This window comes from Trachypithecus francoisi, unplaced genomic scaffold, assembly GCF_009764315.1.
Source record: "Trachypithecus francoisi isolate TF-2019V2 unplaced genomic scaffold, Tfra_2.0 Lachesis_group14, whole genome shotgun sequence".
NCBI lineage: Eukaryota > Metazoa > Chordata > Mammalia > Primates > Cercopithecidae > Trachypithecus > Trachypithecus francoisi.
In genome coordinates, this window is record NW_022681459.1 from 19,404,298 (window position 1) to 19,648,090 (window position 243,793).

At 44.5% G+C, this 243,793-nt stretch overlaps 3 protein-coding genes and 1 non-coding gene across 5 annotated transcripts; 1 reads left to right on the forward strand and 3 right to left on the reverse strand.

Annotated features, from left to right (window-relative positions):
- Positions 1-108,632: 108,632 nt before the first annotated feature.
- Positions 108,633-119,256, reverse strand: MIS18A (MIS18 kinetochore protein A). Its single transcript, XM_033232304.1, has 5 exons — positions 118,787-119,256; positions 115,254-115,320; positions 110,846-110,968; positions 110,129-110,225; positions 108,633-109,528 (listed from the first exon to the last, which is right to left on the reverse strand). The coding sequence occupies exons 1-5, from the start codon at positions 119,115-119,117 to the stop codon at positions 109,448-109,450; spliced, it is 699 nt and encodes a 232-aa protein (XP_033088195.1). The 5' UTR covers positions 119,118-119,256; the 3' UTR covers positions 108,633-109,447.
- Positions 119,257-142,465: 23,209 nt separating this feature from the next.
- Positions 142,466-161,525, forward strand: MRAP (melanocortin 2 receptor accessory protein). 2 transcript variants are annotated; one of them, XM_033232306.1, is made up of 3 exons: positions 142,466-142,734; positions 155,832-155,931; positions 160,927-161,525. In XM_033232306.1, the coding sequence occupies exons 1-3, from the start codon at positions 142,629-142,631 to the stop codon at positions 161,237-161,239; spliced, it is 519 nt and encodes a 172-aa protein (XP_033088197.1). In that variant the 5' UTR covers positions 142,466-142,628; the 3' UTR covers positions 161,240-161,525. The 2 variants fall into 2 exon arrangements, 1 of the variants encoding a protein (XP_033088197.1); XR_004442133.1 differs by lacking the exons at positions 142,466-142,734; positions 155,832-155,931 and adding exons at positions 157,995-158,354; positions 160,686-160,774 and having other exon boundaries at positions 160,927-161,016.
- A 1,189-nt stretch (positions 161,526-162,714) lies between these two features.
- URB1 (URB1 ribosome biogenesis homolog) lies at positions 162,715-243,585 on the reverse strand. Its single transcript, XM_033232305.1, has 39 exons — positions 242,841-243,585; positions 236,256-236,395; positions 235,024-235,175; positions 234,144-234,276; positions 229,135-229,231; positions 225,915-226,000; positions 224,187-224,312; positions 223,044-223,168; positions 218,658-218,853; positions 216,897-217,034; positions 214,005-214,178; positions 212,720-212,849; positions 211,875-211,991; positions 210,658-210,770; positions 208,005-208,124; positions 205,897-206,013; positions 205,305-205,443; positions 203,692-203,862; positions 202,426-202,622; positions 200,419-200,637; positions 199,073-199,252; positions 196,741-197,596; positions 195,122-195,323; positions 194,320-194,506; positions 191,226-191,284; positions 188,784-188,977; positions 187,500-187,610; positions 187,078-187,141; positions 184,158-184,329; positions 183,311-183,413; positions 174,878-175,038; positions 174,146-174,257; positions 172,083-172,189; positions 171,397-171,540; positions 170,126-170,235; positions 168,808-169,005; positions 167,250-167,491; positions 165,963-166,553; positions 162,715-164,340 (listed from the first exon to the last, which is right to left on the reverse strand). The coding sequence occupies exons 1-39, from the start codon at positions 242,980-242,982 to the stop codon at positions 164,159-164,161; spliced, it is 6,807 nt and encodes a 2,268-aa protein (XP_033088196.1). The 5' UTR covers positions 242,983-243,585; the 3' UTR covers positions 162,715-164,158.
- On the reverse strand, positions 227,904-228,039 carry LOC117096770. The gene has a single exon (XR_004442621.1). It is a non-coding gene; the product is annotated as a small nucleolar RNA SNORA42/SNORA80 family (small nucleolar RNA).
- Positions 243,586-243,793: the final 208 nt, after the last annotated feature.

A 243,793-nucleotide genomic window follows, 5' to 3' on the forward strand; every position in this document is an offset into this window, starting at 1 on the left:
CTTCGTTGAACAACCCAGTTATTTTATTTTAGGGCAAAAATTCACCACACAAGATTCTTTCTTATATAAAATTACTTTCCTTTTTGCTTTCTTTACCAAAAACACCTCTTGATATCTTTAACTTTTTTCATCTCTTATTTCCTGATATCTTTACCTTGTTTTATACATAACCCTTAAATAAGGTTTGAACTGGACAAAGATATTGTACCTCTAACAAGACCGTTAAAAAAAAAAGTTTTCCTACAATTCTTTAATTGGAAATTACCCAGATACTTAATATGAAACAGTAACATTAGGTCCTAAATTATGACAACTTTGTTTACAAGCATTTATTCCATTACATTTACCTGATTAATTTTGTAGCTTACCTAGATTATTTACAAAAACTGTGAGAGCCAATATTTAAAGTTATTTTTCTATTAACCATTTTTATAGCTGTGAATTTCAGGTATTTAGTAATAAAACATGGTTAGTTTTAAAAGCATTTATACCAATAACTCAGTATTTAGCTGTTTTCATTTAAACCAACAATATTTCATAAGCATATACAAGCAAAAATCATTCTGTCTTGGTCTGGGTTTTATAGTTTATAACCCTTATGGCAAACCTTATAGTATTCAAGAGTCAAACTCTGTAAAATATTTGAAGAGATTTATTGTGAGTCAAATATGAATGACCATGACCCATGACACAGTCCTCAGGAGGTCCTGAGAACATGTACCCGATGTGGTTGGGGTACAGCTTGGTTTTATGTATTTTAGCAAGGCGTGAGACATCAATCAAATACATTTTAGAAATACATTGATTTGGTTTAGAAAACTGGGACAACTCAAAGCAGAGGCTTCCAGGCTGTAGGGAAATTTAAACATTTTCTGGTTGACAATTGGTTGAGGTTCTCTGAAGACCTAGTCAACAGAAAGGAATGCTCAGGTGAAAGAAAAAAGATTGTGGAGACCAAGTTTTATTGTGCAGAGAAAGCTCTTAGGTAGCTGACTTTAGAGAGAGCAGGAGGTAAATTGTTTTATATCAGACTTAAAAGGGCGCCTGGCTCTTAGCTGATTATCTCCTGGATCTGGAAAGGAAGGAAAACCAAGGGGAAAGGGTTTTCTCTATAGAATGTGGATTTTTCCCACCAGAGACTTTGCAAGGCAATTTCAAGGTACGGCAAGGAAATATATTTTGGGGTAAAACATTTTGATTTTCTTCCTTGTTATGCCAGAGTCAGATTGGAAAGTAAGTCATGATATACAGGGTTAAATAAAACCCATCTGATGAGAATTTATGGTTTGTAGGCCATGACTCCCCAGACTGCTTAGAAAGGAATTTGGATAAGATAAAAAATCAGAGCTTAGTCCTCAACAGAGCTTAGTCCTCAGTAAACACCTCCACAACACACACACACACACACACCCCACACACCCCATTTCCTCTATTATTGATATCTTACATTAGTACAGTATGTGAACCCCAAATATCGGAAACAGGTCACAGTTAATATACAAAGTTTATTTTGCCAAGATTGAGAATGGGCGCCTGTGATATAGCCTCAGGAGGTCCTGACAACACGTGTCCACGGTGGTCAGAGCACAGTTTGGTTTTATACATTTTAGGGAGGCATGAGACATCAATCAACATATGTAAGATAAACCTTGGTTTGGTCTGGAAAGGTGGGACAACTCTAAGCAGGAAGGGAGCTTCCATTTCAGGTAGATGAGAGACAAATGGTTGCATTCTTTTTTTTTTTGAGATGGAGTTTCGCTGGAGTGCAATGGCGTGATCTCGGCTCACCACAACCTCTGCTTCCCGGGTTCAAGAGATTCTCCTGCCTCAGCCTCCCGAGTAGCTGGGAGTACAGGAATGTGCCACCATGTCCAGCTAATTTTGTATTTTTAGTAGCAATAGGGTTTCTCCATGTTGGTCAGGCTGGTCTCAAACTTCCAACCTCAGGTGATCCTCCCACCTCAGCCTCCCAAAGTGCTGGGATTACAGGCGTGAGCCACTGCGCCCGGTCGGTTGCATTCTTTTGAGTGTCTGTCTAGCCTCTCCAAAAGAGGCAATCAGACACGCATTTACCTCAGTGAGCAGAGGGGTGATTTTAAATAGAATAGGAGGCAGGTTTGCCCTAACCAGTTCCCTGCATGACTTCTCCCTTTAGCTTAGTGACTTGGGGACCCCAAGATTTATTTTCCTTTCACAGTACACTCATTATAATTAATGAATCAATATTGATACATTATTATTAAAGTTCATACTTTAGCTTGATTTCCTTGGTTTTTATCTAATATTCTTCTTCAAGAATCCCATCCAGGATACAAATTACATTGCATTGTTGTGTCTCCTTTGTCTCTCTTTGGCTGTGACCATTTCTCAGATTCTCAGACTGTCCTTTGTTTTTGGTGACCTTGACAGTTCTGGAGTACTGGTTGGGTATTTTATAAAATGTCCCTCATTTGAGATTTGACTGATGTTTTTCTCAAATCAGACTAGTGTTATGGGTCTTGGAGGTGACTGTTTACTTAGGCAACACAGGGCTGCATTTGGAAGCTTGTTTTTTGTTTGTTTGTTGTTTTTGAGATGGAAGCTCACTCTGTCACCCAGGCTGGAGTGCAGTTACAGTGGCATGATCTCAGCTCACTGCAAACTCCGCCTCCCGGGTTCAAGAGATTCTCCTGCCTCAGCCTCCGAAGTAGCTGGGATTGCAGGTACCCACCACCACGCCTGGCTAACTTTTGTATTTTTAGTAGAGATGGGATTTCGCCATGTTACCCAGGCTGGTCTCGAATGCCTGATCTCAGGTGATCCGCCCACCTTGGCCTCCCAAAGTGCTGAGATTACAGGCATGAGCCACTGTACCTGGCCGGAATTTTTTAAATAAACGTTTTTTGAGTACATGAATATTTACCAGTAAGAAAATAAATTCAGAAAGTTTAAGAAATATGACGAAAGATACCTTACTCATCAGAGGCAAAACTAGGATCAGAACCCAAGACTCTGACTCAGAAACTCTACTTTCCAGTAGATTATATTAACCTCAAAATAATTACAGCAACAGCTTCTAGACACTGTCCTAGTTAATATAGTACATATTGTTTCTAATTCTCTCAACAACATTTCAAGGAATGCATTATTATCCTACTTCCCTGAAGCTCAGGGATATCTGGAGCATCTTCTCCAAGGCCACACAGTGAAAAAGTGGCCTGGCTTTTGAACCAACTGTGGCTGCCTCTAGAGTTTCTGCCCATACCATTACCATTGCGGAGAGTTCTCAAAGACGACTAAGTGATTCTTCCCACCTCAAAACTCTCCAAAGCCTCCCCGACACTGCCAGTGAAACTCTGCCTGCCCTACACACCCTCAGTTCCCACTTTCCCAACTGCACTTCCTACTCCAGGCATGGGAAGCCCCTGGCCACTCCCCTAATGGGCACAATGCTTCGTGGATCTTTGTAAGTGCTGTTGTCATGCTTAGAACACCTTTCCTCTCCCATCTCTTACCCCTCTGTGGGAGACAGGGGATCTTATTTATATTTCACCCACCTGTTTCAACTCCTAACTCTATGAAACAAACCTCTGATCCATCCAAGCGGACTTCATCCTCCCAGCGCTGTGCACCTTAGTTCATAGTACATGCCACTATTATTGTACTGTTCATACCATAGTGACATTGTTCAAGTATAGCTCTTACTCTCTAACCAGACATGGAACTTTTCTGGGCAAGGATACTTTCCTATTCATCTTCATACCTACCATAACCTAGCAGAGTGCCTGGCACATCACCAGTGTTCAATAATGAATGAATGAATGAATGACAAAAACATGAGTAAATATGGAAGAGTATATAACAATCTTCCACGCAGGAACGTACAGCTCCCACAAGTGAACTGAATGCTGCCTCCAGACTCCCTTCTCCTCCAAAGCCAGGGGCACATGGCCAATCTCTCCAGGAGTTTTCCATCTTGCTATTAAATGCATCTTGTTGGATCCATGGACGAATAACACCAAGGACCTCAGAGTGAAGAATTGGCTTAATCTCAGTATCTAAGTGAGTTAATGAGCCAGAAATCCAGCAGAGCCTCTTCTGTCATTTCACAAAGAAAACACAGGAAAAGTTCCATCATAAACTACCTTAAAGGCCAAATATCTATTCCACAAAGACATTCTCATCAGCTCTGTATACAAGAATCAGATGCTGGTTTAATCCCCTTTCCCTTTTGCTGTCCCTGAGCAATTCAAAGTGGAGTGGAAACCTGGCAGTTAACCAATCAGCTTGATTGGAATAAACAGCCAAATTAGATAATTAATGACCATGTTTGCCAAATTTCCGCTTCATTTTTTGCTGGGTAGATACATCCCTGAGGCTACAGATACATTTACGAGCAAATTGCCCAATTTTCCTGCTGAATCCTCCTGTATCATGAATCTCACATCTACCCTTTCTGGTTCTTTTCCATCACTCTAGAAAACAACTAGAGAAAGAGTCATGCTCACAGCACTGGGAAACTAACCCTCACACCCAGTTCTTAGAAGAAGACTGGTGGCCTCGTTTGGCAGGTCAACCCAGGCCAAGGTTATGGCCTTGCCTTTCCTTTCTACATCAGCATCCACAAAGTGACTGCTCTGCCTGCCCTTTGACACAGGAGCCTAGAAAAGTGGGAGATCCTCTCCTACAGGTCACATACTGGATGTGACTTGAGGAATTGACATCCTTCCTCTCTAGATTGTTTCATCTCGCTATTTGCATGACTGGGAGAAGCTATGTCTGTTGCTTCCCTGAGGCTCTTTTTGGCCACTATTGCACGGATGGAAAGTTGAGTGGCAGGACATTTCTAGATCAAAAAAAGATTTCTGGATTAAAATCTAGAGGTCTAAAGGAGGCAGTTTTTTGTAATGGAAGTCACATGGTGGTTGTCTTCATTTGTTTGTGTTGCTATAAAGGGATACTTGAGGTTGGGTAATAAGGAAAAGATGTGTGCAAGAAACATGGGGTCAGCATTCACTTCTGGTGAGGCCTCAGGAAGCTTCCACTCACGAAGGTGAATAGGAACAGTCATCACATGATGAGAGAAGAGGCAAGAGAGAGAGGAGGTGCCAGGCTCTTTTCAACAAGCAATACTTGTGAGAACTATGAGTAAGAACTCATTCATTACCATGTAAGGACTGCACCAAGCCATTCTTGAGGGATCCACCCCCATGATCCAAACACCTCCCACTAGACCCCACCTCCAACATTGGGGTCAAATTTTAACCTGAGACTTGGTGAGGCCAAATAAACCATATCCCAACCATAGCAATAGCAATGGTCAACAAGATAAGGAGTATAAAGCATCCTGCACAAATTTTAGTCAGGTGCTGGGAAGCTGGAAGATGGGGGATAGAGAGAGTTGCAGAGCTAGTATTAGCATAGTCAGTCCACCCTGTAGCTACATTCAATTACTGGCGTTTAGAGCACTCAGGAATTCTCAAACCTTTCAAGAAGCACACTTTTTTTATTATTATTATTTAGAGAATACTTTATCAGTTTCTGTAATCAAACCCATGTAGATAAGATCTTACATATTTAATACAGTGTGTTACCCCTGTACAAGTGGAAAACTATTACATTTAACATTTCTAGACCAATATGGCTGTTAACTTCTGTACAATGCCAACTTAATACAGTAAACTGGGATATCTTTTCCAAAGGTAACAACACCGCTAATGTTTCCAAAAATTCAAATTATATATATACGTATATATATTTATATTAAAGGACCAATAATAGCAGTATGTTATGCATCAATAACAGCAACAGCTTTTCTAGGTTCTGCAGTCATCTGAACAAAATTACAGAGACATCCAGCACACTCCATTTTAAAAAGTCGGGGGGGGGAAGGTAAAAAACAAATCCCCAGAATATTGCAAAGTTCTGTTACTGTTGTGGTACCTGGCACCATTTTTTAAAATTAGCTTTTGAATCATCATCTGGAAAGAAAACATTCTAGAATAACATCCTTAAAAACAGCTCTGATAAAGCACGGTCACTACTACATATCATAAAGCAGGTACAAGATATTTTACAATCACAGAGGTATAATACAGTACTGTCCTATGCCTATAATGCTAGAGGGTACAATTGAAAAGGCATTATTTGGCCGGGCATGGTGGCTCATGCCTGTAATCCCAGTACTTTGGGACGCCAAGGCAGGCAGATCACCTGAGGTTGGGACTTCGAGACCAGCCTAACCAACATGGAAAAACCCTGTCTCTACTAAAAATAGAAAATTAGTCGGGCGTGGTGGCACATGCCTGTAATCCCAGCTACTCGGGAGGCTATGGCAGGAGAATTGCTTGAACCCAGGAAGTGGTGGTTGCAGTGAGCAGAGATCGTGCCATTGTACTCCAGCCTGGGCAACAAGAGCAAAACTCCATTTCAAAAAAAAAAAAAAAAGGCATTATTTGAGACTTAATTCTACTTTTCCAGCAGAGGGCCCAAAGGATGGCATGACACAGCTCTGTAAAGAAATTCACCTTCTTAGGATTTCCTTTAATTAGTGGCACAGTTCTAGGTACTCACTGTTCTTCATGAACACCAGCTAAAAACTGGTTTCTTTAAAAAAAAGAAAGAAAGAAAAAGGAAAGGAAAAAAAAGAAAAGACAAAAACCCCAAACCATGGGATTCATACAAAGATGACTGAGTAGGGGCTAGGAAGACTCAACCTAACTTACTTACCTGACGAGAGCTCCATGGAAGAAAGGAGATGCTAAGTAGCGAATAAGCACACTTTTAATGGTCACATGTCTACATTACATTGGAACCCTTGTTGGGATTTTATGCATTAAAAAATATCTTTTTCGTGTTTACCTACTTCATGCTAACTGCTATTCTACAGACACAATGATAAACAAGACAAATAACTTATAATCTAGTGAACAGGCATTATCACCTTCTCACTCCTGCAAAGCTGATATTAAAACACCATCTTGGTCATCCCTGACTACTACAAGGTCTACAAACCAGGCAGGGATACTAGGACTGGAACTAAATGCCGAAAGCAGATCAGAGTTGCCAGGGAGTGAGGGGCAGGATGGACAACTACAAAAGAGATGCATAGGACAATTTTTAGGTGAATGTAGTGTTCTACATGGCACTATGGTGATGGATACATGATTCTATGCATTTTCAAATGCCATTGAAATGTATCTCACAAAGAATGAAGTAAAATGTAGGCAAAAATGTTAAAAATCAACTAGGAGGTCATGGAATCTCAGCGGGGAGTGCAGACTGTGATAAATTGTATTACAAATGTATCACATAATCCAATTAGCAGCAAGTACACCAACACCAGATATTGGCTTCTAAATACCATTCTCTAACAGAAGAAACCAGAACACTGGAGAAGTGCTTGATTCTAGGGCTGGGACGGGGAAAATGCAAAATGAGCCTGGAGTATCCTGTAGTATCAGGAAGGGAAGTGCTCAAAAAACAGAAGGATGGAGGCAGGTCAAAAGGACACAACAACCAAACTGAAAGAGTTCCCAGTGGCTAAAGCTGGAACAATTTACTCGAGTACTAAATTAATTAATTAAATAACCAAATAACATGATACTAAATTGCAATCCAAAGCATAAAATAATTATCCATGAGTCCATACTGATATAAATGTATTCCTATTATTAAATAAATATGTAAATAAGGAAGAAAAGATAAATCTTTCTTAAAAAAGAATTCCAAATAATTATGTAGATACTCCCCTTCAAGAGATGAGAGTCTAGTTCTACCTCCCTGTGCTTGAACCTGGGTGGATCTTTACGACTTGCTTCCAAAGAAGAGAATATGGAAGGGGGGATGGGTAACTTTACAGTGAAGAAAACTTCCAATTACTACCTTGACTGAGTGATCAAGGTTAACATCAGCACTAGTAAGATATGTTGACAGTAAGTACGCCTTAATATGGTGCAATTCAAAAGACATTTTACCATTGTGGCGTTTTTTTCTAAACAAAAATATAGCCCCAGTATCAACACATGAAAAAAAACATCAGAAGCCCAAATTGAGAGACATTCCACAAAATAATCAAAAATCCTCAAAACTCAATGTCATTAAATAAAGGAAAGCCTGAGAAACTGTCCCAGATCAGGGAACCCAAAGGAGACGTGACAACTAAATGTAATGTGGGATCCTGGATTGGATCCTGAAACAGATAAAGAACATTAATGAACGATTAGTGAAATCCTAATAAGTCAGGAGTTTACTTAATAGTAACATGCCAATGTCATGTCTTTTAGTTTTCAAAATGTACACTGGTAATATCAGATGTCAACATTAGGGGAGACTGGGTGAAGGACAGACAGAAATTCACTGTGCTCTCTTTGCAAACTTTATATCAATCTAAATTTTTTCCAAATGAAGTTTTAAAAAATTTTTTATTTTTAATTACTATGGATACATAATAGTGGTACAGATTTATGGGGTACATGTGATATTTTGATACAAGCATGCAAGGCATAATGATCAAATCAGAGTAACTGGGATATCCAGCACCTGAAGCATTTCTTTGTATTAGGAGCATTCCACTCTTATTTATTTTGAAATATATAATAAGTTATTAACTATAGTCACCCTATTGTGCAAGCAAACACTAGATCTCTTTCCTTCTTCCTAAATAAATGCAGTTTGTCAAAAACCCATAGAATGTACAACACCAAGAGAGAACCCAATATAAACTATGGATTTGGGTTGATAATGATGTCTTCATGAAGGTTCACAGATTGTAGCAAATGCAATTGCAGTGGGGGATGCTGATAGTGGAGGGGGATCTGTATGTATCAGGCAAAGGCTGTATGGAAACTCTGTGCTTTCTGCTCAATTTTGCTATTCACCTAAAACTTCTTGAAAAATTAAAGTCTATTAAAAATAAATGCATGCAGATATACCCCAACTGTGACTGAATTACTTTTTGGTAGGTCATATGGTTTGGCTGTGTCCCTACCCAAATCTCACCTTGAATTGTAAGTCTCCCACGTGTCGAGGGCAGGGCCAGGTGGAGATAATTGAATCATGGGGGGCAGTTCCCTTATACTGTTCTTGTGGTAGTGAATAAGTCTCACGAGATCTGATGGTTTTATAAATGGGAGCTCCCCTGCACAAACTCTCTCTCGCCTGCCACCATGTAAGACACTCCTTGGCTCTTCCTTCATCTTCTGCCATTATCATGAAGCCTCCCCAGCCATGTGGAGCTATGAGTCAGTTAAACCTCTTTCCTTTCTAAATTACCTAGTCTTGGGTATGTCTTTATTAGCAGCATGAGAACAGACTACTACAGTAAATTGGTACTGGTAGACTGGGGTGCTGCTGTAAAGATGCCTGAAAATGTGGAAGCAACTTTGAAGCTAAGTAACAGACAGAGGCTGGAACAATTTGGAGGGCTCAGAAGAAGACAGAAAAATGTGGGAAAGTATGGAACTTCCTAAAGACTTGAAGAGCTCAGAAGACAGGAAGATGTGGGAAAGTTTGGAACTTCCTAGAGACTTGTTGAATGGCTTTGACCAAAATGCTTATAGTGATATGGACAATAAGGTCCAGACTGAGGTGGTCTCAGATGGAGATGAGGAGCTTATTGGAAACTGGAGTAAAGGTCACTCTTGTTATGCAAAGAGACTGGCAGCATTTTGCCCCTGCCCTAGAGATCTGTGGAACTTTGAACTTGAGAGAAATAATGTAGGGTGTATCTGGGGAAAAAAATTTCTAAGCAGCAAAGCATTGAAAAGGAAGCATGGCATAAAAGTTAGAAAAATTTGCAGCCTGACAATGCTGTAGAAAAGGAAACCCCATTTTCTGGGGAGAAATTCAAGCTGGCTGCAGAAATTTGCACAAGTAAAGAGGAACCAAATGTTAATTACCAAGATAATGGGGAAAATGTCTCTAGGGCATATCAGATACCTTCACAACAGCCCCTCTTATCACAGGCCTGGAGGCTTAGGGGGACAAAATGGTTTTGTAGGCCAAGCCCAGGGACCCCGTGCTCTATGCAGCCTCAGGACACGGTGCCCTGTGTCCCAGCTGCTTCAGCTCCAGCCATGGCGGAAAAAAGCCAAGGTACAGCTCAGACTGTTGCTTCAGAGGGTGCAAGCCCCAAGTCTTGGCAGCTTCCATGTGGCATTGGTCTTGCAGGTACACAGGAGTCAGGAATTGAGGTTTGGGAACTTCCACCCGGATTTCAAAAGATGTATGGAAACTCCTGGATTTCCAGGCAGAAGTTTGCTGTGGGAGCAGGGCCTTCATGGAGAACCTCTGCTAGGGCAGTGCTGAAGGGAAATGTGGGGTTGGAGTCCTTACACAGAGTCTCCACTGGGGCACTGCCTAGTGGAGCTGTGAGAGGAAGGCCACAATCCTCCAGACACCAGAATGGTAGATCCACTGACAGCTTGTACCATGCACCTGGAAAAGCCACAGACACTCAATGCCAGCCCATGAAAGCAGCTGGGAGTAGGGCTGCACCCTGCAAAGCCATAGGGATGGAGCTGCCCAAGGACATGGGAGCCTACCTCTTGCATCAGTGTGACCTAGATGTGAGACACGGAGTCAAAGGAGATCATTTCAGAGCTTTAAGATTTGACTGCTTCATTGGATTTCAGAGTTGCATGGGACCTATAGCCCCTTCATTTTGGCCAATTTCTCCCATTTGGAAGGGGTGTGTTTACCCAATGGCCATACCCCTATTGTATCTAGGAAGTAACTCACTTGCTTTTGATTTTACAGGCTCATAGGTAGAAGGGACTTGCCTTGTCTCAGATGAGACTTTGGACTGGGGACTTTTGAATTAACGCTGAAATGACTTAAGACTTTGGGGGACTGTTGGAAGGGCATGACTGGCTTTGAAATGTGAAGGAATGAGATTTGGGAGGGGCCAGGGGTGGAATGATATGGCTTGGCTGTGTCCTCACCAAAATCTCATCTCGAATTGTAATAATCCCCACATGTCAAGGATGTGGCCAGATGGAGATAATTGAATCATGGGGGTGGTTTCCCCCATACTGTTCTAGTGGTAGTGAATAAGTCTCACAAGATTTGATGATTTTATAAATGTGATTTCCCCTACACAAGTGCTCTCTTGCCTGCCACTGTGTAAGACATCCCTTTGCTTCCTTTGTCTTCCACCATGATCGTGAGGCCTAGCCAGCCATGTGGAACTGTGAGTTGTTTAAACCTATTTCCTTTCGAAATTACCCAGTCTTAGGCATGTCTTTATTAGCAGTGTGAGAACAAACTAATACAGTACGTCCATGCTTACATAGAGCTAGATTAAAGAAAAAAAAGTAACCTATTTGAAAACATTAAAGAGCTTCAAGGCTATTGAACCTCAGACAGCAGATTCCAGAGAAAGGGGAAGTGCACTGGAGAAGCCACGCTTTTTACATGAAGCTTTTCCCCTTTGGAGCATTTACCAATCTTCATATGAGGCTGAAAAGTCAGCAGGTCTTCATAAAAATCTCACCTGGCGAGAGAGAAAAAAATTGGACTGTATAGATACCAGGGCACCCATGTCTTGAGAAGCCAGGATTGTGGAGAGAAGAAAAGCACAGATGGCTAAGCCTGATATTCAGCATCAGTTTTTCTATCAAAGTGCATTTTCTTCTTAGTAGGAAAGATGCTAAGAAACCAAGTGGAAACAGTTGAAAATAGAGTCAAGCTTTCAGTGGTTTCACAGTGCTGAGAAATTAAAATTAAAGTTCAGGACTCATCAAGGAGAAAGAACCCTAAGAAACTTCCTGGTTCTCCCATAACCAACATCATACTGAATGGGTTAAAGATGAAAACATTCCCCCTAAGAACTGGAATGAGACAAGGATGTCCACTTTCACTACCCCTATTCAACATAGTACTGGAAGTCCTAGCCAGAGCAATCAGGCAAGACAAAGAAATAAAAAGCATCCAAATAGGAAAAGAGAAAGACAAGTTATCTCTCTTCACTGATGATATGATTCTATACCTAAAAAGCCCTAACAATTCCAACAAAAGACTCCTAGCCCTGATAAACTACTTCAGTAAAGTTTCAGGATACAAAATCAATGTACACAAATCAGTAGCACGTCTATGCACCAATAACATTCAAGCCGAGAATCAAATCAAGAATGCAATCCCATTTTACAATAGCCACAAAAAATATAAAATATTTAGGAACACATGTAACCAAGGAAGCGAAAGATCTGTACAAGGAGAGCTACAAAACATTGCTGAAAGAAATCACAGATGACACGAACAAAAGGAAACATTCCATGATCATGGAGTGGAAGCATCAATATCATTAGAATGTCCATACTGCCCAAAGCAATCTACAGATTCAATGCAATTCCTATCAAAATAGCAATGACATTTTTCACAGAATTATCAAAAAAAAGTTCTAAAATTCTATGGGACCAAAAAAGAGCCTAAATAGCCAAAGCAATCCTCAGCAAAAAGAACAAAGCTGGAGGCACCACATTACCCAACTTCAAACTAAACTACAAGGCTATAGTAACCAAACAGCATGATACGGATGCAAAAAATAGACATATAGACAAATGGAACAAAATATAGAACCCAGAAATAAAGCTGCACACCTACAACCAAATGATCAACAAAGCTGACAAAAATAACCAGTGGGGAAAGGACATCCTATTCAATAAATGGTGCTGGGAAAACTGGCTAATCCTATGCAGAAAAATGAAGCTGAACCCCTGTCCCTCACCATATACAAAAATTAACTCGAGATGGATTAAAGACTTAAATGTAATACTTAATAAAAATTATAGAAGAAAACATAGGAAATACTCAAAGATTGGTAAGGCACTTCTGGATTGATGGGGCCCTCCAAAATTCCACTCCTCCATAAACGCACAGAGAACAACAGAAGCAGAATTGGTCAAAATCACCTATTTCAAAACTCTGGAAATTAACCAAAGGCTAATCAATATGAGGTGCATTTATTTAAGAAAAAGAGCTAAATCTTAGTAAGGATAACAATCTTAATGGTTTTTTAACTTGCCTTGGTCTCACCCCCACCCCTACCTTTCAGCTTAAAAACCAGCAGCCTCACAAGCACAGTAGCTGTGAAGAACAGCAGTGTAGCAGCCACTGGAAGGGGCATAAGAGATTTGAAACTCCCTCAGAAAACTAATTCCCAGAGAGCTGTCACTATATGACCCTTCTAGCAACTCCCTGGAAAAGCCCCATTCATAAAGCCCCTCTTTATTTGACCTGACTCAGAGCTTACTCAGTGGGCATTTGTCAAAATCATCAGTGCCAATTAATTAACATCACAGCTGTCTCAAGTGGCGAAACTAGTTGGGCCAAATGACAGGCTGGCAGAAAACTCAAAAGGAAAATATGGAAAATGAGATGTCCATAGGGAACTTTGAAAAATCTAAAAGGCCATGAGCATGGCTAGGATTTCATACATGCCGGGGAAATACCTGAGAAAACCCTAATCTCTTACCTGTGTCTAACCTTGAGGCTCTTTTCAAAGCAGGAAATGAAGGCAAAGGCAGAATTGTAAGCCACTGGAAACCTGGAGATATACCCCGACACACACAAAGAGCCCCTCAACTTAAAATGAGAGATACACTGGTTCAAGGCATTTGAGGAAACCTCTGTCTAATAATTATATGAACATTAAGTTAGTAAGGCAGAAGCTTCAGTGGCCACACACAACAAAGAATAAAACTTTACAGAATAAGTCCAGGAAAGTCACTAGGAAAACAAACAACAACAACTATAAAAATAAACAACAAAACTTGAAGAGCAAGGAAGAATCTGACTTCCAGAGTGGCTGCATTCTATTATTTTTAATGTCCAGTATTCACAAAAAAGTATAAATGTGAAAATAAATAGGAGAGTATAGCCTATATATAGGAAAAACAGTCAACAGAAACTATCTCTGAATAAGCCCAGATATTGAACTTGCTAGACAACTACGTTAAACAAGCTATTATAAATATGTTCAAAGAACTAAAAGAAACTGTATCCAAAGACTTAGAGAAAATTATGACAACAACATCTCACCAAAAAGAAAATTACTGGGTATATACCCAAACAAAATAAATCATTCTACCAAAAAGACACCTACACTCATATTTTTATCACAGCACTATTCAAATAGAAAACACAAGGAATCAACCTAGGTGCTCATCACTGATGGATTAGATAAAGAAAATGTGGTACACTGGAATTCTACAGAAAATTCCCATTCATAAGGCCCCTCTTTATTTGACCAGACTGAGAGCCCACTCAGTGGGCATTTGTAAAACACCATCAGTGCCAATTAATTAACATCACAGCTGCTTGTGATGTTATATTTATATAGAAAATATAAAGAAATGGAAATTCTGGAGTAGAAAAGTAGAATAACTAAAATGAAAATTTCAGTAGAGGGGCAGAATAGAAGATTTGAGATGGCAGAAGAAAAAAAATTAGAAAGACTGAAGATACGTCCATTGGAAGGACATAAGGAACGGAAAGGAGAAAAAATTAAGAAAAACTAACATAGCCTCATAGACTTGTAGGACAACATCCAGCCTGCCAATATACACAAAATGCGAGTCTCAAAAGGAATATAGATGCAAACATCCTCAGTAAAATATTAGTGAACTAAATCAAGCAGCATGTAAAAGGATTATACATCAAGACCAAGTGGGATTCATCCCAGGAATGTAAGGTTAGTTTAATATCCAAAAATCAAGCAATGTAACACACAATATTCATAGAATAAAGCTGAGGGGGGAAACATACAATCATCTCAATAGATATAGAAAAAGCATTTGACAAAATCCAACATCTTTTTATAATAAAACACCCTACAAACTAAGAATAGAAAGAAACTTCCTCAACCTGATAAAGGGCATCTAGGAAAAAACCTACAGTTATCATTATACTTCATGACAAAAGACTGAATGCTTTCCTTTAAGGTCAGGAAGAAGACGAGGATGTCCATTCTTGCCTCTTCTATCCAACATTATACTGGAGGATTTAGGTAGTGCCATTAGGCAAGAAAATGAAATAAAATACATCCAGATTGAAAAGGAAGAATCAAATATCACCATTAGCAGATGGCATGATCTTCTGTATAAAAAGATCCTAATGAATCTGCAAAAAAACTATCGGAACTAACAAATGAATTCATCAAGGTTGAATTCAGCAAGATAGGCTACAAGATCAATATACAAAATTCAATTGTAGTTCTATACACTAACAATAAACAGTTTTTAAAATATTTTATGAACAATTCTATCTATAATAGCACCAAAAAGAATAAAATACTTAGAAACAAATTTAATGAAAGAAGTGCAGTTAATGACAGGGATACATTCTGAGAAATGTCTTTAAGACAATTTCATCATTGTATGAACATCACAGAGTGTGTACTTACACAAACCTAGATGGTATAGCCTGCTACACAACTAGGCTATACGGTATAGCCTGTTGCTCCTAAGCTACAAAACTATATAGCATGTTACTTGACTGAATCCTGTAGGCAATTTTAACACAATGATAAGTACTTGTGTATCTAACACTCTAAACATAGAAAAGTTACAGTAAATATACAGTATTATAATCTTATGGGATCACTGTCATACATCCAGTCCACAATTGACTGAAACATTGTTATAAGGCATATGATTGTACAAGATTTGCACAATGAGAAGTAGAAAACATTGTTGAAACAAGAGAAGACCTAAAAACATGCAAAGATATCACCCCATGTTCATGAATCAGAAAACTTCATACTGCTAGAAAGACAAGACTCCCCCATATTGGTCTATGGAACTTAATAGCAAGAAAACAAGCTTATTTTAAAATGGGCAAAGGACTTGAATAGCCATTTCTCTGAAGAAGACATAAAAATGGCCAAGAGGTATATGAAAAGGCACTCAATTTCACTAATCCACAGAGAAATGCAAATTAAAGTCACAAGGAGATATCGCCTCACACTGTTTAGGATGGCTATTATCAAAAAGACACACGATAACAAGTGTTGGTGAGGGTGTAGAGAAAATGAAACCCTTGTCCTCTGTTAATAGGAATATAAGTTGCTGCAACCTTTATGGAAAACAGTATGTAGATTCTTCTAAAAATTAAAAATAGATTTATCATAGGACCCAACAATCCTTCTTCTGGGCATATACCCAAAGGAAATGAAAACAGCACTTCATAGAGATATCCATGCTTCCATGTTCATTGCAGCATTATTCACAATAGCAAAGATGTGGTAACTTCCTAAGTATCTGTCAACAGATGAATGGATAAAAAAAACTGTGAATAATATTCCATTTGACTGTAGTAACACTTCACTATGTATATCAAAACGTCATGTTGTACACCGAAGTATACACAATTTTTAAAAACCAAATTAGTGTATAGATTCAAAGGAATTGCTATCAAAATCCCAGCTGCCTTTTTTTTCCTTTTCTTTTTCCTTTCCTTTTTTTTTTTTTTTTTTTTTAACAGAAACTAACAAGATGATCCTAAAATTCATTCGGGAAATGCAAAGGACCCAGAATAATCAAAACAATCTTTAAAAAGAACAAAGTTGGAGCACTTACAAATCCTAGCCTCAAAACTTAACAATAAAACAGCATGGTACTGGCATAAGGATAGACCAAAATATCAATGGAATAGAATTGGGAGTTCAAAAATAAACCTTCATATTTATGGCAAATTTATTTTTGATAAGAGTCCCAGACAATCGAATAGGGAAATTGTCTTTTCAACAAATGGTGTTGGGACAACTGGATATCCATAAAAAGACAAAAGAAGTTAGATTCCAACCTCACACCATAGCCAAAATTAACTCAAAATGGATCATCAACCTAAATGTGGGAGCTAAAACTATAAAACTGTTAGGAGAAAACTGTTGTGGTAAATTTTTGTGACCTTAGGCCAGGCAGTACTTTCTTGGATATGATACAAAAAGCATAACAAAAAAAGATAAATCATACTCATCAAAATTAAAGTCTTTGGTGCTTCAAAGAAGACAGTCAAGAAAATGAAAAGGCAACTAATAGAATGGAAGCAACCATCATATGAATGAATGCTCAATAGCACTAGTCATTAAGGAAGCACAAATCAAAACCACAATAAGATACCGCTTATTAGAATAGCTAGAATCAAGATCGACCATAACAAATGGGGGCAAGAATGTGGAGAATTTGGAATCCTCATGCAATGCTGGTAGGATTATAAAATGGCGCAGTAACTTTGGAAAACTGTTTGGCAGTTCCTCAAAACGTTAAGCATAGAGGTATTGTATGATCCAGCAGTTTCGCTCCTACAAATATACCCAAGAGAAATGAAAATATATTTTCACACAAAAACTTGTATTTGAATGTTCCTAGCAACGCTTTTCATAATAGCCAAAAAGTGGAAATAACCCAAATGTCCATCAATGGCTGAATAAACAAAAGGTGGTATATACACACTCTGGAATATGATTTGGCAGTAAAATGAAGTACTAATGATGAACCTTAAAAACATTAAGTGGAAGAAGCCAGTCACAAAGGCCACATATTGCATGATTCCTTTTAAATGAAATATCCAGAATAGGCAAATCCATAGTAACAGAAAAATACATCAGTGTTTACTCGGGGCGAGGGGGTGGGGGTGATGAAGAATGACTGCTAACGGATATGGGTTTCTTTTGGGAGTAGTAATGAAAATGACCTAAAATTAGATAGTTGTGATTGTTGCAAAACTCTGTGGATATATTAAAACCACTGAATTTTATACTGTAAAGTGGTCAATTTTACTGTATGTGCATTACATGTCAATAAAATATTACTTTTTAAGTAATTTCTTTTTCTTTTTTTGAGACGGAGTCTCACTCTGTTACCAGGCTGGGGTGCGGAGGCAGGATCTTGGCTCACTGCAACCTCCGCCTCCCAGGTTCAAGCAATTCTCCTGCCTCAGCCTCCTGAGTAGCTGGGACTACAGGTGCACGCCACCACGCCCAGCTAATTTTTGTATTTTTAGTAGAGACGGAGTTTCACCATGTTGGTCAGGATGGTCTTGATCTCCTGACCTCGTGATCCGCCCGCCTCAGCCTCCCAAAGTGTTGGGATCACAGGCATAAGCCACCACACCCGACCTTTTAAAATAATTTTTAATACCAAAAATTGTCAGACTGCATTTTTAAAACATGCATGCTGCTTTGAGATGCCCTATATATAAGGAAGCTGAAAGTAAAAAAAAAAATGAAAAATATATACTATGCAAGCACGAATCAAAAGAATGCTGACATAGCTCTCAAACAAGGTAGACTTTAAGACAAGAAGCATTGCTAGAGCTATAGATGAACACTACCCATAGTACATGTTTACCTATATAACAAACCTGCACATCCTGTACATGTACCCTGGAACTTAAAACGATGAACATTTCTCAATGAATGAAAAGAGGTCAATTTCCCAGGAAGACACACCAAAACTTGCATGCGTTAATAACACAGCTTCAAAATATAGACAACAAAAATTGAAAGAGCTAAAAGATATAGCAAATAAATCTACAACCATAGTAAGAGTCATTAACACACCATCCTCAGTAAGTAATAAAACAAGCAGGAAAACGACAGTAAGGATGATGAAAACTTGAACATGATTAACCAGCTTCACAAGTGACATACTGAGAACATAACATTCAATGACATAGAATATATATTCCCTTCTCAAGGACACATAAGATATTTATTAAAGTAGACGATATGCTGGTCATAACACAAGTCTCAAATATAAGAGAACTGAAGGCACTAAGAGTAAATTTTCTAAACCCTATGGAATTAAGCTAGAAATAAATACAGTCATACATTGCTTAGCAACAGGTATACATTCTGATAAGTATGTAGTTGGACAAGTTTGTTATTGGGCAAGCCTCATACATAGAGTGTACTTACACATATAGATGGTATAACCTACTACACACACAGGCTATATGGTATACCCTATTGCTCCCAGGCTACAAACCTGTATAACATGTTACCGGACTGAATATTGTAGGCAATTGTAACACAATGGTAAGTATTTGTGTATTTAAACATACCCAAACATAGAAAGGCACAGTAAAAAATGATATTAAAGATATCAAAATGGTACACCCATATACACCACTTACCATGCATGAACAGAGCTGGCAGAAGTAGAAGTTGCACTGGGTGAATCTGTATGAGTGGGGAGTGAATGTGAAGGTCTCAGACATTGTTGTACGCTACTGTAGACTTTACAAACATTGTACACTTAGGCCACACACATTTATAAAAATATATTTTATTTTTTCAAGAATAAATTATTGACCTCAGCTTACTGTAACTTTTTTACTTTATAAACTTCAATTGTTTTTAATGTTGGCACTTTTGTAATAACACTTAGCTTAAAACACAAACACATTACCCGGGCAGAGTGGCTCATGCCTGTAATGCCAACACTTTGGGAAGTTGAGGCGGGTGGATCATGAAGTCAGGAGTTTGAGACCAGCCTGGCCAACATGGTGAAATCCCGTCTCTACTAAAAATACAAAAAAAAAAAGTTAGCTGGGGGTAGTCTCAGGTGCCTGTAATCCCAGCTACTCGGGAGGCTGAGGCAGGAGAATCGCTTGAACCTAGGAGTGAGCTGAGATGGCACCATTGCATTCCAGCCCAGGTGACAGTGAGAGACTCCATCTCAAAAAAACAAAAACAAACAAACAAAACCCCACATTGTACAGCTGTACAAAATTTTTTTCCCTTATATTCTTATTCCATATGCCTATTTTAAATTTTTTATTTTTAAACTTTTTTGTTAAAAACTAAGACACTAACACATACATGAGCCTAGGCCTCCACAGAGTAGGATCCTTAATCCCACTGTCTTCCCCCTCCACATTTCACCCCACTGGCAGGTCTCCACACAATAACAGGCATGGAGCTGTCTATGATAACAATGCTGTCTTCTAGAATACCTCCTGAAGAACCCGCCTGAGGCTGTTTTACAGTTAACTTTTTTTATAAGTAGAATGAGGCCGGGCGCGGTGGCTCAAGCCTGTAATCCCAGCACTTTGGGAGGCCGAGGCGGGTGGATCACGAGGTCAGGAGATCGAGACCCTCCTGGCTAACACGGTGAAACCCCGTCTCTACTAAAAATACAAAAAACTAGCCGGGCGCAGTGGCGGGCGCCTGTGGTCCCACCTACTCGGAGGCTGAGGCGGGAGAATGGCGGGAACCCGGGAGGCGGAGCTTGCAGTGAGCCGAGATGGCGCCACTGCACTCCAGCCTGGGCGACACAGCGAGACTCCGCTCTCCAAAAAAAAAGTAGAATGAGTACACTCTAAAATAACTAAAAAGTATAATATAGTAAATACATAAACTAATAACATAGTTGTTTATTATCATTATCAAGTATTATGTACTATATGTAATTGTGTGTGCTATACTTTTATACAACTGGCAGCATAATAGGTTTGTTTACAGCAGCACGTAGTTCATTGAACTAGGATGTTACAATGGATATGACATCACTAGGTGATAGGATTTTTTTCAGCTCCATTATAATCTTATGGAACCACCACTGTATATGCAAACTGTCATTGACCAAAATGTTATTATGTGGTACACAGCTATAGCAAAAAATCCCCAGGAAATATTCAAATATTTGTAAACTGTATTGTTTAATTTTGAAAATTCCATTTTTAAATGAATGATAATGTAAACATGACCTATCAAAACTTGTTACAGCTAAGGCTGTACTCAGAGGAGAAATGTATAGCTTAAAAGTGTATATATTAGAAAATAAGAAAGGCTGAAAAATCGGTTGTCTAAAGATCCATCTCAAGAAGTTAGAAAACAGCAGGAAAAATAAAAGTGGAAGGATGGTAATAACAAAGACAAAAGCAAAACTTATCAACATAGAAGACAAACGTATGACAACTGAATATCAACAAGGCAAAACTTGATTCTTCAAAAATACCAGTAAAAGTGAAAGAAGAAATAGCACAGATATTATACAAAACTATCCCAGAGAATAGAAAAAGAGAGTAATCATACAAAACCATTTTATGAGGATGAAATAATATGGATACCAAAGTGTGATGAAGACATTACAAGAAGAGAAAAGTACATTCTATAGGATGAGCTGCGGGTAATAAAAGAGAGAAAGAGAGAGAGAAACATTTTCAGGAAAATCTCTCTCATGAAAGCAGATGCAAAAATCCTACATAAAATATTAGCAAGTCAGATCCAATGATAAATAAAAAGGAGAATCCTTCATGATCAAATGGGTTTATTCCAGATAGCAGATGCCAGTGTAAAAATTAAAACTCAGTTAATGAGTTTACCATATTAACATAATAAGTTAAATTATATGACCATCTTAATAAATGCAGAAAAGCATTCAATAAAATTTCACCTGTATTCATGGTAAAACCTTTAGCAAACTAGGAATAGAAAATAACTTTCTCAATCTAATAATAGTATCTTTTAAAAAACCTACATCAAATATGATACTGATGATGAATTACTGAAAACTTTCCATCTGAGTTCAAGAATAAAACAAGATTCCCTGCTTTCACTATATTGTACTAGAAGTCCCAGCCATTGAAAAAAGGCAGGAAAAAATGCAAGTATTGGAAAGTAAGAAATGAAACGTCATTATTCCCACACAACATAACCACAACATAATTGTATGTATAAAACTCCAAAGAACTTGCAGACAGTTGAGTAATTTTAGCAAGGTCATTGGATATAAGGTCAATTTAAAAATCAATTGTATTTTATATACAAGGAATGAACAATTAGAAAATGAAATTTTAAAAACAGCATTTACAATAGCATGGAAAATCAGAATCGTGGGAATAAACCCAAAGAAAATTTTTCTATACAGAAACTACAAACCTAATATTTCTACCGTTATATTATTAATTAGTAATTATTAGTAAGTAAAGAGAGAGATGATGTTCATGAATGGAAAGACTCAATATTATGAAGATATCAATTATCTCCAGATTGATCTACAGATTCAATATAATCCCAATAAAAATCCTGGCTTTTTCTTTTCTTTCTTTTTCTTTTTTTGGAGACAGGATCTTGTTCGGATACCCAGGCTGGAGTAGAGTGGCATGGTCACGGCTCACTACAGCCTTGACCTCCAGGGCTCAAGAGAGCTTCCCTCCTCAGCAGCCTGAGTAGCTAGCTAAGATCACACATGCACGCTGCTATACTAGGCTAATTTTGTTGATTTTTTGTAGAGACAGGGTCTCACTATGTTGCCCAGGCTGGTCTCAAACTCCCGGGCTCAAGCAATCCTCACATCTCCACCTCTCAAAGTGCTGGGGTTAGAGGCATAAGCCACAGCACCTCATTTCCAGCAACTTTTTTTTATTCCTGGAAATTAAAAAAGCTATTCCAAAATTTACATGGAAATGCAGAGAGACCAAAAAAAGCCAAGACATTTTCATAGAAGAAATTAGATGTTATTGTTGTTGTCGTTTTTATAGTCATTGTTTTCTTAGGTTTATTCACGTATTTACATTTTTGTTTTTCTCTATTTTTTCCTGCATTTCAGACTTTCTTCTGAATTCATTTCTTTTCTTCCTGAATTGTATTTTTTAAAGTTACTAATAAATGTCACTTACTAAACTATCTCAAGCTAGCTCTCCAATTCTAGGTTTACAATGATTTCTTTAGCATTTTGAAGACAGAGTATTTTAATGCTGTCTTGATGATTTTGAGAAGTCAGCTATCAATCTTACTGTCATCCCTTCATAGGTCATCTATCTTTTCTCTTTTAAAATCTTCTTTGTTTTGGTCTTTGACTAAGTACAAGGTACTCTTTCCTTATCCTATTTGGAATACATTGAACTTGTTGAGTCTGTTAATTCGTATCTTTCATCATTTAGGGAAAATCCTAAGCCATTATCTCTTCTAATATTGCCTCTCCATCATTCTGTCTAGTCTCTCCTTTTTTTTTTTTTTTGAGACGGAGTCTTGCTCTGTCGCCCAGGCTGGAGTGCAGTAGCCGGATCTCAGCTCACTGCAAGCTCCGCCTCCCGGGTTTACGCCATTCTCCTGCCTCAGCCTCCCGAGTAGCTGGGAGTACAGGCGCCCGCCACCTCGCCCAGCTAGTCTTTTGCATTTTTAGTAGAGATGGGGTTTCACCATGTTAGCCAGGATGGTCTCGATCTCCTGACCTCGTGATCCACCCGTCTCGGCCTCCCAAAGTGCTGGGATTACAGGCTTGAGCCACTGCGCCCGGCCTAGTCTCTCCTTTTGATTAAACTCATGTAAAACCTTTTTGATCTGCCCTCTGTGTCTCTTACGTTTCTTTTTTTCTCCTTTATTTCTCTCTGCTGCACTTCCAGTAATTTCTCAGCATCTATCTTCAGCTGCTTCATCTGCTGTTTAACCCAACCATTTGAGTTCCTAATCCCGATTATTACATTGTTTGTATTTACAATTTTATTCATCTTCCCAGTTCTTTATAATAGTGTCTTGTCCCGGCCGGGCGCGGTGGCTCAAGCCTGTAATCCCAGCACTTTGGGAGGCCAAGACGGGCGGATCACGAGGTCAGGAGATCGAGACCATCCTGGCTAACACGGTGAAACCCCGTCTCTACTAAAAAAAAAAAAATACAAAAAACTAGCCGGGCGAAGTGGCCGGCGCCTGTAGTCCCAGCTACTCTGGAGGCTGAAGCAGGACAATGGTGTAAACCCGGGAGGCGGAGCTTGCAGTGAGCTGAGATCCGGCCACTGCACTCCAGCCTGGGCGACAGAGCGAGACTCCGTCTCAAAAAAAAAAAAAAAGAAAAAATAGTGTCTTGTCCCTTAGTTTTCTTTTCAATACACTGTTATTTTTTAAAATATATAAAAATATATATCTTATATTTCTCTTTGCTGATTCCAGTATCTGGAAAATGTATCTCAGTGTGGTGTTACTGGATTTCAGTTCCCAACCCACACAAGAACTTGAAATTAGGAACTCTCCAGACCTTCTCTTTTCCCCTGTACTCAAAGCGAAGGCCAAGATCATCAAGAATCTTCACTTTTTACTTCTGTGAGACAAGCTTCCTTCCTGGGATTCTTGGCTGTTTTTGGGAGAAGTCCCAGGTTTAGTGGAGGTGAGCGGTCTCTGATTCAACTTCACACTTTGTGTGGGCCAAGATCACCTCCTATGTCCTCCTTCATGCACACATGCACACAAATGCACATTTGCACACATCTACACTCTAGTCCTCCAGGAGCCTGCAGATGACCCCAGGGTAACTGTCAGCTGCAGCACTGATGTGCCGTTCTAGATTCACACCTGATCTTGAAGGATTTCCCTTGCTGTACCACCAGATCACCCATGCATTCATTTTTCTTCTATTTTATCAGTGTTTTAGCTGCTATGTACTGAGAGTTTCTCTCCAGACATCAATATCACCAATTTTATTGAAAAGGAAATACAAGCTTAAGGGTTTCTATTAGATAAATGAGGAGTGGCCCATTGTTGGGTCAAATGACTTTCTCGAGTTCAGGCAATGTCACTTACTAAGGAATGTGGGATAAAAACGACAATAACAACAAAGAGGAGTGTGAATGGGGTGAAGGTTGGGATGTTCTCACGAAACTGTGTATACAATGTTCCAGTAACGGAGTTAGGAATGAAATCTACACCTCCTGATTTCCAAGGTTAGTCCTTTGCCTAGGCTTTCTGACAGCTCTTTCTTCAGGAACACAGGTAGAATACTGTACATGACAGTCCGCAATAGAGCGGACACAGCCAATGCCTATGGAACAGTGGTGTGTTTCAAAGAAACCCAGAACTGGCTTATCAAGGTAAAGACTTCAGAAAGCTCTAAATTCAGCAAAGTAAGCAAAATGTATTCGGGGGAATTAATGAGACATGTTCCCACCTCAAGGAACTTCATGTACAGACTCACCTAGGCCAGTTCTTGGCTTTCAGACAGGTGAACCTACACTGAAAATAGAGCATGGTCTTCTGTGGATCAATGTCAGAAGTCACCCAAGCTGGAACTCTGCTTCTACTGAAGCCAAAGCTCTTTTCATCCAAAAAACAGGACAGCAGCCCAGCCCCTAAGGTCTCCGCTGCCAGACCCCATCATGCCACCTTCATTTCCCAAGGTTTCCCTCTGCTACCCACCCTGCCTTCCGTCTATAGCTGACCATCCTTTCCCCTTCCCCTGCAAACCTCCACAGTCCCTCTCTCTCACAGCCCTCTTCTCTATGATCTTGTGAATGCACTGTTGTTTGTAATTTTCACTATCACAGCTGCAATACATGTTCTTGGGCACATGCGTCAATTTCTCCAGGAAAAATGCCAATGAGTGAAATTGGTTGATCATAGAGTGTGCACATTGTTCACTTTCCTAGATATCATCAAAGACCTCACCAAAGTGGTTTACCAGCTGCACTACCATCCACAGCATATGGTGGAATCCTGGTCTTCCATATCCTTGCCAACACATGGTGTTATCAGACTTTATTTCTTTTTTTTCTTTTTTTTTTTTTTTTTTTTTTTTTTTGAGATGGAGTCTTGCTCTGTCGCCTAGGCTGGAGTGCAGTGGCCGGATCTAGGCTCACTGCAAGCTCCACCTCTGCTCACTGCAGGTTCACGCCATTCTCCTGCCTCAGCCTCCCGAGCAGCTGGGACTACAGGCGCCCGCCACCATGCCTGGCTAATTTTTTTGTATTTTTTAGTAGAGACGGGGTTTCACTGTGTTAGCCAGGATGGTCTCGATCTCCTGACCTTGTGATCCGCCCGTCTCCGCCTCCCAAAGTGCTGGGATTACAGGCTTGAGCCACTGCGCCCGGCCCAGACTTTATTTCTTAAGGAGCTTCTCCCTACAAGTCTGTCCAGTGAACTACTCCCTTCTGACCTGCTTGATGGGTAGTGAATAACACATTTGCACTAGTTCAGGCTCTTCCAAACATTGGATCTTAGAGCAGGGGTCTATAGCACTTTCTGAAGAGTGAGCTGAGATCCGTCCATTCCTCCCAGCAGCTGACTGGGAGAAGGGAATGTGATGGTTAATTTTATGGGTCAACTTGATTGGCCATGGGATGCCCAGATAGCTGGTTAGACATTATTTCTGGATGTGTCTGGAAGAGTGTTTCCAGGAAATAGTAACATTTGAACTGGCGAGGCATCACTCAAATCACTGAAGGCCTGAGTAGAACAAAAAGGCAGAGAAAGGTTGAACTAATTCTGCCTGACTGCCTGAGCTGGAACATCAATCTTTTCCTGCCCTCAGCACTCCTTGTTCTCAGGTCTTCAGAGTCAGACTGGAACCTACACCACAGCTCTCCACTTCTAAGACTTTTGTACTGTATCCCTGGCTTTCCTAGGTCTCCAGCTTGCAGGCAGTAGATCATAGGACTCTCCAGACCCCATAATTGCATGAGCCAATAACTTAGAATAAATCTCTTTGTAGATACAGATATAGACATTAATATGCTTTGTTGGTTCTGTTTCTCTGGGGAACCCTCACTAATACACTGGGAATAATGACTATCTTACTTTGAGTGAGAGCACATGCCAGTGGGAAGGAGAAGGAGAATGAGGCTTCTATCACCCACACTGCTTACCAGCATGGCTGTTGGAGGTAAGGTCAGAAGTGGCACTGACTCTTGAGCCAGGGGAACTAGCCAGCCTGCCGCTGCTGGGACATAGTGCCCAGATAATGGGAACACCAGGTCCTGGAGCCAAAGGGTAGAGGGATATTTGGCCTCAATGATAGACGGCAGGCCAGAGGAGGCCAGGCAAAGAAGGGACAAAGGAACAAGAATGAGGGCAGTGAACGGCCTGGGCAATCTCTGTGCACATCTGGGTCTGAGACATGTGTTTGTCCATCATTCCACTTGTCAGTGTCAAGAGGCAGCAACGGGGGCAGGGTGATGAAGCACGACCTCAGAAGGTAGCTAAGCCAGGGTCTTCTACCTACGAGTCCATGATCTTACCCTGACCACTTATCCTCTCCCTGCCTCTGGTTCCTTGTTTGTAAAATGAGAATATTCATACGTGTTTATAAAGTTGCCATGAAAATAAATGAGATAATACCAGTAAAATACTTAGCAAGGGTCTGGTGCATAGTGAGGACTCAGTAAATGTTAGTTGTTATTCTTATCACCATCATTATTGCCATTTCAAATCATAGCCTATGACCAGCTTCCTCGGAGCAAACCGCAAATCAGGATTGGTATCTCATCCATCAATTCTGATTGATAGTGGTTGTCTGCTGAGGATTCCATGGTCACCCTTGTGCTCATCCGAAAAGAACAGTGGATTGTGATCCATTGGCAATGTCTGCCATGGCTCCAGATGGGGAGCAGTAGCAGAGGCGCCATGCACTTGACTCGCATGGTCTACATTTCACAATTTATCTGGCAGGAAATATTGATTCAGGAATGTTCCCATTTTAAGTTTCTAAGAGAGTACCTATGAACACCACCCCCCACTCCCCACCCCACTCCCCAACACACAAAAGGACTGGTTTTTAAACGAGGCCAACTGCACATGGCTTTTTTAAAAACTGTACTGAAAGCAGGTTCTCCCTCCTTTTCTGCTCTGTAGACAGCATCTATTTCATCATTCCCGGCTGCTCAGCTGCATCCCACCTGCAGCAGCAAGTGAGCCTCAGGTGGGCTCGTCGTAAGTACGGTCCACACGTGGCTTTCCACAGCTGTAGCTACTAAAGCAGACAGCCCTAGGGTGCCAAGAGATTCACATAACAACACTAAAAAATAAAATAAAATAAAAAATGCCTGGGAATCCACAGGCCTGGATTCCAGCTTCAGCAGAAACCCACACTGTGAAACTGGGTGCAGCAAGTGACTTCACAGAGGCCTAGCTTCCTGTCACCAAAATAAAGGTCAGTGATCGCCAAGATCCCATCCAATTTTGTTATTCTGTTCTAGCAAAGGGAGTGCATCTCCCTGTAGTTACTGTATGTTTGAAAGAGAGAGAAATGTGCAAAGATGTACACTTTAGTAGACCCTTGACTTGCTTAAAGAGGAAGCTCCAAAATTTTCCTAGATTCCCAAATGGCGAAATAGCACTCCAGCCCCATTTCTTCTGGGGACTAGTTTTTCACAATGATCAAAGGGTTTATCAGTATGAAAGATGATATTACAGAAAAGTGAGAATTAGAAAAATGGATTCTGGGGCAGGAGCTGGTCCTGTCTTAGAATCTATTCGCCTGCCCATCCTGCCCCACACACCTGTACTCACACACATGAACTTCTTAGTCCATTGAACCAATGTCATATTTCAGCAAAGTTATAAATTAGTGCCTATCATGGACTTCCGCTATTAACACTACAACTGTTAAATGTCTAACCATGAGGCAAGCATCTATTGAATACACACATACACAAAGTACCTAGACAACCACAGCTATGTAGTCTGTTTCAGTAATATGTCATCACGCAAATCTGCAATTGCTTTTGCCAACAGGTACATACTGAAAACATCATAATTTCCCAAAACCATAATGAATTTTGCACCTGTCTTTTCTCATATACAGTAAATATGTAATGATTTATTAGCATAAACTCATATGAATGACTTTTCAGAACCATCCAGGTCCTCTCATCGGAGTGAGACGTGTCCCTTTCCAAACAACCCCCTCCTCGGGAGTGGCTGTTCTCACTGACATGGTGTGGTCATTTTTGGCCCTTCTCCTTAGAAACTGCTTTTCAGAGCCAGTGAAGGAGTCTCAGAAGGAAATTGGATCCCAGCTGCTGACACACCTTGTTTCAGATCCAAAACAATATTTCCAGATCCATCCCAATGACACAGTTCACTTCAAGTCTCAAAAACCGTTTATAATTTGCCTCTGAATGGCTTTTTGCTGTCATCCAAAACCCAAATCTACCCTTTATGGAGGAAAGTGGTCACCACTAAGGTTACTGGAGAAAGTGCACCACATCTGAATGCAGTTCCTCACGGACAATATCAAACATGTTTTAGACGTGGACAGCACACACAGGATCTGATGATACCATCCTTAAAGGGGTTGTATTTAAGGGAAGGACATTCATTTGGGTTTTTCAAAATACCAAGTCATATATGAGTTTCAGGGATTTCTGAGTCAATTTCTACACTCCCACTCTGTCTACACCCATTCAGCCTCACCCTCTCCCTGATTCCTGTTAAAGTGGCTACATCAAAATAGCCACTTCAGAAAGCCCCCAGCATCACAACTGCCACCTGGGCATGACTGGGCTATCATCTGCCTATCATCCCGGATCAAGAAATTCTGCAGATTCTGCTACTGCCCTCCAGGCGTGATTTGCTTGTTTAGCCGCCTACTTACAGGGTGAGGCTGCAAAGCAGGGCGTTTTCAAAGACATCATCAGGAGAAGCAACAAACCGGGATCTCGCTTCCATACTGAGAAGATAAAAGAGGAAGAGACAAATTAAATGTCCAAATGCCACCTTCTGACTCACTTATAATTCTGCCACCAAACTGAATAGAAAATGTCAGACCCAGGTTACATGGGCTACTCTTTAGGAAATAGGACATTTAAAATTTTTTAACAATCTCTGTTCTTACATGGGCTGTGGAAAGGTCATCTGAGACATCCCAATTATCACCCTTAATGGTTTCCAGTCTGCGCTCATCTGACCTAATGTCCGTGACACGTGAAACCTACCCACCTCCTTCTGGTTCCTGCGTCCCTTTTCAGTTGCGCAACCCCCTCCTGTGTCGCAGTCCCATACGACCAACAGATGTCCCACTTGTACTTCATGCTTGATTTGAGATGCACAAATGCGCCCTCATCCCTGCCCACCACAGGTTGGGGCTCCCTCCTTTGATACCTTAGTTGCTGTCCCCGTAGCATCATGCTCTGAGTCCTCTGGGCACAAAACCTCGACTGCTCATTGCCACTCTCTCCTTGTCCCTCACAGTCAGCCACAAGGTCCTGGTGATTCTGCCTCCTCTGTGGCTCCCGGCCACCACAGCCAACCCGCTAGCTAGAGCACTTACAGCCTTAGCTCAGGGCCGGCTCCCACTAGCCTTTCTCTTACTCTCCCTTCTCCGGGGATATCCACTTCACATGTCTGTCATAGATTCATGTTCCTCAAAGGCTGCTTAAGGAATTTCCCAAAATTTTCCATGGCTCCCATTGCCTATGACGTAAGTACCCCAGCCCCTCTCTGTCAATCAAGGGACTCTTCACATAGTCCCTGTTTAACCTTACCCCTTCAGACGGGCCTCTCCGCTGCTCCCTGCACGCTTACTAAAGGAGATCCCACCTCCCCCACAGCTGGTTTCCACCTGGGGCAGTTTCTATAAACACCCTGATCCTCCTCCCCCTCACTCACTCCTCCCCCGGAGGGACTTATCTGATTGGTTAGTTTGGGAGAAGAAACGGAGCACTCCCAGCCCAGCATTTTTCTCTTCCCTCTTTACCTTGAGAGCTGAGCAGCCCATTGGGCTCCTCCAGGCCATGCTTCCAGACGTGATGCTCCCACAGGGAGGCCTGCAGTGCTCCCATGGGGAGGTCTATGGTGCTCCCAGGCTACCTGTGATGCTGTCAGGAGTCCCCTTCCTTGTCAATGTGGCATGCATCCTCCTATATCAGATTTCTCAGCAATAAAAGTGATCGTGGTTTTGGACCCCCAGGTGCCATATTCCTTTTGATTCATTCTCAATTACTGTAGAACCCCAGGGAAGAGAAGAGCTCTTGATGGGGCCCTTTTACACACCAACAACCCTAGAACTTTGCTACCTCTGGGTCTTCCGCCTCTCATTCCTCCTTCCCGGGAGAACCTTTTCCTCTCGCTTCCCCTCTCGCTCTGTCTAGTTCTTACCCACCTTCAAGACCCTCCTAAAGTCCAATATCACCTGAATCCTCCCTGGGCCCCTGCCACCTCCCCCTCCCTCTGAACTCACAGTTCCTGGCTAGACTCATCACTTGGTAACCGTGCACCGCCACATCATATTTCTGGTAACTTCATCCTTCATCCTGCATTCTGGTGCAGGGGTCTCACCTGTTTACGTTTTGCCTTCCTGGTAAGTTACGCCCGAGGACAGGTGCATTCCCTTCAGCCTCATTATCATGCTTATCCTCCACAGCACCTGCCCAGGGTCTTGCTCAAGGTAAGCTCTGGGTGACTGTTTAATTTTGCTGCTGACAATGCACAGACAGCTTCCCACCTTCTCATCTCAGCCCTAGGCAATGTGAAGGTCCAAATTATGGCATGAAGGCAACATTGGCATGGTCCTTTTTAACTCCTGACACTTTGATTGTGGCCTTGGACAGTAACTCTACCTGACAAATGGAGAAATGATCACAACGACTTGAGAGATTTTCAGAGACTCTATTCCCTGAGAACGTGTCTAGCCTGTACCAAATAACTTTACCTTGAACAGTGAGTAAAATAGAAGAAGACAGCAAACACAGAGCACAGGCATGCTAGCTGTGTATCGTCCATGAGCCTGCAGGCTCCTGAAGGCTAGGCCTTGTGTTCTCTTCTTCTCCCTAGTAGCATGGGTGCTGTGTGCAAGGTAGGGGCTCAGGAAACACTTGTTAGCTCAACTTATTTAACCGTGGGAACGATCTCCAAACCCTGACATCAGGGTCACCTTTGCTTTTCATTAAGTAATATGGTATTTTGTTACTTGAGGTTAAACTTTATGCTTTAGTTGCAAATAAAATAAAGAAGAGGGTGATACATCTACAACTAGCTTAGTGGAGGCAGGTGTGTGAAAGAGAGAGCTCAAGAGTGAGAGAGAGAAAGAAATTAAGAGCAATAAGGCCAGTCTTTAAACAAAGTACCATTTACATGAGCAAAATAGTTCTCATTACAGTTATTTTGCCCTCCTTGAAGCCTCCATGAGCACCAAATGGGTAGAAATACCTCTTTGATTCAAGGCGATGCTTGGCAAAGTAAACCATATGCTCCTGGCTGGTGCAAGGAGCCCAGAGAGAGCCCATTCTAACCGAGAACAAAGGTTCGGGGAAAAGCAGTTTCCTGCACAATGCAGCTGAATGATTGACAGGCAGATTATTATTAGGCTGAGTTGGCCTCATCTGGCCTTTTTTAAGTGCAATATGGTCTGCATAACATGACATATGAATGCTGAACTCCTGGCAGGTCCTGCGAAGGGGACAATGGAGCTGGCAGCCTGACACCGGTGCAGCTGGGAGGGGAAGGCTTGGTTTCTGCACATTAACACATTTGACATTTGGTATCTAAAGGGAAGGGCTAATAAATAACCCGCCAACGATGACACTCTGTAATGACAGCTTTTATTACCAGCCAGTTAATCCTCCACTCCAGCTCTGTCCTTTCAGGCCATCTGGTGTTGAATTCTTATTTACTTATTTTTATTTTCCTGGAGCTTGAACTTGGGACATTTGCCTCCTGCCAGTGTCATATTTTGAAGTCGATTCAGGGGCCAGGAGGGTGGCAGACTGATTGTGGATGATTCCGCACCAAGGTCTGCAGAAAGTGGAGTGAATGGAGTTTTTAGCAGGTGACCTTGGGTTTGGGGTTCAGCTGCATGAAGCCATTTAGTCATCTTGGGTCCAGAGGGATGGGGGAAATCCACCTCTTGATTACCACCTCTTTCTAGAAACAATATGCATGGTTTCTGCCTCAATGGATCTGACACACATTTACTGAGCATCCACTCTGTGGCCCATAAAAAGATGTGTTTTGGGATGTTAGTCCATCCCTTTAAGGCCAAAGCTGACAGACCAGAAGGTGACACCCTCGCATAATAAATCTACATAATAGGATCTGAACTCTAAAAGGAAGAAGCATAAAGTGCTAGGGGGTGGGAGATGACGAGGAAATCCCTTCTTCCTCAGAGGATTTGAGGAAGTTGTCCAGAATTATAAAGGATCTGAGGTTTTACCCTATTTGCGTGCTAACAGGTTAGCTGGCATTATATACTGAATGCCCCAAAATTTGTATGTGCAAGTCCCAACCCCAAGTGTGACAGTATTTGGACATGGGGCCTTTGGGAGGTGCTTAGGTTTAGATGAGGCCATGAGGGTTGGGCTCCATGTTGAGATCAGGGTCTTCACAACAAGACAGACCAAAGAGCTCCCTTTCTGTCTCTCTCTCTCTGTCCCTTTCTCTCTCTCTCTCTCTCTCTCTCTCTCTCTCTCTCTCCATCATGCGAAGACACAGCAAGAAGGTGGCCGTCTGCAAGCCAGGAAAAGGGCCCTCAACAGGAACCAACCATTCTGGGACTTGATCTTGGACTTCCAGCCTCCAGAGCTGAGACAAATAAATGTCTATTGTTTAAGCCACCCAATCTGTGGTATTCTGTGTTGGCAGCCCAAGCTGATGAAGACAGCTAGCCACAGTTTCATGCATGTTGGCAGAAGACACAAGACACCAGGGTCAGAGACAAAGGACTTTATTACTCACAGCATTGGCAGTAGCCAGAATATCTGCTTTTGTATGGATTCTCCAAGCTCAGTTCCCACAGAGTGACACAAAGAAGGCCAGGATGGCACCCGCACACATGGCAAGTTACATTGCAAGAGAGGAACCCTGGAGCTAGGGAACCCAAATCTTTCATAGTGAGCAGTAAACATGCCCCATTTTTGCACTGGAGAAAGACACTAACTCTGTCTTTAGTCCCTTGTAAATTCAGAGCCATGACATCAAGCGCTGGGTGGAAGAGAAAGTGAGGGTTGTTCCCTTAGTGAATATTTGTTGGGTAGGTGCTCAGGGCTGGGTCCTTTGCTAGGAGCAGAAAGAGGAAAAGACATTGCTCCAGGTATCCCAGAGACTGGTGTGGAGAGAAATACATGCAGATAACTAAGAACGGTGTGGAAGGCAGTGACAGGCTGGGCACAGAGGATGACAGGAAGCAAAAGAAAGGCATCCCGGGTAGCCTAAGATGATCAGAGATGGGGTGTCCACTGGACAACATCCATGAAAAGAGAATGTAGAACAAGGCAGTGAGTGCTTCTGCTCACAGATGTGCAAAAACACAAGAGACCCATGGAGAATTGTCTCCCTGCAGAGGCCACCAAATCAATGGATGTCAGTTCCCAGTCAAAGGATTTTTATAAAGGCCAAGATGTGTTCAAAGAAGAAAGCAGAAATTTTCTCAAGGTTGTGTTTCTCTGTGGTTGGGCTGTCTATAGGACCCCCTTAAAATACAACCCACAGTGGTACTTCTGGACAAACCCCCTCAGCTGTCACCTCATGGAAGAGAGGAAGCGGCCATGGGAAACAGGCGGTGTGCGGAGTGCCACCATGACTCCGTGTGCAGGTGCATCAGAAGGGAGACAGGAAGAGGTATTCAAGGGCCTTCATGATGTGGCCCTTGCCCAACTCTCCTGCCTTGTGTCTGGGAACTCCTTGCCTCATACTTCGTTTTATTTTATTTATTTAATTTTTGAAACAGAGGCTCACTCTGTCACTCAGGCTGGAGTGCAGTGGCATGATCATGGCTCACTGCAGCCTTGACCTCCCGGCCTCAGGTGATCCTCCCACCTCAGCCTCCAGAGTAGCTGGGACCATAGGTATGCACCACCATACCTGGTTAATTTTTATAATTTTTGTCAAGAAGGGGTTTTGCCATGTTGCCCAGGCTGGTCTGAAATTCATGGGTTCAAGTAATCTGCCTGCCTTGGTCTACCAAAGTGCTGGAATTACAGGCATGAGGCACTACTCCTGGCCATGCCTCATGCTTTATACTTTGTTATGATCTTGATTCCGCACCTTGCTGCTTCTCCCATCCCTTTACCTTTTATCATGCAGTGCTCTCTGTCTTTCCCACCCCAAAACTCAGTTCCCTTGACTCACCTGTGTCCTTTAGGACTTAGCTCCAATACTGTCACCTGCAGGTAGTCCTAGATCACCTCAGGCTGCAGGAGATGCCTTTCTTTTGCTTCCTGTCATCCTCTGCATCCCCTTCCAAACCATTCTTAGTTATCTGTGTGTATTTCTCTCTGCACCAACTCTGGGATACCTGGAGCAACATCTTTTCCTCTTTGTGCTCCCAGCACAGGACCCAGCCCTGAGCAGTTACCCAACAAATACTCACACAAGGAACAACCCCCACTTTCTCCTCTACCCTGCCCTTGACATCATGAGTCTTGGTCTACAAATGTCTAAGGATCCACCAGCAAATGTGAAAATTACAGAAGAAGGTAACCATGCGCCACAGAAAACTCTGTTATTTTCATATTAGCCCCCAAGGGCCGTGAGATAGTGAAATTGATTTTTTCCACTACTTTATTTTCACCTTCCTCCTCTCCTGAAATGCAAACAGCAACTGCAGCATCATCTCACTGTCTCTCTCTCTCTTTTCCTCTTTTTCCTGCTTCCCTTCTCGTGGCATGATTATACCAGTTGCATGCAATGGTATTGCACAACCCCTCTGGTAGCTAAAGGTGCCACCCACCTCTGTTCTACAGAGAAAAATGAGAAATGGAAGATGCTCGATGATTAGACGGTTCCAAACCTTTGTTTGTGTTTTGAGAATTGGTAGTGAGCATTCCTGATAGACACCCCAGAGAATCTTATGAAGTGCACAGTTCCCTCAAAATGCATACGCCCATCTACCCACAGAATTTCATAGACAATTGCTGGGAGTTCATACAAGCCCGTGGTCTCCAGCTATAAGAACGCATTTTTAAAAAACACTAAACAAGACACCCACCTATTAAACCCACATATGTTTAATTTTTCTAGATCCTAAGCTTCTGTAGCGATGAGGCACACTGTCTCACAAGAGGACCAGGTCCTGCAGCTCCTGTCACGTGAGCCAACCGTGGGATCTAACGACGGGGACTGAGGAGCAGATGGCATGTGACTGTTTGCTGTGGCCTCACTGCATGTGGGTGATAAATAGGCAGAGAAGCTATGAGAATAGTTTTCAATAATCTTTAGACCGATGAAAGTTCAGCCCAACCTGGAAAGTCTGTATTCATTAATTCTACCTCCTCCTGCTTCTGGACACGTCGATGTCTGTCTGCCACTGCCAGTTGTACTGAATATGCAAAATGGAGTCAGATGTGTCATACATACATTCCCCCACCTGTGCCCACATCCTGTGAGGCACATCGCTTTCCCTGAAAGTGAAACAAAAGATGTGCCGAAAGAAGGAACCAGGCGGATGATATTTAGGATGTGTAACCTGAGTTTGGCCCACCAGGCTATCCGTTCTTGGAGAGCAGTAGCCATCTCTTGTTCATGGCTGCACTTCCAGTCAGCACCTGGCATATAATAAGTGCTCAACAAATACATGTCCAGGGAATAGATACATGAATGGACAACGTAAAGCATACCATAAATTCCCAGTGCTCCCACAATATCTTTTCTCCATGAAAGTACAGAAATTTACTGTATCCCACAGCCTGAAATCCACCTCAAATTTTCAGCATAAAAGTCTTGCCCTTGGCCGGGCATGGTGGCTCACACCTGTAATCCCAACCACTTGGGAGGCTGAGGTGGGAGGATCGCTTGAGCCCAAGAGTTCAAGACCAGCCTGAGAAACATAGCAACACCCCATTTCTACAAAAAGCTTAAAAAAGTAGCCAGGCATTGTGGTGCAAGCCTGTAGTCCTAGCTACTAAAGAGGCTGAGGCGGAAGGATCATTTGAGCCCGGGAGTTCAAGGCTACGGTGAGTTATGACCCATTCCAGCCCTGGGTGACAGAGCAAGACCCTTTCCCTTAAAAAAGAAAAAAAAAATTGACCGGTCATGGTGGCTCACGGCTGTAATCCCAGCACTTTGGGAAGCCGAGGTGGGTGGATCACCTAAGGTCAGGAGTTCGAGACCAGCCTAGCCAACACGGTGAAACCCCATCTCTAATAAAAATACAAAAAAATTAGCCAAGCGTTGTGGCAGATGCCTGTACTTCCAACTACTCGGGAGGCTGAGGCAGCAGAATCGCTTGAACCCGGGAGCTGGAGGTTGCAGAGAGCTGAGATCATGCCATTGCACTCCAGCCTGGGCAACAAGAGTGAAATTTCATCAAAAAGAAAGAAAGAAGGAAGGAAGGAAGGAAGGAAGGAGGAGGGAGGGAGGGAGGGAGGGAGGGGGGAGGGAGGGAGGGAGGGGAGGGAAGGAAGGAAGGGAGAGAGAAAAAAGAAAGAAAGAAAGAAAGAGAGAGAGAAAGAAAGAAGGAAAGAAGGAAAGAAAGAAAGAAAGAAGGAAAGAAAGAAAGAAAGAAAGAAAGAAAGAAAGAAAGAAAGAAAGAAAGAATCTCCCCTTACCCCCTTTTGCCCATGCTCTTTCTCCTTCAATCTAAGGTGACACAAATGTTTGCAGACAGAGTAGAATAAAACCCATTGGAAGGAAGGGAAGATACCTCACCAAATCCTGATGCCATCAATCATGGTGCTGATTGAATTGAGCTTGTATCCTCTTTCTGGACTCAGTAGACTCCTGTACCCAGATGCACCTACTCACTGTTCCAGTGGAGTCTCCTCTGTTCCCATAGACAGCCCCAGGACAGGATGAGCAGTCCGGCATTGGCCCTGTGGATGTCTTTTGCAAATGCCGTCATAGGGAGCCTCACACCAGGCCCTCCAGCCCGACTGCAGAACTGCAGCTCCACCCTAACCCTGCCCTGGGGTCTCCTCCAGTGGCTGCGTCTCCCCTCTGCTCAGGAACAATGCCACTGAGGTCTTCCTCCTGGCCTCCACATGGGTACTCCTTTCTATCTGTCCCCCACCCCCCATACTCCAGGAGCTTGGCAAATTCTGCGGGGAGCCCAGGACCCCCAGGCCACCAAGCCACACTGAAGTTGTAGGTGGGGGTGGTCACAGACTAGCCCTCTTTCCAACTCCATCACCTGGTTATGCTACAGTCTCACGTGGTCTCTCGTGGATTCACCTCTGTCAGCCTCTTGCCCTGACCCTGCCCTCCAAGAGGCATCCCTGTGCCCATTAGCAGGGAACAGGGGGAATCATGGCGGGAATATCAACACTTCACTTCTCCCCACTTCCCCCTCCACATCTCAGGTGCCTCCAAACTCCTCCTTCCTCTTTTAGTCCAAACACCCAAGCTCGGCTGAATAACTCTCTCGTAGGAGAAACCGCTTGCAAGGTGGGAGCAGTCACCCATGTGGCCCACCTAAGAAGCACTGGCGGTCTTTGCGAGGCCTGCTTCTAGGAGCTATGAGATGTCATTAAACAGATAACTGCGTCCTCAGCTTGAGGCTGACCGTTATCCCCATCTCTTGTTTGCCTGATTAAATCAGATTAAAATCAACATCAAAGGCTGCCTGTGGGCACATGAGAAAACAGAGGGTCAACGCTTTCGTTTCTTGATCATGAAAAATGAGGGAAGACAGCAAAGGTTCCATGCCCAGAATCTGCCTCACATTTTCATCTTGTTTTGTTTTATTTTAACATGAGCTGAAGCAATTCCCTTGTGCTCCGTCCCCTGAGCCACCACCAGGGACATGCAGTGCATCAAGAGGCGAGGGCATGAGGAGGCCAGGCCCGGGGCTCCTGGTGCTGTTTCCCAGGGACAGTCCTGTCCTTAACTGCAAGGAGAAAAGGCCTCCCACATTCTGAAGAGTTGATGGACAAAGGACTGTGTTCGTGGGGTTCTTCCCACGTGGCAGATTACAATTAGAAATGCACAGCTAGATGGTGGGCCAGCAGTGGAAACAGAAACTCACACGTTTCAGCCCAAAGAGAAAGGACCTCGTTCTGTTTTACCAAAGTTCAAGCAATTTGTGCTTGATATAATAGATTGATGATAGATGATAGATAATATAGATGATAGACGATAGATAGATAGATAGATAGATAGATAGATAGATAGATAGATAGGTCTAATCGAGCTAAAACCACACTGAGCTCTGGAATTGCATAAATAATTTTAAGAAAATAAATCTGTAGAAACTAATGGTTTCTGTTTCATTTTTGTCCTCAATCAGTAGCCATTCTATTTCTCTAAGAAACATGTTTTATTTAAGAGGTCCACTACTGTCAACTATAACCTGTTAAACTATTTCTTTTTGTGTGTGTGTGCAGCAGATTTGTCACTGCTTTGGTTTTCCTTTTCTGATGTTTTAACACGTACTTCTGCAAATGACCAATAAACAAACTAAGAAAGATTTGGTGACAATTTTGGCACAAAACTCTGAAATGGCTTCTCAGCATTGGCTCTACTGGTATTTGGAGTCTGCTCATTTTTTGTTGTAGGGTAGGGGGCTGTCCTGTGATTGCGGGATGTTTAGAACATCCCTCACCTGTACCCACTAGAGGCCAGTGGTAACCCCTTGCCAGTTGATAACCAAAAAATCTCCAGACATTGTCAAGTGGGAGGCCCCCAGCTGACAGCCCCAGTTCTGAAGTGATGAGGCTGTGGAATGGGGAATCTCAGTCACCCAAACTGAAATTTGGGCACCAATATTTGTAGATTCCCTGGAAGTTGGAGGACCCACACCTATGCCTTTCCATGCACGTCCCTGGACCTGTGTGGAAATGGGAAAACAACCATTGTCTTCATGAGTAAGCCCTTCTGTACTTTTGTTTATCACAGCACTATTCACAGTGGCAAAGTCACAGAACCAATCTAAGAATTCATCAATAATTGGATAAAAAATACTGTGTGTAGATAGATATAGATATAGGCCAGGCATGGTGGCCATGCCTATAATCCCAGTACTTTGGGAAGCTGAGGGGGGCGGCTCACCTGAGGCTGGGAGTTCAAGACTAGCCTGGCCAACATGAAGAAACCCTGTCTCTACTAAAAATACAAAATTAGCCGGGCATGGTGGTGCATGCCTGTTATCCCAGCTACTTGGGAGGCTGAGGCAGGAGGATTTCTTGAACCTGGGAGGCAGATGTTGCAGTGAGCCGAGATCATGCCACTGCACTCCAGCCTGGGCAACAAGAGTGAAACTCTGTCTCAAAAAAATATATAGATATACATATAGATATAGATATAGATATAGACGCCACGGAATACTAGTCAGACATAAAAAAGAATGAAATCACGTCTTGCAGCAACATGGACGGAACAGGAGGCCGTTATTCCTAGTGCAACAACTTAGAAACAGAAAGTCAAAAACCACAACTTCTCACAAGTGGGACTTAAACAATGGGTACACACAGACATAGAGAGTAGAATAACACACATTGGAAACTCCAAAGGTGGGAGGGTGGGAAAGGGATGAGGGATGAAATACCATCTGTTAGCTACAATGTACCCTGTTCGGGTGATCCTGCACTAAAAGCCTAGGCTTCTCCAGTCCACAACATATCCACATAACACAATTGCACTTGTAACCCTAAACCCATTTTAAAAATTTAAATAAAATAAAATAATAAAATTCATAAAATAAAACGCAGAGGGTTATAAAATGCATCAATTCTATGGAAAGACAGTTATCAAAAAGATTTGAATCTGCCATATGGCAGGCCTCATAATAACTATACTTTTAACATGGTGATGAGCTCAAGAAATATTGTGAGATGCCTGTCTTAACTGTAATGTGATACAAAATATGTGTTTGGTGTCTCTTGGTTTCAAAGTCACAGGCACTATTCATACTACTGAACTGTATGGCCTATGTGCATCATTCAAGAAAATCCTCAATTTCAGTTAGAGAGGATAGTTGAAATTAAAATACAAGTTCTCAGACTAAGTTTGCACACCTCCTGAATGCTGAGGCCCTTAAATTCCAGTGGCTTCCATGTGCCAAGGCAGGAGCTCTGCTTCCCTCACCACAGGGGTGGACTGGTTCCCCACGCTAGCCAGTTGGAAGCCGCTCCCTGAAGACCTAGTGAGTTTTTCAGGGATAGGCATTTGACCTGAACCAGGCCAATCAGGGCCCTTTCTGGAACTTTCTGACAAATTTGTCAAGGTAGATCCTCTCTTTGCACAGGGGATATAGTGAGTGTGTTTGTTTATTTTTAATTATGAGCTCCGTGCTCCAGAGCAGCTTGGAGGAATGGAGGTGGGAAGCAGGTGCCTCAAAATTCTAGTCTGTTTGGGCCAGGCACAGTGGCTCACACCTGTAATCCCAGCCCTTTGGGAGGCAGAGGCAGGTGGATCACTTGAGGTCAGGAGTTCGAGACCAGCCTGGCCAACAAGGTGAAGCCACATCTCTACTAAAAATACAAAAATTAGCTGGGCATGGTGACACACGTATGTAGTCCCAGCTACTCAGGAGGCTGAGGTGGGAGGATCGCTTGAACCTGGTTGGAGGAGGCTGCAGTGAGCCGAGATCATTCCACCGCACTCTAGCCTGGGTAACAGAGTGAGACTCCGTCTCAAAAAAAATAAAAAATAAAAATAAAAAAAATAAAAATTCTTGTCTATCTGTGATGGTTACTTTCACATGTCAGCTTGACTGGGCCATGGGGGTGTCCAGATATTTGGTAAAACACTATCTGAGCATGTCTGTGAGAGTGTTTTGGAGGGGATTACCATTTGAACTGATAGACTGAGTAAAGCAGGTTGCCACCTCCATGTGGGTAGGCCTCATCCAATCTGTTGAAGGACTGAATGGAAAAAAAAGGCTGAATAAAGGAGAATTTGCTCTCTCTCCCTGCCTGTCTTCAAGCTGGTTCATTTGGTCCTCTCCAGTCTTCAGACTGGAACTCACACCGGAACTCACACCATCAGCTCTACCGCTTCTTAGGTCTTAGGACTTAGGTCTCAGCTCTCCTGGGTTCCCAGCTTGCTGCCTGCAGATCTTGGAGCTTCTCAACTTCCATTATTGAGTGAGCTAATGTCTTTTTTTTTTTTTTTTCAGACGGAGTCTCTCTCTGTTGCCCAGGCTGGAGTGCAGTGGCACAATCTCGGCTCACTGCAACCTCCCAGGTTCAAGCGATTATCCTGCCTCAGCATCCCAAGTAGCTGGGACTACAGGTGCACGCCACTGCGCCCAGATAATTTTTGTATTTTTGTAGAGATGGGGTTTTGCCATGTTGGCCAGGCTGGTCTTGATTTCCTGACCTCAAATGATCCGCCTGCCTTGGCCTCTCAAAGTGCTGGGATTACAGGCATGAGCCACTGCGCCTGGCCAAGCTAATGTCTTTTAATAAATTTCTTTAGAGATAGATCAATGATTAATAGAGAGATAGGTCAGATAGATAGGTAATTGATTGACAGGTAGTTAGGTAGATTGATAGAAAGACAGTCTATTGGTTCTGTTTCTCTGGGAAGCCCTAACATGCAATCTAAGTCTAAAGTCCATGGTACACACGTTTGTGTAAGATGTAGTACAAACACACAGAAAGTTTACAGTTTTTCCAATGTACAAGCCTGTCATTAATATCTTAACTTCAGGACAGCAGGATTTTTTTTTTTAAAAGACTTATTGAGAATAACAGAACCTATTGTACAAAACGAACCGATACAGGTTTATTACATGGTAAATACATAGTCCCATAAACTGAGTATAACCTGCCAAGTAGTTCTGAAGTTAAGTTCCAATCCCTCAGGATAGCTTCTGGAAAGAAGGCAATTTTGAAGTCAAGCACCTTCTTCACAATGTCTGTCCCTATTAGGTCAAAAACACATTACTCTTTGGTAGCTCCTTATGCTGTGCTATCACATTTATTATCCCAAGAGCTGTAGCTGTCTGAGGTTTTAGTACCTATTTTCTACCCACCCATGTGAGGCTGACATTTAGACATTCACTGCCCATCTATAGGTCTTGCATGATACATGGATTTCAATCTCCGCATCTGACCATCAGTTCCAGCCACACCAAGCAGATAATGAACCCAAGGATCCAAGAAGAAAGCTTTTTAATGGATTCAATATTTCTGGTTCACTTGTAGCATCTGGGAAAAGGTCTCAAGAACCCTAAGGCTGAAACTGAATATTTTGAGCAACTATGCACTAATGAAATAATCAAATCAAAATTAGAACTATTTAGATCATTTCTGCAGAGACCGTCTGCCTGCTCTCTGATCAAAGCACAGCAGAGAAAAAGTTTCCTTGTAACTTCCTCCCTTTTCATTTTGAGGGTGGGAAGCACGTTTCAAAGACCCACTGGAGCTTTAAATCAAGGAAAGATAAAACAATCCACACCTGAATTCTAGGAGGGCTAATTCCAGACACAGAGCTGTTTTCTCCACCTCATGGTTGGCCCCAAACAGTTTGCAGTTGTTTTTAGTGCCTTGTGCATCTAATTCCAAAGAAACGGCTATTTTATTTGGCTTTCATTCTATTATTCATACAGTGCAACATGTCTGCAACCACACATCCAAGAAAGTGAAATATAAGAGATTAAAAACAGATCTGTCTAGTGAACAGGTGTCGAGCATTATCTAATAGCAAACTAAATATAAACAGGGAGCCTAATTAGAGTTCTGGCATCTCTCCTGCTCTGGGCTTCACAGCTCTTTAACTCTTGAAGTTGCTTCTCAGATCAAAGACCAGAATTCATCAACAAAGGGAGGCTGTGATTTCTGTATGTAGGAGGGTGTGCACGTGCATGTGCACATATGGGAAGGGAAGGAAGAGGGCCTGGGAGGGGGCAGTTTTGCCAGGCAGTGCCAAACAATGAGATACACTGAGGAGAAGTTGCTTTTCTTTCAAAGGTATTGAATGAGAAGAAAAATAAAATAATTAAAAAGAAATTTTAAAAAAGAAATTGCTTTTCCTGAAAAAGTCTTCTAGAACCTTGTTCCTCAAAGTGTGTTCCTTCCTGGGTGTGTATCAAAAATGAGAATAAGGATTTACCAGCGACTCCTTTGGCAGAGACCTGGGCACTCTGGCCAGCAGAGAGCTGGGACCTGTTAGTGCAGAGAAGGCAGGGTCCACGCTGCCACCGCCTCCCCTCGGATGCCGCTGCCCTGGGCCCGAAGCACTGGGCAGTCTGCCCAGTTCTGCCCATGGCTTCTGCTCCAGAGGAGCCCAGCAGGGACACTCACAGTAGAAGAGGGAGGGGCTGTGTCTGTGGAGGCCCTGACTGCAGAGTTCCCCCAGTGGTACCGTCTCCCAAAGGCTCTGGAGGCCCCAGAGGGCTAAGAGGCCAAAGACCTAGCTTTGAATGTAGTTGAAAGATTCTTGGAGCAGTGATGCTTGCTACAGAAAAATTTACCGGGAATTGAAAGATGGCTTTAGTCCATATGTTATTAGGCTGAGATGATAAGGAGTTTTAACCAGTTGACCCCATGGTATGGCATGGGCCTGGGCAACAGAGTGAGACTCTGTCTCAAAAAAAAAAAAAAAAAAAAGACATACAGTCTTGGGCACCATCCCAGAGGTACTGAGTCAGAACCTGTATTTCTCAGCACTGATTACTAGTCGATTCATATGCACATCAAAGTTACAAAATTGTGTTTCAGGAATTTGAATGGATTGGATTGGGCTTTGCAGCAAGGCGGGCATGGGGCCGGGCTAAAGTAGGCGTTTCCTGAAGAGGCAGATTTGAGTGGGATACTTGGCAGTTGCCTGAGGCAAAAGTCAGCAAACTTTTCCTGTAAAGGTCCAGACAATAAACACTTAGACTTTGCAGGCCATACAGCTTCCGTCACAACTAGTCAACTGTATCACCGTAGCACAAAAGCAGCCGCAGACATCATGTAAACGAGTAGGCGTGGCCGTATTCCAATAAAACTTTATTTGCAAAAACAGGGGCTGGGTCCACTTTGGCTCACGGGGAGTAGTTTGCCGACACCTGGCCTGAGAGAACAAGTATGTCTTCATAAAGCGCGAAACATTCTAGATCAATTGTGGGTTTGGTTGTCCCTGGTCCCAAGACTCAAGGTGCTCTGTTAATGGAGCAGAATACTTTATATCAAGGCGTTTTCTTTAAAAATTAAGGACATGTGATGTAGTTCTATTCCTCAACCATGCTCCTTATTCTGAAAAATGTTCAAAACTCAGGTTACTGCACACTTAGAGCGCTCCTAATTATCTACTACTTAAAACTCTCCTAATTATCTTATGATAACCCTCAGAAGGCAGGAGAACCAGAGGATGAATAAGTCAGCCTACCTGTGCCTATTAGTGCCCTTTGCCTTGCTATAAAGGAGTACCTGAGGCTGGGTAATTAATAAAGAAAAGAGGTATATTTTGGCTTATAGTTCTGTGGGTTGCGCAGGAGACATGGCGCCAGCATCTGCTCCTGGTGAGGCCTCAGGAAGTTTACAATTGTGGTGGCAGGTGAGGAGGAGCAGACATGGTGAGAGAGGGAGAAAGACAGAGAGGAGACAGGTATCAGATTCTTTGTAATAAGCAGAGCTCACATGAACTCACTGCTGCTGGGAGTGCACTAGCCACTCACGGGATCCGCCCCTATGACCCAAACTCTCCCCACCAGGCTCCAACATCGGAGCTGACCCTGAGACAGAGGATAAATAGAGAAGCCAGATGGAAAAAAAAACAGAATACATTGAAAGTCTGTTTACAGACTGGTGGAATCCTTATACTCATCCCCCACTTACCCTCAGAACCTTGGAAGGCAATTTAATAAACTTTTCTCTTGAGATTTTTAAAGCCCCAAAATAAAGACCTCCAGTATTGACATTTTTGATCCCCAGTTGTTCCTCAATGCTACAAAGACATCTACCCATTAAAAAGTTCCTTGCGGGCCGGGCACAGTAGCTCACGCCTACAATCCCAACACTTTGGAAGGCCGAGGTGGGAAGACCACCTGAAGCCAGGAGTTTGAGACCAGCCTCAGCAACATAATGAGCCCCTGTTTCTACATAAAATTTAAAAATTACCCAGGCATGGGTAGTTCCGGCTACTTGGGAGGTTGAGGTGGAAGAATCACTTGAACCTGGGAATTCAAGGTTGCAGTGGAGCTATGATCGTGCCATTACACTCCAGCCTGGGTGACAGAGTGAGACCCAGTCTCCAAATAAATAAATAAATTTTTAATAAAAAAAATTTTTTTTTTAAATCCTTGCAACACAGGAAATGCCCTTTCAACTTTGCGTTACCTTTCTTAAACATAAATAGAAAGCTGAGTATTACCTGATATTCAAGGAAGGCCATCAAAATTAAAGGCAAATACCCAAACATACAAACCAGGGATAAAGAAACCCTGAGGCCAGGTGCAGTGGCTCATGCCTGTAATCTCAGCACTTTGGGAGACCAAGGAAGGTGGATCACTTGAGCCTAGGAGTTCAAGACCAACCTGGGGAACATGGCGAGACCCTGTCTCTACAAAAAATTAAAAAATTAGCTGGACATGGTGATGCATGCCTGTAGTCCCAAATACTTGGGAGGCTGAAGTGGGAGGATCACTTGAGCCTGAGAGGTTGAGGCTGCAGTGAGCCGTAACCATGCCACTGAACTCCAACCTGGGTGACAGAGTGTGACCTTGCCTCAAAAAAAAAAAAAAAAAGAAAAAAAGAAACCCTGAGTTCTAGAAATTTGTTTTAAACTTCAAAGGAAAAAAATCAGTACTATGAAAGATGAGTTTGAATTCATAAAACAAGCACAAGATGCTATGTAAAACAATTAGAAAATAGCCAAGAGCTATTGGAAATTTTTGTAATCAAAATACACATAACATAAAATGTACCATCTAAACCCTTTCTAAGTGTACAAGGGTATCAAGTACATTCATATTGTTGTGCGACCATCACCACCGCCTTCCACCTCCAGAACACTTTTCATCTTGCAAAGTTGAAACTTTGTTTTTTTTTTTTTATTTTTTTATTTTTTTATTTTTATTTTTATTTTTTTTATTTTTGAGGCGGAGTCTCGCTCTGTCGCCCGGACTGGAGTGCAGTGGCCGGATCTCAGCTCACTGCAAGCTCCGCCTCCCGGGTTCCCGCCATTCTCCTGCCTCAGCCTCCCGAGTAGCTGGGACTACAGGCGCCCGCCACCTCGCCCGGCTAGTTTTTGTATTTTTAGTAGAGACGGGGTTTCACCGGGTTAGCCAGGATGGTCTCGATCTCCTGACCTTGTGATCCGCCCGTCTCGGCCTCCCAAAGTGCTGGGATTACAGGCTTGAGCCACCGCGCCCGGCCGCAAAGTTGAAACTTTGTACTGATTAAACAATAATTCCCCATTCCACAACCCCCCTTGGCAAAAACCATTCAACTTTCTATGTCTATAAATTTAACTACTCTGGAGACGTTGCATAAGTGAAATCAGACAGAATTTGTCTTTTTATGACACACTTATATCACTTAGTACAATGTCTTCAAGGTTCACCCAGGTTGTAGCATGCGTCAGAATTTTCTTCCTTTTAAGGCTGAATTAATATTCCATCATATGTATATGCCACAGCTTGCTTATCCATTCATCCATTGATGGGCCCTTTGGTTGTTTTTACCTTTCGGCTATCGTAAATAATGCTGCTATGAACTTGACTGTAAAAATATTTCTTTAAGACCTTGCTTTTAATTATTTTAGATATATGCCCAGAAGCTGAACTGCTGGGAAATATGGTAATTCTATTTTAAATTTTTGAGAAATCACCATCCTGTTTCCTTAAAACTTTTAATGTAATAGAAATCTTTAAAAGTATCCCCCAAATAAAGATGAAAGAAAACACTAAGAAACTCTTCCAGAAAGTAGAACAAAGAGACTAGAAATATAAAACAGAAAAGAGAAAAAAAATGAGGATGCTCCATAAGGTCAAGTATACTACTAAGAGGAACTCCAGAAAGAATGAATAGAAAAAATAAAGAAGAAAAATTATTGTCTAAAAACATGCAGACATTTACCCTAAAACTTAAGAAAATTAGTTTCTAAAATGAAAGGGTCATTAAGAGCTTAGCACAAGTCATGATGAAATCTCAGAGATAAAAGATATTACAGTTTTTAGAGAGTGATGGGGGGAATCAGTTTACATGCTAAGGGGTGAAACTTAGAATGGTACCTTACTTCTCAATATCATCCTTGGAAGCTTAAAAAAAGGTAGTGTTACCTTTAAAATTCTGCATAAAAACACATTTCCACCTAGCAATCTATACCTAGCTAAACTATCAATCAAGAGTGAAGATGGAATAAAAACATTTTTTTTTTTTTTTTTTTTTTTTGAGACGGAGTCTCGCTCTGTCACCCAGGCTGGAGTGCTGTGGCCGGATCTCAGCTCACTGCAAGCTCTGCTTCTCGGGTTCACGCCATTCTCCTGCCTCAGCCTCCCGAGTAGCTGGGACTACAGGCGCCGCCACGTCGCCCGGCTAGTTTTTTTTGTAGTTTTTAGTAGAGACGGGGTTTCACCGTGTTAGCCAGGATGGTCTCGATCTCCTGACCTCGTGATCCGCCCGTCTCGGCCTCCCAAAGTGCTGGGATTACAGGCTTGAGCCACCGCGCCCGGCAAAAACATTTTTTTAATGCTTTTGTTGTTGTTGTTGTTGTTGAGATAGGGTCTCACTCTGTCACCCAGGCTGGAGTGCAGTGGCGTGATCACAGCTTACTGCTTCTAATTTCTGAGCTCAAGTGATCCTCCACCTCAGCCTCCTGAGTAGCTGGGACTACAGGAACATGCCACCATGCCCAGCAAAATTTTTGTAGAGACAAGGTTCCACTATGTTGCCCAGGCTGGTCTTGGACTCCTGGGCTCAAGTAATCTGCCAACCTCAGCCTCCCAAAGTACTAGGATTACAGATGTGAGCCACTGTGCCCAGCCCAGCAAATTTTTGGAAGAACGGGTGAGCTAATAAATGGAAGACATAGGCCCAATCACTGGACTCATGGATTCAAACCTGTAAGAGAGAGGAGCACAAGAATGTCTCAGGAAGGAAGTAAAGGGCAGGACAAGAAGAACTAGTCCAGCTGAAGGTGTACAGAAGCCTTAGAAGAGAGGTCAGCCAGAAGAGGATATGAATCAAATGAATTAAAGGACATATTGCACATTTGTAAAATAACAAACGGCTGATGGAGCAATTAGAGGGGTTCATAGAAAATGAAGCAAATGAAAAAAAGGAAGGCCAGGTGCGGTGGCTCACGCCTGTAATCCCAGCACTTTGGGAGGCCGAGGCAGGTGGATCATGAGGTCAGGAGTTCAAGACCAGCCTGGTCAAGATGGTGAAACCCTGTCTCTGCTAAAACTACAAAAATCAGCCAGACACGGTGGCAGGCGCCTGTAATCTCAGCTACTCAGAAGGCCTTGAGGCAGGAGAATCACTTGAACCTGGGCAGCAGAGGTTGCAGTGAGCCGAGATCCCGCCACTGCCCTCCAGCCTGGGTGACAGAGTGAGATTCTGTCTCAAAAAAAAAAAAAAAAAAAGGAAAAGAAAAAAGAAAAAAAGGAAGCATTTATTAACTTTGGGGAAAAAAATCCAATGGTACAAGAAAGGAAATAGCAACATGCAATTGCTACACTGAAAGTTGCAACTTGACATGTAATTTAGGCCAGGCACAGTGGTTCATGCCTGTAATCCCAGCACTTTGGGAGGCCAAGGTGGGTGGATCACCTGAGGTCAGGAGTTTGAGACCAGCCTAGCCAACATGGCGAAACCCTGTCTCTACTAAAAATACAAAAATTAGCCAGGTGTGGTGGCAGGTGCCTGTTGTCCCAGTTACTCGGGAGATTGAGGCAGGAGAATTGCTTGGGCTCAGAAGGCAGAGGTTGCAGTGAGCCAAGATCACGCCACTGCACTCTAGCCTGGGTGACAGAGGAAGATTCCCGCTCAAACAAACAAACAAACATATAACTTAAAACAACAACAACCCTAGACTATAACTTCAACAATGAAAAAGTAGAGTTAAAGGATAAATGGCACAGCCTCCCATTAACTGGATGGCCAATTCTAGGAAGTATTCTCCATTCTCTGCCAAAGTCCTGGCAAGACTGAGCCACCTTTGCCTACCTCAGTGACTTTACTAATTATGCCCTTGTAAGAACTTGTCCTTCTTATCTGTCTCATTCTCCCTGCTCCCTCACTCCTAGTTTCTGGAATCACATTGCAGATAGAGAACCTGCAATGAAAACAAACCCCATTTTCATTTTTCCCCCACCCCTACTTAAATCCACCCTGCACAGCCTCACCATTTGAATAAAATCTAAGACAAATCCAATGATCTATGTGTCTGTGTTGGGGGTGGGGAGGGTTTTTATTAAGTAATTTAAAAGCTTCTTGGCCATCTACAATAAGAAAAAATGACTTGTTTCAGTGTTACAATCTCCAGATCTGTCTAGTGGTAATGTATTTTACTTACATTTAGAGCTCCACCTTCTCTGTCCCATTCTGGGCCGGTTGGCTGCCTGAGGAAGCTGGCAGCTCAGCCTTGTGTTTTCTGCTCTCTACTCTCAGCTTGTTAAGCAAGGGTTCTGGCCTTTTCAGGGTGGGAGAAAGGAGAAGTAAGGTTCAAGGAAACAAGAAAGATCAGATTTGCCATAAGATGGCCAACCAAGCTGCTTCTGGGCTGGATAGGGGGGTTTGGGAGACCCCCTCATTCCAATCATTCTTGGGGTTTACTCACCAGCAATTCTCTTGATACTGGCCAATGCCTTTCCCTGGCTAGCCACTCCTTGTTTTCCCTTCAGCTCCTGGGAATCCAGTGGTTTCCTGACCCACTGTAGTCACCAGGTCCTCCAGGCCAAACTCTTAGAATTCAGATGACCCCTCTTGTGTGGTCCCATCTGACTCAGTCTCACTTTTAGATTTTTTAAGTGTGATTCAGGCACCACCTAACAGGCTCGTGGAGACTTGCATCAGGGACCCCTGGAAACCCTTTTCCCTAGGCTGGGGGTGAAGGAAAAGTATTTTCCATCCCTTCTATGTGTGTTAGGGTGTATATTGGGTGAGGAGGGATTAGTGTTAAGATTCTCAGCACTCTTGACAGCTCTTTCCAAAAGGACTCATCTAATCTCCAACTCCCTAGACTTCTACAGTCTCTTTGTATAGACTGGAGCTGGGTGGTCAGTTAAGGGCAGAATCTCATTATTGGATTCTCCATTGCAAGTCCTGCTTGGTGGCCTCATTCCTCACTTTGAAATGTGGGATTCATCAGCATCTTTTGTCTTGGAGTTTTAGCTTAAATTGAGGGAAAAAGCATCCTTTTGTAACATCCTGTTACATATGATACACAACTTGGTTCAGCACTAAACAACATTTACGTGGTCAAAAGAATGTAAACACTGAAGACTGATTTAACGAAAAAATGATGATGGCACCATAACAGGAGATGGGCAGGAGGGTGAGAGAGCTGCAGTTTCATCTACCAAGTGTGAAAGTCAAGGCTCTGAGCTGCAAACGGCAGACTTTCCCTGGCTGGTGAAAGCAGGAAATCAGGTTATTAAAGGAGATCAGGTCATTCTCCAGCACCTCAAGGAGCAATGCCCAGCCACACTGCGGGCTGCTCTGTGAATGCCCCGCCGTCTCTGGTGCCCAGCACCCACACTACTCCTGACACATCACGCCACTGATGCCTGGGACCATGTACCAGAGGCTCTGCCCGTTCTGTTTCACAAACGCCAAACCGTGCGCCACCACGGCTGCCAGAAGATTCCTTCCCCTGCAAGCCCCTTTCCTCCTGGGCTTACTTTGGGATCAAAATCTTAATAAGGGGCATCTGATTGATGAAGTCTCAGTTCCATGCCTGTGCCCCAGCTGTAATGTAATGACGCATGTTTTTATGACTTCTATCTTGGGAACTCAGGAAATTACCAGAATACGAGGCATGTTCAAAAAATGTCGAGCTTCTACAAGTAACAAATGTCTGCTTCAGGAAGTCAACAGATAATGAGGAAAATGGATAAATGCAAAAATTGCAGATAAGCATCTCATCTAGAAAGAAAATGGTAGATACCAAAAGAAACAGCTCAGGGTTGAAAGTCCTGGAAAGAAGGATGAGGGGAGAAGGTGGTGGATCGAGGGCAGATGTTTTTTACGTAAGTCGTTGGGAAATGTTAAATTTTTTTGTACCATGTGCATGTGATACCCTGAAAAATATAAAATTGAAAAAGGGGTCACATTTCATAAGCATCAGATTTTAAAGGTGATGCACCTCAGGTGCTGCAGTCCAGCTGGCCTGGTACAGCCGCTTGCCAGAATATCTGGCATGTTGCCAAATCATGCATTTTCTGCTAATCTGCCTGCAGCTGTCTGTGGTGGAGGGGCTGCTGTCTCTCTTGCTAACAGTTCAACACTGGCATAAATAGGGAAACAGATTGGTTTGTTGGAATTTTTTGATTTCTTCTTTTCTTTTTCATTTTTTTTTTTTGGCTTATCCACCATAAATATAAACATCATGTTGAAACTTTAAAAATTATAATACCAAGTTCACCAAACGTTTATTAATGCAGGATATTACATTTTACGAGGCTGTGCTTTCAAAAACAGACCAGAAAGCCCAGTGTGCCTCTTGGCCTCCTGGGCCCAGGGTCTACTTCATGAGCAAGGGATCCGTGCAATGGCATAGGGGCCTATGCTCAAGCTTGGTTTAATGTTTAATGCTTAGTATTGCTGTCTGGAAATCCTTCATGATGTTTGAACCAGGGACCCTGCATTTTCATTTGGCACTGGGTCCTACAAAATATGTAGCCAGTCCTGCATGGACCTCAAAGTCCAGCACCAAATTTAGGCATAAACACACAGGCCCCATTAGTCAAGGTTTAGTGTATTTCTTTTCTCCTGCCTCCTCATCTGTCTTTCGTCTCTCTCTCTCTCTTTCTCTCTTTCTCTCTCTCTCTCTCTCTCTCTCTCTCTCTCTCTCTGCCTCTCTCTCTCTCTCTGAGACTCTTAACTTGAGGACTCCACAAACTGCAGACAAACATTTCTGTGGACATGTGAATGTGAATGACATGGTTTGGATCTGTGTCCCTACCAAATCTCATGTCGAATTCTAATCCCCAGTATTGGAGGTGGGGCCTGGTGGGAGGTGACTGGACCATGGGGGTGGATTTCTCATGAATGGTTTAGAACCGTCCCCTTGGCTCTGATCTCAGGATAATGAGTGAGTTCTCGTGAGATCTGGTTGCTTAAAAGTATGTGAGACCTCCCCTGTCTCTTGCCCTTGCTTCTGCTTTGGCCATATGAGGTGTCTGCTCCCCCTTCACCTTCCACCATGATTGTAAGTTTCCTGAGGCTTTCCCAGAAGCTGAGCAGATGCCAACACCATGCTTCCTATACAGCCTACAGAACCATGAGCCCATTAAACCTCTTTTCTTTATAAATTGCTCAGTCTGAGCTATTTCTTCATAGCAATATGAGAATGGACTAATACAGTGTATTTTTCAGGAAAGAGCATCCCCTTAGCCTTTATCGGGTTCTCAAAAGTGCTGTGGCCTCCAAAATTTGAGAACCACCAATTTACAGGAGCTTTGGCCTTCTAGTTTCTCTTTAACCACTCAGCATAAATGTGGATGTCATCCCATGTCTTCTCCAAGCCTTGTTGATAGCAGGTGGCACATAAATTATAACTACACAGAGTGTTCACTGAGAAGGCTGAATCTCATCCTTGTATTTCTCATCACCAGGTGCCCCTCCCAATGGAGAAGACTGCACCAAACGGTGGGCAAACCTCCTTTGTTTAAAATGGCTAGAAATGGCATAGTTACTAGTCTAACTCTCTTCTGAGATCAAAAAGCAGGTGCTTGAAAGCAAAGTTCTCGCAGTAGCTCTCTATCTAGAAGGAGGCATTTTATTTATGTAGGGAAGTCACCTAAAAGAAAATTCATTCATTATGGTGTGGCTCTAAGAGTTACTTACTTTTAATGGACTCCCCCAGATAATAATAAATTCTGAAAAAAAATCAGAATCATGGCATGTTAAAACTGGATACATTCCTAGAAATAGATGGAAACTGCTCTTGCAAAAAGCTTAGCACATGTTAAAGCGTTTTAGAAACAGTTTGCCAAAGTTTATTTAGTCTAGTGATTTTGACAGGTTAAATGGACCCTTTGAGATCTTTCTTCCTCAAGCACACAGGCTCACTTGCTTAATGAACAGTCCCAGAAAAGCAGGGGCCTGAACTTTGGCTCTACCCTCTTACCTAAGATTCTAGAGTTAGCAAAGGGTTTCCACAAACCCAAATTATTATGTTTAATCTTTTCAATTATCTGTGAAGCATTAGGTTGGTGCAAAAGTCACTGCAGGTTTTGCCATTAAAACTGGCAAAAACCGCAATAACTTGTGCATCAAGCTAATAATATCACTATCCCCATTGTTCAGCTAAAGACATTGATATGGTTTTGCTGTGTTCCCACTCAAATCTCATCTTGAATTGTAGTTCCCATAATTCCCATGTGTGGTGGGAGGGGCCCATTAAGAGGTAATTGAATCGTGGGGGCGCTTACCCCAGTGCTGCTGTTCTCATCATAGTGAGTGAGTTCTCATGAGATCTGATGGTTTTTTAAGGGACTTTCCCCACTTTTGCTCATTCTTCTCCTTCCTGCTGCTACATGCAGAAGGACATGTCTGCTTCGCCTTCCACCATGATTGTAAGTTTCCTGAGGCCTCCCCAACCCTGTGGAACTGTGAGTCAATTAAACCTCTTTCCTTTACAAATTACCTAGTTTGGGTATGTCCTTATAGCAACAGGAGAATGGACTAATACAGAAATCAAAACTCAGAGAAGTTGTATAACATGCTCAAAGCCAAGAATGGAGCAGGTTGAACAGAGTTGTTGGACTCTGAATCAAGTGCTCCTTTCACTACCAGAGACAGTGATGCTTTCCCCAAATAGCTCCTCTGCAAAGTCTCTGCTGAGTGGTGTCATAGGGAGGTGCTGGCACTCACTTCTTAGCTGTGTGATCTTAGGCAAGTCACTTAACCTTTTCTTGCCTGTTTCTTCATGCTTACAATGGGAATAATAATCATCTCCATCTCAAAGAATTATTGTGAGGATTGAACGAGTTGTTATTTGTACAACTGTATTTTAAAAGGCCCTAGCTTATAGTAGGCACCATGGTGTTGTCATTATTAATAATACTATTATTATCCTTATAGCTCATCAGTATTGTAAATTATTTGATTTGCACACTTGGATACCTAGAGAGGCTAAATTCTTCATCGCTAGTAGCCATTTGTGCTTATTTTGTGAGTTGCCTCACATGTCCTCATGCATTTTTGACAGTCGAGAAGGGCTTCAGGCTGACGGTGTGCATCAGATGGGATCAGTGTATTTTAATGTGCCCCCTCCCCATCACCCCCCATCTGCATATTGAACATTGACTTTATGATGTCATGAGCACAAAGGTCCCTTGAAAATTAAATTCATTGTTCACTTGGAACAGTGTTGGGGGAGCAGGAATGTTTATGCTGACAACTCAGGGCGTTAACAGTTTCATAACTGTAAGGGAGAACACAAACAGTGTGACCCACTCATTGTTAATAGAGGCATTAAAAGGTGGAAGGACTTCTATTCCTATAAAGGTGACTTTCAAATCCACATGCAATCTACTGCCTTTTTATCACATCACCATTCTTGCCCCCTTCTGACCAAACCATGAGTGTGGGATTTATTCTCATCTCCTACTCAGTCCATTTTCTTCACTTCCATTAGTAAAATAAATTCTGGGGGAAAAAAAAAAAACTTTCCTGAGTCTGCTTCCCAAATAACTCTCAGGTCATCTTGCTAGCCCTGTGCCAAGTCAGTCACCAGTCCACACAAGCCAACCAACGGGCAGGACTTTTTCTTTTTTTCCTTGAGATGGAGTCTCTCTCTGTTGTCCAGGCTGGAGGGCAGTGGCGTGATATGAGCTCATTGCAACATTTGCCTCCGGGTTCAAGCATTCTCCTGTCTCAGCCTCCCGAGTAGCTGAGATTACAGGCATGCACCATCATGCCTGGCTAATTTTTGTATTTTTACTAGAGATGGGGTTTCACCATGTTGGTCAGGCTGGTCTCGAACACCTGACCTCGGATGATCCACCCACCTTGACCTCCCAAAGTTCTGGGATTACAGGCGTGAGCCACCATCCCTGGCTGGGCAGGACTATTAATTGGAGAGAGGAGGAAAGGGGAAACAAGCAACTATTCCACGAAATCATGCCTCTCTTCTTTCTCTTTCTGAATTTCAGTCGGGAAATGACACGCATCCCCTGCCATACCTAACTGCCACCTCAGACACCATCTCCTAATGAGAGGCTGTTTCGGGAGATGGCTGTCACCTCCCTATGATTCTGTCTGCAAGATCCCAAAAGACAGATTAGCTCAGTGTCCTCCCTGCCACCACTGAGTTACAATACGAGAGAAATCCTAGGCACGCAACTCATGATGGAAGTCTTAGGAGAGGCTCTGTTTTGAACTAGAGATTAGAAACTTCTCATTGGTAGTTTCTGGTTTCTCTCACTGAGCATTAGGCCAGACATTTCCATGATGGACTTCATAATCATGCAAGCTGCAATAGCAAAAATAGAAGGAAAAGAAAATGACCAGAATGGTGCACACAAAGGGCACATCCCAAATTATATGATTTTGTTCCCATCTGCATTGAGAGAATCACTTTGCATTTTTCAGAGACTAAATGTCTAAAACCCAAGACTCTGTTTTCTCCTCTCTCAGGCCTCTCCCCAGGCCCATACCCTATCTCTCCCCTGGCACTCTGATTTTGATGCAATGAATGCATATGATAAATAAAAAGTTTTTGGTCTGACAGAAAGTCTAAAATTAATAACGCCTTTTTACCAGCAGTGAGTATGGGCTGATGATGCTACTTGTGAAACAAACCTGGTGGAGAGAGGCAGGACAGAGGTGAGTTAAGTCAGAGAGGAGAGCCTTACATCAAGGCAACCCAGTATGCTTTTTATTTGAATAACTGGATGGCTTTCTCTTATGTAAAGTTGTTACACAGATTACCAGGAGAATTTGATGAGTGTCAAATGCAGCACAATCAGAAGGCCTGACTTTAATGTGTCCTGAAAACGCAGTCATGCCTCCGTCCTCCCACTTCTTGGGGTTGGCAGGAACCTGTAGCAGCTCAATGCCTCCATCCTGTCCCTGAATGCCCCAGACTTTGCACCCTCAGCTGCAAGGGTCTACATTTTATCCATCCGTGAAGAATGTTGTCAAAGAAGGAGCTGGAGAAATCAGACTCTCCCACCTGCACCTCCAGGAAGGCTGAAGGTGAAGGGGGAAGTAGGGGTGCTGCTCAGGTGTGCAGTGACTGAGGACCCAGGAAGGGGCCTTTCTGGGCTTGGATGCTGGTGATCCTTCTCCAGCTTGTTTCAAGAGTTCATCAGGTCCCCAAGCTTTCTCCTATTGATATGATTTGGCTGTGTCCCCACCCAAACTCACCCTGAATTGTAATAATCCCCACATGTCAAGATGGAGGGCCAGGTGGAGATAACTGAATCGTGGGGGCAATTTCCCCCTTACTGTTCTCGTGGTAGTGAAAAAATCTAATGAGAACCAATGGTTTGATAAATTGGAGCTCCCCTGCACAAGCTCTCTTGCTCATCACCATGTAAAAAGTCCCTTTGCTCTTCCTTTGTCTTCCTCCACGATTGTGAGGCCTCCCCAGCCATGTGGAACTGTGAGTCCATTAAACCTCTTTCCTTTGTAAATTACCCAGTCTCGGATATGTCTTTATTAGTAGCATGAGAACAGGCTAATACACCTATCAAGCTTATAGAAAAGATCAAATCAGATAACTGGGGCTGGGGAACAGCTACTTTCAAACGTTGCTGCTGGGAGTGTGAATTGGTACAACCTTTAAGGTGGGCAACTCAGCCATATCTATCCAAATTTTTAAAAAATGCACATGCCCTTTCACCATCCCCCTTCTGGGGTTTAATCCTGTAGACAGGGTTATACATGTACAAAATGTAACATTACTAAGATCTTCACTGAAATATTGTTTGGAAAGAGATTGGAAACAACCCAAATGTCCATCACTAAATGGCTGATTGTATGAATGACAACACATAGACAGACAAAAGGAAATTAACACTGCTATTAAAAAGAAGAATCAGCACTGTACATTCTGATACAGAATTCACTCCATGATAATATAAAGTAAAAAAAGAAAGTGCAAAATACTGTGTATAATATGCTACTCTTTGGACAAAGTGTACTTTATGTACACTTTATGTACACTATATGCTTTTTTATGCACAGAATATCTCTGGAAATATCCACAAGAAACTGACTAACTACAGTTCCTTCTAGGGAGGAGAAACCAGTGGCTGGGAGATGGAAGAAGAGAGTCTTTCTGCATTGTGTATACATGCATTTCTACCTTTCAATGTGTGGATCATATTCAAGTATTAATTTTTTGACTGAAAAAGAAATTAGCTATAAACAGCATTATAAAGACTATTACCAGGAACTGTTCTAACGTTCTCAGGGTCAGAAGTCCAAAATCAGTTTCATGAGGTTAATGTCAAGGTGTCAGCAAGTCTTGCTCCTTCTGGAATCTCTAGGGGACAAGAGGCTCCCTGCATTCCTTGGCTTGTGGCCACATGACCCCGACCTCTGCTTCTGTGCTCACATCTCTTCCTCTCTGACTCTGACCCTCCTGACTCCCTCTTATCAAGATCCTTGTGGTTACATTGGGATCTTGGGTAAACCAGGATAATTAACAGATTCTAGGAATTCTAGGACTGAATATCTTCGGGGGTCTGTTATTCAGTCTACCACAGAGGGTATGGGAGGAAATACTCCTGTTCTCTCTTCATTCCATTTCCTCTGTCCCCTAGGAAACCAGAGTAGACACTCTGACATCCACCAGCCAGGGCTCCCCAGTGGAGGGATTGCTGTGTTAAAGGCTGTGGTCCCTCGCTCCCATGGTGCCCACGCCCTTGACCCCACACCCCACCTCTCTTCTCTGAGGAACATAGCTATCAGGTCCACCTTGGAGGCCAGAAACCCCCATTCTGAGATGGGACATGAGAGGCTCCACCACATTCCTCAGGAGGTTGACTCAGAGCTCTACATCTTGGCAGTTGGTGGGGTCTCATCTAGAGAGTGCATTGGACCCAGAAAATTCTGACAAAGTCACTTCCTTTGGCAAGAACCTTGGAGAGGCGAGAGCTGGGATTCAGACGGGTTGCAAGGGTCCCAGTCAGGGAGGTTTGGTGCTGCACTTCCCAAACTTTTATACATATATATGGTTGACTAGTGATCTTGTTATTATTTTTCTTCCATGAGAGCTTGGGTTTTAAAAGCTTTTTGTCTTCTTAACCATCTACATTTAGTAAGTAGTAGCCTGTATGTTCTAATCACAGATTAAGGCATAATTTCCATTAAACTTTTTAAAATCTTGAAAAGAAGCACACAACTCCCATTACCATATTTAGAAATAAACCCTTGACAGTCTCCAAAGTCCAGATTGGGAAATAAGGATACAGAAATAACGGCAATGACAACAGCAATATTACTTACAGCACAAGGAGCTCTGAGCTAAGGGTCAGGATACCTGCAGCCTGGCCCTTGCCCTGTTACTCACTCACTATGCCAAGCTAAGAAACCACTCACCTGCCCAGTGATCACAACCCCCAGCCCCGGAGCCTCCGATTTAACTGGCCCAGGATGGGATTCCCCCGGGTAAGTCCAGTGTGAGTCAAGACCACTGGTTGGACAGGGTCTAGCTGCCCCAGAGAACTCTCTAGGCTGAGTCTCCTGGAGCCAAGGGGACAAACTTGGGACTCTGCGAGAGGGAGGGCAATGGGATGGGGACATAAGCATTCACAGGCCCCAGGGCCGTGAATGTGGACATCTTGTGGGCTCAGGCCACCTGGTAAGGCTAAGCAGGAGAGTGCTTGGCTATTCTGACACTGCTCATCAAGCCAGGGACAGACAGAGACTAATGTGATTTAAAAGCCTCCAAAAGACACAGTGCAAATGAGGGTCACAGCAAGGGCCAGTCAGCAGCCAGCCCAAGCTTGCCCTCTCTCCCTCTCACCCCTCCATTCCCCCTGCACTCACCTTGTCTGAGCCAAATTGTTTTCCCACCAAAATTCACAGGGGTAGCACTGTGGGGAAACATTTGGGAGAGATCTCCAGCTGTGACCCACTGTTAAAAGCATCTCCACTGGCTGCTGCTAAACATAAAAGACAGTGGCTTCCCAGCAAGGCTGATTTGCCAGACAACAGGCCCTGGTAGGCCAAGGCGTAGGAATGCGAGGTCCTACTAGGATGTCCACTAGGGAAGCCAGGGACAGTCAGGATATGTCACCCCAGCTGAAAACAGATGACAAGCTGGTGTTCATCTCAGAGGGAGCTCTAGAGGATAAGCAGAGGCAGGCTGAACATAGATATCTTCTTTTTGTTGAAACATAAAGATAGCTGCTGCCTTTCTTTCTTGCCCTCTAACTCATAATTTTGTCCTGGAGAGGATCAGGAGGAGCCTCCCTGGATTATTCCAATTAGTCCTTAGTCCCTTGTTTCTCTGGTATGGGATAATCTGGTTGTATGATTAGAGGGACCTAGAGTACCTGAACCAAAAACTGAGAGGCACATTTTAGTAAAAATTGTTTTGGTGGGAGGTTTTTCCCACTATTTGTTGTTCTATGAAAACAAAAAGTTTGCAGGCTAGAATAAAAAAATTTAGATCACAACAAAAAGGTCTAAAATTCTAAGATGAATTTCTAAGGCTCTGCGGTGCCATCACCATAAGAAGATATTGTGGGGGATGTTAGTGGACGTGGAGGACTAAAGACCTCTAAAACTCCTTTCCTCCATAAAAGCAACAAAAACACTAACTTAAAAAAAAAGTCAGAATCAAATTTTTCAGAAATTTAGAAATTAACCAAAGGCTTGCAACCATCTGAGGTGCATTTATTCAGTAACAATGGCTGAATCTTGGTAAGAAATAGAAAGCTTTGTGGTATTTTAATTGGCCTATTCCCATCCCTTACCCCTACCCCCAGATTTGCAGCACTCTGGAAAACCAACAGCCCACAATCACAGTGAAAAATCTCAAAAACCTAGTCTGACAGCCACTGGAAGGAGAAGAACAGTTCTGGAACCCCCTCAAAGTTCCATTTCCAGAGAACTGTCATCATTCCACCTGTCTATTTTCCTGGAAGACCCCACCAACAATGCTGTCTTTATGTGATGTGACTCAGAGCTCTTCCAGTGCAAAAAGCCTTTTCTTCAGAGGATATTTGTCTAAAACAAAGCATCTTGACTGCCTGAGGCAGTAGATAGCAGTTGGAGCAAACAATAGGCCAACCAAAGAGCTTAAAAGGAAAAGCTGGAGAATGACTTGTTCATAGAGAGCTTTTGAAAACTCTGACATATTCCTGTTAATCTAGAAAGCCACATATATGCATAGGACAGTGGGCATGCCCAGAGCTATATCATGCCCAAAAAAGACCTGAGAAGGGTTGGCTGACTTTGAAGCTCTGTGGTAGCAGGAAGTAAAAGCTAAGGCAGAGTTTTTAACTACTTGACTGAATGTTAAAGGTAGGCCCCCAACACACATACAGAACCTCTCAGCAAAAATTGGGAGACTTATTGGTTGCACGTACTTAAGAAGAAACATTTGACTAATTGTTAGTGTACCACTAAGCCAAATGAGCAGAGCCTTCGGGGCAAAGAATGATAAATATCACTAAAGAAACATTTACAAAACAAACAGCAAGAACAAACCCTGGAGAGGGGTGAAGATCTGATTTCCAGAGTTGTCATATTATATTATGTAAAAATTCCAGTTTTTAATAACAATAAAAAGTTCTGAGACATACAAAGAAACCAAAAGTATGACCCATACAGGCTGAAAGAAGCAGTCAAGAAACTGTTCCAAAGGGAAACTAGATATTAGACATACTAGACAAGGACTTTAAACCACCTATTTTAAATATGTTTAAAGAACTAAAGACACATGTAAAGAACTAAAGTATGAAAATGATGTTTCACTATACAGAGAATACCAATAAAGAGATAAAACAAATAAAAACGACCCAAATAGAAATTCTAGAGTTGAAAAGTACAAAAACTGAAATGAAAAAAATTTCAACTCAACAGCAGACTTGAGCTGGCAAAAGAAAGAAACAACATACTTGAAAGTAAGTTAATTGAGATTATTCAGTCTGACTTTCAGAAAGAAAAAAGAAGGAAGAAAAATTAACAGAGCATAAAAGACCAACAAACACATAATTGGAATTCCAAAACTAGTGAAGAGAGAGAAAGGGTCAGAAAGAATAGTTGAAGAAGTAATGGCTGAAAGCTTTCCAAACTGGATAAAATACATTTACCCACACATACAAATAGCTCAACAACCTTCAAGTAGGAGAAACTCAAAAAGACTCACACATAGACTCATCATGATCCAACTGTCAAAAGATAAAGAGAGAATCTTGAGAGCAGCAAGACAGCAGGGATCTATCATGTATGAGGGATACTCAAGAAGGTTAACTTTCTCACTGGAATCCATGGAATCGTAAAGGCAAAGGGTGACATATTCAAAATTCTGAAGGAAAATTTAAAAGACTATCAATCAATAATTTTACATTTAGCAAAACTATCCTTAAACATGAAGGTGAAATTAAGACATCAAGATAAACAAATAATGCAATGATCTGTCACTTGCACCTAAACTACAAGAAATACTAAAAAAGAATCCTTCCAGCTAAAGTGATAAGACACAAAACAGTAACTCATGAAGAAGTAACCACATGAAGAAATAAAAAGCACTGGTGAAGATAACTACATAGTATGAAATACAGGATAAATGTATTCCTTTTTGTGTTTTACTCTTTTTTCTCCAGATTTAAAAGACAACTGCATGAAGCAATAATTATAAGCCTGTGTTAACAAGTGAATATGATACAAATATGCAATTTGTATAATAAAAGCACAAAGGAGCAGAAAGGAAATAGTGCTATAATAAAAAGAGTTTTGTATCCTTTTTAAAGTTAGGTTGTTACAAATCCTAGCTTATCATAAATCAAGATGTTAAATGTAATTCCTAGGGCAACAACAAAGAAAAAACTAAAAAACATATAGTAAAAGAAGGAACAAAGGAACTAAGTTGGTACACTAGAACATGGCTGTTTAACATAAAAGAAGGGAGTAGTGGAGGCATAAAAGAAGATATAAGACATACAGAAAACTAATATCAAAATGGAAGAAAGAAATCTTAGCCCCTTTGGGAAGCTGAGGCTAGTGGATCACCTGAGGTCAGGAGTTCAAGCCCAGCCTGGCCAACATGGTGAAAACCCCATCTCTACTAAAAATACAAAAAAAATTAGCTAGGTGTGGTAGTGCACACCTGTAATCCCAGCTTCTAGGGAGGCTGAGGTAAGAAAATTGCTTGAACCCGGGAGGCAGAGGTTGCAGTGAGCTGAAATCATGCCATTGCACTCTAGTCTGGGTGACAGAGTGAGACTCTGTCTCAAAAAAAAAAAAACAAATCTTATCAGCAATTACATTAAACATAAATGGATTAACATTCCAACCAAAAGACACAGATTGGCAGAAATAATTCTTAAAAATGCATTCTTTGGGGGTTGGCAAGATGGCCGAATAGGAACAGTTCCAGTCTGCAGCATCCAGTGAGACCAATGCAGAAGGCAGGTGATTTCTGCATTTCCAACTGAGATACCTAGTTCATCTCCTTGGGATGGTTATACAGTGGGTGCAGCCCACAGAGGGTGAGCAAAAGCAGGGTGGGGCGTCGCCTCACCCGGGAAGTGCAAGGTATTGAGGAACTCCCTCCCCTAGCCAAGAGAAGCCATGAAGGACTGTGCTGTGAGAGATGGTGCCATCCCACCCAGATACTACGCTTTTCCCATGGTCTTCGCAACCTGCAGACCAGAAGAGTCCCTTGGGTGCCTACACCACCAGGGCCCTGGGTTTCAAGAACAAAACTGGGCAGTCATTTGGGCAGACACCGAGCTAGCTGCAGGAGTCTTTTTTCATACCCCAGTGGCACCTGGAATACCAGCAAGACAGAACGGTTCACTCCCTGGAAAGGGGGCTGAAGCCAGGGAGCTAAGCGGTCTTTCTCAGAGGATCCCACCCCCACAGAGCCCAACAAGCTAAGATCCACTGGTGTGAAATTCTCTCTGCCAGCACAGCAGTCTGAAGTCAACTTGGGATGCTTGATTTTGGTGAGGGGAGTGGCGTCTGCCATTTCTGAGGCTTGAGTAGGTGGTTTTCCCCTCACAGTGTAAACAAAGCTGCAGAGAAGTTCGAACTGGGCAGAGCCTACCACAGCACAGCAAAGCCACTATAGCCAGACTGCTTCTCTAGATTCTTCCTCTCTGGGCAGGGCATTCTCTGAAAGAAAGGTAGCAGCCCCAGTCATGTGCTTACAGATGAAACTCTCATCTCCCTGGGACAGAGCACCTGGGGGAAGGGGCAGCTGTGGGTGCAGCGTCAGCAGACATAAACATTCCTGCCTGCTGACTCTGAAGAGAGCAGCGGATCTCCCAACACAGCACTTGAGCTCTGCTAAGGGACAGGCTGCCTCCTCAAGTGGGTCCCTGACTCCTCTGCCTCCTGAGTGTGAGACACCTCCCAGCAGGGTTCAACAGACAACTCATACAGGAGAGCTCCAGCTGGCATCTGGCGGGCTCCCCTCTGGGACAAAGCTTCCAGAGGAAGGAGCAGGCAGCTGTTCTGCAGCCTCCACTGGTGATACCCAGGCAAACAAGATCTGGAGTGGACCTCCTGCAAACTTCAGCAGCCCTGCAGAAGAGGGTCCTGACTGTTAGAAGGAAAACTAACAAACAGAAAGCAATAGCATCAACATCAACAAAAAGGACGCCCACACAAAAACCCCATCCAAAGGTCACCAACATCAAAGACCAAAGGTAGATAAATCCACGAAGTTGAGGAAAAACTAATGCAATGCAAAAGGCTGAAAATTCCAAAAACCAGAATACCTCTTCTCCAAAAGATCACAACTCACCAGCAAGGGAACAAAACTAGATGGAGAATGAGTTTGACAAATTGACAGAAGTAGGCTTCAGAAAGTGGGTGATAACAAACTCCTCTGAGGTAAAAGAGCATGTTCTAACCCAATCCAAGGAAGCTAAGTACCTTGATAAAAGGTTACAGGACCTGCTAACTAGAATAACCAGTCTAGAGAAGAACATAAATGACATGATGGAGCTGAAAAACACAGCACAAGAACTTTGTGAAGCACACACAAGTATCAATAGCTGAATCGATCAAGCAGAAGAAAGTATATCAGAGATTGAAGATCAATTTAATGAAATAAAGTGTGAAGACAAGATTAGAGAAAAAACAATGAAAAGGAACAAATAAAGCCTCCAAGAAATATGGGACTATGTGAAAAGACCAAACCTACATTTGATTGGTGTACCTGAAAATGATGGAGAGAATGGAACAAAGTTGGAAAACATACTTCAGGAAATTATCCAGGAGAACTTCTCCAACCTAGCAAGATAGGCCAATATTCAAATTCAGGAAATACAGAGAAAACCAGAAAGATACTCCTCGTGAAGAGCAACCTGAAGACACATAATCATCAGATTCACCAAGGTTGAAATGAAGGGAAAAATGTTAAGGGCAGCCAGAAAGAAAGGTCGAGTTACCCGCAAAGGGAAGCCTGTCAGACCAACAGGAGATCCCTCTGCAGAAACCCTACAAGCCAGAAGAGAGTGGGGGCCAATATGCAACATTCTTAAAGAAAAGAATTTTCAAACCAGAATTTCGTATCCAGCCAAACTAAGCTTCATAAGTAAAGGAGAAATAAAATCCTTTACAGACAAGCAAATGCTGAGGGATTTTGTCACCACCAGGCCTGCCTTACAAGATCTCCTGAAGGAAGCACTAAATATCGAAAGGAAAAATCGGTACCAGTCACTGCAAAAACATACCAAAATGTAAAGACCATCAACACTATGAAGAAACTCCATCAACTAATGGGCAAAATAACCAGCTAGTGGTCCAGGTGTGGTGGCTGACACCTGTAATCCTAGCACTTTTGGAGGTTGAGGCAGGTGGATCACGAGGTCAGGAGTTCAAGACCAACCTGGCCAAGATGGCAAAACCCCATCTCTACAAATAATACAAAAAAAAAAAAAAAATTAGCCAGGTGTGGTGGAGGGTGCCTGTAATCCCAGCTACTCAGGAGGCTGAGGCAAAGAACTGCTTGAACCGAGGAGGTGGAGGTTACAGTGAGCCAAGATCATTCCACTGCACTCCAGCCTGGACAACAGAGCAAGACTCTGAAAAAGAAAAAAAAAAAGCTAGCATCATAATAACAGAATCAAATTCACACATAACAATATTAACCTTAAATGTAAATGGGCTAAATGTCCCAATTAAAAGACACAGACTGGCAAATTGAATAGAGTCAAGACCTATTGGTGTGCTGTATTCAGGAGACACATCTCATATGCAAAGACAAAACACACATAGGCTCAAAATAAAGGGATGGAGGAATATTTACCAAGCAAATGGAAAGAAAAAAAAAAGGCGGGGTTGCAATCCTAGTCTTTGATAAAACAGACTTTAAACTAACAAAGACCAAAAAAGACAAAGATGGGCATTATATAACAGTAAAGGGATAAATGCAACAAGAAAAGCTAATGATCTAAATATATATGCACCCAATACAGGAGAACCCAGATTCATAAAGCAAGCTTTTAGAGACCTACAAAGAGACTTAGACTCCTAAACAATAATAGTGGGAGACTTTAACACTCCACTAACGATATTAGACAGATCAATGAGACAGAAAATTAACAAGGATATTCAGGACTTGATTTCAGCTCTGGACCAAAAGGACCTAATAGAAATCTACAGAACTCTCCACCCCAAATCAACAGAATATACATTGATCTCAGCACCATTTAGCACTTACTCTAAAATTAACCACATAATTGGAAGTAAAATACTCCTCAGCAAATGCAAAAGAACAGGAATCATAACAGTCTCTCAGACCACAGTGCAATCAAATTAGAAATCAGGATTAAGAAACTCACTCAAGGGGCCGGGCGCGGTGGCTCAAGTCCGTAATCCCAGCACTTTGGAAGGCCAAGACGGGTGGATCATGAGGTCAGGAGATCGAGACCATCCTAGCTAACATGGTGAAACCCCGTCTCTACTACAAAATACAAAAAAAACTAGCCGGGTGAGGTGGCGGGCACCTGTAGTCCCAGCTACTCCGAAGGCTGAGGCAGGAGAATGGCATGAACCCGGGAGGCGGAGCTTGCAGTGAGCTGAGATCCCGCCACTGCACTCAAAAAAAATAAAAAGAAAAGAAACTCAAAACCAGCCAGGCCTGGTGGCTCACGCCTGTAATCCCAGCACTTTGGGAGGCTGAGGCGGGCAGATCACAGTCAGGAGATTGAGATCATCCTGGCTAACACGGTGAAACCCCGTCTCTACTAATAATACAAAAAAAATTGCCAGGTATGGTGGTGGGCACCTGTAGTCCCATCTACTTGGGAGGCTGAGGCAGGAGAATGGTGTGAACCCAGGAGGCAGAGCTTGCAGTAAGCCCAGATTGCGCCACTGCACTCCAGCCTGGGTGACAGAACAAGACTCCGTCCCAAAAAAGAAAAAAAAGAAAAAGAAAGAAAGAAAGAAAAGAAAAGGAAGGAAGGAAGGAAGGAAAAAGAAACTCACTTAAAACCTCACAACTACATGGGAACTGAGCAACCTGCTCCTGAATGACTCCTGGGTAAATAACAAAATTAATGCAGATATGAAGAAGTTCTTTGAAATCAATGAGAACAAAGACACAACATATCAGAATCTCTAGGACACAGTTAAAGCCGTGTTTAGAGAAAAATTTATAGCACTAAATGCCCACATGAGAACATGGGAAAGATCCAGAATTGACACCCTAACATCATGATTAAAAGAACTAGAGAAGTAAGAGCAAACAGATTCAAAAGCTAGCAGAAGACAAGAAATAACTAAGATCAGAGCAGAACTGAAGGAGATAGAGACATGAAAAACCCTTTAAAAAATTCAGAGAACCCAGGAGTTGTTTTTTTGAAAAGATTAACAAAATAGATGGACCGCCAGCCCAAATAATAAAGAAGAAAACAGAGAAGAATCAATTAGACACAATAAAAAATGATTAAGAGGACATCATCACCAATCCCACAGAAATACAAACTACCATCAGAGTATACTATAAACAAATCTACGCAAATAAACTAGAAAATTTACAAGAAATGGATAAATTCCTGGACACATACACCCTCCCAAGACTAAACAAGGAAGAAGTTGAATCCCTGAATTGACCAATAACAACTTCTGAAATTGAGGCAGTAATTAATAGCCTACCAACCAAAAAAAGCCCAGGACCAGACGGATTCACAGCCCAATTCTACCAGAGGTAAAAGAGGAGCTGGTACTATTCCTTCTGAAACTATTCAAACAATAGAAAAAGAGGAACTCCTCCCTGACTCATTTTATGAGGCCAGCATCATCCTGCTACCAAAACCTGGCAGAGACACAACAAAAAAAGAAAATTTCAGGCCAATATCCCTGATGAACATCAATGCAAAAATCCTCAATAAAATGCTGGCAAACCGAATCCAGTAGTATATTAAAAAGCGTATCCACCACAATCAAGTTGGCTTCATCCCTCGGATGCAAGGCTGGTTCAACATACACAAATCAATAAACATAATCCATGACATAAACAGAACTAATGACAAAAACCAGATGATTATCTCAATAGATGCAGAAAAGCCCTTCGATAAAATTCAACACCCTTCATGCTAAAAACACTCAATAAACTAGGTATTGATGGAACATATCTAAAAATAATAAGAGCTATTTATGACAATCCAAAGCCAATATCATACTGAATGGGCAAAAGCTGGAAGCATTCCCTTGGAAAACAATCACAAGACAAGGATGCCCTCTCTCTCCACTCCTATTCAACATAGTATTTAAGTTCTGGCCAGGGCAATCAGGCAAGAGAAAGAAGTAAACGTATTCAAATAGGAAGAGAGGAAGTAACTGTCTCTGTTTTCAGATGACATAATTGTATATTTAGAAAACCCCATCATCTCAGCCCAAAAACTCCTTAAGCTGATAAGTAACTTCAGCAAAGTCTCAGGACACAAAATCAATGTGCAAAAATCACAAGTATTCCTATACACCAATAATAGATAAACAGAGAGCCAAATCATGAGTGAATTCCCTTTCACAATTGCTACAAAGAGAATAAAATACTTAGAAATACAACTTATAAGGGACATGAAGGACCTCTTCAAAGAGAACTACAAACCACTGCTCACGGAAATAAGAGAGAACACAAACAGAGAGGATATAAGAAAATAAGAGAGCAAAAACATTCCATGCTCATGGATAGGAAGAATCAATATCATAAAAATGGCCATACTGCCCAAAGTAATTTATAGATTGAATGCTATTCCCATCAAGCTGCCATTGGCTTTCTTCACAGAATTAGAAAAAGCCACTTTAAATTTCATATGGAACCAAAAAAGAGCCTGTATAGCCAAGACAATCTTAAGCAAAAAGAACAAAGCTGGAGGCATCCTGCTACCTGACTTCAAACTATACTACAAGGCTACAGTAACCAAAACAGCATGGTACTGGCACTAAAACAGATATATAGATCAATGGAACAGAACAGAGGCCTCAGAAATAACACCAGACATCCACAACCATCTGATCTATGAGAAACCTAACAAAAACAAGCAATGGAGAAAGGATTCCCTATTTAATAAATGGTGTTGGGAAAACTGGCTAGCCATATGCAACAAACTGAAACTGAACCCTTTCCTTATACCTTATACAAAAATTAGCTCAAGATGGATTAAAGACTTAAACATAAGACCTAAAACCATAAAAACCCTAAAAGAAAACCTAGGCAATACCATTCAGGACATAGGCATGAGCAAAGACTTCATAACTAAAACACCAAAAGCACTTGCAATAAAAGCCAAAATTGACAAATGGGATCTAATTAAACTAAAGAGCTTCTGCACAGGAAAATAAATATCATTAGAGTTAATAGGTAACCTACAGAATGGGAGAAAAATTTTGCAATCTCTCCATCTGACAAAGGGCTAATATCCAGAAACTACAAGGAACTTAAACAAATTTACAAGAAAAAAAACAGACAACCCCATCAAAAAGTGGGCAAAGGATGTGAACAGACACTTCTCAAAAGAAGACATTTATGTGGCAAACATATGAAGAAAAGCTCATCCTCACTGGTCATCAGAGAAATGCAAATCAAAACCACAATGAGATACTATCTCACATCAGTTAGAATGGCAATCATTAAAAAGTCAGGAAACAACAGATGCTGGAGAGGATGTGGAGAAATAGGAACGCTTTTACACTGTTGGTGGGAGTATAAATTAGTTCAACCATTGTGGAAGACAGTGTGGCAAATCCTCAAGGATCTAGAACTAGAAATATCATTTGACCCAGCTATCCCATTACTGGGTATATACCCAAAGGAATATAAGTCATTCTACTAGCAAGACACATGCACATGTATGTTTATTACAGCACTATTCACAATAGCAAATACTTGGAATCAACTCAAATGCCCATCAATGATAGACTGGATAAAGAAAATGTGGCACATATACACCATGGAATACTATGCAGCTATTAAAAAGAATGAGTTCATGTCCTTTGCAGGAACATGGATGAAGCTGGAAACCATCATTCTTAGCAAACTAACACAGGAACAGAAAACCAAACACTGCATGTTCTCACTCATAAGTGGGAGTTGAACAATGAGAACATATGGGCACAGGGAGAGGAACATCACACACCAGGGCCTGTTGCAGGGTGGGGGGTAAGGGGAGGGATAGCATCTGGAGAAATACCTAATGTAGATGATGGGTTGATGGGTGCAGCAAACCACCATGGCACATGTATACCTATGTAACAAACCTGCACATTCTGCACATGTATCCCAGAACTTAAAGTACGATAAAAAAGTTTTTAATAAAAAAATGCATTATTCAACTATATGCTGTCCACAAAAGACGCATTTTAAACTTAATGACATAAATAGGCTGAAAATAAAAGGATAGGAAAGCCTATACCATTCAAACAAAAGAGAGCCAGAGTGGCTATACCAATATCAGACAAAATGGACTTTATACAAAAATCGTAACTAGAGACAAAGAAGGACATTTTATAATGATAAAAGTGTCAATCTATCAAAAAGAAACAACAATTATAAACATGGAATGACCTAAAAACAGAGCTCCAAAATACATAAAGCAAAAACTGACAAAGTGAGCAGATATGAAAGAATAAATAGACAAGTCAGCAATAACAGTTGGAGTCTTTCAACCGCACTTTCAATAATATAGAGAAAAACTAGACAGAAGATCAACAAGAAAGCAGAACACTCGAACAGTACTATGAACCAACTAGACCTAATAGACAGCTAAAGAACACTTCAGAATACATATTTTTCTCAAGCACATATGGAATATTTTCTAGGATAAACTATATTGCCATAAGACAAGTTTCAATAAGTTTAAATTGATTAAAAATACACAAAATATGTTCTCCAACCACAATGAAATGAAATTAGAAATCAATCACAGAAGAAAATTTAGAAAATTCACAAACAGGAAAACAACGCAATTCTAAAAAAATCAATGGCTCAAAAATAAAATCACAAGAGAAATTGGAAATTGAACAGAATGAAAACAAAACACAACATATCTATGGGATGCAAATAAAGCAGTGCTCATAGGGAAATTTATAGTGTAAATGTCTATATTTACAAAGTAGAATGATCTCAAACCAACAACCACTGGTTACCTTAAGAAACTAGAGAAAGAACTAAATCCAAAGCAGAAAAAGGAACGAAACAATAAATATTAGAGACAAAATAAATGAAATAGAGAATAGAAAATAATAAAAATAAATTAACAAAACCAAAAAGTAGAATTTGATATGATCAACAAAATTGACAAATGTTTTCCAAAACTGAACAAGAAATAAAGAAAGGATTCAAATAACTAAAATTGGAAATGATATAGGGAACATTACTACTGACCTTACAGAAAAAGAAAATAGGATTATAACAAAAAACAGTGGGCAATTGTATACCAAAAAATTAGATAACCTAGATGAAACAGACATATTCTTAGAAAGATAAAACAACCCAAACTGACTCAAAAAGAAGCAGAAGTCCGAATGGAATTATAAAATATACAGAGATTGAATTAGTCGACAAAAACATAGCAAAGAAAAGGTCAGGCCCAGATAGCTTCACTGGTGAATTCTACCAAAAGTTTAAAGAATACTTGACATCAATCCCTCACAAACTCTTCCAAAAAATAGAAGAGGGAGAACGTTTCGCGACTCATTCTATGAAGCCAGTATTACTCTCATACCCAAATCAAAGACATCACAAGAGAAGAAAATTACATACTAATACTTCTTGTGAATATATGCAAACTTCTCAACATACTATTAGTAAACCAAATCCAACAATGTACGAAAAGATGTGTACACTGTGACCAAATGAGATTTATCCCACAAATGCAATGTGGATTCAACATACAAAAATCAAGCAATGCAATATGTCATATTAATAAAGGGCAAAACCACATGGTCATCTCAGTAGACACAGAAAGTATTTGATAAAATCAATATCCTTTCCTGATAAAAACACTCAATAAACTAGTAATAGAAGGGAATTTCCTCAACCTCATAAAGGGTATCTACAAAAAAAATTAACATCGTCTTTTTTTGTTTGTTTGTTTGTTTGTTTTTGAGATGGAGTCTCTCTCTGTCACCCAGGCTGGAGTGCAGTGGTGTGATCTCAGCTCACTGCAACTGTGGCCTTGCAGGTTCAAGCGATTCTCCTGGCTCTGCCTCCTGAGTAGCTGGGATTACAGGCACGTGCCACCACACCTGGCTAATTTTTGTATTTTTAGTTGAGACAGGGTTTCACCATGTTGGTCGGGCTGGTCTCAAACTCTTGACCTAGTGATCTGCCCACCTCGGCCTCCCAAAGTGCTGGGATTACAGGCGTGAGCCACTGCGCCCAGCCGTTAATATCGTCTTTAATGGTGAAAGGCAGTGCTTTCTCCCTATGATCAGGAATAAGGAAAGGATGTCCACTCTCTGTACTTCTATTCAACATTTAGTGGGAGATTCTAGCCAGGGCAACAGGCAAGAAAGAGAAACAAAAGACATGCAGATTGAAAAGGAAGAAGTAAAACTGCCTCTATTGACAGATGGCACGATTTTGTATATAGAAAATCCTAAGGAATACACACATGCACATACACACTCCAACCTATTAGAGCTAATAAACGAATTCAGCAAGTTTGCAGGATACAAGATTAATAAACAAAACTCAATTATACTTTTATACACTACAATGAATTATCTGAGAATGAAATTAAAAAGCAATTCCATTTATAATCAAAAAGAATAAAATGCTTAGCAGTAATTTTAACAAAAAAAGTGCAAGACTTGTACAGTGAAAATTATAAAATACTGTTGAAAGAAATTAAGGAAGGCTAAATAGATGAAAAGAGACAATGTGTTCATAGATTGGAAGACTTAACAATGTTAAGCTGGCAATACTCCTCTATGCCAATATTATGAAAAACAAATCACTTAGGTATGTTTCTAGTTTTCATTTTTAAGTATTTAATTATTTTATTTTATTTTATTTCAGCACAAGCAATCTAGTTTTTTTCCAAATGGCTGCCACTAATTCTAGTGTTATGTATTAAATGTGTCTTTTCCTCACTGATTTGAAATACTGCCCTCTAAATTCCCAAAGTATTTCTTAATTACGATGTTTCTTAGTCCCTTGGGATTCTTACAAAACCTGTGTTAACCAGCCATATGTCAAAAAAACAAATGAGATAAATAAGAGAATAGAAATATTCACCTAAGGGTAAGTCAGTGGGAAGGTTCTTCAAGGACACAGTCACTTTAACCAAGTGCTATGTCTAAAGTTCAATTAGATGGTCTGCATCTGCGGCAGGTGCCAGGCAAACAAGCAAGCGGGCAAGGATCTAGGGCAATCTGGGGTTTTGCAGCTGTCTTAGTGTAAAATCCTTCCCATCAGGGTTCTTGGATTTTTGCGAGAACATGGTGGTTTTTAATAAGTGCATAACCGAAAGAAGGCTTTGCACTTCAAAGCCTGTTGCAATTACACCCGCTGCATTAGTAAAGTAAGAGGACCAGTTGCAACAAGATCTTTAAGTGTTTCATGGCATCTCTTGGCAGCAAGACAGCCTTTCTGAAGGTGACCGCAGACAGACATGGTCCTGCATCTTTGGCAAATACAGAATCAATTCAGCATCTCACTGACACTAGTTATCAGCTTGTGTTTATTCATATCACAGAAAAGAGCTTAATTTACATAATACATACTGGTCAATTATTTGCTTTTGAACTTTACCTTTGCCCATCAGCAGATCAATATGTACTTACTCGTCTGTTTTAGAACTGATTTTAAGGCCGGGCGCAGTGGCTCAAGCCTGTAATCCCAGCACTTTGGGAGGCCAAGATGGGCGGATCACGAGGTCAGGAAATCGAGATCATCCTGGCTAACACGGTGAAACCCCGTCTCTACTAAAAAATACAAAAAAACTAGCCAGGCGACGTGGCGGGCGCCTGTAGTCCCAGCTACTCGGGAGGCTGAGGCAGGAGAATGGAGTAAATCCAGGAGGCAGAGCTTGCAGTGAGCTGAGATCCAGCCACTGCACTCCAGCCTGGGCGGCAGAGCGAGACTCCGTCTCAAAAAAAAAAGAAACAAAGAACTGATTTTAACACTCACAGTAAGAGGCCCAGATTTCACAATCATTCATTGCTATTATCATCCCTTTTTCATTTCCTAAACATCAGCAGTTTCTTAAAGTTCCGCTTTCATTCCTTTATTAAGTTATCCCTTCTTGTTCATCACTTGGTTCTATTGCGTCTTTCAACCAAGTGCAGAGCTTACAACTAGTCAATAATGCAAAACAAAAGAATGCTCTGAAATTTCCCATTGACCCTCCCGTCTATCTGACCTCATCAACAAATGCATACAAAACTAAAGTCGTCTGACCATTTCCTGATGGATGCTATCAAGTACTTCCAAAGTTCCAGGTAGGTCTGCCAAAGGGTAGAGGACTCAGATTCTTCCTTTCTCTCTTTTAAATAAGAACTGAATTTTCTTCTTTGGATGGCTAATTATTCTGTATATTACAGTGTAAGTGGTTTCTCCCTACATTTTCATACTTTCAAGTATATCAAAATATACTATACTCCTGACTCATATCAGGAGAATCTGCCATTCCTTCACCACCTAATTCAGGCAAGTCACTTAATCTCTCTGGGTCTTAGTATCCTCATCTGTAAAACGGATTAACAATAGAGCATTTTTGGAAATTGTGCAATAACCTGAATAATGTATTTTACACAGAGCCTGGCTCCCAGGACAAATAAGGGACTCAAAGCCCAAATGAGGGACTGTCTCTGTAAACAGTGTTGGTATCACTGCCAACATGTAGACTAAATAAAGGGTAGTAACTGAATGGAAGGGAGTCATCTAACTGAATGGTCAGATGTGTTCATACCAGCCCTCACATTTACCCTCAACTGATTTTCAACAAGGGAGCCAAATTAATTCAATGGAGAAAGAATATTCTTTCCAACAAATTATGCTGGAACAACGGGGTATCATCATGCAAAAGAATGAAGCTGGACTCCTATTTCACACCATATACAAAAATGAACTCAAAATGGATCAAAGACCTACATGGAAGAACCAAAACTCTTACAAGAAAACACAAGGATACGTCTTTGTGAGTCTGAATTAGCAATGGTTTCTTAGATATTACCTCAAAAGCACAAATAACAAAAGCAAAAATACACGTATATGACTGCATCAAAATTAAAATATTTTGTGCTTTAAAGGACTTCATCAAGAGAGTGAAAAGACAACCCACACAGGCTGGGCACAGTGGTTCATGCCTGTAATCCTAGCACTTTGGGAGGCCGAGGTGGGCAGATCACTTGAGGTCAGGAGTTCGAGACCAGCCTGGCCAACACCGTGAAACCCTGTCTCTAACAAAAAATACAAAAATTAGCCAGGCATGGTGGTGCACACCTGTAGTCCCAGCTACTTGGGAGGCTGAGGCAGAGAATCACTTGAACCTGGGCGGCAGAGGTTGCAGTGAGCTGAGATCACGCCACTGCACTCCAGCCTAGGCGACACAGCGAGACCCTGTCTCAAAAAAAGAAAAAAAAAAAAAGACAACCCACAAAATGGGGAAAGTTATTTGCAAATCACATATCTGATAAAGACTTGTACCTAGGATATAAAGAATTCTTCAAACTCAATAATAAAGAGACAAATAATCTCTTACAAACTGGGCAAAGGATCTGAACAAATATACCATGAAGATAATGCAAATGGTCAATAAACACATGAAAAGATACCCCACATTACTAACCATCAGGGAAATGCCAGTCAAAACCGCAGTGCAATATCACGTCACACCCACTATGATGGCTAGAATCTAAAAGACAGATAATAAGCATTGACAAGGATGTAGAGAAATTTGAACGCTCATATGCTGCTGGTGGGAATGTAAACTCGTACAGCTACCTTGAAAAACAGTCTAGGCCGGGCGCGGTGGCTCAAGCCTGTAATCCCAGCACTTTGGGAGACCAAGACGGGTGGATCACGAGGTCAGGAGATCGAGACCATCCTGGCTAACAAGGTGAAACCCCCGTCTCTACTAAAAATACAAAAACTAGCCGGGCGAGGTGGCAGGCGCCTGTAGTCCCAGCTACTCGGGAGGCTGAGGCAGGAGAATGGTGTGAACCCGGTAGGCGGAGCTTGCAGTGAGCCGAGATCACGCTACTGCACTCTGCCTGGCGACAGAGCCAGACCCTGTCTGGAAACCAAAAAATAAAAAAATTTTAAAAGTTCATACGACCCAGCAATCTCTCTGCTGGGTATATTCCCAAAGGAAATGAAATCAGCACATTGTAGCTCTGCTGGGTATATTCCCAAAGGAAATGAAATCAGCACATTGTAGCTATATCTGCACGCCCATGTTCACTGCTGCATTATTCACAATAACCAAGATACAGAAACAACCTAAGCATCTGTCAACAGAAGAATGGATAAAAAAACTGCGGTATGCACATGTATGTAGATCTCTATCTCTATCTCTATATATCTATAACTATAGCTATATATCTAGATATATCTAGGATCTGAACATATATACCACGAAGATCTACATATCCAGATATATAGATCTGTAGATATATCTAGATATACAGATACATGTGCACACCACAATTTCTTTACCCATTCATAGATATAAAGATATATCCATAGATATAGCTATATAAATATATGTGCATACCACAATATATATATCTATGTGGTATGCATACATATTATATATCCTTATATTATATATAAATCTTTATATCTTTATATTACATATGTAAAGATATATATCTTTATACTACATATATAAGATATATTATATAAAAAGATATTATATATGTAATATATGAAGACATATGTATATATCTATAGATATATAAAGATATATATGTATATATACATAAAGATATACATATATCTTTATATATTATATATAATATCGTTATATATGTAATATATATCTTTATAGTATCCGTCATTTTTAAGGCTGAATAATATCCATTGTATACTGAATAACATCCATTGTATATAGAATAGTATCCATTGTGTGTATATATATATACAAAATTGAATATTATTCAGCCTTTAAAAAAGATGAATATTATTCATCATTGTGACAACATACATGAACTTGAAGGACATCATGCTACATGAAATTAACCAGGCACAGAAAGAAAAATCCTGCATGATCTCACTTATGTGAGGAAACTTTTAAAGAGTCAAGTGCACAGAAACAAAGAATTAAAACTGTGGTTACTGGGGTGGATGGAGAGGGAAGAAATGAAGAGATACAGGTCAAAGGAGACAAAGTTGCAGATAGGCAGGATCAATAAAATCTAGATACCTAACGTACAACATGGGGACTATAGTTATAATATTATGTGGTATACTGGAAGCTTGCTAAGAGAGTAGATTTTAGGTGCTCTCTACAGGGTATTAGAGTGAGCAGAGATGGAGCATCACTGGAAACCTGAAAATGATCATTTTATCTGGTTCAGCTTTGACATACACAGTGAAATTGTTTCTGTTTGAAAACAGGAAAGGCAGTAGTCTAAATTCACTTAACCTTTATATACTAGGCAAACAAATAATTGTACAATTTACAAAACAACAACAGGTTTCTTTAAATAGGCCAGTGTTTAATTGCTTTCCTGGATGAATTATTTGTTTTCTGAATAAAGGCATGAGTCAATGAGTTCAATGAGTTCAGCTCAGTTCAGTGAGCACCACAGCTCTTTGCTATGTAAATGACCTATTTAGAAATGAATTGCATTTCTGAATTTTTCTCAGCAGCAGTTGTTTTTAACCAAGGGCCTTGCACATCAATTGTTCTGTAATCTTCAGGGTTGGGATGGGGAGAGAAACAAAAGAAATAGCAAATTAATTGTATCCTGTAATCGTAAGAAACCACAGTTTGAGAGTTTGCCATCTTGTTGAAAGAAAAAAAATTGCTATGTGCAGTGATACCGTAATCAAAATGACAAGCAATGGAAAAGGAATTTCAGGCATACTGTCCTGTTTTAAGCTGAAGCAGAGAGAATAAAGTATGTAGCAGCCACGGCTTTGATTCTGGTCAGAATGACTCAGGTTTCTTCTCTACAATTGCTTAACCTTGGCCACCAAATTTTGTGCCACTTCTTAAGCTACCATTGTGGGCAGGAATCATCCTTCTGGGAGCTAACTCGTGCCATCTTATCATGCAGACAGGGGACCCTGATTTCATTACCAGGATTGTAGGCACAAAACAGGATGGATACGGTTCACAATGACCCCTATCCCAACCATGGACTTGCTCTGTTCCCACTCTGCCCCTGGCCATGGCAAACTGATCCAAGGAGGAAGATGGTAGACTCAAACTGAGCCAAAATTAAAGGGGAACACAAAGTAAAAGATATTCTACAAACACCTCACCAATACTCCTCAAAACCGTCCAATCATCAAAAACAAGGAAAGTCTGAGAAATTCTGTCTAGAGAAGCCTCAGGAGATACGACTACTAAATGTAATGCCGTGCCCTGGATGGGCTCCTGAGGCAGATAAATGATATTAAATAAAAACTAAGGAAATCTGAGTAAACTGTGGAATTGAGGTAATAACAATGTGTCAACATCCATTCATTATTTGTGACAAATGTACCATAGCAGTGTTAACAACAGGGGAAATAGTACAGGGACTCTTTCTCATATTCTTGCAACTTTTCAGTAAACTGAAACTATTCTAAAATTATAAGTTGATCAAAAAGAAGGAATTTAGAGACCAGAGATGGTTGGAGCGGAGGGTTCTCACCCCACCCTAGAAAGCGGTCCTGGTGCTGAGGATGCTGGAGGGGCCCCAATTCCTGCTCAGCCTTATGGTCTTTCTTTGATCCCATGAGCTCCCTCAATGTGCTTCCCATAGTCCTAATGCCGAACATGCTGAAGTTACCCAGGACGAAATCTGTTGCTTGCAACCAAAGGTTCTTACCAGAAGCTCTGCTTCTGAGTCCTTAGGAAAAAGGTAGTGCCAGCTCTCAATTTATAAGGCAATGGTTGGGCCATGATATTGTGTGGATGTTTGTCCCCTCCAAATCTCCTGTTGAAATGTAATCCCCAATGTTGGAGGTGGGTCCCCTCACGACTGGCTTAGCGGCATCCTTGGTGATGAGTGTGTTCTCACCCAGTTCATGTGAGAGCTGCTTGTTTAAAGGAGTCTGAGACCTCCCCCTTGGCTCTCTGGCTCCCTCTCTCATCATATGACATGCAGGCTCCACCATGATTGGAAGCTCCCTGAGGCCTCACCAGAAGCCCAGCAGATGCTGGCACCACACTTCCTGTACAGCCTACAGAACCATGAGCCAAGGTAAAACCTCTTTTCTTTATAAATTACCCAGCCTTGGGTATTCCTTTATAGCGACACAAGAACAGACTAACAGTAAGCTGTAATGCAAATCTTATTCTATAATTTTCATACTTTACCTCAGTGAACGTTTTACCAGAGCTATTGAGACAGAGGAGCACCTATTTCATTCTTTCCTCTCCTCTCCCTCTCCTCCCAGCATGGGTCTCCACAGAGATAGTGTCCATGACCATGGCAGACATAGCTAATTGATCACAACACTTACTCCCTGAGCATGAATACAGAGGAGTAGATGCTGTTGGTATTGCTCCCAGGTTCCTTTTATCAGCAAGGGCACCCATTTCCTGGCTGCTATGAATGCCAATACTGGATACTCACAGCTGCCCCCACCTCCAGAGAATTGTCTTCAGCAGAATTGGAGGATCTTCACCTGAGGCAGCCAGCAACCAATAACTGACTGATAAAGTCCAGCCCTCTTGCCTCGAAGTGCATACAACTCTGAGGTGTGATTTATGCTCTAGAGGCCTGGATGGGATTAAACTGAAATTGGGCTACAGCTGAGACCACATCCTTATGTAGCTCCCTCCCTGCCCTATCTGGCTTCCCTCACTCCCTTCTCCAAAGAGCCCCTTTCAATAAACCCAGTGCATCTGAATCCTTGCCTGAGGTTCTGCTTCAGAGAACCCAACACAGTGACTCACGCAGCCACTACCGATACATAAGTGTTGACACCTATTTGACATTTCTACTAGGAAAAATATGAACAAATGGGAGAAACTGTGCCAACAAAAAAGGAAACATCAACAAAGAAGCTAGAAGCCTATTTAACCACTGGCCCCTGCAAAGGCCAAGGAGAGTGTACAGCCTGCACATTCTCTGTGGAGACACCGCGTTCAGGCACGGTTTGAGACCTGCCCACCATCATCCATCACTGGACTGCCTGTCCTCAGTCCACCATGGAGAACAAGATTTTCTATGGGAAGGACATCTGCAGGATAAAACGGGAAAAGGGGAAGGTAAAGAGGGACAGCTGTTACTTCCAGGAGCTGTCCTGTCTGATCGCAGAAAGCATTTTTCATTCCCTTTGAAGAGTGTCCTGGTGAAGAAGCAGGAGCACTGTCTCAAGAGCCCCCCTGCAAGTGGCATCAGGGAACTCTCATGCATTTGGGCATTTTTATTACTAAATATAACCTGGTCTTTTTTTTCCCTGCTATTGTTTAATGCCAGCTGTGTTTTATTTAAAGTAAAAAAAGAGTGTACTTGGGCAGGAAATGTGTATGTAAGACTGATGAAACAGAAACCCAAAATAACATTGGTCAAAAAAAAAAATCAAAATCTATTTATCTATTTCTGTCTTATGTAGAAGTCCAGGCTAGTATGGCAGCTCAATGGCCTAGCTCTTGAGAGGGCACAGATTCCTCCCCATGTTGCTTTGCCATCTCCAGAGCATCACTCTTGTCTGGTGAGTCCAGCATGGTTCATCATTGCATCTGGACTTCTGCCAGCAGCAAGTGGGAAGAGGTAAAGGGGTGGGTATGCCCCTTCCTTTTAAGGGCATCACACATCATCTTAAGGCTATATTTTAATTCACCAAAAAGTTAAATACACAGCCACACCTACCTGCAAGGGAGGCTGGTGGATGGAGGGTTTAACTTGGGAGCCATGAGTCCAGCTACAAATTGACTGTTCCATTGCTATGAGCGAAAAGAGAATGGATATGGGGGTGCAGTTGGCAGGGCAATGAGATATCAGGAATGCAAGCAAAGGTTTGAGAGCAATGATACCTTCTTAGGGAAACTGGGCTGACTTGAGGGTCTCAGACGCCCCAAGTCATTGCCTCTGGTGGATTGTATTACTGTTCCCCCAAATTCTACTTTCCTCTCATGATGCAACACCTTCACCCACCCCCTGCAAAAATCAACTTGCTTCAGCCAATGAGATGTGGGCAGAAGTGGCATGTGTTGCTTTCAGGAGAAAGCTGTAAAGGCCAGCCCATGATTCATGGTCTCTTTCTTCTCTTTGCCACAAAACCAGCAATGTTCCAGACAGGCTGTTCCATCAGCCTTGGAACTGCAGATGATGTGGGCAGAACCAAGCTGACCTGAGAGGGTCATGCAGCATGAAAGAGAAACAAACTTTGATGCTGCTGCAAGCCCCTGAGGTTGCCAGGTTGCTGATGTGTTAGCACAGCATAACTCAGCCTGGCCTGACAGGTACAGTGTCACGTCTGCCTGCCAGTGTATCCAGAGTGGAGTCAACGTCCAAAAAGTACAACCAATTGCCGTAGCTCAATAGTACTAATGGCTGCCTTTCACTGAACACTTACAATGGACTAAGCCTTAATGATTTAAGTAACATTCAAGAAACCATTTAAGCTTCACTTGGAGTTGATAATCAGATTACAGATAGTTCCTAATGCTTTCATTTCATAATTGATCACTGAAATGCACATGGGTAACTCGTATTTGAAACAACTCTAATGAGTCCTTTTATAAAATAAGAGTCTTTGGGGAAGAAGCCCTGCCCCTAAATATATTTTATGAGTTTAACATTTTACAAATTGCAAAACTGTAAAATTATATTCCTGATAATTAGGAAAAATGATCATTTTAATTATTTTATCATTAACATACTATTAGATGGACAGCTAGGATACTCTGACTGTGAGTAGGGGAAGAACCAACCAGAACTAGCTAAAAGGCTAAGGATGGTCTTAACAGACCCAGTCAGAAGTACAGCGGCAGGGGACGCTCCAAGCCTGGTTCAGTGGTTCTACGGCGTCATTAAGGACCCAGATGCTCTCCATCTTTCTGCCCTGTAATCCTTATGCCAGTAATGCCTCCCCTTATGGTCACAAGGAGGAGGCTGCCATAGTCCCAAGTACCATATCTATATAATATGACACCATTTGGCAAAAGGAGAGGGGAGAATGGCAGTGTCTCCATACTCATCTCTTCTTCTAAGGCAGAAAAGCCATTTTCTAAAGCCCCATAATAGATTTCACCCAACCCCTGTGTCACATGAACTCTTTGTCCATGCCTAGCCACAAGCAAGACAAAGAAGGCAAATTTCTTGTACTTGTAAGAATCCACATGGCTAAATTAGTTAGGATAGGATAGGTTGTGCCGCAGTGACTACAATCTCCCAAATCTCAATGGCTTTATACAACTTAGGTTTGTTCCACACATTCATACTACAAGTCCACGAAGTCTCTCAGGGATCCAAGATACACCATTTTTAATGCGAGGCCTCACCGTTTCCTACAGCAGGGGATGAGAGAGCCAGAGGGTCATACACAAGCTTTTCTTTACTTCAGTCTGGAAATAATTAATGTTTCTTCTACCCACTTTAATCACAACTTGCTCCATGACCCCAGCCTGCTGTAAGTGCTAGACAATGCACAGGGACAGATGAAATTCTGTCTCTGCCATGTTGGCTTTTCCCCATTATCACCATTCCCTCTCTGTTATCCCTTTACCCCTTCCTCAATCAACCCCCAATACCATCACCTCTATGCCCTAGTTCGGGTGGTCCACGTCACTCCTCCCTTCCTCAGAGCTCCGTGGGTCCCAAGTCCTTCTTGCATCTTTGTGACTGTACCACTCTAGTGACTTCTGTAAGTCAAAAGCATTCTTTCCTCTGCCTGTTGCTGCTGTCAAGAAGAGGGAGGGGTGATTTTTGGGAACCATGAATAGAGGAAAAAGGACATCAGAAATTCCTGTTCCAATGTACAATTCGATGTTTGTCAAAGTGTCTAAATAATCATCCCAACCTCACAGTGTGAGGATTTGTTTCTTGGGGGAAAGAAAATACCTATTTTAGTTTTACATAAGAGATACGGATTCCACCTAACGTAACATTGTCTTTATAATTTTAATTGTGTAAGAAAAAAATTATATATGTGCACTGGGAAAAAATCTTAGCAAAATATTAACAGCATTGATACCTGTGCAATGGGATTATGAGTAACTTATTTTCTTCTTAACATACAAATGTAATCCTTCAATAATGGAGTGAGGGAAGAACTATTTTAAAGAAGTCAAGCTTTTTCAACCCCAAAGTATCACTTCTCTACACTTGCTTTCCGTCTGACCTTGAGAAGTTAATTCCCAGCACAAATACCAAGTATTATTATTATTAGAGGTTAGTTTTCTGGTGGGGAGGCAGGAGCCAGGGACCAGGGGAAAGACGTTTTACTTGAACTTAAAGTGGAAAGCATTTATGCAATTTTTCATTCCCAGGAACTATCTTCCAACTGAACTAAACATTCTTCAGAGCTGATACTGATAAGGTTTGACAGAAAATATAATCCCAATCATTTTCACCCAGAAATGTTGAGCAGAAAACTGAAGTGGGAAAAGAATTTCTATCACCAAAAGCTTTCTTGTGCTGCTCTTTGTTATTTATAAGATTCTCACCATGAAAGATTCCCTATGAAGGGGCCATCGCAACCAGGTATGTGCAAGCTGCCTCGGAAGAAAAATGGATTCTTTGACTGACTGTGAGCCACAGGAGGCTTTTATAATATTCTGGCCACAGAAGAGCCACGAGAAAGAAAACAGAACGGGAAAAGGGCTCAGCTTGAGTTCCACCCTTAGGTTTGGTATTTTCTGTTGCTGCTTTTAAACAAAGAAAGCTCAAACTCTATTTAGCCCTCTGAGGAGGAAAAGTGCTCCAGGATTGGCACATTAATTACATGCCAAGGGCACTTTCCTAAGGAGAAAATCTTTGGTGGTTTCAAAGAAAAATACACTGCTGTTGACTGAAAGGAGCTGCTGGGTTATTCCTGATCACCTTTCCTGAACCACAGACATCTGTTTCTTCTGGGTACTACTGAAACAAAAAAAGTTATACCTAAATAAGTAAGCATCCTTAAAGCAGAATTGCATTTGAGTTGTTGGGAATTATGTACAAATACGCAGCCCAGGTCTGTGGGGGACACGGTGATGTCAAGGTCACGGTGCTGCGAATGTTGCATCGCATTGCTGTGATGTTGGTTCTGGAGAAAGCAGAACCAACATCAACCAATTATGTGACTGTATGGACTGAACCTTTGTGTCCCTTAAATTCATACATTAAAACCTAATCGCCAACATGGTGGCACTGGGATGTCTTTGGACAGGTGATTAGGTCATGAAGGTGAAGCCCTCATGAATAGGACTAGTGTCCTTATAAGGAGCTAAAGAGAGGAGAGTTGTCCCTTCTGCCTCATGAGTACCCAGCAAGAAGATGTCATCTAGCAACCAAGAGCAGCTGCCACCAGACACGCCTTGTTCTTGGACTTCCCAGCCTCCAGAACTGTGAGAACTAAATTTCTCACAGTTGTAGTTTATAAGCCACACAGTTGGTGGTATTTTCTTATAGCAGCCAAAACAAACTAAGACAGTGACCCTGGGCAAAATCAAGGGATACAGCCAGACTTGGTTTCTTCTCCATCTATAGGATGGTGATAATAATAGCCCACAACAATGTTGTCGGGATTAAATAAGACTTGGATATACAATATATGTTGCTACACTTACTCGGATCTATACATGAATGCCCTCATCTTTGTACACAAACATCTGTGTCTGCAATAAACTGCCACAAACACTGATGCCCAAAAGATGTGGTTTTGGTTCTGTTTTTAAAGTACCTACTCAAGGAAATTCGTCCAGCAATCCCTTCTCAGTGAACTCGTACTGCAGAGCGTATTTGTGTCCCTCTCCCTTGGATTCATTTATTTTCAGTTTATTTTTCTAGCAGTCACTACAATCCCCATAATACAGGAAGTCTCATTCATGGTTCACGTCTGGGAGACTTGACAGATGCTGCTTAAATATTTAGAAATTTCTCTTTAAAGAAAGCAGCTGAAACCGAGGCCTGTCAAGCTGTTAAAATGTGGCCCTATTCCTCAAACTCACGTTTCAATGTTAAGACTGTATTTGGCTTTTGGTGTTTCTAGAAAGGTCGTAGTGATTTTTATATGTATATTTTTTCAGAGTCAACATAGATGGCACTTACCTTTGCATAACTTTCATATACAACATCATGACTGAAAACCAAACATGTAACTGACTGTTCGCTTTCAATTTAAGTAAGTCATTTGGTGTGGTTATTATAAAAGTAGAACTTCAAATTATTCTCCATCCAAAGAAAACACAATTAAAATCGAAGCAACATTCCAGTGGAGTACTGCTTTATTTGAAGAAGAAAAATGTCTAGCTGACAAGAAAAAAAAAAAAAAATGTCAAGAAAGCAAGACAGCCAACTGTCAAGGATGTGACACCAAATGGCAACTTAAGCATCATCATTCTTACGATTCTGTCTCAGTGAAGATGGTGTGGCAGGGTGATGGGCCACATCCTATTTCCCTTTCCTTAGAAGGAAGGAACACGGAGTTTCTGAGAATTTAGGAGGACTTGGAGCCAGCTTCCTCGGCCTTGTTGCCTGTCTGCTAGACCAGACTGTCTGAAGCGGAGATGTGAGAAATTAAACATCAGAGAAGGAAGTAGGGCTTCTCAGGCTGGGTTTCTGACATTCTTTCCTCCCCTGACAGGTGTAGTCAAAGACACACATGTCAACCCTTAACAGCTCAGAGGCAAAGCAGGTAACATTGCACTATAAAGAACACCATTATGGAAAACTGCCTTATCGAGCTATTTTCTTGTCCCACAGAAGACTCAAAGAAATTCTTCTGTGTTGCTCTCTCGACAATTTCATACCAGAAAGGATTTTTACAGCAGCAAGAAGCAGCCTGAGAGCAACTGAATTTTCCAGTACAAACCTGAATCCACTTCAGGATGAAGGATGATAAGGCTCCATGGCTTTCACTTTCCAAAGATGCCTGGATATGGCCATCTTGGAAGGTAAAAGGCAGTGCCTGTTTCCTCATCATATTCTTTTACTGAGTAAAATAGATAATCTTAGGTATAAATATCTGTCATTTTTTTCCATGGCATTTAATATAATTATTTCATTTTGATTGGGGAAAAAGCCCATAAGTATATTTTCTTCATCTGAATTAGACTATACTTAAAGAAAAAAAAAAAAAAAGTTTCTGAGTGCTGCAGCACAGCAAAAATGTCTCTGCTCCCTGTTTGTAAAATGATCACTCTGTGATTAAAAGCCTCCTTCTAAATGTGACTTCTTGTCTGTATTCTTGAATGTAGACAGTGTTTAGCCAGTGAACCATTAGTCATTTTTCCCACAAATATGATTGGGCACCTGCTGTGTCACAGGTCCTGTGCTGGGCTTATCAAAAAGAATGTCACTATCCCTGCCCTCCAGAAGCTCCTAGTGCTGTGGGACTCTGATGGATGGACAGGGGTAGCGAAGACCCAGACATGGTGGGGCCAGATCAGACTAGCAATGTTTTAAAACACTTCTTTCAGTAAAAGTGTAGCCAGAGTCCTAACAAATGAGTGAACTATTTATCTACCTCCCCAAGACAGTGTGGTATTGGCAGAACAAAAGAGAGCGCCTGGAAACAGACCCACACAGATAGAGCCAATTGATTCTGGACAAAGGTGAAAAGCAATTCACTAGAAGAACGATGGCTTTCCAACAAACGGTGTGGACCTATTGGACATCCAGAGGCAAAATAAATAAACTTCAGCATAAACCTCACACCTTATAAAAAAAATTCAAAATAGATCACAAACATAAATGAAAACATTAAACTTTTTAGAAGCAAACATAGGAGAAAATCTTTGTAATCTGGAGTTAGGCAAAGAGTTCATAGATATGACATCAAAAAAGATAAAGTTGCTAAATTGAACTTCTTCAAAATCAAAAACTTTTGCTCAGTGAAAAGTTAAGAGAATAAAAAGTCAAGCTACAGACTGGGAGAAAATATTTTTTAAATACCTAACAAAAGATCTAGAACATAAAAAGAACCACCAGAGTGCAGCAGTAAGAAAACTGACAACCCAGTTTTTTAAAAATGGTCAAAACACTTGAATAGGTGTGTTATCAAATGGTATATATATGTGACAAGCATATGAAAAAGATATTTATCATAGTTATTAGGCAGATGCAAATGAAAATAATCATGAGGCACCACTGCACACCTATTAGAATAAATTTTAAAATCTGACAGTAACAAGTGCTGGTGAGGATGCAGAGAAACTGGAACATCTAAATATTTCTTATAAAGTTAAACATAGACTTACCATATGACCCAGCAATTCGACTCATAGGTGTTTACCCAAGAGAAATGTGAGCCTGTGTCCACTCAAAAATTTGTATGCAGATATTCATTAGAAGTTTTATTCGTGACAAGGCCAGGTGCAGTGGCTCACACCTGTAATCCCAGCACTTTGGGAGGCGAAGGCAGGCTTCCCAGATCACCTGAGGTCAGAAGTTCGAGAGTAGCCTGGTTAACATGGTGAAACCCCATCTCTACTAAAAATACAAAAATTAGCCAGTGAGCCACAATGAGCCGCAGTGAGCCAAGATCGTGCTACTGCACTCTAGCCTGGGCGACACAGCCAGACCCTGACTCAAAAAAATAAAAATAAAAAAGAAGAAGTCATAACAGTATAAAACTAGAAACCACCCAGATGTCCATCATCAGTGGGTTAACAAATTGTAGTATATCCATACAATGGATCACCAGCAGCAATAAAAAGGTACAACCTAGTGATTCCTGCAATAACATGGATGATCTCAAAAGCATTCTGCTAAGTGAAGGAAAGTCAGACACAAAAGACTACATACAGTATGATTTCCTTCATATAATATCCTAGAAAAGGAAAACGCATAGCGACAGAAGAAAGCACAGTGGGTTGCGCGGGGCCAGGGCTGGGAAGGAAATTGACTCTAAAAGGGCATGAGGGAATTTTTTTTAAGGTGATATAAATATGCTACATTGTAATTGTGAGGTGGTTATGTGAGGGTATATATGTGTCAAACTCATCAAATTGTACATTTCATTTTTCACTAATTTGATCCTATGTAAAATATGCCACAAAAAGCTGACTTTTACAAAATCAGTGGGAGCCAGGCATGGTGGCTCATGCTTATAATCACAACATTTTGGGAGGCCGAGGTGGGAGGATCGCTTGAGTCCAGGAATTTGAGATCAGCCTGTGCAACATAGTGAAACCTCATCTTTACAAAAAAATCAAAAAAAGTAGCCAGGTGTGGTGGTGCTTGCCTGTAATCCCAGCTACTTGGGAGGCTGAGGTGGGAGGACTGCTTGAGCCTGGGAGGTTGAGGCTGCAGTGAGCTATGATTGAACCACTGCACTCCAGTCTGGGCAACAGAGACCCTGTCTCAGAAACCAACCAACCAACCAACCAATCAATGGGAAGTAAAAATCCATACATGAAGCCAAGAGTTTTTTGGAAAAGGCACAATGATGGAAGGATTTTATATAGAAGATATCAAAATATGGTAACTATAAAGTGACCATAATTTTAAAAGTATGCTACTGGTACAGCAATAGACAAATGGATCTGTTGATGTAAAATAAAGTCCAAAAACAGAGCAATGTGCATATTCAGTAAATAGTTTAGGCAGCAATTTAAATTTGCAGGAAAAAATAGACTGTTCATAATTCAATAAATAGAATTGAAATCTGGATTTCATTTGGAAAAAGAATTGTTCCATAGTGCACATCGTTCTCAACAGTAAAATCTTAATTGATTAACTGATAACTGACCTACTTGTGAAGACTCATGCCCTTGATTTCATGATCCTATTTAATGTCTGGAAGACCACTTCCTGCATTATGGTAGGCAGGTCCCTACAATAAATGAAAAGAACGCTCCCAAACACCCAAACTGATGGTTTCACTTCCGCCTTCTAGTGGGCATCATTCATTGCATTGGGAAGATAGGGATCTGAAGTGTTCCCTTCCACCTACACAGATAAAGGAGAGAGGATGGAAACCCTGAAATGTCAACATCCCTGCTAGCTCTTCCGAGATGCCAAAGTAGACAGATGATCGTGTGTGAAGCTGAGCCCTTTAGTGTTCCTTAGATGTCCAACAGAGGGACGAAGAGTCAAAATTCCCTCTGCATCATAAGAGGAATTCGGGAGAAGCACCTTCCAGGAGGGAAGGCTCTAGCAATACCAGAGGAAGCTGCAGCTGGGAAGCAGGTGGCCAGGGAACAGTTCTTGGTGGCAGGGCCAAAGGACTTCTGAGACAAGGAGGCCAACGGCTAATACTCAAGGTTAAGCCATCAGTGTCAAGCAGTGTGGGCCTGCCCTCTGTCCTTCCAAACCTTCAGTAAAGACCTCACACCTGACTATGCTGGGTGAGTTGTTCTGGGGTAAGTGGCAGTGTTGTGGGGAAGCTTTTCTTCCTATTCCTGATCTTTCCTTCTATGAGTCATGACATCTATTCACCTGACACTCAGCCTCTCTCTGCCCCTGGCTACCTGTATTAGGCCATTCCTGCATTGCTAAAAAGAAATACCTGAGACTGAGTAATTTGTAAAGAAAAGAGGTTTAATTGGCTCATGGTTCTGCAGGCTTTACAGGAAACATGATGCTGGCATCTGCTTGGCTTCTGGAGTGTCCTCAGGAAGCTTATAATCATGGTAGAAGGTAAAGGGGAAGCAGGCACAGGGCCAGAGCAGGAGCAAGAGATGGAGGGGGAGGTGCTACACCCTTTTAAACAATCAGATCTCACAAACTGACTCACTATGGTGAGGACAGTATCAAGGGGATGGTGCTAAACTATTCATGAGAAATCCGCCCCCATCATCCAGTCACCTCCCACCAGGCTCTACCTGCAACACTGGGGATTACATTTCAACCAGAGATTTGGGCGGAGACATGTATACAGACTCTATGACCACCCCTCATTTGCTGGAAAGAGAAGCTGGGCCAGCAGAGCTCAGCTGCGGCTCCTGCTTGTCTTTCAGAACCAGTCAGGTGTAGACCTGGGACTGTGCATGCCATTCAGCGCATCCCTCCTTCCCATCAGTTCTGCTGGCCTCTGAGTCTCTGGTTTCTGTTAGGAAACCCACTACTGTGCCCCCGAGGCACATTCTCCTTTCCTTTTGTCTTGGCTTAGGAGTCTGGCAGGGGAGAGAGGGTATGATTTATGGAGCCCCTCAGATCTCAAGAAGAGGTTCCATGTGTAAAGGAAAAGCCCCAAGATTCATCCAAGCACACAGGAAACCGAGGACAGTGTCCTTGTGGGAACTCCTTGAGAAACTTTCATTCCAGAACTCAGAGTTGAGGGCATCTTCCTTCTCTTTGTCTTATCTGACTCTTGTCCTAAATCCTTCATTTGTCACCAGAATCCTGACAGACCCTTTCCAGCGCCTTCTCTTTCAGTCACTGGCCTTCAGAATCTCAAGAGCAGCAATCCCAGTTCTGCCAAGCCCCCAGCAGTGTCTGCCAGAGCGGGAGCTGGGGCAGACAGGCTGATGATGGAGGGAAATGAGCAGAAAGTGCTTTTCTCTGAGACTTCCCTTCAAAATATGTGCTGCTTTGGCTCTGAAGGGCAGAACTTTATTTTATTTTATTGTCAGAAAAAAAAGAGACAAGTTGCTTCTGACCAAAAAAATGCAGTCAGTCATAGATGGTGACTGGCTCCAACCCAAACACAGATGATGGGAAACACTCCATTTTGAGCAAGCACAAAGACTTTCCCAGCAACTCTCATCAACACCAATTATTTACCCTTCACTTTGGCGCTCTGCCCTTAACCAAGGCGAGGCTTAGAATCACTGAATCATGGGATCACTGGGCCCACTTGCCTCTACCTATCCACCCCATTTCATCCATGAGAAACTGACCCACAAGATGACATCTCTCACCCACTTGGGAAGCAGTGGCATGATCCGGACCAGGATCCCAGACGCTGGAGTCTCAAGTCTACACTCATCCTGTGGCTCGGAATTTGTTTCACAGCTTCAGGCATCATCTTCCTTGGGGAAAAAGAGTTCCTGATGGCAGAGAACTAGTGCTTTGTAGAGAGAAGGAAAGAGTACCAAAATGTGAAGAGAGCCTGCTATGTTCCTGTTGCTGGGCTAGGGACACAGCTAGAGTGGACACCTTTGGGAATGTCTTCCTAACAAGCCTCTCTGTTGGAGGACATTGTTTTGGGCTGAATTGTGGGCCACAAAAAGTTCATATGTTAAAGTCCTAACCCCTGGATCTCCTGAGGTAACCATATTTGGATGTAGGGTTTTGAAAGAGGTAATTAAGTTAAAATGAGGCCGTGAGGGTAGGCCCTAATCTGACCGCAGTCCTTATAAAAAGAGGAGATTAGGACACAGACCCATACGTGGAGGAAAAATGTGTGAAGACACAGGGAGAAGGTGGCCATCCGCAAGCCGAGGAGAGAGGCCTCAGAAGAAACCAACTCTGCCCACACCTGGGTCTTGGACTTCCAAGCTACACAACTGTGTCTAAACAAAGCCCAGTTGTTTCAGCCCCTCAGTCTGTGGGATCTTGTCGGGGCAGCCCAGAGACTCATGTAGGCACCCAGTCCCCATCCTACTCAGGCTTCCAGGCTGGGAGCCTACCCCTCAGGCCAGAGTCAACTGAACCAAACAGACTCTATGTGAAGAGCTGGAACTGAGAGTGGCATAGAGATCGCTGCAGGGAAGAGCCTTGTTAGCGGAGACTTCAGGGTAAAGATACCCCCTCCTAGTTGCTGAGAGCCCCAGAACAGCTCTGGTCTTCTCTGTCCTCCCTGTGGCTCCCAGGTTAGTCTTCCTGGTAAAATCCAGGAGAGACCCCAACACCCTTCCAAGAAATTCCCTTTCTTGGTTATGTTTGAAGTGGGCTTTGTTACTTGCAACCGAAGGGACTTTAGCCATGACATTGACATATGTCACCTCACGCAGTGTAATTTCTCTCTGAGGTATTACTGCCCCATCTTACAGACCAATGAACTGAGATTCAAGGATATTAAGCAGCCAGTCCAAGTCACGAAATGGTGGAACTATAGGGATCTGCACTCAAGCTTCTTCCTCTCTCCATGCTGTCCTGGATGCTACACTTCTTCCTTGTCCCCCTGCAGCACTCAGCTAGGAGTCAGGCATATGGTAGGTGCTCAATAAAAGCTTGTTAAATGGAATGGAGCTCACAGGCATATGTTCCATCTTTAGACTAAAGCATAGATAAATATGCTGCCTGTTCACACAGTTGGAGCCACAGGTAAATAAAACCGGTGTTAGGAATTCATTCATCTCGCTACCCTTCTCTATTCAGACCTAATGAGGCCAGAGAGCTTAACCCAGGCTTTCCGTGGAACCCTTTGCTTCACTCAGTAACACCAAGATAGTCTGGTCTCACTGAATTCACAAATTCCCTCTAACTCTTCCCATCTGTTCCATGTTTATTTAACCTGCAGACCAGGGCAGCTACTTCCCCAGCGGAACTTCATAGTCTCCAGAAAGAAAGATCTGAACTTCCTCCCCTCCCCCATTTGTCTTGTAGCGAAAGGATATAAACCACCCTTTGTTAGGAACAGTAAATGTGCCTTTTTTCAAGGTTTAGAGCTTTGAGGGCAGTAAGTAGCTGGGGAGAAAAATGAAGAAAAGGCTCCACTGGCGAGGGCTTTCAGGGTATTTTTCTCTTCTTTATAAAAATAAAATTACTTTTCCCCTGTTGCTTTGGAAAGGCCCCAAAATAAACCTAAGAGCACTTGCATAGCTGTCATTAAACTTCCCAGGCTGATCGAGACTCTGAGGCTCCCTGGCAGAGAAAGATGGTTGATCTGGCCCTGCCATCTTGTTTTTCAACGTGGATGCTTCAAGCTTGGGAGGGGGCCCTGACCTCTTAGCGCAACATCCCAGAGCAATGAGAGAGCAATGTGTTATTCTCTGACATTTTACAGACTAGAGGAGTGAGTGTGGGGGTGCTTCTCCCCACCATGAAACCCTCCATGCAGAGCCCTCAGTAGAGAGATGCAGCCTGTGCTTCCTCGTCTTCCACCCTCTAACACAGGATGGCCGGGTGGGGAAAGACAGCACAGGTGCAGCGAGCATGCCGCACAGGCACTCATCCACACTGTTTGTGTTTCTATTATATGTAGCCGTAATTAATCATGAAGACATCTGGGAGGAGCCATGGATAGTCCAGCCTCAGCAGGGGAAAAAACATACCAAAATTATATTCCAGAATTAGAGCCGCTGACGTTTACATGGCAGTTTACAAAGTAATTTTTATGGGGCTGTGTTAGTCCATTTTGTGTTGCTATAAAGGACTACTCGAGGCTGAGTAACACATAAAGAAAAGAGACATGGCACCGGCATCTGCTTCCGGTCAGAACCTCAGGAAGCTTCCACACATGGGGAAAGGGGAGGAAGGGGGAGAGGGAACTCTTTTAAACTACCAGCTCTTCCGTGAACTAATAGAGCCAAAAACTCAGTATCATGGAGAGAGAATTAATTTGATTACCGAAGGTGGGAGACAGGTGGGAGACTGTCTATGGGCACAGGGTAATGTCTCTCAGAAACATTTATGTGTCTGTGTTTATGGTCCATAATATACTCCTGTCTCTCATATTTATCAGATGCTACAGTCCTTTCTTTGGACTTTAATAGCAACTAAAAGTCCATCTTACAAGAAGCACTCCTCTTCTTCTAGATTTTTGTCAGTATAGTTTTAGAAAATTACCAGCCTAGGCAACATAGCAAGACCCTGTCTCTACCAAAAGAAAATTAAAAATTAGCTGGGCATAGTGGCATGTGCCTGTAGTCCCAGCTACTCAGAAGCGTGAAGCAAAAGGATCACTTGAGCCCAGGAGTTTGACACTCCAGTGAACTAAGATTACATCACTGCACTCCAGCCTGGGCAACAAAGTGAGATCCTGTCTCAAAAGAAGGAGGAGGAGGAGGAGGAGGAGGAGGAGGAGGAGAAGGAGAAGAAAGAGGAGGAGGAGAAGGAGAAGAAGGAGAATCAGAGGAAGAGGAAGAAAGAAGGGAGAATGAAGAGGAGGAGGAAAAAGGAAGAAGAAGGAAGGAAGGGAGGGAGGGAAAGAGGAAGACAGAATAAGGAGAAGGAAAGAAGAAGAAGAAAGAAGAAGGAGGAGTAGGAAGAAGAGGAGAAGGAGGAAAAAGAAGAAGAAAAGTATGTATTAGTATATTTACTTGGTCAGCATTAGATAACTGCAAGGGAGCTATCTACAGCAAAGCAAAAAGTGTATGTTTTTAATGTAGCATGTATTCATCTCTGCTCCTGAAGAATGAGTGTAGTCTCATCCCCTAGAGTCCAGCATACCCGCTGTCAGGAGTATCCCCTCCTTTCTCCCTCCCTTAACTAAGTTGACCTCCTACCTCACTGAGTTCAAGTTTGGGGGCCTAACCAGGAAAGAAAAATGTCAGCTTACAACGTGCCTTTCGGAAAACTCAAGTGTTGTCTTTATAAATTTAGATGTATCTCTTTTTTTCTAACCCAAGATGTCTTCCTTCATGGGTGAGAATACAAATTATTTTGCTTAGGGATCCCAAAGAATGACTGTGAAATTCCTGCCCGGTTGGCAGACAAGTGGTGCAGAAATCTCCCACCTCTGGGTCTGGTGCTACTCACTTGTCCATTTCGTGAGCGCACAATGAGCATCTACTCTATGCCCAGATCCCTCCTAGGCTTAGAGAACTAAGGAAGGAGAGCTGTCATCGGGACCTCTCCAGCTAGGAAAGGATGGAGGGATGGGATGTGCTTTAGGGGAGCTGTCCTCAGGACCTCTCCTGCTGGAGGAGGACGGAAGGGTGGGATGTGCTTTAGGAGGGGTCACTCCATAGAACACCATGCAGATGGTGCCCCCACCATGACCTCCAGCATCAGAGTTGTGCACTGATGGCCTGCGGATGAGCGTGGGAGAAAGGAAGGCTCTATGCCGCTTTGCGTGTGGTCAGAGGCATTTCTCCCAATGCTTCTGCATCGTGTTGGTGAGTGACAGGTACACAGCAGGCATGTGCAGTTTCCAGCTGAGGACTGTCACTTTGGAGCTCATTTGGGCTGCAAGGTTTCCATTCATGTTACCTACTTGCCCTCCCCCCCACCCCCTATTAGGCCTGCTCCCAAGGGAGGCTGAAATTCCCAGAATTCTTTATTAACATATTTTTCTTCTGACTCCACTTCCAACAGCCATTTTTATCTCTGACAGCAAGCTGGCCTCTGTCTCTGGGGCTGGACAGCATCATGCCCAGATCACTCCATTTTCAGAGCAGGCTTTAGCAGACTCCTGGCTGATGGGAGCCCCAGGGAGGGGAGCGGGGGAGTGAGCGACCTGCCCCCGCTGCAATCACACGGCGGCGAGGGTTACTTTCCCCTCCACCAAGTGGGACCCTTTGCAAAGCATTTGCTCCCTCTGCCTTTCGGTTGTCCTAATTCAGAAGGCAGGCTGCTGTCTGATTAGCCCAAAATGCTCCTGGAAGCTTCTCCCAAGAAGCACCCATTCAGGCACTACAGCTTCCAAATTACTCAACATTCAATTAGTTCATAAAAATTCATATTCCGGGAGAAAGTCAAAAAATTGGAAATAGTTTTAGTTGATATAATAGAATTTTTTTAAACCACATTTTGAAAAAAAAAAATCATAAATCCCTATAGAAGTAAACTGCTGGCCAGGCAGTGACTCACGCCTGTAATCCCAGCACTTTGGGAGGTAGAGGCAGGTGGATCACCTGAGGTCAGGAGTTCGAGATTAGCCTGGCCAACCCTGTCTCTAAAAATACAAAAAGAAATTAGCCAGGTGTGGTGGCAGGTGCCTGTAATCCCAGCTACTTAGGAGGCTGAGGCAGGAGAATCACTTGAACCCAGGAGGTGGAGGTTGCAGTGAGCCGAGATCGTGTCACTGCACTGCAGCCTGGACAACAAGAGCGAAACTCCATCTCAAAAAAAAAAAAATGAAGAAAAAGTAAACTGCTTTATAACTTTAAATAATTTTTCACACCTTTACCATGTCTAATCCTTTCAGTAAACCAGTTCAAGGTTTCATTAATTATGTCTAATTTTTGTCATGTTATTATAAATAAGAAAACTAACCAGAGGGAGGTTAAGTAACATGCTCAGGGTTCTATGCTGGGCCGGACCTAGAACCCATCTCCTCTTTTATTCTTATTGTGTGTTCATTCCACAATCACATCTTAATCCGGGCTCAGATTTAACAGCCTCAGTTCTCCCACCGAATTCACACAATCTAGATTCATTCATTATATGGCACAAAGATTTCACTAGATGTTCAGAACTACATTGCAAAACAAAAAGTCTAGAAATAGCTTCGTACATAATGCTGAGAGTTTGGGTAAGTGAACTATTCAATATTGTGAAATATTACGCAGTCATCAAAACAAAGTTGCAAAAGTATATTTGGCGATATAGCAAACTATTCATAATATAATAATGTAGAATATGCACAGCAAGCTGTCCTTTGTATAACTATATGTATAAATAAAATGCATAGGAAATCGTGTGAAAGGATATACCCTAAGATATTAATAGCGGTTGTTTATGGATACTTGGATTATAGGTGATTTTATTGTATTCAATTCAGTTTTCTGTAGAATCTTCTAATTTTTCTACAGTAAAAGTACATTTCTTGGGTACTTTTTTTGTTTGTTTTTTTTGAGATGGAGTCTTGCTCTTTCGCTCAGACTGGAGTGCAGTGGTGCAATCTTGGCTCGCTGCAACCTCCGCCTCTTGAGTTTAAGCGATTCTCCTGCCTTAGCCTCCTGAGTAGCAGGGATTACAAGTGCATGCCACAATGCCTGGCTAATTTTTGTATTTTTTTAGTAGAGACAGGGTTATCACCATGTTGGCCAGGCTGGTCACAAACTCCTGACCTCAAGTGATTTGCCTACCTTGGCCTCCCAAAGTGCTAGGATTACAGGCATGAGCCACCATGACTGGCATTCTTGGGTACTTTTTAAAGTTTCAAGGTTATTTCAGCAAGAAGACCCATCTGGTTAAAGAACAAATGTGTGTTTGGCCAGGCACAGCGGCTCACACCTGTAATCCCAGCACTTTGGGAGGCTGAGGAGGGCGGATCACGAGGTCAGGAGATCGAGACCATCCTGGCTAACACGGTGAAACCCCGTCTCTACTAAAAATACAAAAAAAATTAGCCAGACATGGTGGTGTGCACCTGTAATCCCAGCCACTCGGGAGGCTAAGGCAGGAGAATGGCGTGAACCCAGGAGGTAGAGCTTGCAGTGAGCCAAGATCGCGCCACTGCACTCCAGCCTGGGCGGCAGAGCGAGACTTCGTCTCAAAAAAAATAAATAAATAAACAAACAAACAAAAACATGTGTTTATGCCTGGGGTAAGTACATTTAATAGTGTAAAAGTTCAGTCACTTCCATCTATTTTATCTCATCCCTAACTGGCTATGGATGGTAAACTCAGGTGACTTCTTTGAGGATAACCATAAACATGTTTCACAAGCTTATTGATGTCTACTTTTAGTGAATTTCTTTAGGAAACAGAAGATTCATTACTAAACATTTTTTTCATGTCTGTTATGTTGGGATTGTTCTCCCCAGAAACTGTGTATTGCTGCTCAAACCTAAAGAGAATTACTGTACTCTTTACTGGACAAAATCACAAAACCACTGACTGGCCCACCCCAAATTGTGTTCCCTCAGAGATGACCATTGCCTCGAGGTCTTTTTTATCTATTTCTGTTTGATCTATCATCAGATTTCCCTGAGTTGCTGTTTAAACGTGTCCACATTTCTTTCATTGCTCTACTCCATTCCCACCCGACTCTGTTTCATCGGAGGACTTGGCATCTTTCTCTCTCACTTGAGCCTCGTGGCTTTCACACTCTGGTAGCTGAGGCCACCTTTGTTCAAATGGCTCTCTACCAGGAGGCACACAAAGTAAGGTGACACGTGTGCTGGTTTTCCCGGGACAGTTGACATCTGTCATCCTGACTTAATTATTAGACGTTCCCTCTTCCACTCGCGAATGTGCCCTGATTTGGACAATAATTTTTATAGTCCTACTAATGATGAGAAAAACATTGAAGATGGAAGCTGTTCTCAGTGGGGACGGTCCCTTGCCTCTTTGTCGGCCTCTGTGTCTTGGCTCATGCTAATCTTTCTTGTACTCGGTGACAAAAATGATCTCTTGTTCCTGTGAGAATTCTGACGTTATTACTTCTTAATCTGGATGGTCATCTAGTGCTTCTCAGACTGATGATCTGTGTATGTTTTCTTTTAACCACCCATCTCAAACAGTTCATTTCAAATCCTCATTTCAGAGCTACACAAAAATGCATGTAAGTAAGACTCATTCTTGCAGAGAAAAAAAAAAAAACAGGCTGGAACCAAAGTCTGCTCATTCACAGATTGCTTTCCCCCACCCTGGCTCTCTTAAGAGCCACATCAGGACTGGATTCTCCCAGGTTTTCCTTCAGAGTGGAGAGAAACACAGCAGTCGTTGCCTTGGAAACTCTGTCCAGGGGCTGGCATCACGGGACTTGGCTCGCCTGCTCTGTGGCTGACATCCAAAGCTGACTCACTTAAGTTTTGATTGGTTATGGCTTCGCTAAGAGGGACATAGCGATTGAGGAGAGAGGACAGGGGAACTTGAGCAAGTGAAATGACTATAGCAAGACATCTGTCTTTTTCACAGAGTAACTCAAATGATGGCAAAAGAAATAACCAGTGCACTTTAATAATTAAGAGTCTCGATGAAATGTTGGCAGCCAGAGATGCCCGTGTTTTAATCCAGTTCAGAATTCCATGAGCTGATTCAAGAATATCTTCAAAACATGCACCTGGTGCCACCTACAACTGTTCATTACACAGCAGCAGCAAATGTGGGCGGTTCTTCTATTCTAAGCTGCTTTTGTGGTCTTGGTTCTCTAACGGGCAGAATATTGTCAATATCCATCAGATTACAGATGCTTTAGATGAGTCTCTATCAGCTATCAATCGAGGTTTCCATTTCAAATCAATACTTTATTAAAATAACAAAACATTTCTGATTGCTTTTTTAGATTACTTTTAAAAGGAAACCTACAGAGCATCCTAACGCAACCCCCTCTTTCTACAGATGAGGAAACCTAGCTTGGGAGATGGACGCCAGGGATGTGAACTGCTCCAGTTGTTAGAGGCTCAGTAGGACACAGACTCCAAGGCTCTAGGACTCCCAGTTTGCTGCAACCTCACAGAACTACCACTTTGCCTCTGCTACATTCTGTGGAGTATAATCACTTAATGCATGAAGTATTTTTTTTTAATCTGTTTCAGCAAATGGAAGTCTGGCATAAAATGTAGTTGCCTGAATTCACTTTAAAGCTTTGGACAATGTTGTCATCTGAATAATGTGCTTTGGAGATCTTGACCCATAACAAGATAGCACTGTTCCTTAATCTTTCCAAAGGAATCTATAGCGTTAACACAGATAGAGCGTTCCTGCAAAGTCTCGTGTGAGTCAGACACATTAGCAAGGTGATCAGAAATGTACTTATTCTGGAAGACTGCCATCTCTCAGCTGGCAACTCCAAAGTGAGCTGGCAAACACAGCATTAAGGACTCAGAAAGCATTGGGGGAGGGGATTTAGTAACAAATCTGAGTCATGAAAACAGGAAACGACGGAAAGAGAAAACATAATTAACTTCCAGTATAGAATGCTAGTGCCTTAGGGACAATACTGGAAAAGCTGTTAGCAGTCTGATGGGGGCTGCATCGGGGACGTGGGGTGGCCTTGACTATTATTTTATTTTAATTAAGAATCTTGGTTACAAGAGTGAAGGGATAAAGTCAGGCTGCAATGAGGCGACCTTCCTGTTGGACAGGGCCTCCTGCAGTTACTGAGTTTCCCATTGTGTTTGTGCACAGGCTGGACACGATGAATGTTTACGTGGTGAAATGCGGCCCCTTGTGGCCTGGTTTGGAAAACATAACAAAAAAGTCCGACTCACAGCCTCAGAGTAATACTAACCTACTTTACAGCGTGTCAAACAGTGACACTGAAAAAATGACTACGGTACTCAGCAAAGTTAGTAATCACACCAAAACGCACCAACATATAAAAGAACCATTTTATTCAAGAAAGCCGGGAAGAACTGTCCCCTAAGCCAACTCGTGTCACATTTGAACGTGCCTGGGGACCACCTGGCATGTTGTTGCAGCAGCACAGGTTTGGTTCAGCAGGCCTGGACGAGGCGTGAGGGTCTGTATTTTATTTATTTACTTGCTTACTTACTTTGAGATAGGTCTGTTGCCCAGGACGGAGTGCAGTGGCGAGATGATGGCTCACTGCAGCCTCGACCTCCCAGGCTCAAGCAGTCCTCTCACTTCAGCCTCCAGGGTAGCTGGGACTGCAAGTGCACGCTACCATACCTGCTATTTTTTTATTTTTTCATAGAGACAGGGTCTTGCTATGTTGCCCAGGCCAGTCTCGAACTCCTAGACTCAAGTGATCCTCCTGCCTCGGCCTCCCAAAGTGCCAGGATTTCAGGTGGGAGCCACTGTGCCCAGCCAGGGTCTGCATTTCTGATAAGCCTCAGCAATGTCCACCCTGAGAGTGGCCAGTGGCTCAAGGGAAGGGTTGGCCAGGTCTCCTCTACCAGGGCCTCCTCACTCCAGGACCACAGGCCTCTGGAGGGCATTCTCTGCCTTGCTTTGGCCTCCCAGGGGTTACAGTTCTTTCCCACACCCAAGCACTGAGAAGCCTGGGGAGCCACTTTTCTTTGGCATCTTCCAGCTCCAGGGCCTCCTTACCTCAGCTCGAGGTCATCATTTCCCCATAAGAAAGAGTGTCCTGTGAGGCGACAGCCCCACTCCCTGACACCTTCCTAGCCTACTCTGGACCTTCCTACTGCAGGAAGCAACCATTCCAGGCTGGCATCTGACTGTGTCTTATGGATTCCGCATTCATGAAAGCCACAGGTTTCTTTCTTGAGCACTGAAAGCAGCAGGTGGTTTTCAATGCCGTTGCCTCCACGTCTCCTCTTGGGATGTGCGTGTCTGAAGGTGGCGTTAATGTGTATCTGCCGGGCGTCTCCCTTGCACCCAGACAGCGTGCACTGAGGCCCACTCCGGCATCTTGTTTCCAGTGGCATTCACACCCCACCCCACTCCCAGTCCCAAGAATTCATTGTATTTGGTTAGGAAGAAAATCTTTAATACAAAGTATTTTTAACCCAGTGTGGGAGGAGAAAGACAGAATAAATACAACAGTAGAATGATCACAGATGGGTAATTACACATGTAAATGAGCTCAATTTGGTTAATTTCCCTTGAGTTCCTATTTACCTGGTTAACATTTTATGCTAGCCCCACAGCACCACTGAATTTTGGCGTACTTTCTTTTTACTCTTATGTCAATTCCGAAATATGAAAAGCAATTTTGAATACTTTGGTGGAACCATTTTTGTCAGCTTTTTTTTCAGATTTTTCCATTTACCATCATAACTGGTCTACAAAGCATGAATTGCCTCCAGTGTACAGAGTCCTACAACATATTGGATCTCAGGAAAACACAACCCTAGTATTCCAGGAACAGTTCCCACAAAACTAGAATACAAAATCTAATAAGGTCAGACCATGCTGAAGTCATTTAAGAATCATGAAGTGAGAGAAAGGACATCTGGCTGAGAAATCAGCAAGGGCTTCCTAGAGGAAGTGGCACTCAAGCAAGATCTTGAAGGACAAATAAGAACTGTATATATAGAAAAGGAGCAGGTGTGAGACACAGAAAGTACACAGGGCATATTCAGGGGATATCTGCAGATCATTAGAAAGTCAGGACCAAGGACCCGGGGAGACAATTGAGGGCTGTGGGAATTAGAGACAAAGGAATAATCACTGGCATCCTAGCAGGGCAGAAGTATCCAAGAGAGACTGCAGAGAGAGAAATGAGGGCAAAGGCAGAGCTGGGGAGAAGCAGGAGGAAGATGAACTCCAGCAAAGCAGCAGCAAGGAGGCAGGAGGCCACTGGGAAAGACAGACACCATCAATGCCCGAGGATGACAGCACACTTGTTTTTTGTTTCATAAAAATTTTCAAACAATACACAGGCCAGGTGCTGTGGCTCATGCCAGCACTTTGGGAGGCCAAGTGGGGAGGATCACCTGAGGTCGTAAGTTCGAGACCAGCCTGGCTGACATGGGAAAACCCCATCCCTACTAAAAATACAAAAATTAGCCGGGTGTGGTGGCACATGCTTGTATTCTCAACTACTTGGGAGGCTGAGGCAGGAGAATCACTTGAACCCAGAGACAAAGGTTGCAGTGAGCCAAGATGGCACCACTGCACTCCAGCCTGGGCGACAGAGTGAGACGATCTAAAATAAACCACATGAACTCAAAAGTGCAGATATAATGAACCCCTACCCATGCCCATTCATAAATAATCAGCAGAGATTAAGATGAGGGCCATACTATCCCTTTTGCTGTGTGTTTACTTTACCGACATTTGACCACAAACCCCAGGCCCCATGGCATCCAGCCCCTGCATACATCATTATGCCTCGCTCAGAAATGTGGGCAGTCAAGAAGAAAATGTTAAAGGAGAGAACAATTTAAAATTATTGGAAATTTTAGGGATTTCAGACAGACAGTAACATTGTGTAGGAACTCACCGGCAGCCTTCAAGAGAGTAGTTTCAGCAAGATGCCTGGAGCGACGGCCAAAGGCCCAGAGTTGAAGTCCCTAGTGGGCAAAGTCAGCGCGGTTAAAAATAAGAGAGCAGTTCAGCGAGATGCCTGGGCCGCGGGAGGGCTCTTTGTCACCAAGATGAGACGTAAGTATGCTTGCGGGTCAAGATAAAGAATCAATAGAGTAGTCAGAGAATGAAGATGTGAGTAAACAGATACTCGATGCAGCAACATTCGTTCGTTCCATTGAAGATGAAATGAGCACGTATTACCAGGCTGCATTCTTTTTGGCCCAGGCCATGAGACGGATAAAATCCCTGCCCTCGTGGAGCTAACACTCCAGTGGCGGGACAGACATTAAACTAACAAACAAATGTAAAATACAATGCCCAGCAATGATAACTGCAATAGAGTAAAATAAATGACTCAAAGGAGGTGGCACACGACAGAGCCAAGAAGACACATGAAGAGGTGAGAGCTTGAAAGAGAGGCCAGACAGGACCTCTGGGCAGAAGAGGGGCTGGGGGATCTGGTAGCCAGAGAATCTCAAGGGAGGGACCACGGCAGGGGAGGGAACTCACGCTGAGTTCACTGTGTTTTATAGAAGAAAAAGAAGAGAGAAGCTCAGGACTTCTAAACCCTTCTAGACGCTAAGATTGCTAATACTATATTAACTGACGCAATGTCCCTTTATGTGTTTTACTGCGAAAAAAACAAGCTCAGAGCAAGGCAAGAAGGCAGCCATGCACGGAAGGAAGGCACTGGGTCTGTTTATTAGCCAAGTGGGACTTCAGGCAATGTCAAGTCTCTGAGTCTTAGTTTCTGCATGTGTAAAATGGATATGATGCTTCCTATGGAAGGGCTTTCTGTGAGAATGAGGTGGTAACACACATGGAGCCCAAGCACAGTGCTCGGCACCTCCTAAATGATTGTTAAGTACTATCTTAGAAAAAAAAAAAAAAGGGAAACAGTTGTGACGGTCAAAAAGCAGCTGTTCCGTTTTGGGAAAAACCCTTGGAAGGCTTCCTAAGATTTCTCCTCAAAATGGCTACGTGCTCTTCTTTTTGGTCTGGAAAATGTTATGCAATCAAACACACACTTTATTTTCTCAAAATCTCTACTGTTCTCAAGAAGCCCCCAAAATTGCAAGCCCCGCAGCTCCTGGTACGGGTGGACAAAGGTTAACGGAGAGAAACGTGAAAGTGACGACATCCTGGAGAAACCTAAATTATTGCATTTCCTCAAATCCACACAGTAGGTTCATGGAGTCTCACTTCCCCGCTTTGAACTTTTCTCATTTCCTTTCAGAGTTACATGAATTAGAAGGTTGAAGAGCCCTTGAAGGGTCACCTTGTCCATCTCTGCCTTAAAATTAGATAAGGAATAACTAAAAACCATGGTGGTAATTGTTCAGGGAAAAAAAAGAGTTATAGAGTTCATTTAATTTTGTTAAGCTAATTAGCAGAGGTCGACAGAGCCAACTTGAATGAAATGAGGCCAGTTCTATTTGAAATCACATTTAGGCTAATAAAACTCTGGGTCCCAGCACATCCATTCCTCATTCCACCGTTCTCTACCTTCGAGCTTATTACTGGGATTTAAACAGGTGTGACTATCCCCAAGAAAGTTATAGACTGGCCTTGACTGCACTCACGCCCTCGTGATCAGCTGTCTAAATAATGAATTAGCCCACAGATAGAACTCAGCTCTCACTAAAAAAATTAATGATCAATACCCAAAATATGTCAGATTAGATCAAAAAATAAGTTATTCTCCCTCAGTTCAAAAGTGATTGCCAACAAACTGTCGCTGCGTGTTCACTCAAGCAACTGCCCAGTTATTTATCCTATCTGGGGAGAACAAAATAGATGTACATAATATCAACTACTTGTATAAAATTTTAAGTCATTTGTTTCACGTATTTTGGGTTTTCTCCAGGAGAGGTGGAGGATGTGGCTGTAATCCCTAAAGTCTTAGAATGAGACTGGGCACAGTGGCTCATGCCTGTAATCCCAAGGCAGGTAAGATCACTTGAGGCCAGGAGTTTGAGACCAGCCTGGCCAACATGGTGAAACCCTGTCTCTACTATTATAAAAATACAAGAATTAGCCAGGCATGGTGGTGCACGCCCATAGTCCCAGCTACTTGGGAGGCTGAGGCACAAGAACCACTTGAATCCAGGAGGCGGAGGTTGCCGTGAGCCAAGATCGCACCGCTGCACTCCATCCTAGGTAACGGAGTGGGATTTTATCTCAAAATAAATAAAATCATATTTCCAGACATGGCTAACTTTAAAAAAAAAAGTTTCATTTTAGATATACTAAATGAAAAGATGTTAGAACTTGTTCTTTTGGGTGTTGAGAAGTCATTTTCTCTTTTCAACTTTAAGTCAAACGGTATAGAAGGAATACACAGCAATATGCCGGAAACCCAGCTGGGGGTGGCGGAAGCCTTCATTTTTTAGCACTTGCTGATTTCTCACGTGTAAATATCCCCACCATGGCCAATTTCAAGCTACCAACAGTTTAATGACCAGCTGAAAAATTCCTGAAAAATTAATAATTTGTTCTCCCCTGCACACCACTGGAGCTAGACAAAGAGGCGACTGGTCTAAGATTTCTTTCACGCCCTGTCTTATTTGGTTAGTAAACTCAGTTGTTAAGTAGACCACTAAAAAGTGTGAATTTCATACCATATTATCACATTTAAACAAGCTTTTAAATATGGTTCTCATCCTAGGTGATCGTTAAAACTCAGGTTATAAAATATTCAATTATATAGAAATACTTTTAGGAAATATTTTAAGTGAAAATAGTGTGACCAGTATGACCCCAAATTTGCATATAAAAATGACTAGAAGGATATACCCCAAAATGTGAATAATTATTAATTTTATGTGCTTTATTTTCTTCTTTGTGCTTTTTTTTTTTTTTTTTGAGATGGAGTCTCGCTCTGTCGCCCAGGCTGGAGTGCAGTGGCATGATCTCAGCTCACTGCAAGCTCCACCTCCTGGGTTCACGCCATTCTCCTCTCTCAGCCTCCAGAGTAGCTGGGAGTACAGGCGCCCGCCACCACGCCCGGCTAATTTTTTGCATTTTTAGTAGAGATGGGGTTTCACCGTGTTAGCCAGGATGGTCTCGATCTCCTGACCTCGTGATTCACCCACCTCGGCTTCCCAAAATGCTGGGATTACAGGCATGAGCCACCATGCCTGGCCATGCTTTTTTCTATTTTTCAAATTTTGTGCAATGTTTACAACTGGAAAAAAAAAAATAAAGCCAATAAATGTTATATAGTTTAGAAAAAAATATATAGCATTTCAGATTATGTCATTAGAATCTTACAAATAGACTGGCTAGAAGACTGAATCAGATTGACTCTATTTAAATAAGGCTAAATCTTTATCCTTTATTTTTATGATATTTTACTGCTTTCAAAGTACTGTCATATGCATTATCTAATTTGATCATCCTTGACACAGGGAAGACAGGTTATTGCACTATACAGATGCAAAAACAGATAACTACATGATTTGCCCCTGATCACATGGCTAATAACACAGTTAAACTGGGACTTTGACCCTGGATTTCTGGTTGCTATCCCCAAGACCCGCCTTCAAAAACAAGCTGGGGGAAGCTTTGCTCATGGCTCTTTGGTTCAAGAAGTTCCTACTAAAAACCTAGATCTGATTCTGCGAGGGGTCACTCTCCTGGTCTTCAGCGTTTTAAATGTCCCGTGCTTGACTAGAATCATCCGGGTAGGACACATGCCATTCAGGCATCGATGCTACACAGAACGATGCCTCCAGTGGACTCTTTAGCTTGGAAATGTATGAGCATGACTGGAGAACTTGCTGAGGACAGCACCCACAACCCACACTCTGGGATGAAAACTATGCACAATGTTCTACACACACCCAGTTATAACAATCTTTAAAGGCTGCACACCAGGTTCTGGTATCAGTTTCCGTATCTTCTCCCTCAAGAACTAGGGAGCGCCCTTTATGGGAATGGCTGAAGGAATAACTTCTGGGGAGATCTGTCTGAAGCCTCCACTGGGTCCCGTGTGGTTTGGGCTGGGACATCGGTCTCCTGCTTCTGGACTCTTACTCTCGCTCACAGGCAGTGCTTTCCCAGGGCTCATTTACCAGAAACGACCACATGCTGGGTTTTCCAGTTGTAAGAAACAAAAACTTGTTGCCTCAAGCAGTAGGTTTTAGCAGGTGGATATATGGGACCACACACACACACATTCTGATGAGGCCTCACAGAAAGCCAGAAAAGCCACGCCACCAGATTCAGAGAAACAGGTGGTCCAGGAGGGGGTGGCCCAGAACAGGGGAAGGCCCCTCTCCTGCAAGTGTCACCGTGCAGCACAGACAGGAGGCAGCACTCCACCTGAACCCCAGCCTTGGAAGTCCCTCTCTCACTGCGATGGCAAGGCCATTCCTTCAGGGATGCCACAGGTTGAGGCCAAAGATGAAGACTGTCTTATGAAAGTGTTTCCTGGATTGGCTTTTAGATGCTTCAGTGGAGGCCATGTGATACAAATGTGTTCTGGCTTCCATCTGCAGCCCAGGAGAACTTCGTTAACTTCATGTGAAGAATCCTAACAGGAATACACGTGCAGGGATGGAAAGGTAATCAAAGGCCCACTCTAGAGGCAGCCACTAAGGCATGAGCTACATTTATCTCCTGATCTGTAACAGAATCTTAATTAGCACCAGGACATTAGAAATTACTTTTCATTGGTGAAAGGAGCTTTCAAGATGAGTGAATTGGCTACAAATATTGTACAGCCCCTTCCTTCCCTAGTATGAACAGGGTATAAGGAATCGAGGAGCCAAATTGTCTGTGGCTTTGGAATGGAAGCTGAAAATGCTTGTTGGAGTACTCTGTAACCTGCACAACCAGAGTTAGCTGAGTCTTGTGACTAAAATACTCTCATCTGTTTGGAATGAATTTTCATACAAGATGCCACCAAAGCATCTAAGAGGCCAGACACCTGGGACTACATCAAGCTTACTGCGGCCGGACGTTGCCTTGTTGCCAGCGGGTGTTGACATTTGCTTCCACAGCACCATAGTCTGTTGGTGGGAGAGGAGTCTGTGAGAGAGAACACCTAGAGGACTCACTCAACTTTAACTGAGGTTGTCAACAATCTCAAAAAGAACACAAGAATCCTGCAGGATCCAGTCAGTGTGACTTAGGACCTTTTGCTCTGAGAACTTTAGTATCCTCACAAATAATCAGGGAACTTCTGAGCACAAGCTGAGTTACACGTACCACTGGGTACTGTTTTGTGACCTCACTCACACCCAGAAACAAAGGGGTCTGGGGAAATTTGGGGTTACCTTTATATTCCTGAGCAGGCCTTCCACAATGCCACGCTAATGTGTGGCTTTCACAGCACCAGGATTTCTGATCTCAATTAAATATAATTCAGTTTGTAAAAATCAATCTTAAAGCACTTTGTTTTCATCTTTATTCTCTTCAATTATAAAAATACATACTACAGAAGTTTTACATGATAGAACACAGAAAAACCAAAAACTCCCCCAGTATCCCACCCTCAGAGATGGCTACTCCTCTTTGGTAAGTATTCCTCCAGGTTTTTTAAGCATATAGTAGTACACAGCAGGAAAATGTAAAATCCTACTATATATGTGACTGCTCTTGAGCAAGTTTTCAAATGGTTCTGACAGATCATTCTGACCAATTTCTCTAGGGAACTTTATGCATTAGTTTTCAGAGAAAATTCCATGACACTGTGGGTAGAAAAACTTCTAAGATTTTTCTTATCATTTATAATAAATATTGTCCCAAGTGTTAAAGGTCAAATAAAGGTTTTAAAAATAGTAAATAAATGTGATACAGAGGAAAAAAAGTTCAGAAAATCATCCCAGTTTCTCATCAAAATCAAAACTCCTAAGTCCCAATTCCAACAAGTACCATAAAACGGCTTTAAAATGGGATTTTGAGAAACAATCACTTCTTTACCATAAAATATAACTCTAAAAGTAATTCTACAATTTTGGGGTCTTTTTTGGGGGAGGGGGGGACAAGGTCTCAGTCTGTCGCCCAGGCTGGAATGCAGTAGTGGCATGATCAAGGCTCACTGCAGCCTCGACCTCCCAAGCTCAAGTGATCCTCCCACCTCAGCGTTTCGCATGCCTGGCTAATTTTTTTTTTTTTTTTGTAGAGATGTCGTCTCACTATGTTGCTTCATTTAACAAATAAGGGGAGGAAGGGCGGGGGCAGAATGGAGGACACAGACTAGAGTTCAGCTTTTACAAGTGGCAAAGGACAATTTTGATTCGGCCTCCCACAGCTTCATTTGTAATGCTTTCAAGACATCTTCCATCTATTGAATTGAAAAAATAAAAAATTAAACACACATATCATTTAAAATTATACATGGTTAAAAATAATTAAGATATATACTTAATGCAATTTTGGATATGTCATACATTACATGGTAGATATTCAGTGTTTACCAAAACTATTTGCAGGCATAAATTTTTTTAAATAAAGCATAATTCTTTATGCTTTATTGATAAACAGTAGTTCTTAACCTACAATCCACATCTCTTTTATACAATCATCACCATCTCACCTATCTGGCCATAACAAAATGTTAACATCCAACAACAAGGCTATTTATACCACAAGAATTGAAGCAAACAAAATACTGATTTGAATCAAAGATGTATTTCTAGCTTAGCAAAATTAGAATATATAGTTTTGATTTTGTCATGAAATGTCTTCCTTATTATTTTGTTGATTAAGTTTTAGCTTCATTTGAGTTCCCCAAAAATCAACTTTACTAACACCTGAAATGAAACAGGCACACTCTTCCTGCGATCAAGACAGATGACGTTATGAGAATTATCGCTTGTGGGGGAGCACTTCTTCACTGACAAATTGTTCATACAAAGATATAAAATGTACAGAACAAAATTACCTGTGTTAGAGACTTTTCTATTTCAACTCTGCTTTCAAGATTAAAAAGCTCTTTATCTTCTGACACAATTTGCTTTTCAGAGGACCCTAAAACATAACTGACGTACAGTACAAGGTTAAAATACAAGCTTGGTGTGGTGGCATGCACTTGTTCCCAGCTATTCAGGAGGCTGAGACAGAAGGATCATGTGAGGCTAGGAGTTTGAAACCAGCCTGGGCAACACAAGACCCCGGGCAATATACCTGCTGTCTTAGCGACCTGGGAGGCTGAGGTAGGAGGATCGCTGGAGCCCAGGAGTTCAAGGATGCAGAAAGCTATGACCACAGCACTGCACTCCAGCCTGGGTGACAGAGTGAGACCCCATATCTTAAAAAAATAAGTTTTAAAAGAAATGAAAATAAAAAGCTGGGGGCGGGGGGCAAAATCCTACTAAACTACATTCAATTTTTAAAAACTGAATATACTTTTATTCCAAAAAAATTCCTCACAGTGTTTTCTCCTACAATTTAGAGCGTCTGACTTTTCCAATACCAAATAAAGAAGCAGGTCAAAGCAAAAAAAAAAAAAAAAAATTACTGGCTTGTTAGAAATCATTACTTGAAAATATATTTAACCAAACAGTATTGATTCAGTTCCGACACTTCCATGCCAATTTCTCTGCAAACTTAACTTTCTGAAACACCAGTTGTGAGGTAAACATTTATATATCAAACTTACCTTTCAATGGCTTCAACACTGAGGCAAAACAAGTCTCTCTTGTAATCAAGATTCTTGGGCGTGCATCTGTACACGTAGCCAAGATTGAGTGAGCACCCCGCACAGTACAGAGTCTCAAGGATGCTGCAATAAAGAAACGTCTTGCTTTAGGAAACGAAGTAGCAACTCATTATAATAAAAATCTCACTGTTAAAATCCATAAACACTTCAGTTTCTAAAGTATGCTATTCTGACCACACTAGGTCATACATAAAGGATAGGAAAAAATGATAGTAATATATTTACAATAAAAATGTAAAAACAGTCATCTCCAAGTCACAATGCCTTAAGTATCAAATAACAAGGGACATACAAAAAAGTGACGAGAGGATACTGAGGTGGTGTTTTTCTAGAATATAAATTCCTCAATCTGGTACTAATGTAACAAAGTGGAGAATAAATATTTTAGGCTTGCCAGCCATATGGTGTCTGTCACTACTCACCTCTGTCATTGTAAAACAAAGCACCTATAGACAATACTAACTGAATAATCTGTGTTCCAATAAACTCGTATTCACAAATGAGTGCCTGCCCCATGGGCCATAGTTTACCAAACTCTGCACTAGTGGAAGGTAATACTGTTTGGCTTAATTAAAAAAAAAAAAAAAGACTCTAAAGTTATATGACAACCCATGCAATGGTTCCTTCATTCTAGTTACCTCTCAACTCAGGTTCCACACACTTGAATATACCCTCCCCTAAAGCCTATTCATGTCTCCTTAAAACCTGGCTTAAAATCCACTGTCTCCCAAACGCCTTGTTGAACTGACCCATCCAAATTTACCATTCTATAAATACACTAAAATTGCCACTCCAACAACACACAGCAAAGTGATGACTGGAGATTTCAATCCAGTAGTGACCACAGTAGTAAAACATACACCACAATCCATTATTATTGCAAAAGTATTATCTCCTACTCAGTACATGAAACACTTGTAATCATGAAATATCCATTCCTGCTATCAAGCCAAAGGGAGCTACCCAAGACTCACAGATTATAGACTACATCATTGTTTACTTACAGATACTGAGGCACTGTTAATTATTACAGCAACATATGGATCAAAGAACAAAATGGATGACCACCTGATTAAGTCATGAATTCTCACTGATGATGTGATTAGCTGGATAATATGCCATGATTACATATTAAGTGTCTACAGGCTTTTATAAGTTTCTATACTTTCGTTTTATAGTAGAAATAGTCTCACTATGTTGCCCAGGCTGGTCTCGAACTCCTAGCCTCAAGCAATCTTCTACCTTGGCCTCCCAAAGTGCTGAGATTACTGCAGGAGCCACTACACCCAGCCAGCTTGTATAAGTTTTTATATAAGAAATATAAAAGTATGTCAGTAAATCCCACTTAAATTACTCACAGTGAACAGGCAAACCTCCATGCTATATATCAAACCTCATTACCATTACGAGACCGCCTCACACCATTACCAAGATTGCAAACTAATATCTAATGTCATCAGCCAAGGACACTCAGAGAAACCAGAGGCTTGAACTCCCCAAACACACTGAGCCATGAATAAGACTCTTTTATCCCGAGTTATCAAAATCAACCTAAACATCACCAAAAATAGGAAAAAACCCATTCACACTTCTAGAATCATCTTGTGGAACAATAAAGAGATGGTAGCTACTATTAAGGCAGCATCTTTCTGCTTTCACAGTTGGAAAGAATTTGGCCAGAATTCACCCTTGTCATTGAACACTGACATTGAGAAGGCAGTGCCAACAATCGTAAGGTAATGTTAGACAAGGAATAATCCGATTGTAAGATCCGCAACAAAGGACAAAGTCAGACTTAAGAGAGAAAACAGCACTGCTACCTTCACAACATATTTCTAAAGCCCTCAGTGCTCTTGCTGACCATCAGCAGAATGGCTCAGGCAGGTATTTCACAGGATGGGCCTATCAAAAAATTCACAAGCATCCCAAAGCAATAAGGGAGTGTGGAGCACACAACCCTAGTGAAGTCCAAGACAACTGAAGGCAGTCTAATCGATGGGTTTAGGTGATACAAACAAACAGTATTAATAACTCTGGATCAAAGAGAGTGAATTCTCTATCAATCCTGATTAGAAAAAAAAAGAAAGTCTCTGTTTGGTGCTAGACTGTCTTTGACACTTGTCTCATAGTTGCAAATCTTTTAATAGTAAGAGAACAGACCTCAGGCAGAGAACCAGCCAGGCAACAATATCTCAGCTAGAACTAATAACAATTGTTTTCACTGTAATTATCTCCAGAGTTACTTTCTAGTTATGGCAAGTATATATTTATGATAGTAAAAAGAATTCTTTTAAGATAAATTTAAATAAAAATTTTGAGTTGATTTAATTTAAAAAATTTAGTATGTAATAGCACAGTTGGTAGGTAGTACACAAATAGAACAAAAATGATGGTGACATCAAAATGGCTAGAGCTAGGAAGTGGGGTAGAAAAAGCACTTTGAAGGCAGTAAGGAAGGATAACAAGTATAGTCCTAGCTCTTACTGCTAATTCGTCCTGTGACCTTAGCAAAGTTCTAGCCTCCCTAGGCCTAACTTTCTTCAACTACCAAATGAGAAATGATCTGAGCCTGGGTTTTCCAACTTTTTATGGCCTGCATGCCAGCACCACAATTTTTGTCACATTCACAAACTACTTGTACTGTTACTAATTTATCTTAAATGGAGAAACTTTTTTTTTTTTTTTTACTTTTTATGGAAGAGACACATAGGGCAAAGGTTACAGAAGGAGGACACAGAGCTTCCAACACCTTTCTAGGTACACCCGGCATCTCATATTCACCAACCTGGAAGTTCTCTAAAACCTGTGGGGTTTTGGGAGGTCTTTTAACACAGGCATGATCAATTAAATCATTGCTGATAATCTCTAGCCCCTCTCCCCTCCACAGAGGTGGGAGAAGAGGTTGGGGAAGGGCTGAAACTTCCAACCCTCTAATCATGCCTTGGTCCTTCTGGCCCCCAATCCTTAAGCTACCTAGAAGCCCCCCAGCCACAGTAATCTCATTAGGATTCAAAACGACATCATCATCACTCCAGAGATTCCAAGCATCTCAGAAGCTCTTCTGTCAGAACTGGTGACTAAGACCAAACATGGTAACAAAAGATACCCTTATCACCCCATCGCTCAAGAAATTAAAAGGGTTTTAGGAGCAACTAAGTATTGAATGTTTCTGTCCCCCACCAAATGTATCAGTTGAAACGGTAGCTCCTAATGTGATGGTATTAGGAGGTGGGGTCATCAGGAGGTATTTGGTCGTAAGTGCACAGAGTTAACTTTTTTTAATTGAAATATACTTTATTTGATAGGATACTCTAACATCACTAAAAATGAAAAGCCAGGATTTTTAATATACATAAAATATATATATAATTAATTTTTGTTTAACTGTGTACCACCAAAAGTTATTTCATATGCAAGTATAAGATACAGTTTACATTTGGAGCAACAATTACATAGGACAGCACTTCCCACTCAGTTTGCTCAGGTGTCACTATGGTACATGGGTGGCAGGTATGGCAAGACATTTGTCCCCTCAACCCTTAAAGTGGCCACACAGGGCCTCAGATTGCTGGGGCTCCTGCGTTGTTTGCTCTTACCACAAACAGCCTTATCTGTTTACCCCAATAGGCTGTATATGTGACAGCAGCATTTTATGTGTGCCATAACACGAGAAAGGTGGGCAGCATTAGCCTAAGGCACTCTTTAACATTGAGATTTTATAATACAGCTATTTTCTTTTTTTTTTTTTTCAAGACTGAGTCTTGATCTGTTGCCCAGGCTGGAGTGCAGTGGTGATCCTGGCTCCCTGCAACCTCTGCCTCCCTGGTTCAAGTGATTCTCCTGTCTCAGCATCCTGAGTAGCTGGGATTACAGGCATGTGCCACCATACCCGGCTAATTTTTGTATTTTTAGTAGAGATGGGGTTGTGCCATGTTGGCCAGGCTGGTCTCAAACTCCTGACTCCCAGTGATCTGCCCACCTTGGCCTCCCAAAGTGCTGGGATTACAGGCGTGAGCCACCGCGCCCAACCTTCTTTTTCTATTTTTATTTTCGATTTTCTTCAGCACCAAGCCCAAAGATCCAAAAAGGGAGTGTCAGACTATGCTTTTAGAAATCTGGAAACTCTAACTTTTCAATATTTAAAGGTGACCACAACCACTCAAGAACTGACATACTTTCTAAAACAGGATATAGAAAAAGCAAAACGAGAACTGATAAATGCAAATGACTGATTTTTTACTATCACGGAAAGTTTTATCCCAAGTAATCTTACTACTAGTAATGACCTTTTAAAGATTTTTATTTAAAAAAAAAATTCTCTAACATATTCATATACAGTTTTACTCACCAACCATTTTCCTTTTCACGTTTGGATAACTTCTGTTCCTTATCCACAGAAACATTACAGGAAACACCTAGAAACAGAGAAAATAACAATAATTTATTAATGTGGTTCATTATAATATATATGCAGACAATTTCTAATCCAACATTTTAGAACTTGAAGGACAAAAAATAAGCCCAAAGTCAAACACACACAACAGTGGTTCAAAATGAAATGTACTGGGCTCTTCTGGGAAAAGATGGCAGAATAAGAGTTATTTCCAACCAGGTGCAGTGGCTCACACCTGTCATCCCAACACTTTGGGAGGCCAAGGTGAGAGGACGGCCTGGGGCCAGGAGTTCGAGGTCAGCCTGGACAACATAACGAGACTCCATCTTCAAAAAAATGTTTAAATAAAAATTTAAGAAAAATTTTAGAAGGTTATTTACTCCCTTTCCCTGAAAACCACTAACATTAATAGAATGGCTAAAATTAGAAGGAAAAATTCATTCCACAGTAAACCTGGAACCATTAGAATCTCAAATCACAGACTGCAAAGAACTATCTGCCAGTTAGTGAAAATGGGTTCCAAAACTAGGAAGATGCAAACAGCCAACACATATATCTCCAGATTTCAAACACAGGGCCCATTTCTCTAAAAGAAACTGAGAGGGTCCTCAAGATCCCAGCCACACATCTTTTACTCAAACAATGACTTGGACACAGGTCACTGCTGGACTCCAGAGGCAGCAGCAAATATTCCCAAAGAATCCAGGTCTAGGACACACTAAAGGACAGGGTAGAGGGTGAAGAGAAATGAAGAAGGGACATCAGACCTAAAATGGCCAAAACAGACTCTTCATTTCATGGCCTCCTATAGTCTACCTTAACTCTGTAAACTCCATCCACCTGTTTGCTGAAATCAGAAACCAGGGTGTCATCCTTCATTCTTCATCTCCTCATCTTGCTCCCCCATATCTACTCCACTGATCCATTCCATCGATTTTACCTCACAAACCTCACTCCAGCCCCCAAACAACCAGCACTACCTCTTGCCTGGACTACTGCCCTGGCTCTTCACTGACCTCCCCACTTCCATACTTGTTCCTCCTTCAATGCTTTCTCCAAAGAAAATGCAGGGTCATATTACTCCCCTGCCTAAGCTAGCATAATAATGTACTTACTAGAACAGATTATTACTCTTTAGAACAGACTACAATGCCTTGCAGTTTCTGGTCTCTTCCTTCCTCCCTAAATCTTATCTTTATTCTCTTTGACCATACTCTAGTCTCAAGGATTTTGCACCAGCTGCTCAGCACCTATCAAAAGCAAAGAGCATGACCAAGAACTGTACCTGCAGCCAAGCTAGCATTCACGTATGAAAACAGGAAAATATTTTCAAGCACATAAACTTGAAATTTTCTTGGAGATGTGGACGTGGGGAGCACTACAGATTAATCAAACAACTCAGGAATGAAAAAGCTATTAAGAAGCTTTCTTAATGAGTACTGGAGTTGGGAAAAAAAATAACATTATAGGATCGGGTGCTGTAACTCACATCTGTAATCCTAGCACTTTAGGAGGTCGAAGCAGGGGATTGCTTGGGGCCAGGAGTTTGAGATCAGCCTGAGCAACATAGCAAGACTCTGTCTCTACAAAAAATTTAAAAATTAGCCAGGTGTTAGTTTGTGTCTGTTGTCCCAAACTACTTGGGAAGCTGAGCTGGGAGGATAGTTTGAGCAGGTGTTCAAGGTTACAGTGAGCTATGATTGTGCCACTGTACTCTAGCCTGGGCAACAGAGGGCTGTTAACCCACTATAACCCTATTTAAAAAATAACCTATTAAATAACTAACCCTATTTTAAAAAATCATAGTAAGGCTGTGTTATGGCTACAACAGAATGTAAATGTACAGAATGTAAATGTATAAACCTTAACAAAATGAAAATAATTAAACTAACTCAAATTGGGTAAGGAAGGAATGGAAATGAATCCGAAATCATGTTTGTCTTTATGGCGTTGGGGAGCAGGGAGATGTTAAATCCTATTATCTAAATCTGATAAATCAAAAAATGTATAGTTCTTTAAACTATGTTTACTATTTTAAAACTATGCTTTAAATTTAAAAACTACTAATATAAAAATTAACAAAAATAACAGTCTTTCTGTAAGTAAAGCAAAACAAAGAAAAGAGCCCACATGGTAGAAGATATTATCGAAACAAAGCACAAATAAAATGGAAGAGGTACCACCAAACATGTTATTTCTTAAAAAGATGCAAACAAGGTAAACTCATTCAAACAAAGAGCTTTTCCTACTGGATCAAAAATCTGCCTGGGTTTTTTTTTTTTTTTTTTTTTTTGAGATGGAGGTCTAGCTCTGTTGCCAGGCTGGAGTGCAGTGGCGCAATCTCGGCCCACTGCAACCTCCTCCTCCCCGATTCAAGCGATTCTCCTGCCTCAGCCTCCCGAGTAGCTGGGATTACGAGCGCACACCACCATGCCCGGCTAATTTTTGGCTTTGGCGAGGGTGGTCTGGAATTGTTGCATTTTCAGTAGAGACGGGGTTTCACATGTTGGCCAGGATAGTCTCAATCTCCTGATCTCGTGATCCGCCCATTTCAGCCTCCCAAAGTGCTGGGATTATAGGTCTGAGCCACCGCGCTTGGCCTAGTTTGATTTTAAGAGGTGCAAAGAGTTTATCTCAACTTTCAGTTGACTAGGGGACACTGGTGTGCTCCTTTATTCCCAGTATTACACCAAGGAAAACGTTCCAGAAACGTCGATAAGCCGGTGGTGAATTTCTGCCATCGAAACACTTACAGTATTCAAAGAGAGGAAAAACCTCATCTTGAAAAACCACAATCCAAAACAACAGCCATTTTTACACCAATTCAGAAAAAATATGTGAACCACTTTATCCCTAAATATTGTAAAAATAGCAAAATGAGGGAACAGTGGAAAAAACAGAGGTAACTGCTAGGACCAGGATGAGAAACTAATTCCTGCCTTCTTCTGAACTCTTTTGCTACGTCCTCCTTCCTCGCCAATTTTGATGAGGTTGGTGGTGCTTCTATGGCAAATTTCCTTCCCTTTCTTCCCCATAGCACTGTGTTCCGTCAGCTCTGCGGCTCTGTCACTGGAGACTGTAGAGGTATCCGCTGATACACACAGCCCGCTAATTTCTGTGGGGAGTAACAGTACTGGCTGCACCTCAAGTGCTTACAGTCTAGTTGACCATTTGTTTCTCTTTTTTTAGGGTTTTTAAAAGTGTTATTCTCTGTTGCCCTTTGTTTCTGAGTAATGCTCACGATGATGCTGACTCAACCGCTGCTCTTCTGGGATCAGGGACCCCAGAACAGAACCAGTCGCCCAAGAACCAAAGTGGAGGGGTGACCCTCCTCCCCTTTTCCTGCGACAGCTCACACTCTCAGACCTTTTGCTCTTAAAGTCCCTGGACAGCGCCAAGGAGCCCCTGCCTCCTACGGGGCCGCCCCGGCGCGGCACACCTGGAAGAAAGCGACCCCACGCCCCCATGCCCAGCTCGACCCAACTGACAGCGCAACAGGATGCAGTTGGTGTCCTCCTGGCTGGCCACCCAGCTCAGCGAGTCGCCCAGCGGCCGCCGACAGCCGCTGCACAGGAACACCAGCGGCCTCTCCTCCGCAGCCGCCGCCTCCTCGAGCCGCGCCTTCTCCGTGTCGGCCACCGACGCGTCTTCGCTCATGGAGCTCCACATGCTCGCCCACTTCTGCAGCAGCTGGTGGCGGCTAGAGTCTTCGGAGAGTCTCTTGCCCAACAGCGAGGAGTCGCTGCATTTGCCCTTGTCGCCGCACTCACAGCCGCCAGCGCATCCTCCGCTACACCTCAGCGGCCTAACGCCCGCCATTACCTACAAATCGCCCGCGCCCCAGAGCGCCAAGGGAAAAAACCGCTGCTGCACATGCGCGGGGCGGGGCGCGTTGGCGGAGGCCGAGAAGGGGCAAACGCTTGAAGGGGCCGGACGGCGGGCGGCCTCTAGTGCGCATGCGCGATGTGCGCCCGGGGACTGGCATGTTAGTCACTGCGCCTGCGTCAGGTTTTCCAGCCTGAAGAAATTGACGCTGCAGACCTATTTGCTTGTCTTCCTAAGGATTATTCACTCCTTTCCGTGGGAGGGGCAGCGTCACTGAGAAAGTTACGGGCTGCAAGCCTGAGTGTCTAAGAACCACCTGGCGAGCTTCTTAAACAGATCGCCAGGCTCCATCTTCACAGACTCTGGTTCAGCAGGTAGCAGGTTAGCCCGAGAATCTGCATTTCTAACAAGCTCCTAGGCTTGCCCACGCTGTCAGTATTGGCAGCCCAACCTTTTTTGGGGGGCGGGGAGGAGTCTTTCTATGTTGCCAGTCTCGAACTCCTAGCCTTAAGCGATCTTCCCGCCTCGACCTCCCAAAATGCCAGGATCACAAACGTGAGCCACTGTGCCAGACCACCACCCTTTTCTTCTTTTTTGTAAATGGACTAATTATAGTTGCATATAAGCAGCTCCACTTTTGATGAACACTGCTCTATTTTGTCTGCTCCTGGGGGCCTCCTTTCCATGAAGTGGAGAAGGAAGGGGATAGGGGAGTCCCTCGTCACAGGGTCCTTTTGCGCATTGCTATTCCTGGAATGAGACCCTGGGAAGGGCCCCGGATCACTCAGGCTGTCACTGCAAGGAAAAAGTTGAGGAAGCAGCAATGCCCCTGGAAAGCCTGGAAGTGTCCCTGCTGCTTGGATCAAGGAATAATTCGTCCTTGCAAGGAAGAAGCATCCCTTCTTGATGATAAGGACAGATTTCCTCAGCTGCCCCAGAAAGCCAGCCTCTGCCTAAAACACCATAGGTCAGGAGGGAAAGCTGATGGGGAACCAGCCAGCTGCACCAGAGACAGCCTGGTGGCATACCTGGGAAGAAAGCTACCTGCAAGGACCTACCTCTGTTTCCACTACGCTCTGGGTGTCCCCCAAGTCACTGCCTACTTTGCTTGGTTGCATAAACTATTTATGTAAATGTACTTCCAATTTTAGTACTTACAACCACTAGCAAAAAGCAAAAGCTTTGGAGTCAGTGGTCCTGGTTAACTTACCCCTCCCTCCACAAGGTAGTAACAGTGTAGGGAATTGTGGAAAAGGCTGTTTGCCTTCCCTGAGTCTGATTCTTCATGGAGTAAATGGAGTCTGTTTCTTCAGTACTACACCAAGTTGTTCATAAGGATCAAGTTTTCTAATATTCATGAAGATACTTTGTAAACCCTAGTGCAGCATGCTCATGTTAATCAGCTTCTTACTGGAAGAAAATGCTTTAGATAATTTAGGCTTTTTTTTTTTTTTCACCCATAGAATTCCCTTCCTTCCTTCTGCTTTTTTTCCTTTGTGTTTTCAGAGATGATGTTTCAGTATGTTGCCCAGGCTGGTCTCGAACTCCTGGCCTCAAGCGATCCTCCTGCCTCAGCCTCCCAAGTAGCTGGAACTACAGGCATGCGTCACCATACTTTGCCCCTTCTGCTGTTGTGGAGCCAAGCCTGACCTTCCTGGACTGTTGTTTTCAAGCATAATATATCTGGTGCAACATTGATACAATCCACATGAGTTCTTTAAGTAAGTGGCTAGTTACTTTGGGATTCAAAGGATCATCCTGTCTCAGGCTTTGGGTTCCTATTGTCAATACTTAAATTCTATGATAGGGTGCCCTAGGAAAGAAGGAATACAAGGCTGAGCTGCATGGTGACTTTCAGGGGCCCTATTTTTGCCTCGGTAGGCCTTTCCCTCCATAAAACAGTTAACAAAAATTTCATTTGATGGTCACATTGCTATGAAGATGATTATATTAAAATGATATCATAAAACATTTTTAGACCTATAAGTTCATTTATTTCTCCTGATTAAAAAAATGGAAACATTTTCATGATCCTTCAACATATTGTTTATAAGAATGATGACTCCTGCACCTCATGGAGAAGTTGGCTGATGCAAAAGGAATTCCTCTATAGGCACAAGTGTGTTTGTATTAATATTATGAATATAAAAACAAGACTAGCCTTGGTGGCTCATGCCCGTAACCCCGGCACTTTGGGAGTCTGAGGCGAGAGAGTCACTTGAGCCCTGGGGGTTTGAGACCAACCTGGGCAACACAGAGAAACCCTGTCTCTACAAAGATTTAAAAATTAGCCAGTCATGGTGGTGTGCCCCTGTAGTCCCAGCTGCTTGTGAGGCTGAGGCAGAAGGATGTTGGGCTTGGCAGGTTGAGGCTGCAGTAAGCTGTGATCATGCCATTGCACTCCAGCCTGGGTGACAGAATGAGATCCTGTCTCAAAAAAATAAAAAAAAACAAAAACCTCAGCTAACCACAAAATCATCATATTTATGGAGGGTGGACAAAATGAGATGCTTGAATAAGATGACCTCAGATTTCGTGGTTATAGTTGCTTCCTAAGCTACATTCTCACCACACCTCCTAGTTATATAACTAGGAGATTTGGATATGGTTGAGTCCATCTCCACCACTCTTCACCACCAGTTCCAGGAATGAGTCCCTATAGGTTTAACCCGATCAATAGGGATGACCATGACTCTTCCATAGTGATTGGGGCGGGGATGGCACCTACCCCTGGCTACCCATGCTGCTCCCCTAGCAATAGGGATTGGCTCAGAATAAAAACTTGACCTTGTCAAGTTCAGTTTTTCCCAATCTGAGTAAGGGAATCACAGAGAAACAGCACCCAATCTCTAGATCCTTCCAGTTGTGTTAGCCAACCAGTTCCAGTTATTGTGGAAGCCAGTTTCAATTGTTTTGTTTTTACTAGCAACCAAAAATGTATGTAACAATTGAGGTTTCCACTAAGACTCCAAGATGAGGTAAAAATGAGATACCAAAGTGTGGGTGAGACAGATTGCCCTCCTTCCTGGAGGAATCTTCAGCATAGATTTAGGAGAGATGATTTCCTCTTGTTTTTTTTTTTTGTTTGTTTTTTTTTTGTTTTGTTTTTTGCAGTCTCACTCTGTCATCCACACTAGAGTGCAGCGACATGATCTCGGCTCACTGCAACCTCCACCTCACGGGTTCAAGCGATTCTCCCACCTCAGCCTCCCGAGTAGCTGGGATTACAGGCACCCACCACCACACCCAGCTAATTTTTGTATTTTTAGTAGAGACAGGGTTTTACCATGTTGACCAGGCTGGTCTTGAACTCCTGACCTCAGGTAATCAACCCACCTTGGCCTCCCAGAGTGCTGGGATTACAGGCATGGGCCACCATGCCTAGCTGTTTTCCTCCTTCTCTTACACCTCTCTCACACACTTTGGGAATATAAAGGAAGGAAGAAAATGGTGACCAAGATGATGTCACTGGAAGGATCTCTTTGGAGATCCCCTCCCCAGTAGAGAAGATGAGGGTGTCTGCCTTCTTGCATCAAGTTGGCTGACAAGAGACTTTGAGGAGACACTTACATACCTGTTGGTTCCCAGGCACTTGGGGACAGGGTGACCTGCAGGAGTGTCAAGCTGCGTGTGTTTTGATAGCACAACAAAGGCAAACAAGGTAGGTTGTCAGCCAGATCTGAACTTTGCTGGCAGGATGTCACCTGGAGTCTTAATTTCTGCCTAAGGAGCTAACCTGAAAGCACGAAGACTCCCCGTGGACAGTCAAGTGTGAACAGCACTCCTGGAGAACCAGGGCAGAGGGAGAGCCGGCCTGAGATGAGGCCTTGCCCAGTGGGTCATGGGCATGCACCTGGGATTTGGGAGGTGCAGGGAGTCCCCAAGGGGGCTAGGAGAGAGGGTCAGTTCTAACTAGACCTGACCTAAGAGTGCAAAACAAAGTTATAACAAGATCAAGTGTGTATTAGTCTGTTCTCATGCTGCTATAAAGAACTACTCAAGACAGGGTAATTTATAAAGGAAAGAGGTTTGATTGACTCACAGTTCTGCATGGCTGGGGAGGCCTCAGGAAACCTACAATCATGGCGGAAAGTGAAGGGGAAGCAAAGCACATCTTATGTGGCAGCAAGAGAGAGAGAGCAAGCCAAGAGGAAGTGCCACACTTTAAAACTGTCAGATCTCATGAGAACTCACTGTCATGAGAACAGCCTGGGGGAACTGCCCCCATGATCCAATTCCTCCCACCAGGCCCCTTCCTCAACACATGGAGATTGCGATTCAAGCTGAGATTTGGGTGGGGACACAGAGCCAAACCATATCAAAGTGAAAACTGTCCTATCCCCCACCTTCCCCATCTCAAGCTAGGCAGAAATGAAAACCGCAGGGAACAGGTGAGGTGGGAAAGAGCAGGGCCAGCCACAGCCCCTTCCCCACCTGAGGCAGGGAAGGCTGAGGCAGCCTATGTCCTACCTGGGGCAAAAGGAAAACAGTTCTCATCCTGTAGTGAAGATTGCTGTGTTGATTAATATCTTGGACTGATGCTACCATTTCTTCACTGAGATTCTGTTTGCAACGAAAGTGCCTGCAGAATTGTCTATTCCCGGCCGGGCGCGGTGGCTCAAGCCTGTAATCCCAGCACTTTGGGAGGCCGAGACGGGCGGATCACGAGGTCAGGAGATCGAGACCATCCTGGCTAATACGGTGAAACCCTGTCTCTACTTAAAAATACAAAAAAAACTAGCCAGGCGACGAGGCGGGCGCCTGTAGTCCCAGCTACTCGGGAGGCTGAGGCAGGAGAATGGCGTAAACCCGGGAGGCGGAGCTTGCAGTGAGCTGAGATCCGGCCACTGCACTCCAGCCTGGGTGGCAGAGCGAGACTCCGTCTCAAAAAAAAAAAAAAAAAAAAAGAATTGTCTATTCCCTAAGAGGGCCTTAGAAGAACACAGAGGGCATGCACTCAAATTCTGCTAGTATGGGTTTCTTTGCAAAGGTTTGTAGGAGAGAACCATGAGGGATGGTACAGGAATCCAGGTTAGCAGCTCTGAAGCCAACACCACTTCTCCCTCGACCTAGAGGGATGCTGGGCGAGGTTACCAGAAGGAAGGAGAGTTGCGAAGAGCAGACCACCTTGAGACGATCACCTTCCATCCAGGGTCACAGCCACCAGCTGGAGTGACCTCATAGGGAGGGAGGCAGGAGATTAAATTCTCTGACCTCACTCTCTTCTGTCCCTCTGTTTCCTGTGGAACTCGCCACTGCCCACATCCAGCCAGAATCCACAGGGCACAGAGGATATTGATGTAATCCATACAAGTTCACCATGGTTGAGAGCAGGGTGGAGCGTGAATGGGAAGGGATCCCACACACAGACTGCCCTTATGCTCATCCAGGGCCACAGGGAAACTGGTCATCACCGAAGAAGGTCTAAGGGCGTAGTGGAAGGCAAATGTGAAAGAGAGTGAAATGTGAAAATTTTTATTGTAACCTGCAGTCTTTTCTTGCACAACATGTGGGTTACTTGAACTACCTGATTCAACCCTAATTTTTGGCTTGATTCAAAAGCTTTAGTGTAAATAACAAACAAATGCTTATCCAATTTATATCAATGGCTAGCACTAGAGGGGAGAGAGAGAGAGAGAGCAAGAAAATATAACTGGGGGAGAGAAGGAAAAAGAGAAGAAACAAATGAGATCTTGATAATTTGGGAGAATTATGGCCTTTTAAGAGTGCTCTGGCAGTTGAGGAAAATCAGAAATTAATGGCTACAGGCCAGGCATGGTGGCTTATGCCTATAATCCCGGCACTTTAGGAGGCCAAGGGTGATTACCTGAGGTCAGGAGTTAGAGACCACCCTGGCCAACATGGCGAAACTCCGTCTCTACTAAAAACACAAAAATTAGCCGGCTGTGGTGACGGCCGCCTGTAGTCCCAGCTACTCAGGAGGCTGAGGCAGGAGAATCATTTGAACTTGGAGGGCAGAGGTTGCAGTGAGCCAAGATTGTACCACTGCACTCCAGCCTGGGTGAAAGAGTTAAACTCTGTCAAAAACAAAAAAAAAGAAAGGAAGGAAGGAAGGGAGGGAGGGAGGGAGGAAGGAAGGAAGGAAGGAAGGAAGGAAGGAAGGAAGGAAGGAAGGAAGGAAGGGCTACAGAATGCAATCACAGTCCATATTTTAATTTCATTCCCTTCCTTACACTAATATGATGGAATGACAGGTCGCTGGAATCAGTCAGCTGGCTCCTTTAGTGTGTAAAGAGTCAGCTGTAGCTGCATCTGAGGACCAGTTGATCCACTTCTTTTTTTTTTTTTTTTTTGAGACAGTCTTAGTCTCTCACCCAGGCTGGAGTACAGTGGTGTGATCTCAGGCTGGAGAGCAGTGGTGTGATCTCAGCTCAGTGCAACTTCTGCCTCCCAGGTTCCAATGATTCTCGTGCCTCAGCTTCCTGAATAGCTGGGATTACAGGTGCATGTCACCATACCTGGCTAATTTTTTGTATTGTTTGTAGAGACAGGGTCTGGCTATGTTGCCCAGGCTGGTCTGCAACTCAAGAGATGCCCCCCACCTCAGCCTTCCATAGTGCCGGGATTACAGGCATAAGCCACCACACCTGGCCTGATCCAATTATTGGTAGAAATATGTCTAGGGGCCAAATGGCACCCAAAGCTGCCTTCCCAAGAGAATGCCATGCTGAACATTCAGCCCCAAGGGACCTTCTGCCACCATCCAAGCCCTCCTTAGGGAGATAAAATGTATTGTGGGAAAAGTGTGGATAGATATTTCTTTTTTTTTTTTTTTTAAAGAAAAAACCTCATAGAGACAAGCTCTCTAAAAACAAAAGATTTTAATTGGGAATAAAAAAGGGTTGCAATTTAGGGTACACAAGCCATGAAAATCATAAGCACACACATGAGGAAAATCAGGACAAAGAGGAGTTTTTAAAGACAGAAGTCCACACAAACTGCTTTGAAACAAAGTTCACTGCAGGATATAGCCCTTGATAGACATCTGTCCTGGTCAGATCATCTTATCTGAAATGCTGAAGGCCAAGGAAATTCCTGAGAATAAGCTCTGATTACAGGGTACAAGCAAGATGTACAGCTATTTCAAGAATGTAAGTAGGAGGATTTTTTCTTTTTTTTTTCCTCAATAAAAATAGTTTATTATATAATTTTGGTGGTATTTCTGTATGTTTATTATTTTATTTATTATTTTATTTATTTATTTATTTATTTTATTATACTTTAAGTTCTAGGGTACATGTGCATAACGTTTATATCATGTATAACTCCCCAATGCAATCCCTCCCTCCTCCCCCCTCCCCCTGATAGGCCCCAGTGTGTGATGTTCCCCTTGCTGAGTCCAAGTGATCTCATTGTTCAGTTCCCACCTATGAGTGAGAACATGCGGTGTTTGGTTTTCTCTTCTTGTGATAGTTTGCTAAGAATGATGGTTTCCAGCTGCATCCATGTCCCTACAAAGGACGCAAACTCATCCTTTTTGATGGCTGCATAGTATTCCATGGTGTATATGTGCCACATTTTCTTAATCCAGTCTGTCACAGATGGACATTTGGGTTGATTCCAAGTCTTTGCTATTGTGAATAGTGCCGCAATAAACATACGTGTGCATGTGTCTTTGTAGTAGAGTAATTTATAATCCTTTGGGTATATACCCAGTAGTGGGATGGCTGGGTCATATGGTACATCTAGTTCTAGATCCTTGAGGAATCGCCATACTGTTTTCCATAATGGTTGAACTAGTTTACAATCCCACCAACAGTGTAAAAGTGTTCCTATTTCTCCACATCCTCTCCAACATCTATTGTTTCCTGACTTCTTAATGATTGCCATTCTAACTGGTGTGAGATGGTATCTCATTGTGGTTTTGATTTGCATTTCTCTGATGGCGAGTGATGACGAGCATTTTTTCATGTGTCTGTTGGCTGTATGGATGTCTTCTTTTGAGAAATGTCTGTTCATATCCTTCCCCACTTTTTGATGGGGTTGTTTGTTTTTTTCTTGTAAATTGTTTGAGTTCTTTGTAGATTCTGGATATTAGCCCTTTGTCAGATGAGTAGGTTGCAAAAATCTTCTCCCATTCTGTAGGTTGCCTGTTCACTCTGATGGTAGTTTCTTTTGCTGTGCAGAAGCTCTTTAGTTTAATTAGATCCCATGTGTCAATTTTGGCTTTTGCTGCCGTTGCTTTTGGTGTTTTAGACATGAAGTCCTTGCCCATGCCTATGTCCTGAATGGTACTACCTAGATTTTCTTCTAGGGTTTTTATGGTATTAGGTCTAACATTTAAGTCTCTAATCCATCTTGAATTAATTTTCGTATAAGGGGTAAGGAAAGGATCCAGTTTCAGCTTTCTACTTATGGCTAGCCAATTTTCCCAGCACCATTTATTAAATAGGGAATCCTTTCCCCATTTCTTGTTTTTGTCAGGTTTGTCAAAGATCAGATGGCTGTAGATGTGTGGTATTATTTCTGAGGACTCTGTTCTGTTCCATTGGTCTATTTCTCTGTTGTGGTACCAGTACCATGCTGTTTTGGTTACTGTAGCCTTGTAGTATAGTTTGAAGTCAGGTAGCGTGACGCCTCCAGCTTTGTCCTTTTGACCTAGGATTGTCTTGGCAATGCGGGCTCTTTTTTGGTTCCATATGAACTTTAAAGCCGTTTTTTCCAATTCTGTGAAGAAAGTCATTGGTAGCTTGATGGGGATGGCATTGAATCTATAAATAACCTTGGGCAGTATGGCCATTTTCACGATATTGATTCTTCCTAGTGGATAGATATTTCTAGCTCTGTTCTGGGAGTGAAACAATACCTACAGGAATATACTTCACCTTCTTAAAAATCCTCAGAGGCAAGATGTTCTTTAAATAGTTCTGTTTCCCTCTCCTATTTAGTGTGTGGAATCACAATTGCTAGTCTTTAACAGAGATGTTTGGTTCTCATGCAAGTTAAAAAAGAATAAGGAAAAGAACTTGATTTTCAGCCAAAGTCATAATATATTTCAGCTGGGAAAGAATCCACACATCATAATCCACATGTCTCAGTCTACAAGTGGAAAGCTCAGGTCTGGAGTGGTTCGGGAGTCATGGATCTAGTTAGTGGCAGAGACTTATGGACATATGGGCTGAGAGATGTCAGGTACCCTTCCTCTCTCAGGAATACTGCGCCTCCTCTCCCCACTCCAACAGTATGACTATGGTGGGCTCCCACCCTGAAGGTCTTAACTCACTCCTACCCTATCCCAGAGGTGGCTACACTCTAGCCCTGGTGATCAGTCTTAGCCACCAGCCACCTTCCTGGCCACAGCAACTGGTTCAAGGTGAGCAGGTGCCCAAACTAGAGCCAGTCTGTGTCCATCCTGGGATTTTTCATGCCAAAGCTTGAAAGGAGAGTCCTCTGCTCATCCTTTCCTCTTGAATCACGACTCCAGAGCTGTCATCAGCCATGTCCCTAGTCATGTGGAACAGCCTGGCGTGACCATGACCCTCAGAAAGAGACAAGATGCAAGGCGGAGCCTGGGAGTCCTAGCAGCACCCACACCCCACTGCTCCCCATCCAGCTCCACGGCCCCCACCTCACAGCATGGTCCCATTAAACCCCACTGGTATTTAAGCCACTTACAATTGGGTTTCTGTCACTACCAAAAGAATCCTGACTGAATGCAGATTCCAGTTCAGAACCTAGGTCTCTGGACCCCAAGTACGGTGGTCACACCAAACTGTTGAAATGTAACACCATGTATCTATAGGCCCACGTAGTTTTCAAAATACGTCTTTCAAGGGAGCTAACTCTGAGAAATTCCAATATCATCAATATCATGTGGGAGAAGAATATGTTTCCAACGTAAAATTCTATTTTTTTTTTTGAGACAGAGTCTCACTCTGTCGCTTTGTCAGGCTGGAATGCAATGGCGTGATCTTGGATCACCGTAATCTCCACCTCCCTGGTTCTAGCTATGCCCCTGCCTCAGCCTCCCAAGTAACTAGGATTATAGGTGCATGCAACCACGCCCGGCTCATTTTTTTGTATTTTTAGTAGATACAGTGTTTCACCATGTTGGCCAGACTAGTCTCAAACTCCTGACCTCAGGCAAACCACCTGCCTCCCTCTCCCAAAGTGCTGGGATTACAGGCGTGAGCCACTGCGCCCGGCCTCTCAATGTAAAATTCTTCTATCAGCCCCTCACTCTCTTTCTAAGCACTCCTTTGTTTCCCTGTAGTTCTGTCCCCTTTTTTTTTTTTTGATACAACTGGAGGAAGATGGCTAAGACTGATCACCAGGGCTATGGTAGAGCCGTTAGGGAATAATAGGTTTTAGCATCTATGCCAAACACATAAATCTCCCTTTTAACTAAAAGGGTATTTTCTAAACCCAGCACAGACTAATCAGAACATGAATTTTGTGACTTCTGAATCTGGAATAATACCAGAGATGCTTAAGATTACAAATTAAGTATTCTTGGAGAGATTCAAGAAATGTTGGGCCGGGCGCGGTGGCTCAAGCCTGTAATCCCAGCACTTTGGGAGGCCGAGACGGGTGGATCACGAGGTCAGGAGATCGAGACCATCCTGGCTAACACGGTGAAACCCCGTCTCTACTAAAAAATACAAAAAACTAGCCGGGCAAGGTGGAGGGCGCCTGTAGTCCCAGCTACTCAGGAGGCTGAGGCAGGAGAATGGCGTGAACCCGGGAGGCGGAGCTTGCAGTGAGCTGAGATCCGGCCACTGCACTCCAGCCTGGGCGACAGAGCGAGACTCCGTCTCAAAAAAAAAAAAAAAAAGAAATGTCATATCCATAACTGAAGGATTGGAAGATAAAGGAATTCACAGAAAATAAAATAAGTAAGGAATGTAAATGACCAAAGAAAAGACAAGAGGCATAGGTCCAGGAGGCCCAACATCTGACTAATAGGTGGTTCAAATATAGGGAACACAAAATAAAGAGAATAAATCCTTAAAGAAATAATACAATTGACTGGGCACAGTGGCTCATGCCTGTAATCCCAGCACTTTGGGAGGCTGAGGTGGGTGGATCATTTGAGGTCAAAAGTTCAAGACCAGCCTGGCCAACATGGTGAAACCCAGTCTCTATTAAAAATACAAAAATTAGCTGGGCAGTGGTGACGCATGTCTGTAATCTCAGCTACTCCAGAGACTGAGGCAGGAGAATCGCTTGAGCCTGGGAGGCAGAGGCTGCAGGCAGTGAGCTGGGATCATGCCACTGCACTCCAGCCTGGACAACAGAGTGAGGTCATGTCAAGAAAAAAAAGAAAACAAACCAGCAATTGTCACTGCACTCCAGCCTGGGTGAGAGAGTGAGGCCCTGTCAAAAAAGAAAGAAAAGAAAAGAAAACAAAAGAAAGGAAGAGGGAGGAAGGAAGGGAGGCAGGGAGGGAAGAAGAGAAGGAGGGAGGGAGGGAGGGAAAGGAAGGAAAGGAGGGAATGCAATTGCCCAGAGCCAAAAGATGAATCTTCACATTGGAAGAGCATACTAATTTCATGGCACAAGAAATGAAATAATCTCACACCGAGGCTTAACATTGTAAGTTATCAGAACCCCAACCTTAAGAGAAATTTCTAAAAGTTTCAGAGAAGAGGGAAAAGGTGAAAGAATCAGATCACATTAGACTTCTCATCAGCAACCTGACTTCAGAAGCCAGAAAGCTCAAAGTTCAGTGGACAGATGATTTTCAGACTAGAGTTATATACCTATTCCAATCATGATCCAGGTATAATTGACATTTTCAGATGTAACGGAACTTGAAAATTTTTATCTTTTACATAGCTTTTTCTGTTGTTGTTTTTTGACAAGAGTCTTGCTCTGTCACCCAGGCTGGAGTGCAATGGCGCGATCTCAGCTCCCTGCCACCTCCGCCTCCTGGGTTCAAGTGATTCTCCTGCCTCAGCCTCCCGAGTAGCTGGGATTACAGGTGTCTGCCACTACACCTAGCTTATTTTTGTATTTTTAGTAGAGACGGGGTTTCACCAGGTCGGCCAGGCTGATTTCTAACTCCTGACCTCAGGCGATCCACCTGCCTTGGCCTCCCAAAGTGTTGGGATTACAGGTGTGAGCCACCACACCTGGCCACGTAGCTTTTCTTATTTGAACATATGCTACAACAAGAAATGTAGAAAGATAGGTCGTTATAAAAGAAAAGCAAATATTTAATACATGAAAAGATTCTCTGCCATGCTCATTTTTAAACTACACTAAAAACCAATAGCTCACCTGTCACTTTGATAAAATCCAGAAGTTTGACAACATGATCTGTTGTCCATACTATTGCCCAAGAAAACAGGCACTTTCATACATTGTTGATAGAAATGCAAGGTATTATAACCTCTATGGAAAGGAATTTGGCAATATCTAACACCATTGCATACATATGTATCCTCTGTCTCTCTCTATTTCACACACACACACACACACACACACACACCTCAGATCTAGGAATTGATTCCAAAAACACACTCGCAAAAATATTGTAAAACATGAACACAAGACATTGCAGCACTACTTGAAATAGTGTAGTAGTGATAGTACAGCCACACAATAGGAGCATTACATACCTGTGAAAAAGAGAGAGGCTTATCTCTACATGCCATGGAGGGGACACCAGAATAAACAGTGAAGTGAAAAAAGGCAGGCTGGGTGCCGTGGCTTACGCCGGTAATCTTAGCACTTTGGGAGGCCAAGGTGGGGGCGATTACTTGGGTCCAGTAGTTCGACACCAGCCTGGGTGACATGGCAAGACCCTGTCTCTACTAAAAATACAAAAAAAGTTAGCTGGGCATGGTGGCACATGCCTGTAGTCTCAGCTACTCAGGAGGCTGAGGTGGGAGGATTACTTGAGCTTAGGAGGCAGAGGTTACAGGGAGCCAAGATTGCGCCACTGCACTCCAGCCTACACAACAGAGCAAGACCCTGTCTCAAAAAAATAAAACAATGTTTTTTAAAACTGTAATTTGCTAATGAACATCTAAAAAAAAGGTAGAGGGAAGACATTAATATACATACATATTTACTTATATTTTTAAAAATTGAAGGATATACCAAAAAGTTTTTTAAAAAGTGCCTACTTAGCTGAGAGTAACAGAAACACAGAGGAGAAATAGGAACTGTGGATCCACAAGTGTACCTTGTCTGGTATATTTGACTTTGGAATCATGTAACTATTTGACATAATTATAAAACAAAATCTTTTTTAAAAAAGCAGTCTCTAAATATGTAGATATTGAATATATCTAAGTGGATGGCATAACTGCATGGAGAAGAACTATTTTGAGTAATTTTAAAACACGAACTTGACTATACTTATCTCATGAGATATGCCCTAAGTACCAAAATAAATAAATAAATAAGTTTCTGCCATCTTTCCCAAAAAGATTTAAAACATTTTTAGTAAGCATGTTGTTGTTGTTAGAATTGATATTGTTAGATGCAAAAAAATATAATAAAATACTGACAAATATACCTAACCAAAAAGGTGAAAGACCTCTACAAGGAAAACTACAGAACACTGCTGAAAGAAATCATAGCTGACACAAACAAATGAAAACACAGCCCATGCTCATGGATGGGTAGAATCAATATTGTCAAAATGACCATACTGCCAAAAGCAATCTACAAATTCAATGCAATTCCCATCAAAATACCACCATCATTCTTCACAGAACTAGAAAAAACAATCCTAAAATTCATATAGAACCAAAAAAGAGCCCACATAGCCAAAGCAAGACTAAGCAAAAAGAACAAATCTGGAGGCATCAAATTGCCTGATTTCAAACTATATTATAAGGCTATAATCACCAAAACAGCATGGTACTGGTATAAAAATAGGCACATAGACCAATGGAACAGAATAGGGAACCCAGAAACAAACCCAAATACTTAGAGTCAACTGATCTTTGACAAAGCAAACAAAAACATAAAGTGGGGAAAGGACACCCTATTCAACAAATGATGCTGGGATAACTGGCAAGCCACATGTAGAAGAATTAAACTGGATTATCATCTCCCACCTTATCCTAAAATCAACTCAAGATGGATTAAGGACTTACATCTAAGACCTGAAACTTTGAAAATTCTAGAAGATAACATCGGAAAAACCCTTCTAGACATTGGCCTAAGCAAAGATTTCATATCCAAGAACCCAAAAGCAAATGTAACAAATAAAACGATAAATAGGTGGGACTTAATTAAACTAAAGAGCTTTTGCACGACTAAAGGAACAGTCAGCAGAATAAGCAGACAATCCACAGAGTGGGAGAAAATCTTCATAACCTATACATCTGACGCAGGACTAATATCCAGAATCTACAAAGAACTCAAATCAGCAAGCAAATAACAATCCCATCAAAAAGTGGGCAAGGACATAAATAGACAATTCTTAAAAGAAGATATACAAATAGCCAACAAACATATGAAAAATGCTCAACATCACTAATGATTAGGGAAATGTAAATCAAAACCACAATGCAATACCACCTTACCCCCACAAGAATGACCATAATAAAAAAATCAAAAAATAGTAGATGTTGGCGTGGATGCAGTGAACAGGGAACACTTCTACACTGCTGGTGGGAATGTAAACTAGTACAATCACTATGGAAAACAGTGTGGAGATTCCTTGAAGAACTAAAACCATTTGATCCAGCAATCCCACTACTGGGTATCTATCCAGAGGAAAATAAGTCATTATATGAAAAAGATAGTTGCACACGCATATTTATAACAGCACAATAGCAATTGCAAAAGTGTGAAACCAGCCCAAATGCCCATCAATCAATGAGTGGATAAAGAAACTATGGTATATATATATATATATCGTGGAATACTACTCAGCCACAAAAAGGCACTTGCAGCAACCTGGATTGGATTGGAGACTATTATTCTAAGTGAAGTAACTCAGGAATGGAAAACCAAATATCGTATGTTCTCACTCATAAGTGGGAGCTAAGCTATGAGGATACAAAGGCATAAAAATGATACAGTGGATTTTGGGGACTCAGAGGGAAAGGGTGGGAAGGGGGTGAGGAATAAAAGACCACAAATTGGGTTCACTGTATACTGCTCAAGTGATAGGTGCACCAAAATCTCACAAATCACCACTAAAGAACTTACTCATGTAAGCAAATACCACCTGTTCCCCAAAAGCCTATGGAAATAAAAAGGTTTTGAAAAAAAGAACAAAAATAATAAATTATTCCAAAGACAAAAAAGAATTGATATTGCTATTCTGAGGTTGTTTGTGTGTACATTGTATATTGAGTAATTATGTTAGTCTTGTTGGGAATATAATTTTACGTTTTGGAGAAAGAGATATAGCTAAGAAAGATAAGGTTAAGTAAAAACTCCATGCTTGTGATTTTGCAGTGGAAGCATCAGTATGAACTCATGCTATTTTTTATCTCAAAAAATAAATATTTCCTAGCTCTCTACATTGAATATGTCTAAACATTATAACCAACCCAGTAGCAACAAGCACCCCTATCATCTAGACTGTGATAGCTAAATACCATTTTCTACTAAGAACTGGGATTCCTTCGAGAAATGACTGAATTCAAGGTTCGCAGGGGTATCCAATCTTTTGGCTTTCCTGGGCCACACTGGAAGAAGAATAATTGTCTTGGGCTACACATAAAATACACAAATAGTAACAATAGCTGATGAGCTTTAAAAAAATGCAAAAGAATCTCATAATGTTTTAAGAAACTTTATGAATTTGTATTGAGCCACACTCAAAGCCATCCTGGGCCACATGTGGCCCATGACAAGCTTGTTCTAGGACAAGAAACGTACAAAATGTACATAGATTTAAGTTCAAAAATGCATTTATATATATATATATATATGCACTTTTTTTTGAGACAGAGTCTCACTCCATTACCCAGTCCGGAGTGCAGTGGCACAATCTTGGCTCACAGCAACCTTCACCTCTTGGGTTCAAGCAATTCTCCTGCCTCAGCCTCCTGAGTAGCTGGGACTGACTACAGGTGTGTGCAACCATGCTCGACTAATGTTTGTATTATTTTAGTAGAGACGGGGTTTCACCCTGTTGGCCAGGCTGGTCTCAAACTTCTGACCTCAAGTGATCCTTCCGCCTTGTCCTCCCAAAGTGCTGGCATTAGACGCATGAGCCACCATGGCCAGCCCCAGAAATGTATAATAATTTTTTTAAGCTTCTTATTATTTACTGTTGGAAGACACTACACAGGGATAAATAGGTGTAGCATAAAAGACTTTCAGGGTCAGGGCAGTGAAACTACTTTGTATGGTACAATTATGGTGGATACATGATATTATACATTTTCCCAAACCCATAGAATACACAACAACAGTGAACCCTAATGTAAACTATGGAGTCTGGGTGATAGTGATGTGTCATTGTTGGTTCATCAGTTGTAACAAATGTACCACTCTGAGGCAGCATGTGGATAATTGGGAGGCTATGCTGGTGTGTGGGCTGGAGGTATATAGAAAATCTGTCCCTTTGTCTCAATTTTGCTATGAACATAAAACCACTCTTTAAAAAAAAAAAGGTTTATTAGAAAGAGAGAGAGTAAGAATAGGAAGGAGAAGACACCTGTAAATTTAACAAGACTTCAGAGACACGTCTCCCATCAAGCAATTGCAAAACATGGCCCTTACTTGCTCCCAATTTGAGCAAATTAACTATAAAAAAAATTATGAGACAAATAAAGAAAATGTGAACATTGAGTAGATATTTGATTCAATTAAATAATATTCAGGTGGGATAATATGGTTTTGTTTAAAAAAAAAACCCCTCCTGCAGAGATACATACAGAAATATTTGCAGATGAAATGATATATTTTGGATTTGCTTCACAGTAATCCAGGGTTGGAGACGTGCGTAGGGTTACAGATGAAACTAAATTGGCCTTGGCCATAATTGGATAAAAACTGTTCAAGTTGATGAGGGTTACTTAGGAATTAATTACGCTTTCTCACTGCTTTTGCAAATGTTGAAATTACCTATGATAAAAATTGACTTTTTAACAAAGTTATGCAAATTTTGCAAGTACTCTGATATATACCTATGTTTGTTTCAATATTAAAATGTAACTTTTTTTTCTTTGAGTTGCAGTCTCGCTCTGTCCTCCAGGCTGGAGTGCAATGGCGTGATCTTGGCTCACTGCAAGCTTTGCCTCTTGAGCTCAAGCCATTCTCTTGCCTCAGCCTCCTGAGTAGCTGGGATTACAGGTGTGCACCGCCACGCCTGACTGATTTTTGTATTTTTAGTAGAGATGGGGTTTCACCATGTTGGCCAGGCTGGTCTCGAACTCCTGACCTCAGGTAAGTCACCTGCCTTGGCCTCCCAAAGTGTTGGAATTACAGGTGTGAGCCACCATGCCCAGCCATTAAAATGTAACTTTTATAGCAAAAATCTTTAATAAAAACATGGGCACTCCAGAAAGAAGTGTGTTTATTTTGAGGATCTATATTCCCAGGAAGTGACATTGTTTGCTCAGTGCAGAGGCTGATTCATGGCCCCCAAAAATATCTACATTTTAATCCCCTAAGCCTGTGAATTTTACTTTGTGTGGCAAAAGGGACTTCGCAGATGTCATTAAGGATTTTGAGATGGAAAGTGTATCCTTGATTACCTGCACTGGCCCAGTATAATCACAACTGTCCTTATAAGAAGAGGAGCTGTGGAAGAAGGGAGAGTTGACTACGGAAGAGGGAAAAGGTGATGTGATAATGGAAGTAGGGGAGAACAACAGCGTGGTGGAGGCCATGAACCAAGGCATGAGGACAGCCTCCCAAAGCTGGAAAGGGCAAGGAAACAGATTCTCTCCTGAAGGAACCAGTCCTGGCAACACCTTGTTTGAGCCCTATAAGACTCATTTCAGGCTACGGGCCTCCAGAGCTGTAAGGCAAAAAAATAAATAGAAATTGACATAAGGTAAGACATCAAACCTGTGTTGTTTTAAGCCACCAAGTTTACAGTAATGTGTTGTAGCAGCCATCGCACATTAATGCACCCAGTTTGCAGATCTCAGGGGTACTGGAGACTACTGTATCTGGCTGTATCCAGCTCTTGGCCTGGAAAATGAGGTTCCTACCACCTGAGACCTTAGTATTGTCAAAATTGCCTAAAGCACCTTGTCTAGGTCATCGTTCAATAAACATTTGTGCCGTCTTGCTGTCTAGATTTCTCCCTTCTACCTTTCTCTCCATACTCAATCTGTAGTTGCAATGTAATAGAAAACATCCTAGAAAAAACAACTTCACCTTCAAGCTTTGGGTTACAAATTAAAGAGAGAAGAAAAACAATGCTAACAGTCAAGGTCTTTGAGGTATTTGTTAATGTAAGTATGTCATTATTATCTTAGAGTTAACCTTGATGACAGTATCACTTCTTACTAATGTCAAAGGGGCAACATTTTTTAAAACCTGTTTTTCTGCTAGGGTGCTTGCATGGATCTTTCTTTTCTAGTCAGCCTCTGCTTGTCCATCATGGATATTTTAAAATCTAGATTATTATCAGACAAATAAATTCAACTTAATAATCAGTATTCTGTCAGAAGTGAAAATTCCAAAGTAATAAAATTACGCTCAACTGGAAAACATAGGAAGGTCTTTTTAATTTTATCCATTCTGTAGAGGTATCTCCTGTTTGTTTGTTTGTTTTTTGAGACAGAGTCTTGCTCTGTCGCCCAGGCTGGAGTGCAGTGGTGCAATCTTGGCTCACTGCAAGCTCTGCCTTCTGGGTTCACACCATTCTCCTCCCTCAGCCTCCTGAGTAGCTGGGACTACAGGTGCCCGTCACCACGCCCGGCTAATATTTTTGTATTTTTAGTAGAGACGGGGTTTCACCATGTTAGCCAGGATGGTCTCGATCTCCTGACCTCGTGATCCACCTGCCTTGGCCTCCCAAAGTGCTGGGATTACAGGTGTGAGCCACCACGCCTGGCCAGGTATCTCCTGGTTTGATTTGCATCTCCCTGATGACTAATGACTTGGAGCACTTTTTCATGTGCATATTGGCTATTCACCTACCTTTCTTTTTAAAGTATCTGTTCAAGTCTATGGCCAATTTTTTAATTGGGTTATTTGTCTTTTTATTATTGATGTATATATTCTTGGTATAAATTCCTTAGTAGATACATAATTTTTAACTTTATTTCTTTCCAGTTTGTGGCTTGCCTATTTATTTTCTTAGTAATCTCTTTCAATAAACAAAATTTTTAAATTTCAGCCGAATGTAATGTATCAATATATCCATTTCTACAGTTTGTAAAGCTGCTGGGATGAGATTGGGATTGCAGCAAACATGATCAATTTGGGGCCATTCAACATCTTAATAATACTGAATTTTTCAAACCATAAGCTGGTATCTCTCTCCATATTTTAAGTCTTATTTCATCTCAGTAACATTTTGCAGGTTTTACTCTGGCACATATTTTGTTACTTTTATTCCTATATATTTTATAATTTTTGACACTAACAGAAAACATTTATCATAGTATCAAAAAAGCATACATTACACTTAAAAATAATGTGTATTCTGCAACTGCTGAATATAGTAATTCTATCCAAGGCAACTAGATCTAGATGACAGATAGTCATGTCGCTACTGGCAGCAAATTCATAGAGGTCTGCAGCAACCTCAATCCTCGCCTCCTCAGAAGGAAGAATTCAACTAAGAGGCGCAAGGCAGGAAAAGAGACAGAAGCAAGTTTTAAAGCAGGAGTGGGAGCTTGTTAGAAAGCTTTAGAGCAGGAATGAAAGAAAAGAAAGTACACGTGGAAGGGGCCAAGCGGGCACCTGGGGAGATGAAGCGCACGGCTGGACCGTTTGACTCGGGGCTTCATACGTGGGCCTGCTTCCAGGGTCTTGCATTCCTTCTCCCCCGATTCCTCCCTGGGGGTGGGCTGTCCACATGCCATGCTTGAGCCCACGCGCCCAACTCCTGAGATCCTATCAGGAAGCTGCTGACCGGTTTTAGGTGTTTTCTATCTATTGGGAGCCTGCCTTTCCCTGGTGCCACCTGGGACCAATTATGACTTTAGAGCGATAGTTAACAACAGCCTAACCATCACTTGATGGTGGCCCGACACTCCCCGTGTATGTGTGGGCGGAGCCCTCTCCTGCCTTGCTCATACCTGACTAGCTACCCATTGTAACAGTATTAGTCTGCTCGCTCTGCCCAACTAGCCCAAAGTCCCACAGAATAGGTGTCTTAACAGAAATATGGCCAGGCATGGTGGCTCACGCCTGTAATCCCAGCACTTTGGGAGGCCAAGGCAGGCATATCTCCTGAGGTCAGGAGTTCGAGACCAGCGTGGCCAACATGATGAAACCCCCGTCTCTACTAAAAATACAAAATTAGCCAGGCATGATGGTGCATGCCTGTAATCTCAACTACTTGGGAGGCTGAGGCAGGAGAATTACTTGAACCCAGGAGGCAGAGGTGGGAGTAAGCCAAGATCAAGTCACTGCACTCCAGCCTGGACAACAGAGCAAGACTCTGTCTCAAAAAAAAAGAAAAGAAAAGAAGAAAAAAACAGAAATGTATTTCCTCACAGTTCTGGAGGCTAGAAGTCCAAGATCAAGGTGTAAGTGGCCTGGTTTCATTCTGAGGCCCCTTGCAATAGTCAATGGCCATCTCCTCCCTATGTCTTCACATCCTCTTCTTTCGGTCCTATCCCAACCTCCTCTTCTTATGAAGATACCAGTCATCTTGAATTAAAACCCATTGTCATGGCTTTTTAACCTAATTATGTTTCTGAAGATCCTATCTCCAAATACAGGCACATTCTGAGATACTGGGGGTAAAGGCTTCAACTTAGGAATTTGGGGGAGCACAATTCAGCCCAGAATAGTGGTGTTATTTGCACAGTGTTGTACACACCTGGGAGGCACGTGTACAGCAGTGTACACAGAAACATCTGGAAGTACACAGGTGGGTGCATGGTGTGGGGGATGTCTTTGTGCTATTTTGATATAAGAAACATGTAGAGTCATGTGTCACTTCACGACGGGGATACATTGTGAGAACTGCATCGCTCAGTGATTTCGTTATTGTGTGAACACCAGAGAGTGTAACTTACACAAATCTAGAGGGCACAGCCTACCACACACCTTGGCTGTACGGCCCAGCCTATTGTCCCCAGGCTACAAACCTATTGTTACTATGCTGAATTCTTTAGGCAATTATAACACAATGGTAAGGATTTATGATAGTATTATGATATTATTAGTGTTAGATATAAACATATCTAAACATACAAAAGATACATTAAAAAAAAAGTATAAAAGATTAAGAAAAAAATAGTACATCTGTGTAGGGTCCTTACCTGAATGACTCCTGTAGGCCTGGAAGTTGCCCGGCATGAGGCAGGGAGTGGTGAGTGAATGCAAAGGCTTAAGACATTGCTGGACACCTACTGTAGACTTTACAAACACCGCACTTAGCGTATACTAAATTTATTTATAAAATAAAGTAAATGTGCAATGATGTTATGTTGGCTACAGCGTCACTAAGTGATAGGAATTTTTCAGCTCTATGATAATCTTATGTGACCACTGTTCTATATGGAGTTGGTCATTGATGGAAGCATTATTAGTCAGCATTTGACTGTATTTGATCTTTGTCCCTGGTAGCACAGAACTCGTAAAACTTGCAATATCTGAGTAATGGAGTAAGAGGAGTGTCTTCTGTTATTCAGCATAAGCCACTTTCAACTCTACCTGAGTTTATGCTAATGAGGTGGGGGCTGGTTGTCAGAGGAACCCACCATATATTAGAGGGTTGCAACGTTCCCTCCCACCCTGGAAAGGGGAGAGAGGCTGGGGATTGAGTTCATTCACTGATAGCCAGTGATTTCATCAATGCTGCCCAAATAATGGAATATAATAATAATTTAGATGGCATAGCACATGATAAAACTCTACAAAAACCGTCCTCAAGGGGGTTCAGAGACCTTCCAAGTTGCTGAACACGTTGAGGTGCTGGGAGGGTGTGCACCTGGATCAAGCGTGGAAAGATCCGTGCCCCTCCCATATCCTGCTCCATGTGTCTCTTCCACGTGGCTGTTCCCGAGCTGTATTCTTTTATGACAAACCAGTCATTTAGTAAGTGAACTGTTTGTCCTGAGTTCTGTGTATGAGCCATTCTAGCAAATGACATAGTGTCAGGATTGAGTTACATTGTAGGACACCCAGCCAGTGTCTGCCAAGAATAGAAAATTGCTTGGTATGGAAAAGCCCACACGTCTGGTGTCAGAAGTGTAGGGCGTAGCGGGACCAGGGGTTTTGTTTTACTGTTCAAGTGGATCTTTCGCCCCTGCCTTTGGAAACACAAGAGCCTCATTCCTCCCCTTCCGGTCAACTGAACTACCCTCAAAGTGCTCCCCAAGGAATGCCTCAGGCATGGCAACCCTCAGCAAAACCAGCAGAGGGGCTCAAGTTATCTGGGTGGACTGTCTACACTGTCAATACCCAGCTTTATTCTGACAGTGTGGACCTGAATCAAGAACACAAGAAAGCTGGGCGTATTGGAGGGAAAGGCCCCATAAGCTGTATGTTTTGGCCTCCTAATTCTCAAAGGCTAAATTCTAGGGTTCCTGTCACCTGTGGTCCTGCTCATTCCAGATGTTCAGAATGTTCTTGTTAGTGTCTGAGGATCTTAGAAGAGGGTGTAGAATTTGGAGTCAAGCCCTACAGAAACCCAGCAGAATCTGCGTCACGTGTGGTATCAGCCAAGAGCTGAGTGGACTCTGTTTCCCAAGAGCTCGAACCACATGGGGTCGTGGCCCAGATAAACAGCCTTTTGAGTTTGAACAAATGCAGCCAGCTGGTTGGTTCTTGGGGGCTTAGATATAAGCGGAGAGGTGCACTCTGTGGGGGCAGGGGGGCTCTCTTTTGGTTTTAATTAACTGGCTATGAGTACATGACAGAGGTTTTTACAAGTTCATGGCTGACATCACTCAATTTCTGCCCTCAGATTTTGAATCTAAGCCAGCAGTTCGGTGGTTGCTCAACAGCATCAAGAATTGCTTAAATATAAGTCAAGGGCACAGTCAGGCTTACATTTTGATTCTTTTAACTTTTCAAGTATTTAGGGCAAAAAGTGATTGTCTTTCCATTCCTACTGGGCATTTTCTAAGGGGCCCTAGGTGTCTATTTCCTGCCCAGCTCCCTGTCCTTACACAGAGGGGCATCCTAGGGCTGCCCTGGAAAGCCGCTCTCCCGCCTCTCTGCTCTGTTTGCTTTGGAGTTTTATCAAGGAGCGGCAGGATGGGAGGCTCTGCTGGATGCTGGCGATGTGAGGCACAGCCCCCTGACCTTTCTTCCAGCCAAATAGCTCTGATAAGTGGGCAGACCTTGAGCCTAGAGACCCACAGACACACTTGGACGATTCCTGCAGAAATCAGTGAGGCAGTCTCCTCCCAGGGGCTCGGCACCTGGCTCCAGAGGCAAGGCTGCTGGCCCAGACGCTGACTGCCCAGTGCCACAGACATGGCCAACGGGACCAATGCCTCTGCCCCATACTACAGCTATGAATACTACCTGGACTATCTGGACCTCATTCCCGTAGACGAGAAGAAGCTGAAAGCCCACAAACGTAAGTCTAAACTAGGGAAGCTGGCCTGACAGAGGCTGGGGGCCGGCCCAAATGACTGGCCACTCCCGGCTTTCTCTGCATTCACTTATTAACTCCAGTAGACATCACGGGAAAGCAGCAATGTGGCTAGTTCACTTGTAGATATAAATGAATGGCGCTGGAAGAGAAATTGTATCTGTTAACTTCTGTAATAAGCTTGGAAGTAACCTACTAAGTCACGAAGACACTTTGGAAGCAGAATTTTTATTTTTATTTTATTTTATTTTATTTTATTTTATTTTGGAGATAGGGTCTAGCTCTGTTGCTTAGGCTGGAGTGCAGTGGCGTGACCATAGCTCACTGCAGCCTTGACCGCCCTGGGTCAAGTAATCATCCTACCTCAGCCTCCCAAGTAACTGAGTCTACAGGCACATGCCACAACACCTGGTTAATTTTGTGTATTTTTTATAGAGACATGTTATGTTACCCAGGCTGGTCTGGAACTCCTGGCCTCAAGTGATCCCCCCATCTCGGCTTCCCAAATTGCTGGGATTACAGGTGTGAGTCACCGCACCTGGCCAGAATATTCTTTTAAAGACAGATTTATTTATTTATTTTTTTTTGAGGCGGAGTCTCGCTCTGTCGCCCAGACTGGAGTGCAGTGGCCAGATCTCAGCTCACTGCAAGCTCCGCCTCCTGGGTTTACGCCATTCTCCTGCCTCAGCCTCCCGAGTAGCTGGGACTACAGGCGTCCGCCACCTCGCCCGGCTAGTTTTTGTATTTTTAGTAGAGACGGGGTTTCACCGTGTTAGCCAGGATGGTCTCGATCTCCTGACCTCGTGATCCGCCCGTCTCGGCCTCCCAAAGTGCTGGGATTACAGGCTTGAGCCACCGCGCCCGGCCTAAAGACAGATTTCTTGTTTAATTTGTTTGGGGCTCCAATCAGCTGAGCGAGTTTCCTCAAATTAAAGATTTGCCTTTTCCATTGTCTGTATTTAGATTTGGGACAGTTATTCTCTCCATCCCTAAGATGCAGGATTTAATAATTGTTACTAAAATGCCAACATACATTTAATCATCATGGTCTCAGCAAGGACAAACCAGCATGACTTTGCTTCTTTTTGCTCATCTGCCCTCGGGTTCCTTATCTCTTGGCTAACATGGCATGTGTGGACAATCTTCTCTGAGGAGTCCAGCTACTCGATCACAATGACAAGTTAGATGAGGAAGTGAGCATGAGAAACAAAACAAAAACAAAGCCTGGGAAGACTGGATCTCAGCCCTGGAAACCTATGCATTACCTATCCCATAGGAAGTCTTGGCTTCCTTGGGTTTTCACTCACTATAATCACATACTGTCTGTCAAACAGTAAATGCAGGGCTGGGTGCCGTTGCTCATACCTGTAATCCCACCAACTAGGGAGGATGACTTGAGGCCAGGAGTTCGAGGCCAGCCCGGGCAACACAGTGAGACCCCCCCCCATCTCCACACACACACACACACACACACACACACACAGAAAAAGTAAACACAGGTCAGGCACGGTGGCTCATGCTGGTAATCCCAGCACTTTGGGAGGCCGAGGTGGGTGGATCACTTGAGATCAGGAGTTTGAGACCAGCCTGGCCAACATGGTGAAACCCTATCTCTACTAAAAACACAAAAATTAGCTGGGTGTGTTGACACATGCCTGTAATCCCAGCTACTCGGGAGACTGAGGCACAAGAATCGCTTGAACCCAGGAGGCAGAGGTTGCAGGGAGATGAGGTCACACCACTGCATTCCAACCTGGGCAACAGAGCAAGACTCCGTCTCAAATAATAATAATAATAATAATAATAATAATAATGTTTTTGCTTCAAAAGTATCTTCATTTCTTAGGAGGTGAATTCCAAATTTATGACAGAAGATAACAGACACCATTTCACCTCCAAGCCCCTCAGGGTGTCAGGGGTCCTTAACACCCACAGAGAGAGATACTTCTTGGGGTCTTTTTTATTCCTATTTGTGTCACAGTATCCCAGTCTTTATGTTTTATTTGAATGTAATTTCTATTTTCCCTAGAAGAGAAGTTTGGGGCTAGACAAAACTCCCCCTACCCCCCACAACACACATAAGAATGTTTAAACTCCAAATAGGTGGTTGTTGAGTTTTTTTCTAGGGAACCCACCAGGAGGCAGGGGCTAGGCAGAGGTCAGGCACGTGGACTGCTGAGCCAGTCGGCTGGATTCACATCTTGGCTCTGCCACGTCCTGGCCGTGTTCCCCTGGGCAGGTCCGTTACCCAGGCTAGCCAGATTCAAGCAGAGAGAATGAGAGCCCCATCTCAATGGGAGAACTGTTGAAAATATGGGGTGGTCTTTAATTCACCATAAACAAGAAAAATGTGGCAGATGGTAATATGTGCTCCATACAGAAAAATAAAACTGGGCTGGGCACGGTGGCTCATGCCTGTAATCCCAGCATTTTGGGAGACCGAGGTGGGTGGATCACGCCTGAGGTCAGGAGTTCGAGACCAGCCTGGCCAACATGGTGAAACCGTGTCTCTACTAAAAATATAAAAACTTAGCTGGGCATGGTGGTAGGTGCCTGTAATTCCATCTACTTGGGAAGCTGAGGCAGGAGAATTGCTTGAACCTGGGAGGCAGAGGCTGCAGTGAGCTGAGATCACACCATTGCACTCCAGCCTGGGCAACAGGAGCAAAACTCTATCTCAAAAAAGTAAAAAATAAAACTAGAGGGGGCAGCTAGGGAGAGCAGGGACCCAAGGAAAGATTGCCACTATGAACAGGGCACCAGTGAAGGCCTCCCCAGGGTCCCTGGGAGGAGGCGAGCCATCACGATGGTGCCTGGAGGAGGTCTCAGAAGAAGCCTCCCATGCAGCAGGAACAGCAGGGCAAGGGCTCCAGGGCAGGCGAGCACCTGGCATTTTCAAGGAACAACAAAGAAGTTGCAGTGACTCTCTCTTTCTTCCCTTCCCTTCCCTTCCCTTCCCTTCCCTTCCTTTCTTTCTTCCTTCCTTCTTTTTGTTTGTTTTGTTGAGATGGAGTCTATCTCTGTTGCCCAGGCTGGAGTGCAGTGGCGTGATCTCGGCTCACTGCAACCTCCACTTCCTGGGTTCGAGCAATTCTCCTGCCTCAGCCTCCTGAGTAGCTGGGATTACAGGTGCCCGCCACCACACCAGCTAAGTTTTGCATTTTTAGTAGAGACAGGGTTTCACAGTGTTGGCCAAGCTGGTCTTGAACTCCTGACATTGTGATCTGCCTGCCTTGGCCTCCCAAAGTGCTGGGATTACAAGCATGAGCCACCGTGCCCAGCCAACTCTTTTCTTATATTTTTAGAAACTGTTCTGGAAATATCTTTTTTCTTTTAAAATGGAAATAAGTTTATTATTTCATCATTTAATGCAATTTATCAGTCAATAAGGAAAAGAACAAAAGAGAATAGGCAAGGGTATGAAAAGACAGTAGCCACAGGGAAAACTCAAATGGCCCACAGAGAGAAAAAATATCCAGCTTCACAAGTGGCCTGGGAAATGCATGGGGAGAGAGCCATGAGAGAGCGCTTCACAACCATGGGATTAGCAAAAATTGCAGGATGGATATTCAGCCAGGGCAACATAGGAAGAACCCCTCTCCACAAATGAATGAATGAATGAATGAACAATTAGCTGGGTGTGGTGGCACGTGCCTGTGGTCCCAGCTATACAGGAAGCTGAGGCGGGAGGATTGCTTGAGCCCAGGAAGTTGAGGCTGCCTTGCAAACCTAGCTAGTGGCACTGGCTCTTTCCCCACCTCATAGCTTCACTACTCACTCTTAAATTTGAAGAAATATCTCAGTCACTTTAGTTACCAAAGCAAATGTCCAGTCCCATGAAATACATTTTAAAAATGTTTAAACACAAACCATCCTTGAATTCCACTCAAAGTTAGAGCTTCCTATTTCCCCAGCATGGTGAAATGGATGCTTTTCCTTTATTTGCTCTGCCAGCTCCTTTCTCTGTTCTCAGACCAACCCCACCTGGAGTTGCTCCACCATTCCTTTAGCCGGCTCCAGGCTCTGAGCCTACCCTCCCCTGAGGCCCTCTAATGTGTCTTGCACTGCACACAGCTTTCCCTCTGACACCAGGATGGCAGCCCCCTGTCTACTCTGCTGCCACCAACTGCTAAGCCTCTTGCTCTGGAGACTGTCTGGAGCACATGCCAGACTCTGGCCTAACTCAAGGTCAGGGAAGTGCCTCTGATATGGTTTAGGTCTGTATTCCCACTCAAATCTCATGTCAAATTGCAAACCCCAATGTTGGGGGTGGGGTCTGGTGGAAGGCGATTGGATCATGAGGGCAGATCTCCTCCTTGATGCTGCTCTTGTGATAGTGAGCTGCTGCTTATGAGATTTGGTTGTTTAAACGTGTATGACGCCCCCCACCACTTCCTCCTGCTCTGGCCATGTGAAGATGTGCCTGCTTCCCCTTTGCCTTCTGCCGTGACTGCAACTTTCCTGAGGACTCCTCAGCCATGCTTCCTATACAGCCTGCAGAACTGTGAGCCAGTTAAGCCTCTTTTTTTCATAAATTACCCAGTCTCAGGTATTTCTTTATAGCAGTGCAAGAATGAACTAATGCAGCTTCCCGCCCTCTCCAACAGAGTAAGAGTTGTGGGAGACTCCACATACTGTTCTATCATCTCTTAAAAAAAATTATTCAGAGCCAAGCATCACGAAATCAAACTTTAAGTAGTTGGCACCTGCCTTAGTCTGCTCAAGCCAATGTAACAAAATACCATAGACTGGGTGGTTTAAAAAACAGAAATTTATTTTCATACAGTTATAGAGGCTGGAAGTCCAAGATCAAGATGACAGCAGATTCAGTGTCTGGTGAGAGCTCCCTTCCTGGCTTGAAAATAGATGGCCACCTTCTTGCTGTGTCCTCTCATGGCCTTTCCTCAGTGGGCACAGTGGGGGTGGTGCAAATGCATTCTGTGTCTTGTCTTCTTCTTAGAAGGACACTAATCCCATCACGGGAGCACCATTCTTATAATGTCATCTAAATTTCATTAGATGAGGACCCACCTCCAAATACTGTCACGGTGGGGATTAGGGATTCAACATATGAATTTTGGGAGGACACAACATTCTGACAATAACACCGTCTTTGGATTGGATTTCAGTCTTGGGTTTCAGCTAAAGCAGCCAGAGAGAGTCTACTATTAATATCAGATAGATAGATAGATAGATAGATAGATAGATAGATAGATAGATAGGGATATAGGATCTCACTGTATTGTTTTGTACTCGGTTCCTATTGACCTCATAATATTTTGTTTTCCCATGTCATTAAATATTCTTTCCCAAAAACTTTGCGTGGTGTTCTAGAAATTCGTATCTTTGAACGTACAGGGCGTTTCCAGGATTTTGCTATGGTAAATAATGGCCTTGATGAGAGTGAAACTTCTTCCACTGTTGTGTGTTAAGTGAAGCTGTTCTGTGTACTTTTGTTTTCAGTGTTAGAATTCAGATAAGTTTACTGAAAAAAAAAAATCTAAAACAGACAAAAGCAAAATCCTGTGTCAGGCAGTCTGAGGGATGCTGTCCCACGGCTTCATGGGTGGGGTGAGGTGAGCGTGAGTCAGGTGAGGGTGGACAGAGACTATACCGCAGAAAGCAGGTGACTGCCTTTGTAGACTTCCTTGCTGATGAATTCAACTTTCTCTCAGCTGGCCAGTTCTTTGGAGCCTGGGTCTCCTCCCCAATCAAACAAATCAGAATAACATCACACCCTAGTTCTGCAAACCTTCTCTGCAGCAACACACATCAAAGACAGGAAGAAGCTGAGAGTGGATCCCAGGGCCCAGGGATGCTTCAAGATGGAAATAAAAAGGCAAAGCTCTGTCTTAGATGTTTTCGCTAGGCCATGTGTGGTGACTCATGCCTGTAATCCTAGCACTTTGGGAGGCCCAGGTGGGTGGATCACTTGAGGTCAGGTGTTCGAGACCAGCCTGGCCACATGGCAAAACCCCATCTCTACTAAAAATACAAAAAATTCGCTGGGTGTGGTGGCAGGTGCCTGTAATCCCAGCTATTCAGGAGGCTGAGGTAGGAGAATCACTTGAACCTGTGAGGCGGAGGTTACAGTGAGCCAAGGTCATTCCACTGCACTCGAGAGCCTGGGCAACAGAATGAGAGTCCATCTTAAAAAAAAAAAAAAAAAAGATGTTTTCACTAGAATGCCATTTGGGCAGCTGGCTAAAATGTGTGAGGCCAGGCTGGGTTCAAATCTTGTTCAGAGTAGAGGAGGAATCAAAATACAAAGAATATGCAGGGTTCATGCATTAACCTAACAGGGAGGATGGATTTTTTTTTTTTTTTTGACACAGAGTCTCGCTCTGTTGTCCAGTCTGGAGTGCCATGGCGTGATCTCGGCTCACTGCAATCTCTGCCTCCTGCCACCATTCGCCTTCCTCAGCCTCCTGAGTAGCTGGGACTACAGGCGCCGCCACCACACCCGGCTAATTTTTTGTAGTTTTAGTAGAGACGAGGTTTCACCGTGTTAGCCAGGATGGTCTTGATCTCCTGACCTTGTGATCCACCCACTTCAGCTTCCCAAAGTGCTGGGATTACAGGCATCAGCCACTGCGCTCGGCCCAAGGAGGATGGATTTTAAAATTTTTGTGTTTATGCTCTGATATGATTTGGATCTGTGTCCCCAGCAAATCTCATGTTGAATCGTAATCCCCAGTATTGGAAGGGGGGCATGGTAGTGGGTGATTGGGTCATGGGGACAGAGTTCTCATGAATGGGTTAGCACCATCACCTTGGTGCTTTCTCATGGTAGTGAGTTATTTTGAAATCGGGTTATTTAAAAGTGTGTGGCATCTCCTCTTTCTTCCTCTTGCTCTGGCCATGTAAAGTGCTGGCTCCCCTTTTGCCTTCTGCCATAACTGTAAGTTTCCTGAGGTCTCCCCAGAAGCAGAAGCTGCCATACTTCCTGTACAGCCTGAGGAACATGAGCAAATGAAACCTCTTTTTTTATTTATTTATGTTTTAAATAAATTACCCAGTCTCAGGTATTTCTTTATAGCAATGTGGAAACAGACTAATACATACATATGCTGGAATATATCCCATCATGTTTGGGCAGATATTTGGAAACATTTAGGGCTTTATATATATATATATATTTATATGGAGCAATCAGTGCCAAACTGAAGGCACTGGGCTACCCTTTCCCAGGGACTGCTCGAAGTCTGGTGTGATTTTGTTGCAGGCACTTGACAGGGATTTTGCCCTTGTGATTTTCGGACAGGGCTTCTGACTGTTCCAAGGAAAGATTAAGAATCACAACCTTTCCTTGAAACTGTCATCAAGGTGGAAAATGCAAATCTGTTTCCTGCGGCCCTGCCTCAATTGACTAAGTACATGTTTGATCTGCATCTGTGTCCTTTTCTGAGGAAGAAAACCAATCTTACAGCAGCAATACAGATTATTCTAACATAGTGAGTCTCCAGACACCACCCTAATGCTCCCTTTCAGAGAGTAGGATGGGCTGATTTCCCTTGAGTAGTGCCTGGCTTAATGCTCTATTATTTACCTCTCAGGTCAATATACCTCCTTCCCTTTACTTATGGGTTAAGAAGAACCGGTCACAGTCCATATCGACCTCCGCTGTCACGCTGGTTCAATAAGACAGTCTGTTCATCTGCTTCTTAGAGTATTGGAAGCAAGAGAACAAAATGACACTGCCAACCAATTTCTCTGTATACAATGTAGAAAATTCAAAGTACAGATTAAACAAAACAACTACATATAACTCTTTTTCTCTCATTCAGAGCAATCAATTTCAGGCCTCAATTTTAATTGCAGCTTCAAATTCTTCAGCAAATGATCATTCCCACGGGCATGACATAAGTAGTGAAAGTAATTTTTTAAACAAAAGATACCAGAATGTGTATCTGCGAATGAATTTCCATCAAGGTAGCACTAGGGGCAGGTGCAATGCTTGAATGACTCTTCTATTGCTCAACAACTTCTTGAACTGATGTTGCTGGGTGGCCACAACACATTCTAGGAAACATTTGTGGTGATAAATTGTGTATCTCTTTTGAGGATGAAGTTTCTTTTTGGAAATAGTTACGATTCACCCAGAAACAAATCAGGTTAATGAAATGGGTGATTAAGCTGGTTGATACCATCTGGATGTCATAAATGAATTATCTCACAACGTAGCAAAATTGTGTCTATGTGTGACTCCTTGAAGGTAATTCCAAAAGAAGAGATCTATAAGTGTTTGATCAATACATGTGTTTTAGTAAGAATTCTATGACTCCATGGTAGAGAGAGGATGATTATTTTGAAGGTCACTTTTCATTTGGATTTTTAAGTTCTGGTACATTCATTGAGAAAGTCCGTTTCTTTGCTGACTTGGTAAAGAAATGGATTACAACTAACAGAGTACCATATGAACCAGAAGTTATTTTCTCTCAGTCTACAGGACTGGGCTGGTGAGGTGGCTCCATGGAGTCCTTCGGAACTCACATCCTTTCAGCTCATTGCACTACCATCCCTGGGACATGGCCGCCCTCATCCTCATGTTGCAAGACACACTCTGACCATCACATCCATGTTTAGGGAGCAACAAGGAGTAAGGGAATAAGAATGGACACACGGTGCTAGAAGTCTAGCAATCCCTGGAGGGAGGCTTCTAGAAGCTGTCCTGTGATGGCTCCACTCATATCACGTTGGCCAGAACCTTATCACATGTTTCTCTGAAAAGGACGCAAGGAAATGTAGTTTTTAACTCAGGCGGCCATGTGCCCTGCTAAAAGCAAGGGTCCTATTATGATGGAAGCACACAAGGGGCCGACCTTAGGGTTGACAGCTAGTAACCTATGCCACAATTCTCTCTCTCTTTTTTTTTTTTTTTTGAGATGGAGTCTCACTCTGTCACCCAGGTTGGAGTGCAGTGGCTCGATCTCGGCTCACTGCAACCTCCACCTCCCAGGTTCAAGCGATTCACCTGCCTCAGCCTCTCGACTAGCTGGGATTACCGGTATGCACCACCATGCCTGACTAATTTTATTTTGTATTTTTAGTAGAGACAGGGTTTCACCATGTTGGCCAGGTTGGTCTTGAACTCCTGATCTTAGGTGGTCTCCCAAAGTGCTGGGATTACAGGTGTGAGCCATCATGCCCCACAATTCCCTGTACTCATATCCGACATTTGGGTGAACTTGAAGGATACAATGATATTACTTGCCACAAATCCTCTTAACAGAAATAATTTTAGTTCTATTTATAAATTGTTTCATAAACACGGAACAAGAAATGGTGCCATGAGCATTTATGTAGATATTTTATTTAATTCTCCTAACATTTAATTTATGCTTATGTAATTCGATATAAGTAGTACCTATTTAATAGGTACTACTATCCTCAGTTTACAAATGAGCAGATTTAGATGTTAGCCAGGAAACACCCACCTCCAGAGCCTGGGTTCTTAACCACATTATTATTCCCTAATAAGGAAAACATCTTTTTTTTTTTTTTAAGACCAAGTCTTACTCTGTCACCCATGCTAGAGTGCAGTGGCACTATCTTGGCTCATTGCAGCCTCCACCTCCTGGGTTCAAGCAATTCTCCTCCCTCAGCCTCCCAAGTAGCTGGGACTACAGGCACGCACCACCACGCCCAGCTAATTTTTTTTTTTTTTTTTCAGTAGAGTCGGGGTTTCACCACATAGACCAGGCTGGTCTCAAACTCCTGACCTCCCAAAGGGCTGGGATTACCGGCTGAGGCACCACGCCCAGCCACATCTTGATTTTCTACTAGAACTCTGGAACCCAAACGTTAGTAGAATGAAGAATGGAGGAATGCTAAAACTGTTTATTTAACAAAACAGAAGTGCCTACTATAAGAAGGAGCCCTTCGATTGGATTAATTTGTTAACTCGATGAGAATCCTCCCAAGATGAAGTGCAGCCTGGTCATGCCATCCAGACCTTTCCTGTCACTCCGCTGCTGATGACTAATTCCCCTCATTCCAGCAGTGTGGACCCAGAGGGGAAGGAAAGAAAAGGAGGGAAGATAGGAGAGAGGGAAGGAAAGGAGAAAGAACAGCCAGGGAGAAGGGAGGATAGGAGAGAGCTCTGAGAGGAGGTAAGTTTCTATGGCTGGACCAGTTTCATTGTCAACCCAGCCTGGGGCTCCCTGTTGGGAAAACCAGCCTAGGGATGTCTAAATATTCTTGACACTAGAGAGTCACACAGCTCTTGCTTTTGGAATGAAATGTTCTCTCCAAGCACTCGGGTGAACCTTCAGTAAGAAGAGGAAAAAGAATCGTATTCTCTTGCCTGTTTTTTTTCAACAGAACATGATGAAAGAGATTTTAGTACCAAAAATGACTAGTGGCAGAGGATTGCCTTTTGGTCTGACAAAACTTAAACTCCACTTATCTGAAGACACTGTGTTCTGTGAAACCTGTCATCTTATTTCTTGCTCAATATCTGGGGATGACGACAAGGACTCAGACTAAGTGTCAGTCTGGGAGAAGGAGGCTCTCAGGTGCTGAGTTTGAAGCTATTCCTTTAGATCCCTGGTAGAACTTATCTAGGTGCTATAAGACCTGAAACCCTGCACTATTTTTAGGAAGGAAAAAGAGCATTAGTGTCGGCAGAAATCTAAACTATCCCTACAGAATAAAACTTCCAATCACATTTTCTGACAGCATATGTGCTCTTACACTGCAAGGGTTGTAAATAGATTGTGACTCTTGGGGAGTGCAGGACAATGCACGGGGGGTGGGCAAGGAAGGCTAAGAGAGTCAAAAGCTTCTTTCAAAAGTCCTGAAGCTGGCCGGGCACAGTGGCTCACACCTGTAATCCCAGCACTTTGGGAGGCTGAGGCTGGCGGATCACGAGGTCAGGAGATTGAGACCAGCCTGGCCAACATGGTGAAACCCCATCTCTACTAAAAATACAAAACTTAGCTGGGTGTGGTGGTGGGCGCCTGTAATCCTACTCAGGAGGCTGAGGCAAGAGAATCACTTGAACCCAGGAGGCGGAGGTTCCAGTGAGCCAAGATGGTGCCACTGCACTCCAGCCTGGTGACAGAGCAAGACTCTGTCTCACAAAATAAAGTAAAATAAAATAAAAATTCTTTTTAAACTTAGGACACACAGTCCAATCTCATTTCCCTTTCCCCAGGAATCCAGAGGTGTCCTTAAAAAGTTCACTGTAGAACTGAGGACTGCATCAGTTCCTCAGCTCAGAGACAGAGAGGAGTGACGTAAGAGCCAGCCTGGCGGTCTTTGCTGTCCCTGCCCCCATGGACTATAAATGCCAGGTTGCTGAAGATTACAAGGCAGTAGATACTCATGATTCTTTTGCAAGTACTGTGCCTTTTCATTATACCCTGTTTTGAGGGGGATTTTTTTTTTTTTTTCGAGGCAGTGTCTCGCTCTGTGGCCCAGGCTGGAGCACAGTGGCGTGATCATAGCTCACTTCAGCCTTGAACTCCTGGCCTCAAGTGATCCTCCAGCCCCAGCCTCATGAAGGGGTAGGACTATAGGCATACACCACCATGCCCAGGTAATTAAAAACAATTTTTTTTTTGTAGACATGGGGTCTTGCTATGCTGCCCAGGCTGGTCTTGAACTCCTCGACTCAAGTGATCCACCTCCCACCTTGGCGTCCCACAGTGCTGAGATTATAGGCACGGGCCACTGTGCCCAGCCCATTATACCCTGTTTTTAATGTTAAATTTTAGGGTTCGAGATCACCTCTTATGAATCCTCAGTTTTTCCTTCTATCTGTCAGGAGTTGTGGATGGCAGAGATGACACCCTTTGCTCAAGTACCAATCTTCACCCCAGAGCCTCCACCTCCGCCTCTATGTAGATTACTCTCACTCTATTCATTCTTTCAGTGGTCTGTGCATTCTCTTACTCATTTACTGACAGTGTTAGTGCTGGAAGCACTGCAGAAGTTCAGAGGAGGAGGAGGTTGGGGGAGTTAGCAGTTTCTGATGTGCTGGTTTAGCCCCCTCTGAATCCTGAAGAGTCCCTCACAAAAGGTGCTCAGTGAATTCTCGTTAGGTTATCATCCTCAAGTAGCCCTTTTTGGCCACACACATAGGTGTCTAGAATATCCCATCTTGTGGTATCTGGCATTACGCAGTTGGTCTGGGATGAGACACTCGCAGACTCGAACAACGGGCCGGACTGCCCACAGCCACAGACAACCACCAAGAAAAACTGTCGTGCTGGAAAGTAGTTCCATAGCAACTGGCCTAACGTTCCCAAACTGGAGTTTGGAGAAGGGGAAAGGCCCCTCCTGGTCTGCCAGGTTCTTCTGCCCAGGGCCCCAGGGAGGCTAAGTGTTTCCTGGTTTCCTTTTCCCCCTTCAGCCTCAGGCCACAAATCCAGCCATCGTGCTGGTGGCAAAAGTGCTTTTTCCTTCCTGCCACAGCCCCTGAGATGAGACTTTCTGCCTGAGAGAGGGACTCGCTATTTCCACCTCGCCAATCCACGCTTGAGCAGACCTAGGCTAACTCCTGTAGAGCGGAAAGGGCCTCCCCACCAGCGCGCTGCAGCCCAGCGCGCATCCTTCTTAGACTATCAACTCTTGGGGTCTCTGAAGCTGTTCCACCAACAGCCCCTGGTAGGCGCTAGATCCCTCCCGGGGGCCCAGGAGTCCTTCCTAATACTCGGAGCTGCCCACAGCCCTCTCCTCTCCCTCCCACCCTTCAGAACTGTTCCTCTGAGCACCACTAGGAGCTGGGCAAGTAGATGCTGGGTTGGGGCCGGCAGAGGGGGAGGAAGCACACAATTCCATTCAATGTTTCCTCTTAACAGACAATCACCCTAAACAGACTCCGTGGCCAGCTGCCCTGAGAAAAACAACAACAACAACAACAACAACAACAAATACACAAACGCTTCTTGGCTTCGCTGTTCTTTTCCAAAGTGATTGTTAATGGGAGATCTTCCCCATGGTAACAGCTGAGAGGCTAGAGGACAACTGAAACTCAGGGCCCTCATTCCACAATACCCCGGGACTCCTTACTGCCCCCTAGTGTTGCTTTATGTCAACATCAACCCAGCGCTGAGATGCATCTCCTCCTCCCACAGATTCCATCGTGATCGCATTCTGGGTGAGCCTGGCTGCCTTCGTGGTGCTCCTCTTCCTCATCCTGCTCTACATGTCCTGGTCGGGCTCCCCGCAGATGAAGTGAGTAAAAAAGGGTGTGGGTCTCTGGGTCACTCAGAAGCTCTCCAGTGAGCAATGGTGCAGGTCGAGTATCCCTCATCCAAAATGCTGGAGACCAGAAGTGTTTCAGATTTGGGATTTTAAGTGTTTCAGATTTGGGATTTTAAAATATTTGCATTGTACCTACCAGCTGAGCATCTCAAATCCAGAAATCTGAAATATTCCAGCAAGCATTTCCTTTGAGCCTCAAGTCAGTGCTCAATACATTTCAGATTTTGCAGTGTTTCAGAGTTTCAGATTTGGGATGGTCAACTTACGTCCCTACAATGGAATAGTATTCAGCAATAAAAAGGGACGGAGTTCTGGTCCATACTGCAACATGGACGAACCTCAAAAACATCATGCTAAGTGAAAGAAGACAGACACAGAGCTGCATGTCGTATGACTCCTTTCACACAAAACATCCAGAGTAGGCAAATCCAGAGACAGAAAGCAGATTAGCAGCTGCCTAGGGCTGGGGGGAGAGCAGGGAAGGGGGAATGACAGCTGATGGGTTTCTTTTGGGGATGATAAAAATGTTCTAAAATTAAGCTGGGCATGGTGGCTCATGCCTTGTAATCCCAGCACTTTGGGAGGCCAAGGTTGGTGGATCACTTGAGGTCAGGAGTTCAAGACCAGCCTAGCCTAAAAATACAAAAATTAGCTGGGAGTGGTGGTGTGCACTTGTAATCTCAGCTACTCAGGAGGCTGAGGCAGGAGAATCGCTGGAACCCAGGAGGCAGAAAGGTTGCAGTGAGCCGAGATTGTGCCACTATACTCCAGTCCGGGCAACAGAGTGAGACTCCATCTCAAAAAAGAAAAAAGTTCTAAAATTAAGCCAGGCACAGTGGCTCACACCTGTAATCCCAGCACCTTGGGAAGCCAAGGCAGGAGGATCGTTTGAGTGCAGGAGTTGGAGACCCTGTCTCCACAAAAAATATTTAAAAATTAGCTGGGCATGGCAGTGTGCACCTGTAGTCCCGGCTACTCGGGAGGCTGAGGCAGGAGGATCACTAGAGCCCAGAAGGTCAAGGCTGCAGTGAGCTGTGATCACGCCACTGCACTCTAGCCTGGGTGACAGAACAAGACCCTGTCTCAACAAAACAAACAAACAAACAAAAAGTTATAAAATTAGATTGTGGTGATGGTTGCACAACTCTGTGGATGTACTAAAGACCACTGAATTGTACTCTTTAAATGAGTCAACCTCATGGAATGAAAATATATCTCAATAAAGCTGTTAAAGAAAATGAAGCCAACTTGACACCATGGGCAGTAAGTCTTGCTGGCCAGCTCACCAGGAGCATAAGAACCTTACCTTTGTCCAGGCGTGGGGGCTCACGCCTGTAATCCCAGCACTTTGGGAGGCCAAGGTGGGCGGATCGCCTGAGGTCAGGTGTTTGAGACCAGCCTGGCCAACATGGTGAAACCCCGTCTCTACTGAAAATATATATATATATATATATAATATCTGGGTGTGGTGGCGCATGCCTGTAATCCCAGCTACTCACGAGGCTGAGGCAGGACCATCTCGTGAACCCAGGAGGCGGAGGTTGCAGTGAACCGAGATCGCGCCACTGCACTCCAGCCTGGGCAGGAAAAGCGAAACTCTGTCTCCAAAAAAAAAAAAAAAAAAGAAAAAGAAAAAGAAAAAGAAAGATCCTTACCTTAGGCACCTATGGCCAGCATCTGTTATTGGATGTCTGCTGTGTGCCACTAAATTGGAGGTGAAATCCAGTTTGAAGGAGTAATTGGAACCCAGCTTGTTTTATGTTTGATGTTAATTCTGTTGTGCTAGAGGACTGGCTGCCACATCCAATGTTCCCTTCTAGGCTAATCAGCCCTCACAGCTGCTGGTCTCCTAATGACTGTTCTTAGGAGGCACCCTGTATTTTGCCATCGCTTATGCAAAGAGGGCCTGTCCAGTGGCTGGCCCATGCCCTTGGAAATGTGTGGCCTGGCAAAAGAGCTGGGAGCAGTCAGATTCTTGTCTTTGGAATTTGGAATCTAGAATCTGAGGGATGGACCTGGTGTCTACGGAGGCTGCACTGATTGGTCCAGGAGGAGGGCTAGGGCTGGGTGCCATTATGGACTGTTACGTCCATTACAGATGGAAGTCTTGGGGACTGGAAACCCTCCGTGTAGGAAGCTGGTCAGCAGAGAGATGAGCCGAACTGTGCTGAGGAATTGCTGAGTGGCCTTGGACCCCCTGAGCCAAAGCATCCCACACCAGGTCCCGTGAGGAGCCATGGACTTGCACATTCGCACAGCATCTTAGTATTTTCTGTTGCTGTAACAGAAGACCTGAGGTTGAGTAATTTATGGAAAAAAGAGGCTTATTTAGCTCATGGTTCTGAAGGCTTAGAAGTCGAGGAAGCACGGCATCGACATCTGCTCAGCTTCTGGTGAGGGCCTCGTTTTGCGAAAAGATCTAATTCAGTCTAGAGAAAAAAACTCATTAGCCCGTCAAGGCCCCACCTCCCAGTGTTGCCACACTGGGATCCAGGCCTCCACATGAGTTTTGGTGGGGACAAATCATGCCACAGCCCAGCGTTACCTCGAGGGGGCCTCTGATTCTCCTCCCCGCCCCGCCTGCCCTGCCCGCGGTGTCTCACCCACCAGGGCTACCCTCGCCAGGCCATTTCTGCTCACCTTGGTCACATATGGAAGGTAGCTTTACAGCAATGAAGAAATTCATTCTTTTTTTTTTTTTTTTGAGACAAAAGTCTGGCTCTGTCACCCAGGCTGGAGTGCAGTGGCATGATCTTGGCTCACTGCAACCTCCGCCTCCCACGTTCAAGCTATTCTCTTGCCTTAGCCTCCTGAGTAGCTGGGATTACAGGCACCCACCACGACACCCAGTCGATTTTTGTATTTTTAGTAGAGATGGGGTTTCGCCAAGTTGGCCAGGCCAGTCTCAAACTCCAGACCTGTAATCCTAGCACTTTGGGAGGCCGAGGTGCGTGGATCACCGGAGGTCAGGAGTTCGAGACTGGCCTGGCCAACTTGGCGAAACCCCGTTTCTATTAAAAATACAAAAATTAGCTGGGCATCGTGGCTGGTGCCTATTATCCCAGCTACACGGGGAGGCTGACACAAGAGAATCGCTTGAACCTGGGAGGCAGAGGTTGCAGTGAGCCGAGATGGCGCCACTGAGGTCAGGAGCCACCGTGCACAGCCTGAAACCTGTTCTTCTCTTTCAGTTTTTAGAACTCACATTCAATTTAAGCACATTTTTACACCCGAGACACATCTGAGGGATAAACGAGTGATGTCACCTTTCTTTTCTACTCTTCTGAGATGACCTGCAGCCGCCCTGGGCCAGGGAGTGTGCAAGGATCGTCAGTAATCCTCCCGGTACAAAGCTCCCTGGCCTGGTCCGGCAAGCCCAGAGGCTGCCTCCACCATGCCCAGCTCCCTGGGGGGCACAGGCCTTCTGGGCTACTTCACAGGCGCAAACTGATGCCACTCTACATCCTGACCAGCTACAGGGCTTACGAAAGGAAATGCTCTCAAGGCACTTGGTAACATTCCTGGAATGCTCAGGGCAGCAGAGTGGATCCTTAGCAAGATTTAGGAGTCACTCCATGAGGAGCCGACCTTCCCATGGCAAAGGGGAGGAGGGAGGGCATTCTTGGGCAAGTGCCATCTGAAAGGACGGCCTCTGCCCAGTGGGCTCACCGCTTGGTACTCTTCATTCGTGCCAGCGTTGTAACCACATTTAAAGTCGTTTTATACATCACCTCATTTCATCCTGAGGATATCTGTGAGCCAATACTGTCCCATTTGATGGATGACGTCAAAGGCAGCTGGGAAGCGGTGGCCAGCACTCACTCCAGATGGCCATGCCCACTGCCCCAGCACTTTCTGGGCAGGAGAATCCACCCAGGGAGGATGCTTTTCTTCCTTTTCTTTTCTCTTTTATTTTCCTCTTCTCTTCTTTTCTTTCTTTTTTTAGAGACAGAGTCTCACTCTGTTGCCAGGCAGGGGTGCAGTGGCGTAATCTCAGCTCACTGCAACCTCTGACACCTTGGTTCAAGTGATTCTCCTGCCTCAGCCTTCCGAGTAGCTGGGATTACAGGCACGCGCCACCAGGCCCAGCTAATTTTTGTATTTTTAGTAGAGATGGGGTTTCCCTGTGTTGGCCAGGATGGTCTCAATCTCCTGACCTCGTGATCCGCCTGCCTCTGCCTCCCCAAGTGCTAGGATTACAGGTGTGAGCCACCATGCCTGGCACAGGGAGGGCGCATTTCTAGCCAAGTGTATTAGTTTGTTCTCAGCTGCTAATAAAGACATATCCGAGGCTGGGTAATTTATAAAGGAAAGAGGTTTAATGGACTCACAGTTCCACATGGCTGGGGAGGCCTCATAATCATGGCAGAAGGCAAAGGAAGAGCAAAGCCACATCTTACATGGCACAGGCAAAAGGGCATGTGCAGGGAAACTCCCCTTTACAAAACCATCAGATCTCGTGAGACTTACTCACTATCACGAGAACAGCATGGGAAGACTCGCCTCCATGATTCAGTTACCTCCCACTGGGTCCTTCCCACAACCCGTAGGGATTATTACAATTCAAGGTGAGAGTTGTGTGGTGACACAGCCAAACCATATCACCAAGACACAAGCTGGCTTGGGCTATGGATATAAAATAAGGTACACTCAGGTACAGGGCTGGATGGGAGGTCAACCTGCTCCTCCAACGCCCCCATCCCCTCCATCCTAAATCAATATAGGAAGAAGTGGCCTCCAGGGAAAGACCTGAGGCCTAGTTCCTGACAAAGCACTTCCTCTCTTCTGAGATTTCTCTAGAATGGCCACCTTGGTGAGCTGGCTGACCCGTCTCAGGAATTTGCCTGTGTGGCCTTCCCTACAGGGTCTGGGCAGAGGGCAGGTGTGGCAGGAAACCCCCAAGCTCCACAGTACAGACTGTTCCTGCAACTTTGACGCCTGCCTCCCACTCTGCTCTGTTCACAGGAACAGTCCCAAGCACCACCAGACATGCCTCTGGAGTCACAGCCTCAGCCTCCAGCTCTGCATCCAGAAGTGCCTGCCGTGCCACAGGGAACCCCTGGGGACCTCACAGGCTCAGGCGAGTTCAGTGGAGCCAGGGAGCAGAACTGGCCCTGACCAGCCGCTACGACAGGGGAGCGCCTCCACCTTGCCCCTTGGGGTTTTCCAGACCCACCCCACTCTCCTCTGGGAACTGACCCTCAATGGGGGTCCCCTCGTCAGGAACAAGCCCAGCGAGCCTCCCCCTGGAGACAGGACCCCTCAATTGCAGAGCTGATGTCAGCAGATCGTGGCCATAGCTGAGTGAACTGGTGAAATCAAGCCAACCTGGACACCTCCATTCTTTGTTCTTCTTAGAGGCTGTTTGCATGTCGCGGAAAGGGCACCTAGGTCAAGTGCGACGAAAGCAGGAGCATCCTATGCCTTTGACAAAGATTGCAGTGGTCCCTCGAGGGCAGAGGTCATCCCAGGTGTTGCTGATTTTATTGAGCACACTTAGCCCGCTTGCTGATGGCTTGTTTGCTTAGGGAAGAGTAGGAAAATAAAATATATGTAAATCCAGAGGAAAACCTGTTTGCTTACTATCCCACTTTACCATTACTGTGTAATGTGTTATCAGCCCTGAGCTCACCTGGTCCTTCTGTACCTTTGTTAGGGTGCTGGGTAAGTTCTCATCCAAGCTCCACTGACACCCTCCGGCTCCCCCAGATGTGATGGCATCTGCCCTGCCAGGTCAGCTCGCTGCAGTCAGGGGACCCGAGTCTCACCTTCAACCTCCCCACAGCCTTTCAAAGACGGAGCCCAAGGAAGTCTCTCCCCTGGAGGGCAGGCAGCCAACGCCTGTCAGCAGCCAGGCCCGGTAAGCAGGCCCGGTACCAGGCCCGGTAACCAGGCCCGGTAAGCAGGCCCGGTAAGCAGAACACAAAGAGCCCTGGAAGCTGGCAGGAAAGGTCTCCTTCTGGATGTGACTTTATGTGACAGTGGATCCGGGACCCTTGAAGAATCTAGTCCTCTAGTGCCCAGCAGCCTTGTTCCTGGAGAGGAGACAGCATCACACTGTAAATCCTAGAAGAGCCATGTGTCCCCTACAGCTTTCAGGCAGGAAGTTGGTAGGTTTTATTTTTAAAATAACTGCCCCCCGCCCCAATGATTTCTAATGTAGCATTTTAGATTTTAAGTCAGGTGCAGACCACGTACCATGTGTTCTCCATGGGCTGAGATTCCCTTCCTCCACGCTAAGTGACTGGAAAATACATGGGCAAGGTCAGGGCAGTGGATTGAGAAGGGAGAACAAAGACAAGCAGGACTGATGAGCTCCAGAGGTGCAGAAAAGAAGGTGAGGTGCTGAAAATGTGTCCTTACTTGACTGAGCCGAACTCGGCTTTGGAGCACTTGTCACCACCTGACGTAGCACGTATTTGACTTGCTGGGCCCTAAGAACCTGGGAGGCAGCTGGGCCTGGAGCCAGGGATGAAGCTGTGGAAATCCATCCCACCTGCTCGCTGCCTCTCCCTGCGCCCCCAAAGGCATGGGGTTCAGGGATATTCCCCAGACCAGTGTCCTTCCAGCCAATGCCCTCTGCATGAACGAGCAGAGGTGCTTATAACCAAAGGAATCCCCATCAATAGGCCTCGGAGAGGGGGATAAAGATTAAGGGGAAGCAGGAAGAGAATGTTTTGCTGGAGCAGTGCTTGCCTGAGTCCAACTTGGATCTAAACATGGGATTTCAACTTCAGGACAGTCTCAAATAACAGCGTTGTAAGGTTTATTTGGGTAGGGAAGGGGGACAAGTGAGGTAACTGATCCTTGCTTTGTAGACAATGCAAGACAATTATTTGCGGTGAAGGGACTGTATGCCAACAAGTGTTACTCATGCTTTAGTTAAAACTTTGTCAGCTAAAACAAACAATTCTAAAGAACACCGGTAGAAAATCAAAGTGTAAATGTTTCACACAAAACCAAGGCTTTGTCAGCATGATGTACGTTATATGGCAAATAAAACAGACACGTCCTAGGCCACAGAGCAGACCCCAAGAGCCCCAGGTATGCAGGAGAGTCTTAAAGGAACAGACAGAAATTTTAACTGCGAAAACCACGAAATTTCATGACTGTCAGCTACAACACCAACTAATATATGACCATTAATAGTAAAATTCTGACCTTTAAAATAAATGCAGGCCTACGTGGAACAAAAATAGTCCTTTAACAATGAAAGGAAAACACAAAAACCTTACAAAAATAGACATTTATTAACAAGCATTTATAAAATTCAAAATCCCTTCTTTGATGTGTAACTTTAAAAATTACAGGCTGTCTTCTCAAAGCAGAGGTCAAATCACTTCTACATTTTAAGGATTCAGTGTAACATCTTTTATTTAATACAATAATTAACAAACATTGGCAGAAATTAAGTTATTCAAAAAGTCATACTAAACTTTGTTATGACTTTTTATAGAAAAATAAACTTTATTTTATTTATTTTTTTGAGATGGAGTCTTGCTCTGTCGCCTAGGTTGGAGTGCAGTGGCACAATCTCGGCTCACTGCAGCCTCCACCTCCCAGGTTCAAGTGATTCCCCTGCCTTAGCCTCCCGAGTAGTGGAATTTCAGGCGTGCACCACCACGTCCAGCTAATTTTTGTATTTTTAGTAGAGATGGGGTTTCACCATGTTGGGAAGGGTGGTCTTGAACTCCTGACCTCAGGTTATCCACCCGCCTTGGTCTTCCAAAGTGCTGGGATTAGAGGCATGAGCCACCTCACCCAGCTGAAAAATAAAATTTAAACACATCTCTTCGTTTTTATTAACGAAGCCTTTTGACATTTCAGCTTTAACACACATGAATTTCTTCTGCATTCAGAAGTGCCTCAAACTTGAGCTATTTCCTGTGACGAGCTCCAAGCCCCTAGAGAGGAAGGGGCTGGCCTGGCCTGACGAGGCAATGGATGGGCCTCATGGCCTGGAAGTCCCCACATTCCCTGCAACTCTGATGCGGGGCACACACAGGCCCGAGTTTATCATTTCCTGGCCTGTTCAATAAAGTCCTCTCGACTTTTCTTGTGAGAGAACTGAGTCAATGTACTGAACCTGTTGTTTCCCATGCCTTCTCCGGAAACCCTTGACTCAAACAAACTTCTAGAAGCCGGTGCTGTGCTTGAGGCTCTGGTCATCAGGGCGCAAGGCGCTGGCCGGCAGGAGTCAAGCATCTGAGGCTGCACTGGCGACATCCTTGCAGAGCACCACGATGGCCTCCTCTTCACTGCTCGGAGCATCATCTGCGGCCTCACACACCATCCGGATGTGGGTTAAGAGGGTGTCAGGCCGCTCGGCCCCCAGCCAGATGTCCTTTATGTAGAGAGACACCAGGAATGCTGCGGAGGCTGAACAAGAGCAGGGGGATAGGCCGTTAGGATGCACACCTGCTCAGCTCGAAAACAGGTCATCCTGCCCACAATGCAATGGCTTTGCCAAGTGCCCAAATAAATCATGCGACAGGCCTGTGCAACCCAAGGTGAGCAGACCGATACAACAACTCATTCTGCCTTTGCTTAACTTTTGTGTTAAATCTTTTTTACTAAAAAATTTTTTTCTAGGCCGGGCGCGGTGGCTCAAGCCTGTAATCCCAGCACTTTGGGAGGCTGAGACAGGTGGATCGCGAGGTCAGGAGATGGAGACCAACCTAGCTAACACAGTGAAACCCCGTCTCTACTAAAAAATACAAAAAAACTAGCCGGGCGAGGTGGCGGGCGCCTGTAGTCCCAGCTACTCGGGAGGCTGAGGCAGGAGAATGGCGAGAACCTGGGAGGCGGAGCTTGCAGTGAGCTGAGATCCGGCCACTGCACTCCAGCCTGGGCGACAGAGCGAGACTCAGTCTCAAAAAAAAAAAAAAAAAAAAATTTTTTTTTAAAAAAAGACAGGGTCCCACTCTGACACCCAGACTGGAGTGCAGTAGCGTGATCTCAGCTCACTGCAACCTCGGCTGCCTGGGCTCAGGTGATCCTCCCACCTCAGCCCCCACAGTAGCTGGGACTACAGGCATGTTGCCACCACGCCCAGCTAATTTTTGTAGAGACAGGGTTTCTCTATGTTGGCCAGGCTGGTCTCAAGCGGTCTCCCCACCTCAGCCTCCCAAAGTGCTGGGATTATAGGTGTGAGCCATTGTGCCTGGCGAAAATCTATCTTTCTTCTGATGAATATGTGTGGATCCCCTCAAAAAGCTGTTACAAGACAAGTCTCTTCCTGGTTCTGACCGTCCATGCCAAGAATGAGACTGGAGTTTGAGAAGAACTCCCCAGAATCATTTCCTACCATTTCCTCAGCGGCACGGGTAAGGAGGAAGAAAAAGCTTTGCAGGCAAAAAGGCTCAACTCCCCAACTGCGGCCAGACCAGAGGGCGAGGTCGCCCCTGCTACCAGGTGAGCCCACCCGCTAGGCTGCTGGCCCCTCCCTCCCCTGCGCCCCCACACTCCTCCGTGAAAGGACAGCCCTCTGGGTTACCACACTCACCTCCCTGGAGCTCTAACGGCCCCCTGGAGCCTGTGCTACTCACTCATTCACACTGCTAGGCTCCTACCTAGTGACTGCCAAGTACACAGACTGCACATGGGCACATTTGTAGGCATGTGAAGCTATCTGTGCACACATGCACACACGCAGCTGACCACGTGTGAAACAGAACTCAGCATGTGGCTAATGGTCGGAAACCGACTGCCCCGCGGGGTGGAGAGATGCCAAGGTTCTGAGGTGCCCTCTCTGCACCGTCCACATAACCAGCACCAAAGGTTTCTCCTGCAAGCGAAGACAAAGACTTCCTTCCCTTCACATTCACTGCCCAGTGGCAAGTTCTCTACAACCCCAGAACCGTAAGAGGCCACCTACACAGGCACAATAGCCAGCTGAGGAAGTCGGCAGAAACGAAGCGTTCCAAGCACAGAAGTCACTCCTGCCCCAGACCCACTTCTGCATCCATTTCTTCAGCCTCCAACGAAAAAACCAGCCTTACCTCGTGTGGCTTCGTCCTTCTCACTCAGAGAAGATAGACAGAGAGCTTCCATGGCCGGGTGGAAGGGGCTCCCTGCCTGGCCCTGGGCGGCCACCAGCTGCAGCATGACCAGATTGAACAGGCAGGCCACCTCCTGCGCAGGCCCCGCCAGCCCCTCGGCCCCACAGAGCCGGCTATACAGCTTGAATACGCTGCTCCTCACGGCGCCGTCCTTAAGGAGGTCAGCCACGACCACACGGTGTGGCAAAATGTGGCTCTTCAGCCAGCCAACTAGTCCTGCAGCCTCTGCCCTGCTGAGCGGGTGCTCGGCCACCGACCGCAGCACCCAACTGACTGCCAGGGAAGCGGTGGCATACACGGGGCCTGGTGCATTGCTCTCGGGGCTGGCTGAGTCCACAGGCTCCTGAGTGGGGTCAGAAACAGGGATCACTGGTCCCCAGTAGGTCAAGATGGACCTCAGGAGGCCCTTGCATGTCTCCAAGGTAGATGCCATCAGCTCAGGGTCGGCCATCTCCTCTAGCCTCCTCTTTCGGCCCCGTGGGCCTTTGGCTCGGGCTGGCATGACAGGCTTGTTTTTATCCTTGAGCATTTCTGTTAAATGCACAAAGAGAAGGTAGTGAGATGGGGGTCCCTCCTGCCCACACAGATCCAGATGTGGGGAGGTGTCCATGGGGGACACGCAGGGCGGCTTGCATGTCCTGAGCACCTGGCCCTGCTCCCACGTCAGGAGCCTGGTGAGTGCTCGATGTTTCACTATGCCTGTCATCACTGTTGTTATAACCAACTCATTAATCCTCACACCATGAGGCAGGCGCCATTACTGTCCTCTTTACACACAGGGAATCAGGGCAGCATCAGAGCTTCAGTCCAGGAGGCCTGCTTCCAGTCTTCTCCTTAACCCTGCACTACAGGATGAGGTGGCAGCAAGTAGCTCATAGCCACCCCCAGCCTCTTTACAGGAGGGCACCCCGATACTAAGGTAGGTGAAGTGACTTCTCCAAAGACAGAGAGCTAGTAAGCAGCTGGGCTGAAACTCAAAGGCTACCCAGCTCCCACTCCAGGGCTCCAAGATGGATGTGTCCCATCTCTGAGCCACATTAGCTTTGGAAATATGGCTGAGAGGCAGAGACAGAGGGAGGGAGAGGGAGGGAGGGAGGGAGAGAGAGAGAGAGAGGGAGAGAGGGAGGGAGGGAGAGGGAGGGAGAGGGAGGGAGAGGGAGGGAGAGGGAGGGAGAGGGAGAGAGAGGTGTTGGCTACTCTGGGCCAGTCCTGGGTCCTGACACTTACTCATGAGCTCCCGGGCTTGGCCCTTCTCAATGACTGCTCTTAGGTCTTCCTGGAGCTTGAGGTCTCTTTCAATGAGGCTCCACTTGTGCAAGAGGACAAGGACGTCCTTGGTGGAAAGCACTATCTCATTTACAGTGAATCTGTTCATGTCCTTGAAGGCCTGTATGACGGTGGCCCGGTACCTCAGCACAGAGTCAAGTGTCCCGAAGAAGTTGGTCAGCTGGATGGGGGCCAAGGTGGGCCTGTTGGGGAGCCAATGTTACAGACTGAGCAAAGGCTGCCTCCCCAGCCTGGCAGTCAGCACTGCGGCAGCCTGACGATATCACACACCCAGAGGTACACACAGTTCCTCCAGGAACCAGGTTTTCCTGCACAGCAGACATCTAGCATGTGCCCCCAGGACGCAGAAAAGAAAAAAGTGAGCCACTCCAGCAAGGCACAAAGGGGACCTGGAGTCTGATCTGCACCCTAGAGGCACAGAAACTTCCGGAAACCCTGGCTAAACAGGGTGGCCAAACACACAGCTTGAGTTTGGCCACCTCAAACAGCCAGGGTGCCAAGAGCCTGCGAGGGCTCCACTCTGGGCCTGCCTATTTCCCTTGCCTCGCTGACCACCAGTCTGAAGTGAGAAAAACTCAGGGAGGCCCTGGGACAGTGTCATCACCCACGGCCAAAACCTGACTGATGGCCACCAGGAGGAAAAAGATCTCCCTGAATTCCAAGAGAGTTAAATCCTGTAACATCGGTTCCACACAATTGTAAACGTAAAACCAGTATTTTAAATAGCAATTGGTTCTTAGACACCAGCATGTCTTCCGGCAATCCCTACATAGGAAAGGTTGACTATCCAGCGTGGACTTAACAATTTAGTTTTAAACAATACAAAACAAAAGGTCTTGTTCTTTATCAAGACATTTTTCCTTCTGAGATTACAATCCTCTTGCTATCAACCTTCTGGTTCCGGTTAGCATCACTTGGCTCCCAAATCAGAAATAATGAGTGCACACTGTGTATTTTCTGTAACATGGTAGATTCGGAGGGAAATTTAGCTCTTCCAAGGAAACCAAAAGCATGACTCCAAGGGATCGGGTGAAAATACTGAAACATTCAAGAGAATTCATGGACAAGGAGTCTTCACAGGCTAATGAAGGCAGAGGCAACTTTGGGAACACCCTGTCTTATGTTAGAGTCACAGAAAATACTTTCTTTCTATGAAACATCACTTGATTCTAGTGTTTGAATCACAGTATCAAGGTAGATGGCTCGCCGGCTAAAAATGACCTCAAACGATGCATATTCGGGTTTGAAAAGTATGTTAAGTTCTCGAGGCCTTGACAAGAAGCCTTATAAAGTTGAAGCGGAAAGAAAGAGCTCATGAAATAGATGTTCTGACACTACCTACACCTGACACTGGTACTCTGCCCCAATCCACAGCAGGTCACGGCCCAGCGTTCCCCTGGTACAGCCAGAGTCGTGACCGAGACATGGTGTCCACAGGTGGCAGACCAACACAGCATCCAAGAGGCCAGGAAGGCCCCCCTGGCGGGGCAGGACTCACCTCAGGTGCTTCATGAGCACGACAAGAACATAAAGGAACTCATTGACCAGGTGCAAGGCAAGCCGCTTGGCCGGCTCCTGGGAACTAGGCTGGCAAGCGTGCTGGCTCTCCCACTCCACGGCCTTATCCCCCAGGTTGGTCACCCACAGTGTGTGTAGCAAGGAGATCACATTAGACAGCAGCGGAGTCTCCAGAAACCTAAAACCAAGCACAGCAGCCTTCAATCTGCCACATCTTGTCCTTTCAGCAGGATCAGACTATCCCCCTCCATAATCCTATCTGCTCATCCCCCTAGATAAGCATAGTCTCCAAGTAAAAACAGGGTGCTTGCTATACAAACGCAGCTTCCACGCAGGACAAGGTGCACCTTCCTAACAGAAGACTGCCCTAAGTCCCTCCAAAAATTCAGGGGCCACTGGGGCATACTAATAAAAACTGTCCGGTTCATGATAACAACTCAATTTCTACAACAAGCCATGATTAGCCAGGAACATTAGCTAATTATGCCTTTTATAAACCTGAAACAGTCTTGAAGTTGATGTCCAAATACACATTCTAATTGTGGATATTAATTTCTTTCCCCCCACCCCCCTTTTTTTTGTTGTTTGCAGATATACTTGGATATATTACTTTCTTTTAGAGAAATTTCAGGAAATACTTTAAAAAAAATGCACAAAAGGGCCTGCATTCTCCCAGGCTTATTATAGTAGTTAGTTCTTTGTAAGACAGAGCCCTCCCGCCAAGTGCTCTCTGCTGTGACAGAGTCTTCATCTTTTCAGACAGTCTCAAACAGCAGGAGAATTAGGAATCACAATAAATCATCAAGTTCACACCCTTGGTGCTGTTTCTCCAATGTGGGCTCGTCACTGAGGACAGACCCCGCACTGACAGCAGAGCCCTGTAACCTGTTAGACCAGCCTTCCTGCAACAGACAGTTGCAGCTGCTAAAGCCTTAGAGAACAGGACACTACTTCAGAGCACAGAAGGCTGCTGGGACACCAGAGGAGGAGCCTGACCTGAGCAGAACAGAGCCAGACAGGCTGGCAGAGACTCTGCCAGATGTGAACAGCAGCTGGTGTCTGCTGTCCCATGGCAGACAAGAGACACTCAAGGAAAGGCTGTGAATGGAGGAAAGGCACTCTGGCACTGCCAGGAGGAGGACTGCCAGGCATATGGTAGCATTGGAGGACACTGCATTTCAGAGAGCATGGATTTTACTGGACATTTCCAACCAATCGAGCTGGCAGCAGACATCATTGTTTCTGTTCCTTTCCTTCCCACCTGACTGACGCGCACCTCGCATGCAAAAGGTACTTACTTGCTTTCAAGGATGTGTAAAATCCATGTTAAAAGGCTATAGTCTCGTATGATTTCATAGGCAGATCTGGCAACCTGGGCAGCATTCTGTAGAATTTCCAGAATCCAATTCTGAAAACCCCAAACAAGAAGTTACTCTTCAGCGAGAAAACCCAATTTACTTGATTAAAGAAACCGTTTTAAAAATGTAATGGTATGGTGCCATTACAGGTGGTGGCTGCAAATGAAGCCTGCTGTGCTAAGTCTGTCAGAGTGGTGGCTGTGTATGAAATGTGCCCTTCCCCACAAGTGACAGTCAGAGGACACAGACTTCCACAGCAAACTCTGGGCCCGGGGGATCCCCACTTCCATTAATCCATCATCTGGAGCCCACCCACAAGCAAAGCTGCACCACAGAAGCCAAGGGCCCAGACGTGCAGCCGCCGGCACAGGGACTGCGTGAGGCCCGCCTCCAGGCCAGCCACTGGCCGCCAGCCACGAGCCACGCAACCCCGTGTTTACCACCTGGAAGGGAGGACATAAAAATGGGACTGTCCCCTGACGTGTTCATGGGGTGCTTCAGAATTCTCACATGCCACAAAAAACAGAAAGTTACCATACTCAAATTCAGTTTAATCAAATGGGCTTCTTCATCTTGACTTACTCTATTTACCCACATTTTACATATGAGAAACAAAAGCTGACTACACTAGAAATTAAATCAAAACACTAAAGGCTTTTCCTATTTCCTTCTACCACCTACCTGTAATATCTAGAAGGCACACACACCAGCTCTTGGTTCCTGACTGGTTAGGTGAGGCTGTCTGTTTCAACCTGACTCTTGCTTTCTAAATGAGTTCTAATGACCCCCAACTTCTGTAGGAGGTGAAATCCTGGTGATTCCAAAGTGCCTCAGAGCACCTCAGTCACTGCCGGGGGTTTCTAGACTTTTTGGCCACTCCGAAGGCTCATGATTAGTGATCAGTACACCCCACTGATGGCCTTCATATATGCCAAGGGCCATATACACAGTAGGAGGGCTGCAGTAAAGAATATTCAGAGGACACACGACACTGGGGGTCACAACACTGCAGCCTCGAGTGAATCCACCCGCTCTGCACGCAGGGAGCAGGACAGGCGCTGTCAATGTCTCACTTCCCCTAACTGAGAGCCAGGTTTAGGTCGGTCGTGTCCAGGCTGGGAACCGAATTCATGAGGCTTGACTTCCAAATAAAACCTTAAGAAGCGGCACAGGACCTCTCGCTCTCAAATAAGCTTGTGGAACGCATGTACCTGCGCCGCCTCGTCACACAGTGGGCTGTAGAAGAAGGACAGGATGATGTGGAAGACGCCACGCCGGGCACACAGCTCATAGCACTGCTTGTCACGGATCCCCTGCCGCAGAAGGCCAAACACCCACTCCTGCTCCGTTTTTTGCTATAACCCAGGCACACAGAAAACCGTTGTTAAGTAAGTGAAAGTCCTTTCATCTGACAACTGTTCAAACACTACTACTTTTAAGTGGCGGCAAAGGTTTGTAACACAGCAGCCCTGACCTCCATGTCTGATTATGAAAAATCCCTGATCTCATCTTTGATTCTATTTCTTCAGGTCAGAAATGGAGGATTGCGTCAAGTTTAAATACTGAACTGAAGTCAGATAAGTATTCTATAAAAGAATATTTACTATGAATATCTAAAAACAGAATTTAATTATTTACCCCAGTGATTCACCAAGAAAATACGAGAGTGTCGTAAAGCTCAGGACTCTGAAGCAGAGTTTTGAAGGTATGAGGCACCATGTAGAAGTGAGTCCACAGCACAGAGACATTACGAAGTGCAGGCCTGCGTGGTCACTGCCTGCACAATCGTGTGGGCTGTGCAGCACACAGTATCCATGGGGAGAATGGCAGTACACAACAGTGGCTGCACAAGCAATTCAGGGCCCTGTGGAAGGCCATGAGGGCTGTGGAAGCATACCTCAAAGTCGGAGCTGTAGAAGAACTGGAAGAAGCCTGGCACTTTGTCCATGTTCAGGTCCTCGTGCGACAGCAGGAAGTTGCTGACCTTCAGATACATGTGCTCCTCTGAGAACACAGGCAGACAGTCAGTCACAGCAGGCCCCAGCAGGACGCCCCCTGGTCTGGCAGCACTAAGAGGCCGGCGTTCTGGGTATGGGTCATAAATCCCCTCCCAGGAACTTCTGTGTCCTGACTCAGAGGACTGGCTCTCGAGAATGAGAACACAATTGGACACCTCAGCTCCATACTGCACACAGGCTTGCTCTCCTGGCTCAGAAACCACTGCTGGACGTTGAGTCCTTCAGGGACCTCGCCACCTCCCCTCCCCAGCTTCCGTCCGACAGCATAGGCTCAAACCAGCAGGTGGGAAGGGTGGGACTTGGTCACGCATCCCACAGATCTGGGCTGACACCACACCGACCCGCTGCACCTGCCTCTAGCTTCTCACTGAAAGGATCCGTCACAGCAGCGGGGCTCAGACACTGCTGAGCGCCTCTGGAATGCAACAAGGCAGAGGCAACAGACACCCTAGCTCCTGCCATCTCCCATCCTTGGATCACCAATGAGTCTACCCCATGACCAAGCTGCCCTGCACACGCCCCACCCCGACATGAGCACCGGTGTGCGACAGAGCCATACTCAGGACCAAAACCGTCATGGTCTCTGCCAATTATTTTCTTCCCCTTCCAAATCTCCAAGGCAAGTAAACCCACGGAATAAAATGGAATGGGAGCAGATGAAAATCAGATCTGAATTCTAATAGCAACTTGACTGTGAACGAACTGTGGGGCCTTGCCAAGCTATCTACCCTCGGGAGCCTCCGTCATGAGTGTGGGGGACGGGGTGGAAACGGTGAGTGGACTGTTCCCTCATCTGAAACAGAACCATGTTATACGAAAAGCACCCTGTGATCCCTGATGGTACCAACTTTCTATGATTCTTCTCTCCATAACCAAAAGCAGTCTTAGAATGAGCTCACTTCTAGTCACAGTATCTCAACAGTGGTAGCCCCATTCCTGTAACAAAAAGGAGCCTTGTTCTAACAACGTGGGTTACACCTGCACAGTACTCACACACCAAAAGCTTTGTAGCCAAGGACCCATGAGCCTAAGCATGAATTGATGATTAATAATGACGGTGATGGTGACGGCAGCTATCACCGATGGGTTTTTACTGTGCCAGGCACTTACATGTGTGTGAGTGTGTGTGATCTAGGCCAGGTGTGGTGGCTCACACCTGTAATCCCAGCACTTTGGGAGGCTGAAGCAGGAGGATCGCTTGAGCCCAGGAGTTGAGACCAGCCTGGGCAACATAACGAAACTGTTTCTACAAAAAAATCAGTCAGGCGTGGTGGCATTCGCTGTAGTCCCAGCTACTCGGGAGGCCGAGGTGAGAGATTACCTGAGCCTGGGAGGTCGAGGCTGCAGTGGGCCGAGATCATGCCACTGTACTCCAGCCTGGGTGACACAGCCAGACCGTGTCTCCAAAAAAAGCACCAAAAAACAAAAGAAGTGCATGATCCTCATCACCCTCACAGCAATGCCAGAGGCAGTGGGTCCTATTATCACCCCATCTTAGAGGAAGAAACGGGCATGGGGAAGTCTGGGATGGTCTGGCTGTGTCCACGCTTTTAGCCCCGGGTTCCAATCCCTATGATGTGATCGGCCCACATTTTAACTTCAGTTTTACTTGCTCTCACCACAGTTTTCTATAACTACAAGCAAATAGGAACATGTACTCTTTCCCTCCGTTATAAATGCTGTTCTGCACTTTGCTTCGTCATCTCATTTTTTCTGGATTTCACCCCATGGGGTCCATGACGAGCTTCCTCACAGCCATCATCTATTTACTGTCCAGAGCTGATGGGGACTTCGGGGACTCCTCATCTTCCACGACCATGAGCACGGAGTGGCCTTGAACACAGATGTGTGACCCACTACACCTGTGGGACTAATCTCTAGAAGTGGACTTGCTCAGCCTCAGCTTTCCAATTTCCCCTCAACCTAATTATGCCAGTGGTACCTGGTTTCAAAATCTGCAGGGCTGCTTTGGCAATGAAGAGAGCCAAGGTAAAAGTGAGTCTCATGTCCTGAGTTCGAATCCCATTCCGGACTACATCCAACAGGTAAAGTAGCTTGAAAACAGAACAGAAAAGGAAAACGTAAGATGAGCGTGTTCAGAACTACGGTCAGTCTTCTCTGGTGCAGCCGAACCGGGGCTCGGCAGGGTGTGCCTGCTCCTCATATCCCAGGGGCCACCAAAGACGAAGCTCACAGGAGCAGACACAGTACTCGCCAGCATCTCCGGAACACGTTTCATTTTTATTTTAGGAGTCAGTCATGTGCACAACAGCAGAGAGAAGTCTGGCACCACGCCCTGAAAAGCTAATCTGCTCTTGTTCCTCCAGCACCACGGGGTACAGGTTTCTGAGGTTCAGTGTGGCGTGGATAATAGCTACCTTAACCACTGCGTTTAGACCAAAGAAATACTCAGTAGAAGTCACATCATTTTGTCTACACACAACACAAGAAAGTCTGTATGGAGAAACTTTTCTCAGCCTCCACAGGAGGTTGTGGATCAAAGGCAACCTCCGGCATCACCTCCTAAGGGAACAGACTTCTGTTCTTCAGCAGAGACCTCCCACCAATACACCACCCTCCAGGTTCCTTAGTAAATCCTTCTACCAGACTGGGTGGACAGCCCGCTCCCTGAAGCTCCCACCCCCACAGTAGGATGTACACTCTTCCTACTTACCTGGGGCTGCTCATGGAACCGTGCCCCCTCCAAGTGTGAGTAGTAGGCCGCCAGGACACGGTAGGCTATGGCTCGCATCTGGGGGTCATAGCTGCTGAGGGCTGTGACAGTTAGGCCCAGAGCATTTGAATCCAAAAATTTTCGACAATCCACCACAAACTCTACAGGAAATAAGATACAGCATGAAACACACACAATATGATTTCATTATTATTGTTAACCTGGAGAATGAAATTTCCTCTTGCATCTTACCAACAGCTACATGTGCCAAGCACAAGGAATGCAAGTCTCTCTCCAACTCCTCCTAACTTCGGCTGAAGTTAGACAAAAACAAACTCTTCCTTTATGTGGCAATAATGACCATACCTTCAGTTTTTAAAATGCTCATACATTCCAACCAGGATAATTTCATTACTTCTCATGAACACCCAATGAGTCAGGATATTGGAGGTGACACTGGGACCCACTGCAGAGACCCCAGCATGCCAGCGGCCTGGGGAACACAACTGGGAATCAGCAAAGAAAATCAGTCCCCAGCTTCCACCTTGCTCCACTGCGGGCGCCTGTCTATAAGCATCACCGAGGAAAGCACATATGGCAGTGAAAGCAGGAAAAGGCAGCTGATGCCAACCAGCCCGACGAAGGACTCACTCATACTCACTCTGCAACCCTAGCTCTTCCTTCAAACGAACAACCCAAATCTCACAGAAAAGTGGCTCACCAAGCTTAATGAAAAGCTACGGTCCAGAGAGCCTGTTGGCTGGTATCCATTTGCCATTTGTGAGGCCTAGAGAAGCTGACAATCACTACGAGAGTGGAGAACACTCAAAGAGAGAGGGAGAAGGTCAGACACATGAGGGGATGTGTCTTACCACAACCTAGAGGGCTCTCCACTAATACAACTGAGGACACCTCACCACTTCTTAATAAAAGCCCAGGCTATTTTACAAGATAAATACTATCAAGAAGAACCTTAGCATAGGGATTAATGATTAATGATTAAACTGATCTTGATAATTACCCACAATGATGTTCTCGAGATAGAGTGACCAGTGGCCTAATTGGGAATCAAACACAAGCCAACTGAAAGGACTACTCCAAATGAGTAATCATGGAATATACTATCAATAAGAGACAGTCCACTGATGACATTTTTAAAAGTTACAGAAAGATTAAGCATGTTAAACAGGGACACAGAAGATACAAAAACCCAAAACCAAGCTTCTAGAGATGAAAACGAAAATATCTGAGCTGAAAAACACATTGGATGGTGATACGGTTTGGATTTGTGCCCCTACCCCAATCTCATGTCGAATTATAAACCCCCATGTTGGAGGCAGGGACCCCGGTGGGAGGTGATTAGATCTCGGGGCAGATTTTCCCTCGCTGTTCTCAACATAGCGAGGGAGTTCTCACAAGAGCCGGTTGTTTAGAAGTGTGTGGCACGGCCCCACTTAAGAATATCATGCAAGCATTATTACAAAAAGAAAATCACACCGAAGCACATCATGATCAAATTGTTTGACACCAGTGATTTTTAAAAAATCTTAAGAGCAGCCACATGACATACAGAAGAATGAAGATAAGAATGGCAGATTTCTTGTCAGAAATAACCCAATTCAGGGGCCGGGCACAGTGGCTCACGTCTGTGATTCCAGCACTCTGGGAGGCCGAGGTGGGTGGATCACGAGGTCAGGAGATCGAGACCATCCTGGCTAACATGGTGAAGCCTCATCTCTACTAAAAAATACAAAAAATTAGCCAGGCATGGTGGCGGGCGCCTGTAGTCCCAGCTACTTGGGAGGCTAAGGCAAGAGAATGGTGTGAACCCAGGAGGCGGAGCTTACAGTGAGCCCAGATTGCGCCACTTCACTCCAGCCTGGGCGACAGAGCAAGACTCCGTCTCAAAAAAAACAAAAACAAAAACAAAACCAAAAAACCAATTCAGAAACCAGAGGAGCAACTTCTTTAAAGTACTATAAGAAAAACTGTCAACCTTGAATTTTATACCCCATCAAAATCTTTCAAAAGTTAAGACTTTTTCAGACACAAAAAAGCTAAAATAATTGGTCACCAGTAGACTTGAACTATAAGAATTCTTAAAGGCAGTATTTTAGGAAGAAGAAAAACGATACCAGATAGAAATCTAGATCTACACAAAGGAATGGTAGCAATATGGCAAATATCAATTATTTACATTTCCTCTAAAAATAACGACAATTTGAAGCGAAAACAATATATTGCACAGTTTATAGCATACTGAAGTGTAATGCATGATAAGAATAGCAGAAAAGCCAGAAGGGAGGAAACGGATCTATACTGTTACAAGGTTCTTACACTATACATGCAGTGTTATCATCTCACTTGAAGATAAACTGTCATAGATTGAAGATGTGTACTATAAACCCTAAAGCAACCAGTAAAAATATGCATGCATGCACTCATACACATACAAAAGTTGCAGCTAAAAGTCAACAAAAGAGATTTAGAGTCAGATCAACAATCGCATTAAATATAAATGATGTATACACTCCAATTAAAAGGCAGAGATGGTCAGATTAGATAAAAAGCAGAATCTAGGTACATGCTGCCTTCAAGAAACCCATTTGCAATACTAAGACATAGACTAAAAGTGAAAAGATGAAAAGAGCATAGTCAGATGACTCTTGGGCATAGCAGTTTAGGAACAAAATTTTCTAATTCTCTTATTTCTACTTTTTTAAAGAGAAGAGTCTCCTTTGTGCCCAGGCTGGAGTGCACTGGCACAATCTTGGCTCACTGCAACCTCTGCCTTACAGGTGCAAGCGATTCTTGTGTCTCAGCCTCCTGCATAGCTAGGACTACAGGCATGTGCCACCATGCCCAGCTAATTCATATTTTTAGTAGAGACGGGGTTTCACCATGTTGGCCAGGCTGGTCTCAAACTCCTGGCCTCAAGTTATCAGCCTGCCTTGGCCTCCCAAAGTGCTGGGACTACAGGCATGAGTCACCATGCCCAGCCTAATTTTCTTATTTCTCACAAGTGACTGTTTCTGGTAAGAGGGGAAAAGAAATCCAAAAGCTTTAAAAGCACCAAACTAGATAAAATTATATTTTTTTTTTTTTTTTTTTTTTTTGAGACGGAGTCTGGCTCTGTCGCCCAGGCTGGAGTGCAGTGGCCGGATCTCAGCTCACTGCAAGCTCCGCCTCCCGGGTTTACGCCATTCTCCCGCCTCAGCCTCCCGAGTAGCTGGGACTACAGGCGCCCGCCACCTCGCCCGGCTGATTTTTTGTATTTTTTAGTAGAGACGAGGTTTCACCATGTTCGCCAGGATGGTCTCGATCTCCTGACCTCGTGATCCGCCCGTCTCGGCCTCCCAAAGTGCTGGGATTACAGGCTTGAGCCACCGCGCCCGGCCAAAATTATATTGTTTTACAAAAGACGGGAAAAATGTGTTTAAGAGACACTTACATAAGTACTTAACAAATATAGGTAAATGGACTATATTTGGGAAAGAGAACAGTCTAAACATTTAGTTTATACTCACTAAAAGCAGCTAATACTCAGCTGGTTGGGATATTTTTAGTAATCACTGACATTCTGAGACAAATGGATTTTCCACGTGTCCATGAGGAAAAGTCAGTTTCCTGTTTTGTGCTCATCTCTGCTAGTCTATGAAAATCTTGGCTTTGTAACACTTATGGAAAAGAGCTGCCTTCAGAATGTTGAAAACATAATAGGCTATTTAAAAATATTTATAAATGCCATTCTCTTTGTTTCAAGAACCTCATGAATAGCAACTTGGCCTTAACAGACCTTCAGATCAAAATGGCTTAATCAGGACAAGTTATCAAGGATTAAAATTAAAACTGCCCCAAAACTTGGTGTAATGGCTCACCTAGCCTCTGAAGTTGCTGTAATCCCCCAGCAACTTGGGAGGCTGAGGTGGGAGGATTACTTGGGGCCAGGAGTTCCCCTGACAACACAGAGAGATACAGTCTCTACCAAAAAAAAAATAGCTAGGCATTGTGGTGCACATTTGTAGTCCTAGCTACTCAGGAGGCTGAGGCAGGAGGACGGCTGGAAAGGAATTTGGGTATACAGTGAGCCATGATCGTGCCACTGCACTCCAACCTAGGTGACAGAGTGACATCCCGACTCTTAAAAAAAATGTGCCCCAGTTTTAGTGGGCTTCAGTAGCAATGTAACTGTGCTGTTGGAGCATCAGAGATAATATCCCTCAGAGGCACCCCACTGGGCTAGACTTATCACAGTGAGAAGAGTCAAAGGAACCTGCGCACTCTGGTCGTCTGGTGATGAGGCTCAGAGAATTGCAAAAGGGCCTTCCTGTTCTGGCTGCCTTGTGGCATGTGTGAATTATGAGCTGTAGATTTCAGCCCAGTTCTGTTGAGGACAAGAGTTCACTGTGGAAAAAGCATTTGTCACTGCCATTGCTAACAGCCTTGGCTGGCCCTGTTTCTTGGCCAAGGACTCAGAGAAGGAAAGCAGTAAGGTTAAGAAAATAGGTTCCCATTTTCAGCAAAAGGCTGAAAACGGAGCAGTGAGACTGTAATTACTCTCAAGACTGGCAGCCACATATAAAAATTAATTGTGTGATCAATTTAGGATTACAGTTAGTTTAGCAATACCTGGACCCAGGTGCCACCACAGGAAGTAAAAACATACTGTTCAGAACTTCTGCTACACTCTGCGTAGCTGAATCTCACAAACATAACATGGGATAAATGCAGCTTGGCAGAAAAGATTGCATCATGTGTATCGTCATTTACATTAAGTTCAAATATAGGATGCTGGCCCCTTCGAGGGAAGGAGGGGCTTGAGGAGCTGCTTACTGTTCTATGCCCTGATGTGGCTGGTGGGGTCACTACTACTGACTTTTCTATATGTCACACTTCAACTATTTTAGTGCCAGGAATCTGCCTCTTCCAACGAATGGGTATGCTTCCCTTCAGCAATCAATGAAATCTGTTTAAAAACCAGGCCTCCATTTTTTGTTCCGGATGACAAGATGCCCAGAGCAACATCTAATAAACGTACTTTTCGGGGAGTGGTTTTTTGTTTTTGTTTTTGGTATATCCATTTCCCTCTCCACCTCTATGCCTTTTGAAACGTTCTACTTTGATAAGAAATTTTTGTGTAAATTTTTGGCTATTGCAATTCCTTTCCAAGATTGGGATAGACAAGTTCTGCAAATTTTTCTACCTGTATTAAACCAATAAAACTTAAAATAGATGTATTTGGAAATTTAACATAAGGAAACTGGTACCTGGTACATTTTCCTAATTTGAAAGACCATTTACTAGTGACAGCTCTTCAAAAAAGTCCTCCCAGACCAAGGGGTGGGCGGGGGGGGGAAGTACACTACTCAAGATTTCATGAAAACTAACATCCTGATTTTGCTATTAAACATTTTCCAAGCCTTTTTCTCCTGAAAGCTCTATTGTGAGAGAGAGGACAGACTAAATGATTTGTCATAATTCACTAAAGTTAAAATGTCCAGTAGTCTTGCATTTTTTTAGAGCATGGAAACTTTATTTCCATGTTTGATGAGTAATAGACTTAGCGCCACTGAGGCACAGGAGAAATCAGAAGAGCTTCCTGGCCACAGAATAGGAGATCTGCTGCAGTTAGCCTGCTGCTTAAAATCGCCATCAAGGTAATTAAGATATCCGTTTGCTATTACCGTAATCTGACATTTGTATGAAATGCCTTCTGCTCTCTTGCAAACAAAATCTAGCTTCAGCAACAGAGCACAGTGCTCACCAAGGGGAGCTAGAGCCAACACAAAGGCCTATTGTGGGAAGATCTCTATGAAATCCCAGCCTCTTTGATCTTTTTAAAAGGGATACAAAGGGCACCGATAGAGGACTGGCAAATCTATTCAGAAGTAGGAGCATTTGTAGAGAAAAGAAAATTTCAAGTTTAAAAAGGAGGAAAACAGGATGAATAGTGGAACACGGTCTCCCCAGTGCACTAAATCTCCCCAGTTGTGAAGTCTGGGAGTCCATTCAGGGATCGTGCGAACCAGCACAGAAGCAAAATGCGTGCCTTGACGCCCCCAGCACACCCCACTGGAATCTCAAGCTGGACCTAGGAAAACATGAGGAACTGCAACAGTTCTCCCTCTAGAATGAGGAAACTATGGCCAGAGGTAGGGCAGGAAGCGGATTTTCCCTGTATACCCTTCAGCACCTGCTGAATTTCAAACTGTGAATCTATTACCTAATGTTAAAAATTAATGAACTTAGACTTCCCAATTCTGGCAAGATAGAGTAGACATGCTTTTTCCTATTCTTCCTATCAAGTAGAACGAAAAATACTGAGCATCATTTGTAGAACAAATATAAGATGATTCTGGAAGGTAGAAAGAAAGCAGACCAGACAGAGACCGTGAGACCCAAAGAACAAGGTAGTGCATTCCTGGGTTGTCTTCTTGCCTCATCTGTCCTAGACTTAGAGCTCAAGTCAACAACCCGGAAATGTCGACAGGCTCTCTTACACACAAAGGCCAGAACAAAAGTCTGTTCTAACAAAAAAAAAAAAAAAAAGAAAAAGAAAAAGAAAGGCTGCCTAACAAAGCAGAAAACTTTGAGACAATAACGGTGATACTTCAGCCAAACACTTCACTGTGCCCCACTCCCAGTCACATCAGCAAAGGTGGAGCCTAGACTCCCACCCCTGCCAGGCTGGAAGGAGGAACCCCAGATCCCCTGTTGGGGTGGCATCAGAGAAGGCCAAGTAGGGAGGCAGGGTGTTCTCCTCCTGGGCGGTGACAGTACACTCCTCCTGACTCCACTGGGGTGTCAGAGGAAGCCTAGCAGAGAACAAGGACATTCAGCATGCCCAGTAGTGACTCGGTGGCCCCCACTTCTACTCGTCCCCACCAGGAAAGACCTGCGGAGGCCCAGTGAGCAGCTGGGACCCCCATCTGGGCCAGCAGTCACAAGCAGGACAGATGGACTTTTCAACACACGGAGGCTGTAACAACTGACAACAACAGGTGAAGTAGTATGAATCGGGACCCAGATCTCACACCTCACAGAGAAACGAGCTCAAAACAGATCACGGGCTTAAATGTAAAGAGTAAAACTAGAAACGTTTAGATAGAAACACAAGAAAAATTTCTCAGGATCTAGGGGTAGACAGAGTTCTTAGATGCCAAGAACATGATCCATAAAAGGAAAAACTGACCAACTGGACTTCATCAAAATTAAAAGCTTTTGCTCTGTGAAAGAGCTTGTTAAGAGGATTAAAAGATAAGCTATGGATTGTTAGATATTTGCAAACCACAAATCCTTTCAAGTACTAGTATCTAGAATATATAAACAACACTCAAAACTCAATAGTCAAGAAAAGAAAGACAAAAAAAAAAAAAAATCCCCAAACACAATAGTTAAAAAAAACAAAAAAACAAAACATCCCATTAGAAAATGGACAAAAGGCATGAACAGACATTTCACCAAAGAGGATATGCAGATAGCAAATAAGCCACAGGATGTTCAACATCATTAGCCATTAGAAAAATGCAAATTCAGGCCGGGCGCGGTGGCTCAAGCCTGTAATCCCAGCACTTTGGGAGGCCGAGACGGGCGGATCACAAGGTCAGGAGATCGAGACCACCCTGGCTAATACGGTGAAACCCCGTCTCTACTAAAAGAATACAAAAAACTAGCCGGGTGACGAGGCGGGCGCCTGTAGTCCCAGCTACTTGGGAGGCGGAGGCAGGAGAATGGCGTAAACCCGGGAGGCAGAGCTTGCAGTGAGCTGAGATCCGGCCACTGCGCTCCAGCCTGGGCGACAGAGCCAGACTCCGTCTCAAAAAAAAAAAAAAGAAAAATGCAAATTCAAGCCACAATGAGCTATCCTGCACGCTGTCAGAATGCCCCCAACCAACAGACCTGACCAGCCTGGGAAGATCAATCTCAGTGTTTCTCAATGTGTGTTACATGGACGTGTTTCTTTCTCTCTCCACAACCCGTTCACCCACAAGAACTCCCGCTCTGAGGCTACTAGACACAAAACAATTTCCAAAATGTATTTAAGCCAAGAAAAAGGCAACCTCAGCAGGCTGACTCATTTTCAGGAATAAAATCTTTCATTTCTGTTGGTATTTGACCAGTAACTAATAAAAATGCAGAAAATGCTCATCATTAGGAATTAGGGAAACATCAAAGATAATCGGACATTCCCAGATTTTAAAATTACAGTTTTTTTTTACATCACTGTATGTTCAAAATACTCACAGTGACTTTGCTGAAAATCACTGGAATGAACAGATGAGAGGGTGGCTGAAGAACCCTTAAGAATTATTTCCAAGATTCAGGTCCTCATCCGGTAATTGTGGCAATAATTACCATAATCAACCTGACCTCTAAGAAGTCATGCATAGCAAATGCATAGCAAGCCCTGACCCCAGAGAAGGCTGCAGTTACCCGGCCTGGTCAGCTCACTGAAGAGCTGAAGGAGAAAGCAGGGGTCGTAGAGGCCATCAAGATCCACCTTGCTCTTGTCTTTGAATATCAGCTCCTGTGTGTCCTGAAAAAGCCAAAACCAACAACAATGTGTGATTCAACCTCATGAAGGTAATACAGGTTGAGTATCCCTTATCTGAAACACTTGGGATCAGAAGTGTTTCAGATTTTGGAATATTTACATACATAATGAGATAGCTTGGAGATGGGAGGTAAGTCTACCAACACACAAATCATTTAGGTTTCATATGCACAAAATATATATAGTCTGCAGGTAACTTTATACAGGAATTTAAGATAATTTTGTGCATGAAACAAAGTCTCTGTACACTAAGCCTCAGGAAAGCAAAGGCGTCTCTATCTCATGTTAGTGCTCAAAAAGCTTCAAATTTTGGAGCATTTCAGATTTGGCATTTTCAGATTAGAGATTCTCAACCTGTATGGCATAACTGTTTACCCACTATTGCCAGAGCTCAAATTATTTTGAACATTTAAGGGCATAAAACAAAGTACTTCTTTAAAAGCAGTGCTTGTACATGAAATGCTAGGATCCTTGGGATTTGCTGCAAAATAAACTCCTTGGGGGCAGGGGAGCAGAGTGGTATAAACAGAACAAACGTGGCCAGTGCAGATCATTGTCGCAGCTGGGTGGTGGGCTTATGAGGGTCTGGTTTCCGTACCTTTAAATATGATAAGATTCTTACTTAATAAAAAGGTAAATAACAAGAAAAACAAAGCTGAGGGTGCAGATGGAGCCCCTGCAGCTGGGGCAACGGGGTGGGTAGGGAAAGAACAGCAGCAGCCGCACCTCGGAGGGCAGCAGCCTCCGGTTCTGGGGGAAGTGCAGGATGGTCTGCATCATCCGATCCCGGTCCAGCAGGCAAAGGATGTCCCCGACGCTCGGCTGCTGCCACAATGACCTGCCCAGGCTCCGGCATGTCTTATGATGCTCCACAGCCGCTGGGCCCCACAGCAGCACCCTAGAGCCAGAAAAGGGAAAAGAGACTGGTCACAGGGCCCCCGGGAACAGAATTCATCCTGGTAACAACAACAACAGGTAGCAGTTGTCAGGCCGCCAGTTCACACCAGGTGCTGTTCTGAGCATGTGACATGTTACATCACCCAATCCCATCACAGCTTACGAAAAGGGTGGCGGTGATGGTGATGCTGAGGGTGGGTGAGTGTCAGTGATGACAGAAGCTGGTGTCTACTCAGAGCTTATGATGTGCAGGCCTGTTCTAAGTCCTTCACATAGATCAATTCACTCAACCTGCCCAATGGCTCCATCAGGTGGGCACTATTATTATCTCCCACGTGCAAATGGGGCAAAGAGGTGCGGAGGGGATTAAGCAAGCTGCTCAGCTGCTCACCTGCCCAGATGGTATATAGCAGGGCTGGGATTCAAACTCAGGAAGTCTGGCTCCTGAGTCCATGCTAGACCAAGCAGCAGAATCCTGATCTCTCACTGCTCACATGTGGCCACGACTGAACTAGGTCTGCCTACACAAGCCTTTCGGCTAAGCCCACCATGTGTATGCTGTGGACAACCTTCACACCACAACCTCCACCGCAGCTGTGAGAGGCCACCTTGCCTTCTTCCTAGAAAATGACTCTAGCCTAGCGCTTCCGCCAACTCTTCTCCTCCCTCGCCCATCCACTGCCCCGCTGCTGCCAGGCCGCTCCCCAGAGCCCAGCTGTGATGAGGACTGCTCCTCCGCTGTCTCCTGGATGGAATGGAAATGCTTCTGTCTGGTACTTCCGCCCTCCACTGCCATTGGCCTTCCCATTGCCTGCTTCCCTGCACACATCCGATGACCCCGATAAGACGGGCCACTCACCCTTTCCCCAAATGTCCTGATTTTCCGCCTCCTGCATGCTGTTTCCTCCTCCTGCTGCCCCAGGACCCTCTGCCCACTTCACCTCAATTAAATCCCTCTGACTTGCCCAATGCCAACCCTGGCACGAATTGGTCCTGAGCACACAGAGCCTAGCTCTTGGTGCTCCTGTAAGAGCTGGTTTACATCTTGGGGCGTGAGTCAGCTGCCACTTTAAAAATGTCTAAATTTCTCACAGTCTGATACCCTCAGCAGACAGGAAGACTGTATCTCATTCCTGTAGGTTTTCCTGAGAGCACCAAGCCCAGCGCCTCCAGGCACTCAAGTAACATCTATAGAGCTAAATACTTCTGAACAAAATTCTTCTAAATACAGGTTCGGTTCTGTGCGAGTAAACAACAGTCACTAACGTTAGAAAAAGAATCATCCTTTCAGGGATGCTCGCTGTTCACCCCAGTTTCTGGCAGGCAGGCAGCCCATGCGCCAGGCACACTGGCAGACTGCCCGCCACTGACCAGCAGGAGAGCCACCATGGAGCGTCCAGGGTCTCCAGCGCAGCTCCCCAAGCTCAGACCTGCTCCCTCATCTAAGGACGGGATGTTTGTTTGTGGAAATGCTCTGTGCCCCTTAGAGCCACAGAGCCAGTGAGTGACAAATCCTTGATTCACTCTTCCCCGGGAGCTGAAACTAGACTCCCTTCACAACCAGCCCCGTCCTGTGACTCCCTGGGCAGCCTTGCTTGGCTTTCTCTGCTCTCTGTGTTAGAGGGTGTTCTGCAGAAATGGGTAGCTTGACCAATGCTGCAGTGTGATAAAACCCGCCTCCAATGTGCTCTCCCCTCTTCCTCACATAAGAAGGACTGTTCTACTCCAGCAAGGACATAACTGACATAGCACCAGGTCCGATGTCAAAAGAGCAAGGCTGGCGCAGGAGAAAGGCAAAGAGTTTCTATGCAAGCCCTGGGCATTCTTAAGAGACAGAAAAAATGTTTTCATTTCCTTTTTCTTTCTTTTTTTTGTGGTGGGGGAGGGTTCAGAGATAGCTTCTGAGCTGATACAGTTCTTATCTTTAAACAAAGTACTTTGAAGTGGAAATCATTTTCTCCTCCCTCTGAGCTCTCCTGAAGGATCTTCCTTGGCTCAGTCAGCCCGCCTCCTGGCTACACACACACACACACAACACACACACACACACGTACATATCGAGCAGATGTTCCGGTGCTAGTCCCAAATGGCAAGGAGAAAAGAAGACTCCAGGGCAGCAAAGGGGATCCAAAAGTGCATTCTATCAATGGCACCTTCGATCAAGCTCCCGCTTAGATGCGGCACTTGTAAAGGTGAGGCAGGGCCCACAGGCAAAGGTGTTCCACTCAGCCCTGCAGGACCAAAGCCCAACTAACCAAGAAGCTGGGAGCCCAGGAGAGGCAGACGTGCACACACACACCTACCCACACACATGCACGCACAGACACAAGCACGCGTGCACACACAAACAAAAATAGAGTAGATTTTATGTACAGTTAGGCCCCCTGACACTTCCCCTGAAATCCCTACGGCATAAGTCAATTTACCTAAAGGCATGAGGAGAAAAGTTTTCAGAAAAATCAACCAAATGAGACACCTCAGCCCAGCCGCCAGTGAGCCGGGGGCATTTCCAGACGGACAGGCACCCATCAGTCAGCTGGAATGGCCCTGCCCAGACGCCTTATGGCATGAGGCCAAGCTTCCCCACAGCAGCCTATGCAGAAGCCGGTGTGAGTCAGGGGAGTGCTGCCTGCCTCACTCTTTCCCTGAGAACCAAAATGGAATGAGAGAAAATCTCCAGTCTGGAGCTCACTGTGTGGAGAAGGGGCTGAGACCTCAAGGGCTAGTCCACCTCTAGCCCAATACTTACCTGAAGTTGATGAGGCTGAGCTTGTTCCGCTCATATGCTCGAAGCAGAAGTAAAATCTTCTGATCTACAAGTCAAACAAAGCAGGATCGATTTAGAAAGGTGAACCCCTGACACCCTCCTGCTGCTCACATCACCCGCCCTCATACCCTCCCCTGCTCAAATGGCCCGGTCCTCCCATCTTCACCCTGCTCGCACTGCCTGCTCTCACTCCCTCCTCCTGCTCACATCCCCCCCGGCCCTCATTCCCTATCTCTGCTCACATCCCCCCCGGCCCTCATTCCCTATCTCTGCTCACACCCCCGTCCTCACTCCCTACCCTGCTCACACCACCCCACCCCAGCCCTTACTCCCTCCCCGTTTACAGCCCCACCCCGGCCCTCACACCCTCCCCTGCTCACACCACCCAGCCCTCACACCCTCACCTAGGACGCTGAGAGTGGCGCCATAGGCCCCGAGAAGCACTGCAAAATGGCTGCTCTCACAGACGGAGGGGCACATCTCCACCACCGTCAACATCAGGTCCACCAGCACTTCTGCAAGAAAACAACCCTGAAACACACGGCATGGTGGAGCAGACACACTGAATCCCAGCAGCGAAGAGAGCCTTCCAGGGAACACTGAAATGCTGGAAATCTCCTCCTCTGAATAATACTGGTGTTTGGACTGCCATATAATCCCTTCCCCACTTATTTCTGTTATTATTATTTTCTTTTTTTGAGATGGGGTCGTGCCATGTTGCCCAGGCTGGTCTTGAACTCCTTAGCTCAAGCAATCCTCCTTGGCGTCCCAAAGTGCTGGGATTAGAGGCATGAGCCACTGCGCCCAGACCCCCCCACTTATTTTTCAATTAAGACATCTCCACAGCCACCTTTCTCCCTAGGCCTTTGACAAGGCTGAATTCAGTCCCTGCACACTCCCCCTCCCAAATGTTAAGCCAATACGGATTTTCAATCCACGCATGTTCTCCCCATGACTGTGCTATCAAAGCCTCTAGTCTGTCTACTCTTGCCTGAATTGAACGGGGGAGCCTTTTTTAGTTTTTCTACTACCCATACCAGTGATGTGGCTAATGGCTGTCTTCGACTCATCAGTAACAGTTTATTACAGTCCGGCCCTGTGGTGATTGCTAATACTTCCGGGTGTGAATTTTATGTCTAAAAGAGCGTGGTTTCAAGCGGGCAGGAACCGTCGGATTATCTTCTCTGACATCTGACCTGTGAGCACTACAGTGAACACTGACTGAATTAGGGATGGAGCCTACACTTAGACTTTTGAAGTTCTTTACCACCGAACTGTCCATGGGCAAGTTCTAACCATTTTCCCTTGATAAAAGTTTTAATCTTCCAGAGCAGAAATTTCATGCAACTAATCAATTTCTCTCAGGTTAGACATCCACAGTTTTCCACACTTGACTTCCCCTCAATCCCAGATTTTAATATGAGCCCACGATATGGCGTTAAGATCTCAAATACAACTTCTGTACGCCAGTTACGGCCTTGAAAACAGGTCTGTGTTTGCTGTTTGACGACAAGTCAGGAGACATTTCTTGACCCTGGATTTGACAGAAATAAAACATTCCAAGACTGTCTTTGCAACGCTTCTTTAGCTCCGAGAGCCTGAGGGAGATGAGCTTCAGTGCAGCTGGTGTAAGGAAATCAGGAGATAAAATCTAGATCTGGAATGGAAGGGTTGGGGTGAGGGGTCACCTTTTACTTGGCTGTCTGGGCTCTCCTCTCCGTCAGACTTCAGTAGAGTCGGCAGAAACAGCGAGTGCTGCATGAGCATCATGTGGACCACCGGGAGCTGGATGAGCTTCGTGCGCACAGAGCTTTCTGGGCCATACAGGAGCTGTATGGCGGTGAGGAACGTCTTTAAAAATGTGCGGTCCTGGTACCGAAATCTAGGTGGCGAGAGTCAACGGGAAAAGAGCTTTGCTAAAGGGAAAATTTATTTTATAGAAAACAATAACAATTATTTTTCTCAGTATTTTATTTATTTATTTATTTTTGAGGTGGATTCTAATTCATTCTGTTGCCCAGGCTGGAATATAGTGGTGCAATCTCAGCTCACTGCAGCCTTTGCCTCCCAGGTGCAAGTGATTCTCCTGCCTCAGCCTCCAGAGTAGCTGGGATTAAAGGCATGCACCACCATGCCTGGTGAATTTTTGTATTTTTAGTAGAGACGGGATTTCACCATGATGGCCAGGTTGGGCTTGAATTCCTGACCTCGGGTGATCCGCCCACCTTGGCCTCCCAAAGTGCAGGGATTACAGGCGTGAGCCACCGCGCCCAGCCATTTTCTCAGTATTTTATTAAGAAAATGTTCAAACAACACCAAGTTGAGAATTTTGCAGTGAATATCCTCTACCCACCATCTAGGCTCTACCACTGACATGGCACTGCATGGCTCTATCACGTCCTGTCTGTCCACTGACACAGGGAGCGCTTCTGAAAACAAGGGACGGATGCAGTGCATTTATTTTTATGACTCAAACACCAAACGAACTTCCTGCTTAGTGGAAATGCCAGGAGGCATGATAATAGCTGTACCTGAGAAAGAGGCAACTTAGTGCCTCCCGGGTCACCTTGCCCAGCCTCCCTCCTTCCTCACTCTCCTCTACTCAGAACTTCCATCAAATGGTTCAGAAGCCTTCTATGTCCTAAATCCCTTCAAAACCCACTAAGGAAAGGAAAGCAACATGCTCTAAAAAAAAGTGTTTTTCAGTCCTACACAAATAACTTTAACCTAAGACAGAAAGAAATATCATCATTCTGTGATGGTAACCTATAGTCGTCATTAACCTGGCACCCACCCTCACTTCTCTCTCTCCTGTGTGAAATACTTTTCTCTGTTTCAAGTTCATAGGATGGTCAGGGAAATGAAAATAATGCATGACTATCTGATTGCCCCAAACTGAAGAGCTGGAATGTATCAAGGGTCAGGGAGGATGTGAGGGAAAAATGAACCCTAACGCACACTCTGTTGGGAGTGCAAATTCACTGGCTGGGCGTGGTGGTTCACGCCTGTAATCCCAGCACTTTGGGAGGCCGAGGCAGGCGGATTATCTGAGGTCAGGAGTTCGAGGCCAGCCTGCCCAACATGGTGAAACCCCGTCTCTATTAAAAATACAAAAAATTAGCAGGGCGTGGTGGTGTGTGCCTGTGGATCCAGCTATTTGGGAGGCTGAGGCAGGAGAATCGCTTGAACCTGGGAGATGGAGATTGTAGTAAGCCGAGATTGCACCATTGTACTCCAGCCTGGACAACAAGAGTGAAACTCTGTCTCAAAAACGAAAACAAAAAATTTGCTCAACAACTTTGGAGAGCAGTTTGAACATCTAGAACTGAAGATGCACCCACACTAAAAGCCAGTAGGTCCCCAATCCACTCCAAGAAACTGTTGCCTCTGCACCAAGAGACATGATAGAGACTACAAGACTATAATGGGAGAGAATGAGACAATGAGACAGACGAAGAGAAAAAGAGAGGGAGGGAGCGAGAGATGTGATGTAAAGGGGAGAATAGCGAGAACAGCCTAGACGTTTGTCAGTAAAGGACTGGCTAAGTAAACTGGAATATAGTCAGAAGACCGAATATTCTACCGCATATGCTACCGCAATAAAAATGAACGACTTAGATCTACAAGTTATCAACATGGGTAAATTAGAAACATGTCAGTGAACAAAAGGATGTATAAAGAATGATACATTAGCGTAAAATGTTAAACACGCTAAATAATATTGTTTAACAACATACTAACACTCAGTGTATGAAAATACAAAATAAGATATTGACAAGACAAAGCAGAACCTCAGAAGAGTATTGACCTTTGGTTAGAGAGGGATGAGGAAGAAGCAGGACAAACACAGAAGACTGTCAGTGTTTATTAAATGTGGGGACTACTATTATTCTCTGCACATTTCTGTATTTCTTTAAATACTTTTTTAAAAGACCGCTTCTCTCATCATCAGAAGCACCCTCTGTCAAGAGGCAAATCATTTAACTTCTCCAGCTTCTATCTCTAAAAAACGAGGTGACATCTGCTCCACCACCTGGATTACGCTAATGACAAGCTATAAAAGAGGCTTTGCATGATGAATGACATTCACACCTTTACTGAAGGGCTCCAAGAAAATAAAATCAACTTACTTGAGTCCTGTCTTCACGAATTTCTGCCAATCACCAGGATCAACTTCATTAAGTGCATGCTATGAATAAAATAAGAAAGAAATACACATGAAACATCTCAATCTACAAAATACTAAAAGGTCCCGGCTGCAGAGCCTTCAGAAAGGCATCTGCCTCCATGGCCTGATTCCTCCTCTGTAAAACCCATGATCAAAGGGTTGAAAAGAGGAACGCCGGTGTCCCCTCCTGCTCCGACCCTTGTGATTCGGCCCAGCAGCTCCTCTGTTCCGGACTCTTTGTGCAACACCCCCCCCCTTTTTTTTTTTTTTAGAATAGGCATACAAATTTATTAACGTGCGTGGGAAAAATCACTGAGCAGTTACTCTTGTTTGCCCAGTTCTTGATAAGCATGTGATAGCTCGAACTTACAGGGGCAGAGAGCAGAACCAAGATTAATCTTAAAACAAAAACTAAAATGCAGAATATGAAATTACACTTAGAGCCATTCAGTAAACACGAAACACAGTCATCCAAACAATCCACAAGAGCATGCAGGTTTTGGGTTTTTTTTTTTTTAAACTTAAAAAAATTGTTTGGTTATTTCTGGTAGTAGCTCTGACATTTTATCAGCATAACTGTGTTTATTAAATAGTCAAAGGAAATTTCCTGAGTAGTCCTATTTTTTTTCCTTTGTCTATCATTTCAAATAGCATTAATAGATTTGTAATTAGCCTTTTATTAAACAGTCAATGAAAACCACTAGTGTGACATCTCCACCCAGCCTCCAGGACACAGGGTTGGATGACATGAAGAGGTCTGTGGAACTGGAGGATCAATGTGGCTCCAGAGAGACCAGCTAAAGGCCATGTGTGTGCAGGCTGCTGCCTCCCACCAGGTTGGCTGTGTAGTGGAGGCCACAGTTCCAGAAATCACAAGGAGATCCAAGGAGATCCTGGACTCATCAGCTGAGGCCTATCTCACACTCGTTACCTTTTTTTTTTTTCTTCAAAAGAGATTGGGGTCTTGCTAGGTTGCCAAGGCTGGCGTGCAATGGTGCAACAGCTATTCATAGGCGCAATCCCACTACTGATCAGCACAGGAGTTTTGAACTGTTCTGTTTCCAACCTAAGCCAGTTCACTTCTCCTTAGGCAACCTGGTGGTCTCCTGCTCCAGAAGGTCACGATACTAACGCCAAACTTAGTGTGGAAACCTGATGGGTATAGCCCAGAACCTATGGGCTCAAGCGATCATCCTGCCTCAGCCTCCAGAGCAGCTGGAACTACAGGCGCACGCCACCATGCCTGTCTCATCACATTTTTAAATACATGTTCTCTTTCCCCCAGCATTTCCTACAGCTGGACATAATTGGCCAAGTGTGCAAAAATGGACCACGCAAAGATGTTTATCACAGCATTTTTTTATCATAATAAAAAAACCGGAAAACCACCCACAGGTCCAGTATCATACAGCTGCATGATATATGATGGTACATCTACCCATCTCCCACTGACCATCAAAGTCACGGCAGGTCCACAGTCACCAGGTGGGGAAAAAAAAATCTCTAAATATGGTATTATGTTAAAAACAAACAAAAGACCAGGCTACACACAGCATGCATAATATCCCAATAATATACAAAATTATACATAATTTTATCACATACATGCAGATATATAACAAGGTCTCTAGAGGGAAATTCACCAAACTTATAATGAGATGGACTCTGGGTAGTGGGAGTTTTTTTTTTTTTCTTCTTCTGTATTTTTTGCAGTGTTAATACTTGCAATGAGTATGTCTTTTAGCCTTATGATCACAAAAACCAGTAATTCCAAACTGCATGTGTGGTAGAGGAGGGTGGATATCATACAGTGGAATTCTACTCAGCAACAAAAAGTAAGAAACTATTCATTCCCACTACATGGATGAATCTGGAAAGCATCACTGAACTGAAAGAAGTGAAATGCACCACAGCTGACACACTGTATGATTATACTGCACAGTTCCAAGTCTACAAAGGTCTCAAACAGGCAAAACAACCTCAGGGTGACAGAAATCAAAAGAGTGGTTGCTTTGGAGGGAAGGGGATTTTGAGAAGATGCACAAGAAACTTTCTGGGAGATGAAAATCTTCTTGGATAGGAATGTAGGGTACACAGATATATAAAGTACACATATTTCTGGATACTTCAAAATACGTAAACTTACCTCAATTAAAAGAAAAGGCAGGCAAGGAGGGAGGCAATGCCCTAAAAAAGCCTAGTCTGTCATTCCATCATCAAGCCACCCACGGGGTGGAGAGGAATAATGGCCAAATATCTCTAAATTTTGTGAAAACTATAAACCTACAGAACATAAAGCTCACTGAACCCAAAGTACAAGAAACTTGAATAAAACTACCCTGAAGTATATCATTATCAAATGCTTTAAACCATGCCAAAAAAAAAAAAAAAAAAAAAAAATCCTAAAATCAGTCAGAGAAAAAAGACACAACACACAGAGAAACAAAGGCAAGAAAGGCAGATTTCTTACTGGAAGCAAAGCAGGCCAGAAGACAGAAAAGCAACAAGTTTGAAATACTTAAATAAGGAAAAAACTATTAACCTAGAATTGTACACCCAGTGAAACTTCCCAACTTGTTTTATGAGGCCAGCATTACCTAATCCTTAAAACCAAAGACACTGCAGGAAAATAAAATTAAAAACATCCCTCATGCACACAGATGCAAAAATTCTTAACAAAATATTAGCAAATCAAACAATATATAAAAATAAAACATCAAAATCAAGCAGGCTTATCTCAGGAATGCAAGGTTGGTTTAACATTCAAAAATTTGTTAATGTAATTCATCTTATTAGTAGACTAATCAAAAAACATTATATAATATCTCTAGATGGAAAAAAGGATTTGACAAAATCCAACATCCATTCCTGATAAAAGATGGTTCATCAATTCTGGGGTTATCCGGTATCTGCCACTCTGCCGCAGACACAGCCCCTCTCATTTCCTACAGGGCCATATTCATGCCACCTGGCTTGAAATGCATCTGTAGCTTGGTTTGTCTAGCATACCCTTTCCCACAGAAATTTAATCTGGATCTCTAAGAAAAGACACTTACCAACAACGAGTTTAATCTAAGCAGCATTTGCTTTTCCTGATTCTGAGTATCGTCATCATCTTGCTGGCCACCATTGAAAGACACGATCAGCCACTTCACACAGGACTCCAAAAGGGTCCTTCTCCAGGCACACAGCTCTTCCGTTGACCCTTCCAGAGCTGCTGAAATGGAGTCAGCCACGATCCACCTGCAGCAGGAGATGAGAGTCAGAGACAGAGAGCAGGCTTAAATCCTTCTGACTTTACATATAATCCAGCATCACAAAGAGCCATATGGGATAGATGCTGAGTCCTGCTCCCCACACTAGCCACTCACAGGAATCACAGGCTTTCCTAGACTCTTACTCAAACGCCAAAGATATACCAGAATTTTTACAAGCAAGGGAAATACTATTAGTACACTAGGAAAAGGATACATATATCCAGACTTTGTCTAAATCAGGGTTTCTCAACCTCAGTGCTACTGACATTACGGGACAGATAACTCTACCCTTTAGAAGCCAGAAGCAACACCCCCTCATCCTAGTTGTGACAATAAAAGATGTCAGACATTGTCAATTGTCCCCTGGGAAAAAGATCACTCCCAGCTGAGATCCACGGCTCTCAGGGAACCCAACCCAGCCATCCACTTGTGGAGATGTACAAGCTCCAGGCAGGATGCCTGAAAGTAAAGTTCTCGAAAGAACTGCCTGATCAGCACAACAGTAATGCAGCAGTTTTTCAATGACTTATTCCATGAATTTAAAAAAGAGAAAAGTGAAGCCGAGAGGAGAACATCCTGTGACCAACCTGAGCCTTCATACCTCTTGTGACTGCTTGGGGTGTGAAGCAAGCTGGGCAGGCAGTCCATGAGGACACTGAGATCCTTGGCTCGTGCAAACGGGACCAGCTGTGCCAGGATCTCCTGGTATGGCCCAGGCGCTGGGGGACTGTCAGTGCTAAGAAGCCTGTTCTGTAGCTGCCTCCACAGGGTTTTCCTCAAGACAGAAATGACAGCGGAGGACACTAGGGAAGAGATACCAAGGAGAAGTCATCACACCCAATGGTGGGCTGGAGCCAGCTTGGACCAGCTCATAGGAACTGGCTGCTGTATTTTAGGTATCCCGTGACCCTGGCGATGCCACACTGATGGCTTGAAATTGACCACGGCAGGAGTACTGACACCATGGAAACAGGCACACCTGTATCCTTCAAGGGTCCTCTCCTATCTCATCAGTCAACACTCTTGCTGGATACTCTTCAACCCAGGGGGCCCTGGCTATAGCTGCTATTTCTAAGTTCCTGATAAGACCATGAGTGCCAAGGTTCTCAGTTCACATGGGATTCGTTCTTCAAAGCCAGGTAACAGGGAGGGTAGCTGTTATGGTTTGGATGTCTGTCCACTCCAAATCTCATGATGAAACGTGATCCCCAGTGTTGGAGGTGGGGTCTAATGGGAGGTGTTTGGGTCATGGAGGCAGGTCCCTCATGAATGGCTTGGTGCAGTCCTTGTGGTAGAGTGAATAAGTTCTGGCTCACCCTATTAGTTCCTGGAGTGCCAGGTGTTAAAAAGAGCCTGCCACCTCCTGTGCCTCTTGCTTCCCCTCTGGCCATGTGATCTCTGCAGAGCTGGCTCTGCTTTTTCTTCCACCATGAGTGGAAGCAGCCTGAGGCCCTCACAAGACGCAGATGCTAGCTCCATGCTTCCTGGACAGCCTGCAGAAGCATGGGCCAAATAACCCTCTTTTCTTTATGAATTACTCAGCCTCAGGTATTCCGTTATATCAATGTCAAATGAACTAAGTGCCCAAGGACAGGTATGTCAAGCACCACTGACTAGAAGAATCCTAGTTGCAGGACGCTGTCTTACTTTTTAAAATCTCTGCCATCAATGATATGGAGTTATGCGAAACAGAGGCAAAGTGGTGAGTAAAAATCATCCATACATTCAACAAAAGGGAATTATATTAAATTTGGGGTAATCAAAAAGTGCCTCAGCTCTGAAACCCAGTGAGTGGAGACAGAAGAGAGAGCTGAACCCAGGCTGCCTCGACTCAACATCAACTCACCAACATCTCCCCAGAGGGCGGGGAACCCTGGGACATGGGATGGATTGGCGCCCAAGAACTCCTTCAATGTAACAGGACAGTCCTAAATAGCCCCAGCTACCGCACCCAACTCCGCCAGCTTCATGTGGGGGAACTCAGACCTGATGGAGCACAAGGGGCTGGGCCTCAGGCCACGAAGTACGGAGACTGAAGGGAGACAGGGTACTGGGGAGAATTACTCCATCTTTCTCCATCTTCAGAGTTGTGTCGGACACTGGAAACTAACCCACATCCCAGACACTGAATTTCTAGGGTTTAAAAATGGCCATGCAGTTCACCTTCTTAGCCCGAGCAACTTAAGACTCCCAGCTGCCCAAAGCTAGCCTTTCCCTTACCTCCTGCTGGGCGTGTGAAGTGGCTCCGCATCCTGCACTGGAGGTACACATGGATGAGGGGGAGGAAGTCGTCCAGGTCCCCCTGGAGGCCGAGCCCTGGGCCAGCCTGCAGGCACCACTGCTCGAACCACAGCAGGTGGGTGCAGCTCTCCTGCAGGAGCAGGGCAGCGATGCTGAGGGCCGCCTGCGTGCGCTGGGCCAGGCAGTAGTCAAGCAGATCAGCCCCGACTGCGGGGGCCAGCACAGGGTCTCTCTGCAGAGTGTGGAGGAGCACTGTGTCCAGCTCGTCCACTGCCAGCGCGGGCAGCAGAGCCCCCAGGCCTCTCACAGACTCGGAGGACCACAGGAGCTCACCACTCTGCAGCTGATTCTGGGGGCTGCAGGTCAGCAGCTGCACCAGGGTCTTCCCAAGAGCATTCAAGTGTCTTTCTTTCCCGGGGCATTTCGTGGGTTGCTGGGTCACCAGGTGGGTCTCAGGCAGGCTCAGCAGGGCCAGGGTGACCTCACGGAGCTGGGCACCCTCCATGTATGGATGCAGCTCCTGCAGGGCCTCCAACTGCGGCGGTGTCTTTGGTGGTGATGTGGCCGGGCCCTCCCTTCTGCTCTGAAGTTCCTTCAGCACACTCTGGGTGATGGCCTCTAAGTACCTGGCCAGAAGGCCCAGCTGCCCAATGTTCCGGAGGATCGGGGCACTCACTGCCAGCAGCTGGAGGACCCCTGCACTAAAGTGGGTGGCCAGGAGCTTAACAAGGACAGGGCTGAGCGAGTGCGGTGGGAGGGCCTGCTGCTCCAGGGCCAGGAACCAGCCCTCCAGGGTGGGGTGCCTGAGGACGGCCACGAGCACCTCCTCCAGCGTCTGAAAGGCAGTGACGAGGCACAGACGTCACACAAGGCCCAGGGCTAAGAGGGGACAGCAGCTGCCACACAAGTATTCACTGTTGTTAGCGGGACAGAGAGCAGAGGCCCCTTTCCTAACCCATTCCATCCTCAAGCCCGCATTTCCATGCCCCCTCGGGGTGCCCATGGCATCCTAGCCAAGCCCAGCCAGTGCTGTCATCCAGTTGTACCACAATCGCTGAGGCACTCCACCTGCCCCGGAAGGACTGGACTGTGACCTGGCTGGTGCCCCACCCACATTTGCGAGCATGTGTCTGAAGAACCCAGCCTGGGTGAATTTCCAGCATGGGAAAAGGGCTTTCTATGGTCACTCAGTGTGGGGGGCGGGCCGTGCAGAAACTCCACCATGTGAGTAAGAGCAATCAGCTGCTGGCTTCTCCTCAGTGGCCTTGCCCTCCTAAATAAATCTGGTTGAGGGACAGGAGTGTCTACTTACAGCTGGGGTGACGTCAGTTTAGACGAGACCATGTGTCTGGGAAAAGTGGGTTGGGATTAAACCACCGTGTGTCTACGATCCTGAATCAAAAGTAATCCTGTCTCCACTGTCAGGAGGAGACCGGGCCTCGAGTGACCCCACAAAACCCCCAAACTAGTTCTGACCTGGCCAACTGAGTAAACATTGAGCAGAACGCAGGTGAGCACCCTTGCTGGATTAGAGAACAATTTCATTCAATTGTTCCGCACAGCCCTGCTGAACCGATTCCTCACCAATGACACTCCACCAGTTCCCAGAGACAGACAGAAATTTTCTTCCCTTATTTATTCTCAGGGAAGGAAAGAGGAGCCTATCAGTCTCCACTCAAGCTTTACCAGTTAAAAACAGCAAAGCAAGATTACATATTGAGAATGCTTTGCCTCACGCTGACTGGCTAACAGGTGGTCCCTCACAAGCAAATACCTCCCAGAAAGACAACTCGGAAGTCAAAGGAAAAAAGTGTATATTTCAATTAGATTGTGAAACAAGGAATATATCTGCCTCCTGAACCTGGTAAAACAGGTTACATGGCAAACTGTGAGAGAAATAGTCATCCTGGCCCCAATTAAACAGTCTGCTCCCCAAAACTCCCAACAGGACAGAAAGGCTGCTGCTTCTCGGAGCGGTGTATTTCCCGTGAAGAGCAGTACCTGCTGCCCGCCTTTCACTCAACACAAGCTGCAGTTATTCACACTGTTTCTCAGCAGGCTCACCTCACATAGTGTGAGAGAAAGCTGTCTGCAGGGAGGGTGACGGTGCACAGAAAAGCAACTGGAAACAGAAATGCCCAAATTAAATCGCACACTGGGCGGGTGCTAGGAAGTTTTTATGATCTCTGCTGTAGTTTCTGCATTTCCCGATTTTCCCACAATGGACCCATGTTTGTTTTTAATCAGAAGTGAAGAGAAAGCCATTACCCATGACTCTGAGAACAGGCTAACAAGCGACCTGTGGGAGTACCTGATCATTGGCCAACTCCAGTGAGGCCACAGACTCCATGTCGAGGAAGAGGTCGGCTTCGGCCCGGGCGGCCTCACATCTCTGCTGGTTCTGGGCATCCAGCTGCTCACAGTGGACAACCAGGCGCCTGAGGAGATCCAGGAAGAGCTGCAGGAGGGGCGGGCCCACACTTCTGCCCAGCTGTGAGAACAAGAGCATGAGCCTCAGCAGGGAAAAGAAGGGCTCACAGCCACCAGGCAGTGACTTCCAGGGCCTGTGTTTTCACAACAGGAGACTCGGGAGGCAGGCTGAGATGGCAACTCCTCCCAGAGTGTGTGAGACACCCATCAACGCAATGCCATTTCTCAAATAAGAGATGTGTCTTCCTACGCCCTGGTGAAACACAAAGGTGTCCCTAAACTGAAAGGGACAGGCCCACCTCAAAACTTAAAAATCCCTTGAACCACATCAGGAACAGAAATTCATCAGCCAGCTACTAAACAAATAAACTTAAGAGGGAGGGCTGGGTCAGGCACAGTGGCTCATACCTGTAATCCCAGCACTTCGGAAGGCTGAGGCAGGCAGATCACCTGAGGTCAGGAGTTCAGGACCAGCCTCGCCAAGATGGCAAAACCCCGTCTCTACTAACAATACAAAATTTAGCCGGGCATGGTGGTGCGTGCCTGTTATCCCAGCTACTAGGGAGCAGAATAGCTTGAACCTGGGAGGCAGAGGTTGCAGTGAGCCAAGATCCTGCCATTGCATGCCATCCTGGGCAATAAGAGCGAAACTCCGTCTCAGGAAAAAAAAAAAAAAAAGAAAGAAAGAGGGAGGGCTGGGTGCGGTGGCTCATGCCTGCAATCCCAGCACTGTGGGAGGTTGAGGCAGGCAGACCACTTTGAACCCAGGAGTTTGAGACTAGCCTGACCAACATGGCGAGAACGCATCTCTTCAAAAAACACAAAAATTAGCTGGGAATGGTGGTGCATGCCTATAGTCCCAGCTACTTGAAAGGCTGAGAGGTCAAGGCTGTAGTGAGCTATGACACACCACTATACTCCAGGCTTGGTGACAAAAAAACAAAGGCCTGGCAGGGCCACCAATGCAGTCTACCACAGGAAGGGCTCTGTCTTGACCAGAGCTGCCCTGAAAACAAAGTCAGGCTGACCTGACTTCCATCTGCAGGGACATGCAGAGTTTGAGGGTCAGGAAGTTTGCAGCTGAGGTCTGGACAGAACAGCACTTAAACTGCCTCTGCAGTGAGTTCCAGAGAGCAAGAGTGCGCTGAGCTATGGGCCCGACTCAGAGAAGGCTGAGCTCTCTGGTGGCAGAGCTCTGGAGCATGCGGAGGATGGGGTAACGCTGACCTGGCCGAAGCTCTCCACGGTGCTCCGCAGGTAGAGCAGCACCTGCTTGGCCGCGCGCAGGACCTGCTGCATGGGGAGGCGTGGCATGCTGGCCTGCAGCTGTGCCTGGATGTGCTTGTTCCGAAGCGCCTGGCTCTCGTAGGCTGCCTGCAGCAGGGCTGTGAAGGAGGAGGCCGAGGGAAGGGCAGGGGGCGAGGGGCTACCCTGTGCCTGCGGCAGCTGAGGGAGACAGCAAAAGGCCGGGGAAGAGAAAGACACATCACCACGGATGAAAACAGTCACAGGCATGGCTAACATACAACAAACGGACGTTTCACAAAGAAGCACGCGCTAGGATAGGACCAACAAATACGGGATCGCACGGCGTTTTCCTTCAGTAGAGTAAGTTCTGGTACCATGTCATGCATACTTTCCTAGAGCATTTCCGCTGACCACATGTGAAGGCCCAGGTCATGCTGGATCTGCACCCCTTGGAGAATAAGGCAGGAGCCTGTCCCACAGGCAGGAGCCACATGTGGCAGAGGCCAGATGTGAATCACAAGAATCACTAGAAAGGGGAAAATCAGCCTACAGAGGAGTCCGCTCTGCAAGTGGCCTTTGGAAGACCCTCCCCAGGAGCCGCGGGTTGAATATGTTGTTTGAAGGACAGAAGATGGGCAGAACACAGAAATTTCTGGAGCCCTTCTGCCTCAAACTGAAATTATTCATTTCTTCTAACGTAACTACCAAGCTGCCTCCTTTATTTACTCCATGTGGCTTATGTTGTATAACTCCATTTGACTTCCTTAGGCTAATACAACCCCAGGCTGTAACATGCCCTGAAACTCGGTGGTTGCCAGTGTTCCCCAGGCCTGCAGCAGCATCAGGAGAATACATGAGAAATGCAAATTCTCAGGCTCCACCCAGACCTGCCGGGTCACTGTGCGGCTGGAGTCCAGCAGTCAAGTTTGAATAGGCCCTCTGGGGAATTCCGACACACCCTGGAGGGTGAGAACCACTGCTGAGTCTTATTCCACAGAAGGTGGACACCCACTCCGAGCATCCATGAGGGGCAGGACAGAACCTCTAATACCTCCACATAAGCTGCTGTCTGGCTATCACTGTGGCCTACGTGTGGGTGAAGGTGGCAACACTGTTGTGGGTGAGGGCTCTGGAGCCAGACTGCTTGGGCCGAATCCTGACTCCGCCACTGACTGGTGTTGGAACCGCTCTGTGCCTCAGTTTCCCTATGTGCATAAAGGATGGCGAGAGTCCCGGCCTACTTCTCAGAGTTGCAGTGAGGATTAAACGGCCAGAAATACACGTAGTACACTTAGTAGAGGGCCGGGTATGCCTCCAAAAACACCCAGAAAACATGCAATCGTTGCTGGCTATTGCTACCAACATCACAAGACAAGGAGGGTCTAAGCTGTCTGCTTTTTCAAACACAGTGAAAACGAAATGAATGCACAAAAATGCATACCACAGATTTCGTGCCCCGCACAGCACTGTAAACACTCTGCATTGGAGTCAGAATCCCATCACGAGAACATAGTCCCCAGCAAAAGAAAATACACTTTTTCCTTTCCTTCCCCAGCTTCAGCAGAAGAGACCCTGCTGGAGGCCTTGAGGGGCCACGTGTGACAGCTGAGTACAGTCTGTCTAGGGCCATGCTAAGGTTCACAGAGGAGAGCCAGGAGACAAGCACGCACAGATAACAAGGTAAGGAAAAAAAGGAAAAGGCAACGCACCTTCCCCAGGCTCAATGAGGAATTAACCTATTATCATTATCAGGGAGCCAGTGGGAAATTTAATTTGGCTGCATCACTGAGTCTTGTGTGTTCAGTTATGTTAGCTGAGCACCAGGGATACTACTTAGCTTCCTCTCTTATGCAGGGGACTTTAGGGTAAGAAATTTCACCCTGCAGGCTGTCTGGCTATCCAACTGCACAGCTGTGGCCCAGCCAGCCGTGACCCCGGGAAGAGCCCTGCACAGGAGCAGTGACCACAGCTGTGGCTGCAGCTCACCCAGGCCTCTCGGGCTTGCTCTGGGATCCAGAGGCTGTAGTATCTGTTAAACCGGGAGAGCTGGTGGCAGCAAGGCACCGGGCATGGAGTCTCAAGCTTGTCATACGCCTGGAGCAGGAGACAGAGAGCCAGGGGGTCCCTCTGGGTGTGGAGGAGGTCAGTCAGCACCGCCATCAGATACGTCACAATGTTTTCCGCTGCAAAGGAACAAGATGCATGTGGGAAGAGGCTGGCTGGGCCCACCCTTCTGTGACCTACCAACACCACCTTCTTCCACACACACGCAAGACCCTGAGATATTCATGCAACTCCACGAGGGGACACACAACCACAGGGAAGGAGGTGCTACTACTGGACACTGTACTAGGCTCTGGTTTTTTAAACATATAGAGCAAAGTCAGACATTCGCTCCCTTTTGCCTGGTCTCTTACATGCCTGGGTCTTCACTCACTGGGAAGGAGGCCCAGGAGTGAAGACCCAGGCATGTAAGAGGCCAGGCAAAAGCCACCTGGGACCAGGACTTGCTAGGTGCTCAGCAATCCATTTACTCTGCCTCGGCACACAAGCCTCTCTTGTGTGTAGGCTAGGACCACATGCCTGGTGAGTCACTTCCAGGCCATAATACTCCTTGCTTGACTATCCACCCTCACTTCCCTTTCCATGGTGATCTTGGAAGCCACAAATTGAGATGGCATAGCTACAAAATGACAGCAGCCTGAATCCCTGTCCAACTTCCTGGAGGACAGCCAACCAGAAGAGCCACCTGGCCTGTACTAGACCATAGCAAGGTCTAGAAACAGACTCTTATTTACTAAAACTACTGACAAGTCATGGCTTATTTGTTACTGCAGCAAAGCCTGAGTTCTCCCGACCAATCACACTACTATAATCTGTGAGCACTTCCTTGGGTCTAAGTTGCCTGGAAAATCCAACAAGTATGAAGGATTCATCCTTTGCATCAATGTATCAAGAATAAATGTTGACAGAAAAACACCACTGTTACAGAGGCTGTCTGGGCAGCCAGGCAAACACATTATTTCAGACTCATGCTCAAATGACCAATTTCCTAAAAGCCTAGCCAGCCCCAAGATCCCCACCCCTGTGCTCCTAGCTCTGCTGGCTGAGTAGCTATCACCCTGGAGATTCTGACCTCTTGTTGCCCTGGATTCTCAGCAACTGATCCCACAGCCCCTGGAATCCCACCTCCCACCCCGCACAGACCAGCCGGCCAGATGCAGCCAGAACATCCTGACTATACACAGGTACCTGCTTCACCGCCTGTCCCAAGTAGCAACTTATTCCTCGCTTCCAGGGCCGCAGGGACCACAGCACTGAATGGGAACGTGAGCAGGATCACGTCTTCATTTAACGTGAACCCTATTTCCTCATCCAAGCCTTCACTGCCCTCCACCAGGACATCTACCATGTCGAGAACATCTGAGACAGAAAGAGGAGAATCCAGATGATGTGACAGCCACTGAAGGGTTTCACTGCAAATACCCACAGGGAGGCAGGAGTAGAATCCATGCAAAAAGAAAAAAGCCACATTCCTCTTGGGGGAGCATTTAATACAGTTTGACCCTGAACAGACAAGACATTGCCTATGAAATCTTTCATATCTTTGGCTGATAAAATGCGGGATATTCAGCTGAGGTGATAAAAGGTTGAAGTTTCCTCAAGGGACACAAGAAGCCCAGGAACTTTAACCCAGATATTCAGGCAAACAAGCCAAAATCTGAGAGGCAAAACAGTGTGAGGGTTAAAGCACAGGCCAGAGCCAGAGTGCCTGGGTTCAAATCCTGACTTTGCTATGTAGCAGCTGTATGAGCTTGAGCAAGTTATTATACTAAACCTCTCTGTGCCCCAGCTGTCTTATCTCTATATAAAATGAAGAGAATAATAATATCCTTTTCTCTTGGGGTTGCTTATGAGATTTTCATGAGTTAGGACTTATAAAGAGCTTAAAACTCTACCTGGCACACAGTAAATACTACACAAATAAAACAGCAAGTGTTTCCTATTACATGAGCACATAAGGAGACTTCATTTCCAGAACAGGCTGGTCTCTGCTGCAAAGGGACTGTGTGCACTTGGCCTAGGGCATCAGTGCAGTTCTTGTTCTCAATCCTTAACATGTCACTGTGGCTTGGTCTTCAGACCTTTGAGCAGCACAGAACAGAATGGAACATACCGTCAACGTGGGGGATAGAGTGGAACATACAGTCAAAGTAGGGGATAGAGTGCAACATACCGTCTATGTCAGGGATAGAGTGGAACATACCGTCAATGTGGGGGATAGAGTGCAACATACCGTCTATGTCAGGGATAGAGTGGAACATACCGTCAACGTGGGGGATAGAGTGCACATACCGTCTATGTCGGGGATAGAGTGGAACATACCGTCAACGTGGGGGATAGAGTGCAACATACCGTCTATGTCAGGGATAGAGTGGAACATACCGTCAACGTGGGGGATAGAGTGCAACATACCGTCTATGTCAGGGATAGAGTGGAACATACCGTCAACGTGGGGGATAGAGTGCAACATACCGTCTATGTCAGGGATAGAGTGGAACATACCGTCAACGTGGGGGATAGAGTGCAACATACCGTCTATGTCAGGGATAGAGTGGAACATACCGTCAACGTGGGGGATAGAGTGCAACATACCGTCTATGTCAGGATAGAGTGGAACATACCGTCAACGTGGGGGATAGAGTGCAACATACCGTCTATGTCGGGGATAGAGTGGAACATACCGTCAACGTGGGGGATAGAGTGCAACATACCGTCTATGTCGGGGATAGAGTGGAACATACCGTCAATGTGGGGGATAGAGTGCAACATACCGTCTATGTCAGGGATAGAGTGGAACATACCGTCAACGTGGGAGATGGGAATGCTCATGTCGTCAGCTTCTTGCTTCATCATAGTGGCCTGCAGCGTGCTTGCTTCTTGGACAAAGTCAGATGCTTTGTCTGTGTATGAATAGGGATTCGCCACCAATGTCAATAAAATCTGGGCATTAAAGAGCCAAGTAGAAAGCATTCAGATGGTCACAGGTAAATGAAAAAGCCGAAAAATGTCACTGGTCAAAATCAAGGGGAGTGACATAGTATGTTCAATCCTTAATTAGAATAATTTTACTACGAAGTTGGGTCTAAACTTTCTGTTGTGGAATTAAAAAAAAAAATCTCCTTTTAGTATAGCACTGCTTTTAATATCACTTCTGGTATGCCCCTATTCCCCTATGCAAAAACAAATTTCCAAAAGGAAATGAAACAGCATGCTGTAACATATACCTATTTTACAGATTCTAAAGCTAAGATTCTGAAGTCTCAGCAAGAATAAGGAAGTCAGTCAGGCCGAGAAGCCCTTTGGTGCTGGTGCACCAAAAATGCCTCGATTACGCTAGGAAGTTAATATAATTATCTCTGAGCACGTTCCTTTATGTGGGAAATATGTGCTTACGCGTTCCAGAAACTGAATCACAGTCTCTTTGTTCTCTTCCACGGTGTTCTCCAAATGCTCCAGCCAAAGCTCCAGCTCCTTCCAGGTGTGCTCAAACACCCCCGTGTCCTGCAGAATCTGCCAGGAAGTAGGCACCAGTGAAAAAGTCAGAACAGAACCCACTTTCTTTTATTTATTTATTTATTTATTTTTTTGAGACGGAGTCTCGCTCTGTCGCCCAGGCTGGAGTACAGTAGCACGATCTCAGCTCACTGCAACCTCCGCTTCCCAGGTTCAAGCGACTCTCCTGCTCAGCCTCCCGAGTAGCTGGGATTTCAGGCATGCACCAACACATCCAGCTAATTTTTGTAACTTTTTAGCAGAGACAAAGTTTCACCAAGTTGGCCAGGTTGGTATCAAACTCCTAGCTTCAAGTGATCTGCCTACCTTGGCCTCCCAAAGTGTTGGGATTATAGGCATGAGCCACCACACCCAGCCTACGGGACCCACTTTCTGTGGGCGGTCAAGTAGTTTCATTGTGCTCCAGCACCACACGCCCAAGGAGCATGCAGGGGGTGAAAGTTTCATCCTGTTTTTCTCTGAAAGTTAGTCTTTCAAAATAATATCCCCATCATTGAGGGAAACAAAGAAATCATTCTATGCTCTCTCAAAGACAATATAATCTGGCCAGGCCTAGTGGCTCATGCAAGTAATCTCAGCACTTCAGGAGGTCGAGGTGTGAGAATTGCTTAAGCCCCGGAGCTTGAGATAAGCACAGGCAACATAGTTGAGACTGTCTCTACAGAAAATAGTAATTAAAAAACGAGCCGGGTTAGTGGTGGTGCGCACATGTGGCCCTAGTTACTCAGGAGGCTGAGGTGGGAGGATCACTTGAGCCCAGAAGCTCAAGATGGCAGTGAACCGTGATTGTACCAGTGCACTGCAGCCTGGGTGACAGAGCGAGAGCCTGTCTCAAACAAACAAAAAAGACAATATGATCCCTTCTCTCATGGCTGTTTATCCTTTATCCTCATTTCCTAAATAAAAAGAAGGGAAAAAATTTGGCTGCTACTTAGGAGCCAAAGACCTCTGGATTTTCACAAAGACCCAGGTAAATGTGTCAAACTTGACCCCTCACAGCTACTCAACCCTCAGCCTGTATGAAATTCTCCAAGGTCACGAGCCAGTCACATCGTATCACTTTAACGTGGATCTCAAGACTCAGACCTCGAGACTCACTATTTCCAACAGAAGAGAAGCTGGTATGAGGCAGGACTTGAATGTGCAGAAGTGATGAAATGATTTCCCCACATGGTCTGACAGTGGAAACTCAGAGTCTAAGAGGACTCATGGCACAGAGCCCTGCAACAGCATGCACCGAAGGAAAGCCTGACTGTCAGTGATCAGTGATCACGAAATCTAGCTGGGGTCAGGTTCACCGCTGCACTACCTCGAAGGAAATGGCAACCTATGGAGGTCAAAACTTAGCCTGCCACATTCTTTAAGCGCCCCAAGAGAGAAGGCTGTAAGTGCAGCAAGGTTATCAGCACTTCAAATAAAAGTGGAAGGTCAAACCTCTGTACCCTAAACATAGTGCATCCCCCAAGCTGTTTGCTGCAGAGCAGAAATGAGGACTAGATGTCCTACTGCTATCATAAGACCTGACACAGCTCTGGAAACATGAGTATCAAGGACAAAAAAAGAGAAGGAAATAAATTCCTATTATTTTCCACTGCCTTTGATGACCCATGTGCTGTGGGTGATGGATTCGGGCAAAAAGGCTGAAAGCCCTGGAGAAGGCCGGAGCCTGAGAAAGAGGAAAGAGGCACTGCCTGATCAACACCAAGAAGCCAAAATGTAGTATTTAGCGAGCCTACAACAAGCTAGAAATGACCTACCTAAAAAAAAAAAAGAAAAAGAAAAAAAGTTTTTCCAACGTACCAGGCTGCCTCTCAGAAATGTAGCTAAGCATAAGACACAATAAATTTAACTGCCATAAAACCTTTTATTTTACAACTAAAAACAATCCCAATACCTCCTGAATTCAACAACTGTTAACTAAACACTTACCATCAGGAAGATCTATACAAAATGCTTTTCAGAGTTAGAAACTGGTAGAAGATGCTCACCTTCAGGATCAGAAGTTTGGTCGATGACTTCAGTTGTAAATGACTACTGGTCACAAACATTTTCATTAGTAGGTAAAACACCGATCGTTCACCTCCAATAATTTCTGCATCTGGGCCTTCCTGGAGTTTAAACAATATTATGTATATTTAGTATATATAATTACATATGTAATTTTAATATATAGTTATATATTAGACACATACCATGGGGCCAGGCGTGGTGGCTCACACCTGTAATCTCAGCACTCTGGGAGGCCAAAGCGGGCAGATCACCTGAGGTCAGGAGTTTGAGCCCAGCTTGGCCAACATGGCGAAACCCTGTCTCTACTAAAAACATAAAAATTAGCCAGACATGGTGGCGCATGCCTGTAGTTCCAGCTACTTGGGAGGCTGAGGCAGAAGAATCACTTGAACCCAGGAGGCAGAGGTTGCAATGAGTCCAAATGACGCCACTGCACTCCAACCTGGGCAACAGAGTAAGACTTCATCTCCAAAAACAAAAAACAAAACAAAACATAACAGGAGCCATCACTTGCTGAACACACAGTATGCTGCCAGGTCCTTACCTCATCTCATTTTAACCACAATTTGGCAGGAAGAGTAGCAAGAGTAAGCACAGGTAGCCGTGTTCCTGTGCCGGAGTCATCCAAGGGGCCCAGCTTACACTGCCTCACTGAATTCTCCCAACACCCCTGTGAGGGTACAGCTGCTACCCTATTTTACATGTGGAAACTGAGGCACTGAGAAGGCACCTGGCTGTTTACTGGAAACCAAGGCAGAGGCTGTGCTGTCTGGTGGATGCTGAGCAGGAGGGACCCCAGGGCTGTCTGAGTCCGTCAAAACATGTCCTTGTTACTTTCATCAGGATGCCAGTGCTGGCAGAATGGATTGCTTATGCATAATTTATCCTCCTCAAAAGGCTTTTGGGCTTTGAACACATGTCTTCAACAAGTACATGGAACTCTAGATCCCCAATCCAAACTCTGTTGAGCCCGTGTGTCTCACTGCAGCCCTTGGCAATGAGGACAACCCTGAACATGGTGAAGTGCTGGTTAGCTTAGGCAAAGCCAGCAGATGTATCTTACAAGCATAAGGTGGGGCACAGGATATAAATTCATACCGGTTCTTTCAAATTATGAGGCCTCTGTCACTTTCCAACTAAATTATCAAGATCCCATGAGCCCAGTTGAGCTGGAGTAAAAACCAACCAGCGATGCCCAAGCCTGTCACCTCCCTAGGATTGGCGGCAATGACCTCACACCTCAGTGGAATGGTGGCAACCAGCGATGCCCGAGCCTGTCACCTCCCTAGTATTGGTGACAATGACCTCACATCTCAGTGGAATGGTGGCAACCAGCGATGCCCGAGCCTGTCACCTCCCTAGGATTGGTGGCAATGACCTCACACCTCAGTGGAATGGTGGCAATCAGCGATGCCCGAGCCTGTCACCTCCCTAGGATTGGTGGCAATGACCTCACACCTCAGTGGAATGGTGGCAATCAGCGATGCCCGAGCCTGTCACCTCCCTAGGATTGGCGGCAATGACCTCACACCTCAGTGGAATGGTGGCAATCAGCGATGCCCGAGCCTGTCACCTCCCTAGGATTGGCAGCAATGACCTTACCTCCATGTACTTGTTGAAGTCATGTGTTCATGTCTTCATCTCAGTGGAATGGTGGCAAGCAGGGCTCTGGGCAGCACCGCCTGTGTCCCATCCTGGACCCACCACTCATGGATAGGACCCTGAAGAAGGTTCTGACACTCTGTGCCCAGCTGCCTTGACTTTAAGTTGCGTGAACCGAGCAGCCACATGAAGCACCCGTATCCTGCCCAGCACGCAAGTAAGTTCTCAGGAAGAATGATCCTCAGCTACGACACCGGGAAGCCTCAGTACAGGGACTCAAGGGAGAGACACACAGTCCCAGAGGCACAGCATTCTTAAGTCTTCCTGGATATGTGGCATGTAAAAATGCCAACATACATTTCCATACTATTGGTTCCATGTAAAATCTAAGTCACTAAAAAATAAATCAGCTCAGATTATGAGAAACACTTAGACAATGCTTAATTTTGCTCGATCATGTTTCCTCCTCCTCTTTGCATAGAAATGATGCAGCATCCTGGGCTTAAGCCCAGGGTAAAATTCTGTTGCATCCTGAGTTTCCCTTTATGATTTATGTTCTCCAAAAACTTCTGGAAGATATTCTATTAACGACCTAGAAAAAAATGCTGGCAATGTCTACTGATTCTTCCACCAGCCTCAATCCTCTTCTGACTTGGTATCTATTCTCATCTCGTCTTTAATTCTTCCAGGATGAGGGTAAAGGAAAAGGAATGTATTTTATTTTGTTTATTATTTTAAAATGAGAAAAATGTAGAACAGTTGAGATAAACAAGAAACTCCCTGGACCCAGCAACAATGTATTTGCAGCAAGGACATGTTAAGCGCCCTATTTTACAAAAGCAAGCTGGTTCCCAGGCCTCCTGGTTCATGCATCAGGACCTCTGCTGTGGGTCTCTCTAAAATGAGAACACTTAACCTCTTCCGTCTTGCCCCATCAGGTTCTGAGCCAGTTAGTAATTCATCAGGCCAAGAAGCCACCTGGCCCAGCAGGTTAGCTTAGGGCAGAAGACTGGGAGCTCTGCTTCCTACCTGTGCCTTTAACCACAGAAACTTGCTGGCCGGCAGCTCCAGGGCCACCTTCAGCATGTGGTGCTGCAGAATGGGAGGCACCTCCTCTTGAAGGCCCTGCTCGGAGATGATGCCTACGGGGGAAAAAGAGGCAGGCTGAAAAAAGTCACGTGGACGTGGGTGCCCGGCAATTGCTGCCCTGGTCAAGGAACTCACCATGGAGAAAGAAAAAGGGTGGATGCAAGGTTCCGTTTCTCTGTCCTGTGCTCACCCTCACACAGCACATCTCGCCTGATGTCCCCCCACGCCCTGGTCTGTACAAATCTTTCAACAAAAAGTCCAAATCCCACTTGCCTGAAGAAGCCACACAGCCCACACTGACTCTGAACAGCTGGCATCACTGCACCCACCATGTACCCTCCAAGGGTGGGCTCTCGCTAACGTTCTCCCTGGCTCCCCAGACAGCAAGCATTTTGTGGACAGAGACGGCAGCCACCTGCGCCTGAGACTGGGTCCTCATCCTCTAGCCGGCTCTCTGGGTTTCTCCTTTGCTACTAAATGCTAAATGGCCACATTCTAGTAAATTTCATATTTCCACAGCAAAGAGAACCGTTCACCTTCAAATGATTAAAAAGTGAATTGCAGCTTTTGAAAAGGAGTATTTCCATAGCTTATATAAATCCCAAGAATGGTATTTTTGCAAGTCTTCTCCCACAGGCCCAATTATAAAGTGGATCAGATAAACTTTACCATTCAGGAAACATGACCAGACAAGCATTATGTTACTTTTGAAAGTTTGAACCTGACTCAGTGGGGTAAAAGATGAGGTAACTATGTCAAAAGTGTCTCTGCATGAACAGGACGTCCCTTTTGCAGGACGCTTGTTTCTGCTATACCCTCTGCACCCCTGCTTCCTTGAAAAGTGACTTTAGAGTTAATGTCACATGATTGGATTTGTGGGCCATTCAGGCCGGTTGCTCAGCACTCGGAAGCTGGCTGGCTTCTTCCATTGTTCTCACTGCTACCAAGTGTTCATCTGATATTTACTTAAGGAAGACCAGCTATTTAAAAAATACTGATGCAAGCACAATTTCTCAGGCTGACGGAGGAGCATGCAGTCAACTGTCCACCAGCCTTCCCAATTCTTGGCTCCAGGGCTCTGCTCTGGTTTATTGGCACTTTCTCCATCTGCACTGGCAGGAACAGCGGTGGCTTGTCTGCAAGCCCTTGAAACCCACCTTTCAGGAGCTTGCTGAAGTCAAAGTTGTACTGCATGACCACGTGGGGGACCACCTTCTGGTAGAGGCATATGACCTGGAGCAGAACAGCTTTCAAAAGAATGGTTTCCGCATCATCTGCACACACACACACACAGAAAAAGAAAAAGAAAGAAAGAAACAGTTTGAATTAGGAAACATATTGGTTCTTTGTCCTTGAGCAGCTGAACCAGGTGTGGCACCACATTGCAGCCAACTGCATGCTGTACATTGAGGCTGCAGACAGATTGCTCAGTACCTGGATCTAAGAAGTCAACGTGGTAAAAACGTTACAACTGTTCAGAGGGTCTGGGTTAAAACCTCATTTCACTGCTGTGACCTTGGACAGGTTCTGGTCACTCTGTCTCCCTGTGCTTTCATGTCTTCATCTGAGCAACAGGGACGCACAGCAGAGCCTACCCCTGCAGGGCTGCCGTAAGGATGAAATACGACACAGACCTAAGACACAAAGCTCAATGCCTGACCAACAACAAGGCTCTGAGTTCTATCTGCAGAGCGAGAGACAGCACCCCGGTATTGCCGTCCCTGGAAAGGCCACAGCACATGGCACCCCACACTCAAGTCTTCAGAGAGCCACAGTACTTGTATAAAGATGGGCACATTTCTAACAGATACTGAAATTCAGTCTATGATTCCTCTCCAATTCTTCTCCCTAAGCAAAAAAAGATATAGACACATTCACAGCCAGAGGTGCCTTGAAACAAGAACTGCTCCAGGACTCTCTGGATAGGAGCTATCCTAGGCTGCCAGTGTCGGCTCCGTCCCATGCAAAAGGCAGAGGGGCCCCCTCACCCCTGAGCCCTTACCGCACGGGCGAGCCTCGCAGGCAGCTGGGGGCCCATCGCTCCCTTTCTTCCCTTTCTTGTCATCTGGTTTGGTCTCTTGCTTTTTAAGTGACTGCCAGACCCACACGATAGTGTTCAGGTCTGGCAAAATCTAAAAGGGAAAAAGAAGCAAAATATTAGTTGTATTCAACCACGAAGGGAGACAAATGAACTGAACATACCAACAAGATGCAAAAATCAGGGAGTGGGGTGCGAGTCTACAGGACTGTGTGTAAGAAGGAGACGGAAGAGTGGTGAGAAAACAGGCCCATATCCACCGTAAGCTCTGCTCTGCAGTATAGTTTTCTTTTTCTTTCTTTCTTTCTTTTTTTTTTTTTTGAGATGGAGTCTCACTCTGTCACCCTGGCTGGAGTCCAGTGGGGTGACCTCAGCTCACTGCAACCTCCACCTCCCAGGTTCAAGTGATCCTCGTGCCTCAGCCACCTGAGTAGCTGGAACTACAGGCACCTGCCATCACGTCCAGCTAATTTTTTGTATTTTTAGTAGAAGCGGGGTTTCACCATGTTGGCCAGGCTGGTCCTCGAACTCCTGACCTCAGGTGATCCACCCATCTCGGCCTCCCAAAGTGCTGCGATTACAGGTGTGAGCCACCGCGCCCGACCATGTTCTGCAGTATAATTTCTAGAACTATACACAGCAAGGATTTGGTGAACAGGCAAGTGCTGATCTTTAAAACAAACCCCCTAAGCCTCATTCACCTGAGCAAAAGGCACTGGGAACAAAGAAAGACTTTCGCAGGAGCAGCTCACGGAAAGCTGCCCTGTGCAACTGGGGCTCTCAGAGCAGCTGGACAATTTACAGAAGCCTGGCCTTCAGCGATAGGAAGCAAGCGGGACTTCCTGAGCCACTGCATGCCTTCTCACTGGGCCAGTGTGGTGCGTGTGTGCCTGCAGCCATGGGGGAGGGGTAAGGACACAACCTACCCCACAACAACATCACACGGCTCCTGATTGAACATGAGGTGCCCACCAGAGCCAGAACTCCTGTGAGAGAACACGTGTATCGTCTAAATTCTTACTCCGCACGAGGACTTCTGGATCGTGCTCTGTGACATCACTGCCTATAATCCCAAGTGGCAGGTCTTCTCAGCTGGCCCTCAGCACCCATGCTACCACACTGCCCGCTGGCCCGTCCAACCCTGCGGTTCCAAGGACACATCACTTGGCTTCCACCCTTGAGCTTCCAGAATGGCCTTTTCCACCTGGTGAGGTCTGGAAGGAAAGCCCAAACCCGGATTAGAGCCTACCTTGCTCAGGGCTTCTCTGAAGAGCTGCACGAATTCTTCCATCATCGCAGCTGTGTACACGCCTGATTCCTGCCACACCTCTTTATTCAGGCAGTGGTCAACAGTTTTTAATGCCCTCTTCAAAACGACAGAAATAAGGGATAAGGCCATGTGCCTCACTGAGGTGCTGTCCAACTGGGAGGAAAAAGAGTTAAATGCACAAATGTCTCTAGTATACACTGGTGGACACAGATTTGCTAAGTGTGGGCTTGGCTGGCATTTGCCCCTCCTCAGGTCACTCACAGGGGAAGCTGCATGAAACAGCTGGTCTCTACACTGTGAGAACAGGCGACCTGGGTACCTCACTCTCCTGATATCCTCTGGGTCTGACCTCAGCAACTGCCAGGAAACGACCACTAATGGTAGCATCCAGCAGTGGTTTCATTTTTATCATCTGCTCTTTGGTAAGCCTTGAGACAACTACTCAGCTACTGTGAATGTTCTCCATTAACAACAGATCTCACCAGAACCCACTCTGCCACTGTTTTCTTTTTTTTGAGTCAGGGTCTCACTCTGTTGCCCAGGCTAGAGTGCAATGGTGCGATCATAGCCCACTGCAGCCTCAAGCTCCTGGACTCAGGCAATCCTCCCGCCTCATCCTCCCAGGCCCCGGCCCAGACAACTCAAACAGAATCTGCATTTCACATGATCCCCAGGAGAGCCCTCCAACACTGAGATCTGAGAAGCCCTGGCCGGGACACTGCAGACTGGTGGTGAGGTAGAAACAAAGAGCTTTTCTGGTTTACTTTTAGCTCAATAACCACGACACCCCAGAGCGCCAGCATTCTAGTCAGCTGCGGCTTCACTCTGCGTACACTGCACACTAAATCGGGACTACAGGAACTATCCTAAGCCAAGAATGGCCGGCCTCACAATCGCTTCAAAGGCAGGCCCCACACAAGCATGCACACCACACCCAAGGGGCTGGGAGCACAAAGCTCAACCAACAACCCGGGGCCCTGCTTCCAAACGCTTGCTTACTTCCTGTTTCTAAAATAGGCTAAAGCTTCTCTTCCTGATTCTAAAATGTATGCTTTAAAAGTTTTTTAGACAAAACCACAAGAAATAAAAAACAAACAAACAAATATCATCTAACTCCAGCCCCTGGATGCACTCGCATCACCAGGTCTCACATAAAAACAGTCTTGGCTCTCGGAAAGGGCACCTGTGGAGGGAAGGCAAGGCTGGGCTCAGGGGCCCTGGTCCTGGCCCTGCAAGGCATGGCAACAGCCAACAGGGGGAGAGGAGGCTGTGTCCTCTGAGACTCCTTCCTCGGAGCCACTCCGTGCAGGAGCTAGAACACCCCTCTAGGGACACAAGCCTTTGTCCTGAAACAACACTGAGAGGAGGAGGAGACAGGCTTTTCTCTCCCAGCCTACCAGGAGCAAGCTTGGAGGGGAGAGCAAATGCAGCCCACAGAGGAGGCACATCTGGCTGGGTGTGGTGGCTCAGACCTGTAATCCCAACACTTTGGGAGGTCGAGGTGGGAAAACTGCGTGAGGAGTTTGAAACCAGCCTGCGCAACATAGTGAAACCCTGTCTATACACAAAATAAAAATAAGAAAATCAGCTGGGTGTGGTGGTGTGCACCCGTAGTCCCAGCTACTCAGGGGGCTGAGGTGGGAGGAACACTTGAGTCCAAGAGTTTGAGGCTGCAATGAGCTATGATCACACCACTGTACTCCAGCCTAGGCAACAAAATGAGACCCTGTCTCAAAAAAGAAAAAAAAAATTAATAAAAAATAAAGGAGGTTCATCAAACTAATCCTTTCAATCTGGTTTTCCCGCAAGCCCTTTGAGAAATGCAAATGTCTCCCACGTTAATTAAAACAGTTGGGCAAGCTAGCTGGGTGCCAATTTTACATATGATGATTTGACAAATACAACACAAGACCTTTCTGCCTACTCCCACACAGGCCTCCTCTCTACTCCTCACTCCATCACCCATGCTCAGCACAAACCCTGAAGGGGTATCAAAAAACAGTGAATCTCACCACATGGTCTCAGGAGTCCACCCCACTTTACAGTGACTGTGCTCATTCCTACAGGGCCAACCCACGCCTGTGCAACCCACCACAGCCAACCTGTTCCTCCTGAAGCCACACAACGACTCAGCCTGCCTAGAAGGACCCCTCTGAATACCTGGCCTCCCCCAGGTACCTCATGCAACTTGGGGTTAGGAGGGGCTGGCAGGGCCCAGGACCCAGGTGTGCCAACAACCCACAGCCATCCACCCAGGCCCATGATGCTGTGGTGAAAGACATGTGAACCCCTCAAAATGTGGTTTCTGAAGGGACATGGGGACCTTTATAACAAATAATCATGTAAAATTTAAGTATCAATTTCTTCCATGAACATGTCCTCCAAAAATGCTTGAAAACAGCTGGCCTTCAAAGTATATGTTCACCAGGCACCTTAACACCATTCACCTAACCCATAAAAGAAAGAATGTGCTAGGCAAATTTCATTCCTACCATGTCTGGAAATTCTACACTAATGAGATTTTAATGACGAACTTTCCTTCTTCTGATTTAGACATTCTTTCACCCTCAGGCAGGACTAGAAAGGCTTGGAGGGATGCAGGGGTCCCCGCTGTGTGATGGAGCAGGGCCAAGGACATGAAGTCCAGTGTCCCTAGAAGCAAAGTCTCTTTGCTCCAAGGTCCTTACCCAAGCGCGTGGACCTGTCACTCATGGGTTATCTCAAACTACAGCCTCCGTCCTGGAAGCCTCAGAGGCTCCCTAACAAAACACAATCAAACGACATCCAGGCAGTTCTCAGAATAATCACATCACGTAGCCAGCGAGTTTAGCTGGAGGCAGTTCCAGAAGTGGGGCAATCACATGGCCTTACGTTTAACGCTTGGGTGAACATGCTCTTATTGCACACCAGGGGCACAGTGGTCACCATCACCATTGCCAGGAGCCGAGGCAAGGGTATAAACTCTCTGGTCTGAAATGCCCGGGAAATCTCCGGCTGAGCCTCATAGATCTAGGAAAAGCAAAAAAGAGATTTAGGTGGTCCTGGAAGTAAGTTTCAAACCTGAGACTAGTCGTAGGCACCCAAAGGTGAAGCCATTCAATCAAATAATTATAGCGGTAAAGGTCCGAGACTCCCCACAAGGCAGAGTGGAAGATTAACCCCCCAAATCTACTTGTCAAAGACAAATGAGGTCAGGAGACTGGCTGTTAACAAACGACCTTGAGAGCAGAACTTGACCTGTGGTCTGCAGAGTCTCTTAAAACCTCTGATGGCAAATAAATCACTGCTAGAACTATGAATGCTACTACTTACCAGTTCCGACTGCACTTGACAGGCACCTGACAAATGATGTCAGGAAGGGATATCAGGAAGCCATTTTCTCAAAGCTTCCTGACAACCCTTTGGGATAGGGACACTTTACATTAAAACAAAAATATATTCACAGGTGATAAAATTGGACCTCAGTGAGATTAGGTAATTTCCCTAAGGCTACATAGCTAGTAAGCAGCCAAGTAAGGACTCAATACTGGGCCTGCAAAAATCACACACGCACCCCTCCCCTGCATCAGACGCAGCTCCCAGTAGGGTGCTGGCCCCGGGACTATCTGTACCAAAATGAGGGGTGGAGTACATCCTCCTTATCCCAAGGTAAATGTGGAGACTGTGCACATAGGCACTCGAGCAGAATAAAACCTGGTTTTACAGATAATGCCAGGCCCAGGCAGAGGCACAAGAAACAATCCCAGGTATTTTACCACTAGGCAAACCATGAATCAGTGACAGAGAGTTCAAACAAGGCAGGCATTACTGCCAAAGAACTAACAGTAGGTACTTCCATTTGTAAATGGGCAGATGCTGACACCATGCTCAAAAGGAAGGTAACGCACATCCACTTAAACCATCAGACCAACGTTCCACAGCTTATTTCAAGTTTTTCTAACTGAAGCAGCAACCTTTAAAAACTATCCGACAAATCAGACATTTCATTTTATTTTACTTTTTATGAGCCGAGATGGAGAAAAGATAATCAGGCATCTCATCAATCCCAGTCTAACTGTGCTGGGATTTCACTCTAAGCAAAATCTTGATGAACAAGATAAATTGGCTCAAAAGATTCTAAAGGAATAAACTTCAAATTCAGCTCAGTGAAAGGCAAAATGCTATAGAAGATAAGGATACCAAATTTACATGATCTAAAATATCCCCTTTTATCCCTGAAAGGTCTTCATATTGTACAGTTTACCAGATCAGAACGTCTGCCAGTCGCCCAACTCCCTATGCCCCCCTATCTAGCTAACAGACTTTTTTTTTTTCTGAGATGGAATCTCGCTCTGTCACCCAGGCTGGAGTAGAGTAGCGCGATCTTGGCTCACTGCAACCTCCGCCTCCTAGGTTCAAGCAATTCTCCTGCCTCAGGCTCCCAAGTACCTGGGATTATAGGCGCACACCACCACACTCGGTTGATTTTTGTATTTTTAGTAAGAGGCAGGTTTCATCATGTTGGCCAGGCTGGTCTTAAACTCCTGACCTCAGGTAATCCGCCTGCCTCAGCCTCCCAAAGTGCTGGGATTATAGGCGTGAGCCACCATGCCCAGCCTAGCTAACAGACTTTTAAATACCATGTTTTTTTACCTTGTTTAGTAGTTTGATATTATTTAACCAAGTAGACTTTGCTCGTGGGATAAAGGAAAACGTCGCTTCCTTGAAGTATTTGTTCAGTAAGTCCGGGCACACTTTGAGGATATTCACCACAAGGTCAGCCACCAGCTCATCATCAGCTGCAGTTTTCAAACCCAGCAAGAAGTGCAAAAGTGTCAGGTTTCCACCTCTGTTAGAGAACGAGACATGGGGAGAGGTCAAAGCACCGTGAGAGCTCATGGTGACGCAGCTCTGCAGAACTGCCCTCAGTGGACACAGCAATAACAGCCTGGGGAATTTCCCCCAAGACATAAAGTGGGAGTTCTGTGGCCTGGGGGTTCCAGCTCTCCATAGAGGGCTCCCCTCCCATCCACTACTTCTGAGTGACTGAAAAGTCTGATTGTCCTGCTCCCTTTCTTCTTTCCTACTTCCCTTCCTTGAGTTCAATTTGCTTTCTAAAGAAAAGGAAGAAAACCACTCTCTCTCACTCTACCTCAGCCACCTACCAGTCTAGCTAGAAGTCAAGGCTACTGAAAACAAAGGGCAAAACCAGCATGGAGGAATCCAAGCCCCAAACTTCATTTTGAGATTTTACTGACATCCCTCCTCCAGCCACACATGAAAAAACACTATGTAGGGCTGGCTGCGGTGACTCACGACTGTAATCCCAGCACTTTGGGAGGCCAAGGCAGGAGGATCACCTGAGGTCAGGAGTTCAAGACCAGCTTGGCCAACATAGTGAAACCCTGTCTCTACTAAAAACACACAAAAAATTAGCCAGGTGTGGTGGTATCCATCTGTAGTCCTAGCTACTCAAGAGGCTGAGGCAGGATAATCGCTTGAACCTAAGACATGGAGGCTGCAATGAGCTGAGATTGCACCACTGCACTCCAGCCTAGGCAACAGAGTGAGACTCTGTCTGAAAAAAAAAAAAGCACTATGTAAATACATATGTGAGTGTAAATGTAAAAAAAATGCAGGTAAGACATTTTTCTCTTGAAAGGGGGACTTCTTTTACTTTTTAAAATTTTTTATTATTTATTTATTTAGAGACAGGGTCTTGCTCTGTCATCCAGAATGCAGTGGTGTGACCATAGCTCACTGCAGCCTTGAACTCCTGGATTCAAGTGATCCTCCTGCCTCAGCCTCCTGAGTAGCTGGTACTAGAGGTGAGCACCACCACACCTGGCAATAAAGTTTTTTTTATATGAACTGCTCATGAGTTGCTGCATGGTCCAGAGTGCCATCAAATGATTTCTTGACAAGGAATCTGACAGGACAGCACAAGGTCCTTACACGGGCCTTCTGCCTTCCCTGTTTCTAGCTTATTTCAAATTCCTTCATCTTCATTTAGCAGCTGAAAGAAGCTAGGATGAGGAAAAAATCTACTGTAGAAAAATATTGAAAAGTTGTCTCAAAGTGGACAATCTTCAAAGGTATGAGAAGATAATAAAAGCAGCAGATGAGCCCAGGAGTTCAAGGCCGCAGTGACCTATGACTGCGCCACTGCCTTCCATCCTGGGCAACAGAGCGAGACTCCATCTCAAAAAAAAAGACGCAGGAAAGACCACAGAGACTAAAACTTGCATAAACGCAGTAAAACCCCAGGATCTACACAGCGAAAGCCCCAGGAAACAAGGCTTCACCTGCCTCAAAGTCTTTTTAGAAAGTATGCCCTTTCCTATCTGCTTGACCCTGGGAAGTCAAAACATCCAGAAAACCCTCAGACTCTGCCTCGTGCACGACACAGTGATGGTTTCTAGGGTCCCCAGTGTCTCATACCCCCCTTATAAATTCAATAAAACTACAATGCTATATGACAGCTTTACATACAGTTTTAAAAAGTTCTTATTTTTTATTTTTTATTTTTTTTATTTTTTATTTTTTTGAGACAGAGTCTCACTCTGTCACCCAAGCTGGAGTGCACTGGCCAGATCTCAGCTCACTGCAAGCTCCGCCTCCCGGGTTCACACCATTCTCCTGCCTCGGCCTCCCGAGTAGCTGGGACTACAGACGCCCGCCACCTCGCCCGGCTAGTTTTTTTTTTTTTTTTGTATTTTTTAGTAGAGACGGGGTTTCACCGTGTTAGCCAGGATGGTCTCGATCTCCTGACCTTGTGATCCACCCGCCTCGGCCTCCCAAAGTGCTGGGATTACAGGCTTGAGCCACTGCGCCCGGCCAAAAAAGTTTTTAAAAAATCAAATTAGAAAGTATGATTTTGATCAGAAAAGCTATCCTTTAAAAAAAGGATATGAAAATATCCTTTCTTAATATGAAAATGTCATGAACAAATATAGTTTGTGCTGTCAAATGAAAAGGATATTAAATCTACAAAGAGTGCTAAAAATACTACACATACTTTAATCAACAACGTAATAAAATGGAGAGCACTAATATTTATGTAGTGCGTGATACATGCCAGACACTGCTCTAGGCATTACCACCACCTCTTTACGACAGGCACTACTTTTATTCCCACTTTATAGACGAGATAATGGAGGCGGAGAGGATGCCTAACCCAGGGAAGGTCTCAGAGCTAAGTTAGGATTGAAGCCCAGCTGTCTGCTGTTAACCTACACCAGGGACTGGCAAAGTAGGGCTCAGCACCTATCACTGTAATTTTATTGGGACACAGGTAAACCTACTTATTTACATCTATGGACGCTTTGGTGGCACAATTGAGTGGTCACAACAGACTGTAGGCTGCCAAGCCTAAAATACAATCTGGCCCTTTGTAGAAAAAGTTTGCCAATCCTTGCTCTATGTTGTAACACCAGTTTTCCGTGAACACCTACTATGTGCCAGGCACTGTCCTAGGGACTGGAGGCCCATAACAGACCGGCACCTGTTCTCACCACTTCTCACCAATGTGATCACGAACAAGCAAATAAATAAATCAGCAAACAAATAAATGAACAGTCAGAAGCCTAAGGCAGGCAAAAAGCACCGTGACAGTGGAGGGACTATTTCAGAAAGGGCTGCTGGGGAAGGCCTCCCTGAAGTGGTGAGGTCTGCAAAGGAACCTGAATGAAATGAAGGAGTGGGCCACATGTCTACTGGGGAACAGGGAACGATGCAATTCAGTGTTCTCAAAGCTTTCTGTTACCATTCACAAACAAATCTCCTTCCTTTCCCTTATGCAGAAACACTTGTCTTTTGCCCATGGCTTCAACATTCACAGAAATCACAGCTTGCCGCCAACAGATGCATACCCATAAGTTGATTCAATACGTCCATCAAATGATCACCTATTTCAGGGGCCTAGTTATGGAGGAAAAATGCTTTCAAAAAGGAGAACAGTGCATGCGTTTTAAGCGTGGTGTAATATTCTATTCAACTATAAAAGTCTGCTGTTTTGTTTTGGCAGGAAAATGAGCTCATTCTTACTGATGAAAGAAGAAAGAAATGATGTGACAAGTTAAATCACAGTAACCTCAGAATCAAAACATGTCCAAAGTCATAAGCAGACAGAAAAATTCCCACCACGTTACTCCATTCTGAAGGAATCGCCTGATTTCCTGACTGGCTGAAACTAGAAGTACATCAAACTACTTAAATCCTCGTGATATAATGCGATAGAATAACAAGGAGTAAAAAATAAATCATTTACAATGACCAGAAAACGTGGCCAATATTTTTATTGTGAAATGGGAAAAAAGCAGATAGGATGAACAGTAGTAAGCCGTTTTTGTTACTAAAAAAAAATTACATGGACCTGTATTATACGACTACAAAAAGAGAGTCTCAAAGAATATAATCAAAACCAGTAGATTTGAACTTTATGTTTCCTTACTGAGGAAATGTTATCACAATTGTGAAACATGAAACAAAATATAAAAAATAAAAACAATTTTGAAATCGTGACTCATGGGTAGCCTGTCGAGGAGAGGGAGGACTATTTAGTATCAGTTTGGAGCTGGACTTCCTAGATTCCAACGCAAGCTCTGCCATTTAACTAGGATAAGGGTCTGGACCTCTCTAGAACTACCTTCTTCCTCTGCAAAGCTGGCATAACAATGGTACCTGCGCCAGGACTGCTGTGAGGCCCATGTCAGGGCCAACCCTCTCTGTGAAGGCAGACGCCTTTCCTGAGCTCCAGCTGACGACCACTGTCTTTAGGTAAACATCTGCAACATCTCCCTGGGTGAAATATTTCATGACCTAACTAAGTGCTAATAGAGAGCTACCCTCAGAACTGGCCCCAAGGACACGGAACGAGTAGAAGTTCTCTGGGACTACAACTGTTCAACCCTGAAATGAGTTAGATAATGTCCACAGTTCTAGTTCTAACCTACTACAGTTCCACTGGACGCTCACGTATGTGGTGACTTCTAAGGAACACACACACACCCTGGGGTCCACAAGAGTGTCATACTTTACCTGCCAAAGGTACCCAAAGATGCATCATAAAAATTAATTCCATGCTTGAGTGAACAGCAAAGATCCATCAGGAAGTCATGAACGAGCTCCCGTACCATGGTTTTCCCTGCTTCTTCAGCAGAAACCTATGAAGATTTTTAAAAATTCAATGCAAATCCCAAGCTCATACATCTGAGTAAGAGCTAGAGTAAAAACAAGGACAATATCAACTGCCTGATGACAAGTTAGAAAACATTTTAAACATTTGGTATCATTCCAAGCAATAAATGAAAACCACCACCAAAGATACACAGATCAAGATAACAGAATACTCTGAAGAGGGACACGCTTAAACCTGTATTTTTAAAAGCTTTAAAAGTGATCTCATTTCTCTTGTTCATTTGAATAAAATTCCACATTTGGGAGTGTTTTTAGGCAGCCTCCGAGGCTTGCTGGTCTAGAGCATACAAAAACATGTTCAAAACAAGAGGACTTGGGCAAGTCTCCCAGATAAAAGGAGGTGAAGTAGTAGACTCTTCAGAGGTGAGTTATGATAACATTAACAGGAAGTCCGCGCCTTTACTACTCTGGCCAAGTCCATGTTCAGTAACACCCTGAGGGAAATTAAAACATATACTGGCACTGGGTCAGTGTAAGAGCAGCTGTTTCAATTTAGCACATGCGTTAACTAGCACAAAACAAATTACATGTCAGTAGATGAGGCTCCTAGACATTCAGGATCTTGAAGTTAAAAACAAACAAACAAAAAACACGCAACAAGGTTTGAAACTCCAACAACTGGACATGAAAGAATGGAAGGACAGTAAGGCAGAGGTAAAGCAAGATGAGGAAAAGAGGGCCGGGATGACCCTGCAGGTCTAACAGGCAAGTGCTGCAGGGAAAACTAAGATATGGCTCAGCTCAAGGAAATCATAGTTTTCTAAAAGAAAAAAAATATACATATATATTAGCATGATTAAGAAATTAGGGGAAAAAATCCTATTGCAATTAGCAGAGGGTTAATACAACCATATAACCACAGTCAAAAGAAACAGATCAAATGAGGGACTTCAAGTCGGGTGCAGCGTTGAGAATTCTCCCTCTCACGACCGTGAGGATCAAATTCCAACAACGAGGTCAATGAAAACTAAAAGGTGTCTGCACCTTGACATTCTCTGGGTTCACGTCGGTAATCCCATTCCAGTTGTACAGCGATGCTATGTGGTTCAATAACTGCCCCGTAAAGAAACGCACCTTCTGGGTTTTTGTGATATTTTTATTGTGAACTACCTGAAAACAATAATAAAAACAAATGAAGTTCATGGAATTCAATTATTTTTTAAATGGTGCTTACTGTTTTCCGATCATTATAAAAATAATGCATGCTTAGTGGCAGGAAATTTGGTTTAAAAAAAGGAAGAACATAAAAGGGAAATTCACCAATATTCCCAATCATCCTAGGACACCTAGTTACTATTTTGATACATTTCATTTCAGTCACCACCCACACCCACACAATATACATGTGTATGTATTAGTTATTTTTTGCCTGAGGTTTTATTCATATATGATTACTTACGAAACATAATTCTTTTCCACGTCATTAAAAATCCCTGTAGAACATTTTGGGGGGCTCAATACCATTCTATCCTACGAGTGGACCACCACTTATCTAACCATTCCCCTGGTGTTTACAACTAGTTGTTTCTGAAGTCTGGCTATTCTCCATAAAGCCGTGATGAGCATCCTTGAACAAAGTTTTCACTGCATCTGACTTTGGACTTGACTCTGGTTCCTGCAAGTGGAATTGTGGCACAAATTCTCAGCTCCACCCAAACCTACCCCCAGAATCCCTAGGGGTGTGGCCCCGGTATATATATTTCAAATACGTCCCCCCAGTGGTTCTGATAAAACTCCCCCAGTTCAGACCAACCATACGTCCATGAACATATTTAAGACCTCCAACACATCCTGTCAGAGCTGCTACCTTCCACAGGGGATACAACACTTCCTTCTCAAGAAAGCATCTGATTCAAAGCATCCTGGCTAGCATTGAACACCATTGTTTTTAAAAGTCAATGCTATTTTAGTAGGCAAAAAAATCTGTATGTCATTATTTGCATTACTTTAAATTAGGGTTTCTCAACCTCAGCTCTACTGACACTTGGCGCCAGGTAATTGTTTTGGGGGCCGTCCTGGCATTGCAGGATGTTTGGCAGCATCCCTGCTGTCTCCTCACTAGGCACCAGTTGTACCTCCCAAGTTGTGACAACCCAAAATGTCTTCAGAGATTGCCAAATGTCCCGTAGAAGGCAAAATTGCCCCCAGTTGAGAATCACTTTAAAATACTTTGAAAATAAAGTCCTTTCATGCTTATTAGCCACTTTCATGTGGACTTCGGACAACTTGTCATGTTGGGAGGGTCACAGAGTTTTTCTTACTGATGATTTAAGGTGTTTCTGTATTAAAGGCAGTGATCCTTTTAGCAAGTTTTAAAATATGGATGAGATGCTTGCAAAAGGCAGAATATGGAACATAACACAAAACAACCTTTTGCTAGATATGTGAATGAAGTATTATTTATAACTGACAGCCCATGATGATCACTTTGGGTTGCTGTGAAATGTTGACCATCAGCTTTTCTGCTGCTGTAATAAAACAGCAGCCACATCTGGACATAACTGGCTGCTTCAGCTATTCCTTAACCTTCCAGTCTTGGGATATGCTCATCAACAAGAACAAGCTTCTGCTTAAGGAAGAATTTCCCACTCAACCAATACAACAGTCTACATAACGTAAGATGTTGTAGCTCTACAGTACTGTAAACACCGGAGAATATCTCCACGCTCAAGGGAAAACAGACAACAGAAACACTGATCACCAAGCACGTACCTTTGTTTTCAGTGTGGATAATAAAATATTGATGGTAGAGATCCTATCTTCCTTTATCCCTGAGCTAAAAATGCAAGGAATAAATTCTGAAAGTAAAAGTTTCAAAGCATTAAATTCAAAAATATTTTGAAAATGAGAATAGATGAGAGAATATTACTGTTTAAGTGGTACAGCAAACAATGCCTTTTATCTTTTCTTTTTTTTAAGTTTTTCTTTTTTTTTTTTTTTAACTACATAAGTTTCCAGTAGAAATAACCACTTCCATGACATAAGAAATCAAGAAGCCAGGCACAGTGGCTCATGCCTGTAAACCCAGCATTATGGGAGGCCAAGGTAGGAGGATCCCTTGAGGCCAGGAGTTCAAGAACAGCCTGGCCAATATAGCAAGACCCTGTCTCTAAAAAAATTTTTTAAGTGACCTGGGTATGGTGGTGCGCACCTGTAGTCTTACTGTAGTCTTAGCTACCTAGGAGGCTGAGGTGGCAGGATCACTAGTACCCAGGAGTTTGAGGTTGCAGTAAGCCATGATTGCACCACCGCACTCCAACCTAGGCAACAGAGCAAGACACTGTCTCCAAAAAAACAAAACAAAACAAAACAAAAAAAAAACAAAAAGGAGGAAAGAAAAGAAATCAAGAGCACCTAAAGGTGAACCAATGACAGAACTTTTTTTTTTTTTTATTTTTTATTTTTTATTATACTTTTTAAGTTCTAGGGTACATGTGTATAACGTGCAGGTTTGTTACATATGTATACTTGTGCCATGTTGGTGTGCTGCACCCATCAACTCGTCAGCACCCATCAACTCGTCATTTACATCAGGTATAACTCCCAATGCAGTCCCTCTAGAACTTTTTAAGAAGTTCAGTAGGTCTTTAGTTCCATTTTGCTTTGCTTTTCTCATATTAAAATTAACTAAATACTATCTGAAAGAGAATGTATGGTATAACAAACTAATAAAATTTCTCTCTTGCTTAGACGTGCTGAGATATGTTTAAAGAGATGGTCATCATTTTTTAAGTTGGCAGTAGAATTTTGGTTGATTTAGTTTGTTGGCTTTTTGCTTTCTCTTCCTACTTTTCAATCCCCAAGGAATTAGCCACCAGCGCTTGACACTATCATTATTAATGCAGTGGTGACAGTGGGCAGAAGCAGCAAAGCAATTACAATTTTCCTTGCTCCACACAGGCTTACTGGGCACACAGAATTTCTACAAAAGCAAATTCATTATTTGTGAAAAAGGAAAAATCAGAAAATACCAGACAAACCAAAAGAATAAGTCAAGGCCTCAGTACCGAGAAGTTAACACTGTTAACATTGTCTGAGTTAACTATTAACCTTCTGATGTATTCATGCTGTGCTATTTGAGTAAAATGAGATCATCCTTTACAGTTTTATAACTCAGTTTACACCTGATCATGTATCACTAAAAAACTCTGAAATCATTAAGTACAGCATTTTTTTTTCTTTTTGAGACAGGGCCTCCCTCTGTCCTCCAAGCCAGAGTGCAGCAGTGCAATCTCGACTTACTGCAGCCTTGACATTCCAGGCTCAAGCAATTCTCCCACCTCAGCCTCCCAAGTAGCTGAGACAACAGGTACACACCAACACGCCCAGTTAACTTTCGTATTTTTTTCTTTTGGTAGAGACAGAATCTCACTATGTTGCCCATGATGGTCTCAAGAATTCCTGGGCTCAAGCAATCCTCCCGCCTCCACCTCCCAAAATGCTGGTATTATAGGCGTGAGCCACCACGGCCAGCCTCTAGAGTATTTTTAATCGCTGCATCCCGTCTTATGACCAGTCCCCTATTTGCTCAGCCAATCTCTTACTGGTGGATAGTTAGAAGTCCCATTTCCAGCTAATATAACTATTATTCCCTAACAAAACTTCTACTCACATCTGTAATTATTTCACTGGGATAAATGACTAGACATGGAGTTACAGGATCAAGTATCTTAAAAGTTGTTCTATCTTTTTCTCTTTATCCATTGTGCAACCCACTTCAGTGCCAGCAGCCTACGGGCACAGAGGCCAGGCAATGGTTCGGGGTTACAGTTTGCTCTGGCATGGGGTACTATGAGAGGCCCAGGGGGACAGGCCCATCATAAATCCAAACCCATGCGTAAGCATCTTAAAAGTTTTGATGCGTACAGCCAAACTCCCAGCAGAAACATTAAACTGTAGTACATTCCAGTCACCTTCAACAGTGAAAATGGTACCAACTGTCCTTGAATAAAAGGCCAGATGGCTGAAATGACCCAGGGGAGTCTTAAAGAAACTACTGGCCCTGGCAGCAGCAAGACATCCTGAACCTAGCTCCTAGTAACGAGTAGGAAAAAAAAATCTGTCTGCTGCATTATGCAGAGACCACATCTCCACTCTCATGCTGCCCCACCACAGCAGCAATGGAGGGCCCCACACAGACCAGGCTGACCACAGACAGGGTGACCACCACCCGCACTCTTCTCCTAAATGGTCCCGGCAGTCATGTTCCAGAGGCAGTTCAGATCTCCCACCTGGGAGGGGGAAGAAGGACTGGAGACCCAAACGTCCTGAATACAGTACCCCGCTACTCCTCCTCAATAGCTCCCAGAGCTCCGGCCAGTACACGGGACTGCTCCTCACCTCCAGACAGGCCAGGATTCCAGAGAATCTTACTGAGCAACTGCCATGTGCTGAGCTAAGTGCTGCCATTTATCATCTTACCGAATCTCTTGATAAAATGCAAGGGGCCCTAGCAGATTAAATGGTGCCAAGTCTCACTCTAGGGACACAGCCACCAGAAGGTAGTCAAGCTGGAATTCTCTGAAGCCCTGTTACTGATATTCTTATAACACGGGGCTAAGCCACCAAAGAACTAACTTCATTTTTTAAAACTACAGCTCCCGAGGGAATCCAGGTAGCCAGGGCTATGAGTCTGAGTATGTTCCAGAGCCATAAAGCCTCCTTTGTTTGCCCGACCCTGCCTCTCTGAGGTCTGCATTTATCCTCTGTTACGGCATCACTCAGCATTCCAGACGGCATAATAGGAACACCTCTGTTCACTCTGACCAGTGATATCAAAATGGTACTGACCAAGGCTTTGCACCCGCTCACCCATCTCCCTGCCCCATGCAACTGCAAAGGCTGCAGACTTTTTTCTAACTTGGAAGAAACGGTTTGCAGCAGGGTTTTCAAAACAAATGGGCTTTCCTAAGGGACAAGGGGGTACACCTACCTTTCACTTCCAACACCTGCACTATAGTGCTGTCATCACCCGCAATTAGAAAGGAGAGAGCAAACTGAATGTAGGCCTGCCGAACGTCGTACACTCCCTGGAGGACAAAGGAGACCTACATGTCACATGCATACTCCACACAGAGCCAAAGGAATCAGCAACACAGTGGCCAAGCACACCCCTACCGTCTCAACATCACCAGCCCCCCGGTCTTGTCCCCAGTCACCAGGGGATGCAAGTCTGAAATCAACGCTCATTCTTCATGGAAAGCAAACAATTTTTTCTATTCTCTTCCCCTGGTAATCTTCTCTACTTTTCCTTCTCTTTCAAGCCCTATTCTCAATACAAAAGTATGGGTAAAAAATAGCAGCATTCCCTTCCCTGACTATAACACACACATTTTAGCTTCTTGGCCATTTTGGTGTAGAACAAGACTCTCAGCCTGCCTAGATCCATCTCCTCTCGCTTGCTAATGAAAATCGTCTATGTTTTTGAAAATCCAGAGATGATGAAATGACTGGTACTGCTTTTGGTGAGACATCAATGTGGCGATGTCTGGTTTTTATTAGATACTATAAATAACTTATTAGCTCATACCACAAACCAAAGCACAGCTGCTGTCACGACCAACCCTGGAAGGCCTTCCCAGGGTTGCAGCCAGCATTGTCCCACAGGCATCAGCCACCACCTAGGGCAGTGGGCACGTTTGGGGAGGGCCCCAATGCTGTGACAGCAGCCGATGCCTCTAGGGAAGTTGCTGGTCAACTTCCCCTCCCAGTATCATTAAGACAAATCTGTGTCACATCACTCCTCGTTTTGTATCTAAGGAACTCAAGACATATGGTCATGTCAGTCTCCTATCAGCTGTTCCAGAACTAGCAGGAGTGCCTAGATCCTCCATTGCTTATACCCAGCAGTATCTCTACTTCACAGTTACTCCAAAGACACCTTCATTCACTGCCGAGAAATAAGTTAGTATCACAACAAATCATTGCCCCAAAATGCCTGGGAAAATTAAGCAGTAATCTGCCTTCCAGATAGTTCTGATCCACTTAGTAGTAGCAGGAGAGGTGGTGGCAGTAGCAGTGACGATGAGGAGGAGGAGAACAATGTTTACAGAGCACTTACTATGGGCCAGGCACTATAGCAAATGCTGCACATCTGTGACCTCCTTTACTCCTCATAACAGCCTGAAGAAAACGTCCTGAACTCTTCAGGGCTTATTCTGCAAAACACCGTCTAAAATAGACCACACCCATTTTACAGATGAGAAAACTGAGGGGTCAAAAATTCAGCCGGATACGGTGGCTCACGCCTATAATCCCAGCACATTGGGAGGCCAAATAGGGCAGATCATTTGAGGTTAGGAGTTCGAAACCAACCCAGCCAACATGGTGAAACCCCGTCTCTACTAAAATTACAAAAATTAGCTGGGTATAGTGGTAGGCACCTATAATTCCAGCTACTCGGGAGGCTGAGACAGGAGAATCACTTGAGCCCAGGAGGCAGAGCTTGCAGTGAGCAGAGACCACGCCACTGCACTCCAACCTGGGCGACAGAGGGAGACTCCATCTCAAAAGAAGAAAAAAAAAAAATTCACCTGAGGTCACACAGCTAATTAAGTACCACAACTGAGATAAGAAGTAATTGCACAAACATACTACTTATGTTCAACTACAGAGTTCTTCCTTCTCCACAAGATTCTGTGACATTTTCCATTTTCATTTCACTTTTTCTCAGGGTGCAAGGACCATACTTGGCACCAGTTAGGTCTCTGTGCAAGTCTTTAATTAATTCCATCTTATTTTGTTGGGTCTATGTTCCTTCCGGAGAAAAGGAAGGCTATCCAACCCATGCTCCCTGATACGTAGATCAAGGCCTTGCACACTCATTACATTTATGGAGTCTATCCCCGTCCATGCCACATAGCATCTCAGCAAGACCTTATTACACCAATGCGGGTTTCTCCCAAAACCGAGAGCTTCAAACTATCCTCTCTGTTCTGAGGACCTACCTGTGTGACTCATCACAGTAAGGAGTTTGCGTCCAATGATCACTAGTGCTGAGAATGTGCAGCACTTCCATAGTGTCAGCAACGCTCCAGTGCCTTAACCCACCAATTCACTTTTTATAAAACACTCATTGCATTCAAGATGCTATCATCTCAGGCCAGGAGAGGGTGCAAAGTTAACCAAGATGTTGTCCCTGTCCTCAGGAAGCTTAAGCTACTCCCAAGCCATCTCTATGCCTCACAGTTCAAATAAACATGTCATCTAATTCAAGCAGTTAATTTTCCTGATCTACACATGCCTTGTGTTCCAGATAAATGCTGGTAAAATGCTAAAACTTGCCTGGCAAAATTAAATTAAGTTCTGTCTTTTCCCTGCTAGTGGAAAGTTCCTGTGCTTTTATTTTTTGTCCACTGAAGTAACAGTACTGGGAGTCAGGACTCTGGAATGCTGGTCCAGGTTTTCTGCCATTCTAGATCTTTCTATCCTGCTGGTACACAGCAGAACTAGACCTCCTGTGGATCCCTCCAGCAATGAATTTATAAATGAAAAGGTTTTAGTTATCACCTCCTGGCTTCCATCTTTTATATCCCAGACAACTCCAAATTTTCTGTCCTGACATGATGGAGGAACTGGGTAAGATCCCCAGGACACAGCAGCTGCCCGCTCTAGGCTCTGCCACTGCCGTGGCCCCCTGGGCCTCCATCCTCTTTCTCCAGTCTACTCCATCAAAGGCGTCCCACTCCTACTGCAAGTGGGCCACATGCCTGCTCTTCATTCCCACCCTGGGACCTCACAGGGTTATTATCCCACGAAGAAAACGTCCTGAACTCTTCAGGGCTTATTCTGCAAAACACCGTCTAAAATAGACCAAAATACATTTGGTAAAACTGCTCTTTGGCACAGGATTTTAACAATGCTTTCTTTGGCTGGATGAATATTATCCATAATCCTCCTTCTTCATGAGGCTTTAATAATTTCCTCTGAAATGTTAACATACATTCATTAAAAAAAAAAAAAATCCCTGCCAGCACTTCAACAACTAAATGGCATTTAAAAAAACAAAACAAAAAAAAAGGCAGGGGATGGCGTGAGGGAGAAAAACTCAGACTCAAAAGGGATCAAAGATATTTAAGAAACATATCAGCCAAATGCAATGTAGACTTTGTTCAGATCCTGATCTGAACTACAAGGTGTAAAAACATTTTTGAAACGGAAAAAACCTGAGACCAAACTGAGTAGATGATAGTGAGAAATTATTAATGTGTTAGGCGTGATAATGGCACTGTGGTTTCTGTTCTTTAAAGAGTCTTTTTCTGTTAGAGTACATGCTGAAATATTTATAGTGAAATATGATTCACGTCTAGGATTTGCTCTAATCGACTGCCCCAGAGGAAACTAAAAAGGTGGAGGATGGGCACAGTGGCTGAAGCTGGACAGCTGGTAGAGGGGTTCCTCACGCTGCTCTATTTTTAAATGTTCCTAACAGTTCCTTATTAAACGTAATGCCTCAATTCCATTTCCTATAACATATAAGGTATCTAAGATACTTATTACAGATTACACAATGAGAATAAAAACACTTTCGACTTGACTGTAACTCCCATTTTACAGATCCTGGAGAGGTAAAATAATGTGCCGAGACCCTGAGATGAAACAGCTCGTGCGTGGCCCTGCAGCCAGGGTTCAGGACGGGTAGCCCTACTCGGCCTTTCCCACGCTCTCTGGGCTCCTGAAGTCTATTTCACTCAGACAGCTGGGAGGGCTGACATCAAAAGAGATGGGTGGGGAGGGCATCTGATGGATAATTACTGCCAGGCTTACTGCCAGGTAAGACCAAAGAACCGTGATATTTGCCCTAGTCTGCAAATAGCACACACATTCTTTTTATTAGAAACGTATTTAAATGTCAGGAGCCATTACTCATTGAATGGAATTTGTTGACACATGGATAAAGCGTAGTATCTGAGGGACATTAAGACCTGGAATTTTTTTCCTTAGAGAATACCTTATTTGTAATTCCAGTAAAACCCTCAACACCAGGCCAATCTCACAGAGCCATAAAAGCTACTTGGTATTATCAACCTTTTAGTCCAATTCCCAGCAATGTAGAAACTTTTAGTTCCCAGGGATATTGACAAAACAAGGCAGCACAGGGTTATAGAAGTGAATTATTCTAATGTGGTTCTCCACCACGGCAGATGGGATGGGCTGATATCTGTCTCCTTACTCTTTACGTTCCAGAAGAGGGCGACACTCTGGCCAGGGCCGTTCACAGCACTGAATTCCAGCAGGGGAGCTGACAGGGCAACCAGAAGATGCCCTTCGACAGACAACCTGCAGCCGGCACACGCAACGGGAGGATGCCCTCGCTCAAGCTCAGGAGTCCTCAAAGTGTGCCTGCTACCCAAGAACCTTTCCAAACCCAAGTGAAATTTAAAAAGCCACCAGGGAATTTTTGTTTCACAGGTTTCCTGAAAACCAACCATCCACACTCCCATTTTATTGGGCACAATCCAACCCTCACCCATCAGGAGATTACAACTGGGAGGCAAAAGTCACTTACTAAAAAGCCATAGAAGTCCTCTTTGAGGACGTCACTGGCTTAGAGCTTCAAGGGCTTTCTCCGAGGTGGGCAGAGCAGGAACAGAGGACTGGGGCACGCTACGAGCTTCAGGGCCATGGGCACATGGAGGGTATTTCGTTTACTTAGGAGAGGGGCTGCCCACAGCTAAGTCATCCTCACATCTCACTCAGCCCCCAAGAGCTTCCTCAGATGTCCCCATGGTTCAGGCTCTGCCAGGTTCTGGCCCTGTCGCCAGCCTGAAGTGAGTCCTGTCCTCACAGACAGATCCTGTGGCTGCTGACACACACCCTTCTGCATAGACACCTCTCATTCCAACTGTGTGGGGATCAGGGCCAGAGAATGGAGGAAAAACCACTGCAGTCCTCCAAGGGAAGGAGATCCATGGAAAGCACGAGATACTGTGGTCCCCTCACCTTTGAATCCCTCTTGATCACCAAGGTGTACAAGGTCTTTTTATTCAAATCAAAATGGCTGCAGACATCCCTGGCAGCTTCCGGACCCTGGGTCACCATGGCGGCCATCAGGCTCAGGCAGGCGCGAGCCAACCTGTACAGAGAACCAGAGGAAATCAGACACGTCAGGAACAGCAGAAGCACAGAGCCGCCTCACCACAAAGCCAGCTGCAAGCTGCTTGTGTTATTTGCTATCCCCAAAACAGAAAAAAAGAAGGAAAAAGACATACCATTTTTAAGGAGAAAAAAAAAAAAAAGCATAAAGATTCAAAATAAGGCTCAAAATTAAAACTAAGTAGGATTAAGATTATAAACACGAGATTTGAAGAAGATGGACATTTCTCTCTGGAGCGAGCCATCATGTGATCAATAGACCACATCTCAGTCCCTGTGACTGCAGGATACAGAGGACGACTTCTTCACAAAGGCATCTCTGAACGCAAGCTAGTGGCTGTCTTTCCGTTCTGCAGTTACCCAGATTCCATGGTTTTCTGAGAACCTGCTACATGCAAGGCCCTGTTATCTAGGGGAAGGTGGCATTTACAACACAGGCAAGGCCCTGCCACATGCACCTAGGATTCCAGTAGAGGGAGTCAGTCAACAGATACAGCAGCAAGGACAGTAGCAGGCAGGACAAGAGGGACAAGGGATAAGTGAGAGGAGTCAGGGACAGCCAGGGCTGGTCCACAAAGGAAGGGGGCAGAGACTCAGTCACTGTGGCCTCGGAAACAGCTCACCTCTCCTCTAGCCATAAAGGTAATAACCAAATGCCCCTGCGGAGAGCTGAATGCGGACCAAACCCAAAGGCCCGTCCTTTGTCACACAAGGGCAGACAGCCTACCTGTAACTCGAGGCATACAGAGACTCACAGATGAGCTTCATGTGGTTGTTCATCAGCTTTTTCACAACGTTGGTTCCCACAACATGAAAATGTGAAAGATCACTTGCTGTCCGCAATAATATGGCCTCAAAAACTTGAAATATTAACACCGTCTGCAAAGACAGAATTGAAACGCTTAGAAATTGTATCATTTCTTTTCCTCCTGTACATACATGCTCCTTTTGTCTTAGCCATAGTTATTGCAGGCTTAAAGCCTTCAACATACAGGATGAGGCCCACCTAGATCCTGAGTCAAAGGTGAGAGCTTGGCAGGCTGACCCGCCAGACCTAGGCTCTACATGTAGCCCTGCTCCCACAGACCAGCAAAATAAAGAACAACTTGTCAGGGCCGGGCACAGTGGCTCACGCCTGTAATCCCAACACTTTGAGAAGCCGAGGCGGGCGGATCATGAGGTCAGGAGATCGAGACCATCCTGGCTAACACGGTGAAACCCCGTCTCTACTAAAAATACAAAAAATTAGCTAGGCATGCTGGCGGGCGCCTATAGTCCCAGCTACTCAGCTGAGGCAGGAGAATGGCGTGAACCCGGGAGGTGGAGCCTGTGGTGAGCCAAGATTGTGCCACTGCACTCCAGCCTGGGTGACAGAGCAAGACTCCGTCTCAAAAATAAAAAAAAATAAAGAACAGCTTGTTTACAATTACAGAAAATCACATGAGAAAATCAAATCAAATGAAGTGCTAGGACTCACTTCAGGCTGGCGATAAGGCCAGAATGAGAAGAAAATTCTCTTAATGACTTTAGAGATAATCAGGTCTACATCCTTATAGCAATAACCTGAGATTTCAACAGGCACATAAATATTCCAATGTTCAATCTCTTTGGAATAAGAAAACAATCATCAATTCATTATGTGTTGTGAGTCTGTGACACCACGTGTTTATCTGTTGCCCTTTTGTTTAAACCATACTGAAGCCAAGTGCGTTTTGATTAGGAATCTATTATCCTTCCTTCTGATATCATTCATCAAATGTTAATAAGTGAGAATTTTCCACTAAAATGCTTTCAAAGGTCATGGAGGCAAAAAATGAATACATTCCCACAGCACAGGGACAAAGCATCGTTTTCTATAGAAAGGTGGTCATGGAAATTTCTATCACATTTTTCCGCATCAAACTTAACAGCAGCATTAACTTTTTTTCTCTTCATCAAGCCATGTAAGGAACAACATACTTCACTTTCAGGTCGTTTTTCTCCACTTAGGAGCTGGAAAATTTCTGCACACTCAACAGAAATCTTTATATACCCTTCCACAACATCATACACATCTTCTCGTGGTAGCTTCTTGGCAGCAGACACAAACGCTTCCAAGCCTGAAAAAAAAGTTATGTTCAAACGTTAACAAGGTCAGTCTTCTTAGAAACAATCACATCCACCACTGCAACCTGCTTTCCCTATTCTGTGACCTTCCCCGATCCACCTACACTGCACAGAAGCTACTATGAATGCTATCAACTGAACTGTTTCTCTCCAAAATTCATGTTGAAGCCCCAAGCCCAGCCGGGCGTGGTGGCTCACGCCTGTAATTCCAGCACTCTAGGAGGCCAAGGCGGGTGGATCACCTGAGGTCAGGAGTTCGAGACCAGCCTGGCCAACATGGTGAAACCCTGTCTCTACTAAAAATACACAAATTAGCCGGGTGTGGTGGCACATACCTGTAGTCCCAACTACTTGGGAGGCTGAGGCAGGAGAACTGTTTGAACCCAGGAGGCAGAGACTGCAGTGAGCCGAGATCGCACCACTGCACTCCAGCCTGGGTGACAGAGTGAGATTCTGTCTCAGAAAAAGAAAAGAAAAGGAGAGGAGGGGAGGGGAGAGGAGGGGAGAGGACGGGAGAGGAGGGGAGAGGACGGGAGAGGAGGGGAGGGGAGGGGAGGGGAGGGCAGAAACCCCACGCCCTAAAAAGACAGTATTTGGAGATACAGCCTTTTAGGAGATAATTCAGGTTAAATGAGGTCATGAGGGTGAGGTCCTAATCTAATAGGATTGGCATCCTTATAAGAGAAGGAGGAGACATCAGAGAGCTCCCTCTCTGCATGTGGACAGAGGAAAGGCCACGTGAGGACACAGCAAGAGGACAGTGGTCTGCAAGCCAGGATGTGTCCTTACCAGGGTGTGACTCCGCTAATGCCTTGCCCGTGAACATGGCCTTCAGAACGGTGAGAAAATAAATTCTTGTTTAAGCCACTCAGTCTATGGCATTTTGTTATGGCTGCCCTAGTAGATGAATCCACGTGGACATTATGAACACACTTAGAAACCAAGAAGGCAATACATGAATGAGACAAACTGAGTGCCAATGTGAGTCCCAGGTTTGAGTCCTGACTCTGGCAATGACTCGTCTGGATCCCCACATAGCTTCTGTTCCCTCCACTACAGAATGGGTATAACAAGAAAAGCCATATAGAGCATGGTAATGAAACATTACCAACAGCTTTACGTACATGACATCAGTTAACTCTCACTGCAACCCTTCACCCGAGGTGCGAGTATTTTTTCCCTAGGTACTAGCATTTCACAGATGAGAAAACTGAGGCCCTTGTCCAAAGATACACAGCTTAGGAGAGGCACAGCCAGGACTCCAATCCAGGCAGTCTGGCTCCAGAGCCCATGTTCTTCCTTCACGAACCAGACGATTTCTGCCCATGCAATGGAGCTGACACCCGCCGCTCTAAGTGCAGTGGCACACGGAGTGTCCGTGCTGCGCCTGGCCCACGGTCAGCATGCCAAGCATCAGCTAACATCAGTGCTCTTCAAAACCCAAAGCGGGGAACCCCACTCAAGTATTTCCCCATAAGGTCAGACCCCAGAAGTCCCCCACTCAAAAATCTACCGTCTCAATGGCCTGAGGATTCTACTACCCTTCCTGCAATTAAGACAACCTCCCCTCCCACACCACTGACACCTGAATCTGAACCCCCGCCACAACCCCACCCAACCAACTGGGACCTGTGTGCCGCTGCCCACAAAATTCTCCTGCCAGAACCTGTTCTATAAAACTGCCTCTCAGAGAATCACTTGAACTTGCCTCTTGGAGAATCGCTTGAACCTGGGAAGTGGAGGCTGCAGTGAGTTGAGATCGCACCACTGCACTCCAGTCTGGCAACAGAGTGAGGCTCTGTCTCAAAAACAAAACAAAACAAAACAAAACCCTGCCTCTCTCTGGTTCTACTCTTTGGGCCGCACTTCTCAAAACTAGGAAGGCAGGGCATGGCAGTGTCTGGAAGCCGCGTGAGAGCATAAGCTAAAGGTAATGCATCTTACTGGGGCCTTCATCTCTTCTGGGGGAGTAGGGACTTCACCTTATTTGAAAAAAAAAAACAGACAAAGGGACTAAAGATTTCTACTAAAACACACTTAGTAATTATCAACACAGTAAAATGCAAAATGCCACGACCTTTGAGAAACACACTACAGTCTTCCTAGACACATCAGAACAGGGTGGTCTGCTTTAGGGAGTGCCCAGGCATCCCCAGGGGGTCCTTCCTCCTCTGCCTTGGGGCCAGAGGCAAGGGATCTAATCCTTCTTTCCCACACCAACTGCCGTCACCCTAGTCGGCACCTCTGAAGACCAAACGCTTCCTTTAACCTCTCTCCAGAAATGACAGTTTTGAGATCCTTCTATGTTCAGGTCACTTTCTATGTTCCCTTGAAGCATGAGGCCCAGAACAGGGCTCGGTACTGCAGGTGAGCTCCACTAGCTGAGCAGAGAGGACCAACACATCGTTCCTCTTGGACAGTAATTCTGCATGTCTCAGATTCAAGTCCAGATGCTGCTAAGCAACATCTGCCCAGGGACGCATGAGCAGGACCTTACACCAAAAACACAGCAGGTAAGAACATAAACTGGAGCCAGACTCCTGGGCACGCATCCCTGCTCGGCCACTTACTAGCTGCATGGTATTGAGTAACAATGAACTCTGAGCTTTGGGTACCTGACCTGTATAATGGCACAAGAACAGAACCTACCTGACAGGGTTTGTATGAAGGGTAAAAAGGCTAATTTACACACAAAGCATCCAGCATCACACTTATGGCAAGGTAAACTATCAAAACATAAGAAGCCCCCCAGGTGTCCTCAGCAGCAGCAGTGAAAATTCGGTCACATTCGGTCTCTGCCAGCCTCACAGGTGTTTTCAGATCCCATTTTATGCTGCAACATTTTCCGCAGCAACCACCGTCATTCCTTTAACAGTCACCAAGGGAGTGCATCTGCTATGCCAGGCGCTGCTCTGAGCATCGGGGCCAGACTCCATCACTGCTGTCTGCAGCATGGTCTGGTGGTGATTATGAGCAAGAGCCATGGGTGTTCCGGCCAAGGTGACTGTGGGTCACAGGATTCAGTCGGCACAGGCACTCTGGAGTCATGCATAATACCTACTCTGTCCCTCAAGAAAACACAGAATGCAAGTGATAGCAAGGGCTGTTAATGCAGAAAGAGCAGTGCAACTACTTACTCTTTTTAAAGGAATTATTCGCCAAACTCTAGCATGTAACTCCCAGCATTCCAGAGTAGTACAGGGTGGAAACCGCTGGCCTGTTACATTTGCCGTCTCTTTGCAGGTTCATCTTTCCATACACCATTTACTGGGCACATACCACGTGCTCCAGGCATCACAGGGAGTGCCCAAGATGTGCTGGTGAGCAAATTAGAAATGGCCTCTACCCACAAGGTGCTTACAATCTAATGGCAGAGACCAACGTGAATATGTATTAAGCACCTACCGCAATCACTTACATAGACACATACACACCTGTAGGAAGTACTATCAAGCAAACATCAAGAGTGCAATGAGGGCTGTAACTAGGGAGCATGATCTAGATTAGAGGGTTGGGAAGGTTTCCTCTGAAGAAGTAATGCTGAACCTATTGTTAATAATAGTAAACATAAGTATTGAGGGGGCAGAGAGTGAGACCACATCCCAGGCCCCAAGGCTGGAGGGTACAGAGAGTGGCTGGAGCCAGACGAGTGGCGAGGGGTGATTGAGTGAGTGAGGAGGGTAGCCTGAGATGAAGTCAAAGAAGCAGGCAGGGCTAGATGAAGCAATGGAAATGACTTTGGATTTTATCCCAACGGCAGTGGGATACCACTGAAGGGTGTCACGAGAGGAGTGATATAATCAGATTTGGAGTTTTAAAGGATCATCTGACTGCTGCACACAGCACGGGCTGGAGGGAAGCAAGTGCAAGAGAGACCAATTCCGGGCAACTCTAGCCGGGGTCCCAGCCAGGACCCATGATGCCTGGACTAGAATGATGATGAAGGAAAGAGGGGGAGCAGACAGATTCCAGAAATTCTCAGGAGGAGAATCAACCACCAAGGCCAGGGGATAGACCGATGCAGACGGAGGGTTCTGGCAGGAACATCCAGGTAATCAGAATTACCACTTAATGCAGTGGGGAAACCAGAAGCAACGTGGGGAGAAGTGGATCAAGAGTTTAACCATTAGTGTACTCTCTTACAGTATGGCCTTTTCTCTATCACCAGTGGAGTCATGGGCAAACATTTTCAAAGGAATTGGCTTGAAGCCAAACCCTTCTTGATGGGTGATCCTCCCACAGGCTGACATTGATCCACTCTGGAATATCCTCAGTCTTTACCAATCTAACCCTGCGCCTCTTGTTCCTTCATTACACGAAGGGAGCATCATCAGAACCCTTCCCTCACATGTCTGGTGAAAACAAAGTCCCCTAACAGCCATCAACTTCACTTCCCTGATCTTCCAGCAATCCTATCATAGGAGGTTATGGGAGCATATCAAGAGGAAGAGAGGAGGAGAGAATTCAAGACACAGACCAGACTCAAACACAAGTTCAACACAGCCTCAAACAAGAGACCACACTTTCACCCACTGACTCAGCTTTGCCCCATCTTTCAACTACTCACCTACACCCATGGGCTGTCAACCCAGGTTTCCTTCTGACACGTGTTCAAATGATGTAGCACCTGAATGTCATGAGACTCTCTGTGCAAGACCACGAAATATAGATACTACATCTTTTTAACAATTAAACGTGCTCTTTCTTCTGCCAGAAAGGTTCTTGTCCCTGTCCCATCCTAGAATCCTTTTGAAAAGCCACTTCCTCAGGGGAGCCTTCTTTGAGCTCCCAGATTAGATCCAAGGCCTGTTAAACACCCTCAGGCACCATGTACCTCTCCTTTGGAGAACTCATGCTTGAAACTCTATGTATATGATTTTGCTGACCGAGATCTGCCTTCCCCACTCGACTGGACTGTTTGTAAAGCCCCACAATGGCAGAGCCTTTTTGAGATTTTTACTCATCACTTTCTGTCTACCCTAGCAAATAATAGCCTCTAGTAATACTTAATGAGGCTGGGCGCGGTGGTTCATGCCTGTAATCCCACTACTTTGGGAGGCCGAGGCAGGCAGATCACCTGAGGTCAGGAGTTCGAAACCAGCCTCAACATGGAGAAACCCCATCTCTACTAAAAATACAAAATTAGCTGGGCGTGGTGGTGCACGCCTGTAATCCCAGCTACTTGGGAGGCTAAGGCAGGAGAATTGCTTGAACCTGGGAGGCGGAGGTTGCGATGCGCCAAGATCGCGCTATTGCACTCCAGCCTGGGCAACAAGAGCGAAACTCCATCTCAAAACTAAATAAATAAAAAATAATGAATTTGGAAATATATAACTCTATGCTAATGTAAGTATCATCTTCCTAGCTGTGACTAGCAAGTACAGGTATCAAAAGTTTAAAAACAGGCCAGGTGTGGTGGCTCATGCCTATACTCCCAGCCCTTTGAGAAGACAAGGTGGGAGGATTGCTTGAGACTGGGAGTTCGAGGGCAACCTGGACAACATAGTGAGATTCCATCTCTACAAAAAGTAAAAAAAAAAAAAGCATAGCTGGGAACGGTGGTGTGCACCTACAGTGTCAGCCACCTGGGGGGCTGAGGTGGGAGGACAGCGTGAGCCCAGAAGTTTAAGGCTGCAGTGAGCCATGATTGTGCCACTGCACTTCATTCAGCCTGGGCAACACAGCAAGACCCTGTCTGTTAAAAAAAAAAAAAATCAGGACAAAAATTGAAGTTGAAGCTATTTTGGCCATTAATTTAATGCTTTATTTATCCTGAGAGAAAAACTGCCACTGTTTTACGTTAGAGCAATGCTTCCACATGGCAACATGTTCATTCGCGTTTTTCCCAAACCATGTTACTTTCCAAACGATTACAAGTAGTCGTGAAGAATGGTCACACTTTACAAAAAGTGTAATTATAGAGTCGACTCCATCTCAGTCACTGGCCCATTCCTGGTAAACTGACAAGTAGCTGTGGTGGCTTCCAGCAGCTTGTTACAAGTTATCAAGTCAGTATGAGTGTTGGGGGATGGAAGCTCTTGAAAAAACGGTGCTGACGCCCCAAGGAGTAGCAAAGTGTATCATGAACCGTCCTGAGCTGATTCAGTAAGGACTCAACAGAGAAGGACACTTCATTTACTTCCCTGACAACTGCAATAAAATTTAGAGCTAGCGGAGGGATGCTGCCTGGGCAAGGGAAATAAATGTGTCGTAACATGAAAGGGTCCCAATCAAGCAAGTCGGGGCCCCCTCGCTATCGTCGATAGTCCAGAGCAAGGAAGTACAGAGCAGTCCTGAACCTCAGTTTTCTGCAAACCAGAGGCTTGCCACTGAGCCTAGGTGACCCAAAAGCTGCAGAAAAGAGAGGTTGTGCCTGGCACACGGAGGCCGCCTCGCCAGCCTGTGCTCCTGATCCTGCGCCTGCCGCCCCGGACTCACCTGGCCCGGGGCCCTGCGGGTCCTTCAACTGAGCCTTGAACCGCACGCCCGTGAGCTCTTCTTTGCGGGACCGCTTGGCTGCGCCCGCGGAGGAAGCCGCGCCGTCCTGGCCGCTCGAGGCCTTCCTCTTGGAGACCCCCATGGCCGACACGGCGGAAGCGCGACGGAAACGACACACCTGAGGGGTCCCGGGAGGAGCACTAGCACAGCCAGCCAACACGCGCCTCAGGACCACATGGGGCAGGAAGGGGCGGGGATAGCGGAAGAGGCGGGGCTCGGGGAAACGCAGGCGGAAGGTGAAGGCCCGCGGGAGGCCGGGACCGGCGGAAGGGGCGTGGCCTGTGGAAGGGGCGGGCCGGCGGGAATCCAGAGTCGTGGGTCTCCCTGTGAGTTTGCTGTCCCGGTTGGCTCGGTCACGGCATGGGGCGAGCGGACACTTCACGACACTCCCCTCCCCCGGCTGCGGGGTTTGGGGCCCACTGGGGCGCGCTCCTGATCCTGGTGGCTCTCTCGGGTGCTCTTGGCAGGAAGAACTCCCAGATCTTTCACTCCTGGCCCGGCCGGTCCGCGAAGACACGGGCCCCGGCGCATACAAGCAGCACAATGAGTAGTTCTTGACCCGAGGTCGCCCTGACGGTGTCGCATGAAGAGCTTGATTCACACACAACAGGATTCGATACTTTGCCAATTCGAGACCCGGGTGGCTGGCAGGGAAGGCGGATTCGCCTTGGCTAGGTGCCAGGCAGGTCCCCCTCTGCGGGTGCCCCTGACTTTGACCCCTAGCTTATGTCACAGCCCGAACCAGATCGACTGGTCTGGTAGGATGTCACTCCAGACTGTCCTCCACCCCAGACTTCCCCAAACTGATGGGCTCTTTGTGCCGTACAGGGTGGGAGGAGAAGACCAAACGAAGTAACGTCTGTGAAACCCCTTCCTGGACAGCATAAGGCCTC

Bases quoted from the DNA above. Each gene is read 5' to 3' on its own strand.
- MIS18A (XM_033232304.1), bottom strand. From the start codon at position 119,117: ATGGCGGGCGTTAGGCCGCTGAGGTGTAGCGGAGGATGCGCTGGCGGC. The intron at 110,969-115,253 runs GTGAGTAAAACT...TCTTTATTGCAG, and splicing joins CGTGAAAAGGAAAATGGTTG to CATCCTTGAGACTCTGTACT. The intron at 110,226-110,845 runs GTAAGTTTGATA...ACTGTACGTCAG, and splicing joins AGTGTTGAAGCCATTGAAAG to TTATGTTTTAGGGTCCTCTG.
- MRAP (XM_033232306.1), top strand. From the start codon at position 142,629: ATGGCCAACGGGACCAATGCCTCTGCCCCATACTACAGCTATGAATAC. The intron at 142,735-155,831 runs GTAAGTCTAAAC...CTCCTCCCACAG, and splicing joins GAAGCTGAAAGCCCACAAAC to ATTCCATCGTGATCGCATTC. The intron at 155,932-160,926 runs GTGAGTAAAAAA...CTCTGTTCACAG, and splicing joins TCGGGCTCCCCGCAGATGAA to GAACAGTCCCAAGCACCACC.
- URB1 (XM_033232305.1), bottom strand. From the start codon at position 242,982: ATGGGGGTCTCCAAGAGGAAGGCCTCGAGCGGCCAGGACGGCGCGGCT. The intron at 235,176-236,255 runs GTATGTTGTTCC...CTGTCTTTGCAG, and splicing joins AAAAACGACCTGAAAGTGAA to ACGGTGTTAATATTTCAAGT. The intron at 183,414-184,157 runs GTGCGGCTGCTG...TGGCTTTTTCAG, and splicing joins GGAGGCTGCTGCCCTCCGAG to GACACACAGGAGCTGATATT.